The sequence below is a fragment of the Mixophyes fleayi genome, chromosome 2, assembly GCF_038048845.1.
Source record: "Mixophyes fleayi isolate aMixFle1 chromosome 2, aMixFle1.hap1, whole genome shotgun sequence".
Classification (NCBI taxonomy): domain Eukaryota; kingdom Metazoa; phylum Chordata; class Amphibia; order Anura; family Limnodynastidae; genus Mixophyes; species Mixophyes fleayi.
The window spans coordinates 340,907,489-341,195,846 of record NC_134403.1 but is presented as its reverse complement, the minus strand read 5'-3'; the positions used below and the strand labels follow the sequence as shown (position 1 = coordinate 341,195,846).

At 38.9% G+C, this 288,358-nt stretch overlaps 1 protein-coding gene across 2 annotated transcripts; it reads left to right on the top strand.

Annotated features, from left to right (window-relative positions):
- Positions 1–84,524: 84,524 nt before the first annotated feature.
- HTR1F (5-hydroxytryptamine receptor 1F) lies at positions 84,525–255,306 on the top strand. 2 transcript variants are annotated; one of them, XM_075198210.1, is made up of 3 exons: positions 84,525–84,767; positions 241,452–241,601; positions 253,870–255,306. In XM_075198210.1, exons 2-3 carry the CDS (start codon positions 241,596–241,598, stop codon positions 255,010–255,012), a joined length of 1,149 nt encoding a protein of 382 aa, XP_075054311.1. In that variant the 5' UTR covers positions 84,525–84,767; positions 241,452–241,595; the 3' UTR covers positions 255,013–255,306. The 2 variants fall into 2 exon arrangements, with proteins under 2 accessions (XP_075054311.1, XP_075054312.1); XM_075198211.1 differs by lacking the exon at positions 84,525–84,767 and adding an exon at positions 207,896–207,943.
- The last annotated feature ends 33,052 nt before the right edge of the window (positions 255,307–288,358 follow it).

The following is a 288,358-nucleotide window of genomic DNA, read 5'->3' as shown; positions in this document are numbered from 1 at the left end:
TAATTTCTATATAATTTAGTGAGAAGGAGCTGGGTCCATCTCTTATGCTTTATTATTTTATTTTGTTTTGGATTACAGTAAGCTATGGATGAACATCCCATAAGAACTAATGCAGGAAGATTACCTCTGGATTGAGCTGAGCAATAAAATGTTCAACAAGGGTTTGGAGGATTTTATATTTTTAATAAACTGCTTTCATAGTCTATGTGTGTATTGTTTTTCCTATTACTTAAGTTTGTAAAACTACATGTTCCAGTGGGCTCTGGTGGATAAGCACTTAATGGCTGCAATGGCTTGCTAGGACTTCTAGTTCCACAAACTTAAGTAATGTTTATCTTTCTTTAATGCATCACCAAGGAAATCTGTACTGACCAGAATGGGGTTTTTGCACATTATGGCAGGGAAATAACTTTCTTTGGGTGTCCTTATTATAGAGTGACCAGTCCAGCCTGGCATAGCCTGGTGCTGATTACTGCCCTACACTAATTGTCACTCGGCATTAACTGTCACCGGCCCATGTTATTGCACTGGTGGTTGATCCTATTTTAGGAAGGGGGGCCACTCTTGCTAATAATCATTATGGATTTATTTGTTATATGTACATCATCAGCAATTGCCATTATAAAGTTGATGATGACTGCCCCATCATGATGCAGTATACAGTACGCTTACATTTTCCTTCAATCAAATCAAAGAAAAGCTACACAAAAACAAACAGTAGGTAATGACTGCCAGTGTCCCTCCATAATACTATAATGCATAAACCAGGCATCAGAAATACTGTGAGCGAATACATTTACTGAATCAAATCTATATAGAAAGTAATGTATTAAATATAATCATACAGTAGGTAAACAGTTTGCTAGTACCTCTGCAATGCAATCAGATACCTCTTCCGGGCTTCTGGCCAAGCTTGGCCCATCTTGTTCCACTTATAGTTCATTAGCCATAAACATGAATGGACAAAGTATAGCAATATGTACTGTCATTGAAGTACCTCCACAATGTAATCACCTGCTTCCTTCAGATTGCCAAGTTGGACCCGTCTCCAACCAGTTTCAGTTCTTTAGGCACAAACACATTATTCCCTATTGCAACTGAAGGTCATGATCTAGCCACAAGAGAGTGAACACTTTCTTCCACTAATTAATAAAATAAAAGTTACAGTTTAATAAAGTTCTGTTTCAACAAAAGCTTTATTACACCCATGCCAATTAATTGCTGTCGACAAGTACCAACATTGTCACCAGCACACATCTAAGCAAAATCATTCACCCCCAAATAAGTACAGTAACCACCACAAAGTCCTACAATTGATTTGTTTTCCAGCTCTTACCTCTATGTCACAGTAGCTCATGTAGACTAATTACAGGAGTACATTACAGTGCTGGACAAAGAAAACTAGTTTTATTCTATCAAATTTGAAGTACTGTCCAAGTTTGTGTGTAAGTAAGGAGCACAGAGAAACACATTTGTTACATGAATGCTTGAGGAAAAATGACTTACATGAGTACTTGCATCTAGAAATAAATAATATTGTATAAATCCAAAAATCCAGGAAACTATAAACTTGTCCCGCACTTACAAGTACAATAAAGGGAAACACACAAAGAAAACACCTTTTTGTATAATTGTATACATAAATGTATTTATTTGCCAAATAAATATATTATATAGGACATTTTAACAGGAGGATTATTTTGCCTTTTAAGGAAAATGTTAACAGTGCAGAGACTAAGGGCTAGATTTACTAGCCTGCAGGTTTGAAAAAGTGGAGATGTTGCCTATAGCAACCAATAAGATTCTAGCCGTCGTTATGTAGAATATACTAAATCAATGATAACTAGAATCTTATTGGTTACTATAGGCATCGGGCCTGAGTCATTAAGGCAAAAAAGGAGTAAATGTTCTCTGGGACAAACCATGGTACAATGTAAGGGGTGCAAATTAGATTATTATTTTGCACATAAGTTAAATACTGGCTGTTTTTTCATCTAACACACAAATACTTAATAGCTTTATTATTACACTGAAATTTAAATTTGATCTAGGACATGTTCTACCCCAAGTATAAATCTGTCCCCACATTTGAAATTTACCTCCCCCTCCAATACAACATGGTTTTACCCAGGTGCAAATGTTACTCCTTGTTTATGCTTTGCTCTCCTTAATGACTCAGGCCCATTATCTCCACTTTTTTAAATTCACAACTTCGAAAAAATACCCCTAATTGGCCTTGCTCAATGGGGAAGGGGGAGTTTGCCTGTGTATTTAAGAACCTGTACAAATATGTGCAGTTGTTAGACTTATCCCCCAGAAAATCAACTAACTCAACCCCCTTCCCTCCCAAAAGAGCAGACTAGATGGTCTAGTAGCTACTTTTCTGCTGTTTTGACAATGCCATAATGGGGTCATTGGTATTTTTGTGGTAGTCAATAGCCTCATTGTATATATGTACATACATTAATGATGTAGTAGATCTGATGTAGTCGACATTCATATTTGTTTCCAAGGTACTGCTGCACATATATAGAGACAATGGGGGAGTGAGTACTTGACCAGTTTACGTTCCGCATATTGCGGGAAATTGCTCTGCGCACACCCACAAAGTGGGCACACCTGCATGTGCATCTGCAAGTTTGCATTATTCTGTCACATATCTCGGCCTGCATGTGGAGAGACTGATGTGGGACTTCTAACATAGACCAGTTACAGAAGGGGCATGATCATGCAATCCCGAATGGATGCAGACCAGGTAAAAGACATATATACCTGAAAAAGCTGTATTATTGGCGGGTGGTCAGGAGTGTGTGCAAATAGCAGATAATTATGATGAAGGTACCACTTGTGATTGGCTGTTTGCACTGCTAACTGAGGTTAATATGTTCTGTGTCATTTGGCATATATTATCTTCTTTGTATAGCTGCAGAAACAAAACTTTTGTTTTTTTCATACACGAGATAGGACGTTGTTTCTGTTGTATTAGAAAGGTTTTTTCAATTTTTTTATTGATGGCTAACAGTGAATGCATTTGTTGCACATAAAGTGAATGGACGTAAGTGTCTGTGTCTGGCATAAAACGGGCACATATGCTACTGGTACCAACCTGATCAAAGATGGCTGTCACACTACTGCAAACTCTACATACTCTACTCTACATTGAACATGATGGCCATGGTATTCTACAATATAGTAAAATGTCATATAACCTTATCCTTTTAACTTTTGAGAATGATTAATTGGACTTTTAAATTAGAACCTGACAAAAATACATTTAATAAGAACATGTTTAACCTATAGTCTATGACATATAAGAGATGAATTACATTTGAGGCCAATTAAGGTACATCCTAATGGCATGGCTTACTAATGAATAGTGCCATACTTACAACCTTTGCCCTTATGATACATCCTGGTGACTCATCCTCTGCCAGTAAAACTACTTGAATGTGCATGAGAACAGATAGCAATTAGAGCAAGAAATCTCTCTACAAGTTCCATGAAGTGGAAAGAAATGTGTCACAATGGCCTGAGGGGGAGCGATGACAACATTAGTGGTGATCATGTGTAAGTGAGGCAACAAATTACTTTTAAAATGAAGCAGTAAACAGATAATGATTCCAAACCTGTGTGTGAAACATGTAGAGACTGATGGATGCAGAGGGTGCATCAGTGACATTGTAGGAACCACATTTCAATTTATATACATGAATTATATAAATAAAGTATAATTAAAATAAACAAAACTATCTTACCTAAAAATGCATATGCCCATAGAAATGTATCAATAACCTCAAATAAGTCATTTTAATGGGTGATAGCAATTATAATAATATCTCTAAATACAATAAAAACAATAAATTAATTTCCTTTCGATAAAATGACAATCTCTGCCAACAGCAATCATCATCTATCCAGCTGAAAATATCAGGTACAGATCAACTCATTGAGGCAAGAAAGACTTGTGTGACTGTGTGGGGTCACACACAGCCACTACCTTCTTCCTCATTTGTTTTTTAGCAGGCAGGGGGTGAAAATCAAAGAGAACAATTTTTAGGCCCGCTTTCTCACCTCCTAACAACTCCAGGGGGTAAATGTATCAAGCTGAGAGTTTGCCGGCGGGTTTGAAAAGTGGAGATGTTGCCTATAGCCACCAATCAGATTATAGCTGTCATTTTGTAGAATGTACTAAATAAATGATAGCTAGAATCTGATTGGTTTTTCAAACCCGCCGGAAAACTCTCAGCTTAATACATTTACCCCCAGTGGGAATATTTACTAAACTGCGAGTTTAAAGAAGTGGAGATGTTGACTATAGCAACCATTCAGATTCTAGGGCCTGATTCATTAAGGAACTTAAATTAAGAAATTTCTTATTTAAGTCTCCAGGACAAAACCATGTTACAATGCAAGGGGTGCAAATTAGTATTCTGTTTTGCACATAAGTTAAATACCGACTGTTTTTTCATGTAGCACACTACACGCTTCATTATAAAAACAAACAAGAGACGAGGGGGGCCCTTACATCCTAAGGGAGGGTGAAAGAATGTGTTTATATAAGAATGTGTTCGAAACTACAATTTCCGTGCACCCAAATCGCACGAGCTTCGCATCATCACTCTCTGCTAATCTTAAAGCTTAGATTTTTGGTTTGACTATGTCTTATCTCCTCACACGTTAAACATTACCACACACATTCAGCTCAGCCAATATTAAAATTGGCTGAGCTGAAAAATGCTGCTGTAAATATTCAGTTTTCACTTTAGGTGTTGTTACCAAAATCAAATATGCCTAAAATGTAACTAAAATACAAAGCTATTCTCCTTCCACACTATGCATCTTCCTGATTTGGCCTTCCATGAGTTAATAGTTTAAATACAGATATGGACTAAGTGGAGATACTGTGAACATGGCATATGCCTAGGGAGATTTTGTATATACCTATAGACAGTATGCCAACATTAGAGACAACTAACAGATCAGGTATAATACTTAGTCTATCACTATTTTAGAACATGTTCTTGTCCTGATTATATGCAAGGACCAGTAACACTGCTCTATATTCATGTCCCTCAACAGGACATTGACTAGTACATGTAATCAAAGCCTTAAACTCTCCTCAGACAATAGGAGACCATTAATTCTGGCTTGTCCGGGACACATGCCTTGAGTTGGGAATTAATTTTTCTTTCACTTTGTTTCTTAGTAATTCTCACATTTTGGGACTGATTCTCTAATGAACGTAAATACCGATACGTGCCGTATTTTGCGCAAAATTGCTCTGTGCATGTCCAGAAACTAACTAGGCGACAAAGAACCTTACTACAGCCTACAATTTCATGGGCAGAACGGGGATGGGACTGGGCGCATGCTCATAGTCAATGTACAGTAAGGGTAAAAGCACACGCAGCAGCAGACGATTCAAAGTTTGGGCATCTCTAAGGACGTGTTTTACAGCTACAGCTACAGTTTTAGCCTAAGTACCAATTACTAGTAATGACGGCCACGTATACAAGCTAGAACATGTTTTTGAAATCTGGAACAACTGTAACAATGCATTTTATGTGCAGTAGACATTCATAACATCTGAATACATATATTTTATCTAAAAAAATTAAGTGTTTTGTCATATATTGAATGTTATTAACAGGTGACATTAATTTAGTTTTGTTTTTTTTCTGTGGCTTATTTTGTGACTTTATATTCCACATATATATTGTACGTATCCTGTAGTGTATTATCTGTTAGGGCAAAGCGTACCTTGGCCTGTATTCATCATCAGACGTATCTTTACATCCGCTCCTTGTTAAATATGGACGTGTTTATGCCCGATTTACGGTTTGTTTGTTTTTGTTTTGTTTTTTAAAAAACCTTCAATATGTTCCTTTTGCATGTCTTAATGAATCAGGCCCATTATGAGCAGGAATAAATAGGAAAAATGGTGCACTTAAAAGCATACTTGCCAACTGTACCGGAATATCCGGGAGACTCCCGCATTTCTCGAGATTCTCCCGGACTCCCGGGAGGGTGTGGAAATCTCCCTGATCTGCCCACTTCCTAGTGAAGCGGGCAGAATTTTGTTCAAACGCCGCGATTCACCGGGAATAAAATGCAGTTATTTCTGGAGCTCCGCCCCCTACACGCCCACCTCCCTCCCGCAGCTCCCGGAAGCCATATGAAAAAAGTTGGCAAGTATGCTTAAAAGTAAAGACCTGTCCTCTAGATCACAAGCAGGATATACAGTATGCATTTAAAAAACAAACTCATATGGACTTGAGGGATTTACATTTTCAATAAAGGAAAAAACTGCAATTTGTTTGCCCTTGAAGATAGTTTATATTTAGTCAAACTAGGATGCCTACTTGAAGCATAAAATAAAAATTGCTTTGCAGTATGTTCCTCTATTTCTGTGTTTGCAATAAGCCTTTATTTTGTTAAGTAGTACAGAGGGGTTTGTATATTTATCTGGTTTTATAATATTTTGGGGTATTTAGAGATCACTTTTTTTATTTTGCTCAAATGCATGTTTCATCGTGATATTGCAGTTTTATCCTGTCAATATTTGTCCTCAACCCTTTCCAGAACTGTGTTACATAATGATTACTTTGTTTTGACAATAGACTTTATCAGCTATGCACATGGCAATTGCATCTAACATAGATGTATGTAAACAAAACAAGGCAGAGTCAGTTGCAGGAGGTAAATGGCAGGAGGTGAATACTTTTGTCCTGAAAGCTTCAGATCTGATTTCCCCCTTAAACAGATAATTCCATTACAGCGGTGGTTTTTCTAATCATCCCATGCTATAGACCACTCTGACACTCACTGCCAACTTTAGTTAGTATCTTAAAATAATATTTGTTTTATTTTTTTCCTGGTGGAGAATATGTTGATGTACTCTCTCTAAATTAGGAAACTGATGTACAAGGACCTGATAATTCCTTAACACAATCATGCCCCCTCATTTGGGAACACAATGGTTTACATGTCAATTCACCATTCCTTAAGGCATGCAATATTGATTTGTAGTATTAAATCTTAATCTAAATGGTAATTAGGATTCTAAACAAAGGTTTAAATTGTGCCTCTGTAGTCTGGGTCATGACTGGATAATGACTTTACATATGGGTATAATAAGATAAGATTCAGGCAGTCCTAAAGCATTCAGACCACCCACATAGTTTTACATATTCTTTCCTGGGCATAGTAGGTAATTGTATCCAGTGGATACAGGCTAAGCCTCTATAGTCACATGCTTGCAACATTTGACTCATCTGGATGTGTCTGAACCCTTCAAATAAGGAGAGATAAATGAAGAAGCATTTCATACCTTTATACAGGAACATTTTAGGTTTAGGACTACCAAATAACACTAACTGTTTTACACTATTTAATATTTTCTCATGAAATGAATAACTTTGTATTAGGAGTACTGACACCATCCTATAGGTTAAAACATTACAATGCTTGATCCTGTAGCACAATATCTTTTAACTCTGAATGAAAGCTGTAACTTCTGCTGCTATGTTAGCAGATGTCACATCTAATTTTGTTTCAGGATATACTCTCACTATTGCTGTATTCTGCATGTAAGCTTCTCAAACTAAAACATTTCAGCTGCAAGGCTTACTAAGTATGAGCTTTATTACTCTCACTTTATATTTCTATCTACAAATGTTATGTGCTTAATCTTGCTACATTCACCAGATCAGAAGGCAGAGTATGATTTAACCTTTAATTACACTCCACCAAGGATAAATGATAAAAACATATGTCTATATATGCCTTCCAAAATGTTCTAGGTTATGGTTGTTGTCTAAGAAGAAAGTATGGTGATCTTGTCTTTGATAAGGCTGTCTTTTCTCAGCATGAACTAGTCTAGCATGTTTATGTACTATCTGTCTACTGAGCACAAGTGGCAGAACTTGAAGCCCTGACACAAGCCTGTGTGCTTGCAAAAGGCAAGTCAGAGAATATCCCCACTGACTCAAATATGCCTTTGGTGTTGACCATGACTGTGGAGAGTGCTTGAAACAACAGGGGGAAATTTACATCTAGAAACCTACAAATCAAAAATGGACCTTATGTAGCCCTCTTACTAAATGTTATATGTTAGTGTCTAAGATTGCCATCAACACGGCTCACAACACTTTTACTGATGACTTTAGAAACCATCCTAGCAGATTATTTTACTGACAAAGCAACATATATTTTGTTTGCATTAGAGCCAAATTATACTTTAACAACTTTGGAGAATCTTTCTACACTCCATAATGAAGGCCCAATTTTGAAAATGCTACATGGGGGTCTGTTGGCTGCACCTTGCAGACTGACAACCTCCGGAAATGACCAGAGTTTTACCTGGCTACTCCAAAGGTATTGCTCCCTGTAGATCTCTTGTGCCATGGGATAGGACATATGAGCAAAGGGGGATGGTATAAAATGTATTCATTAACCTCAAACATGGTTGAACTTTTTGTTACAATTTTTGGCCTAATCTAAACAACAATTTATTGAGCGTTTTTAACCTTTAGAATTGGTTTGATTAACTGGTTTGGGAACCATTTTGAAAGAATTTCTAGTATTTTAATTTCAGACCTTTAATGTTGGTAAGTCTCATTAGACATAACAATTTGCACAGCTCCCACTTTAGGTCCATTAGTAAATCAGCAAATTGATTTTATCCAGATGAGAATATATGTAACTTCAAATATGTTTTGATAATTGTTTATATGGGTTGAGGCATACTTGTGTGCCAAAGCAAACACTATTAGAGTCAGCAAAAGTTGCTTAAAGAGCTTATATATTGAATTGGGATCCTATTAGGGACACATTCCGATAGAGGTAAATATGTGAAATATGTAAAACTGGAGCAGAGGGAAGAAAAGAGGGAGTGTGCCGGACGGCGTGTTTAAAAAGTAACAGACAAACTCTGATATGTGACAATATGCTCTTTCTAATAATAGTGGTGAGCTTTCTACAAGTCGAACAACTAGTTGCAAAATAGAAAAAGGTCTAAAACTCTAAAAAGGTATCAAAAATCAAAATGATTATTGGAGTTTAATTGCATGGCTTGCAACATTAGGTTCACAAATATTATATAGTATTTTTTATTTTGTATGTACCATTGTAGGATATTTATGATAATTGCCTTTTTAAAGTGTTGTTTAAATATTGACATACCTATCTGACCAAAGAAAGAGTCTCAAAAGTTTTTATGTAGAAAGGTATCAATTTGAATGATTCACATGTACAGAGACCACTGAGACTTAATCAGAGCAGAATGCAAAGATTATACATTTTCAAACATTTACACTGATTGGATAAATATTAAATACTTGCACCTAGAATGTGCCTTTCTGACTTGAGCATAACAGGAAGAGGTCCTATCTATGGTGTATGGAGACATTATTTCTCTTATCAATGTTTCTAGCTACTCAGTGGTGCTAGTTAGTATGTATTGCATAAGCGCTTTTATAGAAGCAAGAAGAACATTTTGCATAAACATATTCAAGTATTGCAAAACCAAGTTCATAAAACGGACAGATGTTAAACTACATTTTGTATCCATTTATTTATTCCACTTCCATAATATGATGGTTGTCACAACAAAACCTACCTTGGCATGCGTGACATGTGTGTAGGTGGCCTGCCAGTACTAAGATTTGACTAAAGAGTCTACACTATTAATCAAACCACAACCAATCAGGGAGATTGAGAAGATCTCGAGTGCTGGTTTCCCTGTGGGGATCTGCATTTTTTTTCGATACTCCAAGAGAATTAAGCCCTATCCTGACCAGGATGGGGCTGGTTCACACTATGATGGGGAACTGCATGCTGTTGGACTTCCTATTATAGCATGACCAGCCCAGTTTTGCATCATCCTTACTATTATCTGTTATGCTGATACCTCACCCAGATTGACCTCTCTAGGCGTGCAATTTATGTTAAAATATATTTCACATTGTTATACTTTGCATGCATATTAAAATAAGGCTGAACCTCCACCTAAATTTTGGACCTATGTACAACGCTATATGAGGCTTTAAGCACGGGATGCTGCATAAGGATGCATTCACGCTAGGATAAATGGGCAGTGTAATAAATAGTAGCAAAGCAATATGCAAAAGTGTTAAAGTTAATAAGGGCTGTTGTTAAATAGATGACACAATGTGTAAGTGATTCTTTTGGTGTGGAGGTATCTGAATGGAGTACAGGAATAGCACAATATTAAAAAATACAACAAAACAATAGGACTTTGTATCAAACACATTAGGGAAAGCACAAGGGAAAAGAAGTCCATTTGATTCTCAAAAAAAAGTTGCAATTATTGGAAAAGCAAAAAAAGAGGATTATGTTGCTAAGCAGAAGGAGGCAAAGAATTCAATTATAGGCAACTGAGGCAGTCCAGCATTGACCCCAACCATGTTGGGATTTTATTTGTTCATTTTGTTTTATTTGTTTAAGTATTGTATTTATCAAACCTGTTTAGAAGCGCTTACTTGCTGTATGCTTGGTGTCTCTCATTTATTTCTGTCCACTACCTATAATTTTATAATGTACTATGCATGTCATTATTTTTACAATGTAGGCTAAAGTATAAGAATGTACTTATATTTCCTTGTAAATATAATCCAGATGTTAATCAAAAGAATTTAAAACAAGTTTGAAAAAAAAATTCCTTTAAAATTTGAGTTTCCTAAAATTAACAAGAAAGCATCACTCTACTAGGCACTTTGTCCAACATGTATCAGTAACGTCTCAAGTTCCTAATGAATTGATAGCCTTTGTCATGTGCAAGCTAATTTCTAGGCATATCAAACTGCAAAAATGTGTTTGTGAATTAATTCCTATTAATAGCATGATATGTCTCAGGGGTTAAAACTTTCAAACTGAAAATAGATCAATGTGTCCCTTTGGTTATGTTATACTCCTCTGCCTTTCTCAGATGGTGCTTGTAGATAAGAACCAAGACCCATGGTTATGGATGCACCTTGTATCAATTTATGGTAGGTCGCAAAAGTGGAACCCTTTGAAAAGATCTCTTTTAGGACAGTGATATGCACCAAACACAGACATATCGACTGCTGAACCTGTTCGCTGTGTTATATCTCAATGGACTAGGGATGCAGAAAATTATCATATCATATTTTCTCCAATATCATACTTACAAGAGGCATGTGTGGTATGCAAATGAAGGGGAACTTATGACCAGTAGTGTGGAGGTAAAATCATGTTTGTTAACCATTCTGGTGAAAAGTTGGGACAAGGTAACTAAAGCCTGACTTAGAAGCTGTTGTCAACAGGAGTCATAAAACTCCAATTTGCATTTACACAGACTTTTAGTTCTAACATCACTGGAAGGATGGCTGTGGGCCCTGATGCATGTTTTAAAACTGTCCTGTAACTCTAAGAAATTGGTCACTTTTGGGGAGTCAATCTGATATTGAAGAGTGTCCCATATTCTGCTTCTCCCGGCAACAGAAACTTGATCCTACGCAAGTTTTATTAATTCTGTATTTATCCTTTTAATTTTGTATTGCATTATACCTTTGTATGTCACTTGTTATTTTTTTTTGATGATCAATACATTTTTGTTGAGAAGTTTTTACAAAAATAAGAAGGGAGACAAACAAACAAATAGGGGGGGGCGAAGAGGGGAGACATAGGGGAAACTCCCCCTATACGTAGAAAAAATAATGACAAACCATTTCATTTGTTAAATGTGTTATCTTAAGCATTGTGTATGTATTTTCCATATAAAATTACTCTTAATGAGTTCAAGTCTCTGTGTTCTTACAAATTCAGGTGACAACGCTACATAGTTGAAACAGGGGAGAACATTGCGGGTTATGGTAACTCTGATTAAAATCAAATGTGATAGATTAGTTTTAAGGGAGACTCAAAGGCTTCCCGAATAAGAGTGTCAACTCTTCACAAAAAACTTTGGTGTGTGGCATAGATAGGGAAGGAATTAATCATTTTAGACAGATCAGGTGGTTGTTTCTGCTTAACCCTTTGTCACACACACACGTCACGCAGGCTCAGGTGACTGCTGATCGTGACAGTCTTCACTCTATGAATATTGATTCAATTCACTAAATGGCTCCCTATGTTCAGGCGACAGGCAGACTTTAAAGCGTTCCTAATTATAGACATTTCATGAAATAACTGAAGTTTCCAAGAATGTGACTTCATACCTTCATTACATTCAAAAAATGCAACAGATATTTTAAGAAAAATGACTATGGCTCGTTAGACTACAAATAAACAGTTTACATTTCTAATAATAACCCAGCAGTGATTCATTCATATTTCTCTATATACTAACCTTCTTGAATGCTTATATAATTTTATTCAGATTATATATATATATATTATATTTTGCCGATTACCGTGCACTGTCAAATAGACGTAAATTACTTGGATACCTAATAAATGGTATAATGCAGATATCCTTGTGTATTCATGCAAAAATATTGCCATAGCATTGTTAAATGAGTTGGAAAAATTAATGTGTGCATTTCATAACCCAGGAGGACTCCTGAATGACAAGCAGTTCAAATGCCTTTAGACGATTTACATGCAGCCACGGCTTTGAATTATTCCAGCCTTTAATATGAGCAGGTAGGGATATTTTGCAGATTTGAAAACATGATGGTAATGTGAAGTATATAATTGTTAGTATTATTCAAAACACATAGATCAATTATGTCTTACAATCTCATAGATCAAAAGTCAAAACAACATATATACCTGAAAAGCAAGTGGACCAAAAATTGCCAAAAAAGGCCAGTCTCAAGAGCATATTTATGAAGTGTACCACTAAGAGGTATATTTACTAAATTGCGGGTTAGAAAAAGTGGAGATGTTGCCTATAGAAACCAATCAGATTCTAGGGGGTATATTTACTAAATGGCATTTTTGGAAAAGTGGAGATGTTGCCTATAGCTACCAATCAGATTCTAGTTATCATTTATTTAGTGCATTCTACAAAATGACAGATAGAATCTGATTGGTTGCTATAGGCAACATCTCCACTTTTTCAAACCCACAGTAAATCTAGCCCTAGCTGTCATTTAGTAGAATGCACTAAATAAATGAAAGCTATAATCTGATTGGTTGCTTGGTTGTTCTAGGCAGTTTAGTAAATATACCACTAAATATGTACATACACACAGGGACATTACTAACTGAGACACCTCCTTTTAGCTTCTTCCAAGTCTCAGAGTGTTATGAAGAGCTTGTCCAATATCTCTTTGTTTGGCTTAGAATATACACATTCGAATGATGCATGGTCACCAAAAAGCATTTGGACATATCTGTCACTTGCAACTCCTCACTATTCGATAGGCAGTATTCGATTGGGGGAATAAAGGGGCAGGCAAACATAGACTCATCACAGTTAGGGCATACTCACAGAATTGCAAAAGAGACAGACCTGTACATAGATGTAGAGGGCTGATGCAAATACACATACTGATAATCATGGTGATCGACTGCACTAACTAGCCACTTATTGGATGATTGTGAATTGACCTCTCCAGCTGATTGTACCTCGATCATGTGTTCATGGAACTTGAGCGTAGTTCCAAATGTATTCAAAAGCATATCTCACAATATATTTCCAGTTGAATCAGGGTGTAAGTACGTTCTGCCTATATGTTACTTGCTGTCTGTAGACAGACAGCACAGACTGCAGTATGTGCACAAGCCTATTAGTTCACATTGAAAGCATGAAATAAAATATTTGCTAAATAATAAAAAGTAAAATGTATTTTTCTACAATAAAATGCATTGTTATACTCTATCTTACTTGCAATCAGATGTTCTGTGCTACCTAGCGGCATGCATATGTGTAGTTTTTAAAACAAAGACAATACCATGCCAGTCATCACCATTGTTCGGCACTTATACCTGTCCTGTAGCTGGTGCAAATGATATGTCTGAAACCAAGCGTACTTACGAGAAATACAGCACTTTAATCTACAGCTGAGGGAATGCCATCAGAACGCCTTTACTGTACATGGTCTACGTTAGTCCACCCCTTCCCTCATTGCCAGATTGAGGGCCACATGGACCTGGGGCTGATAAGTCTAAAGGGCCTATTGTGAGAAATGCCGTCCCACCGGAGGTGTGGTCAGTGATGTATGGGTGTGGCCAGCTGTGTCTGGGCATGGCCAACACCATGTAGGACATAGCTTGCATTTCCCTCCAACCACCTACTACTCCCTCCCATCTTCCCTTACGTAAAGAGTGCGCCACTAACTGGTCCACATAGCATGTATGTAAAGTGAAGAGAGGAAATACATTATGTCCCAGCTGACCCTCATGCTGGGACAAGCTACTGGCTAATCAGGATAGTCCACTAAATCAGGACTATCCTGATGTTATTGGGACAGTTGAGAGGTAAGGGTATGTTATTTTATTGACCATTGAATACAAACAATGGTCGATTATTTTTTAACAAAAACATACATGAAAAATGATTTTCATGATTTTAACACTGAACAAAGTACAGGGTGTTGAAAATGTAAGAAATATAAATGAAATGGCATGCAGACAGGGTCAAAGAATGCAACTGTAGTTCACACCAAACACCAGACTAGAGAAGAAGTGATCTAAGTGACATTTTTGGTGTTATACGGGTTGTTTCAGTACCTCAGAAACTGTTGATCTCTCCGGATTTTTACACACAACAGTCTCTAGAATTGACAGAGAGCCTTGCTCAGGGCCAAAACCAAAAACATCCAGTGAGCAACAGTTCTGTGGTTGGAAACGCTTTGTTAATGAGAGACATCAGAAGAGAATGGCCAGCCTGGTTCCAGCTGACAGGAAGTTGACAGTAACTCAATTAACCATGGGTGGTATCCAGAAAAGCATCTCTGAATGCACAGCACATCCAACCTTGAAGTGGATGTGCTACAGCAGTCAGACCCGGATTACCAATAGGGCTAAAGGGGCTACAGCCCAGGGGCATTGGGCAGCTGGGGGGCCCGCCGGCATTCATTGGGTCGGGGATGTCCCTGCCTCCGGCTCTGGCTGTGACCTGTTCAAGGAAAATGGCAGGCAGCTAACAGCAAATGTTATGCTGTTAGTTGCTTGCTGTCACTGTAGGACTTACGCGGCGCGCAGTAATCTTCTAACTGAGGAGATCTTGTGAGAGTGAGACTATGGGGCATATTCAATTGTTGGCGTTATAGCCAAAAATCTTGCGGCACACGCACTATTACCGTCATTATGGTAATAGTGCATGTAAATACCGTTATTACGGTAGTTTTCTCGCTGGATTTCAGCTCGCAGCTCAGGGAGCTGAGAGCTAAAATCTGACTAGAATTACCTTAATAACCTGTTTACTTTTTCCGTGGCGTAAAAAGTAAACAATTGAATATGCCCCTATGAGTCTCACTCTCACTCTCACGAGATCTTCTCAGTAAGGAGATTACTGCGCGCCGCATAAGTCCTACAGGGAGTGGAACAACGGAAGGAGGTGGGTGAGAGGGTCCCTCATGGCTGGGGGCTCTGACAGTACCCTTAGACCAGGGGCCTCCCTTCCCTTAATCTGGCCCTGACAGCAGTAGAAGACCACACAGCACCCTTGTGACAGCCACATAATACAGACGGCAGCCTGGTGACAGTCACACAATACATAGTACCCTTGTGACCACCATACAACACATAGCACCCTTGTCACTGTCACACAATACATAGTGTAACCTTGTTGCCACCACACAATACAGAGGGCAATCTTGGTACTGCCACACAATACAGTGGGAAACCTTGTCCTTGATGCACAATACAGAGGGCAGCCATGAGACCATCATCCAATACAGAGAGCAAAATATGATTTTTATTAATACAAACAAATTCTGCTGTTAATGTGTGAAAACGTGATTATCAGCTGTTGTTTATTTTCATACCTCCTAACACCTCAAATGGATAAATAGGAATGTATAAGATTTGTTATATATAACTATTCTTTCTTCAAGTATTCATACATCTGGACCTGGCTTCAAAATACAAATAGTCAACCACAGTTAACTGTCAATGACACCAGGGTATAATCTCCACTGAAAAAGTTGGTAATTTTGTTGTAAGAAAGGGAACTGATCCCTATGCTAATACACAAGGGCCATTCACACATGCATATCATATTTTCACATATCCCCTGTTGGGTCTGTTGTCAGATATCCCTTGTTAAAAATCAATTGTTCCTACCTGTTGTGCTGAGCGCAGGTGACCTCAGTCTGGGACTGAGAGGAAGTTGGTACAGTACGAGTCGCACAGCATAAGTCACATTCAGCCTCTGCAGGCTCAGCCACCACCCCACTCAGCAGCAGGAAGCCTTGTGATTCGCCGCCTGTTGCTATGCAATGATGGGACCACCCCCCTGGCAACTAGAAAAGCTGGCAGTGGGTGGTCCACATCAACACTTCGCACTGCTCATCGCCGGAAACCCAGCTCCTTTTACCCTCACAAAAAAAATGTTTTTTTTCCTTTTCTTTCTGGCTGACCCGGACCTATTTCTGTGAAGAGGCCTGGGCTGCAGCCCCATTAGGCCCATTGTTAATCCGGCCCTGCCTTCCCTCCTTCATTTCACCTCTCAAGTTGGAGGCAATAGTAATTGTCATTTGCATTCAGACATGAATTGCATATAATTGTGTTCATTGATGTAAGGTCTGTTTATGAGCACGTGCATAGCTATTTAACGCAAGATACCTAGCTCACAACATGAATGAGGCATAATGTGTAAGTTGAAGATAAGCAATGAATTACTGAGAAGGATTCAGTGGAATTGTCTTTGTATTTAACATTGTAGCAAAAATGAGTCAAGTCAGCCACAAATGGAATATTTTATTTTAATATGTTTAAAACAAATAGCATTCTACAAGAGACATGTAGACCAAATGTTGGAAAGTAATGTAATACTTAGAGATATCAGCATATTCTGCCAGTAGTGAAACTTGATGCATTCTGCTATATAAAGTACACTTATGCCTATTTGTCGCTTCTGTGTGTAAGCATTTTAGTTAAGAATGCATAATCCAAAAGTCTGTATTCCATATAATCAAAACATAGTAACAAAATAAAAGGAAATAAACCTATGTTCAGTCCCCAATTATCAACAGTGATAGATGAACTCTCTATTTAGGGCATGTTTTAGTTTGGCTTTAACAAAATGTAATATTGCCACAGTAATAATTTCTTTTTATCTCCTCCACAGATGCTGCACTTGTGGATATAGGCTATCATATGGAGGAGCACGTGGGACTGGTTCAGGCATACCCGGTGGGCATCCATCGCCAGATGTTTACAAAATGTATGCAAATAGTTCACTTTTTAAGTTTATTTACGTAAAAATATGTAAAAAAAATTGGTAAAGAATAAAAAACAAATTGTTGTCATTGCTATATTGTGCATTTAACATATATGTATTTAATCTAATAAAGTCAAAAAATATTATTAAACAGTGTGATTGATGTGAGATATTAGTGGTGCTGTTACAGTACATAATGCATATTCATAATAAGGTAGTAATAGTGAAGCAAAATGTGTTTATTGTTTACAAATGGGACAGTAATAGATAACAATAGCTGCTCACACATAATAATACTCCACAAGCCGGCACCAACATAACATTAAAATTACTTTCCCCCCCCAGATACCTATCAATCGTTGAAAACAGCATAGTAGTACATCTGGTGTCCAGATTATTTTTACTAACTATTTCTATGTATGACATTTTTGGGTGAAAGTTTGGATCCAGGATGCAGTTTCTACTTCTTTACTCTATTAACTGTGAAATTTAATAAACTGCTGTTGTCCAAAGGTTTTATTACTATTGTTATTATTACTCTCTGTTTATAGGCCTCTGCATGAGGTTTGCAGTGCCGTACAGAGCGCAAACAACAAGACAGTAAACAAGTAACACTACAGCTCACAACACAGCTACTGATAGCCTGGAAAAAAACTTTATAGGTAATGAGAACAGGAGAAAAGAGGGCCCTGCTCACTAGAGCTTACAATCTAAAGGGAAAGGGGCAGACAAACGGTTTACATCAATGCTCAGACACTTAGTATGTTATACATTTTGCAAATCATATTGCTTAGATCTGATGAAGAGAAAGGTGTTCTTAGAAAGATCTTGAGCCCTGTCTGTTAATTTCCTGTAAATTCTACTTTTTTACTCCTCCTTTCAGTGGTTCCACTGTACACACACTGTAGTAGAAGGTTGCAGAGTCACAATAAGGGATAATAAAACTTTTGGACATCAGTTAAGTAGAAAAGAATTATTGGAAGGTAGTTTAAGGAAAATGTTGGAAACTTAAACTATACTGCTACTTGTATTAGCTTGAAACTTGAAAAAGATGTTCAATTAAGCTTTATTTGTTCTAAGGCTCAGCAACAGCAGAGTAAAAATGGCAGTTAAATCTACATGACATAATCATGGTTGTACAACTTTTCACTAAAAACATTGTTATGTGCTTTACAAACAATGGTGCATTTTATATCACATTAAGCTTAAACTATATTAACACATACAGCTACTGAGATGTGTAAATTAGATGACATTGGATTATGCTACATTACCTAGGAGTGATGTTTACTGTATATCATGTCTATTTATAGAAAAGTGTTAGTTTTGTGATCTGTGCTGTATATATTTGTCTTATTTTGACAGCTATTTTGTTGTAATGAGATCCAAACGTAATACCCAGATCTCCCTCATTCCAGCTTCAATAATCTCAGAGGTACTTGGTTTTTATAAGATATAATTTTGAGGCTAAAAATTGAATGATTTTATTGACCATATAGTGCGTCATCATGGAGGTTGTGTGTTTTGCATCTTCACATAAATCCACAAAATTGCAAGAGTTAACACTGGCACCTATCCGCTTCTCACCCTCACATATCTCTATCACATTGCCAGATCCAAAATGATCACAGAGCATTTCAAAACGTTCCTTTAGACATTCCAGTTGACTCATCTTGTAACCCGGAATAAGTATCCACATTCAATACTGGCTGAAAGCATCATGTGGGTCTACCTATGCCCAGGTGAGGTGCTCGATGATCTCCCTGTGAGTCTTGTTGTGGGAGGAGACACCTCACAGCTGACATTCTTTAGTTAGCTCTGCCATATTCATCACATTCCTCTGGATCTGGGCCAATATACCCATCTTGATCCTCTAGTGCTATCTTGGTTCCCAGCTCAGGTTCCACATCACATTGTTTCATCATCCTCTACTAATGCGTGAATCAGCAACCTTTTAATTTTGTGAGCAGCAAGGTATCGAATAAACAGAAAGAGGGCAGTTAAAACTTCTTTGTATTTTTACTTATAAGCAGCTGCCATCTCTACAGATGCTTTGCAAAATAAAAAAAGAAAAGAAAAACAAGGGAATGGGGAGAACTGTTTTGCACGAATAACTTAATAAAAATAATAAGCCCAGAGTTTTGTCCTTGTAAAACTATTGTATTCCTCACAAGGTTTCAACCAGATTATAAGTGCAAGGGTTAATTGTTTACACCACAAACTTAATTCTCTAGAAATGAAACTATCCCACTGTTATGCCATAAATCTGTCACAAACACGCTCCCAGTATCCATGAATTTCGGTGTTTACTGTATGGGATAACACAATTCCAGCACTCAGTCTTTCACTGACCTATCACACAGGTTATAGATTTTCTGAATTGCCCCGCAAACAGCACTCTCACACCTATATACACCTATGCCACCTATTGAATAAGGGCAAAAGGACCCCAATATACTGTCCTATACTGGCACTCAATGCTCCTTGTTACACACAGGTTAGTATGCACACACCAACAATTAATGGGTTAAAACTTAACTGTGCAGGACTCTGTTACACAAATGTACACACTGGCACACACAAGCCTTGTTAGTCAATTGCATTTAAAAATTCACACATCAGCATTCAAAGGGTTAACATGGCCAAGCAATATTCTTCATAAAAGGCTAATGGATTTGTCACAGTATCAAGGACAAAACATATTCAGTTTTAGATTTACTATACAAAGGTACAGGATGTATAAAAACAAAGAGATTGACATATAAATAATTCATGCATACCAGTTGTAAAAATAAATTGGATGAAATTGCAGAAAATAAGCTTACATATGACAATCTGTATGCCTGGGGCATACAGAAGAGATGGACAGTTATTAAATAAGATTGAGACCCCAAGAGCTGACAATCTGCCCCTTCACACACAGGCTTTTTAAGCAAACTGAAATGATACGGCATTCAGAGGGGCGGTGTATATGTTAATGTTGGGGAGGAAATGTCCCCTCTGTGTCAACTATGGTTTGCTCAAAAATATTTCAAAAGTTTTAACATTCATAACTTTTCTCAGACATATTCCAGAGACATAACTCCCCCTTCAATAAACCAATCATAACCTCCCACACATTTGCATATCAAATATGATGGAATTACAACAATATCAAACATCATTCCAAAAGACATGTGACCATTGCGTTTCCCTGTACAGTTGTTATCTACACTTCACAACCCTTGTCTGGTTTTTGCCCTTGAGTATGGAATGGCACACCGATTTCCCAAAATATTAAATATGAAGGCATGTTCTTTAAAGTTAATATTTCTATATACCTCCATAATTAGCCTTCAACTTTTGCATTTGCCTACCAGGTTCTCACCTAGAAAGGTACTTTGTTTTTACACCTATTGACAGGAAGTCTACTCTAAAGCTGGGTACAGACAGAAAATTTATCCCGATATCATATCAGTAACGATTTTACAAACGACTGAAAAACAAAAGTCCCAATCATCATGCCAATTCATGTGTACACACTATACATGTTTAAAAAAATTACCCTCAGATCTGTGCTCTTCTTCTGTCATAACCATTTGCTGAAAAGATCATGACTCTGTGAACTGTATGGAGATCCAACGTTGAACGTGATTTTTAGTCTGGTCTAAAAATCAAATGAAACGATGTGATGAGCTTTGAACCAACCATCGTTTATCGTTTCAGTGTACACACTAATGCAATATCAGACCATTTATCGTGTGATTGGCACAATAATCATCTGAAAAGCCTGTAGTGTGTACCCTAGCTTAAGTAGGAAATTGCATACAAGATCAAAAACAAGACATTATACAGACAGTACTACAGCAACAGTGTGATCATTTGTGGAATCATTTGACTCTATTTGTATCATGTAAAGGATAATCCTGCACAGATATTGGAGCATTAAACTTCAAAGAACCGATACGTGAGTAAGATACATTAATTTGTCTTCTTAATCATCATCGAGCCACATATGTGGTAATTTGGAGACATAACAGTTTTATTTATTGCATTATCCTTTCTCTGTTGAAAGCCTAATTTAATAACAAAACTGAACTTTTCTATTTATTTCAGTCTTTTAAGATTCTGGGGTATATTTACTAAATTGCGGGTTTGAAAAAGTTGTAGTGTTGCCTATAGCAACCAATCAGATTATAGCTGTCATTTTGTAGAACGTACTAAATAAATGATAACTAGAATCTGATTGGTTGCTATAGGCAACATCCCCACTTTTTCAAAAATGCAGTTTAGTAAATATACCCCTCTGTCTTATAGAGATCATTTCTAAAGAGATTACTATATATCTTATGCTATATGTTTGTTGCCACAAGCAATAAACATATTTTCAGAATGTATATTGCATTAAGTAAATGTGCATTTTATAAGGCATTGTGACAATTGTTTTTTGTTCAGAGTATCAATACTTATTCACAGCCCTTTAGAGCAGTCCTCATACATTTTAATTTATTTATCTTCACATTTTTTATGTGTGAGGTTTAGCACAAACCTCTGAGGACAGCGGCTTAGGGTCTGTTAGTTTTGCCTCATATTTATATTGGATAATTGTTACAGCATAGAATAAGGTGGGTAGCTTTTTTCTAGGATCAAAGACAATGCATGGCTGTGATGTGCATATGTTAAGTTAGCTTTCTGACAATATGTCTGCTGAAGAAATAATCTCCTTAGTTGACCAGGGGGTATATTTACTAAAATGTGGAGATGTTGCCTATAGCAACCAATCAGATTCTAGATGTCATTTTGTAGAATGTACTAAATAAATGATAACTAAAATCTGATTGGTTGCTATAGGCAACATCTCCACTTTTTCAAACCCGCACTTTAGTAAATATACCCCCAAAAGTTTTTATCTGAGGGGAAGTCAAGTACATTCCTATTTATCAGCTTAATGTTTATCTGGGGGCCTGACATTTAATATTTTATTTGGGACCCTCACCTGACATTGGAGATTAGAAAAGAATTTACACAAATGATAACTAGAATCTGATTGGTTAAATTTAACCCTAGGCTTTGGATTCTCACACACCTGCTTCCCAACACAATATGACAGCTGTCACGAATTGGGATTGGTATAAATACACATTGAATTGAAGTTGTGTTTTATTAAGTTTGTCTTTAGTAAAAATTGTGTGTTAATATTACCAAACTAAAATAAAGAATATACTTTTCCCCAGAATAACACATGGGTTACTCTCCACACTAAGGTATGATAACTGGAATAAATGCTTCTTGTTCTTCTCTTCAGTACCCTTCACTTCGGTAATTAATTTTATTGATAGACTGCAGTTTAACCTTTCTAGGAAAGCTTATTGACTCACACAACATAGGTAATCAAAGTTTTAACAACAAATTGTTTTTTATGGACCCTGAATACCAACATAGTCATGTGTTCAGCTTTCAAAATGGGTTCCACCTTCATATGTCTGTCTTACTGGTCCATAAACTGCAGTGTTACTACATACATTACTTTTGCTACAATGTATTTAAATTATCAAGCAGCATTGTTAATTTTTGTATTCAATGCAGACAGGAAGGCAGAGCTGTGTTTTATCCAATGACAACAAGAGTAAACTACGTTGATAGAAATACAAGGCTAGTCAGTACAAAAGAAAAGCTAAAAACTTACACAATATATTTAACAGCCAATAAATTGAAGTCATCTAAGGTAAAATAAATTAAGGCTTTGATTATGTCAAGTTTGGAATTTGCATGAATATGGCTGATTTCAGGGAGCTATATCAATTTGACCGAATTGACTTTCATCTAAAGTTTCTGTTTAAAGGAACCAATATGACATGGTCACAGAAATCAGTGTAAGTAATAGTGCCACATGATGCATCTGCTATAGTAATGCAGAGGAAGCCAGAGGAGAAGCAATGTTATCATGACAGAGGAGGCGGAGGATTTATAATTACAATTTGTATTCTGGCTTAACGGACCACTAAACCTGAAAATAGAAACAAAGGCCAAAGTGTCTAGTTCCATTGTTTGCCCATGGGAATATGGACAGTAAATCTGCTGTCTATAGGAAAATATTACCTTCATTATTTTCTCTGTATCTGAAATATATTCTCCTCTGATAAGTTCCTGAAAGGTTTACATATACTGTGTATTTCTGAATGTTACCAGTAGTTTGTTCATATAAACCATCATGTATTTTATGCTCAGTTGACCTTTGAACTACACCAAAGGAGTGGGATTGGAGGGCATAGGAAAGCATTACAGAGAGTAGGAAGTAGAATTTCAGACTGTCATTATTTTTTAAGTAAATCCATTTTGCTGCCCATTATCCAGCTGCTTAATGTCACCACCAGTAATGCAAGCCAAGACAGCCCGACACAAGTTGCACATATCTTCATCTTTCTGGGCAGCACGGTGGGGTAGTGGTTAGCACTTCTGCCTCACAGCACTGGGGTCATGAGTTCAATTCCCGACCATGGCCTTATCTGTGAGGAGTTTGCATGTTCTCCCCGTGTTTGTGTGGGTTTCCTCCGGGTGCTCTGGTTTCCTCCCACACTCCAAAAACATACTAGTAGGTTAATTGGCTGCTATTAAATTGACCCTAGTATCTCTCTCTGTCTGTCTGGGTGTGTGTGTGTGTATGTTAGGGAATTTAGACTGTAAGCTCCAATGGGGCAGGGACTGATGTGAATGTGTTCTCTGTACAGCGCTGCAGAATTAGTGGCGCTATATAAATAAATGATGATGATGATCTTTTGTGTGTGTGTATATATATATATATACAAACACATGCCATGCGCACACGCTTTTAGGTTAAAAAATATTAAAGAATAGAAATTCACAATAAAGTAAAAAAATGTTGTTTATTTTCCGAAAATAAAAGAACACAGGCAGGCAGAGAGGGAAACTGTGAGGATATTGTATCCATTGAGCTGTTACCCAAAGAGATGGTGTCATGTTGATGCCTCAGAACTGCTCAGTGCTTTCTAATTTTCTAACTGCAGGTGGTGCATTATCCCACAAATTCAAAGACTTGGGGCAAAATGTGTGAAGCCTATTTCAACGATTTTCTTGGGCGAGTTTGAACTCGCTGATGTATGAAAGTGTGAGTTGATAGTAAATCAGCAGTAAAGTGAAGTAAGCAAAATCAACACGCCGCAAATTAGCGCCCCTACTTTTGCCTATTCCAACAACTGAAGTCGTCGTATGTATGAAGTGGCAATTTTGCAAATTAGGATAGACAAGATTACAGTACAATACATCCGGCTTTGACAGCATGGGAAAGTCCTAGGTCATAAATAGACTTAGTGGCTGTCATTTTTTATTATGCGGCGGGTGCTACGGCAGTCAGGAACTAGTGTACATCGTTTGTAATGATTTTTTAGATTGCAAAGCATGTTTCAGTAGATTATTTTGAGTTATAAAGCTTGAACAACAGAATATTTTTTTTCTACAAGCTGGAATTAATTCTACAAGGCAATTTTTATGGGCAACCACTGTCCATTGGGATTATTACAGATGAAGAACTCGGAATTTGGTAGGTATTACTGGGGTATTTTTTTTACCATTAAAAATCTTTGGGCAACGAGATGTGTGTTTTATTTAAATTTTTGTGTATGTGCACGTCCCAGTGGGCCCTTGGTGCCCAAATGCCAGCATGCCATGGGTATGCTAGTAATTGTAGTACTACAAGCTCCAGCATGCCTAAATTGTTAATGGCAGCCTGGGCTTGTTGGGACCTGTGGTACACCAATACAAAATGGTGTCTTCACTATACCAAAATATTTTATTACCCCACACCCACCACCCAGGAATAAGCTCTAGGGCTTTCATCAAGGGGCTGGGTACCCCTAAGGGTGGTCCGCTATTTTTTTTGTGGACCCCCATCTCCCTAGGGAATGCAGCCCCATGTTGATCAGCCTGAGACTGGTTGTCATTATGGCAGGGCGGACCCCTCGCTGCGGGTTCCCCTGCTATATTGCCACTAGCACTGACTTGCACAACCTAGTGCTGGCAATAGTAAGATCGGGGTGACCCTATGCTTTCTGTCCCCTTGATTTTGCTTTGAGGGGCACACATTTTTAAATATATATATTGTTGTAGATTATTCATCATAACCACAGGCTATGCCTCTTAAACCGCTTTCCACAATTAAAGGGTATGTGTATGTGTTTAAAGTTAATTAATAGCATAAAGAAAATACAAACATGTTTTGAACATTTAGACCATATTAAACAAATAGGTATCTTTACATAAATCACATCTGCTAATACCAGTTTGCATAAAATATAGATTTTATTTTAAAGAAAATATATTAGAACAGCAAGAAACTAAGGTTTAAATGTGCAAATTTTTCTGCAAAAATCGTTTATATTAGGTGTGGGCTTCTGATCATTGCTATGGCTTGTAGTTGGTGGCTGGGGTGTACTAGGTGTTGTACTGTGGTTGCTGGCACCTGTTGTTGATGGCACAAGTAGATGAGCCATTAGGATATTTTCCATTTGGCCACATGCTGCTACCAAATTCCAGAAAGTTCTCTCACAGCCCCGGTCAGATTATTATTTACTGTGTTCATTTGTATAAGGTTTGCATCTATTCTTTCAAAAATTATAGACTTCTGAACTTGGGTGTGATGTATGTGGTGCAACTTTTAATGCCTTTTGGCAACGGCCTTTTGATTCCCCTCATCGTATCCTGATTAAACTGCAATAAATTTTGTTGGACTTCACAGAAATTCTCTATAGAAGCAGCCAAATTTGAAACAGTTGATGGTTCACCTGTGTGCAGCCTCCACAAACTCCACAACTTCTGGGAAATTGTCCACACATTCCAGAAAGATGTGTTCTTCAGCTTCTAGGAAAGGTGCTGGGTTATGTGCAGACATAACATTGAACTCTGGTGCAATATATTACATTAAATCCACATTACCTGTACAAAACCATTTACAAGTGTTTATGTCTACAGCAAAATGTGTCATGAAATATGTAACTTTTTTTCTACATAGGTGGATTTACCTTTTAAGGAGTCCTCATTATCCTGGCAAGCACCTGCTGGCGTGGTCTGTGTTTGATATAAACCTTTGTATTTGAAATTTGGAGATGTTTGACATGAATATATTTTGTTTCCAAATATTTTGTAGCTGTAAAATATCTACATGTCATTAGCACATTATCTAATATGTGTCAGGCTTCCGCATTCAATGTGCGCATATGTATAACATTTACATGATGCAGGATTATTAAGTTAGCCAAAAGGGTTAAAATATTTAAATCTCTGTCCCAGCCTTAGGTTGGGACAGAGACTTGTCCGTGTGCCAGACATTGTTCCCTTCAATTATTTCTCTGGGAATTAGTTGCTTAAATTCCTTCTTGTAGGAGGTATAGGCTATGACGAGTGCAGGCCCACCGCTAGTCCATGCAGCTGATCTCCTCAGACATCATCTCTTTGACTTACTGGTTTATTTCAAATATGCGCTTGCGGCATTTCTCGATGAACCTTTTGATGGGCCCAACCACATTGACAGCAGAACAGACTGATGACCACAGTTGCTTTTTACATGAAAAGGCAGTTTTGACAGCTAGAGTGCCCGAAAGCCGCTCATACACTGCAATGATGTTATGTACAAGGACATAGTTCTCCTCAAACCTGAAGCGCAAAATATGCAGAAGACCCTGACTCTCCATGAAGCTCCTGCTCCTCCTAACCTACTTGCTCCTCTCTCTCCTCCCCACTGTCCTTAGACTCCTCACTTCTCCTCCCTCCCACCATCATTACCACCAAAAAACCATAGGGATAAGACACCAAAAAACTAAATAAAACACTCATAAACAAAGCACACAAAAAAACAAACATAAAAAAAACAATCACAAACAAAACACAGGTTCTAAAGGCACAGACTTTGAGACAAACATGGGCAGATAAACAAAAAGGTACACAAATTACAACAATACTTTAGCAACACTCCCCTGCTCTTTCCACTACTCTCTCTATACTCTTCTCTTCTCTACTCTCTCTATACTCCTTAAACTTCTATCAACTCAAATAAGGAAGTAGACTGCATTTTAAAGTGTTGGTGAAGTTAAAATTGCACAAGTTTTCAATTTAAAACTTCCAACCAATGAGAAATGAGTATTGGTTTAGAAATCTAGAGTTGAACACTAAACATGGGCAATTTGAGTCTTTTGTTTTGTGTCTATCACTACAACTCATTCAAGATTGACAGCAATTTCTAATTTGAGACTCAAAATCGCTGGTGAATACATACGGCGTCTTGGTGATCTCGAGCGATTTGCAGCGATTTCAAATTGCTGCAAACATCGCAGCTTGATACATTCACCCCTTGATCTTAAATCCTACACATGTATTTATTGTGATCAATTGTTGTATTATTTGCTTTTCTGCAGGTTTTACCTAATGTTATTAATATTTAGAATGATGGAATAAGAACTTATTTATCACTTTGCATCGTTCTCCGGGTTGTTATTTTTCTTATATTCTCCTGTTTTTTTAATGTTTTAGAGACAACAGCTGCCACGGGCCATCATGTTATGTGTCCAGAGAGTTTCACTGTATTAATTATCCTCTTTATCTGTCGTCCTGTGGACCTAGACTCAGACATCACACAGAATGCAGAATATGGAATAGGGAATGACAAACTTCAGTGAAACTCCATAGGCAATGTGGATTATCTTTTCTATGTTGCAGTATCACGTAATGCATTGTAAGTCATGAGCCTGTATTTTGATGTATACCTACTCTTCATTTCTCATTGGCCTCTGACCAGTTGGATGATAATGCTGACAGCTAATTAATGTTGTTCAATAAAATTTATTTTCTTGCTCATCATGATTACTATATGTGTCTGCTCTTTTCATTCACTGACATTCAGATCAACAGAGGCAGTGAACCAACCTGTTTTTCCAATCTATTGATAATAATAATGGGGTGCAAGGTAAAGATGGGCACAAAAAGGTTGCTTTGCTTTTTTGATGTTCTACCCATTGACAATGAGTTGTTTGCTGGTTATTTGGAGTGAGGATTCACACTGCACAGTTCAGACAAGACTTACATGTGTTCTTTCTATACTCTTACCCACTGACCAACACTGCAGTATGACTGGATCATATAGCCTAATAAGCACTTTTTATCTTTGCAATGTGATGTGCTATATCTGGCACTTAACCTCATGTATCAAACTTCTATAGTCCTATAGACTGTAAGCTTGCGAGCAGGGTCCTCTTACTTCTCTGTCTATCTGTAATAACCAGTCTTGTTTTATTACTGTGTTTTTGCCCAACTGTAAAGCACTATGGAATATGTTGGTGCTATACAAATAATTGTTAGTAAATAAAAACTAATAAATACTAAACTAACTTTATAACAGAAAAGTAGCATCAAATTAAATATCTGATAAAGACATATAGTTTAATGTATGATGTAATGATCACCTCTGTATGCAAAAAGGAATTAATACAAGGTAGAGCATTATGGTAAACAGGGCTCACAATATTATCTTGTGCAGACCTTTGCCAAGACACAATTGCTCCTGCCACCCCCCCCCCCAACTCTTGACAGGAGTGTAATATTACGTCTTTAGCGCTAACAATTGATTGACAGTTGGGTCAGCAAAGTGGCCCCTGATTGAGCTGCCTCAGCTGCTGAAGTAACTTTCGGCACAAAAATTGGTACTGTAGCTTCCCATTGCCATGGAGACCAGTCATTTCCGCACTCTTAGGGCCTGATTCATAAAGGACACAGAAATCTACTCTGCGCACTCCCAAATTGAACAAGGAATGGATCTGAAAATACGTGTACTGATGAATTTGGGTGTAGAAATGCTCTGATCTACGACACTGTAGGATACATCCAATGCCTATGTGGATTTTAAAATCGCAAATGAACGCACAGAAAAACTAAATACAGAATTAATGTCACCAGTTAATCATTAAGGCATTAATGATAAAACAGTAAAAACATAAGATACATTTTTACAGTTGCCCCTGATTGCAATCACGTTCTCCTCCGGGTGCTCCGGTTTCCAGAGTTAATTAGCTGATATTAAATTTATCTTAGTCTCATGCAGTCTGTGAGTGTGTGTATGTTAGGAAATGTAGACTGTTAGCTCCTATGAGGCAGGAACTGATGTGAGTGAGTTCTCTATACAGAGCTGCGGAATTAGTGGCACCTTATAAATAGCTGCTCCTGATGATGATACAAGACTGCTAACATTACTGATCAGGACTTAGACTAGCCATGTAGCTGGAGCAAGAGATCCGGCAGAAAAACAAGTAACTCTGCAAAGCCCAGACGTGGCTGTGTGCTCTTGAATTTGGAACACCCTTACTGTAAATTGACAACAACAAAACACCCCTTGCCAGCCCTGTTCACTCCCAGTAAGTGTCCTTTGCATATTTGTTGTTTATAAATCCAATGAAAATCTTTTCTTCAACAGTAATCCAAATGGAAATGACAAATAAGACGTCTGAACAGACAACCGCAGCTTGATAAAATCTAGGTGCAATTCTAATGAATGAAGAGCTATAAGCTGGTGGGCATTCCATACATGAAAAAAGTGACTAGGTAGTGCATCTAATGTCATCATCATCAGCACCTTTTTTTTACACTAGGCCTAAAGGACTCACAAAGACACATCTCCTAAGAAGCATATCTGGGGATGCATCCAAATCTAACTAGGTCACATCTCCATTGTGTGTGCTACACTAATCTGTACACTCCCTTATCGTACTCAACTAACACTTTCCCGCTCCTGTTCTGTCTCTCCTGGGGGTAAATGTATCAAAGTCCGGTTTTTTCAACTCGCCGGACTTTGATACATTTACCCCCTGGTGTAAGTTACCGCAAGTCTAAGATGCACTGATATCTACATAAGGGTGCATTTTTGCACCCATGCACAGTATGTATATTGATATTTTTATGCCCCCAAAATGGACTTAAGTCCAATTCTAAATGAGGCTCGTAATGTACAATACCATGGTCAGGAAATGCAAGAAAAGATTGGATCAAGAACTCCAAAAATCTAAGCCTTTCAGAACTTGAAAGCTGATGCATTTCCACAGGCAACAGGGAACGTTTTATTTGCTAAAATGCCATTTGTTAATGCATGTAATGCTTTTTTGCTTGGGGCACTAGGAAACTTGTTTAGCTTTCCTTCATCTTTTGTTGCTCTTAAAGCTATTTCATTATTTAGTGGATTTTGGACAAATCTCGAACAATATAAATGGTAACATTAGCCCCAAAGAGGTGAGGCATTTAAAGAGACTTCTTCTGTATAGTAAATAACTTTGGTACAAGTATAAAAGGGGGTGGTCATTCAGCATCATAGAGGATAGCATCTCATTGATTTTACATCACCTATACATCTGGGTACAACTCCTTTAAAGTGGAACCATCTTCTACACACATTGGAGAAAGCCCATTTAGTGGGCTGTAAATATATTCATGAGCATAAATTCAATAGAAACTATTGGTATCACTGATTTAAGAGGCATGAGTCTAGAGAATTTAGAGGCTGAATGTGGGTTCAGCCCACAAAATGGTTGCCTCCATTCACAACATTAAAACCACTGACAAGTGACAGGAATAACATTGACTATCTTGTTACAATGGCGCCTGTTAAAGGGCTGGATATATAAGGCAGCAAGTAAACAATCAATTGAAGTTGATGTGTTGGAAGCTGGAAAAATAGGCCAAGATCTGAGTGACTCTGGCAAGGGCCAAATTGTGACGGCTAGGCAACTGGTTTAGAGCATCTCCAAACCGGCAGGGTTGCACAAGGCTCATTGATGCTCGCGGGGATTGAAGGCTAGCCGGTTTGGTCCAATCCCACAGGCAGGTGGTTTTAATGCTGTGGCTGATCAGTGTAGATTCAGACTGAATTTGGCTGGTTATTTAAAGATGTGAAATGTTCATTCCTGTTCTGATGAGAAGAGATTTAATAATGTTACACGAGAAGAGGAATTTGAATTTAGCATATGAAACAAAAGCTTCCAAAAAAAATTCATAGTTATAGTAATAGAAGCGTGAATAATTAATAAAGGCCAATAATAAGCCTTAACCACAAACATAATGCATACCATATAGTTGTACTCAACCAGTAGCAGAACGATCACCTTAATATTGGTATCTGGGCCTATAAGCTTACATAAATTTTTCAATTCCTATACATCATATATCCCAATGATAATTACTTCACTGCACTATTTTCACTGCTGAAACTTAACCCTTTGACTTCACAAGTATCATTTCATTCCAGTTATACAAGTCTTGATTTGAAGTTGCTCACTCCGATTAATTTAAATGCAAATATTTATCTTTATATAACTTTCATTATCAGTCACCGAAGAGAAAACCCGCTTGACTAGTGCTGGTCCATCACAAGCTGGATAACAGCAGCTTTGGAGTGCTAATGCTAAGGTGAGGTTATATATTTTTATTGCAAACCTCTTCATGTGGATTTGATAACTGTTATTGGCATCATGCTGCACAGCTGAGACCTCTCATTTTAACTGTATGGTGTGTTACAGACCTCATATCTAGTAGTTAAACATGTTATCTATATTCAGATGTTTTTTTATGTATCATGAAACAAATGCATGAAATGTGTGCCAGGATACTGATCTATTTTATAGTGCAAGAGAAGACCCTGGAACAAGTATATTGAAGGGGAAAATTACTTAGTTAAGAAAAAAATGGTAAAAGATGAATGGGTAAAATTATAATTTAGGTTTATGGAGCAAAGATTGGATAACGATTTGTGTTCATAGTGGGACTATGTATAGTTTGAAGGGGAGGAGTGATCTCAGATGTTAGTTTTGCACATTAAGAGTATCTAAACATTGTCCCTGCTCTAAGCAATACTGTTTAACAGCATGGCTGATATCGATGAGTCTTTGGCTTAACTTAGGGTTGTTGGTCTTGAAAGAAGTGGAGATTTTCTGACTGCAATATGAACATTCTGAACGTAGAGAGGGGGGCAGGGATGTCCTTGCTGGGCAACCCCATTGGAGCACCTTAGTCCTCCACTCCCCAACTGGTTCAGAGCCATATTTGGAGACCCCTATTGGGGGCCTTTTGGGTGCACTTGTTAAGTACACCCCTGTTCTGGCAGGGAGGCAGTCCAGGGAAAATCCAGAAATCAGCCATACCAATGGGAGGGCTGCAAGACCTTATGGATCAGGACCAGTGAAGAGTATGGACAAGAGGAATTTGTTCGAGGAGAGGAGTGTGAAAGATTGTTTTGTGTATTATAGTTACTTTATCTGGAGACAGGAGGCCACCTGAAGTGGCATCCATAGTTCCACAAGGGAGTGTACCTAATACTCATGGGCTGGATGTTGGGAGTGTGGGGAGCAGAGGCACAGGAGTTCCTGCCCAGTGAACATTCAGTGGTAACACAGGTTTTGGACCAGGGATCTAGTGTGATCATCAGGCACAACTAGCGAAGATGGCAGGTCTGTTCAGCTCCCAAGTACAGCATATGATTCATTACACACACTAAGAGGGCAAGGGCGATATGTACAGGTAGGGAGAGGGACCTGGCTTGGACAATGCTACGGGTGAGGAGGAAATCTTTCTTCAAATGGGAATTTTGGCTTGCTAGGCAGTGTTTTCAGTGTAAGGCATTCCTTCAAGTTTCCCTACTCCTACCATTGACTGATAGTATCCTCGATAAGGGCAGGTTTCAGATGGATCTCATAGAATCATACTATTAGAGTATTACCACCTACTGTGACCTCATATACTCCTTTCAGAATTTTCACACATGATTGAGACTAGAGAGTGAAATTTGAAAAACTGTTCTACAAAAATTGGCCTCATTTCACAGTTGGTAACAAAATATTGCATGCAGTGGAATCAGGTTACGTGTTTTCCAGTCCTACTCTATCCATACCACATAACAGATTTTATTGTCATCCTCATTTCGACTCTATTCATAAGACTACAAATTCTGTGAAATGCAAATTTACAGATACTCTGCAGAACAGACTCCATGGAATGCCAAAACAAAAGCAAATCTTGAAGATTGAATAGCCGGAACTTCACCAATCTGTGAAACGATCGAGGGCAGGGGATAGGGCATGCACTGTGAAGCACCAGAAATTATGCAATGGGGCCTGGCTATGATGCCACTGTTTAAGTGTAAATATGGTAATCTGAGTGCTTTGAAGCATTTGACTGCCGGATAACAATGTTAGATTGGGAGGCTGATGAAAGTTTTGTGGCGATGTGACAGGATGGACCGCCTATGCTACCCTGTCTGTTGTTGCTGGGAACCGGCTGAGCTCACCTTGCCACCATTACCTTTCGTTATCCTAAATGCGCCCTCTAACAGCAGTAGGATGTGTTTACAAATGCTGCCACCAATGGACTCCTTACCAGCATCCAGTACCGGTTTTCTTCTGGGTAACTGACGCTGCTAGTGTACCCCGTTAGTGGTGTTCCTGGACTGGTACCCCTGACCTCTTCCTATGGATCAGGGTTGCTGTGGATGGTTCCCCCCAGACCTATCACACTGGTCATAGCTGTTGGGCAGCGGGCAGAGCGGTGGTCCTGGAAAGCTGGGTCCAAACCTCAGAACAGCCGCGAAAGGATTTCAGTTGGGTCTAATCTGTAGGTCACAGGGATAGAGAAGTTTCCAAGCAGGTCTTTGAAGCAAGTGATGTTTATTTGCTCAAACTGGTTGAAGGTGCCAGTGAGCAGGTCAGATAAAACAAGAAGAACAACTTTCAATACAAAACATTTCTTTTTTTATACAATTTTGGACACAGCATTACAGGGTAAGCCAGCCCTCTAAAGTCTGAGCTATTTTTAGTATCAGGATGCAATATGTTTACCCAAACATGGATTTACATGCAATGCAAAGCTAGCAATATTTACACTTATCTGTGATATCCTTAAACTTGCTGTGATTTCCATCATCTTGTTTTAGACACAGAGGAAATCTAACAGCAAGTCTAATTAAACCTTCCTGTGCCTTCAGGTGTTTGACCTTCACACATCAAAAAGTCTAAATAACATGAGATTAACATGGATCCTTTCTTCAGACAGCTGCAGAATACACATTTCGTCCACTTGAGAACTCCCAAAGAAAAGTTACAAAACCCCAAACAAGTCATTTCCCTACAACAAAATACAGAAAAGACTTCCTCAACAAATGCTTATTGTATCAGATATATACTTAGAAATAATGCATTTTCTCTAGCAAAGTTAAAACAAAACGAAGTTCCTACCCTGGACTCAGAAATAAATATATTTCCTTTACCAAAATACACACAATATAAAAAATAAGTACAATTGCAATTACATCAATAAGCGTCCTGCGCTATTTCCTTTAAATATATTTATACAATGAGTTATATATAAGTGATCCAGTCACAGGTGGCTTACAGGATTATTCTATAGAAAAGCTCTACAAAACATATTGGTGTACAATTATGAAAACTGGTGCACAGGTAAAGGGTTGCACAATCCATAAAAACTGTAATGCTATCAGGATGACCCTGGTATCTAGGGGTTCTCAGATCACACAGGCAAGGAGAAATGGAAGATCTTTATTACAAAAATGGCAAAAGCACAACTGTAAAACAATAGCTATAATAATAATAAACACAATTAAAAACAAAACCCAGAATATCACCAGACCTCATAGGAATCTCAATGACAATCCAGAGTCAATAATTGGCCACCACTATATAAGTAAATAGAAATTAATTAACCTCAGTAGGTTATTCAGTTTCTAGAAACGGAAGCGAAACACACAATATACTTTCAAATAAAATTATACAAAATAAAAAAAAAATATAATAATAAAGAAAATATTCTTACATGTGTAAAAGTATAAATGGAGCGAGGATAAACAAAATAAATTAATTTATCAAGCACAATTGTTTCTGATGATTCACTAGGGCAAAAAGAATGAAAGTAGTGTGGTTATCTTTAAGACAATACATATGTTTATAATAATTATTAAATAAATACAAACTGAAAAAACATACAACCTAAAATATTACACAACAAAAACTAAAAAACAAATTTGATCCAAATATCAAAAGTGTAACATACTAATCAATTCAATCGTCCACACTACTTCAATTGTGCGTACCAACCATCACATCAAAGAGTATAAAAACTCCCGAGCATGTTAACAAATAAATAAATGCAAACACTCTGCGGATCTTCTAATGACAGAATGTCATGTATAGAAATACTGCTATAATGGACACTCTCAATCCAGGAAAGAAACAATACCAAGTTATCAAGTAGCTATTGGTGTGTAAACATATAGTTGAAAATTTAACCCTGCACTTATTCAAAAATTTAAAAAAATATAAATGACCATCAAGTTGGCTTATCCAGACGTGTAATGAAAATAATGAAGGATAGTGAAAAATTAGCTTCTTAATAGAGATGTTTTTGCTGTGGAGTAAATGATCAGGCTCCCTTCCGTCTGGATGCTTCTGACAGCCGACGGGCAGTGGGGATTGTATATCCAGTCGGCTTTCAGCAAAAAGGTTTTACCTCACAAATAATCACACAGACGTAATAGATGGCCCGGTCTGGTCGGTACAGGATGCAGCTGCTGTACTAGGGCTAGTATATATAATCATTGGGGTTTTATATCCTGTATATCAATTACCAAGTTGTAGCTTTGCAAGTGGTCCTGATGCAGTTACCACAGCAACCACAGGGAAGGTACACCAGTAACTTAGGTGTATTCTGTTGCCCTGGCCAAGTTTTAGAAATAAATCCAGAGACTACTCCGGTACACAATACACAGTTCGCTGTATAGTCTATAGGCAATGGTATCTGGCTGTTGTAATTCCAGGCCAAGTTGTAGACTTCTTAAGGTAATCCAACAGTGGAACACTAGCACGTGGAGAATATACTGAGTCCAGCCAATCTGTAATACTTATCACTTGAATAAAAGAGGCAGAGTCCCAGTAAATAAAAAACAAAATGCCTCCTGACAAAACTGTAGTCACTTTTTTCTGCCACTCAATAAGTATACTTCTCGTGGTCAAGCTGCTAATGCGCTTCTCCCACCCTGATGTAATTATACTCCTTACTATCAGACTGTAGAGCTAGGTCTCCAACTAAGGTATATCCACTTCTCCTGGCCGAGATGCAAAAAAATGTTTCTCCTGGGCCCAGTGTAAATACACTGCTTTAATCTCAGCTGTAAGTAAGGTGCTCCCGGTGTGACATACGATTTCCGTGGCCAAGTTGAAGATAGGTCTTTCATGATGAAGCTGGAAATCCTGTCTCTCGCCCTACTGGTCCTGGACGAGTAGCCTCAAGCTTTCCACCAGCATGCTGGGAGTCTAAATCTCAGTCACCCTACTTATGCAGGCACACTAATGTGACAGCTTCACAAGCAAGTCACAATGGATCAGATGTTTTCTCTAGGGCAGAATGTCCACTACACTATATGAGCTGCAGCAGTACAGGTTCACACAGGTTCGCAGAATAGAATCACGATGGAACTGATAGGAGCCAGAACTCCATCAATAAGCTCAGAAGAATACCCAGAGCATTAAACAAGTCCAAAATTCCCACAAGGAAATGTTCCACCCTGCATGGTCATTCTAAGGTTACTGGTCCTGTGATTGGCTAAGAAATAGCCAGTGGTTGGAAAGAATTGGGATGAATATTCAGCTCCATGTTGTAATCTTCCCTGCTGTGAAGGAGCCCAGATATTGCATAAACTAATTAACACAGGACATAATTCTAGTTGATGAAGTTAGACTCCCTCTTTCCATGCTTTTATGATGCAGAGGGAGTTTTAGCTGCTTCAAAATTTCTGTGCTTATATTGGGAGGGATGGTTGCCAAGAAACAGTGTTGCAGGCATTTTATTTTCAATCTACATTTAAGAATTTGAGATTGTAGACCACATGTTTCCAGCCAGAGAATTAAGAAAATCTTTATATATGACAGTGATAATATTGATAGGATCCAGCAGAGTCCTTAGCAACCAGATGCAGTATTTTGGTCCATAGTGAGAAATGTAGGATGGTAACTGTAACCCCATCTCGTCACAGCAACCAATCATATTCTGTCGTATTTCTAGTATAGCTTAGGAAAAAAAAGCAAATATCTGATTTGTTGCCATTGGATGCAGCATCATTTTTTTCTTGTGCATCTCTTTTCCTAAATATGTACCTTTAACACAATACACAAATATATATTTTAAAATCAATATATTTTCCTGTTAAATAAGATAAAGCTACTTACTGTGTATATGAGAGATCTGATTTTATGTTATAGCCAGTGGTCAAAGTGGGCTGGTAAATGGAGGTATGCCATACCGCTGTTTTTCCTACTGCTTTGATTGTAAAACTAACAAATTCAATTCACTTACATCCCCATTACAATTTCATACCACCACTTCTACATTTCCAAACCACCACTTCTACATTTCCATACCGCCACTTCTACATTTCCATACCCCAACTTCTACATTTCCATACCACCACTTCTACATTTCCATACCACCACTTCTACATTTCCATACCACCACTTCTACATTTCCATACCACCCCTTCTACATTTCCATACCACCCCTTCTACATTTCCATACCGCCACTTCTACATTTCCAAACCACCACTTCTACATTTCCATACTGCCACTTCTACATTTCCATACCACCACTTCTACATTTCCATACCACCACTTCTACATTTCCGTACCGCCACTTCTACATTTCTGTACCGCCACTTCTACATTTCTGTACTGCCACTTCTACATTTCCTCTTCGACCACTGGTTATAGCTATCGATGTCTATTTTCATTTTCATGTTAATTTGGCCACAGATTATACACTGGCCTAGTAGTACTAATGGATAATGCAGGTAATATTTATATATGGATATATTCAGAGAAGAATATGTTTAACACAGACACGGCTCTGTTCTTGCTACCAACTTTGATAAAATGATATGCCCTTGAAGTGAGGTCAATGTTTTGCTTATTAATGGATTCTTAGCATAGAGGTGATATTCTAGTGTCCAAAGAATATTAAAATTCACAAGTTTTGCCAGATCCCAATTAGGTTGCAAAGCCTTTGCATGCATTATCTTTCAGTTTTATTATTTGAGGCATGCTTCCATGGAGTTATACAGTATGCATGGTTTTAAGGGCCTAATATAAAATACTTTAATAACATTACATAGATTCATTAGAGTTTTGTAGTTCACCTAAAACTGTTGCAGTGGAAAAAGGTGTTTTAATCTATAAAAACCATATTTTTTTTATTGTTTACAAAGTGAAAGCAAATGTGTAATTGCTTTATTATGGGTTATGACCCATAAATTGTGTACCAATTTCATTTATGTGCCTATTGTTTTGTATTCTGAGCGGTCAAAGCATTACTTCCCAATAGGTTTTCTATAACACCAGAAAATTGCCTGTCTCCCAATGATTTTTATTTTATTTACAATTCAGTAACGTCACTGGGAAAATAGAAACCTGCTAGCCAGTGGAAATAATAATAAAGAAAATTGCATGAATTATTATTTGGTATTACCTATTATTAATGTGCTGTTTATTAATGCATCTTGGACATGTGGGCAGCACAGTGGCATAGTTGTTAGCACTTCTGCCTCACAGCACTGGGGTCATGAGATCAATTCCCAACCATGGCCTTATACAGCATATTTTTACGACAATCTGTGCACCATTTCTTAAGAAATGTTTATATTCAGAATAAGTGACTTTTTACCTTATTGACCCAAGCAGAAATTGATAAAATAATGGAAAGTGACATTTACATTTTTTTAAAAATCATGCAAACTGGTAGGAAGAAAAAGATGGAGATAATAATGTCTTCTAGGCAGCGGTGGATCGTAAATTTAAGGAAACCCTGGAAGTGGTCAAAGTGGCCTCATGTAAGATGGACCAATTCAACTGTAGGCGACGTCAACACAAAACCAGTTTAGGTTATCATACCATTAGCCCTAGCCACATTGGTGTAAGGTGAGGCAATGCAACATGCAATGGTAGGCAGATGGAGCCTTTTACAGTAGGCAGAGCTAATACACAAGTAGACAACACTATAAAACAGAAAGCATTCAAGTGACCATCATACAATACAGTGAGCATCCAAGTGACCGATCCACAATACAAAGAGCATCCTAGAGACCAATATACAAAACAGAAAGTATCCTAATGTCTGCCATATAATACAGATTGTATTTTAGTTATTTTTAGTATTTTAGTTCCAGTAATAAAATACAGAGAGCAGGAAACCTCCTCTGGCATTGTGACCCCAACCTTTGCCTTGACATACATTGTGCCTATGTCAGAAAGATCTGCTCATTCACACACTATAAAATCTTATTAAAAAAATAATAATAACAGTATATTTAAAAACTAAACTTATGGCTGGCAGCTCCACGTGATCTAATTCCTTCTTCTTCCGCTGCACTTGGTCTGCAGCTCCGCTTCTGCCATAATCTCTCTACCAGTGCACGTGATCTGTCAACTAAAGCACTTTTCTGCACCAAAACAGCATTTTCCCCCTCAGCTCTACTTTTTCTCCCCAGCTATATCTTTGTCCCATGTGCTCTCTCCTTCATCCTTTAATTCTTTCCCTTGAACTTTCCCATCTCCAGCTCTCTATGCTCTACCTCCACACTCCTTATTGTTCTCCACCCACCAGATTATGCCTTTTCTTCTTTACTACCTCTAATATTCCTCTTCTTCCTTCAACGTGATTTCTCTTTGTTGCCCCTTAACTGTGACTGCAGTGATTGGCTGCACTCACCTACTAACAAGATGGTAAAGAAAGGGGCAGTTTTAAAGAGTGTGACATCTGCTCAGGTCAATCACAGCAGCCACAGCTCCAAGACGGGAAGCCAATCATCTGTTCCTGCAGTTGCGCACCGGCCAATAATATCATGTTCACTATGTAGACCTGATCTCACTGGGCGCTGCAAATCTGCAAGCTCCTATGATTGGACCCATTGTGTTTCAGTCTTTGTGTTGCTTTTTTTCGTACGCTGCAGAGGCCGTCCTTGCTCAGACCCTCTCTATGCATGGAATATAAATAATGTTTATATATTGGAAAACAACTGAAAATTTATAAAATGCATCAGGCGGCCTACTGAGGTCATCCGTCTATGGCCAATCCACCCCTACTTCAAATTCTTCACCTCCATGCTATGTACAGGTGCTTAGAGCACATAATTCTACATGTTTTATAAAAGATGAGCTACTGAAATGTCCATTAATAGTGTCTGTAAGTTCTGCATTATATGAGAACTTCAAATTGGCCAACCTAGGTTTGCTCATCTTATCAGTGATCATAAGAATTGTCAAGCTCTTGAATAATTCCAAAAAGAGATTTTGGGGCTGAGTCATTAAGGAGAGCAAACCTGGGCAAAACCATGTTGCATTGGAGGGGGAGGTAGATTTAAAATGCGGGGATAGATTTATAGTTGGGGTAGTGCATGTCCTAGATCAACTTTAAATTTCAGTGTAAAAATAAAGCTATCAAGTACTTGTGTGCTAGATGAAAAAACAGCCAGTATTTTTTTACATGCAAAATACTCAACTATTTTGCACCCCTTGCATTGTAACATGGTTTATCACGGAGAACATTTACTCCTTTTTTTTACCTTACTTGCCTTAATGACTCAGGCCCTTTGTATTTTCGTATACAAAATTTTTGTATTACTGTATCCTTACTGCCAAGTAATACATAAAAAATGGTTTTACAAAGTATATTTAATTATTTATAAATGAAATATAAATATATCTTTCAATGGTTTTTGCCTTGCCTGCCATTTATCATTTTAACTCAGTCTGATTGTCCATTCCTGATAACAGTAGCAGGATAAACATTTTGTTACAACACCAGCATAAATCATAACATAAAATGTAGTGCATGCTGCCATCACATTGCTATACTAAGAAATGACAAGCATTCTATAACCAGAAGCACTTTCAAATTGATAAATGAATTAAGTAACGCTGACAGTCCTGTACACCACTGATAAGCTGGCTACACACTATGTAAACAAAGGGAGGGAAATATTCAGACTTCAGATTTTTTTTATTTGTTGCCATGGAAAAATAAATTGATAACTTTACAGTTTTTTTGTGGTTTACCTCTCTGAACAGAATTCTCCCTCAGTGCTGGATTACAGACAAGGCAAGGTAACATAATGTCCTGCCAGGGGACTATAGCACTTGTCATCACCTCTATAGTCACAGAGTGTTCAGCCCTCTGCCAGAATCTGAGATCAAGCTAACTGGTGTTGTTGCTAACAGAATGGTTGCAGTAAGCTAACTCCTGCAATATGCTGGAATTCCACCATGAACCTCTACCCCATATATTAGAGATGGTCACTGACCCCCGTGTTTTGGTTTTGGATTCGGTTTTGGATCTGGATTACCGTCGTGTTTTGGTTTTGGTTTTGGTTTTGCAAAACTGCCATTGCGTGTTTTGGTTTTGGTTTTATTTGGTTTTGTTTTGCTATTTTTTTGGAAAATCCATGTTTTTGGGCCTAAATTAACCCAATTTAGTGCTCCAACTGTTTTAGAGACAAGTAATCTAATTGTTGAGGTAATAAATCATCCAAAAAAACAGTTTAATTCTTCGTTGGTAGGCCTATTCTACACACAAAACAGATTGTCTTCCTCTCCATCTATGCATATTGGCAATGCAGCCATCGTCTTTGAATGTATATTACACCCTACACTTATAGTTAAATATGTAAAGAAATGGAAAAAGCCAGTTTGGTTTCTGTCTCTCTAGGCCCCCCTCCACTTGTATAAAATACTAAAAAATTCAGCCATTATAGACTGTACAATATTAATTGACATGGAGAAAGACAGTTTGGTTTCTGTCTCTCTAGGCCCCCCTCCACTTGTATAAAATACAAAAAAATTCAGCCGTTATAGACTGTACAATATTAATTGACATGGAGAAAGCCAGTTTGGTTTCTGTCTGTCTAGGCCCCCCTCCACTTGAATAAAATACTAATAAATTCAGCCGTTATATACTGTACAATATAAATTGAAATGGACAAAGGCAGTTTGGTATCTGTCTGCATCAGATCCTCTCTCCACTAGGAGTAAAATAGAAAACTATTCAGCCGTTATATAATCTAGAATATAAATAGAAATTGAGAAAGGCAATTTGATATCTGTCTGCATCATAATCATCAACATCATCATTAGCGCCCTCGTCGCCTACACAAATCTCCCCCTCATCCTCTTCTAATTCCAAAGTGGCATCCTCAATTTGGGTATCACCGGCTACACTCGGGCTATTAAGGCACACATCAGCAGAATGCTCACGATTAGACATCCCACTGTTGGATGGACTCTCCACAGGGATTGTTGTCATTTGTGAATCAGAGCAAACATTCTCCTCTAATGCCTTACTGTTATCTTGCAGCTCGGCTTTGACGCGTAACAGTAGTTGTGCACCAATTGTAGGCTGGGTAACTTTTTGGGATCTGCCACTAATAGCCAAAGGTGAAGGCCTCATTCTCTCTTTACCACTGCGTGTGTAGAATGGCATGCTTGCAATTTTTTTTTTATCGTCACTTAACTTTTGCTCAGTTACACTTCTTTTTCGCTTCAATACAGTAAATTTTTTTTTGGTTTTTGTTTTTTGCACTAATTTGAAAACACTCTGTTGTTTGACATCGCCTTGGCCAGATGACGTACTGGGAACACTAACATCAGGACTGGTGACAGAACCTGGTTGCTCATTCAGATCATATGTGGACTGCTTTGAATCCATTCTGAGCGCAAACCACTGGGGAGTGCTAAAAATTATTTAGTAGATACTGCTGACAGATATGACTTTTGACAGCCAGAAATATTAATGCACAATTAGGGAGGACACCCCAAAAGCACTGAGGAGTGCTAAAAATTATTTAGTAGATACTGCTGACAGATATGACTTTTGACAGCCAGAAATATTAATGCACAATTAAGGAGGACACCCCAAAAGCACTAAGGAGTGCTAAAAATTATTTAGTAGATACTGCTGACAGTTATGACTTTTGACAGCCAGAAATATTAATGCACAATTAGGGAGGACACCCCAAAAGCACTGAGGAGTGCTAAAAATTATTTAGTAGATACTGCTGACAGATATGACTTTTGACAGCCAGAAATATTAATGCACAATTAGGGAGGACACCCCAAAAGCACTGAGGAGTGCTAAAAATTATTTAGTAGATACTGCTGACAGTTATGACTTTTGACAGCCAGAAATATTAATGCACAATTAGGGAGGACACCCCAAAAGCACTGAGGAGTGCTAAAAATTAGTTAGTAGATACTGCTGACAGATATGACTTTTGACAGCCAGAAATATTAATGCACAATTAGGGAGGACACCCCAAAAGCACTGAGGAGTGCTAAAAATTATTTAGTAGATACTGCTGACAGTTATGACTTTTGACAGCCAGAAATATTAATGCACAATTAGGGAGGACACCCCAAAAGCACTGAGGAGTGCTAAAAATTATTTAGTAGATACTGCTGACAGATATGACTTTTGACAGCCAGAAATATTAATGCACAATTAGGGAGGACACCCCAAAAGCACTGAGGAGTGCTAAAAATTATTTAGTAGATACTGCTGACAGATATGACTTTTGACAGCCAGAAATATTAATGCACAATTAGGGAGGACACCCCAAAAGCACTGAGGAGTGCTAAAAATTATTTAGTAGATACTGCTGACAGATATGACTTTTGACAGCCAGAAATATTAATGCACAATTAGGGAGGACACCCCAAAAGCACTGAGGAGTGCTAAAAATTATTTAGTAGATACTGCTGACAGATATGACTTTTGACAGCCAGAAATATTAATGCACAATTAGGGAGGACACCCCAAAAGCACTGAGGAGTGCTAAAAATTATTTAGTAGATACTGCTGACAGATATGACTTTTGACAGCCAGAAATATTTATGCACAATTATGGGGGACACCCCAAAAGCGCTGGGGAGTGCCAAATATGAAGAAAAAATAATAAACCTCTATCCTCCTCTCTGCACTAGCGATTTTGGTTAGAGCAATTGCAAGAACAATATTGTATTCTCTGTCCCTGCTCTAATTAGCCTATGACTACACCCTGCTCTCTCCCTCTGTCAAGTGGCGATGGATTGCTGTGGAGGCGTGTATTTATAAAGTTGAAGTATCGCGAGAACCGAGCCCCGAGATCCGACGACGTCACAATGACGTTCGGCCTCGATTTGGATTCGGAATGGGCGGGAGAGTACCGAGCTGCTCAGCTCGGTACTCGGATACCCAAAGTTCGGGTGGGTTCGGTTCTCGGAGAACCGGACCCGCCCATCTCTACCATATATGCACTTAAAGCTTTTCAAGGTCAAGTTCTTATTTATTCTTAAGCACTTTTAATATATTATTTCCCCATTATCTTATCTACTTCCAGTAGGAGAAAGCATTACAGGCTTACATTAAAAAAGTAAAACTGTTCCTTCCCATTACTTAAAATTTGGAATACCATCCGATTTTGATCCAACAAATGTTCAATAAATAGTCAATTTGGTTGAGTTGAATTGCCTAACCAAAATCTTACTCATACCTCCCAACTGTCCAGAATTAAGCAGAAGGCTCTGTCCTGCCATTCGGACTGGTTAGAAAGTTGGGAGGCTCTTATAAAAATGTGTATGAAAGTTTTGATAAGGGATGGGAAGTGTACCATTCATTTGCTGTGAACAGCAGTGCTAGGCCCTGTTACACCCATATATGGTGCCTCTACTAATGCTTTTTGAATACTTGCAAAAAATTCAGTGTGAGAATTTGCATATGATTTGAAAGTGATTGCTTTAGTCCTTTTCTCACCTTGGTACAATCATATGCACCTCTTTGTCTGTTTTACCCGGTTTGTTTATTAGTTTATTATGTTTGTCCCCAATTGTAAAGCGCTACGGAATATGTTGGCGCTATATAAATAAATGATGATGATGATGATGATATTGTCACAATGTTCTGGTTCATCTTGGCCGCTTTCATGACATCTGTGGGCAATCACAGGATCAGCCACTGTTGAAGGTCTGCCCATCGCTAATCTTACTGGGAGTATGTCTGATGTAGGTCCTCACATGTTCAACATATTACCAGTTTTAACATTTACATGCTAGCTTCCTGGTCCTGTTCATTCTTCTTCAGTTGCTTCCTGTATCCAGATCACTGGTTCTCCATATACTCTTTGTGACTTCTGATTGACGATAGCTGGCTCTGAATTACGGTGACTTCAGGTGCCCAGTCCCTGGTTTTGCATCTCTGTGGGTACAGGTTCCTGACTCCTGGTATCTGAATTACAATGATTTCTGACACAGAGAACTTGGCATGGTTTTTAGACACCATTTTATTCTGCAGCAATCTGCTCAGAGGTTGCTCTACTACAGTTATTTAGGTCTCTGGGCCACTGCGATTGGTAGGCCATACTAGGACACTCTGCCATGAGCACATCTATTAGTTTGAAAGGGCAACAAAGCCTATATAAGGAATGGGTGCTTGCTGTGCACCTTCATAGATACCTGGTAGATAACTGTTAGGATTTTCTGATTATTGACCCGTGCCTGCATTCAGATAATTATTGTTGTCCTGACCTCTGCTCAGACTTGCCTAGTGTTGGCACTGTTTCTGACTGTGTGCTGCTGACCTGTCCTGACCATGACCTTAAGATTGAAAACTGAATTGTTGCTTCCACTGCCTGATTGTTGCTGACCTGACCTGTTGCTTCTCTGCACTGAAACTTTGTTTTTTTCTGTTTGGTACCCTACCTCCCTCACTAATTAACACCACTAAATATGCACAAGTGTTGCATTAGCCAAATACCTATAAGCACATCTTGCATTAAAGGAAATGGGCTGCTGTTGGCGAAACATATTCCTGTCTAGATTTCTGGACAGGCTACATAGGCCTGTTCTTAGAGTGGCAATGTTACAGGGGTGGTATTCTGACTACATTATTATGTAATATTTTGTTATTTGGACATCATAAACATTTAATAATTGGTTTAATTAGGATGGAAGGTTCTTAATTTATGCAGATGGCATAGAATGACATTTATATGGTGAGGTATGGTGGTAGGGGGGCAGCACAAAAGCAGTGGCCTATGAGGCATAAACTGAAAATCCAAGCCTGGATATAACGACTGTATCAAGCATGATAATTTCACAGGAATTACGAGATAATGCTGTAGTAAAAAACTATATGAAGTTTATTGCAGTACTCCCCATATAATGATGGATAGAGCTCAAGCACACTGCATTTAACAGTAAGCAAAAAGTAGACAGGTGACAACACAGTATCTGAAGTAATGCAGGAAAGAGTTACAGTCAAAAAACAATGCAAGAATAAATACAGTTTTTGAGGCAAACCTGAATCAGTTTTCACAGTCTTTAAGGCAATGCAGGAATATCACACAGTCTCTGAGGCAATGCAAGAATATAGCATAGTCTTTGAGGCAATGGAGGAATATAACACAGTCTCTGAGGCAATGTAGGAATGTAACAAAAAGTCCAGCAGTCACTGAAAGTGCAGCCATCCAATCAGCACTCAGAGTTTGACACGCTTTTATACCAGGTCTGAGTAAGAGCCTGTCTAATACAAATGGATAAAATTATCTAAGTACAAATGACCATTGGCAAAACAATTATTATAGAAACCTAATAAAATGATTCATCATTTTCTATTATGTAAAAAGGTTTATCCATTTTTTATTTAAGTTTACGCTATTTGAAGTGTTATTAATCATTTCCATATAAAGGTTAAATGATTGGCTATTTTAGGATTACTTACATTGTTGAAATAAAATTTTTATATGTCAAATGTATAACTGATTGTGGGGTAGATTAAAGGTGACATGTTAATGACGCACTCCCTGAATTATGTAATATTTTAAAAATAATACACTGCTTTCTTTAGAATATAATAGCATCTCGATCAGTCTATTAATGTCTATTATTATATCCACTTTCTTTTGTCTGCCCCTATGTGAATCCAGCTTAAACTTAAATATATCTTGAAGATTAAGTATGTAAAAATTACATTTTATGTTCAATGTGTTTAATTTTATATATAACAAATTATAAAATGTATATTATGTTTTCCCTAATTGGGTAGCAATTTATATCTTTATTACCTAAAAAGTAATTGTTATAGTTCAATAATAAAATTATTAGGGCTGTACATTAAAACACAGTCCAAACTGGACATTATAGTGAGGTAGTATTATAGAGTATGACATAATGAAATCAATACATTTTAACGTACTTTTGTGCACAACATTCACCTGGAGATACTGTATGTTAGAGTGGAGTTATAAAGAGACAACACTGTATAATTATAATTATTGCGTGAGAGTAATCTTCTTAATGTGGGAGCATGTTGGTTGGCCTACTTTCACAACCAGCCAAAAGTGAAGCTCAACAGTGTTACTGACAGCATCATATCCTCTGAAAAATGTGCTACATCACAAAAACAATTATTTTATGAAAAGATTTGGGGAATATGCTGCAAAAGCTACAAATTGAAATAATTCAAGGACCTGTTTTTATCATTAAATTGTTTCTTAGTCTTTCATTTTCCATTCTCTAAAATGACCAAATTAACAGTAAAGTAAGTTTACTATTATTTTGATCTAAGAGCCAGGAACCATATTGGAGGTTTCCTAACCGCACCGCTAGCCTGCTTGTCTGTTGCAATTGCCAACTGGGCCCCAGAAAAGAGAGTTGTACAGGAGTGCAAATTCATATCTCCCTTGCAATGTTTATAAGAGTTATTATATGGCGTTAATTAGTTATATATAACATTTGCAAGTGTCGTATTGCAGTAGGGGTTAGTAAAAGAGCTTACAACTGCGGTAGAAGAAAAGACAGTTCCTTTTTATGTACTCAATATCTAAAACTCACAGTGCTTATTTTCACATACAGAGGGAGTGCATTTCTTTGTGATAAAATGCACAATTGAGCAACTGCAATTACCCAGAACCATGCTGCCCTTAAACAAAGACATTGATGTACTTATCAAACAAGCTGATTATCAGACAATAATGTACACAACATGGTCAAAAGTATGTGGACACCCAAAGTTCACATCCATATGTGCTTGGTGAACATCTCATTCCAAAACCATGGGCATTAATATGGATTTGATCTTCCCTTTGCTGCTTTAATAACCTCCACGCATCAGGGAAGTCTTTCCACTTGATTTTGTAGGGATTAGCATCCATTCAGCCACAAAAGTATTAGTGGGGTTGTGCACTGATGTTGGGCGATAAGGTTTGGCTCGCAGTCAGCATTTCACTTCGTCCCAAAGGTGTTTGATGGAGTTGGGATCAGGAATCTCTGCAGGCCAGTCAAATTTTGGAAATTATTGTTTTGATGGAAACCCAATCAAAGAAGCTCCTAATGAACAGTTCTTCCAGAAGCAATTTGGAATTTGTCAGTGAGTCTTGCAAGTGAGGACAGATGATTTCTATGCGTTACGCGCTTCTTCACTCAGCTGTCCCACTCTGAGTTTTTCTGGCCTACTCCATGGCAGCTGAGCTTCTGTTGCTCCCAGACATTTCCCATGTAACAATAACAGTACATATAGTTGACCGGACAGCTCTAAAAGGCAGAAATTTCACAAACTGACTTGTTGGAAAGGTTGCATCCTATGACAGTGCATTGAAAGTCACTGAGCTCTTTAGTACGACTCATTCTACTGCTAATGTTTCACAGTGAAGTGGCCAAATAGACCAATTTGAAGGCGTGTTCAGATACTTTTGGCCATGTAGTGTAAGTCTTGATGCAATTTGCAACATCTATAACTTAAGTTTCTGATGAATGCAATTTACCAGGACATATTGGAATAAGTTGCTAAAATCTGGGACCTAAAAAGACGATTAAAGTGGCTGTGGCTGGACCATGTAGAAATAATTAATTGTAGAAATTAATTTCAATCAATGGCGCAAGCAACACTTTATATAATTGTGAATGTACTTATTTTTTTATATTGGTATGTGTTTTGTATGAAAATGTATTAATTTCTGAGATAGTATGTCATTTTTGGGCTTTGCAACCTTTCTAGGGGAAATCCCAAGCAGGCATATGTGTGGAGGGGATGTGGTTTTGAAACTGTCTGAAGACAGGTAATCTCATGTTAATTAGACCTTATTATCTCTGAGCGACCAACACGACTGTCGAGCCTGAAAGCACAGGAGGAGGTAATTCGACTTGCTGGTAGACTTCCTATATTTGTAAGACTCAGGATGCAAGTTATCACAGATTAATCTGAATTTTGCAAGTTAAATTGCTTTAAAAGCAATATTAGAGAATGTTATATGGTAAACATTCAATATAAAACCTCAGACGTTGTGGGCCGCTAGCAGCAATGTAAAAAGATGTTAAACCCCTCCAAGCTGATTTATGTGCAGACTGCTTGAAACACCTGGATTGATTAGAGGGGCATGAGGCTGGGTTACATCCTGCCAGGGTATCTGTGTAAATCTGTATAAAAAGTGCATTGTTTGACCATGTAATGTTGTAGTAGTTGCATTTTACCATCTGTACCTTCTGAAGATCACTGGTACCACAAACTAGTGTAACTGTTCTTATTAGGACACTTGAGCTAATAAAACATCACTGCTTCAAGATCCTACTTTGACACCTACTTACCTGCAGAAATTACTCTGTCCTACAGATTAGACCAATCTAATCCTTTATCTGTTCTGAGGTTGGGACCCAGCATTTCAGTACCAACCCTCTGCCCGCTACCTTGCAGCTCTGGCCAGTGTGATAGGCCAGGGGAAACCATCCACAGCAGCCTCTGAACTAAAGGAAGAAGTCAGGGGTACCATCTAAGTACCCAGCGAGGAGGTACACTAGCAGCATAAGTTACCCAGAAGAACCGGTTTTAGGTGCCCCGGCGAATGAGCCTAGTGGTGGTAGCAGCAAGCCCCTCCTACTGCGTCTAGAGGGGCGCAATTTGAGATAAAGAAAGGGGGCGGTGGCAAAGCAAGCCCAACCGGTCTTCACCAGCACAGATACTGTGGCATTGGCGGTCCATCCTGTCATAGTGGCTTTTATTGCCTGAACAAACTTCATATCAAACAGGTGTCCCAGATTTACATTTTAAAGTTATAACACCTTAAGGAGTCGAAACTATATAAGATTTACAAGTTAATGCCTGTAAAACAAGCTGGATTATGAATTCCCAAGGACAACTCAAGGGTATCCATGAAAGTAGCTGCATCAAGCTCCAAGCCTGTCCACAAACTCTTACTAATTAGCAAACATTATCTGTCTCGATTGACTGGATATTTGCTATAATAGCAGCAACAGCATAACGTTCGGTTCAAGTTGCAGTCAACGACTATCACTACTTTATGGCTGGTAAAATAGAAATCATTAATCACTATAACAAATGCAGTTGTCAGAACACAGTGAACATTCCCTGCTGCTTGTTATATACGTTTTTCAAGTATTCTGGATATTGTCAGTGTGTACTAACAACTTTTGTTTGCTGTAGAGATCAATATTCTTATTTTATCAGCAAGTACAGCTGCACTGCTTGGTCGCACCTTGAACTGGACATACTGTTGGTACAACACAAATTGTCTTTCTACAACCTAATCTAATAGCTACTAGCTAACTGGAAGACGATTGGCTGAATATAAAACCTCCAATACTTCAGTTATTTCTAATATATTCTTAGATTTTTCTAGTATTTATGTATTATTCTTGCCAAAAAAATGCTAATCCTGATGCTATATCTAAGCTCATTACATTTGCAATTAGACTATATCTGTGATTGGCAGAGCCGTAACTAGGGTGGTGCGGGCGGTGCCGTCGCCCCGAGCGCAAGCCCGAGGGGGCGCAGCAGCCGCCCGCTACCTTCCCCTCTGTGGCTCAAAGTAAAAAAAAAAATATCTAAAAAAAATAAAATAAAATAAAAAAATATTGCCCCCCCCCCCCCGCGACTCATGCAGGGGGGGTCGAGTCGGGGGAGGGGGGGTCGGTTACCGCGAGTCGGGGGAGGGGGGGTCGGGTGCCGCGAGTCGGGGGAGGGGCTAGTGTGGTGGCTGGTCAAAGAATGATCACACTGTCTGTCAGACAGTGTGTATAAAGTTATTTGTCAGGACCCGCCCCCTCCCCTTCCAGGATGCTGTGCTCCGCTCCACCCCCCCCTCTGAAAAGAAAGTGAGGAGCGGCCATTGCTGAGCAGAGAGAGTGAGTCCCCTGCATCTACTGCTGACTGCTATGCTGACCATCCAGGAGGGAAGAAAAATAGGTAAGTAAATGTTATATTGTAATTAAAATATATATTTAAAAAAAAAAAATAGGAAATAGGGTGCTCCATCCAGGAGCAAAAACTGAGGGAGTGTAGTGGGGAAGCAAAATCTATGGGGGCAGGGGACATGAAAATGTATAATGATTATTTTTTGGTATTGTATTTTTTGGTATTTTGCATTTATGTATTCTCCCCTGTCCCTCTCATCTACCCCATCTGTGCCACCTTCTCCCCAGTCCCTCTCATCTACCCCCTTGTGCCACCTTCTCCCCAGTCCCTCTCATCTACCCCCCTGTCCCACCTTCTCCACAGTCCCTCTCATCTACCCCCCTGTGCCACCTTCTCCCCAGTCCTTCTCATCTACCCCCCTGTCCCACCTTCTCAGTTCCTCTCATCTACCCCCCTGTGCCACCTTCTCCACAGTCCCTCTCATCTACCCCCCTGTGCCACCTTCTCCCCAGTTCCTCTCATCTACTCCCCCCCCATGTGCCACCTTGTCCCCAGGCCCTCTCATCTACTACCCCCTCTGTGCCACCTTGTCCCCAGGCTCTCTCATCTACTACCCCCTCTGTGCCACCTTGTCCCCAGGCTCTCTCATCTACTACCCCCTCTGTGCCACCTTGTCCCCAGGCTCTCTCATCTACTACCCCCTCTGTGCCACCTTGTCCCCAGGCTCTCTCATCTACTACCCCCTCTGTGCCACCTTGTCCCCAGGCTCTCTCATCTACTACCCCCTCTGTGCCACCTTGTCCCCAGGCTCTCTCATCTACTACCCCCTCTGTGCCACCTTGTCCCCAGGCTCTCTCATCTACTACCCCCTCTGTGCCACCTTGTCCCCAGGCTCTCTCATCTACTACCCCCTCTGTGCCACCTTCTCCCCTGTCCCTCTCATCTACCCCCTTGCACCATCTTCTCCCCTATTCCTCTTACTTGTCATCCTGCAGCCCACTTCCAGCACTGGGTTTATATGTATTTAAAAATCCAAATTTATATAGTGTATGTCGTGTAAAGTACAGGAAATAGAAAATTTGTCATTTTCATATTCATAATCTATGATTTCTATTTTCCTCCACATAGTGTCTATTGCAAAAAATACAGGTGTAGCCAAGGGCTCTTATATTTCTTCCCTATAGTGAGAGAAATTTGTATAGGTTACACCTGTATTTTTGAGGCTACCAACTACACAGCAATACAAAAGAATTCATTCAGTAAAGTGCTAGCCACACCCCCACATTAGGTTGGCCACACCCACTTGGCAAATGTCACTCCCACTTAGATGGGGGGCGCCGGTGCCCTGTCTCGCCCAGGGCACTAAAATGTCTAGTTACGGCACTGGTGATTGGCCAATTGGCACCATTTATGAGTTACCATTTCACAAGCAATGCTATAATCTGTTTTGCATGTAGTATTAGTATAGGCCTCTTGGGGGACTCAACTCCTCGGTATCTCCTAAGTTTCTGTCCCAAATTATTGGTAAAGTATTGTAACTGTGTCCTTCCTTTTAAAACAATGTAAGTTTGTGATTGGATGGTCTGTGCTAAGAGGGTCTGTGTCATTACATCATCGTGCAGATACAAATAACTATGTCTTCATCTACACAGAAAAGAACCTGCAGAACAGTAGATAATCACTCACCAAACATGATAGATAACATAACACCATAAACCATCAGATAAGGTAAGTATGGAAAATGCGTTATACGCAAAACATAACACTACACTCATGTAGATAATATACTGTAGTACTGTACTAAACGGTAATATATATGATATTACATGAATGCATCCAGAACAAAAATGCGTCATACACGTAACATAACAGTACACTTAGGGAGATAACATAATACTAGGCCACATTGTGTTATATATACAGGTGTATGGAATGGATGCATCTGCAGGAAAAATGTTATACTTATCATCTTTAACTTCTTTCCCAAGCTGTTGGAAACTTACATTAATCTGAATGGACCCAGACCAGCCAATGATAAGCTAGAAGCATGGGGAAATCATTTGTGATTAGCTGAGCAACGAAGGCTAGTCTGGCTCCTCTCAGTTCCTTGTTATTTAGCAGTGGTCTCAGTCAGGAGTAGATTGCATTTGTGTATGAAGAGCCCCTATGGACTACTTCAGGAAGATGTCCTTTGGATGTGTCAGTTTTATAAAATGATAAAGAAGGGTCTGGGCTGCCTATATTGTAATATTTTTTTAAAACTGTGTTGTTGTGGTTGTAGTTGTCTTCTTTATTATGAACTATTGTGGAACTACAAGTTCCAGTTGCCTTCGCTGCCAGCTTGCTGGGACTAGTAATTGTAAAGCGCCTCGGAATCTGCTGGCACTATATAAATAAATGTTGGCGATGACGACCACTAGTAGTTCCACTGTAGTATTTAATATAATTTCCACATTAAGCCATAACCATGGCACCCACAGCAAAAAGAGTGTTAGGATAAGCCCCAGTGCTATTCACCAGGCGACCAGTTGTCCTTGGAGGGAAAAGGTCACATGTTCTTTTGCACGCCCAATTCTCCTATGGATTTCAGCCCTGTGTTGCAAAGTCTTGGGCTGGTTTTACATTATGACACGGGAAACCCATGCTGGGGGTCTCCATGTTATAATGTGACCTACCCAGCCTGGTCTAGCCTGATGCTTGATGCTTCTGCAGGGGTACCTCATTGTCATTGTTACCCCGCTTTAGTGTTAGTAAGACCCAGGTCATAGCACTGGCACTGCTGCCTATTTCAGGGATAAGACTTACAATTATTATTTTTTACACTTTTCCCATTAATTTTAATGAAAGCCCGGTGCTATAACCATAGCCGGTTAATCCATTAGGCAATCTAGGCTCCTGCCATGGGTCCTGTGAGGCTCAGATTAACCTACCTGTTTTTATGGAAGGTTTTTGGGATACGCAGGGGGTGAATGGGACACAAACCAGTATTTTGTCTTGAGCTGCATGATGCTTTAATCCAGGTCTGCCTATAACATCTGGGGGTAAATGTATCAAGTTGCGAATTTCCAGCGGGTTTGAAAGTGGACCTGTTGCCTATAGCAGCCAATAAGATGCTTGCTATCATTTTCTAGAATGTACTAAATAAATGATAACTAGAATCTGATTGGTTGCTATAGGCAACATCTCCAGTTTTCAAACCCGCCAAAAAACTGGCAGCTTGATACATTTTCCCCCAGGTGCTAGAAAATGGTACGTGATGCGATATGCTTCACTAATGCGCTTTACTTAAATGGCAACATGGTGCGCCTGTTGGCCATTTAGTGCTTGCTACATCTGTATGTGTAGGAAAACCGTATATAAGATCTGAATTACCTACATTAGTAAACACAGCTGTACAAAGCACCTGTATGCTGTTAGCCTAGTCACCTCACGGAGCAGTGTTGAGTTAATGGGTGGAGAGGGGATGGAGCTCCGCTCTTCACCCAATGTTCCTAAAGGACCCTATTTCTAGTTCCGGCCCTGAAATGTTGCCGTCATTAGTTAGGTTAATGTTAGATGGGGATGTTTGAATTCCACATTTTTAGCAAAGGAAAACAAAGTGCATTCAAAAGCTGTTAGAAGATTCTGTCTTGACACTTATCATTTAATGGAAAATGATGTATTCTTGTGGCATGTGATTTGCAATAAGCAGTATTTTGACATCTGGTGGTATATCCACTAAACTGCAGCTTTGAAAACGTGGAGAAGTTGCCTATAGCGACCAATCAGATTTTAGTTATCATTTGTTTAGTAAATTCCACAAAGTGAAATCTAGAATCGGACTGGTTGCTATAGGCAACATCTCAATGTTTTCAAACCTGCAGTTTAGTAAATATACCCCTTGGAATGTTAGCAGGGAAAAAGTACTTTTTATTGACGTCTATATCTCATAGGTCAGAACTAGTGGTTCCAGGTGCGGGCTGGCAGATGTCAGCCCGGGGGACGCACGCCGCACAGGCTGCTGCATCACATGACACGGGATGCGGCTGCATCACACGTAGGCATCACATTTTACCGGCGATATTGCTTCCAGGGAGCGGCCGGCCGGCCCTAACGACTGTAATTCTGAGCGGCCCGGGGGGGCGATGCCCCCCTGCCCCCCGGCCCAGCCCGCCCCTGAGTGCTTCTTATAACTTTAGAAAAGTTTTCGAGGTTTTCTTTGGCTGAAAAAATTGATTATAAAAAGTACTCGTCTGATTATCCCTGTTTTGCTGTCTTACTGTTAATGACAGGTTAAGGATTAGAACCATAGGTTGAACTGCCCACACATTAGAAGCAAAAACTGCAAGGGGCCCATCACCACAACTTACATTTAAATATACTTCTAGGGATAGCCTGGATGGCCATGCTCATTCCCTTCAATTCCTTTTGTTCTTTTTAAATATCATCAGAGCAACCCACTGCTTTGAATGGCTGACCACCTTTCAATGACCCAAGCGGTATTTTTAACCTGTGGCCGTTTCACTTTTTTTTTCCTGACAGTTGCAATCACAACAAACCATCCTGTTGTACTGAGTGTAGCAACGTGTGCTTGTGGAGAGTAGATTTAACAGTGATCATCATGGGTTCTTCATTATATACCTTGGTGCTCAATTTTCATTTGATTTTCTGATATATTGACAAGCTCCCCAATGCCTAACAAGTGCAAAAAAGACTTTATTCCATTCACTCCTGTCCTATTGGTTAATAATACACATATCAGCTACATAATAACACAATAAATTGGAAAAAATCCCAGAGTTAAATAAACACTCTGGGCCTGATTTATGATTCATGATGCATTCAAGGTGCACATTCTGAGCGCATCCTGCTTTTGTTTAAAAATGTACGTAAATCGGCACAGCATACTCCGGAATTCAACAGAGAACAGATCTGAAGATACGTGCGCTGAAGAATTCGAGTGTAGGTCTGCTCTACTCTACTGCACAAGACACTGCAGGGTAGGTCCAATACCTATGTAGATTATACATTTGCAAAGGAATGCACAGAAAAAAATATTGAATTAATGTCACCTATAAATAATATAAGTGTTAATGATAAAACAGTAGAGGATAAAGTGTTTTTTCAATTTTTTTTACCAATGAAATATATTTATTAGGATGATTTTTTTTTTTACAATTGCTCCTGATTGCAAACACATGTTATAGCATGCATATGAGACTGTCATTACTAGTACTCAGGACTTAGCCTAGCCCTGTAGTTGGAGCAAGAGATACAGCAAAAAACAGGTAACTTTGAGATGCCCACAGCTTGATTCGGATGTGTCTGCGTGCGCTTGAGTTTGGTACGACCTTACTGTAAATTGACTCCAGCAAAATACCCTTTTCCCCTTCCGGAAATCATAGGCTGTAGTAAGTGTCCTTTGCATATGAAGAGCGGACATGGCTGCATTTACTGGCATACGGTGCAGTTCTGGGCATGCGCAGAGCGAATTTTTGCACGATATGCTCAAAATCATCAGATACGGGCCTGGATGAATCAGGCCCTATGACCTGCCTAACCTCTTAGAATGCTGGGTATACTTTCAATAACCATAGATTTTTCATAAGCATCTGTCTGAGGACATAAAATTACAGATTATTGACTGTCACAAAGCAGAGGTATTTCAATGCTTCCTGCTTGGAATTTCCACTGTGAGAAATATTATTATAAACTGGAACTTAAGGGAAGCTGCTCGTGAACTAGTCAGATATGCAGAGCTGAACCTATATACTACTGCAAATGACCTGCAGAAAATCAACAAAGTAAACATTTGAAATATGCAAAACAAGATAATCAAAAACCATTTTGAGCAACTAAATTAACTTTTTGGCCACAATCACAAAAGATACATTTGGAGGAAACAGGTAAAGAATTTGAAGAAAAGATCACCTTGCCAAGTTGGATAGAATGGATTCAGCTAAATATGACCAAGTCCTGGAACCCAATGTCCCAGAGTCAGTAAATAACTTGAAGTGTAAAAACTTTGGATGTTGCATCAATACAATGATCCAATATAATCTCAAAATCAACCCTGAAGTACTTACATGAATGAAAGATGAAAGCTCATATTGACTTTTGCTGTCCGCAGACTTAAATATTATTGAACATCTGTGAAGGGGTCTGAAATATACAGGTACATGCAAGAAGTTCTAAAATATTCCTGCGCTAGAAAAATTCTGTGTGGAAGAAAGGGAAACAATTCTAAAGCAATAGTAAAACTCATACTTGCCCTGCTCTCAAAGAATGTCCGGGAGACTCCCGAATTTCTGGGAGTCCTCCTGGATTCCCGGGAGAGCAGGGCAACCTCCCAGATCCCGGCCAGTTCGGAAGGCTAAATGGAGGGGCGGGGTTTTATAACGTGAGTCATACATCAATGTAGCCCCGCCCCAGCTGGTATAGCACAAACTGGTGATGAGCGCATAGGGGCGAGGCTTAGTGACACAATTCTCCCAGCCCCGCCCCCACACTCCCACCTGCTACTGGATCTACTGGAAGACAAAAGTAGAAATACTAGTAATTGACTACAAGAATTATTTGCAAAGAAGAAGAAAAGAGGAGGAATTCAATGTAATGTGGTGCACTACTAGGAACCATATTCTTAATTAAGACTTAACCTTTATTAATCTCTTAAAAGCATATTATGCAACTGTCAGATCATTAAACACAAGCAAATTAATAAAACAACGTTGTGTACAAGAAATAAAGTGTATTAAAAAACACTGTCTTTTGTCTCTCTGTATAATAATTAGGTCCTCTTTTATCTTGTATCTTTATGCAAAATGCTTCATTGATATTACCTTATTAGCAACTGCAATTATTATAGGTGTCACAGCTGAGGGAGGATAGCTGCACTAATTTCTTATCAATTTCCAGTGTTTGTAATTATAGATGTTAAATGTATGGTAATCTGGACTCCATACTGAGTGCCAGACTTTTGTTGCCAACAGATTAGCACTGTGATCTATGGGGAGGGGCTGGTCCCCTAATTGCTGCAGGAGTAGCCCCCAAAGGAAATAATGGAGAAAACATAGCAGCAGTGGTCATTGTTGCTTTGTAAATAGGGATTGGGTTGTCTGATTCTGCAGTGGTTGTATTGTCCAGCTCTAATTTTGAGTAACATTATGGCATATAATGGACAGTTCTTAATAAAAGGTAATGACAACTATAATGCTATGATTTTCACATGGTATGTCTTGCTAAATTGCCTTCTCTCCTATCCATCAGCACAGTTATATTGAAACCATATTGTGTAATGTACAATTTATGATTAGATACATCCATATTGTTGTGTAATTTAGGTTAAAATAGCAAACCAATAGACATGCCTTGTAATGCAAGGTCATATTCATGCACACATTAATATATAATTTGAGATTCTAATCACAGGCACATTGGAATGATTAGGCAGAAGGAATAATAAAATATATAGATTTTGTAATACATACGGTATTTGAATCTTCACTCTTAAAGCAATGCCATCAAAATATAGTTTAAAACTATATAGAATTTAAATTTGCAATTCAATATCCATTTTTATGTTGGTGCAGAAGAACTTAAACTGTCAGTACAAAGCATTTGCTCAAACTCTATAGACACCAAAAGCAACAGAGACACACGCAGGTGGTAAAGAGATGATTAGTATCCCTACTTTTAATAATTGGGATTAAATTCATAAATATACATATTCAGTTATACAACATAGGCCAATGCTTTGCAGTTTGCCAAAGCGTTGGCCTATGTTCACATTGTTGTGTAATTTAGGTTTAAATACTAAACCGATAGACAAAGCCTTGTAATGCCAAGCTCATATTTAAAGGGCTTAGTGCCTGGTTTAGAGTTGAATTCAAATATGCACTATTTGTATATGAGCAACGCTGCCCCTGCACACCAGCATATACACATCTGCATTTTGAGTTGTACACATCATAACATATGTGCAAATTTGAATCTACCATATTTGGAACAAAGATGTCAATCATCATCACCAAGATTGGCAGTTTATGTAGTTATAGAATGTACTTGTCGTTGCTAAGGAATTAAAAAATAGGCCAAATCTGCAAGATGCAAAGAAGTGGTGTCCTAAAAAGTTGTTGAGCTTTTGCTGTTGGCTGGTTCACTGCTCAGATGGTGATTTATGGACTTTGCCATCACAATGACAAAAAGTTGTCTAACAGCGAACTAAATGTAGGTACATTTTCCTTTTATCTCTATATATAAAAGAAGAAGTTTGGTTGTTTCTTTCATGGTTGGCAAATATCTTCAACAGCTCTCAATGTAAAGCTGCCATATGTAGATATTCTAGTTATCTATCTACTTTAAGTATATATCTAGTTAATCATAGTAATTTAGTATCCAAAAGTAAGATATTAGGCCACATAGCGACAATGCGACAAAGCGACATAGTGACGAAAAAACATAATTTTTTGGTTGTAAACAATTGTTTGACTGCTGGTAGGAAACCTTGCGACATCACAACAGTAGGACAACGCTGTTACTTTGTTATAAAAATAATTATTATAATAAAAAATGTATAAGCTAATAAATTTAGTACATTATTAAATCATAGTCACAATAAAATGAATTTAATTTTATTGAAATAAAATTTTGTTTAATTAAAAATGTATTTTATTTCTCTGATCAGAGCTTTTGTATATTTACTAAATAGCATGTTTGATCTACTTACCAAATAACTTGCTAATATAGAAAAACTGGTACACATTAGAAATAAGACCTGAGCATGCCAGGTGACCCTGCTTGCTATTATTATTTTAAGAAGGTACCGCATTATTATTTCAAAACATTGCGACCTTCAGGCAAACAAGGGTATTATCCTGGTAGAGAGATAAATAGTCAAAAAGGGAATTACAGACAAAAGTAGATGAAGCCTGGGACAAAGTAATGGAAAGGGGGAGCAGTAGATTTTTGCCACAACCTGTGCCATGTACAGAGCATCACATCCCCATAAACAAGCTTAGTGCCCCCTCACCCCTCCGAAAACAAAGATTTGTATCTTGCTTGAATGGTACATGAGGTGGGAACATACTGGTTACAGTAACATTACAGATACGATTTCTACCTTTCAGTTTCTGAAATAACAGATTGAGAAATTTTGTTCGACACAAATTTCGTGGCACAAGTCTCTATGGAAAAAAAAAGAACCATAGTGGCTCCACCCACTCATGTTTTGTGAGTATGGTGAATCTGAGTGGACACAGAGTTGTGTGTCTATCACAGTGTTTTGCTGATTTTCTCAAACTAAGTTCATCTATAAGTCAATGCATTGACATAACAGTTCAGCTTTGCAGAACTACTTGCTTGAATAATGTGTTTTGATGTGAATCATCCAACCAATCAGGTATGTCACAGAATTTAAATTTTCATATTACTACCCTTTTATTCTACTTGCCTGGCACTCATTGCACAATTTTAGTTTTTCACCTTTTATTTCGCACATCGGTTTATGACACAAATCCCCTAGAATTACAAAATTGAAGAAATGACTTGGCACATCCTAATTAACACAAACATTGAAACCCATGATTACAGAAACTGCTTGTTAGTAAACTCTTTCTCTGCAGACATGACTGCCTCATATGACAGAACTAGGTCTGCATGCCAGAATCTATCAGATGGTACATCAGAGAGAAATGTTTGTGTGCATTTGTGTTTCTAGAGACATGCTGTATTGCCACAAATTATTATCATTTATGTCATATACCATTTTCAAGTCTATTTCCCATGTCTTTATTCAAAGTCTATACTCAATGATTTGCACATATTGCACTTTTAAGGCGTTGCAAACATGACTTAATATGCAATAATTTGCACATCTAAAAATTATTAATCTATGTCCTTTTATAAATATGAATGTAATCATTTAAAAAAATGAGAAGTATGCAAAATATTTTAAATCTGAGGCTCATCTAATATTATATTATACTGAGTGTCGAGCTATTCAGTGGCGGATCCAGGGGGAAGGGGGGCGATCGGGGCAATCGCCCCCCCCCTAGCAGACACTTGCTGCCGACGGCTGCACAGTATGTGCAGGTCCTTCCAGCCGTGACAGGCAGGGACAGTATGCTGCCCGGCTGCTCTGATTGTGTTTAAAACACAGTCAGAGCAGCCGGGCAGCACAATGTCCCTGCCTGTCACGGCTGGACGGACCTGAACATACTGTGCAGCCGTCGGCAGCCTAAACTGTTAGAAAGGGGGGGGCCTAAATAGCCCCCCCTAAATCGCCCCAGGTACAGTAGTTTTCTAGATTCGCCCCTGGAGCTATTATACATGTTTATTCCATTATGTTGTTTGTAAAGACAGTACAGAATGTGCAAGTTCTTCCTTGATTAAAATAGCCACAGCTTTCCCCAGTTACAACCATTCAGTAGGAAAAAATAAACATTGATCTAGGTATATATTTAAATTTGCATTAAAGAAACACTTGGACATAAAAAAAGTTGTTAGGCACAAGGGGCATGTGGGTAGGGAGTGGTAAGCACCACAGTGAGCAGTTGTTGTAGGGCTCGGTGGTGGAGGTTGCTAGTATTGGTGAGAAGAACGCTTGGTCATTGTTCTGCATATTTTTGTTTTATGACCTGTATAGGTGTTTTATGAACGGTAACAGTATAGGTGAACAGTACTTATAGCGATACTGCATGGCTTAGTATGACAAACAGTTTTGTCAAAGCATGGCAGTTAGTCCAAGCTTTATTTGAGACCGCAATGAAACTGGCTTATGTTTGACTCTAGGTCCACCTCTACATCATTGTAGTAAGGTTTTGTCAAGAGCTGAGAGCTTAACAGAAAATAGGGTGCCAGCTACTCAGAAAAATGGTTCTTGTTGGCATTTTAATGACAGCCAATGGAAGTGGATTATGGCATCCTATTTCCAGCAGTAATGCTCCAGATGTGTAGGACTCCATCCCTTATTAAAATGTTTCCTTCTAAACCCACTGTCAACGAGTCAGCAGGAAACGAGGACAACACCAATAAAAATCATTGCCATGCTCTCCTGGACTGGGGAGGGCTGACAAATTAAAGCCCAGGGGGCAAGACTTGAATAAGCAGTCTCTCAGGAACATTTTAAAGGAAAAAAATGCAGGTGATGCAGTGACCCAGCCCAAGGTAGCCTACTATGGAACTGGCTGGTTAAAAAATATTAAGATAATCTTTTACCTCAGTTACTACAAATCGGTTTTCTCAGAAAGAGGTACCTTTTACCACAGTTAAAAAAATTGAGCTCAGTGTTAAATTTCCTTGATTGTTACTTTTATTACTTTTTTTTTTTAAAGAGCTACAGCTTGGGAGAATTGCCAGGCGTTTCAAGAAGTTCCCGCTAAAAAAACTTGCTTTTCTCACCATTAGGGGGTAAATGTATCATACCCCGGTTTTTGCAACTCGCGGGAGATCGGCGTCTTCGTAGCTTAAATTTAAAGCGGCGCTGCCTTGTAAAGGGAAACTTCCCTTTACCCCTAGGTGTTGTCTCTAAAATGTAAGCTGGTAAAATATCACAACATCCATCATTTTTCATGCCAGAAAGGCGAGTCTGTCAATAATGACATTGATGAGGATGGATTCAGCAGTTAGGCCCAGGTGCCTTTTGGCTAATACTGAGATTGTCTCAACCTCCTGATCTACCAGTCCCCCCCAGACAGTTTCTATGTCATGGGAGGAACTGATTTACATTGGTTGGTGTCTTCCCATAATATGCTCTTTTTAAAACTTCATCATCTATTTATACAGCACCAGCAAATTCCGGACCATTTTTAAATTGGGAAGAAACAGTAATAAAACAATACTGGGTAATACATACAGGCAGAGAGGTAAGAGTGACTTGCTCTGAAGCTTACAATCTATGGGACAATGGGAGTTTGATACACGTTAGTGCTACATTGGGCCTGATTAATCAAGGAAAGCAAAGTGAACGCAATTTACATTGTTTTTTTATTGCACTCAGGTAGGCCTGTATTCACCAACAACGGGATCTCAAAAAATGTTTCTAGTTGAATACGGGTATAAGTACTCTCTGCCTATACGGCACCTGCCATATTGATACACACAATGCATATGTATATATAAAGTGCCATCAGAACACACAGATAAAAAATACAATTATTTTATACATTAACACCTGTTAATTATATAATCATTTATGAAAAATCATTAAAAAAGTTTTGGTATTTTTCATTTTTTTTTACATGAAATTTATCAGGATGTTATTAATGCCTACTGTACATAAAATGCATGTTTACTTACAAGTTAACCCGTGCATGATACTCATGCATTCTAGTCAAATCAAGCTACTTAAGGTGTTAAAAAGGTTCTTGTCATGCATTTGGGCCTAGCCTAGGCCTCCTCAGGGGAAGACCGTTACTTCCTGACGCAAGGGCCCTTTTTTAACGTGGTTTTGTCCACATGTCACCACCTCATCATTTTTCTCCATCATCTCATCCTTCATCTTTATCGCCACATCTATCCAGATGTCTATCCAGACACAGGGATCTCTCTCAGCGGTCCTGAGTATCACACTCCTCTCGCTCTGTCACCCCCGGCAACCACCAACCACTCCCCACTGTCACCCCCGGCAACCACCAACCACTCCCAACTGTCACCCCCGACAACCACCAACCACTCCCAACTGTCACCCCCGGCAACCACCAACCACTCCCAACTGTCACTTCTCCTTCAAGAAATATATAGGTCAGTGTATAACTCTGCCCAGCAGGTGGCGCTGCAGCTTGGTTTTTTTTCCACACACGCCACTAGGCATTTATATAGTAGATGATTACAACACATGTTCTAGCATGCATACATGATCGTCATCACTATTAGTCAGCCTGTAGATGGTGCTAGTGATACGGCGAAAAATCCTGTGCCTCAGAGTTGTCCAGAGCTTGAATTGGACAGATGTACGTCCTCCTGACCTTGGCACACCATTACTGTACATTAACTACATACATATGCTCCTTCCCTCCACCATTCTGCCCTTGAAATTATAGGATGTTGGAAGAGTCCTTTGCGTTCAAAGATTAATTGGACGTTGCTGCGTTCACTGGCGATAGTTTCTGAGTGTTGCAGAGCAATTTTATCCAAAACACGGCATGTATCAGCATTTATATTCCTTTATGAATCAAGCCCATAAAGTGATTTGTTGCTTTTTCCAGGCATGACAATTATCTGGTAAGAAAAAGTGCCAAGGCTCCAATGTAAAGATGCAGAGGCTCCATCAATGTCACTGTGCTTGCATTAAAATTAACATGTGGCAAGAAATGGTTGATAGCAGTTCAACATCACCAACTGGAGAACGATTTAGGGTGCACAGAGCCCCAATTCTACATTATTGACGCAGAGCTGATCTCTACCACCTGAGAGACTACTGAGGATTGCAGTGCAGGGAGGAGGGCAGAGTGCGGCACAACAGGCTTCATGGTAAAGATCTGCATTGTTACTGTCATGTGTTTGTGCCCTCTCTCTACCCTGACTCCTCCTCCTGCCACGTCCCACAATGGATGAATGCACAAAGTTGATGCATTTAGCTGTCAGCCTCAAGAAAATTGCTGCTTTGTTTCTCAAACTGCATTCTTATGTATTATACGTCTGGGATCATCAGTTTGAAGTTAAAAGATGTTATAATAAACTATACAATATTGCATTTACCACCAGTTGCAACTTTAATGGCTACATTTTATATTATTTTTAACCATTTTTCGTTTTAAACATTACATTGTTTGAGTTCAAATTCACCTTTCGCCTAGAAAACCATTAAATATAATATTTTTAAAATTTATGACTAGTTTGACAAACTTTCAAATAATTTTTAGCATCTCTAATTACAGACTTCACCATACCAATCAAGTCTGTTCCATACTTATGTCATACTTACCAACTTTTGCAGCCAGCTGTCCAGGAGGCTCCATCATGGGGGCTTGGCCACGGGAATCGTGACGTTGGCCACGCTCCTGTTAATCTTTGTCAATTTCAGCCTATCAGTGGGTGGGGGTGGGCAAGGATGACACGTTAAGCCCGCCCCCACTCACTTCACCAATGAGGTGAGCTGGACCTGGGAGGTTGCCCTGCTCTACCGGGAGTCTACTGGACATTCCAGGTGAGTAGGCAACTATGTGCATAAAAGAGACTGTGGACCTCACTTACAAAGCATATTGGATGTACAATGCAAAACAACTTGACTTTCTACCGGTGCATCACGGTGGTTTGCCCAGTGCACTTTAAGTAAACCACAACTAAGGGGTATATTTACTAAACTGCGGGTTTGAAAGAGTGGAGATGTTGCCTATAGCAACCATTCAGATTCTAGCTTTCATTTTGTAGAATGTACTAAATAAATTAAAGCTAGAATCTGATTGGTTGCTATAGGCAACATCTCCACTTTTTCAAACTCGCAGTTTAGTAAATATACCCCTAATTGTACTTTGGTTTGTGGGTAGGTGGTAAAACCCCAACAAAAGCACTGTGCTTAAATCTAAATGCCACATAAAGTCCAACCTCCTACTACTTTAGAATCACTCTTTCATTAAATAAAATATTTTTATTTTTATAGTTTGAACGTTAGCCCTACATGTCTGCAATTAAACAAATTAAAGTACTGACCAGAGGTTTTTTTTTTTGCCTTTTGTATATATAACATTTTGAGTGATTTAAAAATTATTGCAGCCATAATTCAGCATCATTAAGATGTTTCAGACTGCAGTGCAATAGTTCAAGCACAACACTAGAAATAAAAACCCTGCTCTGCAGAGATAATCTTAGTATTGTGAGTAGAGAATTATTACTAAAGAAAACACAGCAGAAGAGCTATATTTAGAACGCTTTAAGTCTACAACTGATGCATGACAAAATGTGTTTAAAATCTAGCTGCAGAAAAAAAAATACCATTTAATCTTCATTTCTATGCTTTTTATTATATCTACAATGGAAATGACTAGATGATTTAAAATTACAGCTGCTCATGCCAATATTTTTTTTTATTTTTTTTGATACATAAAATGTTTGTAAAAATACCATGACAGCAAGAAGCTAGCTGTAACTTATAGATTTAAAATGCCTGTGTAGCAGAAAAACGACATTATTACAACTTCTGGAATGGATTCAATCATCCTCAGATCGTCAATCTTCAGAAAGGCAGAACTAGCCCAAGCTCCATATCATCTACAAACATTCTTTTATATTGTGTAAATATACATAGGACTATATTATTAGGAAAATAAGATATATTATTTGATTTACATTATACGTTACACATTTTTGAGCACAGCTATTGAAAATACTCCTAATTATACATATTTTTTTGCATGTTTCTCCTGGGGAATTTGGCCTTAAGTGTTCTGTGCGTAATTCACTACTTCTAACACAAACACACCACAGAGCACAATCATTTGAAACTGTCATCAACACAGCTCTATCTATGGTCTATAAATTCTGCAATAGCAGAGTTAACACATACTTACCTACTTTCTTCAGCTCTCTTCCGGGAGCCAGCCAGTGGAGGGGGGCGTGAGGGGGCGGGGCGGCCAAAATCGCGTCATTTCGGACCCGCCCCCTGTGACGTCATGACGCAAATTGCGTCATTTGACAGCGGGGGGCGGGGCTAAACGCCGCGATTCATCGGGAATCGCGGCGTTTGGGATCTAATTCTGCCCACTTCACTAGGAAGTGGGCACTTCCTAGTGAAGTGGGCAGAATTCGGGAGATTGCCACACTCGCCCGGGAGTCCGGGAGACTCTCGCAAAATGCGGGAGTCTCCCGGACATTCCGGGAGAGTTGGCAAGTATGAGTTAACATTTACAACATATACTTACTTATGCAAATGCAGGATGTCAAAGCACAAGTAGAACCCAAAGATTATATTGCAGGATCTTTACACTGCTGCGAAACAGCCTGTTCCATCGCAACTTCACTCATCGTTACTCAAAATAAAATTTCTAAGACAAATTATATAAGGCCGAGATAGACGGGGCATATAAAAGAATAATAGTTCAATATGCATCCATTTGTACAGGTTCATTCATTGTTCAGAGGTAGAGATGAGAACGCCTACCACTGTTCATTTTTCATTTCTATTTTTGGGAAATCAATTCACAAATCTGCTTATTGCTGGTTAAAAGAAACAGTCACTTAAAAAAGGTTTTGTTGTTTTTTTTTGTTTTTTGTTTTTTTTTACTTTTTGAATATAATGATTGTTTGGAAACAACATCTTAAAGGACTGTTATTCCTCTAAACTTTTTCAGACAACAATCATGGAGGTAAAATAAACATTCTATTTGGCCGCTGTTAAGCCATGTTTACTACCTTTTTTATCGTTTTCTATAAAAAATGGCAATCAGATCTGGTTGTACACCAGGAATCATTACAGCCTACAGCAACCAATCAGATTCTAGCTATCATTTATTTAGTACATTCTACAACATGACAGCTAGAACCTGATTGGTTGCTATAGGCAACATCTCCACTTTTTTAAAACCATGGTTTAGTAAATACCCCACAGGCCACAGTGATTTTAACTGTCAGTCTCAGGGTGGGACATGCTGTTTTACTTAGTTTTTCCAGAATCCATTCCACTTTCGACCCCCATAGAGGCACTAGCTCCTTCGTTTCAATTTCCCATTAATTTCAAACACCAAGGGGTAAATGTGTCAAGGTCCGATTTTTTCAGTGTGTTAAAATCGCGGAAAATCGCGGGTGATAACCCGTTATTTTTGTCAAAAAGTTCTCAAATGTTTTAAGCTGCGATTTTTATCCTGATCTTCAAAATTGCTTGTGATCTCTGGCGATTTGCTGCGATGTCAAACACTCCCATGTTTAGCTAACTCTCCTGTGTCACACTGTTCTGCTATACAGCCAGAGGTTTGGCAGCTGTCAAAACTGTAAAAAATAGTTAAAAAAAAAAAAAGTGTGGGATCCACCCCTCTATTCACTAGTAACCCTAGTGTGCCCCCCTTGTCTTCTTCTCTTCAGCCAGGAGGGCCCCATATTTGTAATATCCACTCTGGAACATGCTTGCTTCCCACACACAATTAAGTAAGTTCATTCCGTAAGGGAGCTTCTACACCATAGAAGCTGTTTGCGGCGGCTCTCCTCTTTTTTTATTTTTTTCAAGCAAGCATGTTCCAGTGTGGATATTACAAATATGGGCCCTCCTGGCTGAAGAGAAGAAGACTTCAATCAACAAGGGGGGCTTTTTGCCCAAGAAGAAGAGAAGACATTACAAGCAGGACTTTTGGATACAAATCATTTTTGGACCTTTCAAGCCAGACTTTGGGAATTACAAATTTATTTTGGACTTGATCAAGCCGGACTATTGGATACAAACTTATTTGGGACAAGGTTTACACCCATTTGTGGATTAAAAACTTCTGACTACAGATGAAAACATCAGTGGTGAGTATAAGGTGATTTATTATTTTTAATAAAAATATGTGGTATAAATGAGGGTGTGTAGTGTCTTTATTGGGGTTTTATTATTTTTATTAAATGCATGTGGTTTTAATGAGGGTGTGGTGTTTTTTTTTTAACAATTTCTTTTGGGGAACTACAGGTCCCAGCCAGCCGTGGGTGTCTTGGCATGTTGTCACTTGTGGTCTCCAAGTGCCAACTTGCCCTGGCTGCCATGGGTATGCTGGTGCTTGTAGTTATAGTAAGTATCAGCATGCCCACACTGTTTATGGCACCCTGGCTGGCTGGGATTTGTAGTTCCACAAAACAAAATGCCGTCTTACATGAAATCTCAGCTTCATACATCTGCGAGTTTCAACTCTCCCGAGAAAATCCCTGGATTTGTAAAATCGCACCTTGATACATTTACTCCCAAGGAGGTTTCAAGAATTTTTACTACATAAAGAAATCCAGTTGAAGTGAATGGGAAAAGCTCTATACAAGCATAAAAGGTTTTTTCTTTCCTCCCTCATCTCACCAGTTTTGAGCCATAATCAAGTGGCTGAAACCAGTTTATTTTTGGTGATTTACTAAATCGAACTATCCTAGTTTAACCCTTTTCTGTACTTAATCCTAATCAGTACTTTCAGTGATTTTGCAATTTATGGTGATTTTTCTGAAAGAGTAAGAAAACTAGCTATTTCTATGGCAATTACCCTTTAATAGATTAAGGGGCATATTTAAGAAGCACCGCTTAATATAAAAGATAGTTTTCAATCCTAATCACATTGATAAGGATTGAACTATCTTTAATATTTACCAGCAAACTTCAGCAGGGACAGCAGTTACATTAAACTGCTGTCTCTGTGAAGTTTTTCACTTACCTTTTCTTAGCCTCTTCGGTGCGAAGAGAAGGGTCTGGCCGGCATTTCTCTGAAAATTCTAGTGCTCATGCGCCAACTGATAGTATCAGGCATGCGCACAGAGAGCTATGTCCTACTGTCAGTGTATCATGTGACAGGGAGGGATCACATGATCCCTCCACACTATGAAGCTCTGCTGGGACACAAGCATTTTTTTTTATTGATAAATAGCGCTACTGAGCATTCCCCATACACTGTTATGGGGGCTGCTCAGTAAAACGAAGAGAGATGCAAAGCAGCAGATAACTATGATATCTGCTGCGATGCAGTGATCACAAATAACAATCTTGTGGTTAATTGCAATTTATCAAACATAAATCCTGAATTAAATCCCCGAAAACTGACATTCTCTGGAATTTAACTCAGGATTTATGTTTGATAAATAGGCACTTATGTGATTTGATAAATGCTATGTAAATCGGTAAAACATACCAATTTAAATTACTATTAATGGAAATCTTGCTTTAGTAGATTCTTCCCCCATTCAGCTATTAGCTATGCAATATTTCACAGATAAACTCAATTAGAGAAGGCTGGTGCTGTGGTGTATGCAACTTGTAAGTCGCATCTCACTATCCAGGACACTCGCGCCAGGTGCTCTAATACCTTTAGGGCCATCTAGCTTAGCTAAGTAAGATGTTATAATAATTTAAAAAATATAAGTATGTAGATATGCTGAATGCAAATTAGCTACCGATTTAACATCTCTGACTTAAGCCTTAAGGTGTTACAGCAATACCAAAATCAGTTCTGTTGGATATGTAGAACTCATTAAGTAACTACATTGTGCTATTTAAGGAAAAAAGCATTTGTTTCTGGAGTGCTCACAGAGAAGGGCTGTGATGTCCTCGTATATATGTCCGACAACATCACCTGTCCTTTGTGTGCTTAAGAATGTCTTACAACTGGTATTTTAGAGAGCCAAATACCAAAGGGCTCAGAGGGGAACTGAAGACCATATTATTTTGTATATATATGCATTGTCGAGTAAGAGCTGGCAATTTACTTGCTCTATTACAATGTAGCGGAATAATAGTGTTACAGCGCCTCTAGTGGCCAAGTAGTCATTAAGCAAGACATAATTCTTGTTTCACTTCACAAAACAATAACTTCTTAAACAAACAATGTCTGATACTTGGGAGTATACAGTAGAACACATCAACATTTTAACTTTATTATATAATGTAAAAAATAAAACATAAATAGCAAAACTTTCTTGTAACATTTACTGTGCTGTGGCTCTGGCTGTGTTATACACATTGGAAGGGCCCATTACGTTGCACACTGGTTTTTAATTTGGAGTTATTTCTCAGTCTAAAAACCAATCCTGCCGTATCTCTATGGTATCCTCCACTTAATTAGCCTTTTAACAGGGAATGTTCCATGCTAAACTGCTTGATGGAGGTTCTCAGAGGCATCAATCACTGAGATAACATCCACAGAAGATATCACGACCATTGTGTCAGTGCATATGAAAGGGGAGTTAATTACACGTCAGCCTGCAGAAACCCCCTTTTTGTGTAGAATGCCTTGTTCTACATTCTGATCAAGAATAAATAGTTCATATAAATATAACATCATTTCTTCCTTCTAGCCATGGCTTTAAAGAGAATAATATTTGTCTTAACCAGTACTTCATAGTAAAATAAAATTAAGAACCTTGTAATGTGCTCTTTTTAAATGCTAGCTATTGGGGCAAAAGAATTGCCTAAAAAAGGGACAAATACAAGTAATTCATACACTAACAACACTTACCAACGCTTCTCTCATTTATGTTCATACAAAATGTTGGGAAATATAGACTGCAATCCACCTTTTACTTTCATCTCACTGTATTGCTATTTTATGTTAGCTTTATGCCTACACTGTAAGCCACTGATTATACTATATGTATATATATATTATATTATATGTATTGTACTATACATAAAGGCTTAATTATCCAATGAGGAAGAGGAAAAGTAGAAATCAAGCTGTAGAATGCAAACAGAAATTATTTATCATCACCATTTATTTATATAGCGCCACTAATTCTGCAGCGCTGTACAGAGAACTCACTCACATCAGTCCCTGCCCCATTGGGACTTACAGTCTAAATTTCCTAACATACACACTCACACACAGACAAACACATAGACTAGGGTCAATTTGTTAGCAGCCAATTATCCTACTAGTATGCTTTTGGAGTGTGGGAGGAAACTGGAGCACCCAGAGGAAACCCATGCAAACACGAGGAGAACATACAAGGCCTTAGTCGGGAATTGAATTCATGTATCCTACATAGAATGTGGTGATCAGCAGGAAACGTAGGTAGCTCTTCTTACTGTGCTTTGATTGTTACAGAATATGGGTACAGGCTCTAAAATAAGCACAAATGCATTCAAACAGCAATTTATACATAACCTTTTCTGTGGCCCAAATAAACAGCATTAATAAAGTATACTGATTGGCAGAATAACTATATGAAGTTGCAGAATAAATTCAGGGATATATGTACGTGGTAGCAGTCAGTAAACAAAAATACTGTAACAAAATCACGGGTATGCAGAGACACCTAAGAGGAATGGCGGGTTCAAACTGCCTAGACATCCCTTGGGGATGTGGCAATGTTGGATTATGTTGAGGGCGGATAGGGCCACTGCTCTGGGCCCACTTCTTCTGCCCTATCCTCCCATCCATGGCCCCTCTGAACTTGTGGGGGAAAGTGACTGCCCAGACCAATAGTTTCATCCAAAAAAAAAGAAAAAATATTTTTTTTTCTAGATGCTACACTTACTCCAAAGACAGCAATATAACATTTACTAGACTAAGTATTAAATAAAATATATTCTCAGTTTAACAAATACTTAATTATTGTGAACTTTGATCTATAAAAAATATTAATACAAATTATTAAGGGATTAAATTGCTCAAATACTTGTTGACTTGATCCTGCATAATACTGAGTATAAATATAATAATCCTATAATCTCCGTCAATAGTAACCTAAGAGTGAAAATGTAATTTTTGTAAAAATAATAATAATAATAATAATAAAAATAAACATTATTATTATTATTATTTTAATTACATTTTAGCATGTTTAAAAACAAGACCACTCTGCACCAATAAGTACTTTCTTGTTTAACCTCCGTGGCAGCAGACTCTGCAGTTCCCAGACCCTGGGTGTTTCCAGACTCTGGCAACTTCCCTTTCTGGTGGTTAGTCAACCCACTCTAGTAGAGGCGAAACCTGGTGATGATGTCACCCCCTTCTCTGTCCACTATGACAGAGTGCACAGAGCTGCCCATGATTGCAAACACCTGGGCCTCTGCCACATCTGTGATCTTACACCATCTGGGTCCTTGTACCACCTGGACTATGCTCCATCCAAGCAGCTGCACAATGTAGGCCTCCAGCACCACTCCAACCTGTAGTTGCATATAAATAACACGGCCTTCATGTTCGAACGTAAGTCTATTTGGGTGCAGTAGCTTGTGTGAAATAGCTCTGCTTATGTTCAGAAACAGAGCTTAAACCAATGAATGCAATTGCGTGCAACTCATGTCTGAACAGAAATGACACAACTTGAATAGGGATGAGAAGGGAAGGACAGGCGTACGTAATATACAGTAATGCTGTGCCGAGGACATGCTGATGCAGCCAATTCAAGTCCTGGGTTTCTCTGAAGGATGCTGGGTTTCAGACGTATCATTAGCACCAGTTATAGGGTGGGTATAAGTGCCAACTGATAGTGATGACTGGCATGGCATAGTGTTTGTTTGGAAAAGTACACATATGGGTGGCACTAAATAGCATAGACTATGTGTATACATGTAAGATAGACCATAAAAATGCATTGTATGTGTGGCTGGGTCACTTATAAAGAATTTATTGTATAAATTTACTTAAATTAGTAGCGCAATGTGCCAATGTATATAATTTCAAATGTACTGATTTTTGTATTGATATGTATTTTTTATGGAAATGTATTGATTTCTGAGACAGTATGTCATGATTTGGTTTTGCAACGTTTCTAGAGGAAATCCCAATTAGGTTAATTAGACCTTTTTCATCTGTTAGTGACCAACACTTGACTACACAACAGGGGGTAAATACCTGTGTCCTGTCTTGTTAAAAAATAGACAAGCTACATGAATAATGCAAACAGCACGTGATTTGGGAACTGGCAGATTGATTCTAAATTTGTTAAAGTATTAAATTGTGTTAGCTTCAAGGTTAGAGATCATATTTCATCCTGATGCTAATTATTGAATGTAAAATCTCAGACATAGCGGTGCTAGCTGGGATCAGGGGGCTGGGATACCCACTGCCATGTTATGTGTCCAAACTGTATAAAAAGAGCACTGTTTGACCATATATTGTATCATTCCATCTGTAAATTTTGGAAAGATCAATAGTACCACAAACTGATATGTGCAAGTCCTTGTCAGGACTCTTGAGCAATAAAACATCACTGCTTGAAGATTCTGCCTGAGATTATTACCTGCTGTATCCTGTGAGCAACAGATAAGAGCTTACACTCTAATATTTTCCCCAGCTGTCCTGTGTGGAACCCAGCATCTCTGTATCAATGCTCTGCCCGCTACCCAGCAGTCCTGATCCAGCCCAAAGCAAAGAAGCATTGCAGCAGCTATACCATCTACCCTAGAAGTAAGCGGTTCTGGGTGTTGCAAGGGAGCCCAGTGGTAGCAGCCGAATTCTCCTACAACTAATGTGCAGTTGGCATTCTCAGTTGGCAAGTGTCTGGTGGCAAGGTGACACCAGTAGGAGTGGTCAGTATCAGGCGGTTTCTGATAGTGAGAAGGAAATCCAAATAAACTGTGCAGGAAGAACATCCCTTCGTTCCTCTTTTCCCCCTACAAAACGGGTGGGGAAGTAAGCCCATGCGGTCACAGTATGTAAGGTATGCACTAAGAACATCTTGAATTATGTACTTCATTTTAAAAAAAGATATTAAAAAACAATTAATCTAACCATATTGTTGTCAATCATTATACTGTTTAGAGTTGATCATTTATTTTATAATATAATTTTTTTGTATGTGTTCTGATGTGACCTTATATTGCACATACGATTGTGTGTATACTGAACTCTGTTCTGCCTGTTAATATACGACAAGTAACATTTAGGCTGAGCATGCTTACACCCAGATTTAAATCGAAAGGCATTTTAAGATCTGCTTGGATTTGAATATGGTCGGAAGTATGCTCAAGTTCAGTGCTCTTACTTAAACCGCAAGATGTGTGTAAGTTGTGTTCCGTTTTGAATGTTGATGATGATATCAAGCTTTTCTACAATAAAAATGTAGTATCTGTGATAGGAAAGTCACTCTTTGGTTTGTCAGCTTTGCATACACAAGAGCAAGATAGCCGTTCACCTCTGAGAAATATATAAAATATGTTTGTTTCTTTGTGATAGTCTGTGTTTTCTGAGATACAGAAAACCCAGAGTGAACTAACAACACCGATCTGTATTTCAGAAGAGCAATACAGGCAGAGCTAAGGGAAACTGTCTATTTTCATTTGCCTCCACTCGATGACCTTGTTTTTAGTTCCGCTGCGCAGAGTTTTATATCGTTCAGAATGAGCGTACAGGATGGTGGCAATGTATGGCTCTCATTACATTCCATTTTAATTCATGAAATGTTAGATTGCCTATCTTCGGCTGCACTGTGAAATTGCAAAAAAAACCAACAAACAGCTTGGAATACTCCAGGGAACAAAATTGGAACTTAAATCTAGATATTTTTGATACTACTATAAAAATCTCTGAAACCATTTTGTATACTCTGTGTAAGGTTATAAAGTATAAGACTTTCTTCACACAGCTCTTAGTATTGTCCAGCTGTGTACAGTGTCTGCTTTGCTGTGACATTGGTGCATGTCACTGAACTGGAAGTCACCACACATACATCTGTCAATATATGTCAATGAAGTACTGAAATGGTCACCATCTCATCCTCTCCTATTCTCATCTGTGCAACTATGTTTGTGTTTTAAAAAGCATGTAAAAGGTATCTATAATATAAATGTCTAGTGGCGTGTGTTAGTCTGTCTGTGTGTGTGTGTGTGTGTGTGTGTGTGTGGAAAAGATAAAACCAAGCTGCAGCGCCACCTGCTGGGCGGAGTTATACACTGACCTACTAAATTCTTAGTGTGTGTGGGAAAAAAATTCAGAAAGGGCTGAAATTTGATATACTAAGATGTTTTTAATTTATTAATTTAATTTGTTAATTGTTAAAAGTGTTTATAAAGATTAAAAAAATATATATATATATTTCTTGAAGGAGAAGTGACAGTTGGGAGTGGTTGCTGGTTGCCGGGGGTGACAGTGGTGAGTGGTTGGTGGTTGAGGCCTGGGCTATGGTCCAAATGCATGACAAGAACCTTTTTAACACCTTAAGTAGCTTGATTTGACTAGAATGCATGAGTATCATGCACGGGTTAACTTGTGTTTTATATATTGTCTTAACCTATGCTGGCTTAGTGGTCATTAATGCCTAATTTATGACAGGGCCTGGCATTATCTAGCCTAATAAGACAAATAGCTGTTGTTGTTTTTTTTCTCTTATCAGCTAACCAATTAGCACAGATGTAGCTTGTCCTGAAATCAGACCCATATATCTTAGTATTCAGTCTAGAGGGGACAGACTCAGTGGGAACAGACATTTGTTTTCTGCACTAAGTGTTTTGGTCACAAAGTGTTTAGAAAATACAGTTAAACAACACAGTTGGACAATCATTGAACAACAATTGAAGACATCCAGAAATAAGCTACATCTACACCGTTACTGCAACACACACACCATTGTTAACATTGCCCCTTCCTTGCTTCACTAACCTCTATTTAACACTCATGAACATTTTTCCTATTTATATTCACTAACTGGAACAGCCTTATCATGTCATCAGAAATTAAAAGGACACACATCTTACAATCAGCTTTATATCTTTCTCCCTCTCAACTTCTAGTAATTGGTGATATATCACTTAATCCAGGTCCCCCCACTTCTCCCATACACATTTCTGAACACTAGATAAATCCAGCAAACCTCAAACACATCACCTGTCTCCCTCTCTCCCAAAGTCCTTTAAACGTGCCCTTTGGAATCCAAACTCTGTTTGTAACAAACTTGGCTCCAAACATGACCTCTTTCTCTCAAACAAGCTCATCCTTCTGGCAATAACATAAACATGGCTCAGAAGCAGACATTGCCTCACCTGCAGCCCTTTCACATGGTGGCCTCCATTTCATCCACATCTCCAGACCTGGAGGCAGACAAGGAGATGGGGTTGGACTACTTCTCTCCCCACAATGCACATTCACAGTTCTACAAAATGTCCAGTCACTAACGTTCACATCTTTTGAAGTACATGCTATTCGGATTTTTAATCCATTCCCTATACATGTTGCTGTGATCTATCATCCCCCAACAATTTAGTGAACATTTTTCTGCATGACTAACTCACTTCTTATCTTCCAACATCCCCACCATCATCATGGGTGATTTCAATATCCTCATTGCTAATCCACATTCCAATGCTGCTTTCAAACTACTCTCTCTAACCTCCTCCATTAGCCTCTCCCAGTCTGTAGAATCCTCTACTCATCGGGATGGCCACTGTCTTGATCCTGTTATCTCTAGACTATGCTCAGTTCCTGATTGCCTTAACACTCCTTTCCCCCTCTCGGATCATCACCTTATCAGTTACATGCTCACTGTCAGGAACCGTCCCAGCTGTTCTTCCGTGGAGTAGAGACAACTGCCTGGTAGTTCTGGCCGGGGGCGTCCTGTTGCCAAGCAACAGGAACACAGCGTCCCTGGCCATTCTCGTGCCATTGGGCACATGCGCAGTGAAACGTCCCTTTGCTAGGCAACTGGACGCTACCATTGTTTTTGTGGTCAGCATGTCTGACCCCCTCTTTCCTCCTCCTATCACAGCTCAGCTGCCTCTATTTAAACCCTGCTCTGGCACCATTAGGGTGCCAGAGTATCAGTTCTCCTGTCTCCAGCGTTTCTTACATACATTATTGCTTCCTTTGGTTTGACCCGGCTTTCTTGACTATTCTTCTGGATTGTTCCCATTATCGCCTATAGCTGCTGACCTTGGCTGCCTGACTTTTCTTCTGGATCATCGCTATTCCTGTCTGAAAATTGTGACCTCAGCCTGTTTGACTTCGCTGCGGATCTCTCTTTAGTACCGTCTCTTTCTGATTGGCTTTACCCGGACCATCCTGACCATTCTCTATCGCTACATTTGTAACTGTTTTGGAGGGCCGCGACCTGTGTACCCTTTGTAGCTAAGCCCAAACTTCCTTGCAGGGGTCCCTGGTGAACACCAGGGATATGTTAGACTCCGCACCTCCTTGCTCAGTAGCGTAACTACCAATTGTGATTCCAGTGTTTCTACAGTCTTCTACGAGTCTGACACTCACCCCCAGTGCTTTAACCTCTCTGCTTTCAAACTCTACCAAGCCTCCACATACCCGCAGAAATATTAACTTTATTAATCTTCAACAGTTTCCACCTCTCTCCAACACCTTCTCTCCCCAATTTCAACATTCTTCTCCCCTGATACGGCAATACCTCATTTTCATCAAACTCTAGCAACAGTTCTTGATCAAGTGGTTCCAGTGACTCGTCATACTCCATGTCGACTTCGATGTCAGGCATGGCACACTAAAGTAACATGAAATCTTCAAAATGTTTTCGGAAAGCAGAACTTTATTGGCATAATTCTTGTAGCTCTAATGACTTCCTCACATATACTGCTATCTACCACTCCTATAGAAATGCTCTGGACACTGCTAAACAAACATACTTTCAATCTCTTATCTCTGCTCAGGTTTCTAACCCCAAACACCTCTTTAACTCATTTAAATCTCTTCTTAACCCTCCCACCCTAAACCCTCCAACTACTATCAGTGTCCAGGATCTTGCTTCCTACTTCAAGGATAAGATTAATAAGATCAGACTAGAAATGGTATCCTCTTCCTCGACTAGCATTCAGCTCAATTCCTTCCCAGCATCCTCTCTTCATTTGATCCCACACTCTTCTTATACAAACATTACAATCACTAGGTTTTCTCCTATCTTGGTTCTCATCCTACAAATCTAATCGCTATTTCAGTTTTAGTTTCTCTAATCGCTATTTCAGTTTTAGTTTCTCTGGGTCCACCTCTGAATCCGCTTCCTTTACCAGTTGGAGTACCACAAGGCTCAATACTAGGTCCTCTGCTGTCTCAAACTTTACCACTTCTCTTGGAAAACTAATAAGCTCATTTAGATTTCAGTATCATCTGTATGCAGATTATACACTAATTTATCTATCCTTTCCGGATCTCTCGCCATCTGTAGTTGTCCCATGTTACTGACTGTCTTTCTGCAAATAGTTCTTGGATGGCCTCTCATGAACTCAAATTAAATCTTTTAAAAACAGAGCTAGCAATATTCCCTCCTGCCATCAGAAGTTATTTACCTTATATTACAATTTCTGTTGACAACATGACCATAAATCCCACTCTGCCTTGACCGGTGGTAGTCAGCATATCGATGCTGACTACCCCGACAAGACTCACCCCGACGTGACTATTCCGAAGGAGCTGGTTCCCCACCCTGCCCAGGTGCAGCCAAACAGGAATGTTTTCCTGGGGTTCGCAGCAGGACTTTCTCAGAAGCCTGGACAGTCGAAATCAGCATTTGCTGGTGACATAACGGTTGTGCCCACCTCACCTGTTGTAAGTATAGACTGGTCTGATTATCCAGAGATGTTGAGTGTGCCAGACTTCGCACATGACCAGAGAAATAATGTGACTTTACAGCATGTCTTTAAGTTGTCTAGTAGTGTTAGAGATATTGCGAGACCTGTGAACTTGGCAGGCTGTATGCCATCATATGTGGTCAAAAATAATGTATTATTTTGAGTTGCTGCGGTGAAGGGAAGGAAAGTAGAATAATTGGAATTTCCACAAGTCCATATACCCTTAGTGCTAGAAGCTGCACACAATAAGATGGGTCGCAGAAACTTAGGGGAAGGTAAAATGAGAGAACAAGTTCTACACAGGTTTTGCGGCCCAGAGTCTACGTAGCCGTAAAAGGGTTTTGCAGGGCTTGTCTTGGATGTCAGAAAACCCGTCCCACTGTTGCAGTACAGTCATCATTACAAAGGGCTCATAAGCATCCATTTCCACAAATAAGGGGCTATGACAGTGGCGGAACCAGGAAGGGGGGGCGATCGGGGCGACACTTGCTGCCGACGGCTGCACAGTATGTGCAGGTCCGTCCAGCCGTGACAGGCAGGGACAGTGTGCTGCCCGGCTGCTCTGACTGTGTGCTGATGCTGATGATGATGAAGGAAATGTCTCTTCCACAGCTATACAAAATACACTTTCATCATCAGCAGCAGCAGTAGCAGCAGCAGCCTGAAATGGTGTGACTGCCGTGAAGAGTGGTTACAGAGTATCTGCAAGGAACTCCTTTGTAAAGGCAAGGTGGGAGTTGCCTGTCTATCAAGCTAAGGCCATGGGAGGAGTCTCAACAATATAAACCTGTGTTGTGCACTTGTGCATTCCGACCGATGCCAAACAGAGGCCGGTATCTAGACAGGAAGTTTATGTCTAGCCAGTGATAGGTTGCCTGGTGTCATTCTGGCAGAAATAAAAGCACAATAAAAGCACTGTTTTCAGCAAGAAGTTGTTTGTGTATGAATCATCTAAGAATGCCAGTGTCATAGTATATACATGATATAATAGAGTGTCCTGCTTTATTGTATGTTCAAAAAACATGTCAGAACCATCAACTAACCAAACCAATAGTAAAATACTTTTAACCCCTGGTTCTGCTAATAATACATGCATTTTCATATTACTTCATTTCATTGATCAGACAAAATATTACTGTGTCGACAGTTTTAGAGATTTGTTGGATGTTTGCTGTACTGAGTTCTTGTTACACGTATAAAGGAACTGTCATTATGTAATTGGATTTATACCAACATCCCTGGTTGGAAATTAGGGACAAGAAAGGATCACATCCATGATCCACTCAAACCATGCCCGGATTAGCCCACACTCCCATTTGTGGTGTGATCATATATATCACCCCGCAGTCGAAAACCAGTACAGCCCCAGACAAATGAAACTGTTGGTAGATATGGAATTGACAAGATATTAATACTATTGTAGTAAGGAAACTCCAGATCCCACCAGAGTTAATTAATTTGCACAGATAACCATCCTTATTGGAGTTTACCTTATTTCCTAAAGTACCTGAATATTATCAATGACAATTCAACATTTTTCATGAACTCTAGTTGCTGCTTCCATGGACTCCAGTGTAAAATGCACTAACATTTATTTTGCTCACATTAGCTTACTGTTTACAATACAACTGTGCTCACTCATTTACATACAGATTTTATACCCTTCACTAGGGGGTAAATGTATCATCCTCCGATTTTTTCAACTCTCCGGAAATCGGCGACTTTGCATTGAAAATTTAAGGCAGCGATGGCTTGTAAAGAAAAGTTTGCCTTTACAAGCCATCGCCGCTTTAAATTTTTAATGCAAAGTCGCCGATTTCCGGAGAGTTGAAAAAATCGGAGGGTGATACATTTACCCCTAGGAGTTTACTGTGGCATCACCATAGTCCAGGTCAGAGCTGTCATAGCGCATGGGCATGCTGGGCAATTGCCAGGGGCCCCATGAGCATAGGGGCCCCAAATTTTCAGTATAGTATTCCTGGAGATTTATTCAGAACCTTCAAACCCTTTTTATTAAAACGTTTAGATGCACTAATCACCTCAGTATCAGCTGTTATCTGTACATATGATCTGGCTGTTGCGAATACATAACGCCCTCTGTATTATTTACCAAACTGAGTACTAGTTTTATGTTGAATTCCACTCTAAGGCTCATGTTATATTGTCCAAACGTTTGTGTGGATTAATCTTTGCTGTACAGAATGTTGTTTAATGTTTAATCACTGATTTTGTTGGAGGTACCAATAAATATAAGCTTAATTTTATTGATAATTTCCATTTTTGTTCCTGTGATTGGTTGTGTAAGTTGGACCCCAGTGCACTGCATTGCCTGGGGGCCTATAATGCTATTTAGATGGCCCTGGTCCAGGTATAAGACATCACTTTCTTATCATTCCCCATGTAGTTCCACAAGAGGTATACTAAATAAATCACATATAGTAAAATGGAAAGCTCCTTTATTTCAGTCTATGGAATGATTTGCAATATTGGACTAATAGATTTTTTATTTGACTAATTATTTAAACAAAGAAAGTAATCTAAAGACTTTTGAAGGTATAAAAAAGCCAACAGCTGCATTAGGTGTAAAATAATAAAAAAAACACAAATATACTGTCACCAATAATATTACCAATGTTGCTGTTCTTATAAAGATGCAACATAGCATTAAATTTCCCTTGAAATAAGCAGACATTAAGGGTATGATATTTTTTTTGTTGGTGTATTACATGCAATCATTGAGCAATGATTCATTCAATAAGCAGATTAGAGGAGAATCAGTTTATCGACCTACGATTATTCTTTGTAATGATGCACAAAAGAGGGAGAGACGTGTCTTGAGGACTATTCAATTTAGAGTAGAGATGCCTTTTGTAATCAATGTATAATCTTAAACGCGAGGTGATGAGAAAAATGTGGGATGCAATGCTTAGTCAGTACATTTTACTGAAAATTTGTTCATTTCAAGGCAATATGAAAAAAGGCAAGTTGATAGGAGTGGAGAAAGATAATGGAAAGATATGATAATCCTGAAGGTAATATGTGAATGTCATTGTGATGTCCTTCAAGTACTGCAGCGGGGATAAGCGTGGATAAAGAGCAAGGGTCAGTGTTTGGAACACCAGATCCTAATACTTATGAGTGATAAAAAACAAAATGGGTTTGTTTATGTCTTACAATGTATAAACACAAAAATATGTTAGTACTGAAAGTACCTTTTCTGACTATTGTCTTTTTGTATTAACAGCCTGCTGTTGTGTCTTCTATAAGTTAAAGTGAGGCATTCAGGGGCGCACCAAAAAAAAAAAAAACACGAGAGAGAGCTGCTGCGCTGCGCATGCGCCGTTTCGGCAGAGTTGTCCTATACAGCAGCCGCGGCGTTGCCAAAGAAGCGTCCGTGGCGGTGCTGTATACAATACAGCACCGCCGCGGATGCTTCTTTGACAGCTCCGCGGCTGCTGTATAGGACAGTGCCACTATGGTGGGCACTGAGTTAGCGCAGGGGGGGGGGGTTTCCTGGAGACTCAGAAACCCCCCCCTGTGTGCGCCACTGGCATTGGACCTTGCAAAAAGTACTGCTTATGATTTTTCAGGGTACTAAATGTTGTTTGAGCCAATTTGCTTGGTTATATTCAGAAACAGTTTTGGTTATACCTAGACATTAATGTAGAACAACAAAGTAGCTTTATTCAAAATAATGAAAGTGTTTATAAATGTAAACTAAAATAAACGTAATTGGCTTGAATCATTAAGGAAAGTAAAGCAAAAAAAGGAGTTAATGTTCTCTGGGACAAACCATGTTACAATGCAAGGGGTGCAAATTAGTTTATTATTTTGCTCATAAGATAAATACTGGCTTTTTTTTAATCTAACACACAAATGCTTGATAACTGTACTTTTACACTGAAATTTAAAGTTGATCTAGGACATGCCCTACGCCAACTATAAATCTATCATCACATTTTAAATTTACCTCCCCCTCCAATGCAACATGGTTTTGCCCAGGTGCAAAGTTACTTTTTTTTTATGCTTTGTTCTCCTTAATGACTCAGGTCCAATTACTGTACAAAAGGAATTATTTGCAATATCCTCAAAATATCAGATTGCCAAAGAGTTCATATGATAGCTCAAGCATCTTCAAAACACACTGGTTACACCACAGAGATGAAAGAAATCACGTTACAAAATCCTGAGTGGAGAAAATAGTGCATTCTGTGTTCATGGTCTATCGTGAACTTTCTACCAATTTTGCATTTAAGGGCCATTATAATTAGGGATCAATGATCATTATGTTTAGGTCAACTAGGGCACCAATAGCTAGTGCTTGTACTCTTGTGAATATTGATTCTAATGACAAATTGACTGCCTATGCTATGTATAGGTAAAATATTGTTGGCAACATGGCTTACCTTTTTGAATTTGTGGCACCAAAATCAGATTGTTAGCTCTGCTGGACACTTCAGCTGTAAGTACTGTGTGATGTCTACAGTGCATATTTAAGTATTTTATTTTATTAGGTGCACCAAATCAGGACAGTATTTTATAAATACATGCATAATCCAAAAACAAACTACACAAACATCTAATTATTCTCTCTCCTGTCAGACAGAAAAGATTATTTTGTAATACAGCTTAATTTATAAAAACGAGCTGAATGTATATCTATTCCCGTGCTATAAGTAAATAACAGAGTAGCAGCGCAGATTTTAATAGTACGTGGGTCACAGACTACCAATGTCATTATCATGGAAATTGCATACTTGAACCTTTCAGAACGTACAATATGCCCAGCAGATGGCAGTATACAGCCAATCTCAGCTAATGGAACGTTACACACACAGTAGAAGAAATGAATTCAGAACAATCAGCCCTTGGGCTGCCTGCAAGTCGCTCTGAACAGCATTTGCCTTATTTTTTCCTACAATATTTTTGCCTTGTCTTATTTAGTACTCTAAGGGTGGTCACATTTCTATGTCCTTGTCTCTGAACGCACACATGGATTAACAAGGAATCAGATTCAAGGCAATATCTTCATATTATTCTACATTTATTCTGGAAATGATAAGAAAGTTGTACCACTATATTGGAGGAAAGCAGATGGGATTCATAGATAGGTAAGTGTATTCCAATAAAATGCTATTTTCTTTCATCAGAAATCTTAAAAAACAATATTTATATCTATACATCATAGAATAAATTAAATGAATATTACAAATCCACTGTTGCACAATTTCCCATTTTTTTTATCCACTACATATGTGTTCTAAAGTTGCTTAAATACACAGGAGAACAAATGGGAGCAAAACATTTCCCCTGGTGATTGATAAAAGTTCTGGAAACTTAGTTAATATTAATATTTCTGCTGGGAGTCTTCTTGCAATGTTTATACATCATAATTACATGTTTATACTGTATAATTACAGTTTTATCATTTTGTTCAGACAATTTGATGACTGATACATAGGATAGTGAATTTATAAAGTATTACAGTATCTTGGGCAACAAAATGTACCGTTTTTTTTTTTTTTGCATTTTTCTGCTAAAAAAAATTTAAATTATTCCCAAATCCCTTTTATTGGATTGCACATAACCAGACTCTTTCCCAAAACAGTTTGGGAATACATTTCTGTAATATTTTGGATGAAAATTCCAGTGTAAGTGTACATTTTATTATACTTGTGTGTTTCGGTGTGTAGCTTTGAAGCTCAGCAATATGGGTTGTTTGGTACCAGGTGAATAAACAGTTTACCACCCAGAGCTTAAAAATCCAAACATGCTTGCAAGGGCAGTGGTGCAAGTAAGTGGCAATAACTAAACAGAAAAATAGTTGCAGTAATGTGTCTCCTTGAGGGTAGCAGATTGTTTGGAATCACAGATGGAGCAGACTTTAGTGTGTGTTCTACAGTGCACAATCCAAAGCATACTATATTACAGCTGATTCCTATTCACTTCAACAGAAAAAGAGTGATAATGATCTGTCTAATCAGGGAACTAAATGTCGCAATAAAGACACGGGTCATAAGACCCAGAGGAGCACTTCTAGTGTAACACATTATCATGTATATATATATATATATATATATATATATATATATATAAATATATATATATATATATATATATATATATATATATATATAAAAACAGGCAGCTGTTTACATATAAAGAATAACAAATAATCTGTGCCACCCACTAAGTGTTCCAAAATAAAATGTATAGCAGGCTCGGTCGAGGCAACTCATACTTTGATATATGAGCAAAGTAGTAATAATAATATTAATAATAATAATAATAATAATAATAATAATAATAATAATAATAATAATAATCGTATAAAATGTTTTAAGAAACTATTTGCATCATAATTTACCACTTTAAGGCCGTAGGATTTGACCCTTAATGACCAGACCAGATGTCACATTTTGTGATGTGCCACTTCTAAGGGAAATAACTTTTTCATTTCTTTTTCTATGTGAAATTTAGTTTTTATATGACCAGATAGGGCTTTCTTGTTTTACATTAGGACACTTTGGTGAGCATATAAATTAAAGAAATGTGGAGAAAATATACTTTTTCCTCATTCCTCACCCAGCTACTTTCACATCATTTGAACAACCTAAGATAACCCCTAAAGTTTCTCTTGGGTATAGAGATATGTATAGGTAGGGCCAGGGGGATTGGCATGATTTGGAGTCTTTTCTTTGTCATTTTGTAGGACATTCACATATTTTAAACGAGAGTGTGTGACACTTACATAAAGTGCACAAGTGTAGTAGGTATTGTGTTTTCTGGCATGATAGCTATTGGGTTAGGAAAATGCATGAGTGTCACTCCCAGAATATTATATTGTCTAGTTTGATGAAGATTAGGTTAAGAAAGTGCACGAGCGTCACAAGGTATGATGCTTTCTAGTATGATAGATATTGGATTATTGAAGTGCACGTGTGTCACTCTCACAGTATTATATAGTGTAGTATGATGACGATCTGGTTAGGAAAGTGCACAAGTGTCACACACAAGGTATGATGCTGTCTAGTATGATACATATTGGGTTTGGGAAGTCCACGAGTGTCACTCCCACAGTATTATATTGTCTATATGATGGAGAGCGGGTTAGGGAAGTGCACAAGTGTCACACAACAAGGTGTGATGCTTTCTAGTATTCTGGGGATCGGGTTACATAAGGTTATCATAAGTTATGATGCTTTCTAGTAAGATATAGAGCAAGTTATGGAGTGCACAAGTCTCACACACAAGGTTTGCTGGTTTCTGGTTTGAAGGAGAGCGGTTTAGAGAAGTACACAAGTGTCACACACAAGGTACAATGTTTTCTAGTATGATAGATATTGGGTTAGGGAAATGCCTGAGTTACTCCCACAGTATTATATTTTCTATTATGATGGAGAGCGGGTTATGGAAGTGCACAAGTGTCACATACATGGTATGTGCGTTTCGATAGTGGGTTATGGAAGTGCCTAAGAGTCACATACAAGGTATGATCCTTTCTACATGATAGATATTGGGTTAAGGAAATGCCTGAGTGTTACTCTCACAGTATTATATTGTCTATACGATGCAGAGCGGGTTAGGGAAGTGCACAAGTGTCACATACAAGGTATGATGCTTTCTAGTATTATGGAGATCGGGTTACATAAGGTTATCATAAGTTATAATGCTTTCTAGTATGATGTAGAGCAAGTTATGGAGTGCACAAGTCTCACACATAAGGTATGATGCTTTCTAGTGTGATGGAGAGCAGTTTAGGGAAGTGCACTCAAGGTATTTTTTTATTTTTTTTTATTTTTTTTAAATGAATTGATATATTTTTTTATAACTCAGGGAGTTCTGATTGTGACGGGAGACTCCAATCAATCTCCTCTGCACACTAACCATATTATAACCAATGTCAGTTAGGTCTAGCAGATCATATGTAAGCATTATTGTACAGTTTGAGTGTCAGGGGATATTTGATGTGGTCCTTACCTACAATGCTATGTAGGCCCCACTACACAGGAAATTCCTGGTGATATTATTATGATATACAATATAGTTTATTAGCATTTATTTATATAGCACCTGCATACTCCGCAGTACTTTCCAATTGGAAACAATCATAGTAATAAAACCGTATATTAACAAACAGAAAAAGAGGTAAGATATACCCGTTAGCAAGATTACAATCTATAGAATATCAGGAATTTGATGCATGAGGTTAAATATCACAGATTGAATATTGTTCCAGCCGTATTGCAAGCAAAAAAGTGCTTAGTGGGACTATGTGATCCAGTCACACAGCAATGTTGTTTTCTAGTCGGAAAGTTGTTTGAGGGGCCGTAACTGGGTAGAATAATCTTGGGTGGTTAAGAGTGTGCTTCTGGAATTTAATTAAGCGTTCATAAAATGATGCTTTTTAAGGAATTGCTTGAATATTTGGAGTCTAGTGGAAAAGGGGAAATTCCTCTTGGACCAAGCAGAGAATTCCACAGAATGGGGGCAGTCAGAAAAAGTCCATGAATGGGAATCAAGTAATGCGTGGGAATGAGTAGCCTTGTATGTTATTAGAAGAATTTAAGTATTCTATAGTAGTTTCAGTAAGGCGCAGACAACCAATGTGGGTTTATATATATATATATATATATATATTCTGAGCTGAATCTTGACTTTCGTGCATATGCCTTAACAAGCTAAAATTAGGCCAGGTATTTTATGCTTACAGCATGCAAACACATTATGGCCACCAGATGCACAGCTTCCTCACAAGGTTTGCTTAGAAACCTAACATTTACCTTGATTAATTTAGCCTGGCTGTGAGGCTGGTGAAGGGGAATCCATTTGTTTGCACTGTTATATGTTCATTTATTTCATTGTATCATCTGGCTTCCAGGTATTTAAACCACTAGATTTGCAAAACATTTCTGTATGTTGGATTTGTGGCTTTTTCAATATTTGTTACAATGTTTTCACATGAGATTTTCTTTAGGTTTATGTCAAGATGCTTTAATAATCATCATTCTGTTGCCAGATAATAAATATTCCATTGTAATGTTTTTTATTGCTACTACATTTTAATACTTATATCTCTCAACAACTCAAATAACCACATATAGCCACAGATTCTGGTGATTTATGAAAACATAAACAGTGTTCCAGCATACATGTGCATATCTTACTATACACGCTCATAAACATCATACGCCATTAAAGGCTGTGATATGTGATTAATGTTATCCATTAGCTGTCTAGTTCTTAAATTAATAATATCACCTACCATATTTATTGGCATTGTATTGGCTAACTCTATTATAGTATTTAGTATCTGCAACTTACAGATGTAGCTCATGATACTTACATTTGGATTTTGACCTGAAATTGCATGCTTAAAATAAAGAAACACACTGTTCCTGTCATTAAGTCCTGACACTTAACATACCCCAGGAAACCGCTTAATCAAACAAACATTTTACCACATCCATGTCTGAAAATAAAAATAGCACTAAGCTTGTGCGACTGCTTGGGCCTGTTCGTATACCTGACTTGCCTGGGATTGTGTGATAGGGTCAATTTTACTGTCTTGGGTTGCTTGCAGGTTATATCCTGTCATGAGATATCCTATCCTAGAGTCACAGGCAGGCTGGGCTGGGGGGGGCAAGGGGGCATCTGCCCATCGGCCGGTCTCATAGTGGGCTACCTTGGGCTGGGTCACTGGGCTACCTGCAATTTCTTTCCTTTAAAATGTTCCTAATAGGCTGCTGAGTGGAATCTAGCCCCCCAGGGCTAAAATTTGCCAGCCCTCCCCTGCCTAGAGTCATCAAGAGATGTGATGGAAGATATACAGTGGAGCAGGATACATGACCAGGCAGTCGATAGGGTACAGCGATCTATTCCAATTTTTATATTAGCAATGCTGAGATGTATCTTTATTGATTTAAGCAAGGAGACACATGAAAAAAATTTGCGATAGAAAGTGGACAGAGGCAATTGGATTCAAAAGATAGACAGCTTGAAGTATGATACAGGAATGTATATAAGTTTGCTTAGTGTATTAAAATCACTCATTTCTTTTTTTTTAGTGTTACAAAACACTTTTAGCATCATTTTCCATCTAATTTTATAACTCCAGGTATAATGGGAGCCTGTATTCAGGTAAAAATAAGCAAACGGCATCAAATAATTTCATGTGGCAAAAATACATAGATCAACGGAATACTGAGCTTTTTGTAAACATCTGCAGGACTATAAGTAAACAATAAGTTGGATTTATGAACTTGTAACTTCAGATTGTATGTAAATAGTTCTGATACCAGGTGTAACATGCTTAAATATGTTCTTATATATGTTCCTATTACATTCTGCTTGACTAAGGTATATTCATATAATACTCAAGTGATTATAATATATGTATAAACTCTTGTAAAAAGTATATCCGTAATTGGTGAGTAGAGTGGCTCAAACTAAGCAGATTAAAATTTTATTCCATTTTGAGCGGCTCAAGGGCTTCAACCTTGTTTGTGGTGATGTGTGTGTGGCCGGTTTAATTTGGGTCCTACTGGTGCACCTTATTTGTCAATCAAAGTTTAAGTTTTCCACTCGCATTTAAAACAAAAGATATTAGATTATAAAATGTTCCATGCCCAAGTATACATTTTTTCGAATATTTCAAAAAATTTCAATGTTCAAGTTTAGATGACAAGTTTGTCGTTTGTATGGCAAACCATCACAAATATCATACAATGTAGCCAATTAAGCTACAAGCTATAATTAGAGCAGGACACTGATGCAATAATGATGCTAAACAACTTGGCATTATTACTGAGCCATCTGGGTGAGAAAACGTCCCTGATGGTAGCATATGCTGTATATATTGGTTCGGTTTTCCGTACTTCACATTGGTTCACCTATTAAATTCTCACCATGACCTCCCCATAATGTGAACTGCTTTTTCCATATTCTTAACTAGAAATATATTTTCCAGCGCTGCTTGTGCATCTCATAAGACGCTCTCCTATGCCTAGCAAAATTTGCAGTCGGAAAACCATGACACTTTTGCTCATGTCTCATGTCTGTTCAAACCAAGTCTTAGTTCACCCAAACCACTTTCTGATTACCCAAAATGTGCCCATTTTGATAAGTCCACTCCCAATTTGAGCAATCCATTCTGGGACTGTCATGATTAAATTGTGACTGTGGGACAGGTACGCCCTTCTGTAAACTCATTCTAATATTATGGATTATGGAAAAGCATCTCAGTGGGATGAAAACTACAACATAATACTTTTGCTGTCATTTCCCTCGCTCACCTATAGTCCAAACCACCCTGGCAACAATCAACCATCATTTACATCACATATATATATATATATATATATATATATATATATATATATATATGTCAACAATTAAATACAGAAACGGTGCGCACGAAAGTTAAAAGTTCAGTATTTGGTAGTGCTAATTCTTAATCGTTGTATAAGTCCACGATACTTTGAACACCAGCAGACCATACTCTGCGCGTCATTCCCTTCAAACACCCGATCTCCACGGGGAAACAGCAACACACCTATAACATCAAAAAGACAGGGGCGCTTCCATGGTGTAAAATCCAAGTAAAATGTTTATTTCCAAAACATTAAAATTACACGTACCAGGACTGAGAAGTTTTCAGGCATAAATCAGTAGGTGTCACACCTCCTGACAAAGTCCTCAAGGATGAAACGCGTAGAGGTGATGGTGGAATATCTGTGAGGATCACACTGATAGGATATCCCCACTTGGATGCTAGATACCTACTGATTTATGCCTGAAAACTTCTCAGTTCTGGTACGTGTAATTTTAATGTTTTGGAAATAAACATTTTACTTGGATTTTACACCATGGAAGCGCCCCTGTCTTTTTGATGTTATATATATATATGTGTTAAACATTGAGTTCTGTCTTTCATTTAGTCTGTATTCCTTCACAGACATTATCTACTTAGGATCTTAAATAAAAATATCCCAAACGCTGCCTCCAATTTGTCATGACATGTGTCATCTGAGCCTGCTTGACATATGGGTATAAAAGAGTTAATCAACAGTCAATCTCTCACTATTATTTTTCAAAGCTGGCACTCTGAGGAAGTCTTCAGTTACTCCTTGACTTATCTCAAAATACATTCTCAACCTAATATAATCAGTTACTTTAAAACAAAGCCTAAAAGTCAAGTGAATAATTTAAGAACACAAACACAGAACATTAAGAAATTTAGTTTAATGTGACAAAGAAAGTCACAATGATTATTGTATAGGAAAGATATCAAAATGACATACAGAAATACAATTACAAACATTTTATATAGACAGGATTAACACAGAAACCATAAACTCACATATTTTTCTTGGAACCTGTGCCAGAGAAGGCTGCAAAATGGACAGAACTTCAATAGCAGATTGACCCCCCAGAGGTAAAGACTTTTAACAATTTTCATTATCTTTGCAATGTTTTCTTCTTTTACCAAAATCCCTTTCACTGTGAGGTAACTGAAAGTAGAGTGGGGTATGATAATTGGTTTTAGGTCCGGCTTTGATGGTCCTTTTCATGCACACTTTTCTAGAGATGATTTTTATGTCTAGAATATCTCTCTCAATGAAAGAGAATATGAATTTATGCAAATAGACATATGGAACATCATTATCAAATATGGATTCCTTATCAGACTGGTATTTAGGGGTGACATATGGCATGTAACTAATTTCACTGATTGCAAATAAATACAGTCACCCTCTTAGAAATGGCTTTATAATAGGTAGTCCTTTGATGTATTAGGTTCCCTATATGAATATAAAAGCCCGTGGGATAGCCACATTATTCTCTGTAGACACAGCATCTGAACAGCTCCATAAAAAATATCTGATATGCTAAATTTATCTGTAGCTGGGACAGTCAGAATTCTCTGTTTAATCATTTATCTATGTCCTGTTACATTCAGCATTAATCCATGGTTTCTTCACTGTGATTTCACAGGTGCTCATATCATTGGAGGTAATCATTTATTCAGTTATACTTTATTAACTGCTGATAATGCCATACTCACAACACCATGCAATGTCAAATCTGGCTAACAGTACAGTCACAGAAATACACAGTGAATATATACTCTACACATGTCAAATATATACTGTAAATACTCCCTGATAACTGACCTTTCTGTGTTAAGTGTTACCTTTTATTCCCAAGCTATTTTTTACATGATCAACATAATTCAAGCTATAAAATCCATGTCACTTATGTTCTCTGCAGTGCATGTGAAGCCAAGTATACTTTTGGAATTGTATACCAGTGCATGGATGTTCTTCGAAGATAAAAACAAATAAATTCTATTTTACAATAAGATCTTTTAAAAATAATTTCTGTGAATAAAAGCAGCAAACTTGCAGATGCAGGTTAATCATGCATTATTTTTCAAAGTAATTTTGAAGACCTAATACACACAAGAGAATCTCCACAAGACACCTGTCTATGTAAACTTGGCTAGATTAATCAGGTATAACTTCAAACTGAAGTTATTGAGTTTGGAAACATCTTGCTAAAATTTCCAAACCTTTATAGTAAGGGAATATTATATTGCGGCATGATGAATGTATATGTATAAATGAATTTGCTAGGAAGATTTAATAATGTATGTGTTATCTTCCAATAGTGCATGGCTGACATAGCAAGTAGTAGACGATTCTGATCAGGCTCGGCCTGGCTGGTGTAGGATGTATATGGGATATGTTTGAAAGTGCAGAGGAAAGCAAGAGAGGTGGGTGGCATTTGTAGTGAAAAACATAATAGTAATGCTGCTTTATGTACATTAGTGCACCTAATAGTCCACTTAGCACATTTCAAGGTTCACACCTACTTCACAGTTCTTGAAACTACTCCTGGATAATCAATTTGCACCTAGGTTTGTGTGTTTATGGATGCACCCGACGCCTCTATAATCTAATCTAAGGGTTAGGGTTAGGATTAGGACTAGGGTTAGGTGTCAGGCCCTGGCATTACCCACTTAAAACCTCACTGTTGCCATTTTAAGTGACGTCAATCTCCACTGCTGGCATTTTCTGTAATCAGAATTTATATGAGGCCTGTCAGCAATGTTCTCTGATTGTTCTATAGTAAGTCTGTATTTCTTTCGTGTCAAACTTATAGTAATCAGAATTTTTCTGTTGCTATAGTAATTGCTGGAATTGTCACAATATGAAAAACGTAACCCACCCCTTAAATGACCATTATTGTAAATATTATGAAATTAAATAATTAACATTGATATTGGGAAGAGCCCTGCCGTAGTACAACCAGTTGGGTATTGAAGGTACAGATTCTTGAAAATGAAAGCTTGATGGTAGAGATGAGTGACATATTCAAACTGTTCAGTGAAATATTCACCTCATTCTGCAGGTCATTTATCAATGGCAATACAGTCGCTCAGCAACATGTATGACTTGAGTCATACATGCACTTCAGCCGAAGTGCATTGGATTGTAGAGAAAAATAGCAGCATTTGTAGAGTAGTTGAAGTTAGCAAAAGCAACAGGGAGGTTTTGGGCAGAGTGATGGTGTTAACAACTGAAGTATGGAAGAGGTGCACAGATGCACCTTGTTCTGTAGAGCAGTGCAGAAACAAGATTGTAGCTTTTTGGGGTATTATTATTATCTTTTATTTATAAGGTGTTGCAAAAGGTCTGCATCATTGTACATGAACTTTACAGTAGTATACAATACAGACAGCCAGGGATCATAGTACATTACATCACAAAATACATTATGAAATTAAACATAAATATACAAAAAACAGACAACTACTTATTAACAGAATACACACTGATAACTTAATACAATGTGAGTAAGACTAATGGTAATGATCAACGTAAAGTAGGCCTCGGCTCATGAAAACAGGGCTAGGGAAGCAGGTCTAGAGGTTCATAAGGTGATGCAATAGTAGAAGGACAACATGAGGAAAGAGGGCCCTGCCCTTGAGAACGTCTTTTCCTAAAGGGAAAGGAAAGACTCAAATAGGGTGATATTTAATGGGGAAGTGGAGAGGATAGCAGTGGCAAGGAAGTTAAAGGAGGGCCTATAGGTTTGAATAAAGAAATGAGTTTTAGGAGCATACTTGAAACCTTGGAGAGTAGAGACTAATCTAAAAGGGTGTGGGAGATCATTCCACAGGTGAGGAGCAGCCCAGAAGAAGTCCTGGAGGTGGGAATGGGAAGAGCTAATCAGTGTGGTAGTGGTAGCGTCATTGGTAGAGAGGTGTGGGCGAGAAAGAATGTGGGTAGAAATGACATTGGAGATATGGAGGGAAGGAAGACTGTTTGAGGGCTTTTTAGGTGAGATTGAGGAGTTTCCTTTTGTAGGACATGAGGAGTCAGTGTAACCACTGGAAGAGAGGGACAGCTGAGATAGAATATCAGGAGAGAAAACTAAGATGGGCAGCGACATTGAGGATAGACTAAAGAAAGTCATAGCAGGAGTTGGTTAGGCCAGAGAGGGGGAGGTTTCACCTATCCAGGCAAGAGATTACAATAAGGGAATAAGAAAAAATATGTAGTATCTTTGAGGAAAATATATACGTTCTTCTACTAAACTCTTTCACTCACAGTAATGACTTTCCCATAAATAAACAAAATGAACAGAATATGTTAAAATAGGTTTCTATACATTAGCAGCTATAATTTGAGACCCAATATGTTGAATGTACAGTGATAGGAACCAAAAATGAATCCACAAATTAACCAGCACAAAATATGAACATTGACAATATGAACATTGACTTGCCATATAGATGTAAAAGATAAACTGTATAAAAGAAATAATGAATTCTTGCCTTTCGACTCATATACTAATCACTAGGTTAATATATTGTGTCCCTTGTGACCCAGTTTTTGTGCTAGGATTCACAGGATATGACATGGTTGAACAGATACATTTAGGCTTAGAACTATAAAGTTAATATATTGCTACATACCTACAGTATGTGTCAATGAATATAATAGGAAATATCCAATAAAATGATTCCTTTATTGTGCTCATATTTTCTTCTCCATCTTCTTGACAAAGCACCCAACGGTGCAGTAATCCAATTTTCTGAATAAAAGTCCTAAACACATTCTGATATCCTTTTCCTATGAGGAAAATCAGTCAAGCAAAAATATACAGTATCATGAAGCAAAAGACGATAAAACTATATTAAATGTAATTACCTGTTATCAGTCATCAGTTATCAGTGCATGAAAAATTGGCTGTGCAGTTATCCAAAAGTCTACATTAGTTCTGAAGCAGAATATCCTACCCCTTTCTTTTTTTATTGAAGTATGGCATGAAGACCACTGCTGATGGGCAGTTGTATTTAAACTAATTAGAGATAAGTCATCCCAGCTATACAATAATTGCTCTGGTTGACATCAAGCTTCTGCTTGCATGACTAGTGAACTGGACTGACTGTTATCTGTAAGACAAATTCATAGATTGATGTTAGTTGCTTCACTTTTCAAAATATTTATAGCAGACAAAAACATGGGGACTCATTTAGCGTTAGATGTGTGCCAATTGTTTGGGTGTAAGGTACAAATTTCTGTACTGCACATGTGCACCAAGAATGCATTCATATTTAGACTTTTATATGTAGTAAAACATTTAGTGTAAAAGGTGAAACGGGGAAGGCAGGCGCACGCTGAGTAGAAAAAAGGCGTGTTCACGTAACTGCGACATAAATAGACGTAGACGCATCCATTGGTTCAAATGGAAATTTAGAATTGGCGGTATGGAAATTTAGATGTGTTGGTATGAAAAATGTAATGGAGATGTAAGTGAATGGAATTTAATAGCTTTACAATGAAGGAAGTAGGAGAGGTTGCGGTATAGCATACCACTGTATACACCCCAACTGGACACATTTCCAGATTCGCCTTGTAGGAGGCCTGTTTCTTGCGGGTACTTGAGGGTTGTTCAAAGATACACAGTGATGATGATGACCTTCAGCAGCTCTGCCTAGCTGCTTCTGATTGGCTACTTGCATATTGACCTCTCCAGCTGATAGTACTTAATTCATTAGCATTGCAGCTATATTACATCAAGTCACAGCTATCTATTCTACTCATTTGTCTTTTCCATTTGGACAACTGCAGGACAGAAGATTGACATTGGCATTTTAAAGGTGTAAACAATTTGCAAGTGTTAGTATTTAATTGCATTTTATATGAAAAATGCAACCTTGCATTTACTAGTAATAGTCAAGACACTGTTTTGTATCATTACATTAGTATTTCGCATACAAATAGGGCACTCCTATGCTATCGTTAGACTGAAGCATACTCACTTGCATGGGCGAAGTATGCCTAGTGCAAATGGTGCTGTTGTTGAGTTGTATGCAAGTTAAGATACATCCAACCCAACCTACACACATAAGTATGCATTTTTTGGTGTACGTCTTCTTGTGTGTACGCTCAGTGTGTACATGTATCTAACTCTATATGAGGCCTTGTGCAGTCTAGTGCATTTATCTTTAGAGTGATAACAAATTTCCTTTACTTCTTGTCATTTGTCAGTTTGTTGAAGCTATGTCTTTTTCAGGAATTGATGGCTTGTGTAGAACCGAAGGGGCAAGTACCTAGTCGCTAATACTTTTCAAATAAAGCTGCAGTGTTTTTACAACCTGGTACTAAATATAATAATAATAATAATAATAATAATAATAATAATAATTTAATCTGTTAAGCACTTTCCCTAACTTGCTTTGTTGTGCTGCCTTACATTCCCATGTAAGTTGTAGATCTCTGATAGGAAGTGGATGGGTCAAATTGGGATGAATAATTTGAAAATCAGATGTGGTCACTAAGTCTAATTTGTACTAAGACACAAGGCAGGAGAGGTAATGATAATGGGGGGTGCATTTGTGCTATGCGGCTAGGTGACAGGAGGTAAGCAGCAGGGTTGTAAAGTATGGTAAGTATGGTTGTGTACATATATACTAATGGTACCATGCACATAGCAATTCAGTGGTACAGTAGGTGTTTAGCTGACACATCCTTGCTTAGTTATTGCCTGGTGAAAAAAGTCATTCATATTTACAAGGTTTTAGTCTCTACTAAGTCCTTTGTCAAAATGACAACTTTTAAAAGAGCGTCTGAAACTTTGATCAGTAATCATAGGATATGTGTTTTCCCATTTAAATGATAAGTGTGCTAGTAACATTGTTGCTGCTTCATCTTTTATGAATGAACTTTGCTATTCTTGATGAATGATCATTGGAGGATACAAATCGGTATATGTTCTGTAGCAATGTGGATATAATAAATAACCAATCCATTTGGAAATATAGACAGTTTATAAAAGAAAAACAGTTTTTACTTTCAACTTTTTTCTTAAATGAACTGCAACACCTTCACGACCTTATAAAAGCGTATATTTCATTGTAGAAGTCAGAGAATAATTTCATTTTGTATCAGGCAGCACTAAACAAATTCCCATGCAGGACATATGGATAATAAATAGTATGCGTCCTGTAAAATAAGGTTGTGTTGCATTTTACTTTAATAAGACCATTATTTCTAAAACCAAACAGCCATTAACACCATTGTAATATAGATTGGCTTATGATTCCCTTTAAATGCCCAGGCCTTAAACACTGCACACATGCACATGGGCTGTTAATGGGTGAGGAGAATAGAGGGTTGGGCTCAATTTTTTGTCAAACAATACATCTACAAGTATTATAACTGGCTAGTGGTTATTATTATTATTATTATTATTATTATTGTTTATTTATATAGCGCCACCATATTATTCATTGCTTTACAGAGAATATTTAATAAAAATACACCAGTCGCCTTCTGAGCTTACATCCTAAACTTTCTACTACACAAACACACACTGGGGTCCTAACCTACATGTATGTATTTGGACTGTGAGAGGAAACCCACACTAACACAGGGAAAACACGCAAACTCCACACTGATAATGACCAGGTTGGCATTGAACCCAGCCATGCCTCACATGCAGCCCCTGACTCCTTGAAAAGGTCATACACTCAATTTATTGCAACCTGGGGGGATATTCAACCCACCCCCATCCTAGCCCCCATCACTTCATCTTATTCCCTCATCCCCACTTACCCCTCCTTATTTCTTTTTATTCCTGTTCCAGGTATCCCACAAAAATACTCTTTGTATTTCACCAAATTATGCCATTTCTCATCCCAAATTACTCCATTATTCACCCTTTCTAGTCCTCTAACCCCATCTCTTCAAGTTACCCAGTCACAAATTATTTCTCTTTAGTTTTGCTATCAACACAAATCAATTCTGAAAAAAGAGAATATTCAACCAAAAAATAGGGCATGTTTAGTTCATGAATTGAGAAATGCTGTTTGTTTATAGCAAAATCCATGTATAGTTTGTCAACCAAATGCTTTCTGAAACATTATTAATTAATAACTAGTTAAAAACATATAAGAACCCTAAGGGGTAAATGTATGAAGCTCCGGGTTCTTCAACACCCGCGAGTTCGGCGTCTTCAGCGCTTAAATTTAAAGCGGCGCTGCCTTGTAAAGGGAAACCTCCCATTACAAGGCAGCGCCGCTTTAAATTTAAGCGCTGAAGACGCCGAACTCGCGGGTGTTGAAGAACCCGGAGCTTCATACATTTACCCCTAAATGTTTTCAGCATTTTCAGCCTCCATGTCTCAAAGGTTTCTTGGAATAAATAAATCATAAGGCTTCTATAATTTAATACCGAAGACCCAAAAGTGGTTGATTCTAATGAAGAATACACTACAATCTAACAATATTACTCATTTTGAACACCCTAAATATCCTGAGTGTAAATACATTTATGGTATCACTACTGAATATTCTTCTATAACAATGCAGCCTAAGAGTACAGCATATTTAGATGTATTTAATGCATTGTTACTAGTCCTTAATATAATGCTTATTATAACTTAATGTATGACTTGATTAGATGCTTGAAATATAGTCCTTTAATATAATATTAAATAAAAAATGATATCACTGAGATTGTAAACCTTTAACAAAAAATGGTTACAGTATAATATATAGGCAGTGTAGCTAGTTTAAAGATAAACAGGAGGACATATGTGTTACAAAATAAAAGACTAGTCTGGTTAACTTACAGGGTTTGGAAGTGTATTTTCCCACAGTAGGCTGACAGGGTTTGTCTGAAGTCAGAGCAAACAGATCAGCTGATGAGAGCTCTTTTTTAAAGGGAAGGTGAGAGTGTCACCTGTCCATCAAGTTAGGACATGTATAACTGTTTAGGGTGACCGATGCTAGAAGAGCTGGCCAGTGGCTAGAGAGCTGTTTTTTGTTTATTTAGTGTTTAGGGTCACAATAAACTGTATGGAATCTTTATGGTGTCAAATATTTTACCATCCTAACATTAAAACAATGTAAAAAGCAAGAACTTGTTCTTGTGTGTTCCACCAGAAGTGTGATCTTTCCACAATATATATTTATTTGTTTTTATTCTTTTATTAATATAATTAAACAAACTATATATGGGTGCATTGTGCTGATATATGCATTAAGTGAAACTCAATAATCACTCAAAAAACAAAAAAGGAAGAAATTTTAAAGCATTTAAAAGTTTTCATGTAAACTAGTTATAAAGAAATATAATTTTTACAGTAGCTTTACATTCCTGAATTATTCTTTGTGCCATTTCAAGCATAATAAAGATATTCTGCTCATTAAAAATACTATCCTCAGGAGCTAAAACCTAGAATCAATCATACTATGAAAGTTTGGGTGATTCTTGAGAAACCACACGTCCTACGTCCCTAAGCTCCCCTTTCCTCCCACACACCGAAGGAAAACTTCCATCGATATGTGATGAGTTTTGGGATTTTTAAACTTTATCTCTTTGTTATTTCGACTCACAATACTATAGCAGTAGCAAAGGCTTTCTGGGTCTTACTGGGAAGATTAACAAGCGCAAACTTGTCTCAATCAGAAAGATGGTTTATGTTTTAATAGTTAGTGAACTTTTTAGAAATATGATAAAAGGGTTACACCTTACGTAACAGTTCTGTGTTGCCTATTGCATGTATTGTCCAGCTGGGCGATGAGATTTATTGACCCTGAAGATGATTTGTGAACTCTGCAAACACCAATATATACACTAGAGCTATATTTATCATCCTGATTCAAAAGGGCAGTTTGAAACAGCGATTAGATTTCTCCACCAAATGATGTAAGGAATTTGTCTTGTTACCTCCTGCTGTTTCCTCTTAGCTTTTACTGGCACAGATTATTGATTTGATAGATGTTCCTTGTTGAATTTGTATCTTCCTAGGGAGCTTAATTATGGGTATCCAAGAGGAAGAATTTATGTCCAAGATCTTTTAAAGGAAAATAACCTTTAAAAATAAATAAATAAAAAATGAATACATGGCAGTTATGTTACATTTTCTTATAGAACAAATCATTCATTTGCAAAGCCACTAACGAAATATAAAGACTATAAGATAGTAGAGACATAGAACAGATTGCAGTATACTCACAAGTGTATGTACAATAAAGGTCACATCAGAGGGCATAAAACTTTTATTTGATCATAAAATAAAAATAACAACTGTTATCCGTATAATCATTTCTAAAAATATTTATTTTCAAATATAATATTAGTTTTTACATTAATTACATAAATAATGGTGCTTTCAATGCGTCCTGTACATACAATACATTTCTATAGTCTTAGTTGCAGACAGTTGTTCTGTGGTAGCTAGTGACACTCATGCAAGTAGTTTTAAATGCAAAGACTGTGCCGTGTCAGTCATCACCTTTAGTTGTCATTTACACCTGCCCTGTACTGGATGCAAAAGATACAGCTGAAAACAAGAGTACTAACGACAAATACAGGACTTTAATCATCCGCATCTGCATCGGAAAGATACCTACTGTACACGGCCTATGTTAGTCCGTCCCTTCCCTTCGCCGTTCCGCCTCTCAAGTCGTAGACAGCTGTAAGTGTCATTTGTGTTCAGACATGAATTGCATGTAATTGTGTTCATTGGTGTAAGGTCAGGTCTGAGCGGACGCAGAAGGACATATGATGGAACATGAATCAGGTCTATAGGTGGGGTGCACACTGCCATACAGCTGAAGTTAATTATTTTATGGTGTAGGAAGGCATTTGCTACTTTTGGGGTGGAGAGAAGAAAATGGGGTTAGCACTTCTGCCTCACAGCACTGGGGTCATGAGTTCAATTCCCGACCATGGCCTTATCTGTGTGGAGTTTGTATGTTATCTCCGTGTTTGCGTGGATTTCCTCTGAGTGTTCCGGTTTCCTCCCACACTCCAAACACATACTAGTAGGTAAATTGGCTGCTATCAAAAAAAATTGACCCTAGTCCCTCTCTGTCTGTCTGTGTGTATGTTGGAATGGGAATTTAGACTGTAAGCGCCAATGGGGCAGGGACTGATGTGAACAAGTTCTCTGTACAGCGCTGCAGAATCATTGGCACTATATAAATAAATGGTGATGATGATGATGATGATGATGGGGAGGTTGTGGGGGTGTGGAGTTGCGGTAATCCAGTGAATGGGCCCATGGTTTCCTGTTGTATATAGAATTACTGCATTAACCTATAAACCTGCTTTTGTGGAACTACCTATCCCAGCATGCCATGTCAGTGGCGGAGAAAAGTTAAAGTTAAATTTACTGAGAACTCCAACTTGAAGGATTGCATTGAGGATCTGACCTTCAATGCAACCCTGCACTGTATATTTATTTTTCTTTAAAAATAAAATTTTTAATGGGATACAGTTTAATTATTTTTTTTAAAAACTTTTTATTTGTAACAGCAGATGTTAACAGTACAGGTCATTGAAATTGTTGAATATGATAAACAAAAGATACCACATAGAGGCATAAACAGAGCATATATAGCTTGCGAGATATAATATGAGCAAAGCAACAACAATATAAAATGTGTAGAACTTATGGTGAACGTTAGGCGTTCATGGTCTAGCATTATCAATTACTAAAGAAATCCAAAAAACGAAATAGGGAGACAGCGTAGAATTGGGGGCAAAAGAGAAGTGAGAAAGACTGCTGGTTGGTTTGGGTTTAAGTTGGGGGGGAGATGGGGGGGGGTATTTATTTATTTTAGTTTGAAAGATTAGTCCCTAGATTACACAGTACAATTTCTTTTATTTTGTATATTGCAATTCTCACTGATCAGTCTTATTCTCTGGACATTAGAACTTAATATTTATTGATAAATAGCTATAACAAATCACTAAATATATCATTATGGGGAGGGTAGTCTTCAAATTTCTATCTAAACCATATCACACATGACACACTGAGGTGCCAGATCCCTGGAAATTATTTTAAGACATGGCGCCTCCTATTAGATCTGGTGATAGCCAGGCTCTGGGAGCGCCTCCTTGTTTTAGCATTGGGAACCCTGGGCTTACATTGTGTATTTGCCTGCACATTTCAGTCATTGTAACATCCAGGTTTCTGTCACACAAGCACTGATAAGCTGCATGAATATTTACACTGCTTTCTGTGTGCAGGCAAGCACTGTGTAACGGCATGGAACCATGTAGCTGAAACATGTAGGAGTTAAAGTGCCCTTGAGCAACTATCCTAAAAGTCACTTTATCTTCTCCTGTCGCAGGTCCCAAAAATAGATATATAAATTGGATTGGGCTGCAAAAAATGTGCTTTGCACAATGTCACATATGCAATATAAAGCGAATGCTTTTATTCCATCAAAATAGGTACCGCCACTCCCCTAAAGTTATAAGTTTACAGTGAAAGGTAGTTATAAAGAAAGATGACAGGGAGGCTACATTTATCTTTATACTGTATATAACGTATTGTAATTTGCAGCCTACACTCGATTACGTAATAAATACCCCCTTCTTCGCCACAGAGGTCACCAAACAGATGTTCCCACCCTGGGTCTGGTGGCCCCCTGAAAGAGAGGGGCTCTGGGCACATGCCCTCTGTGCTTCCCTTAATCCAGCTCTTCTCATACAAATTCTAAATTATACAAAAAAAAACATTTCTCAGTATTACATTTAAGCAAGCCAAGGCTATGCCCTGGCTGTGCAACATTTCTTATGTACGATACAATTAATTTTCTGTACTGTTCACTGTAAAGCTCCTATTCCCCATCCGGTATGACACAAAGCTAAATGCAGTATAGTAAGCCATGCATGAATCTGAATTTAACATAGTTAATTTCATCTGCTGTATTGCTAATTGAAGCTACAAATGGATAAGATGTGAACACTGCCTGAACCTGATTACAGATTGATTATTTTCTTTGGAAAGGGAGCTCATTGTGACTCTATTTTAAGTGTAAACTGTGTTCTCACAGTTATTTTTACAATGTGTGACTTTTTTTACCCTTTATCGTTAAGTGTGAAAGTACCTGGATCACAGAATAAAACTACTATTCATAGAATTGTGACAAACAGAAGCATGGGCTGAAGTGCCATCTAGCATCAACTCGTTTGACTACTATTGTATTTTGAGGTTTACCATGTTTAGATCATTTTAATTTATTGGCATGTACATGCTGCCATTTACTAAATAATTGCTTGATCTTATTGACTTCATTTTGTGTTTTTTCAGCCATGTATTTATAATATCAAGTAGACTTTTTATATAAGGCTGGAGCAAAAATGTTCAAAACAGTTATGCAAAATATACACCTCATTCCGTGAATATTTGCACCTTCAACAGATGTAATTTGATCTTCAGTGTTCCCAGTCCTAACCCAACCACAACCCACAGCATAATTAATTGACCATCATTGTCCCAGCTCTATTTATAGACTATATTTTCATGACATGGGCAGGCAGAAGAGTTCAATCTGGACCTCAGGAAACTATTTACAGTAAGCTTAAATCTCTCATCAGCTGCTATTGGGTGGAATTCTAAAGCTTTGTTTTTAAAACTTGTTTACTGAATAGGGACAAGGGGCCTGATACATTAAGGAACTTAAATGAAGAGGATTCTTATTTCAGTCTCCTGGACAAAACCATGTTACAATGCACGGGGTGCAAATGAGTGTTCTGTTTTGCACATAAGTTAAATACTGCCTGTTTTTTCATGTAGCACACAAATACTTGATAGCTTATTTGTACACTGAAATTTAAAGTTGATATGTGTGTGCTACATGAAAAAACAGGCAGTATTTAACTTATGTGCAAAACAGAACACTCATTTGCACCCCTTGCAATGTAAAATAGTTTTGTCCAGGAGACTGAAATAAGAATCCTCTTCATTTAAGATCCTTAATAAATGAAGCCCAAGGTTCTGATGTCATTGTGAAATATATAAATTGGCTTCTACATTGTACTAAGTTGGCTTCTTACTATATGACCTTGGCGGAAATTATAAAAAAAAAGGTCAAAAGTCACAATCAACATCACATAGCTACAGCTGCAATTTGCAGTCATTTTTTTTTATTAAGTACTTTATCTCTATGATAAACGATGTCCTTAGCCTTCTTTTTTTATTCAAGTTTTATTTTGAAAACCACATCCTGAAAATTAGCATATATATTGAAAATATTGCAGATTACTTAAATATTGCTTCAATTAGAGGTTTCCAAGTGCCAGAAATGTCTCCGTAATGTCAAGAAAAGATGCAAATCACAAACAAATATGTAATGTGTCATAAGATAAATGTGCCAGTGTTTTAATGGGGAGATGTATAGCTCAACAGTTTATTTTTATGTATTCATTAGATTACAAAGAACATTTCTTTAGCTCGGCCAGTTCAGTTTGTACTAAATAGGTTAAGAGGGTTCATTGTTAAGTTTTTAGTTAGAGTGCTTCAAATATTGTGTTTTCCAGAGCTATCTTCTGTTTAATCACGTCCTGAAAATGTTGTCAGTCAGTGGAAATGGGCTCCTGCTCATGCGATTCGAGGAAGTTTATGTTACTTGCCTCAAGGTCTTATGTGATGGAATTGTGTACCTGTTAGTGAAGATACAGCACAACTAGATAAGAGGGTCACCACCAGGGACGGAACAGAACAGTGGCCTTCTCTGGGCATGCGGGGTCCCAGTAGCAGGGCCCCTTGCAACCACGGTAGTTCCGCCAGTGGTCACCACATAAAAGCAGTTTGTTTTGTTTCAAATTGAAACCTGTGTATTTTTAACATAACCGGCCCCGTATTGTGAACTATCCAAAAAGGATATTAGAAGTCATATCATAGTTCTGTGACTGATCTGTGACTTCTAATATAGCTATATTTTACATGTGGCCATTTTCCTGGAACACCTCCATTTCTCTCACAGCCCAGGCCATTGCTCCTGTGCCTCTGGCTAAGGGGAGAGGCCACATTAATTAATTGTTTTCAAAAGTTGTAGTACAGCTTTAATATACTTAAATATTCTTCTGTTCTACAAATGTATCTGTGACTGGATCACTATTAAATAACTTTTGGTAAAAATTGATTTAAAGCAAATAGCGCAGGCCGCTTATTTATATAATTGCCAATGCACTTATTTTTGATACAGTGTATATTTTGAGATAGGAATTCGTTATTTCTTAGACCAGGGTAAAAATGTGTTTTTTCTGTTTAGCCTCTCTAGAGGAAATGCATTATGTCTGATGTATATATCTGTTACAATAAGTCTTTGTTTACCAAGCCTTTGGTGTATTGTGATGTGGGGAAGTGGCTTGTTTTTTTTTTTTTTCTTGTTTTTTGTTGTTCTGTGGGAATGTGTATTCGCCGACTGAAGTATTCATGCCAGTCAGACCTTTTGACTTGCTAGTGGGTCTCCTCCCTCTAAAATAAGATCCTGGAAATCACAGCAAGGTTTTTAAGAATTTCATAGCTAAGTATAAATATTAGTGGCTTTGCAATGCATGAAAATCCATGTTTTGGTAAATGTGGCTACATCCTGATTCTAAAAATAGGCTGTGTCCAAATCTGTATAAAATGCACTGACTTGTACCCTGAAATGTATCATTCTGATGTTCCATCTGACCTGACCACTGATACCTTTAATCAGTGGAACTGTCCTTGTCAGGACACTTGAGCAATAAACATCACTCTGCTTCAAAGACCTGCTTGACAACTTCTTCAATATTGCTGTAATCCTGTGACCTGCAGATTAGACCCTAAAATCTAATCCGTTCTCCAGCTGTCTCAGGTTTGGACCCAAGCTTTTCCAGTACCACCGCTCTGCCTGCTACCCATGCAGCTCTGGTCAGTGTGATAGGCCAGGGAGGATCCATCCACAGCAACCCGGATCCATAGTAAGAGGTCCGGAGTTACCAGCCCAAGTGTACCAGCACAGGAGTACCCTAGCAGCGACAGTTACCCAGAAGGAAATTGGTTCTGAGCGCCATAAAGGAGTTCAGTGGTGACAGCATTGTAAGCCCCTCCTACTGCGGCAAGATGGCGCATTTGGGATAACGAAAAGGAACTGTGGCAAAGTATGCCCAGCCGGTTCCCAGCAACAACAGACAGGGTGGCATAGGTGGTCCATCTTGTCACAGTATCCAAATTAAGTATCTTAATAATTTATCATTCCCTGCTGCAGGGGTAATATATTTTCCCCGCAGGCTGACACTAAATACTATGTCTATTCATGTGGCAAGCAAGGTGTTAAGTGCTTTGACACATTGTAAGTGTTTATGCCCAGGGCCGGTGCTAGGGTCCATGGCGCCCTAGGCAAAATCCGCGCCCTCTCCCTCCCCCGCAAAAGTCAGCGCCCTCCTCCCTCCTCCCCCCTCACCCCATATTTTCTTACCTTGTCTCACCACCGCCGCCTCTCTGCTCCGTCTCCTCCCCTCCACTCACTGACACTAGTAAGTGGAGGGGAGGAGACGGAGCAGAGAGGCGGCGGTGGTGAGCAATAGCCTCTTCCCCCCCCTCCCCATGTATCTGAATGCTGTGCGGCAGCCATGACAGGTATGGTCAGTGGTCGCCGCACAGTTTTAAAATTAATTTCCAGTTCTGTGGCGCCCTCCAGGCGCCCCCCAGAGCCCGGCGCCCTAGGCAAGTGCCTAACCTTGCCTAATGGGAGCGCCGGGCCTGTTTATGCCTCCCGAGAATGTGGAAAATACAGTAAACTTGTAAACATGAATATCATAAGACTTGCAAATATATTAAATTAGATGACAGGAAACTAAAATAGAGATATCTATAATAACAGATGATCTATATCAAACACATGTTTTTACTATGCATATATAATTACATATATAGAAGATATTCAATTAACATTTCAAGTTACATATGTTGGTGTTTTATACAGATGGAACAGTGAGGTTTTGCTAGAGTAGAGAGAACCGGTTCTTCTTAGCATAAAACAAGACAGATTGCTCTTACTTGACTCACATTAACCATGTATCGGAGTGCAGCGTGGCTTAAGTCAAGTGGTTTGATTGGAGCAACAAGCAACAAATACTGGATCACGACATCTAGCTTAATGTTTCATACCCTCTGGCAGCAATTTCATACATGGTATGTATGTGGCTCAGGAGTTGTCTCTGGGTGACAGAATGAATTCTCGTGTGAAGTCAGGTCTGCCAGCTGGGGCCTTAGAGTTGATAGTAGTAAGTAGTAAAAGTTATTATTGTGCTGTGTTGTAAAAGCAGAGGATGGCAGCCACTTTATATATGTGTTTCCAGAAGTACCACTCCTTCACCTTTATCCACCAATAGTTTTAAAGCAAGATAGATACCATTGAGCCATATATTAATTCAACAGGGGTGGCAACAGCTACACTGGAAAAACTCCCTAACCTATAACTATTATTAAGATTATTTCCAAAATCCAATTTAAGTTTGAGATGGATTCCTTCTCTGCCTCTTACCCGATTAGCAAATGGTTCAAATGTGTCATGGACATAGAAGGTTCCTCTATTATACAGCCTGAATGAAAGCAAGACTCCCGCAAACCTTCAGCCTAAATGAGCTGAAATTGGCTAGTTTGTTGGTTTCAAATTTTTGAAATGTGTTAAGTGTTTTGCTATATCAGTAATTGACAATATATTCAATTTGTGTCCATTTTCCCCATGTACCCCTCCTCACCCCTAGCTGTTATCCCCTCTTATTATTTGTACCCCTTAAAGTTTTGAAAATACTTCAATAAAAATATTGATGAAGAGAAATTTGTTTCCAAATTCTATCATTTATTTTAGTTAAGGTTGGGTAAGAAAAGAGATTTAATATTTAGAGATTGCCTCGGTCAGCAGTTCTCATATGAAAAATCAATGGCAATACTTCATTACTTTTTCTCAGGACTGGAAATAAAGGCTATTGAAATTCCCACTATAGAAACTTTCTAGCAATATCAGAGTACTTTACTCTCTCTGCAGTACAGTTACTTTGCCCTGCCTTGTGGCAGTACCAGGCAGAGCAACGCTTCACACGCACATTTCAAAGAACTTCCAAAACAAGGCATATAACCCAGTCCAACCATGGGACGGTGGGTAAGATTAGAAATTATTTTAGCATGGATTACACGAACAATAAAATTAATCTGGCAAACTGTATAAACCAATTATAAAAGGCATGGTTGTTCCAAAAGGGTAATGTGAAGATACGTGGTTCCCAAATCACTCAGACACGGTATTAGAGGAAAAACAGAAAGTTGATTTATTCTGCAGAACCGGATTAAATACAACACGGCCCCTTAACAATAGCAGGTCCAAAAAGTGAGGAAATCAGTTCAGATAAATCCAGTGGGATAGGTATAGCATGGTCTCCTTAACAATAGCAGGTCCAAAAAGTGAGGAAATCAGTTCAGATAAATCCAGTGGGATAGGTACCACACAGTCCCCTTAAAGATAGCAGGTCCAACTAGTGAAGAAATCAGTTCAAATATATCCAGTGAGATAGGTTCCACAGCACATCTCTGGCAGAGCATCACCACTTGGCCAAAGTCAGTCACATATGTCTCCAGCTCCCAGGGTAGCCTCTTTTATCACCTCATAATACCACCTTGGGAACTGCCTGCCCAGGAGAGTTGCAAAAGGTCTCGATTGGTGGGCTTCTCACACTATCCAGCCCCCTCCCCTACCTTTCCAGGTGCCCTCCCTCAGGTGACCCCTGCGGAGTCCGTCTCCTGGCTGTCTGTAGAGCTCACTAGTGGACAATAGGGAGCAAACAGAAATAACAATGGTAGCTTAATTCACTCAACTCCTGAGTGTTCCCTGTGGAGGTGGAATTTAAGCCATTAAGTATTTTTCCAACTAGATCTAAGCAACTCCTCATAACAATGGACATTTGAGACAAGTGGTAATTACCTTAGCTAACACAAGCAAAATGACCTCTGCTGTCCTGTTATATTCACACAATATGGCAATGTTCTTTATATTTCTAATACATACAATATTGCAGGAGATAGCCATGCCAAATGTACCTAATAACATCAAATAATAATACACTTAATACACCAATGCTCTGGTGTATATACTTAGACTAGGCCAAGGATTAAAAAGTACATTAAACTGTAAGAAACGGGTGATGAATGAAAAGTCCTCAGCCCAGTAGCACCGCGTTTCGTGACAGGTAATAACTAACAAGAGACACAAAAATAGAACACACTCACAATATGCACTCAAAAACCAACAATTGAAATATAGTTCATATATTCATAAAATCACCATCAGCTATTTATATAGTGCCACTAATTCCGTAGCGCTATACAGAGAACTCACTCACAACAGCCCCATTGGAGCTTACAGTCTAACTTCCTGAGAGAGAAGAGAGAGAGAGAGAGAGAGACTAAGGTCAATTTAATAGCACCTCTTAAGGTACTAATTTAGTGAAGCACCGCCTGTAGAATGCACATGGCTTATTAAACAGCCTTGTACAGGCAACGCCTCTTTAAATTAGTACCTTAAGAGCTCGGATGTCAGGATTTCAAGAGTCGTTGTACAATACCCAATCCACATACATACATTAACATCCTAAATTCGTAAATGCCAATAGACCTCTTTATTAAGAAACTTATAATGTGCTGTACATGAGCTGTGCAAAGCTAAATCTTAATCAATTGAAGCATCTAAATGGATAACAAAATGATAAATCTAAAAGTATTGCAAGCACATGAAAATACCAGTGAAAATAAATGTTAATACTCATATTTTTAAGACAATGAAATTTAGCTGTTAAACCAGTTTTAGCCGCATGGACAGCCTTCTAAACTTTAAAAGGACCACACAATGTAAGTAATTAGTTCAATCAATACATTTAATTAAAGAAAGAGACACATATCTATAATAACACATCAGCAGGGATTTTAAACAAGTGTTGCAAGCCATAAGAAACAAATCTAACACTAAAGCAGAAAGGAGCTGAGAGCCGCAGGTGAAGGCTTGGAGGGCCACATGTAGTCCTACGGCCATCTGTTGCCCATCACGGGACTAAACAATGATTAAGAGAGCTAAGGTGGTATATTTATCAGTCGTTATCAGCAGTGCATACCGACAGAATATCTACAGCAAAAAACAACAACAAACCAGAACAATCAATAGCTAGACTGTGGGTGGGTTACAGCTGAAACAATTTTCACATGATTTCCTTTTAATACTTTATATGTCCATTTTTGACCACAGGGATCTAACTAAAACATATTTCCAGAATTATGTTATGTAATTATCGTGTAAGGTTGAATGGCAATTAACAGGTGCATTCTAAAAAAAAAATGAGGTGTTACCCAAAGCAACCAATCAGATTTTAGCTATCATGTAATAATGTATCTAGCATATTCTAGAAAATGATAGCTAGAATTTGATTGGTTGCTATTGGCAACACCTTCTTTTTAGAATATTTGATAAATCAATTAGTTCTATTCACACTTTTACAGGGTCTTGTGCTACAGAAAACTCATTGCCCTGTGAATATGTACTGATATCATGATACAGACATTTCTCACAATTAGTGAATATATGGGTCACCAGTAGGTCAGCCACTTTCACCAAGCTAGTTGTGGTCCTCACTATTTAGCAGCCCCTTTTTAATGTGTTCCTCGATACTCGGTCAACCCTTGGACTTGTACAACATACATCTGAACAATATGGCTGACTAGCAATCAATGCAGAGCAAGATAGGTCAAAACATTAATTTATATTAATATAAACAACAGCTGCTATTTATTCACTTACTGACAATTGTAGTCAAATATTTTAAGTACTAACATATTTCTTACTATTATTTTAAACACAGATTTACATCCACATTTTACCAGACAGCGACTGGCAAGCAAATATTAGGCATTCTTCTACCGTTATAGAGTGGTAACTTCTTTGTTCTTTAGCATGCTTGTCTGCACATCTTAGGGAAGAAAGTGCTGTTTAGAAAGATTAAATGTTTATTCGACTAACTCATTAAACTACATAGAGCTGATGAAAATGTATCCTGAATGTTTTCTAGGAAGGAAACCTATTTTTAGTGTTCACAAAACAAGAAAGGGTTTAGCTGATTATGATTTATGTCCATAACAACAATCACTCATGGTTTTGTTTTGCCACAATGCACCAGGGCTTGGTATTGTAAAATGAACAGAGTATATTATTTAGTAATTGGGTTCACAACCTAGTGATAATTAATTAATGGTATACATATATGAAAATGTAATATAATTTGACAAGAAGTAGAATCCCACACATAGAAACCCTGTACTTGCCCCTGTCTTGTGAGCTCCCATTTCCCCTATTCTAAGGGGGAGATTCATTTGCTGGCGATGTGGTGTGTGCGAGCATCACCGTGATGTCTGCTGCGCACATTACCAGCCATTGCAGTGGTCATCTCCACTCATTTTTCTGCATTCCTCTATGGGGTGCAAGAGAAAATGAGCGGAGTTCCTGCCATAACATCGGCACGATGTGTCTCTGTGGACGTTCCAGAGACACCTTGTGCTGAATTAAATCTCCCCCTTACATTTTTCTTTTATTATTACTCACAGTTGTCTATGGATTGGTTTACAGTTTGGGAGCCCGACTTAAATTTGGATAAAGAGCGAAACACACAATAAACTAACACATACTCCCACTTACCCTGCAAATGCTGCTACAGCATATAAAACAAAATATTAAACATAATAAACAAATAAAGCTTACTGTCTTAAATGGTTTAGTACACATTTAGCAATAGAAATGCTCTATTACCTAGTCAAATACCTTACTGCATGATAAAGGATTTCCTACTTTTATGGCTTTCAATCTCCTTAATATTCTGGCAAATGTATATATGACCATTTAATACCGTTATATATATATATATATATATATATATATATGACTATTACCATCAACAAACTCCTCGCAAAGGTACTTCTAAATTAACCTAAGAAACATCATTCTTGTATTCCCTTAAATCCACAGGCTTCAAGAATAACCACAGCAAGATATAACTTCATTTAAAGTATGTTGTATTATATTATAGAACAATAAACAGCGTAACAATATTTTACACAAAATATAGTTTTTGGTGCCATATATCACACTTATTGCCTGTAATATAAATATATAAGTAATTGTGTGTGTGTGTAAGTGTATGTGTGTGAATGTATTGTGTGTGATGCAGCGGGAGGATGTGGGAATCCACACACACACACACACACTCCATTCATCTCACTAAAAGTCCAACGGACATTTTTAACACATGGTTACAACCAGATCCATCTACTCTACTTTCCCTTTAAACTAACAATCCAACAAAACGTTATATTTAACAATCTGATCACTTCCTGAATAATCCATCACTTTCTATGCATATACACTAAACTGCAAAAAACATTCAAAAACTCCATTACAGCATTAAACTAGCACAGAACCACAGAACTATGTAGAACACCAATGCTCCCATTTATATCAACAATCTATCCCAAACACAACAGGAATTCCAAAAATTGTATAGAACTTCAGGCAATTCCAATCACATTTACCAACTGTATAAATGATCTTTCATTCTCATATATACAATACACATATGTGTCTTCCATTCAACAACACATTACAACACACTCACCTTTCATGCCATACAACCTCCATCATTTACACTAGTCATGGCCTAAGGCCTGTTCACCTAGGAGCAAAAGCAGCATGTCTTCAGTCTGGGGATCAAGCATGAAGAGACAGAACTATTTTTGAATCCTATGTAAAGCCCTTCTTGTGGGAGGATACTACCTTTTCACAGGAACAACTCACAGCATTTATATGCTAATTTGACCAACTGTTCCAAACCTGATTATCTGGTATCATGTGTTCCAGTGGGGGAAGGATGGTTTTATGTGTACAGTCACTTATCTAATTCCATTGTGGCTGAATCTGTTATATGTTATAAAATGAAACATAAATAATAGATTATTTATGCACTCTTCATCACTGCATATACTCTAAGATGCGATTTAATGACTGACTCAACTGCCATCTGATGGATCCTGATGAAATCGTAAATCTGTTCGGTAGCTTGGGTCCATACACACTGTGATTTGCTGCAAAATAGTTGTAACCATCTAAACGGCCATTGAAATTGAAGCATGTGTGGAAACTTTTGAAAACTCTTTTTTCCATCAAAGTAAATAGAATTCATAAAATTACTACATTAATCCTCATATTTTTTCTGTTCACAAAAGCTTAACCAATTATAACAAATAATAAAAATAATAATTCTTAATTTATTTGCACTTATATGCAGACCAATTGTTTTCACAGTGTTTAATTGAACTGAAGATATATATATATGCTAGCTTGTTGCATTATTATTGCAAAGGGATTGCACATATATGTATAAATCAATAGTTAGTTATACCTCCTCCATTTACCGTTCCAATGACTGTCTTCTACCTTTACTTAACAGCAGTGCAGCTGCAGATTCTGAAATGTTGACAACTGGGAGAGGATAGAGATGTCAGGACTGCAGGACTCCACCTATCCTAGTTCTTAAAGGAACTAAAAGGGAGGTGTGTAGTAAGCATGGCTTGTAAATGTATTGGCCACTTCTGTTGTCCTTTCAATAGTCAGGTTCACTATTTACATATAAATAGCAATGTGTATATATCGGGCGCTTATGAGTTCCGGCAATTGATTTCTAATTTGGCAACAGATTGTCTTAATTCACTTTGTTCTTGTGGAAATAATTCCTCCGTAATAGACAATTGTGGAATGTCAAATCAATATCTTCAGAATATTTTCAAAGCTTTGTCAAGTCTCTCCGATATTTTTCACAAATATAAACAGGAAGAAAAAAAAAAAGAGAAACCATTTAGTGATAATCTCTCTCAATATAGATGGCATAAACTATATTATAGCCCAAATAGGAGGAAACTTTCAGAAGCTAGGTGTATACATTTGGAAAAACACTCATAAATAGCACCACGTGTGGGATGTTTAACTTTGAATAGCATATAACACAGAATGAATGAATTTGTAATAAAATTAGCGGGGTTAAAAAAACCCTTCCAATCTGCTTACTTTTAAAGCGTGAGTAATCAATCATTGAGGTCCTAGTTTCTCCAATGTATATTCAATTCCGAATAACACATGAAAAATAAATGAACATATCCAGCACATAGTGCATTATCTCCAGACAAGATTTTTTAATACTTCGTAAAACAGCATAACATAAAATAACAAAAAATAAATGATGTAGAATAAAATAAAATCTAAAATATTGGACAATCCTATAGTACACATAGCAAGTTCACTCCTACCGAGTTTCCCAAGAACTGTCAGCGTGATTATATCCTTTTTCAGATAAACCCTGGGGTCAATGGTAATCTGCAAACTACAGGTTTGTGTGTAACTCCTCCGTGGAGCACTGAATAGCCAATGCATTTCGAACCCAAATCTGGTTCTTTTTCAAGGTAAATTACCGTATATACTCGTGTATAAGCCGAGTTTTTCAGCACATTTTTTGTGCTGAAAAAAGCCCCCCTCGGCTTATACTCGAGTCCCACTTACCTGGTCTCCGTTCTCCAGTCTCCCCCGCTCATCTGCAGGCATCTGCAGCCTCTGTGGATCACTTTCAGCCACCATTTTATTGTAGCCCGTTTTTGTGTGTTCAAATTGCACAAGGAACAATAAAGTTAAATGAAAAGGAGCCTGTCAGTCAAATCTAAAGAACGGGACATTTCCATCTAGCCCCGCTGGTCAGAGACACATGTGAGTACCCTGACTTGTCAACTGCAATTATTTGCATCAGTTTTCTAAAGTCCAATATTTTTATTTTGTGTCACCTATTAATAAGTGTCTGAAGATTCCTTTGCATAACTGTAAAATCATTTAAAAGTCTAAAAACATCCCAAACTTCAAGTATAATAAGGGTTAAATCACACAAAGCAAATTGTATTGTTCTGTTAAAATGTTTCTTCCAGCAAATAAAATCAAACTTATCTTTATCTGAGCTTTTATATCAGCAGCATCTTTTGCATTACTAAAGCCTAAATTACTGTACTGTTCTGAACACTTAGGAGTAACTGCTCATCACCTTCTAAAGGAGAATAAATGAAACTGGCACATGTATTTAGTATCCACAAACTGTCTCATTGATTTCTATATTAATGATCTGAGTTGTATTTAGTGAATGTTATTTATATCTGTGTTCACCTATTAGGCTTGATACCAAGTGCAAAGGATTTAGTTTAACCATCTGTGTACAATTTATTAGGATATGGGTATATATTATGTATTTATATAATTTTATTGATGTTTAATAACAATAAATTTTGATATATTTATTTACAACCTCACGTTTGTATTATTGGGAGCCCAGTGTTAACGATATCCAGCACTGTTTTTATTTTTGAAATTTACCAGTAGCTGCTGCATTTCCCACCCTAGGCTTATACTCGAGTCAATAAGTTTTCACAGTTTTTTGTGGTAAAATTAAGTGCCTTGGCTTATATTCGGGTCGACTTATACTCGAGTATATACGGTACTATTTACATACTGAGTGGGAGATAGAATCTCCCATCTAGTTCTCACATAAATTTCTAACTCCACTCTACTCACCCAGGTGCTAGTGCTGGTGGTGAGTGGCTGGTTCTTATAATGATGATGGCAAATTAGGTGGGATCCTAACAATAAATACATTTTAAGCCCACGTTTTACATGCAATGCCCTGCTGACCTTTACCTTTTTGCATTTAGTTAATTCTGGCACAGTGCTTATTGTCTGTTACAATGATCATAGGGGACCAGCTGAGCTCACATTGTGGGAGATTACATGACACAGCTGAGGAACTATACAGTCAGTGGTGCAGTAATGAGCATCTGGGCACTAATATGACACTAGGATATTACATGGCTGTTTATGCTAAACTTTATATTATTGTAACAGATTCTGGATACTATATTACTAATCTTGATTAGCACTGGCTTACCTGAGGTGCGGAGTCTAACGATCTCCTCGGTGTTCACCAAGAACCGCCGCAAGGCGGGGTGGGCTTCGCTGCCAGGAGTCGCAGGTCGCGGTCCCCAGGTTCGCCTCAAGATGTAGTACAGCGGAGTGAAGCGGTGGTAGCGGAGTCAAACAAGCCGGTTCGGTACACAGGAATGGAGTCAGGCAGAATCAGAAGGCAACTCGGAGTCAACAAGCCAGGTTCGGTACACAGGTCACAAGAATAGGAGAATGGTCAGCAAGCCGGGTCGGTACACAGGGATAGGAGAGCCAGGGAAGTCAAACAGGCAGAGATCAGCACACAGGAGACAATGGAAACAGGAAGACACTGCAATCCACGAAGAGCAGGAGCCAGGAACAGGTAAGTGTTGCTCTGACACTCAGCCAGTGTCAGAGTGAGGTTTTTATACTGAAGGGGATTCAAAATCCCCGCCTCTAGGGTTGTGGTCATGTGACCACCTCCGGGTGCGGTCACATGGTCCTGAATGCGGAAGTGCGGCTGGACGGAACGGCGGGGATCAGGTAAGTCCGTGACAGTACCCCCTGCCATAAAGGTGGACTCCGAACACCTAATAGGGTTTCAAAGGAAATTTTTTATGGAAGGATTTAAGTAGACGGGGAGCATGTAGGTCAATGGCTCTTACCCATGAGCGCTCCTCAGGGCCGTAACCCTTCCAATCCACCAAGAACTGTATGGCGCCTTGAACTTTACGAGAATCTAGGATAGTTTTAATCTCGTATTCAACTTGATCCCGATCCACAGCAGGAGGAGGAGTTCTGGATGAGGTGGAGAATCTGTTGGTTACCATCGGTTTTAACAAGGAGACATGGAAGACATTGGGTATGCGTAAGGAAGGAGGCAGACTCAATCTAAAGGCTACGGGATTAATAATCTCAGATATAGCAAATGGGCCAATAAACTTGGGAGCAAATTTTTTACTGGGAACCTTTAAACGAATGTTCTGGGTGGATAGCCATACCCTGTCACCAACTGCAAAACTTGGAGTCATTCTTCTCCTTTTATCATAGAATTTTTTGGAACGAGTAGTTGCTTGTTTTAAGTTTGTCTTGGTTTGTTCCCAAATATCAGAGAAGTTACGAACCAGAGAGTCCACTGCTGGAACTTCAGAAGATGAGACTTGAGAGAAGGTGGGTAGTCTAGGATGGCAGCCATACAGAACAAAAAAGGGGGAGTTAGAGATGGCCTCATGAAAATGGTTGTTATGGGCGAACTCGGCCCAAGGGAGAAGGTCCACCCAGTTGTCTTGGTTACTAGAGATAAATATTCTTAGAAACTTCTCTAATTCTTGGTTGGTTCTCTCAGTAGCCCCATTGGACTGGGGATGATATGCGGAAGAAAAGTCAAGCTTAATCCCGGATTTATTGCAAAAAGACCGCCAAAATTTTGATATGAATTGTGATCCCCTATCGGAGACAATATGTTGAGGACAGCCATGGAGGCGAAATATTTCTTTAATAAAAATATCGGCTAAGGAGGAGGAAGAAGGAAGGCCTTTGAGAGGAATAAAGTGGGCTGTTTTAGAGAAGCGATCCGTGACCACAAGCACTACAGTACAGGATTTGGAAGGGGGAAGGTCCGTGATAAAATCCATGGAGATCTGTGACCAAGGGTAATCAGGAATGGGTAATGGGAGCAAGCATCCATAAGGCTTTTTCCTAGAGGTCTTGTGTTGAGCACATTTGGAACAAGCAGCAACAAATCTCTTCACATCCTCCAGCAAAGAAGGCCACCAGTAGCTTCGGGACAATAAGTCCCAGGTCTTGCGAATGCCGGCATGCCCAGAGAAGAGTGAGTGATGAGCCCAGTGAAGGAGCCGGGTGCGTAGATGTGGCAAGATGAATGTTTTGCCTGGAGGACAACCCTTTTTCAGGTGTGTAGCTGCCAATACTTGACATGGATTTACAATGAATTTCTTATCTTCCGAGGATTCCATGTCAGCTGGATCAAAAGAGCGAGATAAGGCGTCTGCCTTCGTATTCTTAGATCCTGAGTGAAAAGTGATGTTGAAATCAAAGCGTGAGAAGAATAAGGACCACCTTGCTTGTCGAGGGTTTAGACATCGAGCAGTGCGTAAGTAAAGCAAATTCTTATGGTCGGTATATATGGTGATAGGGAATTGCGCTCCTTCTAGTAAATGTCTCCATTCGGAGAGAGCCAATTTGATGGCCAGGAGCTCTTTGTCGCCAATCCCATAATTCCTCTCAGCAGGTAAAAAGCGACGGGAAAAGAATCCGCAGGGATGAAGTTTTTCAGAAGGACCTCGCTGTGATAGTACGGCTCCTGTGCCAACAGAAGAGGCATCTACCTCCAGGACAAAGGGACGAGAACAATCTGGCTGTTGAAGAATGGGTGCAGATGAAAAGAGAGACTTTAATAATATAAAGGCTTGGATAGCCTCAGAGGACCAAATACCAGCATCAGCAGATTTGCGGGTTAATGCTGTGATGGGAGCCACGAGAGAGGAGTACCCCTTGATAAATTGACGATAATAGTTGGAGAATCCTAGGAAGCGTTGAGTGGCCTTAAGGCCCGAAGGTTGGGGCCAGTCAAGTATGGCTTTCAATTTTGTGGGATCCATCTGTAGACCGGTGCCCGAAATAATATATCCCAGGAAGGGAATTTGTCTCTGCTCGAAGGTGCATTTCTCCAATTTGCAAAATAACTGATTTTTTCGGATACGAGAGAGGACCTCCAATACATGAGTACGATGAGATGCTAGATCTTGAGAAGAGATGAGAATGTCGTCCAAGTAGATGACTACAGATTGGTACAAGAGGTCTTGAAACAGCTCATTCATAAAGCTCTGAAATATAGCTGGGGCATTGCATAGCCCGAAAGGCATGACCAGATATTCAAAGTGGCCGTCTCGGGTGTTAAACGCCGTCTTCCATTCATCCCCCTCCTTAATGCGTATAAGGTTATACGCTCCTCTGAGGTCAAGTTTAGAAAAGATGGTGGCACCCTTAATCCGGTCAAATAATTCAGAAATCAGTGGCAGTGGATACCGATTTTTAACGGTAATGGCATTCAGGCCTCTGTAATCAATGCAAGGGCGGAGGCCCCCATCTTTCTTTTTTACGAAGAAGAAGCCAGCCCCAGCTGGGGAGGCAGACTTGCGGATGAAGCCCCTGTTTAGATTTTCTTGGATGTACTCCTCCATAGCCTTAGACTCCGGGAGGGAAAGGGGGTAAACACGGCCCCTGGGAATGGGTTTACCAGGTATCAGATCAATGCCACAGTCCCAGATTCTGTGAGGGGGAAGTCTAGTGGCCTCTTGTTGACAAAAAACATCAGAGAAGGTTTGGTATGGCTCAGGCAGGAGAGTCACAGGAAATTCTTGGGTACGTCTGGGACTATTCGGGGGAACCACTCTCTGTAGGCAGCGAGAGAAGCAGGACTGTCCCCAGGACAATATGTGACCAGATTTCCAGTCCAAGGTGGGAGAGTGGACACGAAGCCAAGGAAGTCCTAGGATGACTGGGTTGGTAGATCTCTGTATTACTAGAAAAGAAATCTCTCGATGAAGTGCTCCTATCTGAAGTAGAAGAGGAATAGTGCGTACCAGGATGGACCCCTCAGGGATTCTTCCCCCATCAATGGCCATCAGAGAGATGGGTTGTTCCAAGGCTTGTGTGGGAATAGTGAATTTTTTAACTACTGTGGCAGAAATGAAATTTCCTGCGGCTCCGGAATCTAGAAGAGCCGACTGTGGGAAGGTCTTTTGTCCTAACTGAAGGGAAATGGGAATAGACAAGCAATCATTACTATTGGGAACTGACTGACACTGAGAAAAGAGGCCCAACGATACAGCTCCAGAACTCGTTAGGCCCTATCGTTTCCCGAGCGTTTGGGACAAGAACTCAGAAGATGGCCACTCTCTCCACAATATAAACACAACTTGTTCCGAAATCTCCTCTCCCTCTCTTCGGCTGATAGGCGGGTCCTCCCAAGTTGCATGGGCTCTTCAGGGCGAAGAACAGGGGTTTGGAAGTTGGGGGCCAAGCGAATCATACTACGCCGCGACTGTTCCTTCTCGGAATTACGTTCCTTGAAACGCAAATCAATTTTGACACAGAGGGAGATAATATCGTCCAAAGACGTAGGGAGTTCCTGGGATACCAACTCGTCTTTGATTCGGTCTGAAAGGCCCTGCCAGAATGTAGCTACTAGGGCCTCATCGTTCCAGCGAAGTTCAGAGGCCATGGTTCTGAAGTGGACCGCATACTGCCCCACAGACTGGTTTCCCTGGCGGAGACGTAGTAAGCCGGAAGCGGCATTGGACACCCTTCCTGGCTCATCAAATATTTTCTTGAAGGTGGACAAGAAGAGGTTGAAGTTATGTAGAATGGGGTCGTCCCTCTCCCATAAGGGGGAAGCCCATGCTAAAGCTTGACCGGACAATAACGAAATCACATAGGCCACTTTCGTTTTCCCGGAGCGGAAGTTCCCAGGTAGAAGCTCGAATTGTATGGAGCATTGATTTAAAAATCCTCTGCAATTTTTAGGGTCTCCATCGAACTTGGGTGGGTTAGGTAACCGTAGCTGCGAGGAAGAAGCTGCTGCTGCGGCCTGAGGTACAGGGGCCACTGCCGGCCCAGGTGATCCACCAGCCACTAGGGTGTTCTGGACAACATCCAACCGAGTGGATAGACTATTGAGGAATTTTAAAAGTTGCTCTTGGTTAGCTTCTTGCTTATCCATCCTTCCTACTAAATGCTCCAACAGATCTTTAGCTGTGGTATCCATGGTCAGAGCAAACTGTAACAGATTCTGGATACTATATTACTAATCTTGATTAGCACTGGCTTACCTGAGGTGCGGAGTCTAACGATCTCCCTGGTGTTCACCAAGAACCGCCGCAAGGCGGGGTGGGCTTCGCTGCCAGGAGTCGCAGGTCGCGGTCCCCAGGTTCGCCTCAAGATGTAGTACAGCGGAGTGAAGCGGTGGTAGCGGAGTCAACAAGCCGGTTCGGTACACAGGAATGGAGTCAGGCAGAATCAGAAGGCAACTCGGAGTCAACAAGCCAGGTTTGGTACACGGGTCACAAGAATAGGAGAATGGTCAGCAAGCCGGGTCGGTACACAGGGATAGGAGAGCCAGGGAAGTCAAACAGGCAGAGATCAGCACACAGGAGACACTGGAAACAGGAAGACACTGCAATCCACGAAGAGCAGGAGCCAGGAACAGGTAAGTGTTGCTCTGACACTCGGCCAGTGTCAGAGTGAGGTTTTTATACTGAAGGGGATTCAAAATCCCCGCCTCTAGGGTTGTGGTCATGTGACCGCCTCCGGGTGCGGTCACATGGTCCTGAATGCGGAAGTGCAGCTGGACGGAGCGGCGGGGATCAGGTAAGTCCGTGACAATTATATGCTGGCAATTTCTGCCAATTATATTTTGTAAATTGCTGGACATGCTGTAACCATGGTTATTGTTTGGTTAATCTGTTTTTTTTTTCTGGGTTTGACATGCTGGCCATTGCTTGGTATGATATGCTACAATATAGCTGGGTTGAATATTTTGGTCATTAGAATGTTATGTTGGGCGTTCCCTTGCTGGACATAATGGTCACTGATGGACGTAACATGCTAGTTACTGCTGCTTATAAATTGACAGTTATTGCAGCTGCTCAGTTTAATATGCTAGTCATTGTAGGCAATTATATGCTGGACATTGCTGGACATACAGTAACATACTAGTAACTTATGATAGACCGCTATGGTTGTTTTGGAGCATTTGCCCAGGTCCACTAAGAGACTGGATATGAAAACCCTACAGTATTCTCTATCACTGTGTTTCTTGTAAGATCTATCTCCATAGAAACACTGAGCGATATTGTGTCACTCATTCAGTAATTTAGGCTCCTCCTAAACCTTGGTTCCTCATTAAGACAAGATACCTTTCATTTCAAAAGTGGCATATTCCCTTTAAGTGAGTTGTTTATTAACCAAGATGTTCCCAAGTTCTCTTTGGTCAAATAAAAAATAATATATATAAAAAAGGAATACTAATATAGGGTATAAAAAAACGAACAAAACTATTTAGGAAAACATTGTATTTATTTCTGTAAAGAACATAAAAAACAGTTTGGGTTTACTGGGTTTTAAAAATCATATCAGACAAATGGCGGCTGTCATTGGCAATACATTGCTGATGACGTTCCCGGAATTTCTCCATCACTCTCCGGGTCATATCAGGTGGAATGGCTTAGATTTCCTGTCTGATCCTTTCCTTCAAATCCTCAAGAGATCGAGGACGATGTTCGAAAACCTTTTCCTTCAGGTATCCCCAAAGGAAAAAGTCACATGGGCTTAAATCTGGTGATCGTGCCGGCCACCCCACTTCTTCCCTTAAAGAGATCAGATGCCCAGGGAATATTTCCCACGACACTCTGAGCAAACGTCGTGCTGTGTGAGCTGTGGCCCCGTCTTATTGAAACCACACATGTTCTTAATCCACATTGTCAAGTTAGGAGCGCAGAAAGGTCTCCAACATTGCAACATACCGGTCAGAGGTCACAGTTACTGTTGCACCACCTCACTCAAAAAAATGCGGGCCAATCACATCAAGATCGGCAACTGCACCACAAACTGTTACGCAAGGAGAGTGGAGTGGTCGTTTGTGGAGGTCACGAGGGTTATGTTCAGTCCAATAGCAAAAATTCTGCTTTTTTTACAGCTCCACTCATATGGAACTGAGCCTCATCGCTACTCAGAAGAACGGCTGCAGCAGGAACCTGTTAAAAAATTTTCTCACATAGGGCTCTGCGCTTGACATAATCTCCCTCACTTAATTCTTGAACCAACATCATTTTGTAAGGATGTAATTTTAAATCTGCATGCAAAATTCTCCTCAAACTCCAACTTGATATACTCAGTGCCATGACATGCTTATGAGCAGAACGCCTTGATGATTGCTGAATGGATGCTCTCACTGCATCCACATTTTCTAGCATTCTAACGGTCCTAGGTCAGCCAGGTGATTTTCTTTTCAGTGTGGATCCAGTTGCCCAAAGATTAAAATTCATAGCAAAATCGGCTTTCCAATCTGGTACAGATGCATTTCGACCTAGCGCGTTGTTATCGCAGAACGGTTGTTCTCATAATATGCTTGAACAGCAAAGCTCCGAAGTTCACGAGTCCAATTCATGATGGGTACTAAAAACGACAGACCCTAATCTACCGATTTAAATATACCCCACCTCTTTACCCCAACTACAGCTCACACAGTGCCCCCTCGAAATATGGGAGATCTTTATGCCCCACCCATTGCACCAACATAAGTCCTAGATCTGCACCTATTATAGCTCAAGCTTTTAACCATAGACTTAACATTATAGGAAGCATCAAAGCTCGGTACCATCACGCTGCTAAAGTTACTTTCCAGTTAGCAAAAAGTTCCTGAGAAAGCACGGGTGAGTACTATTTACAGGGCGGTGGTGACATAAGAGGGTTATGTGGTCACATTAACAGGCGATGCAATGGTATAATGAGGCTGTATATCATGTACATAAAGATGTATATGGTGGGCATTGAACTGAATGAGGTGGGCAAAGTATTTGGGTGAGTCTGATGTGCACAGTATTTACTTTTTGGCCATTACATGCAAGCTAAATATTTTGTTTTACCACACCGTGAGTATTGTCATTATTACGTTTTATTTATATAGCACCTACATATTAGGCATATAGGAAATTTATCAATGGACATCAGTCCATGTTTATGACACATTTCCTTGTGACAAAAAGCTTTGTAACCCTCCATCCTGTAAACAAGGATTGTGCTAATCTATCCCATCTATATGCACTGAATAGAGAGTGACTATTTGTGTACAACAGGGAATGGCTGGCTCAGCAGCTTATTAGGAACATTTTAAAGGGAGAACATGCAGGTAGCCCAGTGACCCAGCCTAAAGTAGCCCACTATGGGGCCGGCCCTGGGGGCAGATGCCCCCCGTACCCCAGACCTAGCCTGCCCCTGATGTATAATCAGTTGAGGGGACCAATTTTTGTGTGCATACTCAACTAAGTGGAGCCCTATGTGCACACTGTCAGATGGCGTGTGCTATATGAATGTGCATGCTCTATTGAGGATGGTCATTCGTGTGTAATGAGGCTGTAAGAGCAAGTAATAAGGTTTTTGTTATATAGATAAAGAAAGGGTCAAAATGTCATACATATATTGCTACTAATGGAGTAGTTTATTTATTCATGTAACACAGTGACATAAAGTTTATGTCATTAAAAATTTTTAAACATCTACTAAGCAGTTAAAACATGTTCACTCACTATAATGTACAAAATATATTATGCTCTGATTTCCGCTGTAAAATTCTGTTTTGAGACCATCATAGTGTGTGTAGCGTGGGAGTGAGTGTTAATTTGTGAGATCTAAGTATTCAGATCCAATATAAAATTCTTCTACTAACATACAAGGCCATCAACAAAATTGCACCAACATACATTTCCTCACTGGTCCCAAAATATCTCCCAACTTGACACCTCCGTTCTGCACAATATCTGCATCTGATTTCCACGCTCATCACATCCTCCTATTCCCGGTTACAGGACTTTTTTCGAGCTACACCCACTTTGTGGAATTCCCTCCCTAGCACAGTAAGACTTTCCCCTAGTCTTCAAACCTTTAAGCATTCTCTGAAAGCCCACCTCTTCAGACAAGTTTATAATATTCCTCTACCACCCTCTTAATCTCCCTAGGTTACCCTAATACCACCCTTTGCACAGCTAACACAAGACAACAAGCCAATGAATAACATTGCTGTGTGACTGATCACACAGCCCACTCAATACTTTTTACCCTTGCATTCTAACTGGACCAATGTGCAATATGATGTAGCACATGCCCTTGTGTTTCAAACTCCCATTGTCTCATAGCTTGTAAGCTTGCGAGCAGGGCCCTCTTAGCATTTTGTAGGGGTCTCTATTGATTACCACATATTGTGTATGTTTGCAATGCACCTGTGCTCCGTTTTTAAACTACTAACACAGCTTACATCTAATTTTGGTCTTGCTATATACCTCTTATAGGTTCTCCACTTATCTGGGCAGGAGAGGGCGTGGTGGTAACGTCGTCGCGTCACCACAGCCCCGCCCACCCCCCCTATAAAATGCCGAAATTCACTGCATTGAATGACAGGGGTGGGGCTTAATGACATGATTAAGCTCCGCCCCACCATTCACTGCCATCACCATCAATTTCTGCAGCTACATGAGGTTTGCCTACTCTTCCGGGAGTCCAGGAAGACTCCCCGAAATTCAGGGGCCTCCTGGGAATTCCAGGAGAGTAGGCAAGTATGGGTTATTTAAACCTTCACTTCATTTTATTAAAGAAATATATATTTGTAAGTATGCTGTGTTATTTACATTTATGAAATGTAAAGTAAGAAAGTTGAGTAAAATTCCTTGGTTCTGTTGCAGGTATCAGTGTTTTGGGCACAGTTTTTTCTGTTTTTTATTTTTTGCTTAGGGCCACCAATATTCTAGATCGATCCCAGATTTTATGGAACTTATTAATGTTGGGAGTTTTGCCTTTAGGATGTGGGTATAAAAATATTATTTCTATAAATCCTGTAGCTGTTAACTTACAATTGTAATATTCTTTGATATATTTTGTAAAATGTAAGTTACTTGACTGTGAACAACATTTTTCTAAACATGATCCATGTTCGGTCATTAAGTTTGCTTGCTTACCATATCTTGAGTGAATAGCTTTGCACATGATCAGGATTGGTCCAATGAATGCAATTGCATGTAATTCATAACCGAATGCAAATGACACATGCACAGTGTTCTTCCAAGAAAATTTTACCAGCTGGGTGGCATCAAAAAGTAGCCGGGTGGGGGCCATTGCACAAATTAAATGTTATTATATTGATTTAACCTCTAGACTAACATTTATATATATTAATTCTTCTCTTCTTCTTAGAGGCCCAGTCGTCTGCAGATTTTTCATAATCAAAGTCTGTAGGATATGGTGCCTCTAATGAAATCAGCATCAGATTATTCAGTGTGCTCTGCTTCATGCAATTCTTTAAACAGGCTTTAATTCGTTTTAGAGCAGAAAATACTGTGCCCAGATACTGCACAAATGCTGTTTGGACACCAATAATTTTTTAAGTTGCCAGATGCTGCACAAATGCTGTTTAAACTGTGCCCAGATACTGAACAATTGCTATTAAGACACCAATAATTTTTTTAAGTGCCCAGTTGTTGTTTAAACCGTGCCTAGATAATGCATAAATGTTAGCTATACACTAAAGACCCCCAAGTAAGAAGCACTGTCTTTAAGGTTTACCAGCAATTCAATTGCTGGAAAACGTGCGCTGTCTTTTATACATTTTTTACACCCCCTGTGACGTTGAAATTGACCCTCCACCTGTGATCGACACCCACAGCCCGCTCCCAGGTTTGCCATATTCACCCCCCTCAGTTTACCATATTCACCCCCCCCCCCCACCCTCTTGACTCTCAGCCGCGTCACATGAGTGCCGGGCAGCAAGGGTCACTGCCTGTCGGTCAGCTCGTCACAGTGAGTAGTGAGTTCCTGGTGCCAGGCGGTAGGGTAAAATAAAGTGTGGGGAGAACGCTGATGCAACTGCTTACGACTTGAAGGGGCGGAATGGGGGTGATAAGGGGCAGACGGCTGTAATCAATGTGCCGTAAGCTTGTGATGACCGGCATGGCATAGTCTTTGTTTGGAAAGTACACGAATGAGTGCCAGTAGCTAGCACAGAACATGTGTATGCAAGAAAGACAGACCATAAAAACACATTGCATGTACAGTACAGATTAAGAATATCTTAATTTATGTATTTAATGTAAAACCAACCATATTTGTATTAATGATAAGACTGTTTAAAGTTATTTAATTATATAAATTGTTTTGTATGCGTTCTGATGTGACCTTATATTACACATATATTTGTGCGTATACTGCAGTCTGTTCTGTCGGTTATATATACGGCAAGTACTGCGTAGACAGAGTGTACTTACACCTAGATTGATATCAAAATGTATCTGGACATCCGATTGGATTTTAATGCGGTCGGAATTATGCTCAAGTTTCATGCTCTTTCCATGCTCTGATTGACATCAGGTCCAATATTAAATCAATTGAGGCTATTGTGATATTAAATCTAAGTGAACACAGTTACAGAAATAAGCAGTAAATATATACAGTACATACTTACATAACGGTATTTTGTAATGTAAGTTAATAGCACAATCAGTCTAGTCAAACCCGTGAAATCTGCACTTTGTAACTGATTGTTTACTAAGTGATTCAATTATTATAAAAAGAACATTGAGTGAATCATTACGGAATCATTATAAAAAGAACATTGAATGAATGTGAGGTGAAGAGAATGTCACACTACTTGTTTACTGTTTCTTCATATGGTACCGTTGCAAAAACATTTCTGAAGATCTAATACAGAGGGCTAGATAACCACAAGGCCTCTTTCTAAACAAATTTGGCAATCATTGTGAACTACTACCATCCCAGCAAGGTATCAGTATTTTCATGTTACATATATGTCCAAAAACAACTGTACTGGGATTAGGGGTGTGCCTAGCCAATCTGCTGCCACAGACAGTGAGTGAAACTTCTCATCCCTATCGTCATCATCATCATCATCATCACCATTTATATAGCGCCACTAATTCTGAAGCGCTGTACATAGAAAATTTGTCATTCACATCAGTCCCTGCCCCAATGGAGCTTACAGTCCAAATTCCCAGACTAGAGTTAATTTTGTCAGCAGCCAATTAACCTACTAGTATGTTTTTGGAGTGTGGGAGGAGACGAAGGGAACATACAAACTCTACACAGATAAGGCCCTGTTTCGGGAATCGAACGCATGACCCCAGCGCTGTGAGGCAGAAGTGCTGATCACTGAGCCACCGTGCTGCCCTAAATTAAGTTGGTTTGCACTTTAAAGACTAATATTGTATATTGTAATCATTAGTAGATATAACAACAAGGTAAATTCCACTAAGGTAATCTTATAATTCAAAAATCTATATTTTTTCTTTTATTAAATGGTTAATTTTGCTGCCTGAGACAGCTGCCCTGGGTTCTTTTTACAGGTAACGTGCACAAGTGACAAAGGACAGACAAACATATTACAAGATTCTGGACAAATGACACTGGAGAAAAGACAATAGCTTTCATACAAAAGTGAAAGATAGGACAACAATGGAAGTACAAAATATTCCTGGGGACCATGGGTACCAGAGTCAGAGCCGTAACGAGGCCGGTGCGGGCGGTGCCGCCGCCCCGGGCGCAGTCCCAAGGGGGCGCAATGGCCGCCCGCACCTGCCTCTGTGTGAGGAGTGAAAAAAAATAAAAATTAAACAGACCTCAGATTCAGACTGCCGGCCGCCCGGCGCATCCAAAATGGCGGCCGGCACCCGGCTCCACCCCCTTCTGAACTCTGCCCTCTGCCTCAGCGTCTGATGTCATGACGTTGCTAGGCAGCAGAGGAGCAGAGAACCAGAGAGGAGCCAGGCAGCGACGGCTGGACAGGAAGAAAGAGGAAAAAGGTAAGTTTCAAAGCAGGGGAAAGGGGATGTGTGTTGCTATTATGGAGGGAGGGAGGGATGTGAGCTGCTATTATGGAGGGAGGGGAGTGGAGGGGGGGATGTGAGCTGCTATTATGGAGGGAGGGGAGGGGGGGGGGATGTGAGCTGCGAGCTGCTATTATGGAGGGAGGGGAGGGGGGGATGTGAGCTGCTATTATGGAGGGAGGGGGGGGGGATGTGAGCTGCTATTATGGAGGGAGGGGAGGGGGGGGGATGTGAGCTGCTATTATGGAGGGAGGGGAGGGGGGGGGATGTGAGCTGCTATTATGGAGGGAGGGGAGGGGGGGATGTGAGCTGCTATTATGGAGGGAGGGGAGGGGGGGGATGTGAGCTGCTATTATGGAGGGGAGGGGAGGGGGGGATGTGAGCTGCTATTATGGAGGGAGGAGAGGGGGGGGTGTGTGAGCTGCTATTATGGAGGGAGGGGAGGGGGGGGGATGTGAGCTGCTATTATGGAGGGAGGTGGGTATGTGAGTTGCTATTATGGAGGGAGGGGGGCATGTAAGATGCTATTATGGAGGGAGGGGAGGGGAGAGGGGCATGTAAGCTGCTATTATGGAGGGAGGGGATGTGAGCTGCTATAAAGGAGGGGGGATGTGAGCTGCTATTAGGGAGGGGGGGTGTGCTGCTATTATGGAGGGGAGGAATGTGTGCTGCATCTTGCTATTATGGAGGGGGGATGCTGCTATGCTTTAAGAGGGAAGGGGGGGTATGCTGCCATAATGTGTGAGGGAAGGGGGGGGGATGTATTAATGTGTGATATGAGGGTAGGGAGGTTAGGTGTCTTAGTACATGGGTGGGAGGTAGGCTATTAATTTAATGGTGATGTTAAGGTGGGGGCTAATTATTTAATGGGTACTATTTTATTTGTGGGGTGCTGGTGGGTCAATTAAATTTATTGTTGGGGCTTAATTTAATGGTAGGGTCTATTAATTTCAGGTTAGGTATTTATCTGTTTTGCAGTCACAAGAATGCTCTCTGTATTGTATGGTGGTCATAGGAATGCTCTCTGTATAGTATGGCGATCATAGGAATGCTCTCTGTATTGTATGGCGGTCATAGGAATGCTCTCTGTATAGTATAGCGGTCATAGGAATGCTCTCTGTATTGTATGGCGGTCATAGGAATGCTCTCTGTATAGTATAGCGGTCATAGGAATGCTCTCTGTATAGTATGGCGGTCATAGGAATGCTCTCTGTATAGCATGGCGGTCACAGGAATGCTCTCTGTATAGTATGGCGGTCATAGGAATGCTCTCTGTATAGCATGGCGGTCACAGGAATGCTCTCTGTATAGTATGGCAGTCACAGGAATGCTCTCTGTATTGTATGGTGGTCACAGGAATGCTCTCTGTAAGGTATGGCGGACACTAGGAGGCTCTTTATATTGTATGTGTGTATGTGTATATATATATATATATATATATTCATTTCGTGCGATGGTGATAAGGGGGCACGATGGGATAAAGATGGCTCCATGGCACGGTGTGATAAAGAAGAAACTGTGATGGAGGGCACAGTGTGATGAAGGGGCAATGTGATACAGATGGTACTGTTACATTTGTTTTAATTTGTTTCAGTGAGTTTTATTTCAATAACCAATTCATTTTTTATACAGCTAGCATGTGATAGCTGCATTTAAAGTACTTTGATCTATGGAGGCTTATTACATAAAGATCCTTACAAAGCCAGACCGAGAAGAATGGGGAGGGAGGTGGTTTCAGTGCGGTCTAGAACTTGTAAAGAGGTAGCTACGCCCCCCACAGTAGGTTGACCACGCCCACTCGACAATTGACACTCCCACTTAGATGGGGGGCGCCGCTTCCCTATCTCGCCCAGGGCACTAAAATGGCTAGTTACGGCACTGACCAGAGTCAATGGTGCAGAGGTCAGATGGTGTAAGAGGGGAGCCTGGTGACAAATCATGTTAGGAGAAGGAGCAGGTAATGGTAATGGAAAGTGCTTAAAGTCAATTTGTGATAAGGAAAATGATTCTTAACCCCTAATGAATGGCTGGAATGTGGTAGATAAAGGCTCATGAAAGGAACTAGACGCCAGATTGTGTCAGACAGGAGCACATTAAACCTGGTGTCCAAGGAAGTTACAATTTCACAGAAAAACACATTAAACACCTATAATAAGAAATACTTACAACAGCCTTAAGTATAAGCATTAAAATGTCACACATGCGGCAAGCTTTTACCCTAGACTATATTCAAAACCATGCCTCCATCCTAACCAGATCAAGCAATAAAACTGTCTGATTCCTAAAAGACCTCTCACACCGTCTCCCCAAAATCTAATGATGTTAAAAGCTTTTTCAGAGTGCACTTTGTATCAATGGATCCAATTTTTTTATTCTACTATTTGCATTAAGTCTACTTTTGGGTTACACTTGCAAATGAACTCTCGTGTTTTTCAAATGTGAATATCATGCTTGTTATTGCTGGTTATAACATGCTTGGTATTGAAATGATGACGCTGGTTGTTGCTGGATAATATATATTATGTGTATTGTGCTGGTCATGGCTTAGTGTAAAACGCTGGTCTACAACCCATTGTAATACACGGGATATTGTTGTGTATAACATACTGGTCATTACTAAGAATGATATAATGGTCATTGCTGGATGTAATTTATTGGTCATTGTTTGGTGTAATGTAATATTCACTGTTTGGTATAAGATGAGAATAGGTGTTAAATAAAAATGATGCACTGCAATCTGTTATTATTATTAGGATTCTAGATAATGTACAATTGTACCTTTTTTCAGGTCCTGGTTATAATTTTGGGATAAATTGAGTTGAACCCTGGTCATTAATACTACATCAACTTAAAGCTATTTTTCTTCACATGTTTCTAAATTTACGTATTCATATGTATCATGGTCTAATGCCAAAATGAGTGTTATCTGGAGTGGTGTAAATTATTAATGCAATTTCCTATTCTACCTTAATTATTGCATATAGTTGTATTAATGTTCTTGTATGTGTATTATTACTGTCATAAGGTCATTTAAGTTTACATTAAAGCTATATTTTTAGAAAGTAAATGTCAAAATGTAACAAAGCGTGCAAGAAAACCGCTTAAGGTACGCTTCCCTGATTCTCTATGTTCATGCACTGTGTAAAGAAAACGAGTCATCTACTTTAATTTCCTTTAATTATGATATATAATCAAATGAGGGAATGAACATTTGGCAACATTTTAGGAGATGAGATTATACTGTCTTACAGTCAGTTAAATAATTTTGAGATAAATGTATAAATATTTTTAGTGCATTATTTGTTTGCAAACTTCACACAGATGGAGGGTTCATTTCAAGTCCAGAATGAAACAGTATGTCAAATATCTGTTGAGGCTGGAATTGCTATGGGTCTCACTGGCAGTCACCGTTTGCCACTAGTACAAATAAAGCTCTTTTTGTGGTTTGTTCATTTGTACTGCACTTATTGTGAAATTTGAATCGTACTATTTTATTTTTTTATTACCATAACTAAGTGGCAGGGGTATAATCTTGGTAAGAATGTGTTATTTTTTTTTTCCTTCCCCCAATACCACCATGGCCTAGTGGTTAGCACTTCTGCCTCACAGCACTGGGGTCATGAGTTTGATTCCCGACCATGGCCTTATCTGTGTGGAGTTTGTATGTTCTCCCTGTGTTTGCGTGGGTTTTCTTCGGGTGCTGTGGTTTCCTCCCACACTCCAAAACCATACTAATAGGTTAATTGGCTGCTATCAAAATTGACCCTAGTCTCTCCCTCTCTATCTGTGTGAGTGTGTGTCTATATTAGAGAATTTAGACTACAAGCTTCAATGGGGCAGGGATTGATTTGAATGAGTTCTCTGTACAGCGATGCGGAATTAGTGGCGCTATATAAATAAATGATGATGATCTGTGGATACCCTTTAAAGTGACCATCTTAATCATACTTGTCTACTTTTTGGACTTCCTTTCCGGGAGGGGCAGTCCAGATAGCAAGTGCGATATGATGGGTTTTCTGCTGCACCACCCCCACCCCACCCCACCCTGCACTCTTTACAAGAGGGGAGGTGGGATCTGATACGGTGGACTTTCCTGGACGTTTCGGGAGCGTAATCACGTATGATCTTAATTCCCTAAGATGTAACTAGATGTTTGTGGGCCCCAAAGCCAAAACTTTTAAGGCCCCATCTACCTACCAATGGTGAAAAACTCACATATACACATGGGGCATTGACAGGAAAGAGGACTACCCTCAGCTGTGGGCCCCAAAACACTCTCTGCACCTATGGTAATCACATCCTTAGCCTAAGACATGATCAATAAAGCAAACAAACATATAGGGCCTGATTCATTAAGGAAAGCAAAGCATTAAAAAGGAGCGACTTTGCACCTGAGCAAAACCATGTAGCATTGCCGGGGGAAGTAAATTTAAAATGTGGGGACAGATTTGTAATTGGGGTAGGACATGCCCTAGATCAACTTTAAATTTCATTGTATAAATAAAGCTATCAAGTATTTGTGTGCTAGTTGAATAAGTGCCAGTATTTAACTTGTGTGTAAAATAGTAAACCCCTTGCATTGCAACATGGTTTGTCCCAGAGAACTTTTACTCCTTTTTTTGCCTTACTTTCAATAATGACTCAGGCCCATAAAGTTGTGAGTCCTTATTATGACTGGTTCACAAATTACCTATCTTGTCATGAAAACTATATTTGCTCTTAGGATATGTATTTCATTACAGCAGTGAGGTTAAAATGGCATCTTCCGGTAATTAAAGGGTAAGATTGCAGAGCTGGTGAAATTTTACCACTTAGATGCACAGTTCAGTTTCAAAGAAAAATTCCCATATTATGCTGGTCTTACAGAGAATGTTTGTAACTCACACTTGTTTTAGTCTGAGCAGCCAAGTGCAGGATGAGGCTTTTTCCCATGACATTTGCCTTCCTGCAATAATGACAACCAGCCCAGGCTATGAGCATTGGAGCTTAGATCACCATTGGAGGGGGGTGGGGGTGTCATGCCTTTTCACAAATGTTATTCATTTCTTTTCTTTTCTATTTTTTAACACTGCAAATGTCCGCGCTGATGATGATCTTTCATCAGGTGCTGGACACCTATAGCAGATAAGCCTATTGACAGGCATATATCTGGTGCTATCACCTCTGATTATGCTGCAATTACTTGAACATGCCATTACTGTACGTGCTCTACTCTTACCTTTCCTTCCCTGTTCATTTGTCCATTTGAGGGGTGAAACGCGTTGGTTTTATACTCTTTAGACTACCACATTAAGCCCCTGTTTGAGGGGTGAAACGCATTGGTTTTATACTCTTTACACTACCACATTATTGCCCTACTAATTGAAGAAGAGAACTTTTCCATATAGATGTATCAACAGAACGAGAGCACTGTCGTGCGTTACAGCCGAACTAGCCGGAAGTTCGGCATTTGGAACGCAGGCTTGCCTTCCAAATTACAGGAAGTTATAGAAGAGCTCTTTCTGATGAGCCGGAGCTGGCGGTGCACCACGTCCTGAGAGGAAGAGGTTTCTGCACTAAGTCCTGGCTAGAATTTGGAACTTTTTACATCTGTGGGGATACTTTTGGAACATCTTTTTGTGAGGTAATTATTAAACATTTCATACTTTTGGTTTTTACGCTATTGATATTTTTGTGCATGTTTGAAATCTTTTGGACTTTTTCATGAACTACCCTATGGACTATTTTTAGCTATTTATTCACTTCATTACCCTGTCCACACTAAACTTCGTTCTAAACATGACCACTGACTAATGTTTTATTTTACTTTTGGGCTCATTTAGACCATTTTTTCTCAGCTAGCTTATTTTTAATAAACCTTTGTTAGAATTTCTGTTTTGGAGAGTATTGCATTGGCTTGTTATATCCTTTATACACTTTATTTTGCGCCATGGGTCCTTGTTAGATTTGTCCGGTTTTATGTAGGGTATATAAACATGTATTCATTATTTTATCATCACTATAACATAATATAAAATATCCATTACCCTATGCTTGACTATATTTCTGGGTAGGGCATAGTGGGCATTAGTGAACTACAATTTGTGTTTGTTCAGAAGTCGTTTCGGAGTGAATGCAATGATCTTCATTACATGCAGCAACCGTACCTGCTTTAGATTAACATAACTAACTATAAATTGAGGGAATTCCCACAGTACGGTGTTCTGAAATTCAACCAACGTATGCCTTGCAGTATATTTATTTACATTCTGATGCACATTGAGCTGCAGGAATATTGCAAACAGCACAATTAGGAGTCAGTTGCCTTGTTTAGTTTTCCACCCACTTCCCTGGTATTACTTCTAATTTGTTTCTTCTGTTTCTGTTCCTGAAAGTCATACATATGATTTGCATTGAAATCAGCCTCCCACAGCAATGTGTTCAGAAGACTCTATACACCTAGTTCAAATGAATAAACAAACGGAAATCTCTATATCAGCACAACTCATTAATATGTATAACGTATCTAGCAGAAGGAGGAAAGAAGTTATAGATTCAGAGAAACGGTTATAGATTGTTCCTCTTTTATACTGAAAAACAGTGCAGTTGTAATCCAAAGGAAATGGATGCACATATAGCATTGTATGGATGGCTTAGTGACGCCTATATTTTGTTTGATGATCACGATGGGCCATAAACGGGTCTTTCTACAGGATAATAATGGCTAGGACTATTGTTGTGTATAAACAGAAGTGACCCGGGTGTGTGTGTGTGGGGGGGGGGGTGGGGGGCAATTGCCCTCCTTTCCCATTTGCTAGCAATACTATAATCTCAAGCATGTTTAAATGACTTTATTAATCTGAAACAATTTTGGTAAAATAATGATTTTCCCCATAAGTTCATTAAACTCCTTGAAATGTACTTACAACCAGGGGCTGGCTGAGCAGGGGGGCAGGAGGACATCAGCCCTTTGGGCCGGTCCCATAGTGGGCTACCTTGGGCTGGGTCACTTGGCTACCTGCTTTTTTTTTTCTAATAGACTGCTGAGCTGAGTCTCGTCTCGATTAAAATTTGCCAGCCAGACCCTGCTTACCACCACTTTAGTTTATCACTCACTTTCTGCTCTGCAATCTTTTCACCTTTTTTGGGGGGGATTCAATATACCAACTGTAACAAAGAGAACCTATCATGTTGGTATCACCCAATAAAAAACAATGCTGAAAAAAACACCTTTTCTCAATTTGGTGCCCAATATCTATAATTAAAATGTTTCTTTGGGTTGGCTTCTCCACTGTCCCTCGTACAAGACATCTGAATTAGCTCTTGTCATGTATGCATAATACTTTTCAATTTACTCCTCCAAGCCAACAGTGTCATAATGATTGACACTGCTGGCTTTGCTAAGCACTGCTGTCCTCTCTCTAAAGTACAGTGCTTTCAGATATGCATGTCATATATAGCAGAATTCCCTGGTGCAAAGGGGTAAGAGAGAAAACACATATATTGCATACTGTTTTTATAAATGATATATTATGTGAAAATGTACATGTATATACTCACCTAATAGGTGAATAACTTTCACTTTGCATCAAAAGTCTCTTTAGTGGATAAATTCTATTGTACAGCTCCCATACAAAGAACCCGATCAACAGACTGTTGCCAACCAAAATGTCGACAGTAAGAATTGTGAACAGTTTAAGTGTGTCTACTTGTTAAAATGTTGACATTGTGACTGTGGACAGGTAGTAAACTGACAGTAACAATGTCGACATTCAAACGGCAATGTTAGTGCCAGCCAGCAGACCTGCCGGCAATACAACCACCATGTCCAGATAATAAAATTTAATGCTAGGATCTGGCAGCTTTATATCCAAGGATCTGGCAGCTTTATATCCTAGGATTTTGCCATTTTAATGTCGACATTTTGACTGGTGAATTTACTAACTGTTGACAGTCACAATGTCGCTATTTTAACCACGTAGGCACACTGAACCTGTTGACAGTTCTGACTGTCGACAAGTACATTGTCCACAGATTGACTACATTTCTACCTGGAGCTATTCATAAACAAGTACTTCAAAGAGTATTTTTTACTTTTTTCTCCTGGGAACATTTCACACCCTGTGCGTCCTAGTCCTGAAATAAAGAAGAAGATCAAAAAAGGACTCAGTTCTCTCCGTTGTTTAATTTCACTGTCTTTGGATACAACAAGTACTTTTCATTGGATACAGTTGTATTCAGTGCACAGAGCAAAGCTTATCTGTGATGTATCCGTTAAAAAGTAGAGATGGTCACTGACCCCCGTGTTTTGGTTTTGTATTCAGTTTTGCAAAACCGCCATTGCGTGTTATGGTTTTGGTTTTGGTTCTGTATGGTTTTGTTTTGCTATTTTGTTGGAAAATCAATGTTTTTGGGCCTAAAATAACCAAATTTAGTGCTCCACCTGTTTCTTGGATAAGTAATGTAATTGTAAAGCTAATTAATTATCCAAAAAGCAGTTTAATTCCTGGTAGGCCTTCATTAATTCTACACACAAACCAGATTGTCTTCCTCTCCATCTATGCATATTGGCAATGCAGCCATCGTCTTTGGGTGTATATTACACCATACACTTATAGTTAAATATCTAAAGAAATGGACACAGGCAGTTTGGTTTCTGTGCCTATAGCCCCCCCCCTCCACTTGTAGTTGAATAAAAAAAAGCAGCCTGGATAGACTGAACAAAATAAAAAATAAATGGACCAAGGTAGTTTGGTATCTTCTGCATCAGATTCCCTCTCCACTAGGAGTAAAATAGAAAAAAAGCAGCCTGGATAGACCGAACAATATAGAAAATAAATGGACTAAGGTAGTTTGGTGGCTCGGGGGGGTCTATGACTCCCCCAACCTCCACCTGTAGTTGAATAGAAAAAAAGCAGCCTGCATAGACTGTAGAATTAGAATATTAAAAGAAATGGACAAAGGCAGTTTGGTATCTGTCTGCATCAGACCCCCCCCCATCCACTTGTATTAAAATAGAAAAGAAGCAGCCTGCATAGACTGTAGAATTAGAATATTAAAAGAAATGGACAAAGGCAGTTTGGTATCTGTCTGCATCCTAATCATCCACATCATCATTAGCGCCCTCGTCGCCTACACAAATCTCCCCCTCATCCTCTTCTAATTCCAAAGTGGCATCCTCAATTTGTGTATCACCGGCTACACTCGGGCTGTTCAGGCACACATCAGCAGAACTGCTGAAAGGGCCCTTCTTTATGGGTTACATTATCAGAATGCTCACGATTAGACATACCACTGGTGGATGGACTCTCCACAGGGATTGGCCTTAGTGTTTTCTTGAAGCTCGGCTTTCACACGTAACAGTAGTTGTGCACCACTTTTGGAATTCAAATTACTTGGTCTTGCAAATTCTATAGACAAGCCGGCTTGTCTTCCTCTTCATCAATGACTCTTAGCAATTGAGCACTCATCTTTGGGTGTATATTACACCGAAACCTTATGACTGTAAATTAGTAAAAATACAGTTTAATCCCTGATAGGCCCTCCACCATCCTTTGCATGTTAATAATAGGATTGGTTGGAGTTATGGTCAAGGTCACACATTTTTTAAAAAAATCTTTCAAACCAGCCCAGATGTTAATCTGTTGTGCTCTGCCCCCTGCCTCATCCCTGCTTGTGTTTGGAAAGTGCATATCGGTGCCAGAACCTCACGTGCCAGAACTGCTCCCACTGGTGCCACACTGCTGCAGGACTTACACAATCAACCGCATCCTCATCGTCGGATACCCAAATCTCCCCCACATCCTCTTCTAAAGACAAAGAGTCATCCTCACTTGGTGTATCACCGGCTACACTCGGACTGTTCAGGCACACATCAGCAGAACTGCTGAAAGGGCCCTTCTTTATGGGTACACTAACAGAATGCTCATGATTAGACACTGTTGGATGGACTCTCCACAGGGATTGTTGTCATTTGTGAATCAGAGCAAACATTCTCCTCTAATGCCTTACTGTTATCTTGCAGCTCGGCTTTGACGCGTAACAGTAGTTGTGCACCAATTGTAGGCTGGGTAACTTTTTGGGATCTGCCACTACTAGCCAAAGGTGAATGCCTCATTCTCTCTTTGCCACTGTGTGTAGAATGGCATGTTTGCAATTTTCTTTTATCGGCACTTAACTTTTGCTCAGTAACACTTCTTTTTCACTTCAATACAGTAAATTTTTTTGGGGGTTTTTGATTTTTGCACTGATTTGGAAACACTCTGTTGTTTGACATCGCCTTGGCCAGATGACGTACTGGGAACACTAACATCAGGACTGGGGACAGAACCTGGTTGCTCATTCTGCTCATATGTGGACTGCTTTGAATCCATTCTGAGCGCAAAGCACATGTAGTGCTAAAAATTATTTGGCAGATAGTGCTGACAGATATGAGTTTTGACAGCCAGAAATATTTATGCACAATTATGGGGGACACCCCAAAAGCAATGAGGAGTGCTAAAAATTAGTTGGTAGATACTGCTGACAGATATGACTTTTGACAGCCAGAAATATTTATGCACAATTAAGGGGGACACCCCAAAAGCACTGGGGAGTGCCAAATATTAACAAAAAATAATAAACCTCTATCCTCCTCTCTTCTCTAGCGATTTTTGTTAGAGCAATTGCAAGAATAATATTGGATTCTCTGTCCCTGCTCTAATCAGCCTGTGACTACACCCTGCTCTCTCCCTTTGTCAAGAGGCGATGGATTGCTGTGGAGGCGTGTATTTATAATGTTGAAGTATCACGAGAACCGAGCCCCGAGATCCGACAACGACGCGATGACGTTCGGCCTCGATTTGGATTCGGAACGGACGGGAGAGTACCGAGCTACTCAGCTCGGTACTCGGATACCCGAAGTTCGGGTGGGTTCGGTTCTCGGGGAACCGGACCCGCCCATCTCTAGTTAAAAGCAAAAATAAACAAGATGAACTAAAAGCCATAAAAAAAACCACATAAGGAATTCAGGAATATAAAGCAATGCAGGTAGTAAAAGTTGTAGGAGGGCACATAGAAGCTGATACGTTAAAGGATCATCAATCCATGACAGCAATTTGAAAAGCTATACCATGTACAGATGAGACAGTTTGTTTGTGACAAACTGTGCATTGGCGCTCCTGTTATTAGGCGCATTGCTTGCAACGTTTTGCATTTAACTATATCACTCTAAGCTTTTGTTTATCAAAGGAGCAAATGTGGATAACAAAAAACATGAAGCTTGGCATATGCACGATTGGGCACAATTTAGGGGTCAAGCCATTACACCTTGTGGCTGATGCAGAATGACTGCGATGCCAGTTTGGTAGAGGATCTTGTGTGAAATTGCTCTGCACATGCCCAGAAAATATGGACCTATGCAGATTTCCATAATTCTGGCACTTATGCCCCATGTGCCTGGAGAGACAGGAAAGGAGGAAAGGGGGTGGTCTAACGTAGGCTGAAAACAGTAAGGACATGTTTGCGCAATCGCAAACAGCTGCGGACCAGGATAATACACCCCTGTCCAAGTCGTATTATTTATGGGTGGTCAGGGGAAGGTGCAAGTAGCGGATAATGATGGCCACCAGCAATAGTGAACCACTCGCAATCGGCTATTTGCAAATGCTTTGGTGACTTTGATGGCTGCTTACTTCATTCCACGTGCATAAATTATGGTTTTGTGTGTGCATTAAGGCAATTTATTTTTCCTGTATAGGAGACATGGAGTTGTTTCTGCTGTATTAGTCAGGTTATTGAAGTTTTATTTATCTCTAATAATGAATATGTTTTATGTACAATCAATATCTACTTAGGATATAATGATTTTAATAGAATGAGTGAACATATCATCATCATTTATTTATTTAGTGGCACTAATTCTGCAGCGCTGTACAGAGAACTTACTCATATCAGTCCGTGCCCGATTGGGGCTTACAGTCTAAATTCCCTAACACACACACACACACACACACACACACACACACACACACACAGACTAGGGTCAATTTGTTAGCAGCCAATTAACCTACCAGTATGTTTTTGGAGTGTGGGAGGAAACTGGAGTACCCGGAGGAAACCCACGCAAACACGGGGAGATTATACAAACTTCTCACAGATAAGGCCATGGTTGGGAATTGAACTCATGACCCCAGTGCTGTCAGGCAGAAGTGTTACCCACTTAGCCAAATATAATCCATTCCATCATGTTTAAATTTCTGAACAGTACTTCTTCTGTTTGTCATTGTACAGAAAATGTATCTGAGGAGTAGCTCAAATGAAAAAAATCATGAAATACCATGAGATTATTAATCCAGTTCATGGTGGTTTACAAACAAATTTATATTAATATACAAGCAGCTACTAACTACACTACTGTACCAGTTATCTATATATTTATTCTAATTATCTTTGCAATATAAAATAAATAATAAGTAGTAAGATAACTAGCAAAAAAACTGATATTTTCCAGAGGAAAACTCAAGTTCATAATTGTTATATGAGTGTAGTTAGACAGTGCACAGAGAGCGGTAAATCTAGTTACAAGTACCCACTGTAGAAATGAAAGTAATATATTGAATATAGTACACATAATTTATAAATACACTATGAACTATATATACCAATTTTTTTTATATTGAAGGGAATAAAAGTCATTTAGTTGCCATAGGGACCACTTGGCCTAAAGGATGAGGTAACTTTTATGGCTACTTAGAGCTTGAATGTAGGAATATATCAGAGGCTTAGTAGAAATGTGTACAATTATTTTTTGCGCTTAGCAAAAGAAATATTATTTTTGCCAGTCCAGTGTGCAATTGTTTTGTTTATTGCACAAGATAATTAAATACACAGTAGTGAAAGAGTATTCCTATAAATTTTGACCTAGAGTATATTACAAAAGTGACTTGATTAATAATCTGATTAAAGTCATGACAATAGGTACAGTTTATCTTTTTAAACACAGTGAAGAAAAAATCTTTTTCATGTTTTCCCTGAATACTTTAAGCAATTATTCACTATCTTTGTTGGAAAAAGTATGTGATCCCAGGGATGTTGAGATGGGGAGATGGGTGCAAAGTACTGGGACTCTGGCCTAACTGGGGGCTCTGGTCTAACTGGGGGCCTGGGTCTGTCTGTGTAGTGGCCATGCTACGTGAGTGGAAAGGCGGGATCCTGGCGCATCTCAGCCCCGGCTCCTCCCCCTCCTCCATCTGTCCCTATTCAGTCAGTGGTCACATTGTACCCAAAGTTCCATTCAATGCTGTAACTTGGCTTTGTGTGCTGTCCTCAGAATGTCAAAAGAGAATGACCTGGAAGGTCCTAGCTTTCACTTACGTCTGCACTCTGACAGACAGAAACATGGAGAGAAGGAGAATGTAACAGTTGCCCCTATACAACTATACCCGCTCCCAATACTGATATATTACCCCCCATGGGTGCCGACAAGGGCGGAGGGCAGGAGGACTACACCCAACATGGTGCAGTCCCTCCCCCCATTTGTCAGTGCAAAAACTCTGCCCTAATCAACTATGAAGGGGGCCCATGTGTAAACATCTTGGATAATCCGCTTTATTAAAGGAATAGTTTGACTTGTTGATGTTGCAATCAATAGGATAAAATTTAGGTATGTAAGAAATTCTGCAATTTGGCTCAAAATGTACAAATCACAGCCATTTTTTATTTCTTTTTAATTCCACTTGAGAACCGGAATTCGCTTTGATTTTACTCAGATACAAGGGATCACAGCTCCAACATGCCCACTTTAATTTATATAAGTCATCTACAATCTATGTGAGAGATGCAGGGAGCACAACACAGTGAGTGAGAGTTTGGCAGGGTACTTATAAGTGAATTATTTTTAGGGGGATTTATTTTAGTTATAATTTAGTTTTGTTTGTATTTAGACATATGTATTGATTTTTTTGTAATTTTCCTTTTTTTAACATACAAGTGTATTTACTTTTCAATAAGACTTAAAGGGGTCTATGCATCAAGCTAATTTTTCACTTAAAAGTAGAGATGCACAGGCTTGGTTCCTCGAGAACTGAACACACCCGAACTTAGGGGATCCGAGTACCGAGGTGGCTCGGTAGTTTCGCGTGCCCTCGTAATCGAAAACGAGCCAAAACGTCATCGTTACGTCGTCGGATCTCGCGATTTTTGGATTCCTTTTTAAGGTCCAGCATAACGGTGGGTGGGAGGTAGGGAGGGCCCAAGGACAATTCCATCTTGCACATTTTTCTTTTCTGCCACTGCTGTGTGCCAATGTGTCCTAGATGTGCTAGGAACTGCCATGTGTTTGTGTCATTGCTCTGTCACTTACCATCCAGCCAGGTCGCTGCAGTATTTGTCCGAAAGTGTATGAAAATAATATTGTGATCTGTGAAGTGGTCAAAATTGACTGCAAATGACTTGAAATTAGTGTTATTGAGGTTACTAATAATGTAAGAACAAAAAAAGAGCAAAAATATGTGATTTTAGCATATTTTAGGATTTTTGCTAAAAAATCCAAAACCAAAATAAAAACACACGAGGGCTGTTTTGCCAAAACCAAAACTAAAAAACAAAGCTAATCCAGATCCAAAACCAAAACCAGTTCACTGGTGTCATTGAGCATTTCTACTTAAAAGATGCGGAAACGGCTGTTTCCGGTCTGGTCTGTGTGCCATGTCTGGCATGAGTGCCGAAGGTTGCTGACCCCTTTCCTATGCTGCGCAGAAAAATGGGTGCGTTTGTACAAAATGAAATGAATGTATGTGTATGAGAGTACCATGCTCCTTGCAGCAAGCTCTTGGTCTCGGTTTTCTTTGAATAGTATTCCATCTGCTTTAGTTTTACATTACCAGAGCAAGCAAAGCAGAAGAGCTAATTCATGTTAATAAATGAAGATTTATTGAGAAATAAATTAAACATAATCCCAATCTATAAAAAGGACATTTCTAACCATTGAAAATAGATGCACTCAAGGAACCAATTTGGAGCTTACAATATATTTTTAGGTTTATAAGAAATTTAACATTTCAGGAATTAGCAAAGCATTCACCACTCTCTTCTGAAATCTTTTTGCAAGCAGAATGTTGATCCTGAAGCGGATACAAATTCTTGTTGAAGTGTCAGAATTCATTTCATGTTGACATGTTATTGGATAGATTATCTTCCCTCAGTTTTGGTATTTGACAGATTTCTCTTGAGATAACTTAGCACAGATTGTGCTTCTCTTTTGTTTTGTTTTTGAACATATTTGGTCTCTTGAAACAATAATATGTAACTTTTAAATCAGGGGTTCTCAAAGGTTTCCTCTTATATACCTCTTTATTTCTGTAAAATGAATCGCTTGCTCAAAATTTATGTTACTGCACCCCTAATGTGAGTATACAATAATCACTGTAAGTGTAAATAGACTTATGGTTCTTTTTTTTTTTAAGCACACTCCAAGGTAGGATGAAAAATCACCCGATCCAGGGCGCCATACAGCGGAGGCTACCCGTTTAGTCTTTACCCCAAATTTATCTTACAGCCTCAGCCAAAAACCAGGACTATGTGATGCTGCAGAGAAGGAGTGTGTGAGTAGCAGAGCCGGATTTAGACCTCATGGGGCCCTAGGCAAGATACTGGTTAGGGGCCGCCTCCCTGAAAAAATCCATAGCACTATAGTTTTTTGCTTAACATATACCCCTATTCAGGGGCTGGCTGGCAGACTTTAGCCCAGGGGGGCAAGCACATAGCACTGGCCCATAAGTAGAGGCCCATTTTTAAAGGTTGGTCTCACCGCCAGCCCTGGGAGGGCCCTCTGGGGACCGCTGGGCCCTAGGCAATTGCCTAGGTTGCATAGTGGTAAATCCGGCCCTGGTGAGTAGGCTTCTAATCAGTCCTCCTTCACAATTCCCCCAGCGCCATTTTTTTATGTTCTACCACTTAGATCAGTGTTTCTCAACTCCAGTCCTCAGGACCCACTAACATTGCAGGATTGCCAGGTGACCAGTGAAATAATTATACCACCTGCTACACTGTGTCAGTCAGTAATGAATACACTTGTGCTCCAGCAAGGAGATATGGAAAACATGTACTGCTAGGGGGGTCCTGAGGACTGGAGTTGAGAAACACTGACTTATATGATAATGCAGCTTTAAATATATTTTGTTTACTAATAAAGGAAACTTTTATTTTCAGCTACATTTACACCTATGAAATCTATCTGCTTCACCCCTATTACCGGTGGTAGTAGGGGTGAAGCAGAATAGGGGCGAATCAAAAACACTGATTTAAATAGATATAATAATTATATTCAAATGATAGATGTTATGATTTATAGTATGTATGCATAATCAAAACAAAGCCATAATTATACAGCGTACAGTTCGTAAGTCTAGACGTCATTCAAAAATGTAAATGAGAACTCAGACATGTTTAGGATTAGGGATTGGAGATGCATGGAATCCCCTTAATTTAGATATCTTGTCCTAAAATCCTAGGGTAAAAAAACCCCCTGTAGTGTCAATTACCATCATAGGCTTTCTGTTCAACGCATATATTTAAGAATGTAATTTATAAACTTTACTAGGGCAGCACTCCTATTTCCCATACTTGTATACATTGTATGTGTGTACTGTGCCTATAGCAGCAGATTTTCTGGCAATGTGACTAGAACAACCCTACTACAACTTATGGTGATCCATTAATAGGGCAGCGATCCCACACTGTGTGAAAACTACCGTCCCATATCTCTACTTAATGTGGATGTAAAATTATTCACAAAAATATTAGCAAATAGATTATGTAGAGTGATTCCCTATCAAATCTGCCTGGACCAGGTGGGTTTTGTCCCAGGCTGTCAGAAGAATAATTGGTATTATTAATCATCGGTAAATCACTAAAACTCCTTCCTTGGTCCTCACCTTGGATATAGAAAAGACGATTGATAGTTAGTTTCAATTTTATGAACTTTGTCTCATATGGGAATTAAAGGAAACATATTTTAGAGGAATTGTATCATTATATCACAACCCCTGTTTTTCTTTCTTTTAATGGTTTTCTGTCTGTTCATTTTCAGATAACAAATGTCAGGGTTGTCCCCTGTCATCCATGATCTTTGCACTCATCATGGAGCCTCTGAAGTCTAAATTAAGAACAAATGCCAACATTTTGAATGTATGTCTTCATAATAAGGAATCTAATATTGCCCTCTATGCAGATGATGCTCCTCGCGCACTAACTGACCAGGAAAATACCCTTCCGACTTTGCTTGAGGGAATCCAGATATAAAGTTCACTCTCTGGCTATAAATGTAACCCCTCTAAAACAGAGGTTCTAGACTTCAATCTTGCTGCAATGACTTAAAAATCATTTTGGTTTTGGATCTGTATTATCTCCGTGTTTTGCTTTCGCCAAAACCGCCCTCACGTCAATAAAAATTTAAATGGAAATCTTCTCAAATAAAATATTTAGACGTTTATTTGGCTAAAGGTTACGATCAGCTGTTATCAGCCAATTCCACTTCTCTTCTAGATGGAATTAAAAGATTTTACAAGATGGCAACAGCTCTTTATTTCTTGGCTAGGTAGAGTGGCTGCTGGTAAAATGAATGTACTTACAAAATTGCCATATGCATTTCAGATCCTTCACTTTTAGGGTCCCTCATACTTATTTTTCTGTGCTTTAGAGAAAGTAACTTAAAACATTTTCTGGGTGGGAAACGTCCTCGAGTAAAAATGAAAACTCTACTTTGGCATATTGTGAATGGTAGTTTAGGCCTCCCAGACTTTAAGAAATATTATTTAGCGTTGATTTTGAGGCAGAATTATTACGAAATATTGAGCATTTCCTGTTTATGGTTTCTGACATCTATTAGACCCCTTCAATTAGATCCATCCCTAATATGGCAATTTCTTGTAAACTTTGGGACGACATGACATCCTCATTTAAATTAATCTTACCAAAACCTTCTTTATGAAATCTTTGGCACAATCCAAATTGTCATCGTGTCATGTATCCTAATTCTTTCTCTGCTGGGCTACATAATGGCATTAGGATGCTTCCTGAATTTACTTGATTATACTCCTTACCAGAATTTATTGAAATTCAATTGACTGGGGAATATATTTACTAAACTGTGGGTTTGAAAAAGTAAGTGGAGATGCTGCCTATAGCAACCAATCAGATTCTAGCTGTCATTTTGTAGAATGCACTAAATAAATGAAAGATAGAATCTGATTGGTTGCTGTAGGCAACATCTCGACTTTTTCAAACCCACAGTTTAGTATTTATACCCCTAAATCTCTCTAAAGAACATTTCCAGCAGTATTTACAAATGCAACATTTTTGTGATTTCACTTACCTTAACAGTCAGTGGATTAATCACTCATCTCTGGCATCTCATTGTATGTTTCACTGAACTTTCTAGGGGTCTTATTTTCTTATTTCAGGTGATGAAATAAAATTGCTTCTGACACGTCGGAAGGTCCCTAAAACTAGAGATGTTCAGTGATCCCCGTGTTTTGGTTTTGGATCTGTATTAACTCTGTGCTTTGGTTTTGTAAAAACCGCTCTCACGTGTTTTGGTTTTTTATCTGTTTTTTTTTAAAAAAATTATTTCAAAAAAACTCTAAAATCACATAATTTGGCTCTTTTTTTTTTTGTTCCTACATTATTAACCTTAATAACATTAATTTTCCAGTCAATTTTTGTCGAGTGACAAGAACACTGCTTCACCTCCTGTTTCTGTGTGAGCCATGGCACTGAGCAATGTCACTAGAGAATGGAGAGTGACAAGAACACTGCTACCCCTGTTTCTGTGTTAGCAATGGCACTGAGCAATGTCACTGGAGAATGGAGAGTGACAAGACAACTGCTACCGCTGTTTCTGTGTGAGCAATGGCACTGAGCAATGTCACTGGAGAATGGAGAGTGACAAGAACACTGCTACCCCTGTTTCTGTGTGAGCAATGGCACTGAGCAATGTCACTGGAGAATGGAGAGTGATAAGAACACTGCTACCCCTGTTTCTGTGTGAGCAATGGTTCTGAGCAATGTCCCTGGAGAATGGAGAGTGACAAGAACACTACTGTCAGGCGCCGTCCGCACGGCCGCCTGACTGCCTGACCGCGCGTCTGGTTGCTATGCAACCAGACGCATCACTTCCGGATTCCCCCTGCCTGACCCCTTGCTGTATGACGCGCCCCGTTGCTAGGCAACGGGTTGCTATGTAGGATTCCCGGCGGCAGGTATGACAGCGCTGCAGCGCTGATGCTGATTGGACCTCCACACTATTTAAACCTCTTCCTGCCCTCTAATCAGTGCCAGAGTATCAGGTCTTCCTGTCTCCAGCGTTTGTGTGTTCCAGTTGCTGTATTTGTCCCTGACATTCCTCGTGCTGCTTGTGACCCTTTTGACCCGGACCGTTTGACCACCCCTATCTGGATTCTGCCTTTGTACTGCACTCCCTGAACGTTACCGACCCGGCTTGCCTCACCATTCTTCTGGATTTCCCTTTGTACCTCCTCTACCTGAACGTTGCTGAACCGGCCTGTCTGACAACCCCTTGTATCTCACTGTGGACTCTAGGAAGGACCGCGACCTGCGTGTCCCTGCAGCGGAGTCCATACTTCCTTGCGGGGGTTCCTGGTGAATACCAGGGGCACGTTAGACTCCGCGCCTTCCTCTGAGTTGCGCCAACAACAGCAGGTACTTTCTACCAGTCATACACCCACTATCAGTCGTGACAGTATACTCTGGCCATGACAACGGAGGGGTCTGGTGAACCGTCTGCTCGTGACCTACTCCTGCATTTGGCTCAACGAGTGGAGCAACAAGAAGCAGCCCAAGCGCATCTTCTACAATGTGTCCAAGGGATTGCTTCCCGCTTCGATACATTTCAGAATGCTGCACCCGCTACACCAGCCATAACCTCTGCGGCATCCACAGCATCCAGTGTGGTTACGGTCTCTACAGCAGCCTCCGGTGTACGCATCCCGACACCCGAAAAGTTTGACGGTGATCCCAAGAAGTGCAGGGGCTTTTTGAACCAATGTGCCATTCAATTTGAGTGCAACCCAGGGGCCTTTTCTTCAGAACGCACCAAAGTAGCCTTTCTCATCTCCCTCCTCAGTGGTCAAGCCCTTGCCTGGGCCTCACATTTATGGGAACAAGGGGGTCCACTTCTTAATAACTCCAACTCTTTCATTGAAGCTTTCAGGAAAGTCTTCGATGATCCCGGAAGAGTTGCTTCTGCAGCTACCAGCTTGTTAAACCTCCGCCAAGGTGACCTGTCCGTGGGGCAATACGCAGTTCAATTTCGAACCCTGGCTTCCGAGTTAAAATGGAATAACGAAGCACTGGTGGCAACCTTTTGGCAAGGTCTGGTGGACCGGATTAAGGATGAGCTAATTTCCAGAGAACTCCCGGCTGAGTTAGATTCTCTCATCTCCATGTGCATCAAGGTGGATTTGCGCTACCAAGAGCGCACGCAAGAACGCTCTCCCGGCAAACGGTTCATACCACGGCTAGCACCCCAGTTCCAAAATCCCATCCTGCCAGTGGACGAGCCAATGCAAGTAGGCCGCTCTAAATTATCCCTTGAAGAGAGGGAGAGACGCTTCAAACAACGCCTGTGTCTGTATTGCGGAGATCCGGGACACCTGCTAAGAGTTTGTCCCAAGAAACCGGGAAACTCTTCCTCCTAAACGGTGGCGGGGAGGCCGTTTTAGGAGAATCCACAGTTGCTCCCTATTCTAAAGAAAATTTCCCAGAATTTCAGATGGCTGTCATCCTGAGCACCCCCAAGGGTACCTTTTCCACCACGGCCTTTGTGGACTCCGGCTCCTCCGGGAACTTCATTTCGGCAGATCTAGCTTCGCAGCTCCAAATACCTCTAAACCCATTGCCCCAACCGTTATCTCTGACGGCAGTCGACGGAAGTCGTGTCACTCACGGCTCCATCTCCTCCGTGACGTCTCCTGTTCGGTTGAGGGTAGGAGTACTTCATAGCGAAATGATCCAACTTTTGGTGTTGCCGAGGTCCATTAATCCCCTCATCTTGGGGCTACCGTGGCTGAGAAAACATTCTCCTCAGATGGATTGGGACCACGCTCAAATCATGTCGTGGGGTTCAGGATGTCGCTTTGAATGTCTGTCTAGAGTCTTGCCTCCAAAATGTCAAGTAATGGCTCATTCCGAGCTAACCCACCTTCCTGAGGCCTATATAGAATTCCAAGATGTATTCAGTAAAGTGGAAGCGGAGATCTTGCCTCCTCATCGTCCCTGGGATTGTGCTATTGTTTTATCTCCTGACCAACCCATCCCCAAAGGAAGGACCTACCCTTTATCTCGTCCAGAGACGTCAGCCATGTCTCAATATATTTCAGAAAACCTGAGACGGGGATTTATCCGCAAATCCACTTCCCCAGCGGGTGCAGGGGTTTTTTTTGTTAAGAAGAAGGATGGGTCTCTTCGGCCTTGTATTGATTATCGTCCTCTCAACCGCATCACTGTCAAGAATCGATATCCTCTACCCCTCATCTCCGACCTCTTTGACAAACTCAGTGGATCTCAAATCTTTTCCAAACTAGATCTCCGTGGGGCCTATAATTTGATTCGCATCAAAGAAGGAGACGAATGGAAAACGGCCTTTAACACCAGAGATGGACATTTTGAGTACCTGGTGATGCCCTTCGGCCTCTGCAACGCCCCAGCCATCTTCCAAACCTTTGTTAACGATATCTTCCATGACCTGTTGTACACTTCTGTGGTAGTGTATTTAGACGATATATTAATATTTTCTAAAGATCTGAAGACTCATCGGGAACAAGTAAAGGAGGTCTTACGTAGACTCCGGAAACATCACCTCTACTGCAAGCTGGAGAAATGCGTGTTTGAGATTAGCCAGGTACCTTTTCTTGGTTTCATTGTGTCGGGTCAAGGTCTTTGTATGGGTCCCACCAAGGTGTCAGCTATTCTGGACTGGCCTCAGCCACAAGGCCTTAAAGCTATTCAAAGGTTCATCAGCTTTGCAAACTATTATCGCCAATTTATTCAAGGATTCTCCACCATTATAGCCCCCATTACAGCTTTAACCAGGAAGACTGCCAACCCCAGGGTTTGGTCCTCGGAAGCCATGTCTGCCTTCATAATGTTAAAGAAAGCATTTTCTTCAGCCCCAGTTCTGTCCCAGCCAGACCAAGAACGACCTTTCTTCTTAGAGGTAGATGCATCCTCTGTAGGCATTGGGGCGGTGCTTTTTCAAGAGTCTCCGGCTGGCTCACACAACCCGTGTGGGTTTTTCTCCAGACGATTTCTTCCTAGTGAATGTAATTATGGAATAGGGGACAAGGAGTTACTGGCCATCAAGGCGGCTCTGGAGGAATGGCGACATCTGTTGGAGGGGGCTATATTTCCTGTTACTGTGTTTACCGACCATCGGAACCTAGTGTTCATTCAAGAAGCTCGTTGCCTTAATCCTCGGCAAGCCCGCTGGGCATCCTTCTTCGCTCGATTTAACATGAAGCTCACATTCTGCCCGGGAGCCAAGAACGGACGTGCCGATGCATTATCTCGCTCATTTGACGATTCCGATCATTTAAGACCGTTGGTTCCTCAGCATATTATTGATCCTGCTAATATCGTAGCCCTTACTAGGACCAAAACGTCCTCTCCTCCTCCAGGCCGGTCATTCGTGGAACCCCATCTCCGGCTCAAGACCCTGCAGTGGGCTCATTCATCCCGCATTGCCGGCCATGCTGGAATAAAGAAGACAACATCGCTGCTTTGCCGACGCTTCTGGTGGCCTAATGTACGTGCCGATATTGGTAGATTTATTGCTTCCTGCACTACTTGTGCTCAACACAAAACTTGTAGAAGAGTTCCGGCAGGCCTTCTTCGTCCACTCCCTATCCCCGATGCTCCTTGGGAAAGTGTGGCCATGGATTTTATCACGGACCTACCCCTCAGTGCAGGGTTTACCACTATCTGGGTGGTTATTGATCGATTTTCGAAGATGGCACATTTTATTCCTCTAACTGGACTGCCCACGGCCAGTCGTTTGGCAGATATCTTCATCAAAGAGATATTCAGATTACATGGTTGCCCGAAGGAGATCATTTCGGACCGTGGAGTCCAATTCACATCCCTTTTCTGGAGAACCTTTTGTAAGAGATTGAACATAGAATTGAAATTCTCTTCGGGATATCATCCGCAAACCAACGGACAGACGGAGCGAATCAATCAAGATCTCGAGACATTCCTCCGCTGTTTTACCTCCGACAACCAGAATAAATGGTCTCAATTCCTTCCTTGGGCGGAGTTCTCCCATAATCAACACATTCATGAGTCTACCGGATTCTCCCCTTTCTTTATTGTATATGGAAGTCATCCTGTGTTTCCGGATCCTTTTCCAGTGTCCTCTTCACCGGTTCCAGCCGTAGATACTCTTTATCGGGAGTTTTCTCTCATTTGGGCTAAGACTAAGATGGCTTTACTCAAGGCTACTCAGCATCACAAAATCTTTGCAGATCGTCATCGGAGGGCCACTCCTCTCTTAAAGGTGGGAGACCAAGTATGGCTATCCACCCGGGACCTAAGACTAAAGGTTCCTTCTATGAAGATGGCTCCTCGATTTATTGGCCCGTACACCATCATGCAAGTCATTAATCCTGTATGCTTTAAATTGAAACTTCCTCCTTCTCTGAGATGTCATAATACTTTTCATGTCTCATTACTACGACCATTGGTACTCAATAAATTCTATCGACCTCCCTGTCGTCCCCCACCAATACAAACCTCTTCTGGAACTGAATTCGAAGTCAATCGGATCTTGGCCTCTCGCATTCTTCGTGGCAAACAGCAATTTCTTGTCCATTGGAAAGGATTTGGCCCAGAGGAGAGATCATGGGTGGACAAGCAGGACCTTCACGCTCCTAGAATTCTCAAAAAGTTCCTTCAAACAGGAGGAAGAAGAGGAGGGTATACTGTCAGGCGCCGTCCGCACGGCCGCCTGACTGCCTGACCGCGCGTCTGGTTGCTATGCGACCAGACGCATCACTTCCGGATTCCCCCTGCCTGACCCCTTGCTGTATGACGCGCCCCGTTGCTAGGCAACGGGACGCTATGTAGGATTCCCGGCGGCAGGTATGACAGCGCTGCAGCGCTGTTGCTGATTGGACCTCCACACTATTTAAACCTCTTCCTGCCCTCTAATCAGTGCCAGAGTATCAGGTCTTCCTGTCTCCAGCGTTTGTGTGTTCCAGTTGCTGTATTTGTCCCTGACATTCCTCGTGCTGCTTGTGACCCTTTTGACCCGGACCGTTTGACCACCCCTATCTGGATTCTGCCTTTGTACTGCACTCCCTGAACGTTACCGACCCGGCTTGCCTCACCATTCTTCTGGATTTCCCTTTGTACCTCCTCTACCTGAACGTTGCTGAACCGGCCTGTCTGACAACCCCTTGTATCTCGCTGTGGACTCTAGGAAGGACCGCGACCTGCGTGTCCCTGCAGCGGAGTCCATACTTCCTTGCGGGGGTTCTTGGTGAATACCAGGGGCACGTTAGACTCCGCGCCTTCCTCTGAGTTGCGCCAACAACAGCAGGTACTTTCTACCAGTCATACACCCACTATCAGTCGTGACAACTACTACCCCTGTTTCTGCGTGAGCAATGTCCCTGGAGAATGGAGAGTGACAAGAACACTGCTACCCCTGTTTGTTTGAACAATGGGCTGGATCTCTTGTGGAGGGCGGTACTTATAAAATCCAAAACTCACAAGATCCGACGAGGCAACAATGACATTATGTCTCGTTTTCATTTCGGGGGCGTGCGAAAGTACAGTCGGGTCTGCTAGGTTCGGGTGCTCTCGGTTTTTGGAAAACCGAGACAGAGCATCACTACCTAAAACTGATTTGTACTAATATCATGGGACACTATTATAAATTATATTAAAAAATGGCATCTTGCTCCGTCTAGGATTCACATATTTCCCACCTCTGTGTCTGAAGTTGGAAAGTTGTATTCAATTGGGTAATGTAATGTAGTTCACGCTTGGTAGACTTCTTCTAAATTAAAAAAAAGTTAGGAGTGAAATGAAAAAATTTAATAAAGCTGTCACAGTCCCCATTGACATAATTTTTTTTTCTCCTTTCACTCCCGATTCCAGGTAGTGACAATTACTGTAATAAACTAATTTGTCATGTCTGCAGCACTGCGACTTCTCAGATGGCTTCTCTCTCACTGTTATTACTAATAGAGTTTAAGGTTTTTATTAAATGAAAAGCACCACAAGCTTTCTTAATAACTCATCTAATACATTTAATAGCACATGGCTTCCTTGTTTAAATTATTTTTACAATACAAAGTGGAAGTTGCTCAATCAATTTATAGGTTCATAGCAGGTGCTTTAAAGGGTGAGGTTATCCAGCAAAAAATACAGAGAAATATCCTAAAACACAATAGGGGGGTATTCAATTGACCGCAAGAAATTTTTTTTAAGACCGCGTTAACTGTTTTTTATCATTTTCGAGCGGGTTAACTTTAACCGTGATTCAATTCCATTTTTAACGCTCTGTTTTTTTCATGAAACCATCCTGTCCCGCTCAAGTAGAAGGTCTATTGAAAGTATAGGGTGTGCGAGAGGCAGCCGCGTTAAAAGCTATTCAATTGTTTTTTAACGCAGCGCGTTAAACAGGCCAATATGCTGTTTTATCTCGCACCTCTTTGGGGTGTGATAAAAATAAAAATCCTAAGAAAACTATTTGAAATCATGAAAAATAAAGATAAACTATGTTTATCAGTAATGCCTAACATGTAAAAAACATAAAAAAAATAAAAAATAAAAATCACTATTATATTTTTTGTATGTTTTTAGTACAAATATGTATGAACTAATGTGTTTTGACATGGTATAGATGATTCTATAGTACAAATTAGTTAACCACTAGACGGCGCTTCTGCTAATAAGTTGGTTCTTACTCTAAACAGTGAGAGTCCCTATATTTGGGCCAAACATATGTGTTTTTAAATTAAGAGCTACCTTTCCAAGAGGTACCCCAAACACCTCCAAATGGCAATATGGCGCCATCACACCCCATCAGCTACTGACACCATAGCATGTCTCTCAAACAATCAATACAGAAGTGGAGGTTGCAAAGTTTACAAATTTTTACATTGTCATCAGGTGTCCTGCTAAATATTGCTAATTTAAATTTTCTTCCTGTAAAGAGTTCGCTGATAGTGACAGTGTATTGTTGTTTGGTATCTTTAATTTATTATGATATTGTATAAATATTTATTTCTTTGTATTTGATTGCAATATCTCTGTAACATTTGTTTTACCACTGTCAAGTAATACAATATTTATAAAAGAAACAAGCATTCTGATGCTCTGATAGGACCATGTTGTACATTATCTCATGGACATTCAGTATGACTTACTTTGAATCATGGATATAATAGGTGCTCTGACCTTATAAAGAAATTATATTTTAAATGTTTATATTTTTTCAACTATTTGTTTTAAAAGAAACACAGGCCTAGCTGAACTGCATTTTAGTTTTTAAGTTATAATAGCTATTAAATATTGATGTGTGCAAACTGATTTTGCTCCACTGTCTATATATAAGACTTATTATAACAAGTACTTATATGCACAATGTAGTCGCTAATATAAGAAGCCAGCAAAGCATCAGAGTTAAAGAACAAAATCTGATGGATCATATTTTAAATTTGGTTTGACTTTTATTGCAGCTAACAAGCTCTACTTTACTGTGTTCAGCTATTAAAATCACTCCTTTCAGCAAAGTATGGCCGTATTTCAATAATATTAAGACGCTGATTTGACAGAAATGTACCCGATGGCATAGTAACAAGGGCATTGTGACTTCAGGAAACAATCCCAAGCAGATTCAAGTGAATACAATCTAACTTTAGATCACGCAGGCAAAGCTGGTGTTTTTGTTGCATGATATTTTTTCCTCTCCTATTATAAAGCAGGATTCCTCATAATATACATGTTACAATTTTAAACTGAGTAAGTTAATGTATAAGGTAGTCCTCCTTTTATGGAGCCTGATTCATTAAGGATCTTAAATTAAGAAGTTTCTTATTTAAGTCTTCTGGACAAAACGATGTTACAATGCAAGGGGTGCAAATTAGTATTCTGTTTTGCACATAAGTTAAATACTGACTGTTTTTTCATGTAGCACACAAATATCAACTTTAAATTTCAGTGTACAAATATATCAAGTATTTGTGTGCTACATAAAAAAACAGTCAGTATTTAACTTATGTGCAAAACAGGAAACTAATTTGCACCCCTTGCATTGTAACATGGTTTTGTCCAGGAGACTGAAATAAGAAGTTTCTCAAGTTAAGATCCTTAATGAATCAGGTCCCTGGTGTTTGACCTACATTGACTAGTTTACAGAAATGACATTACTAATTGCCAAATATAGGTGATGACATCATTGCTCAGCATATATAAAGATATCGATTTTACATATATATATGTCACACACAGACACAGATACACACATATGCGCACAATATTCTATGTGATATAAATCAATTGCCGGCGATAAGAAGCTGCTCGATTGAATACATAAAATGATCAGCGGATACAGGGAAATCACTGTTTAGTGTACTCTAGTCTGTTTTTAGAATGGTGCTTCAATAGATAGATGCTTGTTATTACCACTTTGTGTGAGAGTCTGAAGATCTCATTATGCACTGTAAGCACATGTTAATTATTATCCTCTCTGGCTGATATTATTGATGTCACACATTTATTGTATTGAAAATGTTACAACATGTTGCTGCCAAGTGTTTTGCAATGTAAACTGGAAATGTAATTGTGAAATGCTTCAATAAAGAAACAGTAGTTTAAAAAGAGCATTGACTGAATTTTTCTAGTCATGTTATGATCAGGATCAGCAATGGTTTTGGGCTTACAAAACCTTGCATTTTTTAATTGATCGTCAAAATAGCTGTTTCTGCAGTTAGAGGTCCATAAACCTATCTTGTGATATGATAAGTCATTGTTCATTACAAAGTGCTATTAATAGAGATCTTAGTTTGGTGTAGTTGCCATGAAATAAATACAAACATTAAAAATTAACCCTTAATAGATTACTGTACCAGGAAAATTTAAATCCCCTGACTTTTCTATAACACTGAGAAGACATTTCACAAAATTGAATTGATCTTTTTTTGAGTAGACAGCAAAGCCTTAACATTTTTTTTAAGGCATGTCAAGATTCTCTTTCATTTTGAGCTTCGCACTTTGTGTATTTCACACCTAATATCTATTTTAAGATTTTTTTCATATGCAAATTTTCAGTGCTTGCTGCTAGAGTTTGATCAGTGACTGTGATGTCAAATCTGCAAAAACTAGATAATAGTCTCTTTAACTCCCATCTCCACTCTCCAAGCTATATGTATATGGAGTTGATAACTTTTTCTGAGCTATGTATCTTTGCTAGATTAATTCACTGTATAGAACCATAACCAAACATATAGATACAATATTTAATATATTTATATATATATATATATATATATATATATATATATATATTCTCCGCTTTGTAGATATATTTGGCTACGGTCAGAACAGCTTCTTTAAAGCTTAGTACACTAAGATAAGTAACAGATGACTGGGTTAGACTAGTGCAATATGTAGCCAACGAAAGGGTATGAATGTTAAAAGCAGCACACGGAAGCCTATCGCTTCCCTAACCAGAGGCCTATGCTTCGCTGCAATAAAGGGCCTAGCGCCCTCCTACAATCCAGGGCCTTGCACTCAGCTCAGGGCCTTGCGCCCTGCAGGGGAGCCGAGCTCCTACCTTTTCTGGCCTACAGCCAGAAGCTACTTATGGGCCTTATGCGCAGCGGGGGAGATAAGCTCCTACCTGAGGGCCTCGCGCCCTGTGTCTACCTTAGGGCCTTATGCCCGATACCTTCTTAAGGGTCTGGTGCCCTGCAGGAGAGCTGCGCTCCTACCAGAGTGCCTCCTGCCCTGTACCTACCTAAGGGCTGTATGCCCTGTACTTACCTAAGGGCCTTGTGCCCTGCAGGGGAGCCACGCTCCTACCTGAGGGTCTCCTGTCCTGCTAAACAACTAGGGCCTTGTGCCCTCTAAGAACTAGGGCCTTGTGCCCTCTAAGAACTAGGGCCTTGTGCCCTCTTAACACCTATGATGGCCACAGGCCTAGTGCCTGAAGGTGCCCCGGGCTTTATGCCCGACCTAAAAAGAGTAATTAATACTCACCTGCTCCGCGCAGGAAACTCAGCTTGACCCGCCGTCTTCGGGTCTTCCAGGCTCTCCAACCACCAGCGTCTCTTCTCCTCTTCGGCGCTGTTGAAGGCTGATTGGCGGGGGCACTCTCAGCCCTTACAAGGGCTCCCCGCCGACAATCTCTGCTCCGGTGTCTTGATTGAAGTCTTCGGGTGGCAGGGTAGCTCACAGCCCTTACAAGGGCTCCCTGCCGCTTCTGCCGCTGGACCTCTGGACGCGACGTCCTCCTTCGCGGCGCCAGTAGTTTGAATGGCCGGAGGCAAGCCAGGATTGGCTCGCCGATCCGGCCTCTGATTGGCCAGCAGTGGGGACCTGAAAAAGAGGATCGGGAATATTCATCGCTGGAACGCCGGTCCGGTGAGTTCCTTCTGCCTTCTATGTTCACCCTCTTCCAGGGCCGATGGATGGGGCACTTCTCCACACTAGAGCACTAGAAACATTTGGGGTTCTTAATAGAAACTGGATAATGAAAATACTGATAATGAAATCCAGGTTACCGTAATACCGGTAATACTTTTAACGCCGCGTTACTTTTTCGAGTAACGTGGCTAATTGAATATGCCCCTTAGTACTATATAAAGAATGAAATTCACTGCATTACAACAGTTTTGTTTTTGGACACATAACAAATATTAGGAATCCATACACAATGCCATAACAACACTAATGTATGAATCATCATAAAGCCAAATATATCACTAAACGTGCAATTGACAACTAAAATATGAGGCATTAAAGGAGACATTGTTTTCCTGGCACCAGCATATCTGCTATGCCTGTGAGAAAATAATCAGACACAAGCACAGTTAAAGTAATATCCCCCCTTTACTCATTTACAAAGACTCTACCATTTGTTCTTATAAGGTGTATACTTTAGGGAAAACATTATTGGCATCAATTACTGTGATGTGTTCACTATAGCAACCACTAAGCTCATATAAATACATTACTTATAGGATAATAATCTTACCCTGTTTCTTTCTTTTCTGTAGAAGACACCGGGCGCTTATTGAGAGTTGCTATGTCAGCACTATTTTCACTGGTTTGCTTTAGTGATACTCCACCATTTGTATTTAGATCCTTGAAAAGACAATCTCTCTATTTGAACAAAACTTGCGAGATCCGAGATCCGACGACGTTGCGATGACGTTCGCCTCGATTTGGAATCCGATTTGGCGGGAAGGTACCAAGCTTACCAAGCCAACTCGGCTCGGTACTCGGATTGCCGAAGTTTTGGGTGGGTTTGGTTCACGGGGAACCGAGCCCGCCCATCTCTATAGCCAATTATCTTACTAGTATGTTTTTGGAGTGTGGGAGGTAACTGGAGCACCCGGAGGAAACCCACGCAAACACGGGGAGAACATACAGACTACACACAGAAAAGGCCATGGTCGGGAATCGAACTCATGATCCCAGTGCTGTGAGGCAGAAGTGCTAACCACTTATCCACCATAGAACTCCACACTGCCACTATTTACCTACACTTTCCAAAGCGCCCAGGAGATTCTTCTTTGTCTATTAAAAATATACAATGTGCCTCAGCGGTGAATTCCTTGGTACCCCAGGCACTGCCCTACACATCTGGTGGGACTGTGCTGCCTTCTGACCCTTCTGGAGCCAGGTCATAGAGGTTTCTACTGAAATATTAAGGGATGAGGTTCCTGATATCCCTGCTTTTTGGCTTCTTAACAAAATCAATTCCGGAATCTCAAGCTTAAAAAAAATCCATTCTGAAAAATCTCATTTTGGCCGCAAAGGCTTTGATACCGACCCATTGGAGATCACTTACGCCCCCATCCATTGGGGAGAGGTTCCAGAGACTAGTATTCTACTGAGCAGTGAATGAGCTTTTACTCTCAAGGCCGATAAGTTTACAGAGTACTATTCCACTTGGTGTCTTTGGCTAAAATTCCAGGACTCAGGAAAACTTGCTTTCTTGAGCGATCTAGTCCTCACATCCTCCCATCTAGCTATGACATGAGTTGATAACTCTCTTTAGCAGGTGAAAATGCCCCCCCCACCCCCCCCTATTTCTTCTTCTCCTTTTTCTTAATCTTCCCCTATGGTGCCAGGTGGCACCGTCCTTTCCTCTCTCTTTCTACTCTTCTCTTTTTTCTTTCTTTTTATAATACAATATGTCTCTGATTGTTTTACCACAGCATAATGCATTAATTTTTGTGGTTTTGTTATACGTGCCTATGCTTCAGTATTCCATTGTTGAAACTGCCTCAAATACTCCGGTGGTAATAGCTATCCCGATGCTTGGGGTACTGACACCGAATACACCTACAAAACAAACCTGAAACCTTAAATCAACGAACTCTTAAAATTTACCCTTACCGTCTCACCGACAGAGAACATTACCGGAACAATTGGTATATGACTGCTGCAAAATCCAAATATAATGGTTGCCAGCGCTTCATTGTGACATCACTGGAGACAGCGACATCTACATTTAAAGAGGCATGTTAATATTAAGGGTTAGGGTTAGGGCTTGGGGTTAGGGGTTAGGGGTTAGAGTTAGGGTTAGGGTTATGCTGCGGCTGCATGAAAAGTCGGTGACGTCACAATGAAGCGCCAGACTCCAGCATTTTGCACCAGTCGCATACCCCTTGGTTCGCTCATTTCCTCGGTCGGAGACAGGGTAAGTGTAGATTTTAATAGGTCGTTGATTTAAGGCTTCGGGTTTCTTTTGTAGGAGTATTGGGTGTCGGTATTCCACTATTTCACTGTCCATTGTATAATATAACCATTACACTACCTGTAGAAATACAGTATATTTAGGGGGGAGTGCACCAGGGTTTATTTTCACATGCTGATAGAGCATGTGGACTTGGGACATCCTCAAAATCAAAGGCAGCACTCTTGGACATTCACCAAAGGTAACGCTGTTCTATGTAAAACCATTGAAATTAGGTATAGTGGGGCTTGTGTCTAAGGCAGATCAAGGCTTACAGGAAGCTCTTTTCTTTCATCTGCAAAGAAATATCAACTTTGGTAGTGAGATGCACTCCTGCAGATAATTATATAAGGAAATTATTTGCGGTGATGGTTAGTTTTAGGTAGAGCCACTATGTTGCACTTTGTAACAGGATCGGCAAACTATGGGTGTAGGCTTAAGGTACAAGGGATGTATACCTATAGGACACAAGTATGTATAATGGGCCAAACTACAACTCTTATGTATTACACAGGTTCAAAGCTGCTTGTTTTTATTTCTGTTTCATAGTGGACATGGCCACGGGAGGGCTGGCAAATTATAGTCTGCGGCAAGACTCAACTCGTCAGCCTATTAGAAAAATTTTAAAGGAAAAAAAATGCAGATGACCCAGCCCAAAGTAGCTCACTATTGGCCCGGCCTGGGGAGCAGATGCCCCCTGTCCCCCAGCCCAGCCTGCCCATTACGCATCAACAGCCTCTTTATCAGTTCTAGGAGACTTTCCACATATAGACCACAGAAAAAGTAAGGCAAAGCTGTTTCAAAGTCTTTGCTTGGTCGGTATCATCAGGAGTGGGAAAATGTGAAGGGCATTCCGGATCAGACTTTGGACTGACAGCCACGGGATCTAAGCTACACCATTGCAGTTCTGCCTGCAGGTAGAAAGAAAAGATGATATTTGATTGAATAATTAATGCAGAGATAAGTTTTATCTGATGAATAAAGAAAAATAATTTTCCTGTATAGAAATCAAATAGAACATTATATCATTATTATTAAACTTGGCCATAATGAAGTATAATTTACTTACTGGCAATACATATATTGATCAGAAAGTAATGTGTTTGAAACATAATATTATTTCTTATAATTATAAAATTAGTTCTACCTGGGCACTAGCAAAAATGTCAGCGTAAATTAAAATAAAACTAGGTTTTATTATTGTCTAGGATGGATAGGTTCTGGATGTGTCTATTTATTTAAAATTATTGGTTTAGAAAGCTATCAGTTAAAGCTTACTGCCAGAGTCCGTTTTGAAGAAGGTCCAAATTATGACGCAGTTATTTGTGTCTTAAAATTCACTGAAAGGGCGTTTATCTAATAGAGTCTTTGGACGATTTTTCAGTTCTGTGCATCCATTTACTTAACTGTTGCTGCAAATGGGAATTTTAAAGTACCAAGGAAAGGCACCATGACCTACATAAGTCAGTAAAGTAATTCTCATTTCTACATAAAATTGCCAAACCTTTCATTCATGCAGACCATACAATACCTATACAACACAGCAAGGATGGGGGGATCTCATTGATTGTCAGAATACAGTACTGAAGTACAAAATACACTCAGTAGTCTAAAGTCCAAAGAAATGCAGATCTCCTAAAATACTAAAATAGGGATTTACTGCCTAAATGTATTTTTTCTAAATAAAGTGCAGCAAGCCTTCCAGGTTAATATTACAAATTAATGATTCATGATAAAAATCGATCTATCTGTAAATAAATAAATTATATTTTAAAAAAAATTCTGGGTTTAATAAATTATAAATGTAAAATATGAGTGGGTCAATCTGATTTAATGAATGGATTGAAACATTATTAATAGCGGCAAATGTCAGGTTGCGGGTTACCGTGTAAGACTGATACAGAGACACGGGTCACCGTGTAAGGCTGATCAGAGATATGAGTCACTGTGTAAGGCTGATCAGAGATATGGGTCACCGTGTAAGGCTGATCAGAGATATGGGTCACCGTGTAAGGCCGATACAGAGACACGGGTCACCACGTAAGACTGATACAGATGCACGGGTCACCGAGTAAGGCTGATCAGAGATATGGGTCACCACTTAAGACTGATACAGAGACATGGGTCACCGAGTAAGGCTGATCAGAGATATGGGTCACCGAGTAAGGCTGATCAGAGATATGGGTCACCGAGTAAGGCCGATACAGAGACACGGGTCACCACGTAAGACTGATACAGATGCACGGGTCACCGTGTAAGGCTGATCAGAGATATGGGTCACCAAGTAAGGCCGATACAGAGAACGGGTCACCGTGTAAAACTGATACTGAGACACGGGTCACCACGTGAGACTGATAAAGAGACATGGGTCACCGAGTAAGGCTGATCAGAGATATGGGTCACCGAGTAAGGCTGATCAGAGATATGGGTCACCGAGTAAGGCCGATACAGAGACACGGGTCATCATGTAAGACTGATACAGAGACACGGGTCACCGTGTAAGGCTGATGCAGAGACACGGGTCACCATGTAAGACTGATACAGAGACACGGGTCACCGTGTAAGGCTGATCAGAGATATGGGTCACCGAGTAAGGCTGATACAGAGAACGGGTCACCACGTAAGACTGATACAGAGACATGGGTCACCGTGTAAGGCTGATGCAGAGACACGGGTCACCATGTAATTCTGATGCAGAGACACGGGTCACCACGTAAGGCTGATACAGAGACACGGGTCACCGTGTAAGTCTGATACAGAGACACGGGTAACTGTGTAAGACTGATACAGAGACACTGGTCACCGTGTAAGACTGATGCAGAGACCACTTGGAAGCACTGCACACACCCCTGGGGGATTTGGCCATTCCCAGTGATTTGTGGACATACCCACTGCTTGTGCGCACCCTGATTCTTTACCCTGATTCCCCAACTTTAAAAACTTAGGAGGTATGTACCATGTAATTTTTTTCCCCAGAAGTTACTGTCACTGTAATGGAGATGCTCATTTGCCTATCATCTTAAAAAAGGACATTATTCAAACACTGTCTTACTGTTGCTGCGGCTCTTATACCAAGGCATTGACAGATAGTCATACTTTAGACTGTCCATGAGTGGACCCTTGGAATATATGAAGAAAATTATTTTAGAAGCTCAAAGGGAATACTGGGCTGAAAGGTTTCTCTTAATGGATATCCGTCAGTCTCAGTATTTTTTCTAATATATTTTTCCTTTCTCTTATTGTTCTAGGTCCAATGCCCTGTTGTTACCTCTTTCATTTCATGTTTATATTGTTCATTTTTAAATTAATTTGTAAGTAGTCCGTCAATAATAATTTAAACCCTAAACTCTTAATAATAATTTAAACCCTAAACTCTTAAGGGTCAGAGTCTCCTTGTGTGACTTCACAGAAGACAATACATATAGAGTGAAATAAGTCACAAAGTTACCCAATGAGCTTTGTTACATTAAAATGTAACATGGAGATTTCTAGGACACTTCAACAAACATTGATTTGATTTATGTTATATAATATTTCGAAATTTATTTTTGGTGCAGTTGGCTGTGGACTTTCATATTTATCAACCTTGACCTGGTTTTGGAGGTATAAAGTAGCAGTTATGTACTTATGGATAATTTATTGTACAGTTACAATTACTTACTTAGAAAGTAAACACACATACATAACTGAAACAATAAATGGACTGCAAAAACTGTTGCCATGGAAAGAATTTACATTTAGGCCAGATCTCACAAAGAAGCAAATAGTGGCAGCGTAGGATAATCTAACCCTTCTAAGATTTTGTATCCAAACATGCAAAAAAAAATATTCTCTCTCTGTCTTTAGATACCCGGTTCTGCAAGTCTCAATTACAGAAGATGAATAATAACTTGAGAAATATATTTTGGTTTCTTCCAACAAAACTTAATTTTGCATATCCATTTGATTTTAAATAACCTTTCTCTCTAGTCTCACCTTAGCCAGTTTTAGTAATAGAAAATACAGTCTCTGAGAACAAATGTAATATATTTCTATTTTATATAAACAATATTTAAAGCTATATTACCATGTAAGCTAAGATATTTTACTAAGGTTCCCCAGAGCTACTCCGAGCTGTTTTCCTAAAGTTCTGACCATTCCCTAATCCAGAACAAGCAAATCAATTTAGCTATACAACTTTAAATGGTGGCAGAGATTTGTTCTTCCAGCCACATCCCCTCTGGGATCCTCGGGACAAATGGCTGAAGCGAGCACCTCCTGGGACTCTAGCCAAGTGTGTGTGGGGGGGGGTGGGGGGGGCACACAAACATGCATTTATTGTATTATAACCCATATAAGTAGATCAAATTGACAATAAAGTTATTCGTCGTTCATGTCAAAATTAGAAATTACAGAAAAAATTAAGATGAGAGAGAGAATGAATTTCGGTTTCACAAAAGGATTCATTCAATATCAAAAAGTAAGCATATATCATAAAAAATGTATAGAAATCAGCTCACCAACAGCTCCAGCAGGAACAGACCGGCACTGGTAAATTTTATAAAAAGAAGAACAATCGTTATTTCCATATTAGTAGTAGACTTACTGCACCCGACAATCGCATCTCATTCTGATGTGAAAATAAGGATGTTTTTCTTTTTCTATCAATCACTAGTGCTGGCCTTTTCCTATTGGAGTTGTTGGTGAGCTGATTTCCGTACATTTTTTATGGTGCATGGTGTTTGTTACTTTTTTGATATTGAGTGCATTCTTTTGTGAAACTGAAATTCATTTGTTTAGTGGCACATTTTGACCCCATAGCTTTGCCACACAGCTATGAAAAAAATTGTTCAAAAAACATAGTTATGAGTAAGCTTAGATTGTATCCCATGAATTACAAACTCTCTTAAGTGTTGCTAAATTATTGTCACTAGTTAACAAATTATTAACAGCACTAATACCTTTCTTGTGAGGGATGAACGTTTAGAGTGCTTGAATCAAATGTAAAACAAATGAGGCCATTATGTCACTTAAATTTGTCCAATTTGCTTGAACATCACTTTTAACCCAAATAAGGCCATTATGCCACATAAATTTGTCCAACACTTGTAGTACTGAAGTAAAGTCCCTTAAATAGGATCTCAAATTTAGAACATAAGGTTATAGGTTCAAACCTATAAAATAAGACTGATTTGAACTTATTGAGCCAGTGTCCAAAATTATTGGGCATCCAGGAGGAGATTCTAATGTTTTCAGGATTTTTAGAATATGGTATAGAATTGGAATAACAGGTTAGTTATATAAATAATCATATTCAGTTTCTGAAATTACTTTATCCGTCAATGCTTGAACCAACCGGATATATAATTTTTTTTATCGAAGAACTAGGGTCAACAATTAATTTTTTATAGGTCCCTTCATCACTAAGAATCCGATTGGCCTTATTCAAATAATCCTATTTTGATCAACTACTCGTCTACCTTTATCAGCACCTCTTATTGCTAGTGAGGTGTCTTTACATAAACATTGAACTGCATTTCTTTCTTTTCTTGTTAGATTTTACTCAACATATGATGCCCTTTCAAACCCCTCCCTTCTACATGGGGAAACCTAGAGGGAAGTTTACATTCTAAAAAAGATGAACTCTTCTTATCACTGGCCAACTTAGGGATAGTATTTGTAAGAAAATGTCTCTGTAAGACAGAGTTCCTATACATTTATTAAGCTCTATAAACAACTCAAAATTATTTAAGTGATGTTTGTTGATATTCTTTTCATGAAGAATTTGAGTTTTTGCTGTATTGTGAAGGTCTAACCTGATCTTTTAAATTGAAAGTGGCAGAAAGGTTTTTACATTCAAGTTGTCTAACCCTTCTAGAATCATTAATTTTGTTATTTGGTGTTCGTGTCACAGTTTGAAAATCATTTGTCTTATAATTTTCAAAAACATTTCTACTCCAATTTCTAACCCTATTTAATTTATAATACATTTTATCTCAATGAAACTTTCCAAGAACGTCTTCCTCTATTTTAGTTAATCTCACCTTGATTTCTCTACCCTGAATTTTGTAATTCGTACCTTTATAGTCTTCAATATTCCTATCTAATTTATCCCATTCCATTTCCATTTCCTTAATCTCCCTTTTTCTTTATTGTACAATAAATCTCACTAACTAAGCTAAACACTCATCTAGAACTGTATACCAATCTTTTTAAAAAATGCTCATCGTTAGAATTAAATGTGGGTTCCTTTAATAAGTGCACACCTCTAAGTATATGCCCCACTTCTTTCCTGCTCTCTCTCTCTATATATATTTATATATATATGATAATAAACAAATAAGTGTAAAAATAAATTAATGAAAAAGAAAGTTATAAAGTAGAAAAATACACACACATGCAAACACAAACTCATTATATTATAACCCACTTAAGTAGACCAAGTAGACAATAAAGTGATTCAGCATTCATGCAGAAATTAGAAAACACAGACTAATTTAAGGGAATAATATATGTATGTATGTGTATATATATATGTGTGTATATATATATATATATATATATATATATATATATATATATATATATATATTGTGGCAAGAGCCCGCTACTGCAGAAGCAAACGCGAACAACTTCTTCCTTTTTAGGTAGCTTTATTGTCAGGATGGTAAATGTTTTGACACTGTATACTTTCACAGCAATTATGGAGACCCTAAACGCTAGCTATACATAGACCAGCTCTCTCTCAGGACCAGCCAGCTTGCCCAGCGTTGGTCTCCGTGGACAAATGACACAAACAACCTTTTATACGTGATACTCCTCCCCCAGCCTTAGCTTGATGGACAGGTGACACACCCACCTTCTCTTTAAGAGAAAACGCCCATGACTGGCTCTGTTTAAACTAACAGACACACCCTGTCTGTTTGCTGAGAGGATGTCTTACTCTGCTTGTATGTTTTCTTTGCATCTTGTCAGATAAATGCCTCCCTTTGTTACAATCTATAATATAAATGTCTAGTGGCGTGTGTTAGTCTGTCTGTGTGTGGAAAAAAAACAACCAAGCTGCAGCGCCACCTGCTGGGCAGAGTTATACACTGACCTATATATTTCTTGAAGGAGAAGTGACAGTTGGGAGTGGTTGGTGGTTGCAGGGGGTGACAGTGGAGAGTTTTTAACACCTTAAGTAGCTTGATTTGACTAGAATGCATGAGTATCATGCACGGGTTAACTGACCTACTAAATTCTTAGTGTGTGTGGAAAAAAAACCTCAAAAAGGGCTGAAATTTGGTATACTGACATTATTGACGAGTTGAGGGGTCAAACTCATTTTCGTGAGGTAATTTTACCTCATGAACACACATGTGTACAGTGGCGGATCCAGGGGGGTGTGATCGGGGCAATCGCCCCCACTAGCAGGGGTTTGCTGCCGACGGCTGCACAGTATGTGCAGGTCCGTTTGGCAGTGACAGTGTGCTGCTGTGTTTTAAACACAATCAGAGCAGCACACTGTCCCTGCCTGTCACTGCCGAGCGGACCTGCACATACTGTGCAGCCCCCAGCAGCCTCAGAAGTCGGAAAGGGGGCAGGGCCTAAATCGCCCCGCCCTAACATCCCCCCCGGGGAAAAAACATTTTCTAGATCCTCCCCTGCATGTGTAGAGGCGTGTGTTAGTGTGTGTGTTTGTGTCTGTGGAAAAAACTATTTTCTCAGTAAGGTCTCACCCAATTGACCTGAAATTTGGTATACTGACATTATTTGACAAAAAAATGCATGAGTATCATGCATCTTGCTGGATGTGATACATATATTCGACAGTTACATGATCGACATTTATATGGTCAAGACCATAGTATAGACATGGTTAGAAAACCGTTGGAAAGTTGTCAATAATGGCATTGACAGTATAACTAGGTCAACAATTGATATGTAGTCAATATTATTAGATTGACAATTTAAATGTAGACAATATTATTAGGTCGACAAGTCAAATGTAGACAGTACTTTTGGGTTCACAATAATTTTCCTAACCCTATCCCTATTCCTATCCGAAACCCTAGCCCTAACTGTCTATACTTGAATTGTAGACCTAATAATACTGTCGACATTTGAATTATCTGTGTAATGTTGTCGACTTTCTGAATGTTGACCAAATAAATGTCTAGTCCCTGACTGCATACCTGAGGATGAATAGTAATGATGATGATTTAGACATAGAATTTGAGGACCCTACTTTGAAAATTGCTATGTGGCAATGGATGCGGGGATAATTGTGGATCTGAAAATGTTACAATATGTTGTACTTGTACAAAATAGTAAGATAGTATACATATATCATATATGTACCCAAGTAAGTCAGTCACCAGTGGAACCTCTCATGCTCAGGATAAGTGCATTTACCATGCCTGGGCAAACAACCAAAAAAATCCACCTCTTGCATGTGGAAATATTTTTATCCCAATCCAGACAAAATTTGTTAAGGCATCTGTAGAATTTGAGACACCACAATAAATAAAGATAGGCATCTCCTACCTTCATTATCATCATAATTTATTTATACAGCACCAGAAAATTCCTTAGCGCTTTACAATTGGGAACAAACGCAGTATTAAGACAATACTGGGCAATACAGACAGACAGAGAGGTAAGAAGGCCCTGTGCGCAAACTTACAATCTCCCTGTTGCGTTATTTGCTGCAAGTTCTTTCAAGTTGTTTATCAAGAAGTGGAAAATCATGTATAGTAACAAGCAGTCCAGCATCAGCTAACTGCAGAATGGATAGACACCTCATGCAATCTTCACCGTCAAAACCTTTATCAGTAGCTTCCTCATTATTAGTTCGCAGTCCAGCAATCAATTTTCAAATACAAACTGACTCACCTAATAAAAGCCATGATTACCACAAGGCATCCTTGCGCACTACGGCTGCTGCTGCTGTTGGGAGTGAAACTTCCTTACAGAAGGGGACCAAGAAGAGTAACTATAGCTTTAAACAACAATTGTCTGTGAAGCAAGTGTTTGCAAAGGAACCAACAATGACAGCCAGCATCCTGTTGCACAGCCAGCAGATCCCTAAAGCCATGACAGCTGTGTTAATATTGTATGTTCATCCAATTTTCGCCATCAATGCATCATGTGTTAGCAAATTAGTTGAGGTCATGTGTCCACGCTGCAAAATTCCATCTCGATTGCATTTCTCCCAAACAGCAATTCCTCAGCTGTATTAGGAGGTTAAACAAAGAGTAATTCAGTCCCTAGAAAATGCCAATGTCCTGACTATCCACTTAAATACATTTATGTAGACAAGTGGTACTAGTCCGACAAAAGACTACATGACCATGACAGTCCACTGGATAGGTGTATTGCCTTCAGCAGCAGCAGTGCCTGTAGAATCATCATGATCATCCTCTTCCTCCCTTCAGCATATTAGAGCTAGCACACAGTGCCAGGTCTTTCTCATCACCCTGTTTTTTCTCACTAAATAGTTCAGATGATTGCCCCTCACGCAATTGCTTTTAGATTGAAACACTTGGGATTTTAAAAGAAAAAAAATATATATATATATATTTTGTTTTGGGGTGTGCTGCGGAGTGCCAAAGAGCACCCTGTAAAAAATAAAGGAAAAAAAAACCTTGAAGTAGAGAAAACAGCACTTATACCAATATATTAAGAGAAAAAAATTTGGAAGGCAGCCAGAAAACCTAAAATGCAGGTGTCCAAACCATTTGCAGAGTACAGCTAATAAACTTGGAATTCAGCGCTCAAGATAAAGGATACATATACAGGGAAAGAAAAGGAATATATCAAACTTTTACTTACATACGATAAAATATTTGAAATAATTAAAAAAAACATACCAATATAGGATAAATTAAGGGGAATAAAAATGACACCAATGTAGACAGAATAATGATAACAGCAGGATGATCTCACTAATCAGAGAAACAAATTGCTGCCTAATAAAATTAGATCTCACTCTGACACAGTGTGTTTCCTCTTAACATGTAAAAGAAATAGTAGAGTCCAGGAAAAAAACTGATTACATAAATAAGTCTCACAGCACAACTGATTACAAATAGGACATATGCTATTATCTTAATAAGCAGTACCTTCAACTATGTACATAAAATATGGAAAGTATAGCAGGCCATTTAGGCCTCTTTCACATCCAGCCAGCCCCAACGTTAAATCATTAACATCTATGTTTAATAATTAGGCCTCTCTACCTGAAACCTGTTCTCACATTATAGCATTAATAGCATTCATATTTAATAAATATACCTATTGCTATCCTACCAGCTCTGTAATTAAATAGCATTTATGTTGAATTAATAGACCTGTTTCTCCCCAATTAGTACCAACATTAAATTAATAGACAGAACTACCCCCAACATGTATTGACATTAAATGAATGGTACACCTATTTCCCCCTGAACGTCCCTACTGTTAAATAATTAGTATTACCATTTCATAATTAAACCTATTTACCCACAAATTATCATAGTATTAAATAATTGTTATTCACAATTAATAAACAGCCCTCCTTCTCCATAAACTCAGTCACACATTAAATTAATAGTCCCCAAACCACCCTAGCATTAATTAAATAATGCCGTCACACCGTCTAAAATTAATACTTATTATTATGACCCACTATTAAATGAAATAGGTCCTGTCATCAAATAAATTGGCAACCACAAATAAATTAATATTTTCCACTTACTATTAAATCATTATCCCCCCCACACCCTCACCAGACCAACCTCCACTCCTACTACAGTAAGAGACCTCCCCTCACACTTACTTTCTACCAACTGGCTCTGTAGATTTCAGAGGGAGACTCTTCTGACTGCATCTCTGTGTTTCCTTGCTGTCAGCACACAATTCTAGCAGACTGATCTCTAAATAAATAAAATGACAGCTATTGCACAATAAATAGCCTCTTTCACCCTGTCCAACCATCTTCAAGCAATTTTCTTAGCAAAGAGTTGCAGCCTATATCCTATCCATGTGCTATAATGTCAGACGAGACCAAGGTGGAGGGCTGTGTATAGAAGATTGTTTTCAGATTTCTTGGAATCCAAACCGTTCATCTCTAATAAGAATACTAGAATACTTAATTTTTCTGTTTTGGTTCTAGTATCTGAAGCATGTACGCCAGATTTATGGCAGGCGTACATACACCCGAATACACATACACAGAACCATGTTGTAATTGCAATAAAACTTTATAAACATTTGTTTCCATAGGGACACATGCATTCGATATTAGGCTTCATATAATACAACAGATATAACCTTTCTTCTCATGTACACATGAAAGTAGCAAACCATTTTTTTAAAATATGGATACGAAATCCTATAGTATATGTATGAACAATATAGACGGTACCCAGTAGCTTCAGAGGTGAAATGCCAATCAGTTAATCAGAAGTGGCTCGCTAGTGCTGACAATCATCATGATCTGCATCAGCTATATTTGCAACAGCCTAGAGGCTAGTAAAAGTTGTATCTGCGTTTGTGTTCACAAGCTTACAATTCTAAAAGCACGTACTAGTGGTTCTCGGCCTGTGTTAGAGCGCCCCTTTCCATCCTTCTATCAAATCGTTCCTAGGTGCAAGCAGACCCAAGTGTGGATGCGGGCAACTGTGCATAGGCGTAAGTACTTGCAGGATTTTTTGTATGTATGTGCAGAGCAAAAACACATACTTTGTGCAACAGAAACCAGCATATGTTCAGCTCTTCATCAGGCACAATGTGTTTTTATATGTAGTAAATCTAATCTGCAGAAAATAACTTGCACTTCTCCATTTTCTGCCATGTTTCAATATTTAACTTTAATCAATTAAATGATTTAATGAGATATGCATTAGTTAATTGTGTGAGTTATTCATATCAAGAGAATGTGCTACGGTTATAAATTGCTAATAATGATCCGTCGTATAATACTCATAATGGGCAAAATAATCTATACAAGTAATACATTTATATTGCTCTCATTAACTTTGGCTTATAACATTTTCTTGTCCAGAGGTGTGAGACAAATTATGGTAGTCAAAATGGTTTTATTAGCGCAGAGTCTCTATATATAGTCATCTAAGAGGAAATTAGAAGTGGTGGTATGAAAAATGTAATGGGAATGTAAGTGAATGGAACCACCGTATATACCGCCACTTCGACCGCTGTGTATACATGTTGTGACAAGCACGCCAAACAGATGATGCTTACTGTCACCCATTGCACCAGCTAACCTGCATGTTGGTCAGTGTTCTTACCTGTTTCCTTTGGTTCTCACTCCCTGCATTCACTTGCTGGTCTGAATTGACTCACCTGGGGGTAAATGTATCATACTCCGGTTTCTTCAAGTCCTCGGAAATCGGCGAGATGACAGCTAAAATTTAAAGCGGCGCTGCCTTGTAAAGGCAAGTTTCCCTTTACAAGGCAGCGCAGCTTTAAATTTTAGCTGTCGATTTCCGGCGACTTGATGAAACCGGAATATGATACATTTACCCCCTGGTCTTTTCAAAACTTCCTGCAGTCTCTTGATTAGCTAATTGCCTGTCAGCTCTGTCTATTTAAAGCACCTGCTTCTCTACCAAGTTGCCAGATCTTCAGGTCTCCTTACCTGTTAGGATGCTGTTCTCTCTGGCTCCTGTCTGCACATCGGTATCCTGTGTTACCTGTTTCACGATCAAGACCTGTGGTATTATTGCAAGAACCTTGTGCCTCATCATCAGTCCCGTTCTCAAGATATTCACTTTCCAGGGATCTCAGTGCATCAGTTATCTGCAGTTTACCACTTCTCAGTTGGTATCCTGTGTTACCTGTTCCACGATCAAGACCTGCGGTATTGTTGCAGGAACCTCATGCCTCATAATCAGTCATGTTCCCAGCTATGCTCTTTCTAAAGACCTCAATGCTTCAGTTCATTGCCATTCACCTGAATCTCTGCATTTATCTTCCAGCAGGCCTGCCCCACTCCATGCTCCATATTTCCTTGCGGGGATCCCTGGTGAATACCTCTCTATCGTTAGACTCCGCACCTCTCTGGGGGTAAGTCTACCTAGAGCGGGGCTTCGAGGCCTATTCCAAACTCAGGCTCCGTGACTCTTACACAGGTTTGCTGAACTACTTTGCCACAGGGATGTCGGGATGGTACAGAAAACAGGTCTTGTAGTTCCAGCAATCAAACAAACAAAAGTATTTGCAATACCCTGCAACACTGCATCTATCTAAACACTCAGTCACCTCACTAATGACCGGCCAACTAATTCAGCATCGGTCGCCCTGACCACAACACAAACCTGGCTATTTATGCTTCCTCACCAGCTCTAACTACCTAAATTAGAAATCAATAAATCAATCACACCCATGTGCTCAAGCCTGTGATCCTGTCTTCTGTGTGTAGAGAAGTGTGGAAAATTAACCCTGTCTGCAGCATGAGCCTGCAGACTCCCAGAGAATGTTTGAAACTGAAACATCAAGTTTTTTTTATTTAAGTCCCCCAATAAGATTATTTGAAAACATTGTTATATATTTCTCTGTTGTTATTTGGTTAAAAAATGACAACATATGTTAGCTATTTATCTGCAGTACTAAGAACGGGTATACACAGCTGTTGAAAAACACTAGTTAAAAGCTTAGTTATGGAAGGGAGTGTGTGATATTCCAGACTACTATCACTTTATGTATACCAGCTGAATTTTCCAGTACACAAGTAGATAGGTTAGAAATACGTATAAGCTTCCTTCCACTCCAGAAGACAGCATAAAAAAGAAATAGGAATTCCAATAGAATGCAAATCATCTTATTATCACATGGGGAATGTGTTTTAAACATTGTGTGTGGAGTTTCTTTTTTAATTTAATATGTTGATACAAATTTCACAACTTTTACAATTTAGATGTCACACGCAAGCAAGCACAGAGACTTCTTAAACAAAAGCCCCAGTGATTATAGGATATAGTATGCTTTTAATGTGTCAAATAAAGTTATATATTTCAATTCCCACATTCACAAGGATCATCCATTGTTTCAAGAAGGGAAAATGACACCAAGATATCACAGACACATTAATTAGCAACTCAGCAGGGATATTTTTAGAGTGGATCTTGATATTACAGAAACTAAAGTTCCTTACACTCCATTGAGTTTACTATGCTGTTTCTTCTTACTGTACATAATGGCTATTGAACATAGAAATATCAAATTGAAAGAACCAATTAGTAAATCTGTTCTACACATTGTAATGCCCAGTTCAAAAACTGTTTTGCTTTTGTGGAATCTTTCATTGTTAATAGAACCTCATGAAGGGACCCTTCCCAAGTCCACTGTATTAGTGTCACAGTATAGTAGAATGTATTGCTCGTCTGTTCTCCAAATATACTCCTCCACGCATAATGTGGTCTCTGGTGGGTTCTATTGTGACAAAAACACTGGAATAGTGTTTTTGGATAGATATATTTGTTTAAAACCCCAGTAAAATGTTTGTTTACATTTAAATGGCTTGCTAAGGGCTTATAGCTTTGGTAAAAACTGGTAAAGGGTTCCTGGTGTCATGGATGAAGAGTGAGGGCGGGCTCCATCCATTAGGCCATTTTGTGTCTCTTGGGCCTCTAGCCTAGGGATAGGCTGATTAGCACTTGCACCTGTGGAAGGAAGTTAAAAATCAGTCAGGCTAGACATTCATGCTGCTCTGCCTGGGGGATGGGACTACAGAGTCTCTATAAGAGAAAGCCTGTTATTTGTTGTGAGAAAACAATACCTTCCAGAATTTCTAATGTTTTCTTTTATAATTTTACAGTCAGGAACGACTTGTGCTTGGTTAGTACTGAACATGCAGGTAGATGTTTATTTTGAAGTTTTTCTTTACTTTTTCTGCTTAATAAAACTGACTGAGGTCAGTTGTATCAAAAACTTGGACTTAAGTAATTTCTCGGCTGCTGTGTACTCAGGAACAGAAGATGGCCCCTGTTCCCTTAATCCAGTTACAACTTAGTGGAGAATTCAAGCACGAGATCTGCGCATGTTGAGAGCAGCAGCAGCCACGGGCCTGTGTATGCTTGGAAAGCAAAGTTGCAGGACTAATACTCTGCAGAGAGTTTTTCAGCGTGACACCTGCTGGGAGTTGCAGTGCCACACATACAAAGGCAAGCCCAACTGGTGTTTGGTCTGCACTGTTGTGGAAACTATTACAGTTTAAAGGGCCAGGCCCTACTTTTTGGAAAACAGTACTGATATATGTGCTGTGTAAAAAGGGCTACAAAGTTGCTGGTAAAACTGAAAAACATGGAAGGCGTAGTTAAGGCTTTACTACAGTTTACATTGGTTCAGCAGGAATTCATCAGGGCTCAACAGGAAGATACCAGGGTCCAACAATTGGCCATCAATGAAATCCACAGGCAACAGTGTCAAGACCGCAAATCCTTGAATGAGGTGGTACCACAGATGACCGTGGTGGCTAAAACTATGTCCTCCAGCTCAGTGACCAGCTCCAGTTCCATACGAGCTAGTCACTTTCTTCAAAAAATTACTATTCTGACGACGTAGAGGCGTATTTCTCCACCTTTGAGAGAACCGCTGAGCATGAGAGTTGGTCTAAAGAACAGTGGGCTAGCCTGTTGGCACCTTTTCATGCAGGAGAAACTCATAAAGCCTACTTCAATTTAAGCCCTGCAGATGCTAAGGACTACGAAAAGCTAAAAACTGAAATCCTGACTTGCCTGGAAGTTATGCTGTCTGTTCGAGCTCAACATGTGCACCGCTTGGTTTACTCCATAAACAAGATTCCTCGTTCAGAAAATGCACGACTTTATCTACCTGACCAAAAAAGTGTTACAGCCTGAGACATTAACCGGTCCACAAATGATTGGAAGAGTTCTCATGGACCGTTATTTGAGGTTTCTGCCCATGGTTTTGCGCAAGTGGGTGAGCCATCAGACTGCTGACAGGTTGGTGGAGATGGAGAGGTATCTGGTGGCAGAGAAACTACTGGCTGCACTGCAGTGCCCCTAAATCAGCGACAGCGCACTTCAGTAACATCTGGTAAGACTGTTCCATTGGAATAGGGTGCTGGGTCGTTAAGAGGATGTAAAAATGAAGACACTGTTGATACTAGGCCTAGAGACTGGCCAGTGAGGCTTGAAGGTGCCCGCCACATAAAAGACTTGTCAATAATGTGCTTAAATGTTTTAGGTGTGGTATATTATTGCTAATTGCCCAGCTAATCAAGAGCCCACGCAATGTGATGCTGCCTTTGTATATCTCAGAACATCTTTCTTTACCAGGTTAGCCTGTACTGTTTTACCTCTGGCTGAGCCAGAAAAACAAATGTGTGTAATTTTTATGGAGAGCAATCGGACAGAGGCATTGTTAGACTCAGGAAATTTAATGACCCTTGTGAAAGCGGGGTTAGTAAACTCCTAATTCCAGTGAACTGTTGGTGTAACTTGTATACATGGTGACACCCGGCATTATGTTACTGCTGAGGTGAATATTGAGACCTCTTATGGTTCATCTGTTGTTAAGGTCGGTTTGGATCCTTGCTTGGTGCATGATGTTATAATAGGGAGTGTTTTGCCCCATTTTTGGAAACTATGGGAATCCTGCATGGTCTCAGGTGTGAATGGTATAGAGCTGTTTGACTGCACTGAAGGTCCACTGGCAGTGGGGGTGTCCTGTGAACTCCCAGAGCCATATCTGTACACTATTTTGACTGGGAAAATAGCGAACGATGAGGGTCAAAATGAGGGTCCTCTCCTGGGAAGGAGAACCTGTACACAGAGCTGAACGTATAATTAAGGTGAGAAAGGAACTGTTTGCATCAGTTCAAACAAATCACCATAATAAAAGCGAGTGAAAATGTGAAAGTTATTAATGGGAAGCTTGTAAAACTTGGTGGCAGGTTTGCGTACCCACACATGGCCATTTGTAATGAGCTTTTGTGCCAAATGACAAAAAGGAGTGAGAATTTTGGGGTTCCCCAGACATATAGGAGAACCTTATTAGACCTAGTTCATTGTCACATCACAGCAGGACACTTAGGGGCAAAAAAGACCACTGAGAGTATTTTAAAGTGGTTATTTTCACCAGGGCTGCAGACTGTCCTAAGTGCAAGTATCATCCTCCCAGACCACATTTCAGGAGCCCATTAGTGCTCATACCTACCATAAAGGTCCCGTTTGACAGGGTAAGCCATGGATTTTGTTGGTCCATTGTTAAAGTCTGCCTGGGGGCATCAGTATATCCTAGTGATAATGGATTATGCTACTCGTGCAAAATGTCAACCAAGACGATAGCTAGAGAGCTGGTACATGTTTTTAGTAGGAATGCCTAAAGAATTGCTGATTGACCAAGGTACCCCCTTTATGTATAAAATCACGAAGGAAATGTACAAGTTATTTAAGGTTACTCACCTCAGGACATCCATTTACCATCCCCAGACTGATGGGCTGGTAGAAATGTTCAACATAACCTTAAAAAGAATGCTAAAGAAGGTTGTAGATAAAGATGGTAAAAACTGGTATTATGTATTACCATATTTATTACTGCCCATTAGAGAATTTCCTAAATCCTCTACAGGGTTCCCACCATTTGATTTGTGGTACAGGAGACACCCCAGATGATAGCTGGATGTGGCAAAAGAGATGTGGGAAGGGCAACCCACTCCTTATAAAAGTGTTATTGACCCTGTGTCTCAGATGCAGGATAGAATTGCTGCCGATTGTGAAGGAGTACATAAACACAGGCCCAACAAGCCTTGGAATGCCCAGGTACGTATATTTGCCCCTAGGGACAGAGTTCTTATATTGGAACCCATGGTAGAAAGCACGCTTTTGGCTAAATGGCAGGGTTCCGCTTGAGTTCATGGAGAAAGTGAACGAGGTTAACTATAAAGTGTACCAGCTGGGGAAAAGAATGCTCGAATAAATTACCATGTTAACCTAATAAAACCCAGGAAGGATAGGTTAGCCCATGGAGTTGAATCTGGATCACCAGTAACCCAACTTCCTTTAGTTCCAGTAGAAAAATTGTCAGAGACAGTGTCAACTGCTTAAAGCAATGAGGCTAAAGTGTTCCTCATAATAAATCTGGATATAGTTTCAGCGCTGGCTGATTGGTCGTAATAAAACATGTCACAGAACCACAGGTGAAGGTCAACCTAAAACCATATAGAATACCTGAAGACCAGCAAGAGGCTATTTTCAGGGAATTTAACAAAAGTTAGAACTCTGTATTATAGAAGAGTCCAACAGTGAGGGGTCAGCCCCATAGTTCTACTCCTGAAACCAGATGGAAGCCTATGCTTCTGTAAACGATTTCTGTAAGCTGAATGCAGTGTCCAAGTTTGATGCATACCCCATTCCCCATGTAGATGAGCTGATAGAAATGCTAGGAACATCCAATTATCTCACCACACTGCATCTGACAAAAGGTTATTGGCAAGTACCATTGACTGAGAGTCCAAAAGAAAAAATAGACTCCTCTGTTCCAGAAGAGCTCTTTCACGATAAGGTGCTGCCATTTGGGTTACATGAGGGCCCCAGTAAGCTTTTAGCATGTAATGGATAAGCTTCTGAAGCTTCACAGACAATATGCAGCTGTCTATCTGGATGATGTTGCAATTCACAGTTCCGAGTCTCACTTAGATAGAGTTTAAGTGGTGTTGGACTCAATCAGAAAGGCAGAGCTAATAATCAACCTAAAGAAATGTTGCTTAGCAATGGAAGAGTTTAAGTACCTGGGATTCACCATAGGTAGAGGTTTAGTTAAGACCAATTGAATAAAATGCACACAGTCCAAAACTAGCCCTGTCCTGTGAATAAAAAGCAGGTGAGAGCCTTTTTGGGGATCACATGGTATTACCAATGATTCATTCATAATTTCACCACCACAGTGGTTCCATTATCATTATCATAAGTATTATTGATTTGTTCTGATGGACTAATAAACTTGCGGAGATCCTGCCCAACATTGGATCTTGGGCAGTGTGCTGTCCTCCACAGACGTAGAGTAAAGGCTCATTTACCATGAAGATACTATGAAATAAAATTCTTTGTAGCTTGTGTGAAAGACCTTTCCACCCATTCCAGAACAAATATCCATTAATTGGCAAAAATGTTTGCATTTGTACACAGTTTTAAATTGAACAATATCATGTCTGTCCTGTATTCTAAATATATCGTTGATGTAGAGCGTTCAGTCTCTATTTTGTTTTCTTATATTATCTCTATTAGAATTTTGGGAATTCCTTGGAAAAACACCAAAGGAAGACAGAATATGTTTTCTATTGTTTACTCTGTTTACTATGTATGTATATAGATGGTTTGATGGCAATACAAGTCTTTCAGAAACTTCTCCAATGGGAATTATTTGATTTCCCATAAACATTACTTTTAATGGATTTCATCCTCTTATCTTCCAGTACTGCAAATTCCTTTGACATTTCTTTTCTAATCTAAAATAAGGATTGTCTACTTAAGATATTAAGGTATGACATTCTGGCAAGTGTAGTTTATTTATTTTTCACACTTTAGTACTGGTATTACGATATGTATAAATTTTTGAATTTTCCGTCATGTACAAATTACGTGCACTGTTGTAGAATGCCCTCCGCTGTGTCATTGCCTAACTTATCAGTGTGCTGTGTGATATCCCTAAGCAGGCTCCTCCCACATACTCGTTATAATTTGCAAATGGGTTCCAGACAGAAACGTACAGTGTAATTACAGCAATTCATATGTGCGCAAGTCACTTATAATACCGTAACACCTAGGTTTTTTGCCATTTATAATTTTATTTATATTTTTGCTTTCGAAAAGATGAATAGTTAAACATAACTTTTACACATTGCCTTTTATCAGCAAGAAACACTTTTACACAACAGGGTATGCAAAAGTACAAAGTAATGATTGTAACATGTTGACTTCAAGAAACTAATTGCAGTCATTTACACCACACTATTTCAATCCATAAATATAATAAGAAAGACTATATGGTAGCCCTGGAGACATGACTCATGCTTGATATTCTCCCTTATTAAGAGTTTTTAAATTAAATGTAACATTTGCTTCCTGTGTGATTTCAAATTGTTATACTCCATGAGCAAATTAAGTAAGTGCTGTTAACAATCAGCTTGGTGTATACCAAACCTTTCTGAGATTGGATGTGCGCTTTGCTAAGTACTAATTTCCAGATTAAAAAAAAAAAACAATTATATGAACTACTAATGGTTTGTGCAGTTATTTTATATTCCCTGCTAGTGTTAGAACATGAACGGATATATAATTTGTTGTATATAGAAATAAGAACAAGGCAGTATTTGCGGTAAACAATATTAACCATCCGTTTTGTTATTTAAATTATCTCTAATTATGACAAGCCTTTAGGCTAGAAATGTGTTATGTAAAATGTTTACACCTTGGTTGTCAAACCTACAACAAAATTCAAACCTAACGTTTGAAGTTTTCAGATTGGTCCAGTTTGATCAAATTTTGAACATACTGGAATAGTATAAGTATCTCTAGCCTGTTGTTTGTCTTTTTTTGTTTGTAGAATGTTGGAGATCAAGGAACATTGGGCCTGAGTCATTAAAGAAGTTAAGCAAAAAATTGAGTAAGTTTTCTTACTCAAGTTTTCTGGACAAAACCATGTTGCAATGCACGGAGTGCAAATTAGTTTATTATTTTGCACATAAGTTAGATACTGGCTATTTTTTCATGTAGCTTGCACATACTTAATAGCTTATTTGCACACTGAAATTTAAAGTTGATCTAGGACATGCCCTAACCCAAATATAAAACTGCCATTACATTTTAAATGTACCTCTCCCTCCAATGCAACATGGTTTTGCCTTACTTACTTTTGCTTAACTTTCCTTAATGAATCAGGCCCATTGTATGTACAATATTAAACCGAATTTATCTATAAAAGATTTGGCCTAAACATTCACAGAATAATATTATCAATAAGTAAATAGATAAACGTAGTGGTTAGCACTTCTGCCGTACAGCACTGGGGTCATGAGTTCAATTCCCGACCATGGCCTTATCTGTAAGGAGTTTCTATGTTCTCCCCGTGTTTGCGTGGGTTTCCTCCGGGTGCTCCGGTTTCCCCCCACACTCCAAAAACATACTGGTAGGTTAATTAGCTGCTAACAAATTGACCCTAGTCTGTCTGTGTGTGTGTGTGTATGTGTGTGTGTGTGTGTGCGTGTGTATGTTAGGGAATTTAGACTGTAATCCCCAATGGGGCAGGGACTGATGTGAGTGAGTTCTCTGTACAGCGCTGCGGAATTAGTGGCGCTATATAAATAAATGATGATGATGATGATGATGATGAAAGACGCAAGTCCCCTCTTTTAAATAATGGTACCCATGTTAACTTATTAAATTTATTTGGCAGACATAAAATAAAGGTGTGATGAGCCCCAAAGTATTCAGCACAGGGGTGAGGAAAACCTTGGCTGCAGAGGGGTTAAATACACTATATGTAAAATAACTTTTAAATATGGAACAAGTCCTGGTTTGCTTCTCATCCATAGTGTAGGAGATCTTAAGTAATATCCTGGAGCTGTGCATATTAATGCAGGCACATTTTGTACAGTGGAAATGTTTTGTGTGGGATATCTGTGAAGCTAATGAAAACTGACATGTGTAAAGATTACATCTTTAAAAAAATGTAGATTTGAAGAGGAAATTCGCTATTCGCCAAGTAACACTCTTCTTGCTTTTATTTCATTGCTGTTGAAATTTCAATAAATTGGTATCTCCTCACAATGTTTCCAGCAGTCATGCATTTGCTGAAACATAAGGTTCTTTCTCATTTTGTACAAGTGTTTAATATTTAACTGCAAAACTCACAAATTCAAGCACACATCATGATGGAGGATGTGGAGAGGATATGTGGTCTAATAATAGATATCTCTAAACGGCATTTTCATTCATTTAGAGAACAGTAAAAAGTCTTCTTAGATCAGACACATGCACACTAGAGATGTGCGGAATTCCGGTCATACAGTCTTTGAGTTCTGCTTTCGATTCACCTATCACCCGATGTTTATTTTACACTGTATTTGTAAATTTGCATTTTGCAAAATTAATAGAGCTGACACAACTACGGTCAATTCCTTCTGCTATGTGATGTGGGATAGAACTGGGAACCTTTAAAGCCAAATTCCACGCAGTAAAAGATTTGATATGCTACAGCCAAATGTAGCAAATGCTGCAAATATTTCATGGTTTTGAAAATTTTGATGATAGTGATGTAGATCCACAATTCATCTTACAAACAGATTATTTCAGTCTTATTAAATCTCACCAGTGCAAGATATGAATAAACAACTTATGTCTTTACAGACGAATTCTGCTGTATTTAGACTTAAAAGTTACAAGGCATAAGGGAGGCATTGTCTTAATACAGATCCTAACATATACAGTTCATATGCGATGGTGCCAAACAAGGACGTACCAATAGACTCGGCAGCTCATTAGTCTGTTATAGGGCCCGGAGGCACAAGGAGCCTGGTGGCATTCAGGCCCCAGGGCTAACGGAATATGATTGCTTTGCTCAAATCAGGTATATTAGCCTAGCGACTTCAGTGCTTTTATGCTGCAATTTCCTGCACATAACAGGCAGCAAATGTTATATTCTAGACACACAAGCTCTGCTTTGCTCTGTGAACAATACCGACTGCCTTCACTGAATGAATATACGTTCGTGTGTCCAGAACTGAGAACTTACTTAAAAGAAGTGATCCTTAGCAGTCAATAATGGGTTTAGACAGAGGCTGGCTGGGCTGAGGGGCAGGGAGGGATCTGCCTCTGGGCCGGTCCCATAGTGGACTACCATGGGCTGGGTCACTGGACCACCTGCATTTTTTTCCCTCTAAAATTTGCCAGCCCTTCCCTGATTGGGTTAGAGGAATCTCTATGCAATCTTTAGCCTTAAGAGCAAAATGTAAATAGCCAGCTGAATGTTATGAAATATATATCCATATATCATTCACCAGCTAGCTGCTGCATAGCCCAGACCAGGCAATAATATTCAGAAGTATATCTTCAAAACCTACAGGGCTCCATTTCAGTCATCCAGATTATATTTGGATTCATTCTAAAACAAAATATGGTTTTTTTTTCCATTTAACTGGTCTAAGTACTTGTCCCAAGTGGCCGTTTCATATTATGGTCAAGGATCACAAAAGGATGTTTTTCCGTTTTGGAGGAATACGTCCTTCAAAATTGATCCCGTGCAAATTATTAATTTTAAGAAGTCAGGGAATTAAATAAAGATCATGATAACGTGCAAAACACATTCCATGTTCATCAAATTAAATTAGTTTACAACTATGTAAACCACATATCCTCTTCTTCAGTATTGTTTCTCATGTTTAGAAGAATCTTAGGTAGGTCTTTGAAATAACTGCAGTGCTCCCTTTTTATACCATCTCTCTTTACAACACAATGTCACTTATCACCAGGTAACATGCATCTTAATATACGTCACCCGGTGGCGCACTTCACGAGGGTGTCCTGCTGAAAATAAATATATAGCCTCCTCTGTAAAAAAAAAAAGCTAATCTGTATATTTCTCCAGAAGCTCTAGGCGCTGCATTATGCTGTCTGCAAACGATGAGGCGTAAGAAGTTCAGGCAGCAGCAGAACAGACCAATCATTTGCTGAGTGTAAAGAGGGGAAGTAGTGTAATTGTGGTGTGTCTATTCTTTCTCTCTATTATGTAAGTCTATCACGCTGACCTGTCTGTCATTCTGTCCCCCATCCCATAGAGGTGCGCAGGAAAATCAAAGATGTTAGGGTGCCATGGTTCCCGGAAATGAGCACAGCCGGACATCACCATGATGTCTCGTATTACATCCCAGGAAATTCCTCCCAAAGAGCTTAACTGCAGATAAGATTCATATTTAATCTGTCCATTTTTATCCCTAAAAAACTCCTAACTGATTTGATCCTTAGAACTGAATAATAGACACTGAAACAAAACGGAGTGTTTATACTTAACTGAATACGTTAAAGAGGCTCTGATTCCTCTGTGGCAGGTTGATATGTTAGGAGGGAGGTGCTTCTCTAACTAATGAGGTATGCAGTGACTGACAGCTAAGCAGACTTACGATGCAGAAATTCACAGTGTGGATTGGTTGACGTGTTCACAGGAGTAAGCCCAGTGGTGTTACAGCAACTCAGTTATAGTTTATTGATCCCATCAGGACACTGTCCTAAAGTTGGGGAAGGAGCTTGAAATGTGTGTAATTTGCGGTCCGGTGGTAATCGTTAAAACGATTACCACATTTTCGACAGCGAGGAAACTACAAATTTAAAACCAAATTTAGGAAAAAACGATTTCAATCTAAATAGACTTACCTGAAAACTGACGCTGCACATCTCCGATGCACCAGCATGTTGACTGCAACTTCTTCCGAATAAAGACCTCTCCGGCACTGCTCTATGATGTCATCGCAACTTTATTAATGTTAATTTAAAGCGGCCGGAGAGGTCTTCATTCGAAAGAAGTTGCGGTCAGCATGCTGTTGCATCGGAGATGTGCAGCGTTGGTTTTCGGTTAAGTCTATTTAGATTCAAATCGTTTTTTCCTAAATTCGGTTTTTAATTCGTAGGTCTCCTCGCTGTCGGAATTTTCAACATCTAAAAACCGTACCCAATCTGAAATGTCAAGATAAGGAGAGCAATGTATTTACTTTCATGATTCATTTCATGTTCAGTGGGTTTTCTTTAACTTTTCTGCTGGCTTGTGAAATAATAAGCACATTTGTGACATTGCATCTATTTTGTTAATGTAAGTTAGAATTTGTAATTTTGTATAACTTTAGTTGTAACATAAAGATTGTAGTCCGAGCTCTTGCACACAGTCAGGATTACCGTTAGTTTTTACATTGTTGCAACAATGTTAACGCTCTCTGCAAAATAGGTAACCTTAATGGTCTTTACCCACTTGTGTTGCGTTTGCTTTAAAAATATGCAAGTGCAAACCTCATGTGAAAATGCATATATAGGCTTAAATAAAAGCTGATATGTGATCTACCTGCGATATATACGTAGGTGATACTCGTTGGATGCAATCACATGTATTTGTGAATGTGTCCAGAATGCAAATGCAGAGTTTTCCCATTCATTTCAATGGCCCATGCAGTTCAATATGGTTTCCAGTATGTGCACTACATGTAGAAACCCCATTTAAATGAATAGGAGACACTCTGTACATTAATTATATTAAAAAATTCCTCAAACAGCTGCAGGACTAGACAGCAAGGGCTAGTTCCCATTAAAACAGGCAAATGCGAATAGGTTCCCAATGCGATAGTGAAAAGCAGCCCCAACCTACACAGCCTGGGTTGGTTCCGATTTAAAACAGGGGGATAATGTGTGTGGGCCCCCCTGCCACAGTGGAAACCAGACCCAGGCTGATCAGCACAAGGCTGGAACCTCTATGGCTGAAAAGCTGCAAATATACAGCTCATCTCTCTTAGAGTCTACCTGAGTTCTAAGGGCTTGGGTAATGAGGAATAATGGGACCCCTGGTGATGCAATTTTGCTGCCTCAGTGATACCAGTATAATGGTTAAGTGGTCTATAAGATCTCTTCCCATTAAACTAAAAACATTTTAAAAAAAATAAAAATAAAACACACATGCAATTGTCAAACAAATTGTTATTGCAATACAGACTCCCAAAAAAACTCACTTATTAATTGAAACAAACACTTCTACTTGTATTCCATTGGGTTCTTCTAATTATTATCCAATGGGAATTCTTAATTTTTAAAATAGAGGAAATGTTTTTTATTTGAAATCCAATGGAAAATGTTTATTTTTACTTTTAATCCTTATGCATTATTCTTATAATCCAATGGAACCCCGCCACAAATTGACAATGAACTTAATTGAATTGCACCTTCCTTAACCACTCAGCCAATCACAAGAGGTTCCCATACTAGCTACGATGTGATTAGCTTGTTTTCTTTGGGTCTTCTACATGGAGAGCACAACTCAATTGAAATGAATGGGCTATTGGAATGAATGGACCATTAAAACGAATGGGAATAATGCAGCACAACGATGGTGTAGCTGCACTTTTATGCTCTAGTGGGTACATATACAATGCACTCTCATAGAGGTTAATGGACTTAATTAAGTGTACTTTGAAGTGCTTTGAAGTGGATAAAACAGCTTCCAAAAACCACACTACAACACAAACGTACACAAAAACAAGTATGAAGGCAAATAGGTAAGGACAAATACAATAGAATGGGCTTTGTATTTATAAGCATTTATGTGTTTTGCACTTTTGTTAAAAATGAAAGGCATGCACAGCATTTAAACACCATTGTGTGAGGACCCTTAGTGCTCATGCAATGACCACACAAAAACTATACAATTGTGCAGTTATTTGCCTTAATGTACTGCATGGCGCAAACCCAGCCTACCTGGATTAAACACAATTCTGTAGTAGTTTATATCATGTCTCTGTGAGCAGTTTATGGTTTCCTATAAAATATACAATAATGACTGGCAGTATATGGTAAAGAGTTGATATTTATGGCAATCTTTAGAACTCTTCTCAAGACATACACAGTGTCCTCACAAAAATGTCAAATATTTATAAATATAAATTTGTGTTCTATTAGATCCAATTTGCTCTGAATCTATTAGTGCTGAAAAAAGGAGCACTATGAGAGACGATTCAGAGAAAAAGTCAGTGCAGCACAAAAGACAAAAAGTGTTACAGTAAACCAGGCACAAGTTGACTTCCATCCTGAGGGGGTTAACAACAAGAATTACAGTACATAATAAAGTTTTCAAAAACAAACTTACGGTTTTCCAACTTTTCTCTCAATGTTTAATGTACATTCTCGCCCAGAAGAAAGTTATCTTGTTTTTTACGTGACATTTTCCAAAGGTCTTTATTATACAGAACATGAAATAAATTAGGTTTTTATCACAAATTTAAATATCAGATGTTAGCTCTAAAAAAAAACAAGGTTTATGAGTATATTTATTTAAGTTGAAATGATCAGGCTTTTAATTGTGGTGTGGTTAAGGCTGAATTTCACAGTCTTACTGTTTGTCTTTTTAAATGTTAAACAATATTGTTTAATTAGGTTTATAAGTATACATTGTTGCTAAAAGAGACATCACTAGGCAGATAGAGCCCATGGGAGTGAATTATAAAATTAAAAAAGTACAGATGGTCAAGAAGAAAAGAAGATTACAATTTTAAGAATAGATTAGAATATAGGACAATATAAAGGACTTAGAATTAACCTAAAATTTACAGAAGATGCACCACATAATATTTTGGTTTTGCACTGTTGTGTCTAGATAGGTCTTCCAGCAATCTTAAAAGAATACATCTAGTCTCCGGGAGATGCCTCTGGACACTTGAAAGGCACCTAGATTAGCGGGGAGAAGGCGCTTAGTGCAAAAGTGAAAAAATCCAAGCTCTTAATATTTTACCCCTTTCAAATTCTCTCCAAAATCACTGGTCCATTGAGCCTCAGTTTTGGCTTAATTAAACAAAGAGTGAGCGGATATGGAGACTGCCGTTACATTAGGCAGTTCTGTGTGTTGGAAGCTTCTTATTAAATTACATAAAGTTTGCCTGAAAATGCTCTTCTGGGTTGCAACAGTATAACAGAAATGAACAAGACACGTCCCATTAAAAGTATAGGATAAAACCTGGGGGTAAATTTATCAAACTGCGGGTTCGATAAAGTGGAGATGTTGTCTACAGCAACCAATCAGATTCTGGCTGTCATTTTGTAGAATGTACTAAATAAATAACTAAACTCTGATTGGTGGCTATTATTATTATTATTTGTTATTACCATTTATTTATATAGTGCCACTAATTGCGCAGCGCTGTACAGAGAACTCACTAACATCAGTCCCTGCCCCATTGGGGCTTACAGTCTAAATTCCCTAACACACACACACAGACAGACAGATTAGGGTCAATTTGTTAGCAGCCAGTTAACCTACCAGTATGTTTTTGGAGAGTGGGAGGAAACCGGAGCACCCGGAGGAAACCCACGCAAACACGGGGAGAACATACAAACTCCTCACAGATAAGGCCATGGTCGGCAATTGAAATCATGACCCCAGTGCTGTAAGGCAGAAGGGCTAATCACTTAGCCACCGTGCTGGCTATAGGCAACATCTCCACTTTTTCAAACCCGCAGCTTATTAAATTTACCTCCTGGTCTCTGCTAGCTCTGCCAGAGTTTGTGTAAAATTTGAATCATTTTGTGGACTGTAAATGCATGTGCACACATCCACACATTAAGAAACACCCTTAATACCCTTAACAATTCATCTCATCCACCTTTAATTCATTTAAAAAATGTCACTCTTCAAAATAAAATATCATTTTTGCACTGATGCGCAACACTAGGTGCACTAATGTACCTACTCTGTGCTAGGCAAGGAATGCCCAACTTAACCCATTGGCCAGTGTAAACTTCTACTCACTTTCATAGGAGGCAGAGGTTATGGCAGAAACTGTATGGTCCCATGGATATATCATCATGCTGTTAACAGTGCAAGCTTGCAATGATGTAGATTGTACAATGGATCCCTATGTAAGTGTAGAATAACATCTGCATGTCACAGATCAGATTATTGGAATACTGTTGTCATGCATGCAGTAAGCAGTGAGGAGGAAAATGCTAAATGAGTTATTCTTTGTTGTTTTTTGAAAGCCAGATGTACGATCTTCTCAATGCTCCATGTACTCAGGCCAGGAAATATGAAAAGTGCACATGAGGTTCCACTCTTCAGGCCCTCATCAAAATTAAGAAAGGCTCCCCTACACCTGTAGCCAAAAGGTCCCATAGGTGGTATACGTCTTCATGCCCCCCTTCACTGTTCTTTATACGTAAATGCTGCCAAGACTTCCACCAGGGACTTGGTCAACTATCGCTCTTCCAAAGATGGAAATTCAAAAATCTTCAGGGAGCTGAGATCCAAAAAGTTATACATGGATAGACATGGATAGAAGGGCTTATAAGTTTCCAGCCTGCTACATCTGTCAAAGTAAAACTCAAAAACTTGTGACATGACATAAAAGTGAGAAATGAATAAATTGAAGACAGATAAATAAATGCCTAATTAAGTCACTGAACTTTTGGCTTGATTTGACATTTTTTTATTGCCCATCCAAAATGTCAGGGCAAATGAAATGTGAAGTGCTCGGCATATTCATGGTGCTAATAGAACACATGCACTTTGTGAGCAGGCATCTCACCTTCCTAATGCTTCCCCCCTCCACCTTAGGAAAAGCTTTGAGTCCCAGGACTTCAGACTCTATGCCCATGGCACATTAACCTAAAGACCAAGTGATGCCGCCTCTCCAGCATGGGGTACCTTTAAGCATCAAAGCTGACACTCTACTTTATAAAAGTCAAAAGGCTAAGAAACAAGTGGGTTAAAACATTAGTAAGAGGAAAACTTATTTAGCACACCAACATTTTAAGAATCTGACAGGTCTACTAAATGGACAGATATCTTGGAAATATTTTAATATAAGTTGATAAAAATATTGCTTCCTTACACCACAAAATAAAAAAATATAATACAAACAGTTCCTTATTTCAGTCAGTTTTGTTTTGACATGATTCAATGGAAAAGTTCTCGTCTTGTGAAACCACGTGGATGTGCTTTCTCTGCTCATTACTTTGATTTGTTGTAATATGTTAAGAGCTATTTAAGTGAAGCATCATTTGATTCCTTGTAACAGTGAACCTCAAGCAAAGCATAAACATTTCTATGGCAACTGTCTCAGCGGAATCAAAGTACATGGAAGCAAAAGGGCTGCACAGTTTCTCTACCCCCCCCCCCCTATGTTCTCCTGTAGGAATATTTGTGGGGCTTGCATTATATCAGTACAATGAGATCTATTTTAAGACGACTGTGCATCTGCTTTACAAAATCAAAACACTGCTAAATGACAGAGCGCAGAGTTGTTTTTTCTGTTTTTATCATTCAAACATTTATTTTATCTCACCCAGTTTTAATAGTTTGACCATCTGTATATTGCAAAATACACAAACCATGTTAGAAATGAGTAATTTCCTGCTCCCCTTACATGGAAGATCAAAAGCATCCTAGCCAGGCTATATATACTGTACATAGTATCTATTAAGGGTTGTCAGTAGTCCCATATTCATCAAGATATGTGGTTTCAGCAGAAATTAATTTGATAATGACAATCATTATTATTATTATTATGATTTATTTGTTAAGCGCCACAAGGTGTCCGCAGCGCCGTACACTGTACAAACAGTAGACTATACAGGGTGAAACAGTACAGAACAATGAACAAAAATACCAATACTTCAGAAACTCCACGCAGGTCAATACAATAAGCATGGAGTAGAAGAACAGGTGAGGTGACAGGAGGGAAGACGGCCCTGCTCATGTGAGCTTACATCCTAAGGGAGGGTAGACAGAACAGGCACAAGGGGAGCCAGAAGAGGCAAGGGGAGAGAAGGGAGAGCGAGTGAAGGAGGTGAGGTGGTTAAGTAGATGGTTGGTAGGCGATACGGAAGAGGTGAGTTTTCAGTGCATGTTTGAAGGAGCACAAAGTAGGAGAGAGATGGATGGAACGAGGGAGGTCATTCCAATGAAGGGGGGCTGCACGGGAAAAGTCCTGAATTCTGGAGTGGGAAGAGGTGATGAGAGTGGAGGAGAGGCGGCGATCATTGGCTGAACGCAGGGAGCGGGCAGGAGTGTGAATGGAGAGGAGGTTAGAGATGTAGGGGGCAGTAGAGTGGAAGAGAGCCTTGTAAGTGGTGGTGAGGAGTTTGAAAAGGATTCTGTTACCAATTCCTGAGATAAACTAACTTACTTCCATATTGCAATAAATACCTTTTCTTTACTAGCCAGTGGTTCAGTTGTGGCATAAGCACAGTCTGGCTGATAAGGTGAGAAAAAGACAATGAATGAAGATGGTTGGAAAAAGTGATGACGTACCAAAATCGCAGGTTGAATTGCACCACTCGTCATTTTAGAGAGAAGCTTGATTTTATACACCTCTGGGAACGGGTCTAATTGAAACACCTCAATTCAATAATTAACAGGTCTGGCCAAATACTTTTGTCCCTGTAGTATAGTTATATGAAGTTGTGCATTGCTTGTATATAGATTTCCCTCTTGTGTAAACATGGGCATTGCTGCTGGTAGATGTACATGCACCTTTGCCTGACTAGTCATGGACATTAGTGGTATATGAACATCCAGCTCTTCTGTCATAGCTATGGACATGTTTGCTTTAAACTGACTCCAACCTCTGCTCTCATGGTCATAGACACTGGAGAGCATTATTTAGGTGGGTGCTGTTTGAGCTTGAGATTAAAATGTAGTATTACAGTGAAACTATGCAAGTGAATGGAAAGCTAAACAAAGAGTTAGATATTGGAGGATATTACTGTTGATTTAGGGGCACATCTTTGCTGGCATAGTCATAAGCGTTTTTGCTATATGGGTACACCTTTGTTCAGTCAAGTGAATTGAGCATTCTGTTCATCTCTATTGAAGAGCATTGGATAAATTGAGTGCTCCTGGGATCAAGCTCACAGCTTCATATATCTCCCATAGGCTTAAAGTAACAGGAGAGTTTTAGGGCTTAGCTTTGCCTATTTCCTGTATTAGGTAGCTGCAGGTCAAAAGAGGAGAGGTTGTGAAAAGTGGAAAAATTCTTTAATTTCATTTTTCTGATGTTACTATTTAAATCTTAAATTTAATTCAATGTTATAAATGACGGTAACCAATACAATCAATTTGTCCTTAGTATTAAAGAAGAATTATATTGTCGACATACCTACAATTCCTTATAAATTTCAGTAACTGGGCTCAGACCTAACCAATTTCTGTGGATGAATCAGGTCTTATGATAACCATTTCATATAAAATAAAGAATTGCATTGTCAGAACTAGTATTCACCAGAAAAATAATCCATTATTAGGAGCCTATTATCTGTATATATTTTTTTCTTGGGTTAGAACGCCTATAGCTGCATTTGAAAGGCAGATCTCATAAAGTAATACAAATTGCAGACAGATCATTTTGCATTAAAGCGTTCTATCTAACAGGTTGGGTTCATGAAAGGTGAAGTAATGGAAAACCACAGCTTACAAGATTGCTTAAATCGCTACTTCTTAAGTAAAATGAGGTGCACAAAAGATTACGTTGTCCTGAAACTTAAGATAATTCCTGTCTAGTGAACAGTTTATATGGTAATAGATGACTACTAGTTGTAAAGCATGATAGTATGACGTACAATAACGTAGGTCAAACGTCTGTAGTCAACTCATACTATGATCCGTGTGATTATTGAATAGTTTAGCAAATTTTCATACAAGACATCTTGGGATCCAGGTATTGTCATTTTCCAGGTACAATTTTTGAATATAAAATCATTGTTCATATGTGAATTCAAATTTTAACTTTTTATTAACATTAAGAAAGTTTAGTAGATAATTACATTGCGCAAAGCAGAGATACATATATTCCAGTGAGACTTCACTCCATCATATTATTTCTCCATAAATTGGAAATTTAACTAATTGCACCAAGTGAATCTTTGATTAACGTTATCCAATTATTTTGATTAATACTTGAGTAGGATTACATACCCAATATACATAGGTGACTTCCACTAATTGCACGTTGGTTACGGCTGGATAAGTTGGGTCCACATATAAGGTATTTGATTGGTTCATGCTGCTGTGTAAACTGGTATTACTTGGACCATCTAAATATATCTCTAATTTGATCGATATTATGTCCAAGGGATGTTTTTGAAACCTCTATACACTTGATACCAGTGGCTAAGCAGTACAGCAATTAAGGGTTAATTCAACATATAGGATATAATAGGATGGGATTTTAAAAGCAAATGTCATATTAAAAATGAGATATATCTAACTAGTAAAGGCTAATGTGTAAAGTGAAAACTTTTTTTTTTATTAATATGGAGTATGATGTAACGATCTGTTAGAAAGGGACCTAGATAATGGTTCACACATCTATATATTTAAATATATATTAACATAGGTTTTAGGTTTGTATGCTTTTGATACATTACCTTGTAGGAATTGCACAAAATATATGTAAAAAACTGTGTTTAGATGGGTGTTGATTTCCCATTTACACCTGTTATGCTATAAGAACTTGTATTTTGAGCATGTAGCCACCCCTCCTGATGAAGTCTGTGATGAAACGTGATGAAGGTATGGCTCAGTACCAGGGCCATCTTTTCCATTGGGCACGATGGGCAGCTGCCCGGGGGCCCCACGGGCAAGGGGGCCCCATATGCACGGCTCTTAATGAGAATAAATAATCCTGCAAAAGAAAAAAACCTGCAAAAAAAACCTTCAAGGGTCACTGAGCAAGTACATCTATCTATCTCTATCTCTATATATCTATATCTGTATCTGTATACATCTATATATCTATTTCTAGGGGCCCTGGTGCACTGCTTTGCCCAGGGGCCCATAATGTTGTTAAGATGGCCCTGCTCAGAACAAGTGCTAATCACATCATTTGCATACTGCTGTATACATGTTTGTTGTGTAACGATGTTTTCCAGGAATATACAGCTCTGGTTGATACATGGCTGCATACATCTGATTTTTGGTACATGTGCAATCTCTGTATTCTCTTTTTAATAAAATGTTTTAGTGATTTTACACTATGGAAGGGCCCCCTTATTCCATTGATTTTTAGATTGATTAAGAAAATTTCAATAAATCACCAGAAGTATTTCAAGCTATAATCTAATTGTCATATATACATCAGTGTGACCTTGTGATGTTGAAGGTTTTGGTATATGATTATGTTATCATGTTACTGTTTATACATGGCTTACTGCTGTTTTAGATCTCTTCCATATCTTACTAAAACTTCTTGGTTTGCGCTTTTACCATGACGTCCAAAAGAGTTATTGAAAAGCGATAGCTGGGTCCATTGGAGAAATGTATTTATTTACAGTATGTCCTGTCATGATGGCTTGTAGACCTTTGACTAGTTTTGTTGCTGTTCTAGAAAGACATGTGTGAAGAAGCTGCACAAAATGTATTTCATGATTTGCTTTTATGTGATATCCCAACATTGCTAAGTGAATGATAGAAACATACAATTTAACAAGTAAAACAGAAACTGTTTAAGTCACCTATTCTGCCCTTTTTAGTATCAATTATGTTTATTTCTATTTTGAAACGTATGTGTCTACGTGTGTTTTACTTATATAGTCAAGATAGCGTCATTATTTGGATGACTTAATTGTAAATGAATCAGGCTATTATAATCAGGCACATTTATCTCTGATTTTAAATCATATTTGCAAATATGTGTAACAGAATTCTTTCGGCAAAGTGCTAGCCACACACCCACATTAGGTTGGCCACACCCACTTGGCAAATGTCATTCCCACTTAGATGATGACTTGTCGTTATCCAGACGCATTTGTTGCTGATGGGGAGCAGGACGCAGCTTGAGAATTATATGGTTCTGCATATGGACGTAAATACACTATTGTTATGTGCACTTTTTCAAGATTTACTTCCATTTTGCGACCAACTCTATATCAGCCCCTTAATCCTTTGCATTCAAATGTTTCTAACCACAATCCAGCAAAAAATATCAGAGCAAATAAAATGTATATACAAAAAACTATTGTATCAATTATTTGCAATATTATATCAGGACCTGACACGACTACTTTAGTTTGATGTAAGCAGTGATAGACTTTCTCTAGAAACATAACATAAAATGCAAAGTTATTTCACAGTGGAGAAAAGGACTTTAAATCATTAGTAGTCTTTATTGCGACTACAAAAATACAGACAACAGTTAAACCAACATGAAAATGCCGATTGTTGTATTGTACATGTAGAAAATAGAGACTAACTGAAATACTTACAGAGAAGATTATTATTATTATTATTATTATTATTATTATTATTATTATTATTAAGGGGGCAATGCAAGGACCCAGCGCATGCACAATTTCTAATCCTTAGTCAAAAACACTATACAGGCGCCTGATCCTTGCATTGCTCCCTTAATATATAGCTGTCACCATTTTAAATGACGGCCTTCTCAGTGCTGGCTTGTTCTGCTGTCAACTTTTATACCAAGCTTTCTGGAAATCTTCTCTGTAAGTATTTCAGTTACTCTCTATTTTCTACATGTGTACATTACAACAATCGAAATTTTCATGTGGTTTTAAATGTTGTCCCTATTTTTGAAGTCGAAATAACGTACCCCATCCCTTTAAATACCTACAAGCTTTTATACTTTATGATAAATTAAATTCTGTATCTCCAAATACTAATTTAGAAATTGTTTTCCAAAGACATGTAGAACCTATATGTACATTGTCCCATCCATATGGATTTTTGACAGAACCCCTTTAAGAGCTAATAATACATTAGAATTAAACATGCAAATGAGAAAAACCATAAAGATGACAAGTCATTAAAAAGGCCTGAAAGATCCAGTAGATTAAACAAGCAAGATTGATGACAAGTGACTAGGATCAGAATATTGAGCATTAAGCTAATGTCAAGGCTTTTACTTGTGGCAAGGCCATCTGCTTCTTCAATCAAACATATCTGGGATTGGGTCATGGTCTGGAGTAATGAAAACTGTAATTGATAGATACACCACTGTCTAGAAAACTATACTACATATTTAGAGCTTCATTTAGAGTTAGCAGCAAATCCAGCTAAAGGGTACAAATTTGCACCTGGACAAACCATGTTGCCATGCAAGGGGTGGAAATGCAAGGAAATGCATACAGGAAAAATGCTTCCAGTTTTCACATGTAGCACAAAAATACTGGGCAGTTTTATTTTTACGCAATGATTTAAAGTTGAGCTAGGATGCTCCCTGCTCCCAACCCTAAATCTGTCTGCAAATTTTAATTTTGGCCTCCTCTTGCACAGCATTGGTTTGCCAAGGTACAAGATTGCTTATTGCCTTATCAAGTCAGAGGGCCATTTTGAGGGCTGCGACCTGCGAACCTTCGGTAGCAAAGCCCATACTGCCTTGTTGCGGTTCTTGACGAAGACTGGGGGGTTTGTTAGACTTCGCACCTTGGTACAGTCAGGGCCAAATCTGTCTGACAGTGTTCTCAGTTCTGCCTTACCAGGCGTGACAAGGGATAAGAGAGGTGTCATTTCAGTTGCCAAAATATAAAAACAGAAGATGTTATATAATGCTACTCTTCATGAGTAAATAGAGGCTACAGCAAAGTTTAGGTAATACGTCAAAATTAATTTTCTACTGATGCCTATGGTGGCTATTAAATCCTTTCTTTTTATGTGTGAAAACATGAGGAGTTTATAGGTACACCCTATACAATACCTCCTTTTTTCTTACTACCATGAGCAAAAAAAAAGTTTTTTTATGCGCATATTATTTCACTAAACTCAGTATAGGTCAGGCACAAAAGATGTCCTCTTGCAGGGGTGGTACTGGTTAAGGGGAGTGCCATGCCTGCCACCATTGAATTGAGTGCTATTCCACCATCCACTTCCTATATTCATTAATTGGTGGCAGTGATGGCACTTCAAGTAGCTTATCTGCTGTAAATCTTGAAAATAGAGAGCCCCTGGGACTTCACAAGTTGATGTGAAGGGGAGTCCTAGGAGCCCTGCATTCATTATTTAACATCGAGAAACGCAAGTGTATGTATGCATCTGTTTTTGTATCAGGATCCCTGCCCTTCTTGGACTACAATGAATCAAGAATGAACAAAGAAGAAAAGAAGATTTTGTTTCCCATTGGACTACGACTGATCAAAAATGAAGAACAAATAATTTTTGCGTCCCATTGGACTGTAACATATCAAGGATAAATATTTTATTTTATTGTAAATTGGTAAACAAGGGTTTTGATAGTACTCTAATTAAAAATAAACTTGTATTTGCTTAGTTTCCTGAATATATTGGCATAAGAAACTGTGGTCCTAGGGACCCCAGTCCATTACACTTGGACAACTGGGGTGCCACAGCAGAGGCCCCAATCACATTCATTACTCTGGCCCCCAGAGCAGGGGGGGTTGAGTAGAGCCCCAGCACTTTTCAGCAGAGCTGGTAGATTCTAGGAGGGGCTATTTTTTCTGTTTCCACTATCACAAGACTACATGCTCTTCCTGTTGTAGTGGAAATCAGGTCAGCCTGCCTGCTCCTGGGACAGGTTGAGGATTTGGGAGTTGCGAATACTGCCCCATTATTTATTTATTTATTTATACATACACTGGGATTCAGTCCCATTTAGACTTAAATCCCACTAGTGCTGCAGTTAGGTCTGCAGAAATCAACAAGGGAAGCAGTAACAAATGTTAAGTATTTACACAAGAGATGAACAATCAGTTATTTCGGACATGGAAATAACTAAAATTTAGTTTAGAAGAAATAAAGGTAAAAGGAGAATAAGACCTAGCTGGAATCTGTGTTTAGTGCTCTTTTAAGTTCTTAATCTTGTCTTATAAAGGAAAATGTCAATAGTCTTACAGTGCAATGTAATAAGGTACACCCAGGTATTGTACTGAGAATACCCATTTAAGCCATTTTATGGATAAAATAAGATGCTGGGGATGGTAAAGTGCCCTTGGCTTTCTCTTTATGAAACCTCTTACTCACTCAGCTAAACAATTTTACTTACAGGTATTTCTAGTGCATAGCTATCAACCTATTAATTTTTATATAACAATTGATGCAGCTTTCCAAGTAATTCAGACAACAAAAAATACACTGAGCTGGATTTTTACTGTATGGAAATTAGGTATAATAATATACTTCTACATTATTAAAAAATATTTATTGCTATATGTTAACTTAGAGTACTTAGGTACATATTCCAAACGTTTGTGCAATTTTATCCATCTCTAATTAATACATTAATCTATAGTAATATAAAATGCATTGATGGATACATAATACATGCATAATGCATTATTAATATACATAATTATAATATACATTGTATCATCTCACATTTGATTTTCTATGGTTTATAATCTAGGGGTACACAGATGTTTTGGTGGTGGCTGCAAATGTCTTATAGAGACAGATACATGGATGAAGATATGTCCAATTGTAAGTTTTGCTAAAAAATATATATTTTTATATACTATAATTTAAAACAAGGAGACATTATGAGACTTGAATGTAAACAAATTCAAAAATATTTTGATACACATTACACATAGGAGAAACTGGTTTCAATGTATTAGACACTGAGCTAAATAGTGTTGCATTGTGTATTCACATGTGCATCTTCCTGACAATGTTGTATTTGTAACTAAAATCACACAGCCACATCATTTAGCCTAAAACATCAGCTTTAACAATTGATTAAATGATTTCTAAAATAGTCCCGTCGAATGAACTACCTTGTATAAATAGACGCAGTTTGAAACATTTATGTTGGTGAAGACACTGAATTATTTATGAAAGATAACTTTGGATGACTTTGAACTGACGCTTCATGGACTTGATTACATTGAAGGATCCACCACTTTTTCATTATTGCCTTTCAAATTATATGTGATCTAGGAATAGTAAACAATAAGCAAATTATTTCAACTTTTTCTCTTTCTTAACCAAATGTTGTTCATATATCTACCGAATAAGTCTTTCCATAAAAGAACAGCTGACCTTTCACAGTAAATGATTTTTGAATTATTCATCCTTAGCATTATGATCTGTCAATAGGGAAAACCCTGTGTTCCTGCTGGTAGATGATGATTGGTTAAATAAAAGTCCTATGCAGAGTAATTGTTTATTTTCAAATTCAAGCCAAAATGTTAAGCTTGCACTGGTGCACCGCAGCAGGTGCGGTGCACCGGGTCCCATGGAGATATATTTGTGAAACTTTTTGTCGAGGTAGGCTGTGATTTTCCTTAATTGCTGCCAGATGCCAAATTTTACTGAGTACCAATTGTAGAGAGGGAAAATCTGAACAGCTATAAATATGTCTTTTAATAACTTCTATTTCTTTAATTTGTTATATTCATATTGATTCATTAAGGAACACAAAGTGAATGCAATTTGCGTTTTCCTTAATTAGAAAGGAAATTGCACACAAGTACGCCCGCATTCAAGTACAAGCAGATCTGAAGAAAGGTTTCTATTTGAATACGGGTCTCAGTATGCTTCTCCTAATTGACTTTTTGGACCAATTACCAAACAGGATTTAATTATTATTTTGAGTTATATTATGGACAATCGCACCCCTTGAATCCTTCTACATACCTGCTACTGCATTGGAGATGCATTTATCTTCATGCATTCATCTATAGGTACTTACCCATAAAGGTTCCTGTGAAGAGTCACATGAAGTATACAGTCATGGGCAAAAGTTTGCTGCCTCAGGTTTTATGATGGCAATTTGCATATACTCCGGAATGTCATGAAGAGTGATCAGATGAATTGCAATTCATTTCAAAGTCCCTCTTTGCCATGACAATGAACTTTATCCCAAAAATATCATTTCCACTGCATTTCAGCCCTGCCACAAAAGGACCAGCCGACATCAGCTCAGTGATTCTCTCGTTAACACAGATGAGAGTTTTGACGTGGACAAGACTGGAGATCACTCTGTCATGCTGATTGAGTTAGACTAAAAGACTGAAAGCTTTAAAAGGAGGGTGGTTCTTGAAATCATGGTTCTTCCTCTGTCAACCATGGTTACCTGCAAGAAAACACGTGCAGTCATCATTGCTTTGCACAAAAAGGGCTTCATAGGCAAGGATATTGCTGATAGTAAGATTGCACCCAAATCAACCATTTATTGGGTCACTAAGAACTTCAAGGAGAGAGGTTCAATAGTTGTGAAGAAGGCTTCAGGGTGCCGAAGAATATCCACCAAGCGCCAGGACCGTCTCCTAAATTTGATTCAGCTGCGGGATCAGGGCCCCACCAGTGTAGAGCTTGCTCAGAAATGGCAGCAGGCAGGTGTGAGTGCATCTGCACGCACAGTGAGGCAAAGACTTTTGGAGGATGGCCTGGTGTCGAGAAGGCCAGCAAAGAAGCCACTTCTCTACAGGAAAAACATCAGGGACAGACTGATATTCTGCAAAAGGTACAGGGAGTGGACTACTGAGGACTGGGGTAAAGTCATTTTCTCTGATGAATCTCCTTTCAGATTGTTTGGGGCATCTGGAAAAAGGCTTGTCCTGAGAAGGAAAGGTGAGCACTACCATCAGTCATGTGTCATGCCAACAGTAAAGCATCCCAAGACCATTCATGTGTGGGGTTGCTTCTCAGCCAAGGGAGTGCGCTCACTCACAATTTTGCCTAAGAACACAGCCATGAATAAAGAATGGTACCAAAATATCCTCCAAGAACAACTTCTCCTAACCATCCAAGAACAGTTTGGTGACGAACAATGCCTTTTGCAGCATGATGGAGCACGTGGCCATAAGGAAAAAGTGACAACTAAGTGGCTTGGGATCAAAACATCGAAATTTTGGGTGCATGACTATGATACTCCCCAGACCTTAATCCCTTTGAGAACTTGTGGTCAATGCTCAATAGGTAGGTGAACAAACAAAAATCCACAAATTCTGACAAACTCTAAGCATTGATTAGGCAAGAATGAGCAGCCATCAGTCAGTATGAGGCCCAGAAGTTGATTGATAACATGCCAGGGTGAATTGCAGAGGTCTTCAAAAAGAAGGGTTAACACTGCAAATATTGACTCTTTGCATAAACTTAACGGAATTATCAATAAAAGCCTTTGACACTTATGAAATGCTTGTAATATTACTTCAGTATACCATAGCAACATCTGACAAAAAGGTCTAAAAACAAAGAAAAAGCAAACTTTGTGAAAACCAATACTTGTGTCATTCTCAAAACTTTTGGCCATGACTGTATGTTTGCAAACTGTTTCTTTTTGCGTTACTCACATATATGTACATTTAACCTTGTTTAAGCCATGACAATTTCTGCTTTTATTATAAATTATAAGCTGTTTACATAATAAATTGTGAGTATACCCCAATTGCTTTGTGTACATACATGTTTATCTACACTTTCTCTAGTCTTTTAGATTCACATATACCCATAATGTATTAACTAGAATGAGCATCTTAGGTTTGCGAATGTCTCTTTTAGGTCTTTCATACACAGTCTCTGTTTCATCAACCATGTCAGACCTTTCCGGAGAGACAGTCTGTTCGCTGTTATTAAGACTACTATCCATATCAGTTGATGGATTTTTAGACATGTTGTCTTCCTGATGACTCGGTTGAGGTCTTAAATCTTTCCGATTCCTTCTAACGACAGTTCCCCACTCTGTCTGTACAGTATAAGATTTTGGTGCTAGTTGTGCTTGCACTGTGTCTTTCAGCATCCAAATGTTTTTATAATAGGCTCTGAGACGGACTTGGTCTCCTCGTCTTAGATGAGAAAGACTCTTTGACCTTCTACTATAGACCATGTTCTGTTTCACCAGTTGTCTTTCCTTGCAGAGTTTGACTAATGTTGAATCATGCATTTTAAGCAGTTCTTCATGTATTGGAAGATTCGCTCTAATCCTCCTTTCCATTAATATTGGCGTTGGAGAAAGTCTATTCTGCAATGGTGCACTCCAGTAAATTAGGAGACATTTGTAGTGTAGAAATCCTCTTTACCATCATGAGCTTTCTTCATAAATATCTTTAAAGTTTTTACTGAACTTTCTACCAGTCCATTTGATCTCAGATAATTGGGACTTGATGTATTGTAAACAAATTCCCAATCTACAGCAAATTGCTTAAATTCATCACTGGAAAACTGATGACCATTGTCTGTGAACACTTCCATGGGAACACCATGTCTTGCAAAAAAATGACTTCATGCAATTGATCACAGATCTATTAGCTGTCGTTTGTAATGTCTTCACCTCAGGGTAATTAGAAAAATAATCAGTAATGACAAAGTACGTATTTCCATTACAATCAAATAAGGTCTGTGTCTACCTTCTGATATGATCTCTCTGGCACTGCATGAGGACTCAGTGGGTCGACTTGTTGGATTAGTCATTATGTAAAATACAGTTTGCATGTAGTGGCTATTTGCGCTATGTCTTGATTCATTCTTGCCCAGTATATCACATCTCTTGCTCTTCTCTTACATTTCTCTTTGTCTAAGTGGCCCTTGTGTATCTTGCACAATATGCTTTTTCTGAGTTGTGCAGATATGACAATCTATTTCCTTTGTAAATGATGTCATTGACTTCAGTAATGTCACTTCAGTACATCCAGTAATCATGAATAGACAGTGGACAAGCATTTTTCTCTGCTACCCCTGTTTTCAGAATGACTCTTTTTAGCATTGTCATTGTGTCATCTGACTCATTTTCCCTTCTAATATGTTTCTGTCTTCCAAGGGTCACTGAATGGAAAGCTTCAATCATGTTAACATATATTTCTCCTTGTCCATTTGACTTATAGGACCTTCACTTTTGTCCACAGCACAAGAAAGCGTGTCTGCAATGTTCATATATTTACCAGGACAGTACAACAATTGTACATCATTCTTTTGCAATCTGTTAAGCATTCATTGAATTTTCATGGGACAGTCCTGCAAAGAATTGGCCATGATAGCTACCAATGGCTTGTGATCAGTTTCTACTGTAAACACTTGTCCATACACATATCGATGAAATCTTTCACATGTTTAAGTGATTGCAAGTAACTCTTTCTTTATTTGGACTTACCTTGTTACAGCACTTGTCAATGCTCTGGATGCATATGTAACAAGCTGTCATGTTTCGTCATATTGAACCTTGTCCAAACTGTGAAGCATCTGCCGATATCTTTATTGTTTTCGCAGGATCGATGGATCTTAGAACCGTTTGCTCTATAATAGCTTGTTTTAGTTTCTGCCAACTCTCTTCTTCTTCATGTGACCATATCCACTCATTATCTTTGTCTAACAGCCTCTCAGTGGAGCTGACTGTTTTGCGAGTTGAGAGATAATCTTTTCTGAAGTTTCAGGCGCCATCCCCGCACTGTCCATAGATGCCGGGGACGGACGCCTAACCTCCGTGACAAGCCGAGTCCTGTTGCCTAGCACTTCTTCATTTTGGCTCATGCTGAGCACGCATGCACAGTGAACTGCGCTTTGGTACTACTAGCTTTTCTGAATTCTGACCTCTGGCTCGCCTCTGACCATTCTTCTGGATCTTCCTTGTGTACCGCCATATCATTTGATATCTGACCCGGACTGCACAGCCATTCCTGTTCTCTATCCGCTGCACTGATAACTAACTTGGAGAACCACGACCTGCGCACCTCACGCAGCTAAGTCCATACCTCCTTGGTAAATATCAGTCAGTGGCACCCATAGTGTCATTAACGTGACACTAAGTGATCATCCCTAGGAATCTTCTGACGTCATCTTTGGGATTTTTGTCATTTGGATGCTCTATATTCACAATAGCTGATTTTTCCCCTTTTTTCAGGTTTCACACCTTGGTCTGAGACAACATCACCCATAAAAGTAAATGTTTTCACTGCAAACTCACGTTTCTGTTTGTTGAGCTTTAAATTCACTTTCCTAGTGAGTTCCATCAAGTTGTTTCACACTGGAGTTATGTTCTTCTTTTGTAGAACCTCAAATGATAATATCATCCATCATTGTTTCAAAACTTGGAATATGTTCAAAAATCATGTGTATTCATTTGTGGTATATTTCAGGAGCAGACAATATTCCATATGGCAACCTAACGAATCTGTATCAACCTTCTGGTGTATTAAATGTACACAGGTTTGTACTGACTTCATCTACAGTGTTAAACTAATGACTTACAACCAAATCCAGTCCCATCTAAGTATCAATTCAGTACAAATCACATGCTATTTCACTTTCTAAGTACAATACACACACAGTGTAAACCACACAATATTTTTCTAGCACTTACATTACACATTAATTGCAATCTCCATTCAAACTCTGTATATTTAAACTTAACCTTTCCTAAGTCACTTCCTATACAATATTCTCATTTACTATTTAAGAATCATTTTATTTTTCTATGCTTACAGTGTTAAACTAATTTACTTACAACCAAATCCCAATTGCCTATTCACTTTCTAAATCAACCATTTTAACAAAATCACATACAAATCAACTAAAAACTAAAAACACAGAATTACCCATGCTACGTTACAAAAAATACAGTTTTATCTACTCAGCCTGATTCCATGTGGTATAGCCGGAAGAATGGAGAGGTGTTCCTAGTTGTTTCCATGTCAGCAGAGAGAGCTATAAAGAGACTGTGGGCTCGATTTACTAAGCTGCGGGTTTGAAAAAGTGGGGATGTTGCCTATAGCAACGAATCAGATTCTAGCTTTCATTTATTTTGTACTTTCTACAAAATGACAGCTAGAATCTGATTGGTTGCTATAGGCAACATCCCCACTTTTTCAAACCCGCAGCTTAGTAAATCTAGCCATGTGTCTGTTAGTGAAGAGTTCACCCTTCAAAAGGTATCTCAGTACAGGATGTGATCATAAATAAAAGAGGTTAATTACAAAAGGCCACTGTACTATAGATTGTAAACTTGAGAGCAGGGTCCTCTTAGCTCTTTGTTTTGCCCAGTATTGTTTATTACTCTGTTTGTCCCCAATTGTAAAGCGCGATGGAATTTACTGGCTCTATATAAAAAAATGTTGATGATGTTGATATGTTATGTTATGCACTGGTCACTAATTTGGCACATTGCCTCCTATTTATAATGCAGGGTGGGCATGATAACAGCAAGGAGGATAACAAAATGCTTAACACTTGTCTGTAGTATGGCAAGGGACATTATATATACTGCTTAATAATGAATTGAATTCATTTCCGCAATTAGGGGGAAATGATCATAGATTTTTACGTTTTCTTTCTTTACCCGCAAGGATTTTCTGAGGATCTATAACCAATTAATTCTCTATTGGTTCGTCATTCAGCATCACATACATAGCTATGACGCATTATAGTTCCTGTAAAGATAAAGATTCATTAAGGGAAGAAATATCAGAAACATAAGAGTACCATCATTAACTGTAATAACAGCTATCCATAACACTATTTAATTAAAATAATTATTGCAAATACATTCCTATAGGTGTCCTATTCTGCAATTGTTACTTTAAAGAAATGCAAGGGATGACTTTTATGAACTGGGCAAAATTTTATTGTGAGAATCCAAGGTATGGATGGAAAGGAGACTATGGTGCACCCTAGTGGCTGGTGTTCTATGTTATTCCCCTGGTGGCAATTTCTAATGAGACATTAGAAAAACATAATGCTCCAGTAGTTATTTTTAATTAAACATACTAAAAAAAAGTAAATTAAAAGTATATTAGAGTTTTTTGCACAAAAATATCATGTTGCTCCACTTTAATACATCGCTGTTTTGTGAAAATGCTTATTGGCACATCTTCATAATACAATGTCAATTTACTACACTTATTTTGAATAATGCTTTGCTGCCAAATGCACTTGTTCTAGATGCTAAGTCAAGGTTCCTACACTACCATAAAAATGTCCCTACTTTTATTAGATCTGGAAGCTTCCTTTTCCAAAACTCATCCTATTGATCCTGGCTAATGAGATTGTATAATTGGAATGCCAAGTTCTTTATATGTATATCACTATACAGCTGCTTTTAACCAAGTTTTTTTGCTGTAGTAGAGTGGCTTAGTAATGCTTTTCAATCTTTAAACCTGACTTGCATTTTTCAGAATGTGTCAGCCTTGGTCAATAATTGGGCACCTTCACAGCTTGAAAAACTTAAAGACTAAGCATACTCAATTCAAAACATGAAATGCCATGAAAGAGATGATATTTCCATTACTATGCGTACAGATTGGTGGGCTATGAAAACACAGAGAAAACAGAGGGACCAGATTTAGAATTAGGCACACTAGACCTGCGCCTATGGACTGTGGAAACTGAGAGGTGGCTTTTTCCCTACATAGTCACTATGTTAAACTTGGACATTTAGGGAAGTAAAACGATCAACTATTATGAAAGACATTAATGTCACTCTATCCTGTTCTGTGACATGAAAAGGTAATCTTGAGAAAAGTTCTGCATAAACAAAGTGTGGCTATTGGGTGTGACAGCGCTTAGAGTAGAACTTGTCATACGTTGTTTGCCGACAAGCTTTAATGATTTGTTGAGCTTGGATTCGCCATTTGCATGTAAAAATGTTTGTTTTAAGCTCAAATTTTAAAGTCTCTATAGATTTCAAAAACATATTGCAAATTTTTAATCTTTAGGATCAGTTCGAGAACCACTTTGAAACAATTTTGAGCGTGTCTCATATTGATCGCCACCTCACCCAGACCGGACTGAAAGAGACACTAGGTAGGTGATACACACACACATTGCTCACACAGCATTACAGTACACAGCCATTATATAACATAACACTGTACAATGCACCCATAACATTTTGCTTCTTGCATCAAAGTGCCAGTGACTGTGGACGGTCAACATGTTGTGCATCCCTCATGCTCATAGCCCTGTGTGGAGTTTGTATGTTCTCCCCATGTATGTATTGGATTCCTCTGGGTGTTACTATTTCCTCTTACACTCTAAAAACCTACTAGTAAGTTAAGTGGTTACTGACAAAATGAATGCGTGTTTCTGTGTGTGTATGTCCGCGTGGAAGGGAATATAGATTGTAAGCTCCACTGGGGCAGGGACTCATGTGAATGCTGAAATATTCTCTCTAAAGTGCTGTGCAATATGTAGGCACTATATATTGAAATAGCTAATAATAATAATAATAATAATAATAATAATAATAATAATAATAGCCCACTATTCAATACCTCCGTTTACATTGTTTTTAAAAAGAAGAATAAATGGTTGGTATAGGCCACATACTAAAACAATAAAGTGAAAATAATATTGGTATTAATATTAAAATAATATTAAGTTGCCCCCTGAACTGTACTGACATGACCATGTGTCTTGTCTGCCTAAATGTCATTAGTGGAATGAAGATTGATAGCGATATCTCTTCAGTGGTGAGTGATCAGATAAGATATATCATAACAGCCAAAGAGACGCACAGATGGGGTGTAGTAAATGCTCTCAAGATGCAAACAATATAGAGAGGTGAATAGAATGGAGAGAATAGAATGGAGAGTTAAAAGAATAACAAGATAATATACTGGAGAATGAACAAGATAAAATTGCGATCAGAATGGAAAAGTGAAAAGAGGAAAGATTTAAAAGTATGGATAGAGAGTAGAATGGAGTGTAAACATAATTGAGAGTGATACATTGGGAGCACAAAAAAAGGGTCACTGTTGAAAGAATAAAAAAACAAAGAACAGAGCTCTAGTCTCAGCGAAAACTCAAAGTTTTAATCAATCCAAATAAAATTGTAAAGGATTCGCTAGTGGTATGTTATGAAACATATTATAATAACATCAATAACACAATAAACATAATAAAAATTCCATAAAATATAAATGTAGCAAACCGACTGAATAGTTATTCTAGTCAGCTCAACCACGGAAACATTCAATAAAATTAAAAGATAAAAATGTAAAAACTATATGTCCATAAACACAGAAAGAGCCACAGCACCAGAGATCTTAAGCAAATTCCCTTGCACTGTTCAAAGAGTCATATGAAAATAGCAAGTAGCAAGGGTAATTACTGTCTCATGAAATACCCATACACTGTAATGAAAACTGTGTGCTATAAATCAATGAGATACATTTGTCTCACACAATACAGACCCAAAATCCACAAAATTGGCTACTTAATTTAGGGGTTTTTTGAAAAAAAACAAACCAAAAACAACAAATTACACTGTAACACAACAAAGAGTTTCAGCACATATGAAGCATTTAAATTGTTGTATTATTTAATTACATTATATAATAGTAAACTTCATTACAGTATGCATGCCCCAAGCAGATGTCCCGACAATTTGTCCTTGAAGAGTAGATGTGGACAGTCTTTATGAGGGAACAGACACATAGAACTCCCATCCCTATGAGATATTACTGATACAGAATCGACAGCACAATCTAACATCTGCTGCAAATTCTGTTCTGTTTGTAGAGCAGTTGAAGGGGAATTCTCATAAAATGTAAATGACACTAATTTTGATTTCATTTTGCACAGCATGAGTTCTGCAAAGACTGTAGAAGCAAATAAAGATTTAATTTTGTTTATGTTTATTTTTTCCTTTGTGGAACATATACTTCTTTGAAGTCAATCTCAAAATGTGTGTGTGCTCCACAAATTTATTTGGGGTAAAAAAAAAAATCATTTAATGTATAAATCAGTGAAGGTTTTTTACCTTATCTTAGGTGCAAGTTTATACTATATCATGGCAACCAGAGGTAGTGTCCTGTCCACCCCAAGGAGGTGTAGGTGCATCCAGGTCTTTTCTTCTTAGCACTCTTCATCTCAGGAGCAGTGGGAGTTTATGCCCCTGCACATTTATGTTTCATAACAAGAAAATAGTTCAGCACGATCACAGCTGTCAAATGAATGCACACCAAACTATATCTTTCTGTGCAAATAAACAGTGAGTGTCATTGCTTCTATTATCCAGCATAATATTTGGTTGCTTTAATCACAGATAAGGTAGCACATAATTAATCCCAAAAATGGCACTCTCGCTGATTGGGACTGCCACTCTGTCACTCACTCTCCTGACTGCAGGGTCACAATGTCTTGCCTGTTCTGACTACACTCCAGTGTTTCTCTCCCTGTTCTCCACTGAGAATACAACACCAGATTGTCGAAGTCGTATAATTGGATGAACGAAAGTATATTGGTTAATATTGTTTTGTCGTGCGATTGCACTCAGTATGCCACGCTACACGTGGCATACTGCGATCGCACGGTAAAATACGCACACACATGCACTACAACATTTAGTTATTTATATACTTCATATTCATATTAGTTCCGTTATAGAGTGATTTATGAGCAGATAGTATTTAGTTTATTATTAGTTTATATATTATGATTATATGTACACTTTAGTGTTATTTAAGGTTCAGGTTATAGGAAATGTGTCATGTCTGGTATCATTTTTATCCCCTATTCATCAGCAGTTGTTCGGTTCATTCGCCGAAGAGATCGCACATTGCTGATGTTAGTTAGTGATGTTAGGGAATAAATACTTAAAGTGATACTAATTATAAAATGCTAATAGAATGCTAATAGTTGAAACTGGAGACTTGGAGGGAAAAGTCAGAGCACAACCCCTGGAGAGATGACCCCCACCTTTGGATATTTTGGTTTGAACTGGTCTATGACCTGTAGCACTCTGAACCTTCCTGATACCTGGACCAATAGAAGCAAGCCACGTCATCTGCATTGTTCTCTCTGTAACACTGAGTGTATATAACATAGCTGTACTCCCACTGGCTTCAGTCATTCTCTGACCACAGTATTCTAGAGTGAAATACTGTCCTCTGGTACCAGTGGGAACGCAGCTAGCGCAAGCGTACAAAGCGGTATGTATTTATCTTATGGTATTGGCTGTACTGTATTATAATCATGTATTGAACTGGTAAATTTTACGTCTGCTAAAATAAATTACTTTGTGTGTTAGAAACACAATACAATCGCTCGGGCAATGCTTATTTGAAAACGATAGAATTACTTTAATAATTTGCAAATACAACACATACAAGTACCATCTAACCAGTATTCAAATCAGACACTATTCTAGTGACCCCTACACAATACAGAGAGCATTCTATTGACCTATTTTCAATGTACGGAGCATTCTATTGACCTTTATGCAATACACAGATCATTCTGGTGGCAATCTTGTGACCGATCTACAATACAGGGAGCATTCTTTTGAACACTGTACAATACAGAGAGCATTCTAGTGACCTATATACAATACAGACTGCAGTGTACTGACCAATGTACAGTGCACAGAGAATTACAGCAACCTCTATACAATACACAGAACAGTCTAGTGACCGTTATACAATAAACAGAACATTATAATGATCTCTTCACAATACAGAGAGCATTCCAGTATCACCTATACAAATCAGACAGCATTCTAGTGGCCAATTTACAATACACATATCATTCTATTGACTGATTTAGAATATACACAGCATTCTAGTATGATATATGATTAGTCGGCTTATATTGCAATCCTCATTAACGCCAATGATAGAACAAAAATATACCCACTAACTGATATTTTTTGGGCATAATATAAATGCCTTGGTCTGCTCCTGTTTAAGCACTGTATATTTTTCAAAATCTTATTTCCCCTTGGAAAAACCACTGTAGAGCAAGCCTGGTACTCTAACTATCCATAAAGAAGCCATAAAAAGTGATAATGCATAGCTTGTGAACATTATATTACTTTTACACAACTTGGACAGCTGCTGGACTATACAGAAATGTGCTTTGTCGGGCCTGCTCTCTCAATTGCCACAATCTATAGTGGTTTTTCAAAGATAACAGGACCCCGATCACTTAGAGGAAGATGGGTCACCTTTTACACAACTCTACACCTCTGAAAAAAATTCCACGCGCACTTGAGGTGAACCAAAGACACATTAAGAAGGAGAACAGAGATACTGGATTAGACCACGGGTTCGGTAAGAGCAATCCCCCATTATTATTGAAAGGAGATTTGAACTATCATTTCCATAAACCATAAGCAGAACCTTTGAAGTTGGCAATACAAGGTGTGCACATATAGGAAATTACATCACAACACCTTGAACAATGCATATATTTTGGATTGATGGTGTTTCTAATCAGTGAATGAGGACTCAACACTGGGACATGTTTTTCTTGTGCTAAGAAAGTTTCATTGGCACTCTGTATTTAAAGAGCGAGAAATATCATAAAGTCTTCCTGAATATCCAAGGATTAGTGTGACACATCACAAATAAGATACACTATGTGCGCATACCTGGCAGCTGAGAAACTATTTTTTAGTGTGGTTTTATTTATTGATGCTTGCAGGATTTATAACCTATATAGTTTTTTTGTATTTTGATATACCTTTATCTCAGGCTGCACTCTATTTCACATGGCATTATTTACTGTATGTTTAGCATTTATTTTGTCGAGGTCTTATTGTATGGTTACAAAGTACAAAGATTTATTGAATGTTCACAGCTTTACATCCATTATCTACTTCTGACACCTATTATATGTCTGTATCCTTAGGGGCTGCATTTTTCAGCATTTTTGTCACAGTATTATACTGTGTGTCTTTTTTAAAGCAGCCTTTCTCAGCGGGTTTTGCACCTTCTGTTGTTTCTCTTTCATATCATTTTTCACTGCTAGACTGCACACATTACACTTAACAGTTTTATAATTTTACACTCCAGATTATTAGTGTACAAGTGTTGGTCTTTTCAGTTGTTTCCCATATATGTATATATATACACTGGGAAATAGTAGAAGGTGCATATATGTGTGTATATGTGTATTGCATGTGTATTACGCATGTGCAATATGTGAGCGTGAAAGGGTAATCGACACAAACCCACCTAGGATGTTTAAAAGTGACTAAAAATCCCCAAAATCTATCACTATTAAATAGAATATTGCACTATTACTAAGATTTAGTTCAAGAACTGATACTCTAAAGAAATCTTCACTTTCTCCCTGAGTTATCTGCAAATGCAATCACAACCTAAATTAATCAAAGTTATTGTAAACCAAAAGCATTACTGCATAAATGTAGCATTAAAAAACCAAGTGAGTCTTCCATCACTCCTTTCCTTTCTGTTTGTTTCCCTTATGTTTTTTTTTACCCTGTAAAATTTGTGAAATACAATAAAAATCTTTTATTGTTATAAAGAAAAAACAAGAGAGTCTAACATGAGTTTTTTAAGAACACAAAGACAGATCATTATTAAATTTAATGTCAAAAAGTCACAATGCTTATAGAATAAAGATAGTGATAACACATCGACATACAGAAATATAAAAATCCCTCACATAATTTTTACGTAATCTGTCACCTGGGTAAAGGGCAGAAGTTTGGCAATTTTCTGTAGCTGACTGACCGCGTAATCACAGTATAATTTTCTGCACATGTACATAGGAAACATTATTTGGCTATATTGATTCCTAGGGGAGATACATCATCCCCTTCAGTTCCTTAAGGGGTCTGTATATGACCAATGTTATCTGGGTACTTTCAGAGGTTTACCAATTTCAAACTGAGGTCTTCACAAATGTGTATGAAGTATTGCATTCGGTTTCCTATAATGAATGGGTTGGGTACATGTAAGCGGTGCTGACAACCCCGACAGTACATACCATGATATCATGACAGCGATGCTGTCATCCCCAACACACTCTTCAGACCAAATGCTTTAAAACCAGACTTGAAAGGATTCCGATGAATAAAGATGCCGGGCGCCTACAGTGACGTCCCTTTTAAGCCCGACTGTATTGTTGTTGCTGTTAAGGTGGTAATTTAAGGAGCCCACGGCTGTACAATGTGCTTTACAATGGCTTGTACATTGCACAGCAGCAGAAGAACATTTTGCATGAAAACTTAGTCTAGCTATTGCATTCAAGAATTTTATTTTCCAGAGAATGTATTGTAACATACACATTACAATTGTAAAGATTTATTGTTTGAAATTGTGAGTAACACAAAGCAGCATTATAATGTATTTTACATAACCCTTAATGTTGCAATACAACGTGATTGGATTACCACTATGTCAGCACTTTATAGTCCTGAAATTAATGAGTTAAACCTTTATTTCTATATTAATGTCAGCAGTCATGATTTCACAGTTTCATTCACTTAATAGCAATATAAATTATTAAATATAACTTGGTCTCTACTGTGGGATTTTGCCCTGATTCCTACAAATTGAATGGGATAACATGGGATAACATAATTTAGCCTATTAAGACGTTATATATAGTTTTTCTGCAACATCTTTGTAGTATCTTCTAGATGGTGTTTTGCAAACTCATTGCAGGTAAGAATAAGTTTTATATTTTTTACATCCAGGACTACTTATTTGTGATCCTCACATAAAGGTATTTGGAGATTGTTGACCCATGTACTTTATCCTCTCATGTAGTCACTGAGTTCTACTACTTGTTCAGTGTCACTGTTGGCCTTTCAGTGGCTTCTCTGATAAGTTCACTACATGTCCTGCAATTAGGGTTAGGCTGGTTTCCTGTACTGTACTAGGCAGGGAGGCTGTGGTTTCATACTTCTGTACAATACAATGCACTGATGGAGGTTCAGAGTCTTTGTAATGATCTTGTGCCATTTCCCATATTTGTGCCCCATTAAAAGCACATATCTGAGAGGAGTATTTATTAATTGACAAGATATGCACTTATTTCTTAAAATGAAAAAATGGAAATGTATTGAATCTTTTCCGTATGCAATTATAAGGGGTATGAAGACTTGATTAATTTAATCATTTCAAAGTTTCATTTTTTAGCAGCTGTTGAAAAAGTTTTGAAATGTTTATTTTCATTTTGCCTGGTGTCCAGTACTTCAAAATAATACTTTAATTTATTTAAAATTGAGAATCTGTGGCAACAAAACACAAAAAATGATTGAGAGCTAAATTCCTTTTTAAGATAATGTAAATAGATAAATATCATAACATATGAAATGTAAGGAACATCTACCTAAAACAGAAAATAAATATGCCCGTGCTCGGCCTCACCAGCATTCCTTTATGGAACCAGCATGGTAATGTAAATGCACTAAATCAATAAAAAAAGAACAATTGTTGTCACTGCTTATTTTTACCAATACAACTCTGAATATGTCTGGCACAATATGACGGGAGTACAGGTACTCACAAACAATGCACACCCTTGACATGGTGTTGTTGTAAATGTTATGATCAAAATCTGAACAAATACCTCATATCTCTATTATGGTAGAAGATATATACAGATCTGTATTGGCAAGAATAAGTACTGGCAACCATTATTGTAATTTGTATTCATGTAATTAAGTTTAATTTTCTAGGACATATTCATGCTAAGTTTATGGAACAAATTGGCTTCTATGCTTATTGATATCACAATCTTAAGGTATAAGAAACTACTAGACAACTCTACACCCTGAAATATGAATTGTTGCATGCGCTATGCAATGGTATACTTGCCTACTATGGAGATCTCCTGTCCAGGAGGGGAGATCTCATGCAGATTCCTGGGGGCGTGGCCACTTGAATCATGTCTTTAGGTCACACCCCTCTGCTAAACCATACCTATTTCGTCCAGTTACAGCAGTGGGTGGGGCCAGTATGACACAATTGGCCCCACCCCCACCCACTTCACTAACGAACAGGAAATTATGCTGGAGGTTGCCCTACTCTCCCGGGAGTCTGGGAGAACTCCTCGAAATTCGGAAGTCTCCTGGACATTCCGGGAGAGTAGACAAATGTGTGCAATAGTTGCTCTTAGTTCTTGATAAAAAATAGTTGAAGGAATTTTTTCAATATAATGATATCCTGATGAGTTTACTGCACAAACATCTATCTGATTGGTTGCACAGTCTATTATTATATTTTGTGTGAATCAGAAATACCCTCAACACAAATTTGATGCATAACTTTTATATTCATAACATTAGTCTTCACTCAAATGATCACCTTCTCACATTACCATGTTTTTAATCAAGATCAGACTCTGCTATACATTGATTATCTGTCTTCTGCTGCATCTGAAATTTGGATTTTCTTAATATTTCTCATATTCTATATTTTTACTTTGTGTCTGTGTTTGTCTAATGTAAATATTAATCACCTTCATCAGCAAGCAAGTGTTCTGGTGATGTACATGTTTCTCTTCTTTACACATGTCTAACCCCAGTTTATTCGACGCATATTTTTATCCTTACCTTACGTTAGTGTAATATCAGGATTTACTATTAACCTGAATGAAAATTGCCCTATATCTACATGTTATTCAATATCTACATTCTAAAAGACGCTCTTCTTGGAGTAGACACATTCCTTCTACCTGAACACCAGAGGCATTGAAATATTTGAGGAGAAATCATTCCTATGAACGACCAGAAAGATAAGTAATTGACACAATTCACGCTGAAATGACACAAGGGAAATTTCATAAATATTAAACTATACCAACGACACAATATTTAAACCAAGCTCTACAGTAATACAGCCTTAGACTGACATTCTTCACTATTTAACAGAGACCATCATGGAGAGCTGGTTACGTGATTACCTCCTCACTGCAAACTAAATTGGCAACTTCTTATTTTATTCTACCTAAAAATCTATCATCTTTAATAGAAAATTCAACACTGGATTCAAAATGGATTGTTATTGCCATTCCTTCCAATTTTGTAGAACCAGGAGTGTCAGGTTGGAGATGATGGGTTCCATGCACTCACTGGGAGAAAAGGATATACTATCATTAAAACAACTAAGCAATCTACGTACCTGTGAACCCTGACCTTCACTCAAACATAGGAAAAATAAATGCCCATTAGTTAAAATCATTTTGGTTTTTCACATGCTCACTGGTACATTAACAGTACAAAGATTGTTTATAAGACTTTTTCAGTAGTCGTGTGTTTCACCTCTTAAATAATTTCTAAGGGGACTTTCGGACTCACATTCATGCCCACTAAATTTGGACAGTCAGAGGCAGACCTTGTTTCACTGTTTTTGGAATTGTCCCCATGAACAAGAATATATCACCTCCAATTCACTCAATTATATTCCAATGTCCCAAAAGGGGCCACTTTTAAAATCACTAGATTCTTGCCATTCAAGAGTGACCAAGAGAGCATGACTGCTACTGATGCATTTATTGGTTCCTGCCCACTTACTGTACATTTAGACAATCACTGGCAACCTGGGTCCATTAATGTTGGAGCATGCTGGTATAACCGTGACTAAACAGGAGAGACTTGATACCATTATATATGTGTACACCAATTGTTTAACCCAAACATCTCGTCCTCACTTATCTCTGATTTATATTCCACGTGGCGTCATTTAAGGATACCCTGTCTGGCTTATGTAGCCATGTTTCTATTGATATAAAGACACACAGTATACAAGGTATGTCTATTAAATAACGAGACTGATTAAATAACTCACCTTTATTTATTGGTATTATAAATTTAATGTTTGTCCCCTTCAATATACTTCCCATTTGCACTAATACATCACTGTATTCTTGATTTCCACTAGTCGAAGCCATGGAGCAAATCAATTTCTGTCACTTGTTTCAACATATTTGCCGTTTTCTTATTTACAGCATACCAGCACGAGACAGGCAGTCATTCCCATAGGCCGTAGTAAGCATTTGAAAACATTCTGTTGGTGTTTTGTACAATTTTAATAACAATTTCAAATTGACACGTTTTTGAACGTTTACATTTTTTCGGCACTCTACAGAAAACACAACCAAACTAAATGGCGACTCACAATCAACTGAACGTCATAGAGTGTTGCAGCTTGCCATGCAGTTTCAGACCGGTTCAAGGTTACTACGTATGCAGTTATAATTGGTTCTGACTGCTTTGTTTACTGGGTGGAATCACAGTCTCGTTATTTAATAGCCATACCTCGTACAATAACCTGTGTTAAATGCACAAGAACAAAAAATGCAAAGAAATTTTAAAGGAGTGAGACAGTGAATGTTTACAGTATGCAGACAGAGCGATGGGTGATGAATGTCCCTCTGCGTGGTTTCACTATTGTGCTAACCTGTTTCATTGTGTGGGAACCTTTAGATATATACCAATTTTATGGACATATACTTTGGGACTTTTAGAAATCTGAATTCTGTTGAATGTGAACTTTTAAGAATTTGAACTTTTAGGAATTTGAACTCTCTATACGTATTTGATTAGAGGTCTGGACTAACATGGGTGACACCTTTTAGTGCCAGGAAACCAATCCATATTCGATTTTATTTAAATGTTGATTGTAAGTGTGGTGACAATTGGAGATTGTTGTTAGGCAGTAATTAAAGTCTATATAGAGGCGCCTGGGAGGAACCATTTAATTAATTTTGAGAGGATAATTACCGAGAAGCATGGCTATTTTCGAACCATAAATGCTACAATATTAAGCTATTTTCCTGATATCAACTTCAATATTACAGTGTGTATGGGCACCTTAAGTTGATTAAGAGTTAAATGAATGGATCTCATGCATAGATAACAATAAAAAATAAAAAATGCTCAATCCGCTGGTGCTCTTAAGCTGCTTACATGGAGAGTGTCTAATACATACATGCAGAACTTCCTCCATTATGAATGATTTCAATTACTAATTAAAATGCTTTGTACCAGATCATGGAGTGTCCAGAACTACATAGACTCTGCTGAGGTTGCAGTACTGAAATTTCAAGAAATCTACAAGAGAAAGCAATATAAAATGAAGCAATTCTGGTCTTCCACATCTACAATAGTTAATTATTAAAAATAGACGTTATAAACAAATATATTGTTTTGCTGTTACAGGCTTCATCCAAGATGGTGAATCCTCCCCAAACTTGGCCTTACTCTTTATCTCCCACAGAAAAAACAGACAGTGCAGGTTAAACTGTTACACATAAAAGCAGATCAATTCATTGTGGTGCCGGTGACCCAAACGGGCCGCACAGAGAACTACATCTCCCAGCATGCAGTGGGGAGGAGGAGTTTGTGAAGGAGCAGTTACAAACAGCAATTGAATTCTGATGTGGACTCAGGGAGACAGACATCCTGAAGGAGTCCTCTGCAGCAAGACAACTGGAGAGCTGTCTGAGTGAAAGTGAGACACCAGAGAGGGAAAGACACAAGGGCAGAGTGGAAAAGGCTTCCCAGTGAGTGAGCTTACTGGATATCTGAACAGATAGGAGCCATCTTGGATGCAGATACTGGAGAACAGTGAGGATAAGTAACCCATGTTTACCTTAATATTGATTTGCTTGGAGTGAGTATTGTGTTACTTGAAGGTAGGGAAATGGATGGGAGACCTGAAGAATGCTATATAATACCCTCTTGCAGGACTGTGATATAATAAACAGGGTGAGGTGTAGGGACACATAGCAGAGGCAAACGCAGGATTTGATGAGGGGGGTTTCCACGCCACACCACCAGTGGGCGTGACCAACATGTGTGGGGGAGTGGTTATAATTTTAGAACATTCCTTTGCCATCAAAATGCGTATGCATTGCTATGTCTAGTGTGACACTAAGAACTGAATAAATAAACAGTTATAATTGCAATAAGTGATAAGCAAAGTGACAGACTGCAGTCATAGTGAATGTGGCCAAACATCATACATCCTGAAAGATTATTGTAGATTATTCTGGTTATACATACAATGAAATGCTTCTATGCTGTTAAGCATAAATGCTGCATACAGAGAATCCTTCTTGAAACTAAACACATCCCAGCGCGCTCCTGTACGCTTTACAACATTGTTCTTTAACATAAACGTCATGTGCTGTATATGTTCCTATAGTAAAAAACCCAGCTTGCTGAGTATTCTTAAGTAAAATCCTATATAAGATGCTTGTTTGTTTATCATTGCTGTATCATACAAGCTGAATTATTCAGACATGGTCAAATGTTATACTGTACAGACATTAACATTACTGTATTGCTACTTAGAATAGGTGGCCTGTATGTATTGTTCTTTTAGGTTATATACTGTTTTGTATGCTAATGTTAATGATATTCAGTGTTTGCTGCCTCATGGACAATAATGATGAAATGGGTTTTTGTCACAAGCTGATTAGCAATTTGCAGAGTTTTGTGGCTTGTTTCAGCTGGTAATTATCTAACTAGAATAGTCAGACTATATCACAAATGCATATTTCCTATCTGTCCCAATTTAGGCAGGATAGGTTCACACTCGCAAACACTCAAAAGATCAAACACACAGACATGTAAACTGTCACATACACAGACAAGCACAGTCTCACACATACACAAACACACACAGGATCAAACACACAGACATGTAAACTGTCACAGACACAGACAAGCATAGAGTCACACAAACACAGACATGTAAACTGTCACATACACAGACAAGCACAGACATGCACAGACAGTAACAGACAAACTGTCACACACACAAACTCTCTTACCTTCTTCTTCTGCCTCCTGCATCACACACATGTCGGCCGGTTTGGGAGGAAGGGGTGGGCCAGACTGCAGGTCAGAGAGTGCTGTATACACACAGCAGGGGAAGCGATCCAGGGGCCAGTCACTGCAAGCATCGGCACCCCAGAGAGGACAGGGGTTCTGGGGACTAGGAAACCCCCCTGGGTGCGCCCCTGCATTACAAATTCAATACAGACAGAAGTCGGTGCAGGGGGAAGGATTTAGAGACAGAGGGAGACAAACAGTATTCAAAATATTAGACTTTCCAAACTTAATAAGTCCTACCCCACTCCTTATGGGGAATGTCTCTGACGTTATCAATTCGAAATCACAGTTCTATCAGAGTATTTGATGGTACCCTTGGACCCTTCTTGAAAAATGTTTTAGTTCCTCCTCACACCGATTAGCATATATGTGGGGAAAGAAGAGAAAAAGATCCGCTCATAGCGTAAAAACGTAATCTGCATTTATTAAAATATCATTAAAAACACTCACATTCAGCAGCGGTGTCTGTTCCCATAAAGGTATCTTTATAAATCAACCCTCAAAGTCCCGCAGGAAAGCGCGATTAGACGAATCCTCGTCTCAGAGTGCCGGAAAGAACCCTGTGACGTCCGGGGGGCGTGGTTACTCCATGGATGTTTCCAATTGGCCCAACGCTTTTCGTCACAGATTGTGACTTCATCAGGGGTGTGATTAGGGACACAAAGAATAGTACACACACCCTAGCAGAGGAAAGGGGATATTACATAATATTACAAAAAATATACTCAGAAATATAATCAGAGACACCAAATCAATTATTTGTGTATGATAAACCCACAAAACTTGGTCCCGTAATGGGATTATCAGCAAAAAGGTTTATTTCACAAATATTACATTTTCACCTGGCATTAACAGCAGGCGGTTCTCAACTATTTGCAGTCAGGCTGCCCCACACACACCCACTGGGAGATAGAGTGGCTATTTGTACAGGTGAGATCCTGCTTCTCAGTGGAACATAATCAGCCAGCTGGGATATGAATGAATGGACTGAACTAGTCAGCCCCCACCTAACCAAATATGATTTCCCAGATGAAACACCAACTAAGAATTATTTTAAATATCAAGAAAACAAAATATTTTCCCCAAAACAGACTTTGCAAGCTTAACCTTATCACACAGGGGCCCATTTAGTACACCATAAATGCGTACGTATACGTCCATATATAAAATTACCGTATTGTTGACTTTCTTATGCCTGGAGATGACCAAATTTAGACCAAGTATAGTAAGGACATTTTCCCGTAATGTGTCAGCACTATTAGATGTGGATGCGTTATAGAAGGCATATCTCTTCCGGGTACTGGAGGACAAGTGTAACACTACACAGTGATGATGATGACGATCAGCTGCTCTAGCTAGCCGCTTGCTGATAGTACTTAATTTATTAGTGTTGCAGCATTATTATATGAAGTTGCTCCTATTTATTCGTACTTCGTAAAATGACATTTCCATTTGGGTTACTGCAGGAAAGAAGATTTCCATTCGACTTTTACAGGGGGAAAACAACAGATGCTTGTATTTGATTTACTTTCATTTGTATTTTTATTTTGTATTGATGTTTGTATTTAATTACATTTTATATGGAAAACTAATAACGCTGTCACTGTACAATTCTCTCTTCTGCATATGAGACTTAGTTTTAACTGTCAAGTCACATCTCTACACTTTCTCTATGCTATCTTGAGGTGCACATACACATACTTGCAATGCCTGACATACGTGTTTGAGCTTTTTTTTTGCGTGTGTCTTTTTCTATGTGCTTGCAGCACACATCCAACACATCCAACTTTCCAGGACCCTCCCAGCTGTTTGCAAATCGCACACAAAACCGCTAATTACTAAATCTCCCCCTCTGTCGAGTCCTGAATTATTTCATCATAATTTCAGAGTCATACAAATACTAATATGACAGTAATTTAATGTTTTTAAAGTGCAATTATAACTTACTGTATTGAATCTCCATCTCCTGCTCATCTAGGATTTCTTAAGTTTTAAAGTGGGTGAGGATATAAAAACTTGTAGCCAATCTGAATGACGGAATTTGTTACAACTGCAGGTGATGTGTGATTTTGTGATAAGCAGTGACCCTCCTACCTGTGTGATTATGTTATTGGGGCAGTATCATGATGTGAGAAAAGGAATGGATACAATCAGGAAGCCACAGTCACTTGTTTGAAAGTGGAAAGAACAGGATCTCCCCAACAGCACCGAGTAATATATGTTAGTAGTCGCGGCGGCCGCGGGCATCGTTGCGACTCTTCTTACCTTCCTGCTGGTGACCCGGCCATCGCTATGGCGACCTGGATATCACTTCCGGTTTCGGGACCCTCTGCCGCTGCGCCCGGCCAGCTGGCTAACAGCCAGGCGCGCGCGCAGGCATTAATGAAGTTTAACCAATCATGGCTATTTAGCTGGAGGTAGACACCTATGTCTGCTTAGGGCTTTAGGATATATTATGCAGTCAAGTCCTGCATTCTTATTGGTTAACATCACTGCTGCCATTAGGCAGAACCTGTGAATACTTTTAAGAACTGGTCCTGATTGGTTGCTAGTGCTATTTAAGGCAGTGAGGTCTGAGCCTCACTGCCAGTTATAGCGTTCTGTCCCAGTACTGCTGCCTGCTCCTGTTCTTGTTTGGTGTTTAAACCTTGGATTTATTACCTGTGTATGACCCTTTTGCCTGTACCCGGACTCTGAACCACTGCCTGTGACCCCGACCTTTTGCTTGTACCCGGATTCTGAACCACTGTCTGTGACCCCGATCTTTGCCTGTACCCGGACTCTGAACCCATGCCTGTGACCCCGAACTTTGCCTGTTCCCGGACTCTGAACCACTGCCTGTGTCCCTGAACTGTGGCCTGTATCTGACATCTTCTCCGGTGCTCTGTCCAGTCCGCAGATTTCTGGCCTGCCACTACACTGTGTGCTACCTCCTGTACCTGTGCGTTGCCGTATCAGCATAAACTCATACTAATCTGAGCATAAGACCTGGGAGCATCCGAGTACCTGTGAGCACAACCAGTCTCTACGGAAAGGCGGCTGCTTAAGGTGAAGACCTCTTCTACCTGTTCTATGAGCTTATGCCGCACTGGTTGCCATAACAATATATATATATATATATATATATATATATATATATATATATATATATAAAATGTTTTGTAAAACTGATGTAGGAAGATTGTTGTGTTACAAATACTTTTATATAACATATATATATATTTACATATATATATATATATATATATATATATATATATATATATATATATATTAGTCTTAGAGACACAGGTAGCCACTGCTTTTAATTATGACTTTATAAGATTGCAAGTGGGACTTGCATAAAATGCTGCACCTTTGGATGACAGCAAAACATGTAAAAATGAATACCTTCATGTGTTCACTGTGCGGCCAGATGCAGATACACCCAAGAAGGTGCCATGTGCCACCCATGGTACAAAATGAGGCTCTATAACAAAGATCATTTAAGAAAACAACAGAATTTAGTTATATTTCTCATTATGTTTTGTATATTAATAATGTTAATCATTTTCTTTTGACTTTCTAAATTTATTCATGTTTACAGGTCCTGTATATCACTGAACAGTTTTACAGTATTTCACTGTTTTTTCGGATAGAGCTATAAAATATGTTATATAACAGATAAAACAAATGCTGTGTTCGGCTTCACCTGTGAGAATTACAACTGTGACATCTAAGTAGGGCAAAGTGAGCTAACAAGACTTGCAGAAAATGTGACAATAATTTCTGAATTATTTGTGAATATGTGAATAAAGTGGGAAATAGACAATACAACACTGTAAATATATTTATGCAATTGTAACATGCTTAAAGGAATCTTTTATATTTAAAATATTATTATTTTAAATGTTAGCATTCAAAAAAGATGTAGAACAACATCACATATGAGTGCCTACTTGTCATTGTAGACTAAATGTACAATGCATTAGGATAAAAAAAAGAAAAGAATAACAATAAACAAGTCTCAAAAATAGATGAATAATCAGCAAATCACATGTATAAGTACAAAATCAATACTTATAATAGAATAATGAATCTATACAAAGTAATAGAATAAAATCTGTTACTTACATAAATAAAAATGAATAAAGTAATTATAACAAAATAAATAAAAATAAGTATAACTATATACCCCTCCCCTTAGATTGTACGCCCCTCTGAGCAGGGCCATCTCTCCTCCTGTTTCCACCACTCCTAACTCTGCTCTCCAGCTACTTAGCCCTCCTCCTCGAGGACCCTCCACCCCCGTCCCCTCTGGGGGTCTCCCTGTCTTCCACGCCCTCCTTCTTGGGCTCCGTTGTTTGCGGATCCTCCCTCCCCCTTCCCCCGCCCTCTCTAGCTGTGCATTGAGCTTACTGAGTTACTGTGCTTACTGTTTACTGTACTGTGCTGTCTCACCTTGTATTGTAACTCGTTTGTCCCTGTACGGCGCTACGGACACCTTGTGAGATATTTTTCACAAGGTTCACAACTATATACATTTTTAATAATAATTTTGGAGAGAGTGTTACTCATCAAAAGCTGTAGGAAATATATATAATCTATAATCGCAATTCGTCTAAAGTCATCTAAATATCCTCTTAAATTATTATAAAGGACCCACTCAGTTCATATCCAAAGTAAAGCAGTGAATTTCTCATCTTCCAAGGTATATATAATCTTCAATCATTTTTAAGATTTCTAAAATGTCAGCTTTCTTCTCAGAGAGCTCAACAGAGCTCCCTTTTCACAAAATATTTTTTTTTGCCAGAATAAATATGACAGTAATAGATGGCCTGACTGTTGACTTTAAAACCCCCCAAAACAAAACATTAATTAACGTAAGACTACAGTAACGGTAAGGTTAGCATTGGGTTTCCCTTTGCATTTCAAACAAAGTCAGGCTCACCCACCACCACAACCATATGTTTATCTGAGCTGGAGAGATGTATGTTGTACTAAATGTGCTTAGGTGCCATACCTCCCAACCTCCCAACAGTCCTGATATTGGTTGGACATCCCAACTACAAATGGGATGAGGCTTAACCAAAGGTTTGTGGAGATTAGTGCCATCTATCTATTTGTAGGTGGGGTTTGGGTGGAAGGGTGCAGGGCTTATTTTTACCTGAATTTATGATTCTAAATGTTGGGGGGTATAAGCATTTCCTTTGTTTTTCAAAATAAAAAAGAATAGTCTTGGGCTCCATTACACTAGAGATTTCTACCTGTCAAAACACTTCATTTTGCCAATTTATATTAGATCTTTATATAGAAATCTGATTTTTGCCTAGTTTTAATAATTGTAATTAGTTTTCTCATCTTCATCATGTAAACAAATGTGTCTAGTTTGAAGTATTGATTTCACATATTGTCTAGTTTAAAGATACATGTAAAATTTTGATTTAGGAATAGAGAACTTTTTCATAATCTGGTCAATATGGTTAATTAAAGGATCCTGTGATATAAAGTTTCAACAATCCACCTATATACATTATAATATAGCGGTATTACTCCCAGAATACCAGAAAATTAGGGGGATAACCACTCTGAGTATTTCTAGTTAGTTACTGTCAAAAATAGCAGGGCTGCCCCCAGAAATTGTGAGGCTCAGTACTAATGTAACAACCCCCCTTCCTTCTCTAGCCCCCACCTTCATTTTTTAATTATTCTCTACCCTCCATTCTCTACACTCACCCCCTATCCCCAGTTCTATTTAACGCCTGCTGTATTTTACTTACCTAACTGTGTCTTCTTGCTGTCTCCAGGCCAGTCCCATAGTGGGCTATATTGGCCTGGGTCACGGGGTCACCTGCATTTTTTTCCCTTTAAAATAGGCTGATAAGTTGAGTCTTGCCCCCCGGGCTAAACTTTGCCAACCTTCCCCTGACAGCGCTGTGTCGTTATTAATTAATTTCCGTTTGGGAGCCCAGCACCTGGGGGGCTGGGACTGGAGCAAATAGCGGCAACTGTGGGGCGCCGACATCTTGGGAGCAGAAGCAGACATGCTACCTACAAGGGAACCCGCTGCCGTATCCTTAATTACATCTCTCCCCACACCACCTCTCACATCTCAGACGCAGCTGCTGCATAGAAATGGCGCATGCTACCTCCCTTAAATCACTGCAGAGGCCCCTCTACCCTAATAAATTTGTTTGGACTCAGGGCTGGTGGAGGCCCACTATGCTGTTGGGCCCCATACTGCTCCCCTCTCTGTACCCCCCTGATGGCAGCCCTGAATATAAGTAACAACTAGCTTTATCAGATGTGCAGCTGATTTACAGACAGGTTGACTAGTAAGCTGTGATATTGGCAGAAGCTACAAATTTATATCAATCGTAGCTTGGTGGGCAGAATCTGGATAGACTGTTATAACACAAGCCTTCCATTATCTATCACAGTTAGTTTTTAGCTAGTTGCTTCATTTCTTCTGCCTATAAGAATGTGTGGCACATTAGGGTATAATATTTAAATCACTGAGTAAATAATAGAGCCACTGTTCATTATATATATTTGATAGAAGAATGAGGACAACATAGTGGATTCAATAACAGCCCTTTCATGCTTCAGCCTCGACCCGTTTTTTTGCCGGGGCACGCCGAGTCGAGGCTGCAGTATGAATGACTCCAGGGGCTAGATTTACTAAGCTGCGGGTTTGAAAAAGTGGGGATGTTGCCTATAGCAACCAATCAGATTCTAGCTTTCATTTATTTAGTACTTTCTACAAAATGACAGCTAGAATCTGATTGGTTGCTATAGGCAACATCTCCACTTTTTCAAACCTGCAGCTTAGTAAATCTAGCCCCAGTTCTAATTCCCAGGTCTTTTGGTGGGGTGATTCCCAGGTCCAACCCGGGAAGCCTGCACTATGAATGGTGAGACCCAGGTTGAAAAAGCGACTAATTTAAATTAAAAAAAAAACGAATAAAAAAGTCCTCTTAATACCCTAGTATTTCCACATCGCTGCCGGTCTGGCAGGTTACATGAAGAAATTACGTCATTCCTATTGGCCAGGGAGAAAATTATGCATTTAAAGCGGCAATCACGGACCCTATGCCTGGATTACATTATACATTATACACCCAGATGCTCTAACAGCCAACCAGGTTATAAGCATAAGGAACATTTTTTAATGTTTGTTTTGCCAGTGAACAATGCAGTAGCTATAAGTTTTGATTTAAATGAAAAAAAAAAAACTATAGTAAAGCAGACATAATATTCCTTAACATGTATGAATGAAGGTAGCAAAAGAAATAATTTTAAAATACACCCAAAATATCTTATCATATATGTACCATCAATGAAGAAGGCACATATGAGCTTCAGAGGAATATTTGCAATCCGTCAATCAGAAGCGGTTAGATCGTACTGGAGACCGTCATCATTATCATCATCAGCGTATATTTGCACCAGCCCTCACTTGACATGGCTAATGGCAGGCATATATACTTCTCTGTACGGGTTTGCCTTAGTTTGTAATTACACAAACACACCATTATTGTACTGTGGCAGATGGAGGTGCAAGAATCAAATCTGCAAATGGACAAGAGAGCATACTTTTGGCTAAACATGAGCCCCATCATGTCATTCATTTATTGTTTTAAGTGCTACCTAAACCTTGACACTCAAGACGGCCACTTAGTAAGGGGCATATCATGAGTGGAGGAGCCAGAGCTTGTGCTCTGGGTGCTAGCAACTAACACCATCCTATTTCCTGCTCAGCTGAGAGCCTGACCCACAATTGAGTAGTATAACAATTTAAAACCTACCTTACAATGTGCAGGGCTTGGAGTCACCTTATCACACATTGACGACAGTTCCCAGGCTCGGATAGCCAGGGATCGTGGAGCTGAAGTGACGACAGTGATCCCAGCCTATCAGTGACCAGGAGCTACATCGTCATGTGACCAGATGTAGAAATCATCTGCAGCTCTTCTACCCACCGCTTCTACTATATAAGCTACGAGAAGCAGTAGGTGATGGCAATGAATAGCTGGGAAGGCTGGTGGGATGAATAACAGGGGGGTGATGAATAACCAGGGGTGGAGGGCATGTGGGGGGTGATAAATAACCAGGGGTGGAGGGCATGTGGGGGGTGATGAATAACCAGGGGGGGGGAATGATGAATGACCAGGGATAGAGGGGGTTGAATACCTCAGAAGGTACTATCTCCGAGCACATGGGCACCTCATTGCACCACTGCACCTAGTGGTAGCTCCGGCCCTGGCTGTTGCTACCACTAGGCCTCTTAGAAAAAGAGAAATATAACGTTCCCAAGTATTTTATTTTATAAGTAGCCAACTTAAAAAGAGAAAGGGAATTTCTGGATATAAAACATGGGTCAGTAAGTGGCAAAAGTTCCATCATACTAAGATTAATTTTGTTTTCATAAAATTAGGTAAAGAACTGTACAGTATAAAACATTTCTGGTAAGGGCTTTTCAGGTTTCAATATTATGCACTAGGAAAGTGATTGAAGGCAGACATGTATCTTACAGGCTTCTGTCTTGTACATTCTAAAACCCCTGGGAGATTGATGAATTTGTGAAACTTTGCTCAAGGCTTGTTTTCAAAGTTAGGATAAAATAGTAAGAGTAAGAGCCCATGGGGTTACAAATGAGTAGAGAAGGGTGGGCTCCATTCATATTGTCCATTTTGTTTTTTTGAGAGAGCTAGCAAGTTGCTGGCTAATCAGGAGTTTCACCTGATGAGGTGCTGTTAAAAGGCTGGGGAGGAGGTCAGATGCTTCCTGAGAGACACTGCAATGTATGATCAGTAAGTGCTGTTGTTTTGTGTGTCCTTCACTTGAGAGAAAGTGTTCATGTGCACTAGTTAGAAGCCAGACAGGCTAGGATTTTGTTTTATTTTTTGTTTATTTTTGATGCTGGTGAATAAAGCTAACTGAGGCTAGTTATACCAAAACACTGTACTGGTGTGATTTATCTGACTGAAGTGTGTGAAGTGCAATCGTCTAACCCCAGGAGACGGTAACCCCAATACGATCTTATGGCAACATAATTATATAACGTCATCCACAAATAAAGTCAACTTACACTCCTGTTTACCTATCCTATGGCCCATAATTGCCTCATTAGTGCACCAACCATTGCCACAGGCTCCAAAGCAAGGACAAAAAGCAGCAGTGAGATTGAACGTCATCATCATAATTTACTTATATAGCGCCACCAATTCTGCAGTGCTGTACATAATAGAATATTTGCCATTCACATTCCCTGTCTTGTACCTTTGCAAACTTAAAAGGGGGATGGCAGTAGTCCATAAGCCACTATTTGGGTTATAAGTGTAAAGTAGTCACTAGATTTTTCACAAATTCTTCAGGAAATACAAAATGACCAAGAAAAGACAATAGATAAAAAGTTGTTTTTTTGCATTTACCAATAAAATTAAATTAAATTAGGAGCAGTGACTTGGGATATACTAAGGCACTGATGGGCAACAGCCGTTCCATGGCATGTGGGGAAAACTAAAGGTTATTTTGGAGTCCATGTGGGATCTATCTAAGCAATTGTGTTGTTTTTTTGTATTAATTTATTATTTTAACTTATTTGTGTGATTAAGGGTAATGTGCGGTAGTGTTTCTGTGTCCAAAGAAAAGCTATTATTTATGCATATATTTTAGGATTTTGTGTTTGTAAAAAAAAAAAATGTTTCTTTGAACATAAAAAGAGAGGTTATATCTGCCATATTTTTTAAAACCTAGTAGAAAAAGTGTTTTTCCCTATGAAAACAAATGTTTACAAAGCTTTAGTGTGTTTGCAAGCTGGTTCTGTGTATGTGGGTGTAAGTATGCCTGCCGTAACCCTGGCCCATATGGTACAGATGCTTGGCTGCTTCCGACTCAGCATATGAGCTGAAGGTCGCTATTTTTGTGTAGGCAGTTTTGTGTTGTAAATTAAGCCCAAGTTGTGATGCATCAGGCCCTTAGTGTATATCTGATATTGTGTTTAAGTTATGTCATACTTGCCAATTTCTTTGTTTCGGCCTCTGGGAGATCCCAGGGCAGATGGGTGTGTGGGGGCGGGGCTATGATAACTGTGGCCCTGTCCCCTAAGCAATCTTTACCATCTTAGCCTATTACAACAGGGGACGGGGCCACAATGGCACGCAAATTTCATCACTAAGCTCCGCGCCCACCCACTTCACTAACGAAGTGCGTAGGAGCTGGGAGGTTGCCCTGATCTTCTGGAGGTCTGGAAGGACTCCCAGAAATTTGAGAGTCTCCATGGGCATTTCAAGAGAATGCAGAGATAATTTCTCACGTTCCTTAGGAAAGAAATGAATTTCCTAAAAAAAAAAGGTCACATCAGATTACTTTATTAGGTTAAATTTATTGATATACGACTTTTTTTTCTCACTTAGTTGGTGAGTTAATGCCCTCTGTACATCAAGTAAATTGCATTCTATAATGTTACCCCTAAATTATAAAGGGAATGCTGCTAAAATACCTACCAGAAACAGAGAAATGTACTACATTAGTGTCCACAACCAGGATAAGTAAAATATTATTTGTGTGTGTGTTAGGGATTTTAGACTGTACGCCCCAATGGGGCAGGGACTGATGTGAGTGAGTTCTCTGTACAGCGCTGCGGAATTAGTGGCGCTATATAAATAAATGATGATGATGATGATGATGATATTATTTGTGTGAGAAAAGAGAATGATGGAGGATTTCTTTATAAAAAAATAAATAAAGAGTAAGAAAAATAATAGAATAGAATATCATATAAAACAGCTTCAATAGAACTCCATAGAGACATACTCATATCTATTGAAAAGCTACGGGCAGTCTGTAGTACTCACGCTTTCTCAGCAGTGTTGCAGTGATTGGGATCCAACTCTCAGATTTAGGTAACATAGGCAGTTCCCGAGATGCCATGGTATATTAAAGAGGAGTTGTTCAAAAGAGGACCCCCCTCATGTTATAAATAATAGCAATGCCATGTATTATACAGTATATAATATAATTAAAGCATTGTTTTGTGGTCCTTACCCATTACGATTATTTGGCAAAATATAATAGAACAAATCTTAAATATAACAGGTTTTAGTTAAAGAAAGGAAAAAAAACTATTTGTGTGTTTTGAATAAAATATGTGAAGTATTTTATATGATGCTGCAATTTGCAACTTGTGCTAATCTCTGTTTTCTGAAACCTGTGTAACATTTAATATAGTTTACAATGTGTCATGTCTGGGTAAACTTATTGTGTCATTATTTTTTATTTAATCCTTATGATGTAGTCATGTGTTATTTGTGTAAACAACAGTAGCCTGTCCAGGGTTGAATGGACGTCAGAAACGACAATGGTAATTCTGTCCAAATCGCACAATTCTTGATTTTCTATGGTACATTTTGTTCTAGTAACAAATAATGACAGCATTTAGCACACAGATAAAAACGTCACTATTTTCCACACATACCTTTTCCTGACCATCAAACGAGAAACAAGTTATGGGGAACTTAGTATTGTGCTAAATGCTAAACATCTATATCTGTAAATATATATATATATATATATATATATATATTTATATATTTATATATATGTGTGTGTGTCTGTGCGTTATATACTATATGTGTGTGTCCCTACACATCATGTATTATGTGTATGTGTGTGTATGTGTGTGTGGGTGTGTGTATATATATATATATATATATATATATAGTACATCATGTACTCAAGGCCGCCGAGAGGGGGGGCGGGTACATTTTACCTGGGCCCTGGACCGGGCCCTCACTGCTGACTTTAAATTTTTTCTTTTTTCCATTGGTGGGGGGAGCTGGAAGAAAAAAAAAACATACTCACGCGATTGCGGCACCGGCGTCCCTCCTCTCCTCTCTTCTCCATTCACACTGACTGTCGGGCGTGACGTCATCAAGTCACGCCCGACAGTCAGTGAGGACAAAGCATGAAGAAAGAAGAGAAGACAGAAGAGAAGAAGAGAAAAGAAAGAAGCTTACAAAAGGTAAGTAAAGAAATGGAGAGGCAAGGGGAGGAAAGGGACAGTTTTTCATATGGGTTTTGATATAATTGAATTTAATTGGCTGAACCTCCAGAATTGTAATACTTAATACTTTTTAAATTGTTATACTGTTACTATTTTATATTTGTTTTGTATAAATGTTATTTTTGTTAACTATATTCATTTTTGTGCATTACCTACCCACTCCTCTTCTCCTTATATCTCTAAATAAGTGGTCAAATTGGAAATTTAGAAGTGTTGGCATGGAAAATGTAATGGAAATGTAAGTGAATGGAATTTGATAGTTTTACATTGATGACAGTGGGGGTATGGCATACCACTGTATATACCCCCACTTCCACCACTCTAACCCCATCTCCTACATATTTCCTCTACCCCACTCTGGTCGACCAATGACCAATGCATCACCACCCCTCTGGTGATCATATCTCATTCCGGGGGTCTAAGACTTTACCCCATGCCATAACCCTCCTCTGGATCTCTCTCCCACATATAGACTCTCCCCCAGCCTGCAAAGCTTCAAATGTTACATAAAGACCCACTTGTTCGTGATAGTCAACCAATACACCACCCCCCCTCTTTCATATATCTCCCTTCTCTGTATTACCCTCTCTTAATTTATCACTCCCGTTAGATTAAGAAGCTGTCATGTATAGGGCCCTCCTTCCTTTGTGTCCAACACCCCCTCTCCCCTTTAAAACATGCGCCCTAATGTCCCAACCAAAAATCTAGTTCTTAATTACTTCTCATGCACAGTATTTTCTTCCATCCCTCAAACTTGTTTTCTGTTTATCATTTGCATGTCTATTCTACCATTCAAACTGTTCTCTGTTACCCCTGTATTGCTGTGTCTTTTACTTATCATGTTATATTATGTTATGCCAATTACATCATACTATATTTGTCATGTTACCCCACTTGTATTGTTCACCCCTCTTGTTCTAACTACTGTACAGTGTAGTATTACTTTTGGGGCATCAAATGAATAAACAATGACGATTATAAAAAAAAAAAGCCTATTTGTGAGTAAAATAATATCAATATTTCACATCACTGAGCTATACCTGCCCAGGGATAACCTTTTTTTGTACCGCCATAGACAAATACAGTATCGCCATATAGCCTCACAGAATATATCAAATCTGTAAATATAGGGTCTGATTCATTAATTAACATAAATGCTGATACAATACATATTTTGCATAAAATCGTTTTGCGTATGCCCAGAACCAGACTATATGCCAATGAATGCAGCAACATCCAATTTATCTTTGAGCACAAAGGACAATTGCTACAGCCTACGATTTCATGTGCAGAACGGGTAGTGGAACTGAGTGTATGCACATAGTCAGTGTTCAGTAAGGGCATGCCAAGTTCGAGCGCATACACCAACGTCAGATTCAAGCTTTGGGCATCTCAAAGGTACATGTTTTTCTGTTATATGATTTACATCAGCTACAGGTCTGGTGTAATTGGTGACTATCGCATGCTAGAACATGTGTTTGCAATCAGGAGCAAGTATAAAAATGCATTTATGTACTGTAGACATTCATAACATCTTCATAAATGTATTTTCTGAAATGGAAAAAAAAAATTTTTTTAAATGTTTTGCCATTAATTCCTATATTATTAACAGGTGAAATTAATTGTTTTTTTTTCCTTTCTATGTGTCCTTTTAGGACTTTATATTCCACATATATATTGGACCTATTTTGCAGTGTAGTGCAAAGTGCACCTAGACCCGTACTCAACAACTAGACATGCACTCAAACAAATGTATCTTCAGATCTGATCCTAGTTGGATACAGATGTGCATATCCTGATTTATTTGCATTCTAAAATAAACGTTAATAACTAAGCCTGCTTTTGTTGCAATCTACCAAAACATATGCTATTAAAGAGTATAAATAAAACTCTAATTATAAAGATGAGCTTCTGAGACAACCCAGGATCCTCTGTTTGAGGAAAAGGTCCAGAAAAAGTAGGACCTTTCCAGTGCACCAGGTGGTCAAAGTCCTTGTCACTAGAGAATGGCAAGTTCCAGAAAAGAAGATTGCTAGTTCTGGCCAACTATATAAAATGCATCCCTATAATTGGTGCCTAGTCCTCAAGATTGATAAGGCACTGGCTGGGCTGTCAACTCGCACTACTATTCTTCTTGAGGATAGCGGTGCCCTAAGGGACACTATGTGAAGAAAGATGGAGGTGTTTCTAAAAAAGCTTCACATCTCGGCAGGGTCTTCCTTGAAGTCAGGCACAGCAGCAGCTTCTGTGTCTCAGGCCCTGACGCTCCGAGCGTATAATCTCTATTTGGACATTGAGTAAGGTACAAAATAGACAGTACCTTCTCAAAAGTGTGGAGACTATGTAGACAGGAATGATTTTCTATGTGATTCAGAAGCTCTCAAAAGGTAAATCCTTACATTTATCACAGAATCGTAGGGGTAGGTTCCTTATAGCTATATTTTCCAGACAATTAAAAGATTATAAGAACCTACAGGCTAGAAAGGCAGTTTGGGAGACAGAGTGCACCTGGTCTCTCTAGGCAGTTTTGTCTCTTTGGAAAAAGGGGTGAGTCTAGACAATGGCGGTTCTCAAAGTCAGCTCCCAGTCCCTATAGGGGACAGACTTCTGGAAATCGCACTTCCAGTTTTGGAATGTCCACCTCTCCAAGGACTATCACCAAGATGGCCTTTGTGGTGGAACTAAGGAAGCAGGAAATCCTGATCTGGCCATATTTGGATGACCTTTAAATAAAAGGCAAATCTCCAGAGATTGTTCTTTCCAGACAGAGTCAAGTCATGGCATCACTTCAGCACCATGACTGGATCCTAAATTTGGAAAAGAGGCAGCTTGTTCCTTCTCAGTGGATGAAGGTTCTGTTTGTCAGTTGTCAGTATAGAGCTGGATTTGGACAGGGTGTGCATGACCGAGGACGATGCTCAAAGTTCTATGCATTGATCAGCCTGGCTTTGTTTCAGCGAATATCGATCTTCAGAGTAGGTTTGAAGCTACTCGGGGTGTTAGTGTGCACAATATACGTGTTACCGTGGGCAAGATGGCTAATGAGGAATTTTTAGATGGATCTTCTTGCTCAATGGGACTGGAAGAAGGGGTCCTTCGATTGGTGGATGGTTATGAAAAACAATACCAATAAGCTTCTCAGGTGGTGGTTGACGCTGTCTTTAAACGACAGGGCAAGCCCTCTTTCCCTCTCCTCAAGCGGTGACTCTTATTGTCGATGCTCATTTTCAGGGGCAGATAGCCCAGACTTGCTGGTCTCAGTCCAAGAGCAGACTTTCAACCAATGTGTTGTAGATGCTGGCACTATAGAGGGCTGTCCAATACTTTCTCCCTCAGTTTTAGGGACAAGGGTCTTCAGGTTGTTTCAGACTATCAGACAGTTGTTAGTTTCCTGAAACATAAACCATTTTTACAGTTGTTCGTGATTGCAAACACATGTTTTAGCATGCATATAAGACTATCATCACTACTAATCAGGACTTAGACTAGCCCTGTAGTTGGTGCAAGAGATACGGCAGAAAAACAAGTAACTTTGAGCTTGATTCAGATGTGGCTGTGTGCGCTTGAGTTTGGCACGCCCCTACTATACATTGACTATGGCAAAATACCCCTTCCAGGCCGCATTTACTCCCCAAAATCATAGGCTGTAGTATGTGTCCTTTGCATTCGTGGACGCAGCAGACAGGGTTGGATATCAGGGCGTATCTTCCAGTTCTGGGTATGCATAGAGTCATTTTACTTACGATACCCTCAAAATCGGCAGATACGTGCCTTGATGAATCAGGCTCTATGACTTCAAACTTTAAATACAGTTTTTTCACAGTGTTAATTAAAATACTTGTTTAAACAGTGTTTGAAAATATTTAAAAACACTAATTTTAACAATGAACGGCTACTGGTACATCTATAATGCGAACTACAAAGCTTGAGCGCAAACTAAAAAACTTCGAACACAGTCAGTGAGCATTGAAAAGAGCTGCAAATTTCAAATCACATATTCAAATCAAGTTCAATTGTCAATTGTACTGCAAACATATCCGAGGCCAAGTAACCTGCAAAATTCAATGACATTTAAAACTTTTCAATGACATTTAAAACTTTTTTGAGCATCTCTAGTACCCAGTAATGAGGTATTTTGCTGAGACACTACAGCTTTAACCCATCACCTAGAATTGTTTTCCACAGAACACCCTACCCCCACAGAGTATAAGGCACAAACACTAAGGGCTAGATTTACTAAGCTGCGGGTTTGAGAAAGTGGGGATGTTGCCTATAGCAACCAATCAGATTCTAGCTGTCATTTTGTAGAAGGTACTAAATAAATGAAAGCTAGAATCTGATTGGTTGCTATAGGCAACATCCCCACTTTTTCAAACCCGCAGCTTAGTAAATCAACCCCTAAGCATTATTTCTCGATCCCACAATGTACAGGTGGGGTCTAAAAGATCCTCCAGACAGGTGGGTCATTCTCCTATAATTAAGCCTATTTTTTTATCAAACTCTACCAAACACCAATGGTCCAGATTAAAGCATCTAGATTTAGACTGGGGCTACATCACTCTTATATTTGACACCCTGTACCAAGGAAACAGTTTAGAGCCTCTAGTTGCATTGGAGGGAGAGTTCAATTTGAAATATGGAGACAGATTTATAGTTGGGGCATGACATGTCCTAGATCAACTTTAAATTTAAGTGTAAAATAAATTTATTGAGTATTTCTGTAATACCTGAAAAAGCAGCCAGTATTTTCTTTACATGCAAAGTAATAAACTAATTTGCACCCTTTGAATTGTAATATGGTTTGTCCAGGAGCAAATTTGCTCCTTTTTTCGCTATGCACTCCTTAATGAATCAGGTCCATTGTGTGTACAGTGTATAATGAAATCTTCTTCTTTATTTATGTAATTAATTAAAACAAAGATCAAATACATTTGAAAATAAATATGTATATAAATGATTATACTGTTAACAGTTGTTATTTTAAATTATGATCATATAAAAGTTTAATGTGTGCACTGCAGTAAATTATGTGTGTCTATGTACAGCAAATATTGTTTAGGCAGAGCATACTCCCACCCAGATTCAAATTGAAATGTATCTTTAGGTAGACTTGTATTTGAATACGTGCGGAACTATGCTCAAGTTTAGTGATTTTTTTAAACTGCAACTTACATGCAAGTTGCGTTTGGGCATGTATCAGGCTCTTGGCGTTTGCTAAAATTTGACACTAATTAGTCATCAATGAAATCACTATTAATTGATTGATTGACGAGTTTAAGGTCAATGTTAATCCCACAATTGAATATTTGTTTTACACTTTTGCTGGAGTCTAATTCATATCTTAAATTTCATACACTTGGAAGAGATTGTGAGTTAATTGCAAAATACTATATGATATGTAAGATGTAAATGAAATTGTAAATGAATAAATATATTTTTATAAAGAAGACATAATAGTCACAATGCAATAATTATTGAACACTGTAGTTGGTAGCAATGTTAGATCATGAGCATAACAATGCCATAGAGGGAGGGACAGTCGAGTATAAGCTACCTGATAAAGATAGGGCACCCAAGCCAGTGGCGCACGCAGGGGGGTTTCTGAGTCTCCAGAAACCCCCCCCTGCGCTAACTAAGTGGCTGCTATAGCTGCATTGTCCTATACAGCAGCCGTGGCGCTGTCAAAGAAGCGTCCGCGGCGGTGCTGTAGTGTATACAGCGCTGAAGAAACGGAGCAGCAGCTCTCGCTGGGGGTGGTTTTTTTTTGGGTCGGGGGGAAACCCCCCCCCCCCCGACAATCCTCCGTTCGCCCCTGCAAGTATTTTGAAAATGATGGGTTTATCCTATGCAGAATTCAACAAAACATTCCATTCTGTAATAATCATTGATAAAATTACCCATTGATTAGATATTTTGGCAGTGGTGGGTTGCATGAATTAAAGTACCAGACCAATTGGTGTATTGTGTGCATTCCTTTACAAGTCTGTTTAATTAGCGATGCACCACTTTAAGAGTCAAGTGCGGTGCTGTAGGGAAGGGATCAGTTTGATTTTAATTTTCTCAGATATCAAAACATTCTCAGCACTTACATTCAGTTATTAATGATATTTTAAAAAACATTGCCATACATACTTTATAAGCCCCGGCCAGGCACTGGCTCATTGTCTGTTATATTCTGGAATTGCTCATAATGTATGCTATGGCTCTTTTCAGTAAATCTACAATAGCGATTATCTATCACTGAATCAATACCATCCAAATCTTCAAAGATCCCATGGGTAATTTACTGAAAGATTAACTATGCAAGAGTAGTTCAAATGGTTCCACTGGGATCTGCCATCATCACAGTGACAGGTTAAATGTTTCCGAATTTTAATTAAGTGCATTCTTCTTTTAATTAAATTTTATCTGGCAGCACCTGCTGCAAAGACACCGAAATGCCCCATAGAAGTGCACACGTATGATTGCATATTACATGCACAATTGACTTATTCATGTTAATGATCACCATACATATATCATATGTCAATTATATTATTTTTTATCTTCATCTTTAACCAATTTTGTAGATCAATGCACATTTCAGTTGGGCATCTTCGTACCTCTACAAACACTAAGATTTTGTTTATTATTTTTTGATAAAAAGATGATTTAACCTTTATTCTTAATAACTTTTCTGCCTCCAACTGGTGAAAAAATAGACATGAAGTTCTTTTAAACATATCTACTTGTGAGTTGGATATTTCACCTGACTTGTGTCTGGACTCACATGGTTTTCAAAATTCAGAAATGTTTGATTTATTTAAATGCAACTGTAAAAACTTTAATCATAAATCTGTATGCACCTTTCTAAAGTGTAGCACTTGGTGGGGGTCCACTACCCGCTATTTTGACCATGATTCTATACCTTATGCTTAGTATAAGTGGACAGGGAGATGTGCTGTAGCTTGAATGACTTTCTCCCATCCTTGGCATATTTATAAAACTAAGCATGCATATATGAAGTATGATCAGGCTTGATAAGTTTCAGTCACTAGAAAATACATCCTGGAGACCGAAAAAAACGGTTGGATTATCATTGAAGTCTGCTGCAGAGTGCAGGAGAGGGGAGGAGTGAGGTAGAGAGAGGAGGAGGAGGACAGTAGGGGAGTGTGGATGTGCACAGGAACACAGCTCATTGGTGCCGGTGGAGGTGCCAACAGAGGAGCGCTGGCAAATATTAGCCCGAGACTCAACTCAGCAGCCTATTAATAACATTTTAAAGGAAAAAAAATGCAGGTGGCCCAGTCACCCAGCCCAAGGTCGTCCATTATGGGACCGGCCCAAGGGGCAGATGCCCCCCCTGCCCCCCAGCCCAGCCTGCCCCTGGGTGCAAACCACCAGAAGGCAGAGCAATGGCTCTGATTATCCTGGACCATCCAGACCAGCCCCTGGTCCTTTATATAATAACCATAGTATCATCTGGGGAATGTAAATAATAATAATAATAATAATATTAAACAAAAAAAATCAGACATCATCATCATCAATTTATATAGTGCCACTAATTCCGCAGTGCTGTACAGAGAACTCATTCACATCAGTCCCTGCCCCATTGGAGCTTACAGTCTAAATTCCCTAATATAGATGCACACTCACACAGACAGAGAGGGAGACAGACAGACAGAAAGGGAGAGACTATGGTCAATTTTCATAACAGCCAATTAACCTACCAGTATGTTTTTGGAGTGTGTGAGGAAACCGGAGCACCCGGAGGAAACCCACGCAAACACAGGGAGAACATACAAACTCCACACAGGTTAGACCATGGTCGGGAATCGAACTCATGACCCCAGTGCTGTGAGGCAGAAGTGCTAACCACTAGGCCACAGTGCACCCTATAGTGTGTTTTGCAGACCATCCAGTCACAGTGGTACAAAACCAGTGGTGGAAGTACTGCCGAAGAAGCCCATAAGGGTGATAAGAGACCCAACAGTGAGGGGCAGTGATGCTAAAAAGTTCCCCACTGAAATAAGGTTTCTCTGCACATTTGCTGACCACTGCACATGTGTTGGCATCTAAACATGATCAGAACGGCCGAACAGGGGTCTCTGTAATGGACGGACCAGCCTCCCTGCCATGGCCCCCACCTTTTATTATGGGGCCTGAAGATTTTAATGCCCTTGTGCAAAACCAAAGCATTTTGCATTGGATTTCATAATTGACCTCCACTATCTTCAATCTTTAGTTTAATCAACGGGTAAAACAGTGACCTAGTGGTTAGCACTTCTGCCTCACAGCACTGGGGTCATGAGTTTGATTCCCGACCATGGCCTTATCTGTGTGGAGTTTGTATGTTCTCCCTATGTTTGCGTGGGTTTCCTCCGGGTGCTCCAGTTTCCTTCCACACTTCAAAAAAATACTGGTAGGGTAATTGACTGCTATCAAAATTGACCCTAGTCTCTCTCTCTGTCTGTGTGTGTATATATTAGGTAATTTAGACTGTAAGCTCCAATGGGGCAGGGACTGATGTGAATGAGTTCTCTGTACAGCGCTGCGAAATTAGTTGAGCTATATAAATAGCTGATGATGATGAATCAATGTATTCTGGATATTGCATCTACACCAAGGCAAAAAATTATATATTTCCACTAATAAATTAACATATTTTTGTTTTGCTTTTCCAGATTTATATAAATAGAAACACAAGTGGCAATTGGAAGAGAATATAATTGTTCTGAAATGTTCAGAGCAAAAAAGACCAAAAAGAAACACTTTTACTGGATAAGAAAGAGTCATCTCAATGACTGAGCTGTGCAAGAGTAACAAAAATGAAGGTAAGTTGTTGTTGTTATTTTTATTACTACCATAGTTAGTGCTACTAATATTAATACTAATATCATTTCTTTAAACTGAGGCTTTATAATTGCGCAGTCATGCACAATTATGGCTTCATTGGCACATGTCTAAGTATTTAGGTTATTTGATTTTGGAGTTGTCAAATCTGAAAATCCATATTTGTCCCTCACCGAGCCTCACCATTCTTTATATTTACATGCCTGGCTGGATACATTATAAATATACTGTATATATATATTTTTACTCTACCCAAGATATTTTGTGGTGGGGTGGGGTTCAACTTTTTTTTAAAAAAAAATATTTTTTATTCATAACATCTTATATTGAAAGGCATTACAGAATTCCTGAAAGGTACATCAGTTACATAGTATACATATATATATATATATATATATATATATATATATATATATATATATAGATACAGGATGTACAACACTATCTCACAGTGCTTTTACAACAGGAAGTTAACTGTGCATCCGGGTTCAACTATTTTGGTATCATATTCGTGTAGAAAATGTAGGTTTATTTATGGGTCTTGTATATGGGAATCAGGAAAGCAAGTTTAAAAAAAATAGCTTTCAAAAAGAAACAAATAATAACAAATAATAAGAATCCACAAAATATACCCATATTTGCCAACTCTTTTGGAATGTCCGGGAGACTCCCACAATTTGCAAGAGTCTCCCGGACTCCCAGGAGAGTGTGACAATTTCCCGGATCTGCCCATTTCCTTAGGTCCCAAAAGCCACGATTCCCGGTGAATCGCAGCATTTGCCTCCGCTGTCAAATGACGCGTTTGCATCATTACGTCACAGGGGCGGGCCCAAAATGACGCGCACTTCAAGTGGGCAGGTCCGGGAGAATGCCACACTCTCCCGGGAGTCCGTGAGACTCTCGCGAAATGCAGGAGTCTCCCGGAGGGTTGGCAAATGTGTATATACCTTCTGTTTAATTTCATTGGATGTAATTTGTTTGTGTCATATACAGGGCTGCATGATTTGTCAGCGATTTATCTATAAAGGATAATCATAACATATAAACATTTTAATTCAATGAAATTACCAAAATGTGAAGTACGCTGCTCTCCATTTCACAGACCATATCTTTCACATCCGAAAGAAGTGGAGGTGTTGAATAGTATTTCCCTATAATTACCATAATTTGTAAGCGAGGCACTTACTGTTTGCTTTACCTGAAATTGAAAAGCGGTGACATCAAACCAACATGCATGCATAATGGGTAATTTCATACATAAACAAGACAATTAAGCAAGGAGATCCTGCTAAAATGAGTTTATAATCTTAAAGAGCTGTCAAATGCATGCAGGAAACTGACTTTTTCATATTTTGTCTTTTAATTTAGAGCAAATTGCTGAATAAACAATGCATTCATTTACAGACATTTAATGGAAATTCTTACTAATCAAAGTGTTTCACATGAAAAAAAATATATTGTTTTAGCAATAAATTATTTTTGCATGGAGAGATTGCCTGTTATAAGGGTGATTTACTAACAGTGCAATATGTTGAAGTGCAGAACATTTTTATCATATGCACAAATGTACTTATTTGTGCCCCAAGTACATACATAAGTGCACGCACCCATTCTGCTTCTGAGATCAGTCCTTGCAATAATGCTCCGCTGCTGTGGGTTCAGAAGGAACTGTGTATGATAGGAAGAGTGATAGTATCGCAGAAAAAACCAGCCAATTATTACTTTAGGCCAACTCCTTCATTAATTTAAAGTTACATTTATCTCCTAAAATACTTCTTGTTCATTCCTCACTTTTGTCTAGAAGGAATGATAGTAAGGTGTCATTGAGATATCCCCCATTTTGTTCACTATATATACACCAGTCAGCCACAACTCCTGGTAGTCATTAAATCGGAGGCTGAAATTCTGACGCTAGTTACACCGATAGGGTAATCACGACTCACCTACTTTCCGACTCTGATGAAATTAGACATTTTGCAATAGTGATATAGAATAATTTGGGCAAACACACATAGCGACAGTGACCTTGGCATCACTTTTAAGGGTGACAGTTCGATTCAGGCTATTAAGGGAGCAATGGAAACACCCAGCCGCTGTGTAATGGAAGAAGGCTTCTGAAAAAACATTATACAGTGGTCAGGTGTTTCCATTGCTCCCTTAATAGCCTGAAATGAATTGTCGCCCTTAAAAGTGACGTCATGGTCCCTGGCGCTATGTGTGTTTCCTGAAATTATTGTATATCAATATTTCAAAATGTCTAATTTCGTCAGAGTCGGAAAGTAGGTGAGTTGTGAATACCCTATCGGTGCAACTAGTGTTGGTATTTCAGTCTTCGGTTTCACGTACCCCACCCGCCACAACATTAAAACCACTGACAAGTTAAGTGAATGACATTGATTATCATGTTACAATGGCACCTGTCAAGGGGTGGGATATATTAGGCAGCAAGTAAACAGTCAGTTCTTGAAGTTGATGTTTTGGAAGCAGGAAAAGTGGAACAAGCATTCCTGACTTTCAGGACATCTAGCACCACAGTGTAGTATAGAAAGAATGCAGTGTGTACAGAAAGAGCTCACAGTCTTGGCCTGCACCTTACATTGGGCAGAACACTCACCAAAAATTGGGATTGTCCCACTAGAATAACAACATTTCACAGACTCCTGCTTTCTCCTACCTGTTCTTCTCACGTTCACCACATGTGGCTGCAGGTTTCTTTAGTTACGGCTTGTCTGGGTCCTGGAATGTTGGGGGCCTTTTTTGGAAAAAAAATTGGTAAATTTAGAAATTTACAACCAGCCCCGGCATTAAATTAATAGCACCCATGATGAATAATTAGGCCTTCCTCCAGCCCCAACATTAAAATATTAGTATTCCCATTTAATAAATAAACCTATTTCCCTTCCTATATACAGCCCCAGCAATAAATTAATAGTATTTACATTTAATAAATATACCTATTTCCCGCAACCATCACTGTCATCAAATAATTCATAGTCACATTTAATAAAGAGACCTCATTCTCCCCAAACTCAACCCCACATTCAATAGCCCCCAAAACACCCCATCTGAAATTAATATTCCCCACTATTATATTGCCCCACCATTGCCCCGCAAACAAAATAGCACCCATTAATTAGCCACCATCTACCTCACACACACTACACTGCCAAAAGCTTCCTGTGCCATCACACACACATTACTGTGCCCCTTCATCATCACCACGTTGTGCCCCCTTATGAAAACACTGCACCCTCCATGCTGCTTTCCCCCCCCTTCATCACACTGTGCCATGCTGCTTTTGCCCCTCTTCAAACTCTGCCATGCTGCTCCCCCCCTTCATCACCCTGTGTCTTTTATCTCCCCCCCCTTTCTTCATCAGCCTGTGCCTTTTATCGCCCCCCCTTTCTTCATCACCCTGTACATTTATATCCCCCTTTCTTCATCACCCTGTGCCTTTTATCTTTCCCCCTTCTTCATCACCCTGTGCCTTTTATCCCCCCTTTCTTCATCACCCTGTGCTTTTTATCTCACCCCCACCTTTCTTCATCACTCTGTGCCTTCTACCCCCCCTTCTTCATCACCATGTGCCTTTTATCTCCCCCCTTTCTTCATCACCCTGTGCCTTTTATCTCTCCCACCCTCTTTATCACCCTGTGCCTTTTATCTCTTCTCCCTTTCTTCATTACCCTGTGCCCTTTATCTCTTCTCCCTTTCTTCATCACTCTGTGCCTTCTATCACTCCCCTTCTTCATCACCCTGTGCCTTTTATCTCCCCCTTTCTTCATCACCCTGTGCCTTTTATTCCCCCCCCCCCCACTTCTTCATCACCATGTGCCTCTCTGCATTCCTCCACTCTTTTACTTACCTTTGTATTGCCTTCTTTCATCTTTATTTTCTTTTCTTCTCTTTTCTCTCTTCTGTCTTCTTTCTTCTGTCTTCTGTGCACCACTCCTCACTGTGATGACATTACAGACAACATTCAGTGCAAATGGAGGAGGAAGGAGGTGCCGTGATCATGTGAGTATTTGTATACTCACATGATCGCAGCACTGGAGCCCCTGTACCTACCCCCCCTCCCCCTTGCGCAAAAAATAAATAAAACAAAACAAAAAAAAAACATCATTAAGCTCCGCCTCCACCAAGACCCAGGAGGATGCCAACTCTTCCAGGAGTCCGGGAAACTAGGAAAGTTTGAGCAAAGTATTTATCCTTGCTGCAAACTTTCCATATTCAGGGAAAAAGAGGAGAGCAGAGTCCTCTCCTGCACCCTGCACCATGCCCTGGATAACACATACTTAGAGCAGGCCCCTGATAAAGCCGAGTAGGGCATCCTGGAGGCTAGAGCTGCATCTCCAAGTGTCAAACGCATATTTTGCTTCGGGGCACAGGTGGAGGTGGAACTAGCAAGCTGTGGGCCCTGGTGCAGGGACACGGGCAGGAGGGAACCGTGGCCCACAACTCGCTAAATCTCTATTATCTCCATGGGCTGCACCAATAGTAGTTCCACCACTAGGCCCAGGGATATTGCCCCTGATCTGAGTGTTGTAAAACAGTTTTTGCACTATTCAACTCATGGATACACACACACACACACATTTAGATTCATACACATATGATAGAAGGTAGCACACAGGAATAGTTAAATTATGTCTACTTGTCTGCTGGTAAGTAGGTAAATTATATCTGCTGGTTTGGCCTTCAGTGCTTTCTTTTTCTATGTGGTTTAATAAAAAAATCAAAGTATATGAAAACAAAATCTTAGGTGCATAAACCATGTAAAGAAAACAAATTCAGGTCTTGACATTCTCCCTTTAATAGGAGCCCTTCTTAACAAAAAAAATGGTAAGAAACGTTGATCTACACAGGATCATTGTTCAGGCTACATAAAGAACTCACAGATGACTAATGAATAGTTTTTGTTTCTTTGAACATTTTTGATCTTTGATCATCCTGTCGTAAAATACAAATATGTATGTTTAATAAAATAATGTTACGTGCCAATATCCAGTATCATAGAGTGCTTTTTAGCAGGGTCAGTTTTCTTGTGCTAATCATTGCTTCATTAGATATTACAGCACAATAACAAGCTTGAAGAAAGCAAGTGAGCTGTAACAGAAACTGATTAATAGCTTGTGAAAGCTTCATCTATGAACCTTAGGGTTGTATGATCTTATCAGATAAATAAAATATGCATAAAATAGATGTGCAGTATGCTGCTTGAGTGGAGTCATTACAGAGGAAGGAATATAAAGCTTCTCGCTCTTCACAGTTATTAGTAGGTTGCTCGAACTCCCCATACACAAACGTGCCTAAACATTCTTAAGTCGTAAAGCAATGCAGGCATTGTCCAGAAAATCTAGACGTGCTCATCTTAAGCATACAAGGACTTGGGAAGGGTTTAAAATATAAAATGAATCTGTTACAGTGTAGTGTTTAATATTTACCCAGACCCCAAACATTTCCTTTACTTTATTATGCCAGGCACAGTTGGATGTATATACTAGACCCAGCACCGATGCTAGGGTTCACGGCGCCCTAGGCAAAACACACTAAAAAAAAAAAGTAGATTTTACTTACCATTTCTTTCTTTTCTCTAGCTGATCCGCGCCTTCTTCACACAGAGGCGGAGTGATGCATGCTGGAAGGGGAGGGGGGCGTCGGGAGAGAATTTTATTCACACTGTCTCAGTGACAGACAGTGTGATACTTCACTGATGCGCCGCGGACACTGAAAAACAGCGGTGGCACCCCGCCGCCGCTACAACCCTCTCCTGAGCCACTGACTAGATTAGAAAATCTAGTCAGCGGCGCCCTGCAGGTCCTGGCGCCCTAGGCAACTGCCTAAGGTTGCCTAATGGGAGCGCCGGGCCTGACTAGACCCCTAGTGCCCAACCAACAGCCTCCCTGACATATTATTGGGCTTTACTACAATTGTACATGATAACTCGGCATCACTGCTACTTCTGTGGCACTGATGAGTAGGTATAGTGATTAACAAATGTCCTAGTGGAGGTCGTCGGTACTGGTGGTTCATTGTCATTGCAGGTACAATTTTCATAATATATATCCTTGTTATTATTTTTTTTATTTCCTATTTCTTATTACAATATTAAAAAAACAACAACAATGTGATGCTTTTGGCGCAAAGGGACGTATGGCTCATTTTAGTAGATTCTCCAACACCGTTGTCAGGGATAGCCACCTCTAGACACTCCCTGGTTTAATATCTGATCATATATTCACACAGTCAAACAATATATCACCACTATTTTGTCAGGAAACCTCTCCTAACCACCTTTACCAGTCACCAACTGCACTCTGCTCACTCGTGACTTGGGAGTCTTTACTGTATGGGGTTACACACGATTCCTACACTCAATCTCCCTCTCAATGATCGCACAGGGTATAGATTTGTCAAATTGCCCCCAAACAACGCTCACACAACCACACCCACTTTGGTTTTGGCACCACCTATTGAATAAGGGCAATAGGATCCTATGTACTGCCTCACACTGGCAAACAATGAGCACTCCTTGTTACAAACAGATTAGCAAGGCACACACCAGCAATCAAAAGGGTTAACACTTAATCCCTCAAGGCTTGGTATACAAATGTATTCACAATCGCCCCCAAACAACGCTCACACAACCCCACACCCATTTTGGTCTTGCCACCACCTATTGAATAAGAGCAATAGGACCCTAATATACTGCCTCACACTGGCACATAATGAGAACTCCTTCTTAAAAACAGATTAGCAAGGCACACACCAGCAATCAAGAGGGTTAACACTTAACCTTCAAGGCTCTATGACACAAATGTACATGCAGGCACCCACTAGGCTTCGTTTACAAATGTATTCACAATTCACACCTCAGCATTTCAAGGGTTAGTATGGTCAAGCAATCTTCTTCATAAAAGGCTGTGAATTCGTTTAGAGCAATGACAGCACTTATTAACTTTTCAATTTAATCTTAAGGTTATAAAAACAATTTTAAAAAGTTGACATAACATAACTGAAGCAAAACATGTAAAATAAATGGATAAAATTCAGAGTATAATTTACAGACAAGTGGTATAGTCTGTGCCAAGGTAAATTGGCTTGGAAGATGGATAGCTTATCAATGATGATTGATTTCCCAAAAGACTGACAATTTCTTGTAACTGGACTCAGCTTTTTAAAGACACTTTTACATCTTTCCCCATCTCCAGGGGGTTGCAATCTCCAGAGGAAGCCTGTGACACTGTTTACAACCACAATTTTGCATCTTCCCTTTTTTAATACTCAATTCTAATATGTGATCTAACTTTCCTGTGGAATGTCACACAGACCCAATTTTATTATTATTAAATGAAATATAAATTTACAAATTTATAGATACCAAACAGTATAGGTCCAGTGTATCAGCTGAGTTAATACTGATTTCCTCACCATCTCTGCCTGACAGACAGTTTTATTTGACATAGGGGCTGCTGTTCATTCTGCTATTTATGAATATGGAGTGGATCACTAATTGTATTGACTGTATTTGTCTATATAAGATACTGCAAGCCATCATCCTTGTGTAAGACCACAAGCTGGGAACGGCTCCCTTAAGTCTCTTTAGGTGCCAGAAACCACTCCTTATGCCAGGATATAGTTCAGCCAATTTGGTCTTTGAAGCTGTCGATCTCCCTAAAGGTGACAAATGTTATCTAGTAACACAAGGGTGTGCAGAGCCACCAAATAAACACAAGCCATTGGAGAGCAGGGTTCTGCTTTGTAGTCATTTGCATTTAACTTACAGAGAAAAACAAATTATAAATGGCTTCATTTGATACACATATTTACAATGCAGTTTTGATTAGGCTTTGTTCCACTATTAGGTTATTTGTTAATCCTTATAACTGTAATTCCCCTATGTTCACTACAACCGAGTTAGATATATGTTATTGTTCTGTTAAGCCTATGAGCAAAATTTGGGAGTTAGGAAGATGTGTCTGCCACCTCTTTAATGGCTCCCTGTCAAAATTTTGATCTATTCCGAACCAGACCACACCATCAGATTTTTGCATTGTGAGAGGATTAGCACACCTCAATCAGTTTTACAAGAGAGCTCTGGAAATAAAGGGATTATGAAGATGAGAATGCAAACAATGACATCTCTTCTTAATTGTGAGCTTTACAAGAAGACTTAGGGGTATATTTACTAAACTGCGGGTTTGAAAAAGTGGAGATGTTGCCTATAACAACCACTCAGATTCTAGCTGTCATTTTGTAGAATGCACTAAATAAATTATAACTAGTATCTGATTGGTTGCTATAGGCAACATCTCCAGTTTTTCAAACCCGCAGTTTAGTAAATATACCCCTTAGCCTCAACATCATAGAAGCTAAAGAGCTACTACAAGGATAGTTTGATACATGTATGCCTTAATATCTGTGTCAATTAATGGATTTTCCCACTTCATGTTCAGGCCAATCTTTGTGTTTTGGTAATGTGCCCATTGCACAGAAAATAAAAGTTTTACTTCTTAGAAAACAAAGGTGAATTTTATAATGTTTTTTTTTATTGTAGCTGATAGAATTTCCTTTTGGTAAAATAGAATAGACATGACACATGAAAACATGACTCATCACAAATAATGATATGAATGGATTGATGGCCCCCACATCATTACAATGCAACCATAACTTGATATCATATATCAGGGGCAGAGAGTGCTAGATCTGATATAAAATAAGCCTAAAACTATTGGAAAAACAAATTGTGAATGTAGCTTATTAGCAGTTTTTTTTATGCAAACTCTTTTATATTAGGTTTAGTGGCCCCTCCCCTCTTTCAACTCAAATGAACTCATTATTATTTATGAATGCCTCTCAGGCTGAATGTTTTATATATTTTACATATTATAAACAGTGTAGTATTAAACATTACAGATGCCAATAAATAGTCACATCATGTGACATGTAAATTGTGCTTGAACTATAAAAAAGCTATGAAGCTATGATAGTTAAGATGATCATACACTGTGATCTAGGGATGGTAAGGGATTTGTCTCTTATCTTAATTCTATAATACATTGCTATTGTCAAGTTGTCAACAGAGCCCAGCTGTAAAATCCAGAATTGCAATTCGCTCGACTGATGTAGGATAAGAGGAGAAACGGTTATGTAAAATCAGGGCATGAGCAGAAATCTAATATATTAAATGTGCTTGAAAAGATTATGAAGAAACAAAGACATTTTTGTGACAAAAAGGTTAAAAGTGGAGAATGAAACAGAAAATGATTTATATTTAGAGATTAGCATTGAAAGAGAATGAAGACAGTGAGTGGGGTAGTATACACTCTAGCTATGTAGTGTATTGAACATATTACTGACTATGAAGAGGATTCAGTAGACCCAGGGGCAGGGGAGGGTTGGCAAATTTTAGCAACACTCAACTCAGCAGCCTATTAGGAATATTTTAAAGAACAAAAATGCAGGCGGCCCAGTGATCCAGCCCAAGGTAGCGCACTTTGGGACCTGCCCAGGGTGCAGATGTCCTCCTGCCCCCCCGACCCAGCCTGCCCCTGCCCAGGGCCTGAAACTCCTTTTGGCAGTCATCAGTAGAATTGCCCCTTTCTCCAAATGAAGGCAGACATTTTGCAGGCGAAACCAATATACTTAAGAACGCACCCTATGAATTAGCTAGTGTCATCGCTGAGGCATGAGGCACTTCATGAGGCACTTCTTCATAGTGAGTGCCTTGTTCTGCAGACATTTCACTAATTATTAGTGAATTGAATGGCTTCATTCATTCAAATTCAAATCGGTTCATGGCACAAAATTCTGCATCCACTCTGTATGTGACAGCTGCATATGTTATGGACTTTTCAAAACATTACCACTTTATTACATATAAAATAATTTGCTTTTGATCCATCACAGTCAAATGAGAGAAAAAAAGGAAGCACTCAACACAAAATAATGCATCTGCTAGCGTGTGTCTGCTGCTAAATGATTATAGCAGGGAATCCTGGCGCCTTCTCTTTTACCCCAGCCAATCAGGTGGCCAGTGCAGAAAACTGTTTGATGGACTGGTGACAAAGGCGACTCCCTGCTTTCATCGGTTTGTGGCGGCCAAGCTGTTTTGGAAAACCTTTTTTGACTTTTCACCAGATTTGAGATTAAGTAAAGAAGGATTTAACCCACTAAAGTATGTGCAGCTGAATAGTCCCCTTAATATAGTTTAATATAGTTTTTCTTAAAAGGTGTTGAGTATTATTTGAATACAGGCATACAATGTCAATTAAATGGCAGTTTAATAGCAGGTAGAGAGATAGAGAGACACAAGTATAATGAATTGTAGTCTATGAAAGGCTGCAATAAAATACAAGCATTTCTGTCACGATTGGCAACCCTAGTATTCTAACTTCCCTCACTAGTAGAAGCAAGTGATTCCAGAAATTAAAATAGTCACATAGCCACATCAATTTCCCTTATTGTCTATGACCTACACATACAGTCCTTCAGTAAAAAAAGATTGCTGGAAATCACAAAACCTATTTTTTTTATAAAAAAGAGACAGAATTATATGATCACACACATGCTGGACCACACTTACAGTCATGTACACTTTGCTTCTATTTATAAGTCCAGGCCTCCCATCACTTAGGGACCCATTATATGATTTTGTTCCCAAACCTGGGAACTATTGTCTTTATTGGATCGTCATTGTTGTTAACCTTTGCATTGACTCTAACCATTGTCCCTTGCCACATGCCCTGACTATGTATGTATGTATTTATTTGGATGCATGATTTGTGTATGACCTGGCCTATCTCACCTCTAATGCCCTTTCGTTGATCCGCTAATTATAGTTATATTGGTCTGCGACTATAGTTACATGTACAAGTCCTGGGGGCAACTGAGTAACCAGGGAACACATTAAGTTATATGGGTCTGCTAAAGTTGAAGACCATGACTGTCGTAATTGTGTTCACAAGACACTGCAGGTCTCTGCACTATATGGAAATATCAATTGGAGGAGCTCTGAATTTATGACTATTCTGTTATAACGATACATATAGTGTTGTTCATAATTTATCATTTATTCCTATGAGCATTTCTCTATGCATTACTCTCCATGAATCTACTGCCGTATTTATTACTGACCATCTGTTTTACTGCTATATGTTTAGATCCCAGATTATTTATATCTAAATATGGTTGATGCAACTTAATTGATATATTTTAATTCTTTTTTTAGCTTAATTTATGTTTGTAAAGTGTGATATTATGAATGGCAAAAGTATTAAATTGTATCGAATTTTACAATCTGGCTCCAACGCTCTCCTGGTTATATTCTTTTGTGTTGTCGTTATTGGGTACAGATCCCAAATTTTTGGTGAGCTGCGATTCAGAGTAGCACTGTTTTTTATTGGTCTCTAGCACCCATTTCCATTTATATCTCTAATATAAAATGTGCCTGAACAGTAAGTTGAAGTTATGTGCAGCATCAGAGAAGGAAGCAGTGAGGAGAAATGAATGTTTCGCGAAAATCAAGACTTTCACCTTTTACTAACTTCAGAAAAAAACACTAATTTATTTCAAATAAAACATTGTGAAAGGACACACACAAGGGAATGGTGTGTTTTGTGTTACTGGAAAATATATCAGCAATGTTATAATGTGATAGAGCCAGTTACTTTAACAGCAGATTACCTTGACGGAGGAGGGATTCAAAGTAAGGAAAGAGATTTTGTTAATAAAAGCTGTTGTTTGGTTGTCTCTAAAGTTTTCCATATATATTTTACTGAATCAAAGCTTCCGAATAACAACACGACATACAGCTATCAATGAAGGAAAAATAAATCTAGGTATGAGGGGCATCTGAACAACTATGCAGAATAACTTTAGAAACTTTGAGTTCTAACATGCACAAATGATTGTCGACAGCCCAATTTAAATAACTAATTGTACATATTTACAACCTTCCCATTGAAACAAAGTGGCTGTTTAAGTTTCAGAATGTCAGGTCTTTATCCTTATTCCATTTAATAACTCAAACAAAGGTTCCACAGTGATCAGTTTAAATGATAAAGTGAAGATCTGCTGTAGATATGATGAACAGCTGTACAGTCAACTTGATTGTGGTTCTCTTACACATTTCTTACTCTTCAAATAAACTAAGTGTCAATCATCATAAACATTATTTTCAATTTCTGAGCTATATTTTATTAAATAATTATATCATTAAACATTTACCTTTTTCTCTTTCTCTAGCGATCAACTAACGATCAACTCCCCACTGTGAACTTCATGTTTAGAGAGAATATGGATATACTAAACATAACGGAATACAATTGTACTTCAGAAGAACCATCGAAAGGGATTACAAGCAGAATTCTTATATCACTTACTCTGTCGATCTTGACGTTGATGACAACTGCAATAAACTCTTTGGTAATTGCTGCAATAATCGTGACGCGGAAGCTCCATCACCCTGCCAACTACTTGATATGTTCTCTGGCAGTGACAGATTTTCTGGTCGCTGTGTTGGTGATGCCTTTCAGCATTATGTACATCATGAAAGAAACTTGGATTATGGGCCAAGCGGTCTGTGACATCTGGCTAAGTGTAGACATTACATGTTGCACATGTTCGATACTGCATCTCTCAGCGATTGCACTGGATCGTTATAGAGCTATTACCGATGCTGTGGAGTATGCCAGAAAACGAACGCCCCAGCATGCTGCCTTCATGATTGCCATAGTGTGGATAATTTCTATATTCATATCTATGCCACCATTGTTTTGGCGCCACCAGACACACAATCGTGATGATGAATGCATCATTAAACATGACCATATTATTTTTACTATTTATTCCACGTTTGGAGCTTTTTATATCCCATTGGCATTAATACTTATTCTTTATTATAAAATTTATAAAGCTGCAAAATCATTGTATCACAAAAGGAATATGAGTCGATGTGAAAAAGAGCAAAACGGTCAGGTCCTTCTAGAAGCTTGTGCGAAAAGCTCCACCTTGTGTATACCAGAAAAGTCTTTCTCAGACCACTCAACGGATTTTGATAGAATTCATATTACAATTAGGAACCCAAGAGCCGATATAAAGCATGAAAAAGCTTTGCGAAAGCAAAAAATATCCAGTAGTAGGGAACGCAAAGCAGCCACAACTTTAGGCTTGATTTTGGGGGCGTTTGTTATATGTTGGCTTCCATTCTTTGTTAAAGAAGTGATTGTAAATGTTTGCGATGCATGTTATATCTCTGACGATATGTCCAACTTCCTCACGTGGCTTGGATACCTCAATTCTTTAATTAACCCACTTATTTATACCATCTTCAATGAAGACTTTAAGAAAGCATTCCAGAAACTAATGCACTGCAGACACTACCTATGAAAGATTACTTGAAATGTTTGTTTGTTTTTACAATTAATAAAATCTGTGCTAAACCTGTATTATACTACAGAAAGAGTTCACTGAGCAGACCCATATGTAACCCTATTTTGTAAAGTTGAGGCTATGTTGATCAAAGAATTATACATTTTTACTATGCTGCTGTGTATCCATTTTTTAACTCAATTATTTAATTGTACTTGACATAGGAGGGCAGAATATTGGAAATAAGGAAATAAAATTATAGTTGTAGCCTACAGTTTATGCACACTTTGTTGTCTTAGTGAATGGAAAATACTTTAGCTGCATTATTTGTATTAATTACGGTATAATCAGTGGTGGAAGTGGAGGTGTATGCGGTGGTACGCCATACCGCCACTTCTCTTACTGCCTTCAATGTAAAACTATTACATTCCATTCACTTACACTCCCATTTTATTTTTCATACCACCACTTCGAAATTTCCACTTCAATCACTTGGTATAATCAAAAACAACATATGTTAGCAAATAAGACAAAGTGCAAAATTATCCTATGTGCTGGTACATTTTGGATATTTAATTATCTATATCCCCAGCTGCCAAGTAAACAATGTGCCTGAAAATTATTCAGAAATTGTTTAACACAGGAGTGTGGGGCCTAGAGTGCTTATAACGTATAATGTGCGGTACAATTTTCAATTCCTCTGCAGCCCATATCACATACATGCTATATATAGGGCCAGTGTAATTCAGTGTGTCTCTGCTATATTAAATTTAATTTGCAAGTACCATATATAGAGAGATTTATTGAATCCCTGCGCTCTATAATTTATTAGCTACATACAGTCTCAGCAGAATTCAGCGTGTCAGTGCTTCAAGCAACTTTAAGTTCCACATATATAAATATATACATTTTTCCTCTGTTGCTCCTAAAGGATAAAGGCTATATATTTCATTTTGGCCATTTGGATGACTGTATGCGGCGGTTTTGAAAACCCCAGCATAGTAAATCTGCTGGTTTGTATGTTAATCATTGTTAAAATCGGGATGGCGATTTGTAAAGTGGTGGTTTTGAAAAATGTCAATTCTGGCCGTTTTAATGGCGGTTTGGGCTTTAGTAAATCTGGCGTTTTGAAAGCCGTCGGAAAAATAGCCAAAAATCTGAAGTTTGACCAAACTGCCCTTTAGTAAATCTAGTGTAGAGTGAAAATTATCACTTTTTATTGATGTGCCGTCAGCATATGAGATAGGCAAAGTTTATACAAAGAGAGTTTTGTATCAGAACAGTCAATCTCATAGAGGCCCCAGTAACACACTTTTCTATTTATTTTGTTTCCCAAACCCAGTCCTCAAGGACCCCTAACAGTGCATGTTTTCCATATCTCTCTGCTGGAGCACAGGTGTAATCTTTACTGACTGACACATTTTGAGAGATCCACAGGTGGTGTAATTATTTAACTTATCACCTAGAAAACCTGCACTGTTAGGGCTCCCTGAGGACTGGGTTTGGGAAATACCGTGCTATATCTTCATGATGAGACATGAAATAAAAATCGACCAGATGCATTTATATTTCACTTAATATTTTCTAAGGAAATTTTAGAGATATATTGTGTCGCCCACATTCAGACAACTTTGTTTTTGACTTGTGCATTCCCTCTTGTAGCTTTTACTAATTACATTGCTTTATCGTTCAGGCTGCATCTGTATATTTTCCGAAGGCTTTCAATCATATAGATAGAATTGTTTATTTTTGTTGCCCTTGAATACAACACAGAGCTGTTCATGGATACAACAGTATCCAGCACATAGAGCTGAGCTAATCCATGTTGTATCCAAAGTGAAAATAAACAAATGTCGATTATATAAAGGTTTTGGCTAAAGAGGCAGAAGAGGGACAACTCAGTAAATACAAAGCAATTTTCTTACTAAAGATAGCAGGAGTTAATGCAATAATCAGTAATAATTCATAAAAATACAGTGACTCTAAAACATTCCATAACTAGCATAACAATGTTTTTGCCTTTGGGTGATCTTTAAGTTTTAATACAGTAGTAGAATGTACAAATAATAATAAGAATGAGCAAACTGAATAATTCTAATAGTTTGTATAAAATGTTATACAGTATATATTAATGTTCTCATATACACATGTGTTATTTGAAAGTTTTTAACCATGGTCTCAAAGCCGATTAAATGTGCTGTGACAAAGAGGGTTTAATGCCATACTTCTCCTGCTAAGGACAGGTGAAATCCCGAAGAGTCTGCAGGTACAAGCTGCTGACAGTGTTAAATTTCTCACTCATGCTTTCATACAGTACACAGACACATAGGTGCACCACATGGGTGCAGTTAGTTTGTTATTATCTTAACTGATTCATTAGTGGTTGGGAAGAGAGTAAAATACTGTTTTTAGTTGTGGGCAGGGCGACTGAAGCCAGTCAGTTGGCCGGTGACTAGACAGAAGATCTATATGTGACATAACTTACCAGTAATTGTTGTTGCTCTTACATATATGGGCAGCACGGTGGCATAGTGGCTAGCACTTCTGCCTTACAGCACTGGGGTCATGAATTTAATTCCCAACCATGGCCTTATCTGTAAGGAGTTTGTATATTCTCCCCGTGTTTGCGTGAGTCTCCTCCGGGTGCTCCGGATTCCTCTCACACTCCAATACTGGTAGGTTAATTGGCTGCTAACAAATTGACCCTAGTCTGTGTGTGTGACTGTGTGTATGTTAGGGAATTTAGACTGTAAGCCCCAATGGGGCAGGGACTGATGTGAGTGAGTTCTCTGAACAGTGCTGCGGAATTAGTGGAGCTATATAAATAAATGGTGATGATGACGATGATGATCTATTGTGAAGTAGACCATGGTTCATTCTTCCATTTTATAACTAGACAAAAGATGTAGGTTTAGACAGAGATGTTGAATGGCTAGATGTGTCATTGTATGCTGAACAAACTGCTGTCCTTACCATCCTGACAATAAAATTGGACACTTGATTCAGCTATCCTGGAGTGGAGTGTGGTGTCAATACCAACCTCATCACAGTGCTTTAATGTCGATGGTCCCCAAAAATACTGTCCACACAACTTGCTGACAAGCATTTACTTTGTGTTCACTTTTATGTGGTCTGCAGAGCTCAGAAGGGTTAATGTTTGGCAATACACAATAGAGTTCTATAGGGATGCTCATTTAAGCACATAGTACATAATAATGTATAGGAGCTTTGAGATGCGAAGATTAATGTGCTTCTAACGTTCTGTTACAGTGAATACAATGGCTTCAATTTTATCCAACATTTTGCAATGCACATATGTATAAACCTAATACACTAAAATGGTCTTTGGAAATGTGTCAAGTACATATTGCTTGTTGTTCTGTACTGATGTGTCCAGCATGCTGCAGCTGAGAACAAGGGTGGCATGTAGACTTGGGAATAGTGATATCTATATGAAGTATCAGACTTGGATGAATGATGTCATTCTTTTCCACCTGATGTGTTCGTTTCACAAAAAAATATTTAAATTATTTCCATCTCACCATCCACCTTGCTTTCCCAAAGAATAAGTAAATGGCTTTGTCTGACAATGGCTCAGTTACTGGACCAAGGGCATTGGTGCAAATTTTGGGCCTAGGCAAACGCTGTCCCATTCAGAGTTTAGTATTTTATATATTCTTTTAACCAAGAAAAATATTGTTGACCACAAAAGTTCTCCCCCATTGTAAACTCTCATAGATACAGTAATAACTTGATCCAATAATAACTGATACATTGTTTCTATTAGGTCTATTATCTATTGGTGTTTTTTTAACTTGTTTTTTTGAGTAGTAGAGATGAGCGGTTCAGATTCTGAGAAATCAGACAGATTCGAATTTTGGGGTACCGGATCAAACCGAGTCATGACTCGATTCCTATTGCCAAATTCGGATCTGAAATAGAGACAAAATGTAATTTCCATTAAAATGTCAAGTCTCACAAATTTTGGATCGATATATTCTGTATATTGCCCTCCCCTTGTTCTCATCTACAATTTTAGAAGTGATAGCATGGGGGTAGGAAGTTGGCTGCAATTCTTTGCTAAGAAAATTGCTTGTAGAGTGTTGAAATAGGCAATTTATATTGCAACAGCTGCAATTTTACTGTAGTTTATTTAGAGATCAGTCTGCTAGAATTCTGTGCTGATCATTTGGGTGTCAGAGAGTGAGGAGTAGACAAGCAGTGGCTACTGGTTATTGTAATAGTATATTATAGTATATATGGGTGGGATAGGCTATACCAATGCTGATAATTCCGACAATCGGTATAACGGCAAAATAATGCTGATTTTCATAACCCTGATATAGAGAAAATGGAGACTTACTATAAATAAGACAGACAACATATGCGATCCACCTTCTGCATGGCTCGTATACAGCAGGAAATGTCGGTAGTTCAAATTTACATCACTTACAATGGAAACAGTGAGATTTGCTGGTTTAAAGCAGCAATGCCAGGACCCTAACCCTAACCCCAAGCCTAACCCTAACTCTAACCCTAACCCTAACCCTTTGATTACTTTATCCAGGCAGCGGGTCCTTGCATTTACTAAGAGTCACACTGATGATGAATCAACACACCACACCAATGTGAAAGATTATTATGACATCTGGTCAGGCTTAAAAGAACTGCCTAAATGTATTGACACCTCTATCATGTTCAATCTGATACACCTTGTATTAGTAGAATGGTGAAGGATTACTTTAATGATAATGTATAAATTAGCACCTCAGACGGTCCCTTTGAAATCTGGGAGGAAACAGGCAATTTGGAGCTCCTTGTACAAACTAGCTGTTCTGTACTTAAGCTGCTCACCCTCCAGTATGTACTAGGAAAGAGTGTTTAGTGCAGCCGTCGATCAAATAATACTGTCTACATTAATATTGTTGAACTAATAACACTGTCAATGTCATTATTGTCAACTTTCCAACCCTGCTTATATTATGGTGTCAACCATATAAATGTCGATCATGCAAATGTCGAAGATATGTGTCACATCCAGCAAGAGGTAGTAACGAGGTAGAAATCCATACGTTATAGCTTCAGCGATTTTCAAACCATTTCAGTTATGAGGTGACAGTTGTGAAGAGATCTTAGAAAATAGACTGTAAATGAATGTTAATGCTATAAAAATTAATGTAGGAACAAAAGCAGCTGAAAATCACATAATTTTACCCATTTTGTCTCAGTTTTAATTAAATCCACATCCAAAACCAAAACATATGAAGATTTTTGTCCAAAACCAAAACACGAAGATAGTTTCAGTACCAAAACCAAAACACGGTGGTCTGCGCATATTTCTAATATCTAGTGTTCTCATACACATTGGCATTTTTACTTACACTAAATTATTTTGCATTAACCTTGTATTTTTTTAAATGCTTTTTATTTCATTTCTGCATTTAATTGCATCAGGAAGCCTACAGCAAGGCTCATATGTATTTTTATTGGCAATAAAACACAAAGAGGTTTTAAGGATCTTCTATTGCCTCCTGACAAAGGAAAGTTGAAACAATTCTCTTCTGTCTGAGCGTCACTCCTCTTAGGGGCTGCCCAGTGCGTATCATAAATATTGATTCAGCACAGGAGTAACTGCCTCCATTCTGTGTAGTTGGCTGGTTTATCAATTTGTGCTGTTTATTTTTTCAAGTCTCCTTACCTTACACTTATCACCTCCTAAAGTGTGATATGCACATTCTATTGTTGAACATCCATAGGGTGGAGGGCCCAAGAGAGACTATCTAAGGAGATGTGTTCTGCGCCATGGAATGCTGCACATCATTGGCTGCCACAGTTGTTTCACTTAAGGAATGGAAAGTGGTATATCATAAGAGAAAATCAATGCCTTCATGAAAAATAACAGCAAGGTTTAATTTTGAATCCAGGTACAATTGTCTATGTTACAATTGTTTGGTATCTTAAATATGTTCCATTAAAGATTATTTGTGCAGTTTGATTTCAATTTTAATTCAGTATGACTATATACAAATGTAAGTCCATTTTCATACCAAATAAATGCATTATTTTTAAAAATATGTGTGTCTTAGTTGTATAAGAGACTAAAGAACCGATTCAAACTGGCATGGTAAGGGGAACTTTTTGCATGAAAATACTGCACCTTTCCATACCCAAAGTTCGACTTATTGTGCCTGATGTTCCACACAATTCAATGGTATTTTCTGCTCAGCGGACCTCACGTGAAAAGTGTGGGGTTTGGCAAATAGGAAAATTGGATGCAAAGCTCAAAGTAGAACCACAAACATCAGCATGCCCTTCAGTGGCTGCCAGAGCATGCTGGGACATATAGTTCCACACTAGCAAATAAATAAATAAAATATAATTGCATAAAATAAAAACCAAAACCACTTTGTTATAAAATAAAATCTATTTTTGACCTTGTGGTAGATCTCTTCCATAACAACAGCAGCAGGTGCAATGCGCTGAAGTCAATGATTGTTCTGCGTGAGAGACATTGTATGAGTGGACGTATTGCTATACACATATAACACCCCCTCACTCAAGCCATGAGAGGGGTATTGTAGGCTGCAGGTGTGTTATGTGAGTCACTCATTCTCTATTGATGGTGCAGTGATTCCACCCAAGTCTTCTCAGATGCCCTCTGTGGGGATGTGGGTATATTATTCTACCAGGAACAACTTATGAGACCCCTATGAATCCATACAGACCTCTCTGGAATAACATGACACAGCACATCAGTAAAAACCTACGTGGTGCGCTAATTAGCAGGTAATGAAAAATTAGACTTACAATTATGAAACAATTTGTAGTGTACAGAATACAATTTAATATCCATTAATGTGAGTTGTCACAATGGCAATGCTCATGTTACTATCTATGAGACACCTTTCAATATTCAAATTATATGTCCTTACAGTCCTACCACTCTGTCACAATTGGCCACCAAACTAAACCTGGTTGCCTGTCAGTAAATACTATTTGCAGTGCAAAAATGACATTAACTAGAGGACCAATTATTCGATAAGGTAGAATGGAATTAGCTAGAATAACATTAATTGAGATGGCTTAAATCAATTAGAATTCTCAAAGTAGTAATCCCATCCGCACCCAGTATCTTTACATCCCATCCGATTATCTCACATGAGATTTTGTACACTGATATCTAACTAGTTGATAAAGCTTACTAATGAAATGCGTGTCAGCGTTTTGCTCTGTTAGTCTGTTGTGCTATTTATAATTACACTACACAAATTAATGCATGTGTGTGTCCTACTAAGACATTGAGCAGGGAATAGAATCAGCAGGCAGTAGGACTAGTTATAATGGAATGTTGCTGTTTTTTTTTTTTTAAATTAATGTATCTGCAAAATTGTTATCAGAGAAATATGATTTACTTACACCAATCTCAGAGAAGGAAGAATTTGAAGGGATAATAACTCACTCATAAGTGAATCAACAATTTGACCTACTTATTGGTAGGTGATGTTGCAGGAAATCCTTGTAGGTTTGTTTTATAGATAAACCAATGGTCTGCAACAGCCAATTTTATCCTGCGTATTTCAAGACTGAACAGGTGATAATTTATGCAAACTCAGCTGATAATAAAGCATGCATAGCTCAGCAGTCTAGTTAAGAACACTACAATTCAAATTGATTAATAGCAATATAATTCTTACATACATACTGAGAAATGAATAATAAAATAAATTATTGTAATTATATTAGAAAATAAAAACCATGGAGACATGCATTTTAATTCAATTATCGTTCTTTAATAAATCACTGAAGCACAATTAGTATTTTTTTTGAACAAAATCATTTTAGTATTTCGCTGGTGTCCAGAAATCAGGAGTAATATGTTTTAATTATTAAGACTTGCTCTTTTTATTATTTCAACGCATCCCAGTATTCCCCTAGCAAAACATACTCTTTCTTCTTTCTGGTTTGTGAAATTGAATTAGAGTAGCATTAGATAGATTAATATACCACTGGAGATATACCCCCTCACAATGTGATAGAATGAAGTCATGGCCCTTTAAAGACAATTGTAATGCCTTGCCTGAGTAACAGGTAGGGTTGAATGACACTACTGGCTAATTAATGCAAATTGTGTGCATACTTATCTGTCATTTTGAAGACTGGACGTTTGGCAGGACTAGGCAGTGATCAGCCCTCCACTTTCTTGCTGTCCTCTCTGCTCACCCGCAATTAAGCCAGACCAGAAGATTCTCCCTCTTGCCAGGGACTAGCTCTTCAAAGAGCATCCCCAGAGGTTCACTGGCACAGATCACTTGCAAAATGTGCCCCTCACTGAGAGCAATCTCAGTACCTATGTGCAAACTCTCCAGCCCTCCTCATCTGGCTGAGTCCAATGTGGGTTGGATGGTCTGGAATTGATCTCTCCAAGTTGTGACACTGCCTCCCACACTCTCTCCTCTCTGGCGTTCTATCCAATTTTTATCTCTTATGCTCCCCAGGTTCTGTCTATCAGGCTCCATTCACTATCCTTGTCCTCTGGAGTTCTCTCCTTCTTTTTCACCTCCTCCCGGAAGCAGAAGTTGCTGGGAGATGTATGCAGTGTCAACGCACCACAACAGCTGGAGGGTCATAGTTTGCATACCTTTAATATCTAAGAATGTAAATAGAGGTTGGCAGGATATGCAAAGACATGTGGTTGCACTTTAGCTAGAGAAACACATACTACAGGCTAATGGCTCCAAGATCAGACCAGGAAGTAGAGAACACTAGTCACCTGTAATTCAGTGAGTATTGTACACTAGCCACCAGAACAGGGATCTATGTTGAACAGTGGTCACTAGGAGGTGGGCTGTATTGTATAAAGCCACTAGAAAGGGGTCTGTATTGTACTCTATCCGCTAGGAGGGGACTTATATATTATACTAGCCAATAGTTAGGGGAAATGTATTGCATACTATCCATCAGGAAAAGGGTTTGTTTTCTATAGTAACCATCAGAGAATGGGGTCTGTATTATTGAAAGTCTGTATTGTACACTAGGAAGGAGGTCTTAGGACATACAAATTATTAAGCTGCTGAAATGTTTGCCTTCATTAATTTACAGAGAGAAATGTCACAGTGATTAGGAAGTTGTTGCTAAGAATAGGAAAAACACAAATAAAACTTAAACACTTTCAGAACAAATGGACAGTATGACATTTATATATTTCTTATGGTGTCTATTGTTTATAGTTTATATATTGTTCTATAGTAGAGACAGCCACTTTGTGGATTGAAGCAATATTAACAGAAACACAACTTGTGAATTTACAATGAACCAGTGACATCAGTGAGCTCCCTAACACTCCAGTAATATCACTGGCTCCAAGTGAATTCATAGACTGCACTCTAATGAATATTTGTATAGCCAATAAAATGGCTGCCTCCACTATATGTAAATGCTGTGTACACTTTAATGTATTACTGAATCAGAAGATTTCAAGTTTTATAAACTATATGAATAAGTAAATCAACATTATCTAGAATTGAAAATTATGTGATGTTAAATTGCTGCAAGCACATTATTTTATTTACCTCATAATACTTTTGATTTAGACTGTAATTATAATGCATTTCTGTCAACTGATTACTGGCTGGAGCACAATAATCTGGCAAGGAAGACAGGAACAACCCAGGCTTATATAGGAAGTGAGAGGGTAGAGCTAGAACATGGAACAGTTAAACTGAGCTAGAACACAGAGTAAATACAGGGAGCTGCCCAGCATACAGAATAGCTCAGTCAGCAGAGCAGCAGTTCCCAGTGCTGCTCCAACGTTGAATCCTGACACACATCTTAAAGCTGTGCATGCAGCCTGGGGAGCACCAGCAAGTGGCAGTACCAGGGGCCAAGATTATTCTTGGTGGTCCTGGTTCGAGCTGATGTTTCAGGGCTGAATGGCTGGTTGAATTTGAGCTATTATCCCTCCGACTCTGACTAGAATTGTGTAATCCAGCTGTTATGTAGTCAAGTCCATCTTGTTTTTGGGCAGGAAGGCTCTGGAACGTTGTGAGAGAGGAGAAGGAGCAGATAGTTGTGGAGTTGAACCGAGGAGGTTACAGGGTAAGGTGATATTGACCTGACCTGGTGATAAGACAGGCTGAGCTTTAGTAGTGAGGCCGCATTTATTAGTTATTTTGTGTGGCCAGAGACATGGAGGCGGGTATAACTGCTCACTGTGAGAGAGTGAAGCACTTGTGACCACATCCATATTAGATTTAGAGGCAAGAGGTAGAACTGCAGACCCACTATGCTAGAATGCCAGTTTCTTTGCCCAGTGTTCCAATGTCAAGTAATGCCAAGGAAGTAAGAACTGCTGTAATGTAAATAAAGCTACCTCATGTATTTCCATCGAAGAAAGAGATAGTCTGATGCAAATAAATATATAAACTGATCCCTGTTAATCACATATGCAAACGACTAGCAAAGGAGATCTAAAACTCACTTTGATAACCTAAGAAACATGAATTTATTAATAATTTAAGCAATGCTTCACGCAAATATGGACATTGGCTTGGTCACAATGGTGGGAAAGCCCACCAATTATTATTATTATTATTATTATTATTATTATTATTATTATTATTATCATTATCATCCATTATTTACCTAGCACTGTACAATTTGTACACACTAATAGAAATGGAAATAAAATGGTGAACATAATCCGCCTCTGAAGAGATTACAATCTAAAAGCCATGAAGTGGTTAATAATGTTTCAGGATGGTGTTCTCATTTTAAATGTCAATTTGCTTTTCAGAACTACCCTCTTCAGCAGTTCCAACTTTGTGATGAAACCTTGGCCTAGAGAAAATGACAAATAAATGAACATGTCCTTGCAATTATAACAAGTGATTAGCTACAAATTCCAAGTAGCTACTGTGCAATTTTCTACATGCGTAAGTTGCGAATGAAGTCTTTGGTGTGAGTCGCAAAGATGTTTCCTATAATGATAGTTCAAGTAGACTTTGAATGAATAAAAATGACAGAAACAAATGAAGAAAAATTTGACCTGAGCGCAAAACCAATCTATGGATGTGATTGTGATAATGTTATTAGATCCAGTCCCATGTAGAGATGAGTGTATTTAATGTATAATTCAATGCAATTATGGGAAAATTACAGATGGAATAAATTTACTTTACAGAGGGTTTTAATGATATCTAATACAAATGATTAATATGTGGGATTATGACTTTGAAATGTCAGCTCAGTTGTCAAATATCCAATTATTCACTCATCCTTAAAGAGCATCGGCATCTATGTAACAAGAATTCCCCAGATCTAGTCAATTTATATTATTCACTTGTCTTAGTGTTTCTGGTGTGACTAGTTATAAGTAAGGTTTCCTGAGATTGTAGGAAAAACAGTAGAAGTCTGATTCATTAAGGAACATAAACACCATCATGTGCCATATTTTGCGTAAAATCATGCACATCCAGAACCAGACAATACGGCAGTGAACGCAGCAACATCCAATTCATCTTCAAGCACAAAGGACCTTTACTACAGCCTATGATTTCAGGGGCGGAACGGGAAGGAGACTAGGCGTAGGCACGTAGTCACTGTACAGTAAGGACCTGCGCAAACATTTGTACATCTCAAAGATACGTCTTTTTCTGTTGTATCACTTTCACCAGCTACAGGGCAGGTGTAAGGGCCGATTACTAGTGATGACAGTTGTGTATCCATGCTATAACATGTGTTTTCAATAATGAGCAACTGTAAAAAGCATTTTATGTACAGTAAACATTCAGAAAATCCTAATAAATATAATTTATAGTAGGGGGAAAAAGACAAAACAAGCTTGTTTTTGCCAAGTGTTTTGTCATTAATGACTATATTAGTAACGGGTGACATTAATAGTTTTTTTATTCTGTGCGTTCTTTTGGGAGTTTATATTCCACATATGTATTGGACGTATACTGCAGTGTATTGTCTGTTAGAGCAGGGCGCATCTAGACTCATATTCATTAACATATTTTTACATCTGTTTCTTGTTGAATATGGTGTGCGTATGCCTGAATTACGTATGTTGCTAAAAATACGTTCATTGTGCGTGCCTTAATAAATGCTTAGGCTTTTTATAATTATTGCAAGTTATTTAAAAATGGCATCATATTCTGGAACAAAGTGCTATTGCCGGATGAAGTATACAAAAATTGTAAGCAAAATAGTTGTCAGCACACTGAATAAGAAACAATAACTGTCTGTTCAGAGCGATGGGCACTGACAAGCTCCACCATGATCCCCTATGATTGCTGATGGCCGCTCCTTTGCTAAGGCAACCTCTGAGCAGCTGAATGGGCAATGCAAAGTAATCACATGATCGCACTGTAGCGAACCCTGCAGAGGGTGGCTGACTCCGTTGTGTTACCTGATTGGCTCCCTGTTTCCTACAGGGCAGTGAGTACTGTGTCCCAGTACCTGTTATAGTTTTAGTCACGCTGTTTCTTAGACACCAGCTCATTTGCTATGAACTCCTAGCTGGTTTGGATCCTGACTTAGCTTGATTTCTACAAGAAGAGAGAGAAAAAAGAATTAAACATAGAAGCACTCCAGGGAGTAAAAGTATCAAGGTCAGATTTTTTCAGCGTTTTAAAATCGTGGCAAATCCAAAAGTCCAAAAGTTATCAAATGTATCAAGCTGCGATTTTTACCCTGAACTTCAAAATTGCTGGTCATCTCTGGCGATTTGCTGCGATGTCAAACACTCCCGTGTTTAGCTAACTCCCCTGTATTGTCCTTATCTAGCTGTGAGATTAGTAAACACATCACTGTTACACTGGCCCTGTCTATACAGTTGGAAGTCCAGCAGCTGTCAAAACTGTAAAAAATAGAAAAAAGTGGAAAAAAAACCCGTGGGGTCCACCCTCTATTCACTATTAACCCTAGTGCTGCCAGCCTACTGCTGGTTACGTGAAATTCGGGGAAAATGCTTTTGTGGGGGTCCCCCCGATTTTCACATAACCAGCACTAGGCAAACTAGCTGGGGTATGTGGCACTATAGCAAGGGGACACACGCCAGGGGCCCCCCAGCCATAATGACAAGCAACCCCAGGCTGTTCAGCGCTGGGCTGGATTCCCTAGGGAGTGGGGTCCGAAAAAAATGAGTGGGGTTCCCCTCTAGGGAAAAAAGCCAAGTGCTGAAAGCACTAGGGTTCTTCCTACACCCCTGGGCGGCGGGTGTAGGATAATTACGGCGATATAAGTTGAAAAAATAAACAGACGCCATTTTGTTTTGAGGAACTACAAGTCCCAGCCAGCCAGGGTGCCATAAACAGTGCGGGCATGCTGATGCTTGTATAACTACTAGCACCAGCATACCCATGGCAGCCAGGGCATGTTGGCACTTGGAGAACCACAAGTGCCAACATGCCCTGACACCCACAGCTGACTGGGACCTGCGGTTCCACAAAAGAAAATGTTAAATAAATCACCACACCCTCATTAAAACAACATACATTTAATAAAAATAATAAAACACCAATAAAGAACCTAAACACCCTCATTTATATCACAGATTTTTATTAAAAATAATAAATCCCCATATACTCACCACTGATGTTTTCATCTGTTGTCAGCAGCTTTTAATCCTAAAATGGCTGTAAACAAAGTCCCAAATAAATTTGTATCCAATAGTCCGGCTTGAACAAGTCCAAAATAAATTTGGAATTTTCAAAGTCCGGCTTGAAATGTCCAAAAATGATTTGTATCCAAAAGTCCTGTTTGCAATGTCTTCTCTTCTTCTTGGGCAAAAAGCCATCCTTATTGATTGAAGTCTTCATTTAATCTTGCCAAGGAGGGCCCCCTTGCTGCTTGAAGTCTTCTCTTCAGCCAGGAGGGCCCCATATTTGTAATATCCCATCCAAAACATGGTTGCTTAAAAAAAATAAAAAAGATGAGAGCCACAGCTAAAGCTCTGATACGCAATGAACTTAGTTCATGCGCTTGGTCTATTTATAGTATTAGGGATTTCCCACAACAGCGTGGGAGAAGAAATAAAATAAATAAAAACAGTAATGTTATGTCATTTTTGATTAGAAATAAGAAAACCTTATTTCTTAATGTTTCACTACTTTATTGTTACTATTTATTATCATCATCAGCAGCTATTTATATAGCGCTACTAATTCCACAGCGCTGCAGAGAACTCACTCACATCTGTCCCATTGGAGCTTAGTCTAAATTTCATAATATATTTATTATTATTTAGTGTTTGTTGTTCATATACATTATTAACACACTTCCTACCTACAGTAGGTGGGCAATAAATTCTTTATTTTGATTGGATGCTATCTATTTAAATATGCATGAATGGACTCAGTTAGTTTATCCTTCTATAGAAACTGCCACTCATGCAGAAAGTGAGTTTTATTCTTGTGGACAAGCACTTTTTGTAGTTATGTTGGACTTTGACGATTATCTTGGATAATCGTGGAGCCAGGACTTTATTCTTCAGAAATGATGAGATCTTACTGTGTGCTGTATATGTGGTTTCTAAGCTAATGTACTACTAATGTAGAACAATAGTAGTACATTATTTCTTATAATGGAAGAGACCTGACATCTCTGCATACAGTAGTTTACCAATGTGCAGTATTTGTACAATAGGTGCATTTAAACGTCAGAACACGGAGATTATACTAATATTTTTACAGAAACATCACTGGATCCTGTACAATAGTTGTCCACATTTTAAAAACAGAATATCTTTTCTACCTGGTAGTTGCACCAAAGCACATCACTCAGTGCTCTACGATCACCATCTTGAGATGTTAGCTAAGTTTGGGTCTATCATATCTTTCAAAAGTCCCTATCCCAATTCTTACACCTGAAAAAGGGCATGGCCCTGTTAGAATAAGGGTGTGGCTGGCTGATTCTGGGTATCATTTTGCCAGATCTTGGCATGGTTTGGGTAAACCATGGTGTCAGGTGCCTTCTCCGCACCTCCCATGGGTGCCAGAGACGGACGCCTTCTATCGTTACTCCCCATCCCGTTGCCTAGCAATGGGGCGTCCTGGTCACATGTCCGCGGTGTGCACATGCGCACTTGCCGCCCGGCTCCCTAGCAACGGGGACGCCTTCCCCGTTGATCAGCTGAGGCTGATCGCCGGAAGCCCATATCTCCTCATTTCCTCCTCCCGAGTATTTAAGTCTTCCTCTGGCACCATGTAGGTGCCAGAGTATTGGTTCCCATACTTCAGCTTCCCTGGTTTCCTTGTTTCCTGGCTACTCCTGTATACTTGGCTTAATTTTTGACTACTCTTCCGGATCTCCCTTCTGTACTTCGCTGCTCGTTTGGTATTTGACCCGTGGACCATTCCTGACTATTCTCTGCCTATTCTCTGTGGTGCTGCGCTATTTGGTTTCCAAATCGGCACGCCGGACTATGCTTTAGCTATTGCACTGGTGACTATCTGGGAGAACCGCGATCTGCGCACTACACGCAGCAAAGTCCATACTTCCTTGCGGGGGTCCCTGGTGAACACCAGAAGTGCGTTAGACTCCGCGCCTCTCAGTTTAGTCGCGCCAACACCACTCAGTAGCAAATTCCAGTGAAAGACGTGACACATTGGAGGGGCTTATTATGTCATGATTCTGGTTTTTAAAATGTTTGGAGGTATGATATGTAGTAATTTTTTGCATTTTAAATACCCCTCTTCAATAACTATTAACTTATAAAGCTAAGGGTATAAAAATGGGCTTTTTATTCCCTGGTGCCCACGTTTCCCTTAAAATATACATACGAAAAACTTGACCACTTAAAAAAAATCCTATACAAATTGTTTACATGCTCATTAAAAATAGCTAGAGAAATACATCTCATTCTTCAGACCCAGTCAAATACTTCTATCATTTTAACTTTTATAGTTTTCATTTATGGTATATTTTTAAAATGGCCTTTTATGATTATGATTTCTATACATTGTGTCTGAGGAAGTAATGTGCAATGACGTTGATACCAAGTGCAGACAAAGGACAAGTGAGTTTTCTTCTTCTCACTTTTCTTCAGCATAGCAACTTCCTATTGTGTTGTATTTTAACTGACTAGATAGCTCTGTAAGATGCCTTAATGTAAGAATTGTTAAATACATACAAAATAATTTTAGTAATACAATATATAATTACATTTTTGCCCTGTTATGTATTCCATTTAGGGCAGTATTTCATTGACATTAAAGTGTACCCATTAACCATAATGGAGAAATCCGTTTTATGGGATGAATTCATTTTCATAAGGACATGGTCAATCAATTCACTTGAAACTAGTGTCATAACAGGGGCAATACATGTTGTGCCTCATGCCTTAGTTAACTGATAAATATTGTATCAGTCCATTAAATGGATTCCTCCCACAAGAGTAGTTTTCAAACTGTTAAGATAAAGAGCACTAGTTGCCCACCCAGCACACTTCAATGAGCGCTTCTACTTCTCAGCCCTTGAATCTGTCCCCATAAATACAGGATGCATCTACTTTTGTGGGTTTGCTGATACACCTAAAAAAATGGTGTTAGCACCACTTCAAAGTCCAACTTTGCAATACTTTAGGACCATCCCATTCATTATTTTCAATGTTTCCTTTTTACAGTAAAAAGGTTTAGTTTAGCTTTATTTATGTCTTAAATCACTCAGGACTGTCTTAATTACATGTGTCACTATGATAATAGAATTGAAATGCACTTTTCCGACAAAGGGCAACTGGATGGTGTAAAATTTCATGCCATTACAGGAATAGCACGTATCCAAGACTTCTCCCGCGCTGCTCCCCTCCATTGGAACAAGCTCCCCTGCTCCATCAGAACTTCCCCTAATCTGTCCTCTTTCAAATGAACATTAAAAACCCACCTTTTCCTTAAAGCCTTCCAGTCTCATGCCTAAACTCCCACCGGTCGGCTACCTCTCTTTCTCATCCCTTCTTCCCTTCTCCCCCTTCCTTAACTCCGTCTCCGTTTCTCCTGTCTCTCCGTCTCATCCATGTGTCTGTCTGTCTTCCCCTCCCTTTAGATTGTTCGTTTCTTTGAGCAGGGCTCTCCTACCTCCTGTTTCCATCACTTTTAACTGCGCTCTCCAGCTACTCAGCTCACCTCCTCTCAGTCCCTCTGCCCTCTGTCTCCTCTCGCTTCTCTCCGCTCCCCTCAGTGACTCTCAACCTGTCATCCGTGCCCACCCTCTTGGGCCATAGTTACCTGCCTATACTCACTTTTCCCCTCCCTCCCTCTCTTTCATGCTGTGCCTGAGCCCCCAGAGTTATAGTGCTTACTGTTACTTGTACTGTGCTGTTTCACCTTGTACTGTGCCATTGTTTGTCCTTGTACGGCGCTACGGATACTTTGTGGCGCCCTATAAATAAAAATTAATAATAATAATAATAATAATAGGAGGTGCAAATTTACAGGATAAGCGCTCCAATCCAATTACTCAATCCCAACCTGAGACAAGCAGCTCTTAGGGAGATTCTCCCAAAATCTCAATAGCATATGTGAAAAACAATCCTATAGCCCTCAGTGTCAGACCAACGCAAAAACAAATGAATAAACAATTGATAATACAGACATCAAATACAAATATAAACAATATAAATAATTCCAGAATCATTAAAAAAGTCAATTGACGGCAGGCATAGCCAGTGAATCTGCTTGAAAATAACATGTGATCATTCACACAAAACTTGTGTCCATGATAGTAATATTGAACTTTTTAGATCTTATTTATTGGTCGTGGTGAATAGACACAATGTGTACATAATGGACAAACCAATTCAATAAAAGTGCAGTCGAAACAATCACAGTGGGAAGCACTTACAGTATACGCTGGGGTAGTGTCCGTATTGATGAAGCAAGATGTTGTGCTCTGTTCCCTTTGGCGATGATAATAACTCGGATGGGTGACTAAATGAAGGGACTCGTTCCCCAGGACATAAGCCTTCTCCACCCAATAAAAAGTCCCAGCTGATATAACGTTTTCCCAATGGTAGATCTCCGGCCAAACGGCGATCCCACAAAGATACCAAGGGGAGTGGTTAGTATAGTACAACTTTATTGGCAACCAAAGCAAAGAGTACTTACATATAAAGCAATAAACGGCAGGCATCAATGGATATTAAATAACATGTAAAGTAAATTGCGGTTTATCCTCAAAGCGTTTCGTTCCCATACTGAACTTTATCAATAGTAAACAAATGCAAATGTAAGCGTCTTTAAATACACAACCAGCAATGTCCCTATTGGTTAAATACAACTGGCACTAATAGGTGCATATGCAAGGGAGAAACTCTAATCATCCCTGTTCTCCTATTTCAATTAACCCTTGGAAAACTCCTAGCATATACAATTAATATAATAGTAACAATAATAATGTATAAATAAATGAGGCACAATAGAAAGCTAGACACATAAACTAGAGTATACATCCGGTATCAGTTGTTTGCTCCTAATTGTAAGTGCACAGTATGTAATTTTACCATAGTAAATTGTATAACTCTATAATCATATTATACCATGAAAGCTAGACACATAAATTAGAGTGTACATCCAGTATCAGTTGTTGGCTCCCAATTGTAAGTGCACAGTATATAACTTACATCAATCTGTTCACCATAGTTTATAAATTGTATATACAACTCTATAATCATATTAAACCAATACATTGTCCTTATATGTCAAAATAAATATAAACCTAAAATGCATATATCAATGGATTTTAAATGTGTTTTAAATTACTAATAAATAAATAATTAAATAAGATTAATATAAAGATAGATAAAAACTTGATGATTTATGATCCCCAATGAATGCTAATGGGGCATTCCAGATCTCAGTACAATAATCCCTAACTCCCACTCATAATAGAATATTGATTTCAAAATCAATACTCATCCCCTTAGGGGCCAAGGTCTTCAATTTAAAAATCCATTTAATTTATTCCTTATTAATTCCTTAATAAAACAACCTTATCTCTTAATAAAATACCTTACACAGTGACACACTATGTAAGTTATTATTCTTTTTGATATTTCTAATGTGCTCACTAATGCGCACTCAGTTTTCTAGTGGTGCGCCCCACATACTGAATATGGCACGGACACTTCAATAGATAAACCGCATTTTGACTATTACAGGTAAGATGTTGTTTCACTGCAAACTGTTCCAATGTCTGGTTGGACTGGAAGGCACATATAGGTTTATTTGATCGATAACTCAGTCTTGCAGTTGATACATGTACCACAATAATAAAATCCCCCTTTGTGTGTGACTTAAGAAAGCCAATTTTGAGGAACTGACTTCATAGGTATATAACTATGAGTAATCCTTGAAGATAAATTTGGTTCCTTCCTGTAAGCAAGTTTTGGTCTAAGGGGTAAAATAATCTGCAATTAGTCATCTTTTAACAGTACATGCCAATGGCGATTAAGAATTTTAATCAACTGGGAAGCTGATCGGGAGTATTGTGTTATAAATAAAGGCTCCCGATCCCACTTGGCCTCCTGTTCTTGACTGGGTCCAGAGTTATACTGGAGTAAATTTAACCAATCCACATTCCTATTGGTTTCAAATGCCCTAGTTACTAAATCAGGATCATATTGTTTATCCAAGAACTTCTCCCTCAACTGTTCACCCTGTACATCATACATATCAAGATCTGTACAATTTCTACGAATTCTGTGAAATTGTTCTTGTGGAATGTTAGTCAACCAATTATAATGGTGATGGCTTGTAGCCAAGATGTACCGATTAACATCCACGGGTTTGTTAAATGTCTTAGTTTTAATGATGTTCTCCTCTATATATATCTCCAAATCCAGATATTCAACTCTAGCCTGACTACAAACATAAGTGAATTTCAAACTGTTCTGATTATGGTTAATGTATTGTAAAAATGTATCTAGCAGTGTGCGAGTGCCCCTCCAGACAATGAGGATCATCATCAATAAAACCTTTTCGCACCTCCCCTTCCACTTCTGCCCTCTTCTCCCTTCACCTTCCTGTGTCGGTCTCCTGCTGGCTGACGATCAGCACAATGTTCTGATTGTAAGAATTGTTACCCTCTAACCCTGTTATCTCTGTGGTATGATTCTCCAGCTTATGCCAGTGAAGGCTTCCCCATGGGAATTGCACACGTATTACGACAGTTCTTTTCTGCTAACAGACTCAAATAATGTAATCATTTAAACAGCTTTATTCCTTGAAAATTTAATTTTTAATTTGTAAACGCTTTTAAATACATTTTATCTATTTTTAAACTTTTTTTAAAATTTGTTGTAAGCGGCGATAAAGAAAAAAAGGTGCACATTGCCACACATGATTTGTCCACGATAATTAGGTCCCTATATCTGTCAACTGGATATCAGAGGTAAAATTTTAACTTTTAACAGAGGTAAAATTCATCAAGCTGCCTGGCTATCTTGATAGCGCTAGTTTAGTCAGACTTCAGCACTTTCAGCAGGACGGCACCTTAGCATTTGCTTTCTCCGAGTGCCATGGCTCCACGCTACACCTCTGTTCTTTATTAATATAAACCTGATATCAGAGCCATCCTGAGCCACATTTCCGCCCCTGGTATATACTTTACATCAATCACAGCTGTGACAGACATATTTTATTCGATTTCAAATTTGTTGATGTATACATCATTTTCCTTTTAAAATAGTTGCCTTCTCCTCAAATACAAACCTCTGGTAACCACAGGAACTGTCCAACAGGGAAGATCTTCTTCATAGAATCAGAATGTGCAGTTTCTTATTGTAATAACGAATTACCACGTGTTGGTTTGTCATACATTTTATAGAAGATATGTTTTAAGTACATGTAATATTTTTTACGATTTATTTCATTTTAAACATGAGTGATTTTAAGTTTAAGATACATATTATTAATGCAAGCTTTGCATCTGTTTAAACTTCCTTTAAACCGTAGCAAAGCAGAATTCTTCTTAAATCCTGGTTTTACAGGATGGCATCCACATCCCCAATCGTATCCAAATAAAGAAAGTACAGTCTTCTATCCCTAAAATCTGCAATAAAGGACATATTAATATCGTTTAACCGAGAGAAAAAAATTATCAAAATATTCAATTAACACATCCTCCATAGAAAGCTGGTTGACTTTTATGTTTTTTATCAAAGTGGTTATTTATATTATAGAATTTTTTAGACCCCAAAAATAGATTTACATATATTGGTGCTATGGCTATCCCTATTCTGCATTTTTCGCTGCTGTGATATTTTTTATCTCTGGAAGTTAATGCCACCTGTGAGTATGCCTAAGCTCATGCTTCCACCAACTTCTTTAGCCAGAAGTGGGGCAAAAATGTCACTTTTGTTCTCAAGAAACTTTTTTTTCAAATAAAGGATTATTGGTGGTTCCTGGATTACTGCAGTTTCACTCTCACATGGAATATAAATGTTGTTTGGTGATCTGTACAGGTGAAATGTTTATTGCACTTCCAAGCTCTGAACTACTTTTGTCTTAAGCCCAAGAAGGTTTAGGTTGAGTAAATATTGTCCTACTGTAAACTGTGAGGTAATAACATTTTATTTTATTGAAGTTTATAAGAAAAAGCTATTGTTTATTTCATTTGGGTATGCCACATAGCACCTTTTCTTTAATATTTCTATACAACACACATGTGCATGAGACAGCTGAGATCACAGACTAAGAGGAGTCAATTTAAAACTTGTTCATATATAGTAATAAATGATATAATGCACTAAGTAACCATGGGATGTAAATTGCACTTAGTGCAATCTAGTAGTTATTAAATTAGGGAACCAGATGCAAAACTGAAATACATGTAGGCCCGGGCTGAGTCATTTTGGTTCCCCATACCATAAAGTGCCCTGGGTTGGTACCTGGTCAGACCGTAGTTTGAGTGGGGCTGCCTGATATTTTTATGAGAGTAATTGTGGCTAATATAGTACAAAAGTGCCAAGAAATGTATACAAGATGCTAAGACTGGTGCAAAATACAACATAATAGAACTGCAAAACTGAACCAGCCTCCAACTCACTGTTTTAAGTGGTACAGAAAAGAATGTGCCGTGCTCTATTTTTTCACCCTATGTCTCTGAGCATTTTAATATTTTCATTCTGAATGAACAGCAACTTTGTAAGTACACAGTGCCCTTCTAATCTGTTTTATATATTTTGAGATAATTGCATGCCAGTTGGCACAAGTTTTAAACTTGTTCATGCTCTGTGAGTTGGGATCCTCACCAAATGGTGTTGAAAAGATGTGTAACACCGATCTGCAGCTCATAAGCTAACCTAGTGGTGCTCTTAACACAAGGTGGGTCAGCATTGGCTGTGCCAGGAGGAGGAGCCATAACAGTGAATTCCACTGTTATTCCACCGAGTGGAACCAGGGAGTGACCATGTTCAAAACAGCATGATGCCAACATTCTTTTATATATTCTGGGAGAAAGTTTACCATTAAATATTTAGTATGGGCAGACAACTCCTTTAAAGAACAATAACGTCCTTTTCCCATGTGTTTCTTATCAAATTCTCCACATGGACCAATGGTATTATTATTACATACTCCAATTTCCACCACTAAAAATAGTCACAATGTAAATATGTGCAGTGTCATTGTTAAATAAACACTACAAAACTTGTAATGTTACCAGGAGAGTATCACACAATCAATTGGCCCTATAGCAAAATCTGAGGGGTGGGCCCGGTGATATGCACCCATACCCTCTGGAGGAGTCTGTTTTGCTCTTATAAGCATGTGCAGGGGTTGGTGCATTTGTAGCCAAGCCTTTCTCGGGCTTTCCGTTCTGCACTAGGCATCACTGGGCACCAGGGCCGGAGTGGGACTAAAAATCAGCCCTGGCATTTAAAGTACACAGGCCCACCTCAGTTCCAGCAGGAAAGAAAAAAATGTGCCGCCGCGCAGCGGCAGCGCCAAACAGGGCGTGACCTCATTGTGTTGTGGGTGTGGCCAACATGGGGCATTGATACATACATTATAATAATACATTACATTTATCACGCCCTCCCAGGCACATTATGACACTCCCAGCCCACTGTTCTTATCTATGTTTCTGGTGCTGCTGACATCCATCAGGGTGGGAACTTCCTGCAGAGTGAGCAGGGAAGCTCTTTGTCTCATGAGATTACCAAATCTTGTGATACTTAGAGCTCTGCGGCTTGCTCTGCAGTCTGTGTCCTGTCCGGGAACTGGGAGCAGCTATCAGTTCCTTTCCCCTAACCAGAGGTGGATTAAGGCCCAAGGTATTTAAGACAGCAGGGCCCCTAACATGGTTATCATTTTAGACAAATACACAGGCACTACTGTTAGAAGCACACAAGCAGTACGTTGTGAAGCGGGACATACCTCCCAACTGTCCTTGCAGTCGGACCAAATCCTGACTAAGGGAGACAGTCACCCAAATTCAGGACTGCCCCACCAGATTCAGGACAGTTGGCAGACTGTCCTGCTCTCTCCTACCTGTCTTGGTCACTTTCACCACTTGTAGCACCTGGTTTCTTTAGCTCAATTCATTCTTGTCTTGATCCTGAAATATTGGATGCCCTATTTTGAAAAAAAAAATGGGTACATTAGATTTAGAAAACTCCAACCAGCCCCGGTGTTAAAACAATAGCACTCATGTTTTATAATTAGGCCTCCCTCCAGTCCCCACAATAATAATAATATTCACATTTAATAAGTAGACCTATGTCCCTCCAACTAGCCCCAACATTAAATTAACAGTATACCCATTTACTCAAAACATATTTCCCTCCCTCCAAACAGTCCCAGCAATAAATTAAATAGCATTAAAGTTTAATAAATACAACCATTTTCCACAACCATCCCCGACAACAAATAATTCATATTCACATTTAATAAATAGCCCTTCTCCCCAAAATCAGTCCCATATTCAATTGATAGTCCTAAACCACCCCAGCATTAAATTAAAGGTTCTTTCACCTCACCTTAAATAATTAGCCCTTACCTACACTCCACTATTAAATAGCCTACCTCCCACACTATATTAAGATCCTCCCTTCCCTCACATATTATATTAAAATACTGCGCGCGCGCGCGCACACACACACGCTATAATTAAAATACTACACACGCGCACACTATATGAACATGGCCAAATACGCACGCGACACTATAGCAACATGGGGCCACACATGCACAAAATTAGCCCCACAGCCACACTATTAGATACACTGTTGGCCCCACAGACACACTGTTAGCCCCACTGGTTGTTAGCCCCACTGTCTGGTTGTTAGCCCCACTGTCTGGTTGTTTGCTCCACTGTTTGTTTGTTAGCCCCACTGTTTGTTTGTTAGCCCCACTGTTTTTCCTTCACTGTTTGTTTGTTAGCCCCACTATTTGTTTGTTAGCCCCACTGTTTGTTTGTTAGCCCCAGTGTTTTTCCTCCACTGTTTATTTGTTAGCCCCACTGTTTGTTTGTTAGCCCCACTGTTTTTCCTCCACTGTTTGTTTGTTAGCCCCACTGTTTGTTAGCCCCACTATTTGTTTGCCCCACTGTTTGTTAGCCCCACTGTTTGTATGTTAGCCCCACTGTTTTTCCTCCACTGTTTGTTTGTTAGCCCCACTGTTTGTTAGCCCTACTGTTTGTTTCCCCACTGTTTGTTAGCCCCACTGTTTTCCTCCACTGTTTGTTTGTTAGCCCCACTGTTTGTTTGTTAGCCCCACTGTTTTCCTCTACTGTTTGTTTGTTAGCCCCACTGTTTGTTTGTAAGCCCCACTGTTTGTTAGCCCCACTGTTTTCCTCCACTGTTTGTTTGTTAGCCCCACTGTTTGTTAGCCCGTTTGTTTGTTAGCCCCACTGTTTTTCCTCCACTGTTTGTTTGTTAGCCCCAGTTTGCCAGCCCCAGTGTTAGCCCCACTGTTTGCCACACTATTACTTACACACACAGACACACTATTACTTACACACACACACACACACACAGACACTTACCTTTTTACATCCAGCAGCATCAGCACCCAGCGCTGGTCAGCGAACGGAGAATCAATGACTGCTGCCTATGTGAGTAATCACATGGGACGGTACCTGTCACGTGGTGCCGTCCCATGTGATTACTGACATAGTCGGCAGTCACTGACTCTCCGTCCGCCGAGCAGCGCGCAGGGTACTGCTGCTCGGCGGACATGCGGACCGGCCCATCTGGCCATCGGCCCTTCTGGCATTTGCCAGAAGTGCCAGATGGCCAGTCCAACCCTGCTGGGCACCACTTACTGCCTGGCCACACAGCCACTATAACGCTTATAATGATTATGGTTCATCCTCTGTATGTTACCTTTACAGAGAGCCTCCATAAATTATTCTGCATTGAGTTCTTTTTAATTGAATCCAGCCAAAGAACATCCATTTATAACTTGTACCCAGTGTGAAAAACTTGGCCAGACCTTCTCCAGAGTTAACAACATTCCAAAGTCACTATCTCTAGTTCTGTGTTACCTCCAACAGTTCCTAATATTGACACCACAGTGATTCCTCCATCCACATCTAGGAAGAATATCGCCAGCTGGTTTTCCATTACCATTTGAAAAAAATCTTTATTTCTATTCATTCTCATTTATTTTAACAAGGAAAAAAACATGTCTCGTCTTGCATTCGCTGGTCAAATACCTCGAGTGAGAATAAATGATTTAAAAGTTATTGATTTTCTGTAATGCATCTGGCTGTTCTACGACTCAACAGAAGCAGTTAAATATCATCATTATGAGCATTAAATGTTAGGCTGTTTTTAGCTTTGAAGCAGCAATAGACACCATTAATCATTTATGTTTTCATTATTGCTGTTCAATTCACAATGTCTGTGTCACTGGGCTATTTCACACGTTCATCCATTATGTTGTAGACAAAAGTCAGAAGATTACAGCAATAAACAAATATTGGAAAAACAACACATAATAGTTTTAAAATAATTTTTTTGTGGGTGATGGTAGGGAAGAACTATAGTTTCCTTTCAAACAAATGTTATAATTCAGTTTGAAATCCCAAATTCTTTAGAGGCCTTTTATTTAAACAGTTCTATGATATTTACATTAAAAGGAGCTGCATCATTTAGGTGCTAAAAAAGTTTTTGTTTCCCTTCTCAGGCACTAATAATAAAGTTGTGTAGCTTATTGTAAAATGCAGTTTCCTCTTTGACAGCCTTTACAGGGGTTTAGCCCTTTCTAGCCTTAGGTAGAGACAGAAAGCAAACATGCCTCCTGGTAGCATACAGCGCAGTCAAACTATGAGAATAGACTCTTCGGGCTTGATTCATTTACAAATGCAAAATTTACAAAATGTGCATTTATTTAAAAAACGCATGTACAACGGGTATACGCACATCTGTATTCAACAAGGAATGGATCCGAAGATACGTCTGTAGATGAATATGGGTGTAGGTCCGTTCTGCTCTGACAGACAAGACATTGCAGGATACAGCCAGTACATGTGAAACATCAAGTCACAAAAGAACGCACAGAAAACAATTCAATTAATGTCACCTATTAATAATATAGTCTTAAATGACAAAACATTAAAAAATAAAACAATGTTTTTTTGAATTGAATGAATGAATTTTTTACATAGAATATATTAATTATGATGTTATTAATGTCTACTATACATAAATATAATCAGTATACTGATTAACGGCTCTTGCAAGACTCATCACTGCTCATTACCTAGCAGCCAACACTCTCTGCCATTATTAGCTTGCTGGTGTTAGGGTTACCTAGGGTAGTTCCTGTATCTTTATCCTGTATAGATTGGTAGATCTTCTGCTGCTGGATTTCTGTGTTTGACCTTGGCTTTGCTTACTGGACCTTGCTGTTGGATCTCTGAATGCCCCTAAACTCTTGGCTTGTTTATTGACTTTGTGTACCTCTCCTGTCCTCTGATCCAGCTTGCCAACTGACCAGTCTCTCTTGTGTCCTGTTTGTCTTGTTTTGTCTATGTGTTGCTCCATAGCTGCGAGCCTCTCTGACCCTACCTCACTCACAGCTGTTAACAACTATACATTACTGGTATCTAGTCCAGAGGGCATACAAGTATCAGTGAACAGTGTGGTTCCAGGAAAGGTGGCTGCTTATGGTGAAAAACATCCCGCACCATAAGTTCTGTATAGGGGTTATCAGTTGCTGATTGTGGAGTTCATAACACGTTGCAAACCTTATTTGTTAAATTCAGAACCCCATCAGCTCCAGTGGAATTGAAAAGTATTTCTGTATTGAGTCCATAAATTCTATAGACATTCTGACATCCATAGATCTTCAGGATTCTTACTTTCATACCCCTGTTTAGTTAACGATTTATCACCGGCGATTTCTCAAGTTCTTTATTCTGGGCCACAACTTCCAGTTCACTAATCTTCTCTTTGGCCTGGCAACAAACCTGAGGACCTTCACTACGGTATTAGAAATACTTTTAGCCAATCTTAAAAAGCATGGATTCACTTTCTGGCCCTATCTGGATGACATAATAGTCACATTAAAGTTAGAGCTTATTGTATAAATCAGTACAGCTGAAGAAATGTTTTTCTGCAGGCAAGTTGGATCATAAACAAGGCAAAAAGAGAGATGTATCATGACTCAGTCCTTGGCTTGTCAGCTACAGTCTCAACAACACATTCCAACACGAATGGGTCTTTGCCCACCAGGAATGTTTCCCTTCACCATAGGTATCCTCCATTGGGCAAGTTGCCACATGCAAAACCTTCAGTTAAACTTACAGTGGGATTGCAAACAAACCTCTCTGGATCAAGTCATCCAATTAACAAGAACCAACAGGGAGTTCTTAAAGTAGTGAAATTATCAAAAATTAAGAAAATAGGAGTGACTGTTTTAGAATCAGTATGGACAGACTCCAATGCCACAGACTAGGTAGCTCATCTCTGGCAAAAGTGGCACAAGGTACACAGAGCCTACAGAAGATACTACATGTAAATGCTCTGGAAATTAGGGCAGTCTGATATAGCAAAAATCATGTCCTTAGCAGAGGAAAGTCTGAGGTCTCTGTTGGCACTCAATGTTGCAGACAAGCAGAATATCATAGCCGACTATCTCAGCCAAATGCAAGTACATCTAAGAGATTGGATTCTGCTGACAAGAAGATTGATAGCCCCAAATCGATCTATTGACAACAGATCAAAAACCAAACTAGCCAGATTTTTCTCTTCCCACAAACTTCTGGAATAGAGAGGATAGATGCCCTGTCAATGCTGTGGACCTTCCACCTAGGGTATGTGTTCTCTCTTCCCCCCTGCATTGCTGATAATCCAAAGAATATCAAAAAGAAGAAGACAGAAGTCATTCCATTCTGGTCAAGCTGCAGATATTTCTGGGAAATACTTATAGAACATCCTTGACCTCTACATCTTCGGCCACATCTCCTACAACAAGGTCCAATTCTTCATCCAAATCTAGAGGTTTGATGGTATGGAGATTAGCGCTCACTGTTAAAACATAAGGGACTCTCAGCAAAAAGCGATTGACATACTCCTACCTGCAAGAAAAAAGAACTCTACTGTGCTCTTTTTAAAATTTGGAAGAAGTTTATCAGGTAGTGCGGATCTAAGCTGGGTCCATACACCAGTGAGCGCAGCAATGTCCAATTCTTCTTTGAGCACAAAGGACCCTTACTATAGCCTACAAATTCATGGGCTGAAAGGAGAGGGGACTGGGCATATGTACATAGTCAAAGTACAGTAAGGGCATGCCAAGCTCGAGCGCATACAGCAGCTCTCACAGGAATGTGTCTTGAGATCAGCAGCAACTGAAAAAATGCATTTCATGTACAGTAGACATTAATAACATCATAATGTATTTTAAAGAAAAAAACAAACATGAAACAAAACCTTTTTTTAATGTTTTGTCATTAATGACTATATTATTAACAGGTGTTATTAATAGATAAACACAGACTTTGAGGCAAATTAATAATATAAACAGTGTCTCTGAACTATGCTGGCGCAGATTTATACAATCTTTGAGGCAATACAAGAATATAAGCAATGTCTCTGAGGCTAAGCTGGTGCAGATTAACACAGAGTCTAGTGATTACTGCGGAGACCCACAAGCAGGCGAGGGCTGGAAGGTATCAGCCCGGGGGGTGCACAGGCGGCCGCATCACATGACACGCGATGCGGCCGCGTCATAATGACGAACAGCCGTTAGGGCTGCCCCCCTGCCCCCTGGTCCAGCCCGCCCCTGCCCACAAGAGAGCAATAGATAGTTGCCGCAGTCCATACCTGGGAATACTGAGCTATATGACTAGCATGCAGATGTAAACCAGATAACAGGAGACAAATGTAAGCACAGCCAGGAACCAGCAGACCTGTAAGATTAAAATCCAGGTTTCAGGAGACGAATGCATGCAAAGCCAGGAACTACTGATGCAAAGTCAAGAGCATATAAAACACAGATACAGAAATCAGGAACCCAGCGTGTCAAAATGTGGTGCCCTAAAAACCCTGTTAAACAGCACAGAGGAAGTACATAAACGCTTTTGAAATGCAGGGCTACAAGGGGTTACTAGAGGCTGAGAGAGACACAGTGGGAATGACAGTTGACAGTTGAACTGAAGAGGCGTGTCCAGGAGGATGTGCAGGAAGGAGGAGTTTGTGTCATAGCAACAAGTCCACTGAGTTTGGTAATAACTGTGAACTCCCAGAAGGCAGTGGGGAGAGGAAAGTTCTAGACTTCTGGGGGAGAGAGATGAGGTTTATGAGTGACAAGAAGACAGACCGAGAGATAAGAAATCTGAGTTGAATCTTTCCATGTAGCTGCTCACTACCTCAGGAACAGGCTGAGAGAGATAAGAGGTATTACTGCTGGAAGTCCATCATATGAAGGAACTCTAGTAGAAAGTACAGTAGGTCTGCAAATCACCTTTGTCCCAGATTCCTCCACTTGCTTTCCTCCATGCTGACAGATCTAATGTACTACAAAATTCCTGTGCACAGGTCAGCCCAGGACTGAGTGTAAAATATGGTAATGTTACCAGGGATAATATTGGTGCACCAAATGTTTTAGTTGAATGTTAATGTTAAGTGATTTACCTAAAAATTGATTTATTGTTATTGAAGATGTTATCGCAATTGTGCCTTATACTCACCAGTTGTATATTATATGTTAAATGCTATTGTGCTCTATGTTGATCAAATGAATATTTTGTCATTACCATTGAGTTGAAGGGGTCAGTGGCGCGGTGGCTTACCAAAATTATCTTTACCGCATTATTAATAAACCCAAGTTATTTGACCAATCCTTGTCCCTTTCATTGAAGTATTTATCTCCTGACCACCGGATATCCGACCAAAAAGAACCTGACTCTTGTCTGGAGGACAAGGTAAGGGAAGGAAATCCCATCAGTCTCGGCCAACACAAAATGCTATCACTGGCAATAAGTGCAGGATAGATGAGGGTTTCAAATCAGCACTCAGAGGAATACACACCTGAAGGGCCTAGCAGATCTGAGTAACCAGCAGAATGCTAGACAGGTGTAAACCTAACAGTACAGTTTTCTGCAGATTAGCCTCATGTCACCTGGAGTTTCTACTGAAACAATTTTCCTGATATAAACCAAGGAAAATGTTAATATACACTACATCACTAGACCAGAAACATCTACATGATTTTTAGAAGTTTTATTTTCACTACAAAAGCCATAAAGTAATTAGACGTCAATTAATCTTTTCGACGTGTATTTCCTGCCATTTAGTTTCATATCAGATATATATAATACAACAGAGTTTCCTAGCTTCTGTCACGCCTACAGAGACAATCTGGTTTTGTGGATTTAAATGTCTTAGGTTCATGCAGCTGTCTGTACAACTTAGTTCATTTACAGCTAGATGATTTTTCTGCTGAGCTTTTTCTGCAAAGTAGGGAAGCTCAGGACATCTCTATTAGTAGTAGCTTTTGTTACCATGGCAACATTGGCCTGCCTACACAGTGAACTTTGAAAGAGTGTAACAGACGGAGAAGCCATTGAGCGACAGGGTGGAAACACATCAAGAGAAGGTGAACTCCGGAAAGTTCGGGAATTCCAGTAACCTACACATTAATATTTGTTTCTATTAAAGCTGCTGATTTCCCTCTTGATTTCTTACTGAATGCAGCATTCTTCCTAAATGTAAATTTAATGGCTATCACCTGTAGCTATTTTATTTCATATAGTTCAATGTGTGATACCCTAATATGGGAAATGTCATTTATTTAATTACTAAAATTGTTTATAGCTGTAAAATTTAGTCTGACCCTCAGCAACCAGACAATTGCTTAATTTGCACAAGGCAAATTTAACTATAAAAATAAAGTGCCTGATTCATTAAGGAACGTAAATAAAATGTAATGCACATTTAAAAAAAAACAAAACGTAAATCCGTATTCAACAAGGAGCGGATGTGAAGATACATCTAGTGATGAATACGGGTGTAGATCCGCTCTGCTCTACTAGACAGGAGACTGCATGTTATGTCCAACATATATGTGGAATTTAAACTCACAAAAGAATGCAAATATTCAATTAATGTCACCTGTTAATCATATAGTCATTAATGACAAAGTTATTTTTTTATATTTTGTTATATATTTATTAGAATGTAATTAATGTCTACTGTACATAAAATACATTTTTACAGTTGCTCCTGATTGAAAACCCACGTTCTAGCATAGTCAGCCATAATCACTAGTAATCTGCACTTAGACTAGACCTGTAGCTGGAGCAAGACATACGGATGAAAAACAAGTACCTTAGAGATGCCCAGACCTTGAATCGGATGCTGCTGTGTGCGCTAGAGCTTTAGCACGCCCTTACTGTACACTGACACTATGGGGAATACGCCCATTCCCCTCCCTGTTCCACCCCAGAAATGTAGCCTGCAGTTCATTGCGTTTAAAGATAAATTGAAAGTTGTTATGTTCTGTGGTGTATGCTCTGAATCTAGACATGTGCAGAGAAATTTGTGCGCATAATACGCAATGAATCGCCAGTTACGCTCCTTAATGAATCAGGCACAAAATTTGTGAAAAATAAAACATACATACAGCTATTTAGTGGTTGCTAGGTAACTGCCAGCTGCATCATCCAGTTTCAGTTCTCAGGCCCTAGACACATACTTTAACAATGGGATTATTCCAGAGTCTAATTTTGACCCACTACACTTATGATATCTTCATGGAGGTCCACATTACTGGAGAGGAATGCCCTGGGTTTTAACTCATTGTAAATTTACATGATAACATTAATGCTCTTTAGTGTTTGTGCACCACAATGTAACACTTGTCTTCTCTTCTCTTTTTGTTACTCTGTTTTGTTCTAAGTGGTAGCACCTCCCTGTGAATGTAAATAATGATAAAATACACTGAAAGGATACTATTACTACTGCAGCATTTGAAGGGTATTCCATTGCAGCGATAATGCATTTAGGTAGATGGAAGTCCAAGGGCTAGATTTACTAAGCTGTGGGTTTGAAAAAGTGGGGATGTTGCTTATAGCAACCAATCAGATTCTAGTTGTCATTTTGTAGAAGGTACTAAATAAATGAAAGCTAAAATCTGATTGGTTGCTATAGGCAACATCCCCACTTTTTCAAACCCGCAGCTTAGTAAATCTAGCCCCCAGAGTTACAAGAACTCTAGCGCAGTCTAAACACGCTGCGAGACCCAGGTTGCTAGCTAGATATGTTAGTCAGGGGCAACATATTATTTCTAATTCACAGGTCCAATCTGGTTAAACACCATTGTGGCACCGGCCCTACACAGGCTGATCCGACCATCTGTTTAGTCGCCTTATGTACGACACGTAGTTGGCGGACTGCAGGGATGTTGTTGATATACAGGAATGCGTCACCTCTAGCTAAATGTTAATTTGATGCAGTTTGATGCAATTTTAGGAAGTTCATGAAATTTATCAGGTTGGGTCCAAATCACTATGGCACCAAGTCGTTTAGGATTGGGGCCGCTACTGCTGCGGCTTTAGACGAGTCTTCCATCATAGCGTTACTGTACTTATGGTGAAGGAAGTCCGCGGCCTACCAGACATTTATCAGACCTACTGGACGGTAATATGCCCGACCCCTACCCTCAGTAGCCCAAGGCTGTGCTGCTTGTCACTTTTAGTGAGGGCATAAGAGGATTTTTCCCATTTTTTCCCCCAGATTAAGGCCTGAAGGCTACATGCCTCCAGGGATTAATGTTTTTTTTTTACCTTCATATTTTCCACTTCCTCACACCCCCTTCTCCTTGCTCTCTACCACCCAGGGTACCAGAAATTATGGTATATCCGTCTATGGCTGAGGTTTGACATGGATATGATTGTTTTAGATTTACACAATTGGAGGATC